Source organism: Nilaparvata lugens, chromosome X (assembly GCF_014356525.2).
Source record: "Nilaparvata lugens isolate BPH chromosome X, ASM1435652v1, whole genome shotgun sequence".
In the NCBI taxonomy this organism is placed as follows: Eukaryota; Metazoa; Arthropoda; class Insecta; order Hemiptera; family Delphacidae; genus Nilaparvata; species Nilaparvata lugens.
In genome coordinates, this window is record NC_052518.1 from 103,369,624 (window position 1) to 103,646,594 (window position 276,971).

A 276,971-nucleotide genomic window follows, 5' to 3' on the forward strand; every position below is an offset into this window, starting at 1 on the left:
TGTCATTATAACGTGAACCACACTATATAAACGGTTCAATTAACTGTTAATTTCAGTACAGTTGCAGATCTAAAATGTTTAGTTGGTCATATACAAAATTTTCATTTAGAAAAGGGAAAATTCATTGCAACACCAATGTTAAAAAAATCATGCCATTATAACGAAGACCTCACTTGAGCTAGAGACAAATAATCAAGGTATCTTTAATGAAAAATATCTTTAATAAAAGGTATCTTCAATAAACCGTATCTTTACACTATGCTATAACGCTACCGCAATTCGCAAACCGCTTTCATTAACGATAGCACCAAATTTCATTCATAATACGTGAACACTGCAGGTTTGTAAGTTTGTAGGAAGGGTAAGTGTCACATGTTATACAGACAGCTGATTTTGAATTCAGGAGGCAAAAAAGTGCGACCGCGACGGGAATCGAATGGTGGGGGTCTCGACTTATCTTGAGGCCGCGTGGAATTGCCAGTCCAGTCGCGCAAGGAACAAACAGGTGTTAGGATCTGAGCAACTTGCTACATCTGAAAAGTGGTACGTAAACTTTGCAAGGCTTGTTCCTCCATAGTGAATAGTGTGAATATATTTATATGAATACACATATACAATATCGCAGTGCATTTTTGTCAATCCTAGCCTTTGGATCAGGTTTTGTTGGAGAGCGCTGCACTAAAAGCAAATTCGTAAACAGTGATGTCCTCTTCATTTAGGCGCGCTCTACTTGGTTTCTATGATAGCCGGACTTAAAGTTATTTTCAAGTTCGTTGCCTGAGTTAGTAAGTTTGTGCGTCTATATTGTTTTCTCTCATATGACGATGTTTATAAATGGTTGTGCTCTTTCAAGTTTTACTTTTCAATTTGTTTATCATTTAGTAGCGTCTCGTTGTTTCCTTTCATAAAATATGGCGATGTTTATAAATGGTAGTCTCCTTTAAAGTTTCACTTTTCAATATATGTATGAAGTTCATTGACAGAGTCAGCAAGTTTGTGTAGTATTTATCATTTTGTAGCGTCTGGTTGTATTCTTTCATAAAATATAGCGATGTTTATAAATTTTAGTCCCCTTTCAAGTTTCACCTGATGTGAATCATGTTCATTGATAGAGTCGGTAAGTTTATGTAGTATTTATCATTTTGTAGCGTCTGGTTGCTTTCTTTCATAAAATATTTCGATGTTTATAAATGGTAGTCCCCTTTCAAGTTTCACCTGATGTGGATCATGTTCATTGATAGAGTCAGTAAGTTTATGTAGTATTTATCATTTTGTAGCGTCTGGTTGTTTTCTTTCATAAAATATGTCGATGTTTATAAATTGTAGTCTCCTTTTAAATTTCACTTTCCAACATGTGTATCAAGTTCATTGACAGAGTCAGTAAAGTTTACGTAGTATTTATCATTTAGTAGCGTCTGGGTGTTTTCTTTCATAAAATATGTCGATGTTTATAAATCGTTGTATTTTAAATTTCATTATTCAATATGTGTATCAAGTTCATTGACAGAGTCAGTAAAGTGTATGTAGTACTAGCGTCTGGTTATCTATTTACCATTATCTGGTTATCTTTTGGTTATCATCTTTTGGTTCTGGTTATCATATGGTTATCTTTTAAATTTAATTATTCAATATTTGTTTCAAGTTCATTGACAGAGTCAGTAAGTTTATGTAGTATTTATCATTTAGTAGCGTCTGGTTGTTTTCTTTCATAAAATATGTCGATGATTATAGTCTCTTTTCAGTTTATGATCAAAAATAAGAATCTTCCAGCAGTATTATTTATTTATTTCATATCACTTGAAAATGGCATGAAAGTCCGAAACATGTTGTGATAAAATAATTCATAAAAGGGTATTGAGATTTGTTTTCTATTTATAACGATGCTTATAAATGGTAGCACCCTTTTAATTTTCACTTTTCAATATATGTATCAAGTTTATTGGCAGAGTCAGCAAGTTTATGTATTATTTATCATTTAGTAGCATCTGGTTGTTTTCTTTCATAAAATATAACGATGTTTATAAATGGTAGCCCCCTTTCAAGTTTCACTTTTCAGTATTATGTATCAATTTCATTGACAGAGTCAGGAAGTTTATGTAGTATTTATCATTTAGTAGCGTCTGTTTGTCTTCTTTCATAAAATATCAAGATGTTTATAAATGGTAGCCTCCTTTTAAGTTTCACCTTTCAAGTTCATTGATAGAGTCAATAAGTTTATGTATTAACATTATTTCAATTTATAATGGATGACGATTTTTATAACATTTATAATAGTAGAACATACACGACCTATACCATGGGATATCTTCTTTGCTATCTTTTCTCAATGCTTATATTCTACCGGGTTTTTACTTTGAGTTTTACTTCTTAATGCTGCGGTTAAAAAATATCTCTTTTACTTATTGGAAGATATTTTGAAAAAATAGCCCAGTCTTCAATTTCCAAGTTTATCAACATCTTATTTCATCGCGTCCTTGTTTCGAATTCAACTTTTACATCATACATTCACGCATTGTGAATAATGTATATTAAAAAATTTATTAGAATGTAAAAATTAATAATATTAATGCAAAGTGACCTGACTGGATAAGGCATGGCCTCAGAGTTTTCAGGTCAATTTCAGGGCCTCTGACATGACTGTTGTATACATTTGACTGTTACATTTGACTGTATGTATACATATACACATTTTATAATAACAGTCATGTCAGAGGCCCTGAAATTGACCTGAAAACTTAGAGGCCATGCCTTATCCAGTCAGGTCACTTTGCATTAATATTATTAATTTTTACATTCTAATAAATTTTTTATTAAAAGGATTGTCTTCAATTCTCAAGTTCATTGTCACAGTTCTGCTGAAAAAGTTTCTAGATACAATATCATTTTCATTTTCATTATCATCTCTTTTCTGTATAGGGCTACTTGTAATATAAATATAAAGAAAATAAAAATCTCAGTACACTTTTTTTAAAATATTTTATCACTACATGTTTCGGTCATTTATGCCATATTCAAGTGATATGAATTAAGAATCTTCCAGTAGTATTTATTTATTTAATTCATATCACTTGAATATAGCATAAATGACCGAAACATAAAATATTTAAAAAAAAGGGTACTGAGATTTTTATTTTCTTCATATTTATCATTTTCATACTATGAATGATTGGAAAATGAACAACAGGCTTAAAGCTCAAATTTGGATAGAAATTGTCAAAAAATAGGTTATGTTTATTACTTCTGAAGTTGAACTTTCCACAAATATTTCTAGCCTAGTAGGCTTGGTGCCGGTTGCACGAAAGCCGGTTAAATTCGAAAAGCCGTCTTATCAAAAAGGCCTTCTCTGATTTGTTCTCGTGAAATTAATCACTTTTACAATTTAACCGGCTTTTGTGCAACCGGGCCAGAGTTATGTTTACAAATATTAAATTCGTTTTTGAACTATTTTGACGAAATTTTTACAGTCAAAATTAACTGTAGTGTCTTCAAAATTGTTCAAAACGGAATTATTAACTAGCAGTTCGTCATGGAAAGTGAAATTTATGAGAAATATTGATGTATGTTTGTAACAATGTATTACTAGTCTCATACTAGATTCACTCCAGACAAAATTTTCATTTCCGCTAGTAATTCTGCAGCTTTGAGAGTCCAATGAAAGTGATGGAAGGTCTGGGTTATTTTATGAAGGCGTGAGTCTCAACGTCATAATCTGACCAAAATCTGCAATTATTATCGTGAAGAAGCGAACCTAGAACAATCTCATCTCTCTGTCTGGCTCCATCTCCACAATTTAATTTCAATTAACTTCTATATTCGCACTGAGATTTCATTTTCATAACTCTCATATTGTAGCCGACATACTAATTTTTTTCAACTAAAAATTGTATTGTTGTTGATTTGCATGAATGAACGAGCACCTCATTCACCACTTCGGCTTATGTTTTTTTTCCAATAATAAGCGGAAAGTATGATTAGAAATAATATAACGTTCTTGCGGTTAACTCATATAAATTCAACTGCGTGATTTTATGTTTTCTCCTGGTCAGAAGTGACTTTTATATCCCACTTACTCATCTACAATGGAAACTTATGTTAATAGATCATACATTGAATCGCTTTCCAACTATTGTTGGAATAATGTATTGTCATGAATATTACTTTTTCTGTATTGCAATAAAACTAAACTCTTTGAACACTCTCTATACAAATTCTATTCTCTAAAAGGAAAAAGACTGGTTACTCAAAGGAGATTTATTGATTAGTTGAATGATTTTATTAAGGGCGAAGTTATGACTCTAGGCTCTCTCCTATGAGATTGATTGAGTACTTTATTTATGTAGATTACAATATATACTGGCTTTTACACTTATATAAAATAGCTTACAATACAGCAAAATTATAGATGAATTTACATAATATAGACTAAGGAAATAATTATTGAACTGTATATGATATGAAAAAGCAATTTGTAATATAATAACTATAGATAATTATATTGTTATGCATCTACATAAATTGGCGGAGCTTTGGACATATCAATGTGTTCATTCTTCGGAAAGAATATTAAAAATATACTCCCCACTAACTCTCTACCAAAAGAGAGTCAGAGGAAGAGGGAAATGAAGAGTTGAAACAAGAAAGATTCTTACTCTTAATAGAAGGATAAGAAATTGGGGTGTGAGAGTAAAAAGACTAGATGAGATTTCTTCATGCAGCATGCAAGTTACAATAATTTGCTGGCCCATATACTTAGCTTTCTTTGCTGTTATTCTTTATTATTTATTGATTGATACAATAAGTACATCACCAAAATGATAGGGAGAGAAAAAAATAAGGTAACTTTGTGCTATTCCTTTCCCAAATTTAGATAAGGTTACACATAGTCCGAAATAGGTTAAGTCTTGTAGTTCACTTCACAAAATAAGGTTACACATAGTCCGAAATAGGTTAAGTCTTGTAGTTGTTCACTTTACAAAATTTTCAGCTCTCAATTATTTTTACAAAGTAGATTTATTTAATTCTTCAATGTTGTTTTCCATCACGAACTGCTTATTATTGAATCACTTTTTGCTTTTAGAAAAAACGATTAGCAGTCAGATATTGTAGAGTGTGGAATCAGCTTGTCTTTCTTCAATGTTGGAATCTTCTTGAATTCTTCAATGTTGTTTTCCATCACGAACTGCTTATATCTGACTGCTAGTCGTTTTTTCTAAAAGCAAAAAGTGATTTATTTAAATTATTTCCATATTGTTTGTTCGATTTCCAGGACTGCATAATTATTATAAGTTGATGCGTTTGATAAATTTTCAAATTTTTGTTATGAAGTTGATGTTGTAGTAAACATCCATATATTTATTTATTTATTTATACATTAATAGATACAATCATTCTCAACTATGAATGATTGGGAAAGGAACAACATATACAGTAAAATATACAGTAAAACGACTCGATATTGCTAAACCACTGATTTATTGAAACAATTTGAGATACTAGTCTCGGTTGTTACACCATTAGCAATCTCTAGTACTAGCATTGAGCAGCGGAATATATAGTGTAGATTATGAAGCCCTACGATTGGTCATTAGCTGTTGACCAATGAACGTTGAGCTCGACTGTCATTGGCTGAGGCTAGACACGCCCAAGTATTCAAAATATGGTCGTGCGAACAGTTAAACAACAAAATTAGGAGAAACTTAGTGAATAACAAAATCGAATGGATAATACAAATAAATCCCTGCACACACACATTGATTTTTGGTCGTACGATATTTTGTCGTCCTTATGAATTATATCAGATTAAACGGAACTTGATAAACATCATCTGTTTAATCTAATAGAATTTATTGCGTGTGTTCTTGGCGCATAGGTCTGTAGGCACCTTTTGATCTGTTTCAACGCTTAATCACCTTATAAATTCTATTAGATTGAACAGATTGTGTTTGTCAAGTTCCGTTCAATCTTATATAATTCATAAGGACGGCAAAATATCGTACCAATAAAAATCTATGTGTGTGTAGAGACATTATAAAGTAGATGACATGTGATAAAGTAGAGAGAGACATGTGTAGAAACATTGTATATTGTAAGAGACATTGTATATTGCAGAGATATTTATAGCCTAAGAATGGACGAGTATACCATTTTAAAGCCAGTTAATAAGCGAAAATACAAACACTACAACGAGAAACAAAAATATAGAAAATTGATCATCATGGAACATTAAAAATACGTTGAAACTCAACTCATATAACATGGTAATCTTCCAAAAGCATAGCTTAATATGGATGGAATCTAGTAACAAATATTTAGATGAACATTTTTTTCGAATAAAAATGATGATTTTGATTTGAAATACATATTACAAGTCCCCGCGAATGTCTTCTATCTGGTAGTATTGAACTATTGTTCGAAAATACTATATGAAGAACTAGCCGTCAGGCTCGCTTCGCTCGCCATATCCGTCCAACAAGGTGGCTCCGCCCCCTGGACCACCGACTGGATCGTCCAAAAATGAAATCAGCGGTATCGCTTCGCTCGCCTGCATTTTTCATTTGAGCATAATTCATTCCATCAGAAAGTCAAAGTACTGAGAAAACGCAGAAAAACTGAGAAAAACGCTGATTTTGGGTGTATCTTTGATGAAATATTAAAGTCACCTCATCAAAACATTTTTAGACCCTACCTAAACCTCTGTACCAAATTTGAACATTTTCTGTATATTACTTGATGAAAGAACTGAGAAAACGCAAAAAACCGCTAATTTTGGGCGTATCTTTGGCGTTATTCCAAATTCCTTCTAACACAACATTATTACACCCCAGCTGAATTTCTGTAGTAAATTTGAACATTTTCTGTTCATTTGTTCTCGATAAAGCTGAGAAAGCGCAAGAAAACGCTGGAAAAACTCAGATTTTGTGTGTATCTTTGGGAATTTTTCCAAAACCGTTCTTAGTGCGCCTCTAAAGGGTCAACTGAACATACCTACCAAATTTGAACGTTCTTGGTCCGGTAGATTTTTAGTTCTGCAAGTGAGTGAGTGAGTCAGTCAGTCAGTCAGTGAGTGAGTGCCATTTCGCTTTTATATTATATAGATTATCAAAAATGATGACCACAGAAAACGGGTTTCCATTACATGATAATTTGTTTTATAATCAAGTTTGTCTCAGGGGGAACGGGAAGAAATGTTTATGATGGATTCACTCCTATAGAATGGAAGGTTCGTGAGAAACCTGTATCTTCTCTCCTTCTCTCAAATCATCGTCTGTAGTAATTTGTTTCTTGTGAAGCTTTCATTGTTGCAAGGTTGGAATTTGAATCAGAGTGTCAATTTATTCGATAAGATGTTGGTGTATGGAATAGAATGACCTTTTTTTGATCACTTATTTGATTATTTAGAAATACACAACTTTAAAAAGAGTACCACAGGCTTACACTCAAACAAAACGGTTCCAATTCTAATTTATAGATTTTCAACAGTCCAAAATAATGTAGCTGAGTGTAGTATTATGGCAAAGTTTCGGCTGTAATGTCCACTCTGGCAATTTACAATCATTCTTTGTAGAAAATGAATGCAATAAGAACAGTTGTCTTATAATAAGTTATAAAAATTCTTTTAAAAAATTATTATTGCACTCATGTCCAACAACCCTCGGACTCTTGATATTCCACAGGTGTCTCAGCCTGTCTTGAGGCTGTGCAAAGGCTAAAAATAAACTTTCTACTCGTGATATTTTTACAAGTTTTTCGATTTGTATATCATCAAACTATTTAAATGAAAAAGTTTCCTCGGGAAAACATTTTTTCCGATCATTACTTTTTGTGATATGAGCGCCTGAAGTTTGAACTTTAGGGACGGAACATTTCAAATTCGGTAAGATATAAATCCAAGAGATTTGGAGGATGGATTCTTCATGGTAATGTAGATCTAGTGGAACAAAAATTTTCTGAAAATATTAATTTTTGGAAAAGTTATTCAATTTACCAAAAATATCTAAACTGAAAGTTATTTATGGTTATTTATAGTAAATTAAATAACTATCTCAAAAATTGATATTTTCAGAAATTTTTTGTTTCAATAGATCAACAATACCATGAAGAATCCATCCTCTAAATCTCATGGATTTATCTTTTACCGAATTTGAAATGTTCTGTCCCAAAAATTTAAACTTCAGGCACTCATATCTCAAAAAGTAATGATCAGAAAAAAATGTTTTCCTGAGAAAACTTTTTTATTTTGATAGCTTGATGATATACAAATCGAAAACTTTGAAAAATATCACGAGTAGAAAGTTTATTTTTAGCCTTTGCACAGCCTTAATGCAATACGGGCCTAATTGCTTAAATTCCATACCAATACTGAGAGTCAACTTCAAATATGCGCTTTACAAGTACTAAAGAACTTTAAACATCTCATCAAGTCGAAATAAAGCTTCAACTTTGCAGTCACCAGTTTATCCTATCAGTGTCCACGTTGTGGTGGCAGTGGAGATAGATAGATCAACAAACTGTTCATTCTTGTGTTTAAAATCATCCATACACATCTACTATAGTGAAGTCCACGTTATAATGGCAGTGGAAAGATAAGGGACAACAGTGTTGCCGAATCTCTGCCTTGCCACTGCCTTCCATACAGGATAGCTGATACCGATGATGTCATATCAAGTTTCTTTGTTTAAAATAATCAATTATATTTTATTCCCCAAGAAAAAATCAACGATTAAATAATATACTCCATAGTATTTATTCATATGTATTTATTTACATAGTTTCCAACGTTTTAATACATATTAGACAGTATTCTGTCATACATTCCAATTATAATCCATCCTACATTATCGATCATTTACCATTCTTTTTTTTAAATATTTTTCGTAGCTTCTGTACTTCTATAATTTGAATAATGAATAATGAATTTATTGCCAAATACAAGAAATATTTCTACAAACAAAATAATCATTAAATGACAATAGTTTTTGGCGCGACTGGAAAAAGAAGCCTTGAGCTCCAGCCACGAGAATTTAATAATATAATTGATAATTAGTATTTAATAATATACTCCCAGTATTTTCATAATTATTGAATTAATTATATTTCCACATTGTTAAACACGATCTGGTAACGTTGTGGAGCTAGAAAAGGAGAGCGCTTTCTGCTTTGTCGAATGAAAAACAAGGATAGCACCACTAATGTTAATCAAATACTGTCATTATAACGTGAGCCTCACTAAAGAAGTTTTTGAGCCAAAAATAAATTTATGAAATTGCTGAGAAAGTTGTGAAGTTACAAGTCAAATTAAAAGAAGAATCATATTAAAATGTTTAATCTAGATATGAGACGCCTCAACAAGTGTAGATGATAGGTGTATCAAATAATTCACTACTATTATTATATTTCAATCTTGTTTGTGAATAAGTCAAAAAAAATTCATGAAATTGCTGGGAAAGTTGTGAAATTACTAGTCAAATTAAAAGAAGAATCATATAAAAATGTTTAATTCTAGACATAAGATGTTTAATTCTCAAGAACACTGTAGATGATAGTTGTATTAAATAATTTACAACTGTTATTATTTCAATCTTGTCTGTGGAAATGGAATGAATCCTTCATAGGTCTTTGTGGAAAGTCATTTTTCTGGCCTCTAGGTGCCGAGTGATGGCAAAAAACATTCGCTTTCTACTCAACTTTCAAGCTGTGCGTCTAGTTTTTTATATTATATGTGAATGCAGTGAGAGTGAAACTGAACTATAATCGTTTATAAACGTTATAGTTCATGAAAGTGATATCCAACATTCAAGGTAACAATTATTACAGCATTCACCTGCGTAAGGTTCAAGGTAACAGGTATTTTTATTACGTGAGTGCTGCAGAAAAAAATATTCGGAAGTTGAACATCGTGTAACTCGTGGCCAAAGTCAGATTTTCGAACCTGTTGGATGATTTCACGATTGACTTTCGAAATGTTAATTGATTGAGGAAGTTTAGAGCCGGTAGTCAATGTCAATATCTCAAGACGGGAAATTGTTTATGTTGTAGACAGTAAACTGGTATGACATTACAACAATATATCTGATATGTTGAAAGTTGTCAAACATATTCGAGTATTTAGAAGCATATTCAAGAATAAATCTCAACATCTAAGCTATCAAGCTATTCTTCAATTTTTTTTTTAATGTCACGTCTCTCAAGCTATTAAAATTGTGAAGCCTTCTCTGAACTATCACAATGAGAAATTATTGTCAATGAAAGTTGAAATGTTCTACAAAAACCTTTATATCTTATTAAAAAAAAAAAAAACATTCTACATAGAAACTGAGTAAGTAGATTCTCCTATATACTAAAAAATTAAATTAATTTCAGTTCATACTCAGGTTTAGTTGAGAACTCTAGTTCAGTTTAGAACACCAGTTCAGTTCAGAACTCAATTTCAGGTCAGAACTCTAGTTCAGTTCAGAGGTAAGGTCTTCTCTTTGAATTTCTCTGTATTCTGTAAACCCTTCACATCATTTTATTACGACGTAATGAAACTACGTAGAAGAAAATACTTCCGAAAAGGTTTTTGTTCAGATCACTTCTTATTTAAATTGATGTAATATGCAAACAGTCACAAAACAATAATTCCTGAAATAACATTACAGGGGGGAAAAGGAGATCTAAGAAGATGAACCTGTCTCAGATGTAATATTCTAGTGCAATTGAAATGAAGTACCTAATTGAAGAGACTTGAGATATTGTCAAAAAATATTTTGATCTTATCATCGGATGAATTTCATTGTCTTCTAACATAAAAATATTTGTTGAATTTGTTGATTGGTCGGAATTCTCTAGACCTCTTATCGGGGGTCTCTCAAAATTCCTCGATTCTCTTGTTGGTGAGATTTTCAGTGACTTCATCTACTCTCATACAATATTACTGACTTCTTATTCACTATGATTTCCTCTCGAAGATTTCTGGTCACATCATAATCGCAAATTTTTCAGTCTATACTGGTTGGCTTCCTATTGATTGAAACATAGACATACTGTATAATAGGTTGACAAGAATCTGAATAATAGAATAGAATAGTTTTTTCTGTAATTGAAATAAATTTGATTTGATAATGATCGTGTATCTCCAAAAATGATGTTAGACAATTGATTGATTTTTTGTGAACAAGAAAAGGTTTCTGTGACAACATGTTTCCTAGTTTATCATGCCTCAAGACTAAGCAGAAGTTGTAATAGCTTAATCTAAGACTAATCAGAAATTAATAGCTTAATCTACATTGAGCAGAGATTGAGCACTATTTTAAGCGGAGATTCCCTGTGGAGTACAAAAATATAATCGCCTGTATAGTTGAAAATTGAATAAGTTGAATCAGTTAAATGATAGATTTTTCTGCATGAATTCAATTTGTAAATTGTAATCTTGTCATTGAAATATGTGTGATTTCTCATGAATTGTTTGTGAGAATTATGAAAGGTATTGACTTATTCTTTCAAGTTTTTCTCCATGAATTCAATTTGTAAATTGTAACTTTGTCATTTAACATGTATGATTTCTCATGAATAGTTTCTTTGGATTCTAAAATGTCTCGACTTATTCTCTCAAGTTTATTTTGTAAATAAGTTAGAAGTCTTTTCTTTATCAAACTTCTCAAACTTTCTGGTTTCTAGGTCTCAAGATCTTGAAAAATAATGAATTCAATCACTATCATGCACCTCTTTCCATATAAATTTCTATCCTAACCTCCTTTTGAACCTATCACGGAGGATATTAAACGATATTGGCATTCTCCGTCTAGTTTCTCTAGGAGCATCTATTTTTAAGATCGCTGTGAAACAATACTTCACAATTAGTAATTTAGTAATTACAGCTCTTCATGCTCCATGCTCCATTTACTGTATTCTACTGTTGTTATGAAAGGAGATATCTACTGGCGACAACTGGAAGCCTACAGTAATTATATCGGCCCTCTAAATATAATTAACTGCCATTTAAACTAATTAATCGTTCCGATAGTTAGCAGGCCGATCCTTGGTTGAGCTAGCAATCTCCGCCCGAAATATAGAAGCTACTAAATTAGGGATGTTCAACTAGCCCCGCTCTCAATCAGCTACATTAGTGCTTTTCTTGGCATCATCCAACACGGTGAGAGTAAAACGGAAACAAGGAGGTAGAGTGAGACAGAGAAGCGAGAGAGAGTGATGGATAGAGAATGAGAGTTTAAGCTTAGACAGTGAGAGATAGATAGATTTCATGTATCACATGCTTCTAGGCTTGTCGCCTATGATAACATGGTTACAAAAATTTACAATAATATAAATGAGAGAGAGATTAGATTAGATTAGAGTTCTCTATTCATAAAAATTTCAATATACTATGGCTTATACACTAAATAACAATCAATGACGGCTAAGCTAATTATTCAGCGAATTTGACGAAGTGAGAATAGTTATTTGTGCAACTAGTGCGCAAAGTGACAGTTTGCTGCACCGAAAGAAACGTTTACGCCCGAGCCGTAGGCGAGGGCGGAAAGGTTTGTTGAGTGCAGCAGAGGAACTTTGCGCACGTATTGCACATTAAATTTTTCCTATAGTTACCATTGAATATGAAAAGTGGGTAATTATGGGTAAAATTGCCAGAAATCCATCAAATGTTTTTCTGTGTAATTTTATTATTGATAAAAACCTTAATTTATTGTCAAATTGAATAAAAATGTTGTCCTTGGTTATAATATATAATTAATAATGTGCTCGTTGTGTTTCGTTGCACCTCTGCTCACTATAGCAGCCACAGCAGTCACTCTTACCAACTTCATTTTGATTTTGCTGCACTGTTGCTCCATATAACCTACTAAGTATTTTGCGTTGCCATGTTGCAAATCTGGAGTGCAGAAAAGATTTTTCCCGCACTAGAGCGGAAAAGTGATTCTTTGCGTTCTGTAATCAGTGCAGCAATGGCCACTTTTCAACGTAACTGTAGGAAAAGATTTTATTAATCACAATGAAGATTGAATGCAATTAGAATAACGATAATATAATATCGTGATGTAACTACATAGGGTCATCTCGTGTATGTTTTCTTGAATTTATTATTTTGTATTTTTTTAAATTTTCTTGATCGATATTGAACCGTTTTTCCGATCAATCACTCTTGTAGGTTTTCTTGAGCAATCCACTCGAGCATGTTCATTAATATTGATTCCAAATAACCAGAAATCTACTTTTATAATTATTATTTAACGAAAATCCTAAATAAATGCTGTAAATCACCCCGAAGACTTCTGCTACTGCAGACATTGACAACAGGGTTAACAGCTAGATGGAAATTCGATGAGAACTACTATCCAAAAATTAGCATTTGAATAAATGCATTCTCTATTTAATTCCATCTGTAAATCTACTTTTACCGTTCAAAAATTTCTTCAAGTTTTCTCTATTCTTTGAATCTTTCTCAATCTGAAAAATCCTTTTCAATTATTTAGTTATTTATTTATTTATTTACATTGTGTACAAATACTTAACATGAGGAAAGGCACAACAGGCTCATGCCCAAAACTGTCCCATTTCCAATTTATACTATACTGTCCAAATCAAAATGTTGGTTATGTCACTTTCACTTTTCAAAATACAATTTACACTCTTCAATACTCAGATAAACGAGCAAATTTTGAATCTAATAGATACTAATTATTAAAAAACTAATTATTCAATTAGTTCTATTAGTTCAATTTATTAATTCATGTGTGTTTTTGTTTCTTTTGCTTCATTCATTGCTTGTGTTTCTGCTTCAATATGCTTATTAAGTATTCTTGATCAATTGAGTATTCTACCTACACAATTACAAGCATAATTCATTATTCATCTGTCGTATCTATTCAGGAAAGTGTGAGTCAACGTTTAAACTTTCCCCACTCCGTGTATTTATTTTTCCAAAATTTGTAATTTAATTAGTTGAGTCTTAATTAGGTTCCTGGAAAGTATTCTTAATAATTGGTACATGAATACTTTATCATATTCCACTTTATTTGTTCGATTAATTTCATGATACACGATCATTCATCTGTCGTATTCAGGAAACTGTGTGTTAACGTTTAAACTTTCACCACTCCGTATGTTGATTTTTTTCGAATATTCAATCTTTAAGAGTATTAGGCCCGCTTGCACAAAAGCCGGTTAAATTTCAACCGTGATTAAAAACCGAGAAGGCTTTTTTGAGAAGACGCTTCTCTGATTGGTTCTCATGGAATTAATCACGGTTAAAATTCAACCGGCTTTTGTGCAACCAGCACTAACTAAATAATATAACCAATGTGCTAACTATATGATATCGTTAATATTCTTAACTTTTAATTATTACACGATGTAAAATAATGTTACCATTATTGTGAATTCTCTAACATCTAGCCATCCCCACCCAGTGAAATATGAATAATATATGTAATTATTTGCATAAGAATAAAAAAATGATGATATAATTTTTTCAACTTCACTTTATTTCTTACTTTATTCTCTCTGAGAAATGAAGTAAAGATAAAAATAGATGATACATTGATTTTTAATTTTTATGCAAATACGAGAAGACTTACCAAGAAAGTGTGTGTTATGTAATTATTTGTATACAGTTCTCTATCAACAATTGATCTATATTACTAGTAGTTCTGTGAACAGTAGACCTCGCGCTCAGTGAGTTACATTGACCTGTTGCTATGTGTTGGCCTGTGGGTTTCAATTGGGTAGGAGCCTGGAAAGTGTACTTGATATTGGGCCATATAAATAAAGTTGAGCATTTGCTTATACTTCTAAAATATGGAGCATTTGCTTCATTTTCTATGGATATACGTGAACAAAACCTTTTGCTCATGCTCATCAAAAAAATAGTTTGAGCATTTGCTCAAAAGTAAAAGCTTTTGCTCAGAATTGTATGAATAAACTAGAGCATTTGCTCAACTTTTGAAGCAAATGCTTCAAAAAAGGTGAGTCTAGTCTAGAGCAGCTTATCACCTTTTGCTCATAGTAAAATGGCTCAACTAATTCGTATGAGGAAGAGGAAACTATACCAGATACGATCACAACCAATAGTTGAGAACTATAAAACTCTTTCTAGATTCAACCATGATATATATCATCATTATCCCTACAAAAGAATAAATACAAAAGATACCTGATATCAAGATAGCCATCACAAAATAGGAAATAGGCATTTAAGAAGATGAGAGTGTAGACGATTATAAGAAGGCTGGCTATTGATATTATAAGAATATGCTGAAGATTATTATAGAGATGACATTTTTCAAAATTATTTATTATTTATTTAGCTATAATTTCATAATTCTAAACTCAACTAACCTAAAACTCAATTCATAAATAGAAAACAGAGCAGACGACGCAAACACAAGCGGTGCACCCTACTTGCATATTTAGCGCTTCCGTGAGCTATAAAAACAAACTAAGGCTACAAAAGCGAATCAGCTGATGAAAAATCTCTAAAATACGTTAGCATTTGCTTCAGAGTTCAGGAGCATTAGGTAAGAGTAAAAGGTAAAGCTTATTCATATAAAAATGAGCAAATGCTTTTGCTTCTACCTTTTGCTCATGAGCAAAACCTTATGCTCCATGCTCTTGCTCATGAGCATTTGCTCTGGTTTTATTCATATGGGCCAAAGCAGAGAAAACTCCTATAATACTATTAATACTGCTATTCTCCTGCTATTATTAATTCTGTGGCCAAAGTGTTATTAATATACCAATACTAAATATTCCACTTTATTTGTTCAATTTATGACACACAATCACAAGAACAATAATTAATTATTCTCTTCAATGTTTGATTCCATTACGAACTGCTTGTTAAATAATTGTAATTAATTGTTCAAAAGTGATTAATTGATTATTCATCTGTCGTATTCAGGAAAGTGTATGTCAACGTTTAAACTTTCACCATGTCATGCATTAATTATTTTTTTCGAAAATTTGAACTTCAAGTAACTTTACGCTTGATCAAACGCGGCGTGAAAGCGGCTAAGTTGGAGCTTGAAGGGATGTAGGCCTGTAGCATCAGTGGAGAGAGATGTAGGGTGTGTCTGCTTCTAGTGCCAACATCTTTGCAGGTATTTGACTTGCTCCGTTAACGAGATACCCAGCAGGTTTAGAAGACCTCAGGCAGTGCTCTAGAATACAATTTGCTACAGTTATTATGTAAATAAATCATGGACCTTGATTCAGCTGTGAAGGAGGAGAATGTGGAAAGAGAGGAAGAGGAGGATGTGTGTGAGGAGAAGAATGGAAGAGGAGGTGGAGGAGTAGGAGTAGGAGGGAGAGTAGGAAGAGGAGGAGGAGAATGAGGTAAAAGTGAAAGATGATTAAGTGGAAAAAAAGAATAAATAGAAGAAGAAGAAGAAGAAGAAGATGAAGAAGGAGAAGAAGAAGGAGGAGGAGGTGGAGGAGGAAGATGAGAAGGAGAATGAGGTAAAAGTGAAAGATGATAAAGTGGAAAAAAAGAAGAATGAATAGAAGAAGATGAAGATGAAGAGGATGAAGAAGATGAAGATGGAGAAGAAGGAGAAGAAGAAGGAGGAGGAGGAGGAGGAGGAGAAGGAGGTGGAGGAGAAGTACAATGAGGTAAAAGAGGAAGATGATGGAGTGAAAGACAAGAATAATTTTATTAGGAGAAGGAGGAAGAGGGGGAGGAGAAGGAGATTGTGAAAAAGAGAAAGATGTGGAAGAGAAGAAGAAGGAGGAGGAGGAGGAGCAGAAGAAGAAGGAGCTGGAGAAGGAGGAGGAAGAGGAGGAGGAGAAGGATATTGTGAAAAAGAGAAAGAAGTTGAAGTGGAAGAAAAGAAGAAGGAGGAGGAGTAGAAGATGAGGGAGGAGGAGGAGGAGGAGGAGGAGGAGAAGGAGGAAAATTAGCAAGAAGACGAAGTGAAAGAGGAGAAGAATAAATATGAGGAGGAGGAGGAGGAGGAGGAGGAGGAGGAGGAAAATGAGGGAGTAGAAAACAAGAAGAATAATTAGGAGATGAGGAAGAGGGGCAGGAGGAGGAGATTGCGAAAAAGAGGAAGATGGTGAAGTGGAAGAGAAGAAGAAGGAGGAGGAGGAGCAGAAGAAGGAGCTGGAGAAGGAGGAGGAGGAGGAGGAGGAGGAGGAGATTGTGAAAAAAAGAAAGATGTTGAAGTGGAAGAGAAGAAGAAGGAGGAGGAGGAGGAGGAGGAGGAAGAGAAAAATTAGCAAGAAGATGAAGTGAAAGAGGAGAAGAATAAATATGAGGAGGAGGAGGAGGAGGAGTAGGAAGAAAATAAACATGGTACTAATTTCACTTATCGCAAATACACTTTTTACTGCACTTGTTCCACTTTCTTAGCGTTGTGGGTTGGAAAAGGTTAGAGAAGGAAAAAAAGAGAAGAAGAAATTGCGTGCCAACATGCGTGGTGCACCCATTTAATCGAACCATCCTGGAACGCATCCAAGCTCTACAAACGTCTAGCGACTGGTTAACAACCAGAAAATGTTTTTTGAAAAGCGAGATCATGTCAATAATTATTAATCAGACGGCCTTGTGTTGAGGTCAGTGTCATGATTTCAAACTTCAGGGTTCAGACTTAAGATTTCAGACTTCTGACTTCAGATTCCAATTTCTTTACTCATGTGTATAACCATAGAGTATTATAATTCATCCCATCATCATCACCTAGGCTTAAAATACTTCTAGAAAGTCGCCTTTGTAAAATAATAAACTAGTAGTTCTGCGAACAGTAGACCTCGCTCATGAATACAACTTTCAATCTGATAAAAAATAATATAATATTCGAGTGACCTGGCTGGCTCAGGTCTGGTGTCAGAGTTTTCAGGTCGCAACTGATCACTTTCAGGGCCTCTGACATGACCTAACGACTGCTGTTTAGGCAGCCGGGACCGACGGCTTAACGTTTCCATCCGAAACACGGGAGTGGCCCGAGATAAAATCTGATGAGAAGGGTCAGTACAGTAAGTACAGTATAATGTGAAGATTTAGCCATGATTTTCATCTATTATTTTCTCCATTGAAAGTGCTAGAGACACTGTTAACAACTCGTACTGGATTCTTATTGGTCCAAATTGTTGCAATCCAACGAAAGCCAATGGGATGGGAGTGTACATCAAGATGACTGCTTGCACGTGATTGGCCGAGCTCGTTCGACCTATTAGAAGGCAGATGACCTTCATCGGTTGCTTGCTCATGATTGGCTGGGCTCGTTTGACCAATCAGCGTAGACCAATAGAATAAGATTCATTATTCATTTAGTTCATAATATTTTATTGTTTAATATTTATATATTGTTTAATATATTATAAAATATTAAACAATTTATTGTTTAATATATTTTTATAATATTTATAAAAATATTTTAAAAAGTTTTTAAAATGTTGTTTAATCTTCTTACAATCAATTCTTCAATGAAATATATTTCAATTAGAAAGACAACAATTACACTGTGGTTATATTCCATTTATGAAAAATATAAATACTCCACTGAAACCAAAAGCTGCAAGACAGTTATTGTCTTTACCTAAGTCCAACTTTGACAATAGTGCACTATTCTTTAGTTTTGTTATTAACTGCCGGTAGACGCTTAACAATAACTGCACTTGAGTTGGTCTCGCAATTCTCTTCAAAACTCTCTACTAATACTAATGATCATATCTTATCTTTCAACAAATCAAGGCTGATTGTCTAGACTACTCTTTCACAATGATCCTTCGACTATATGAAATTATTAGTAGAACTACACTATTTTAAAAGATAAACATACTTTCTATTATCCTGAGGCCCGGTTGCACAAAAGCCGGTTAAATTTTAACCGTGATTAATTTCACGTATCAGAAGAGGATTTCTCGAAAAGACGGATTTTCTGATTGGTTCTCGTGGAATTAATCACGGTTAAATTTTAACCGTGATTAATTACACGGATCAGAGAAGGATTTCTCGAAAAGACGGCTTCTCTGATTGGTTCTCGTGGAATTAATCACGGTTAAAATTTAACCAGCTTTTGTGCAACTGGCAATAAATGCACTAGATTTGAGCAGAATTTTGATCTAGCTAATAATTTGATGAGAACCATATATAGCCTTAAGTTGAGAAATTCGTTTACAATTCAGGATATTCAACGAATTTATTCTTTGTGAATACAATTTTATTACAGATGATGTGAATATGATAGACAATATGAGATAGAAAAACTAACTAATCTTTAGCTGGTTGATTGTATAAATTGATGATTTATATCTTATATATGAGAGATATAACAGGCAATGATGCCTTAACCGTGACAGGAGGGAGAAGAAGAAGAAGAAGAAGAGAGATATGAGAAATATTTATGGTAGATTTTGAATGAGTAGGAGGTCTAATTGTTGTCAATTACTTTTCTTGCTCATTAAGTAACTGTTTGATGTCCTTTATTGTTTGATTGAGTTACTATACTTTACTATATTTTTTAAGAAAAATTGTTGCTGGAATTTCAATCCTGCCTTACAGTGATTGATCTTTTCCATTTCCGAACCAATTAAATCAAATTATTAATTAAAATTACAGTCTTCCAATATAAATATATCACAGGATAGAATCAAAAGTATCAAAAAATTTCATTGTGCAAAGTTTTTCTTATGGATTTTTTCCAGTTCTCTATCAGTTCAAGCATAAAATAAAACAATCTTTTATAAGTTCTCCCTGGCTCAAGATTGGGAAAAATCAAAAGTAGTTTCAAATTGCCTAGCGCAAATTTTTTGATGCATTTCTCCCGGTTCTCTATCAGTTGAAGCATAAAATAAAACAAACTTTTATAATTTCTCCATGGTTCAAGATCGGGAAAAATCAAAAGTAGTTTCAAATTGCATAGTGCAAATTTTTTGATATATTTCTCCCGGTTCTCTATCAGTTGAAGCATAAAATAAAACAATCTTATATAAGTTCTCCCTGGTTCAAGATAGGGAAATAGTATATTTCGCACCTAGAACAGAAAATGAGATTTTTCCGGCTCGAAATCGGTTTTCAAGTCCGAGGACTAGAAATGATTGAGAGCCAGAAAAACATTTTTGCCCGTGGTGCGAACGCTATTTTTCATCACACACAAAAATAAACAATAAATATAATTATATATGAGAATAGTTGTTTACTAAGCACTTCTGAAAGCAGAAGTGGAAGGTGATAGCTCTAGCAAATCTGAGGTAATCTGAATATTAGGAAATTGTCCAAGTATTTTTATTTTTTATTCTGATTTGTCTAAATAACCTAAAAGATGATGTTCAATTATGTGGGAGGTTGAGTTTATACTTTTTTATTCTTTCAAATGACAATAAGATGATATTATTATAAATGTTTTAATTATTGAATAATGAACACAAATAATGGAAAGTTTTTTGATCAGCTGTTTTTGATCACCTTTTTAGTTCCATGTTAGCGGCTGGGAAGGGTACTCTTTCCGGCCTAGGCCGGAAAGAAACCTGTTCTGACGTCAGACGAGAGTCGTCTGCAAACAATGTCTTTCAGATCTACGTAGGGACTGGAAAACAGCTGCTTTCTGTGCAGTGTGGCGAAAAATCAAAAATAGCTTCAAATTGCATAGTGCAAATTTTTTAATGGTTTTGTACCGGTTCTCTATCAGGATTTAACACACGAATCAAAAAGCTATAGCTTTCCTACCGTTGAAAGTAAAAGTTTGTGGTCTGAGTAGTATTTAGACTCAGCGCATGATACTGTGTACAATGAACACGACTGAACAAGATAGAAGATTTCCGCTCTGTTAAGTAAACGCATTTCACACAGTAACGTGCTACACATCAACTATTAACTATATCAACTACTTACGGCTCGTTAAGTTGATCCTATTAGAAAAAACTGGACATCACCTGGAACAGACAATGAACAAGTAAGCCAGGACTTGATTCAAGTGTCCGGTTCAATAGAATTCATAAATTTTCGTCAGAGAAAATAAACTACTATTCTTCAATCGTTTTTGCTGAGGGTGATGCCTAACAAGATCGTGGCTTGTGCGTCGGTAATGGGAAGGGGTAGAGATTGATTGATTGAATGTTTTATTCATGCAGATTACCATCTATAATGGCTTATACCAATGGTCGCCAAACTTACGAGCCTGTGAGCTAGAATAGCTTTTATAAATCTTCTAGTGAGCTACCAAGGAATATTAGAATGAAAAAAGTATTTTTTATTGCATATAAAGATTTATCTCTAGTGTTGAAATCGACTTATCTCATTGCAAAAAGTATTCAAAAGTTGAAATGTACATTTCAATGAGAGCAGTGAAACTATTTTTGGCCATCAAGTATTTTCTTGATGTTTGGAGTGTACGTTGTAGCCGCCATTCTGATGCAGTTGTCCAAATGTTCATCAGTCAGTCTGCTCCTATATCGATTTTTTATGAATTTCATACTCGAAAAGGATGCTTCTTACAAGTAGGTAGAGCTGAACATAGCCTTCAACCCCAATGCAACTTGAATAATATTTGGATATTTTTGGTTATTGCTGATGTGCCGTGGAGTATTTTTCTCGTCATTGATTTTCTCCAGACTGGTAAAGTGTTTATATTCAAACTGGACGACATTCTTTTCCCACATCTCGAGCTCCTTGGAAAACGATTTTACAGTTGAAATCATTCCACCGATGTCCTTATCTTTCCCTTGAAGCTGCAAATTTAAATTATACAACTTCTCAGTTATATCTGTGAGAGAAGCAACATTTTGTAGCCATGCTTCTCAATGCATGGTTGACAACCCAAGCATTTCTGTGAGCTACCAAAAACTACCCCACGAGCTACCGGTAGCTCGCGATCGACTGTTTGGCGATCACTGGCTTATACACTTATATATTAATAGCTCACAATTCAGCAAATTTATAGATTAATTTACATAATAAACATTGAACTTTGCATGATATGGAAAAATGGAATTACTATGAGGTAATATTGTTTTGTATCAACATAAATTGCGGGGCTTTGAATAATATCAATGTCCATTCTTTGGAAAGAATACTTAGAATATACCATTCACACATTCTAAATATTCATTTTATCATTGAATGAACGCAATTTGCGTATAGATCATGTTCTGGGAATGTCCAAGATTTTCATATTCCTTTACCTATTACATTTTCCTTCCTTCCTTCATAATTATTTTATCAATACAATTATTACAGTGATCTCTACCAATACTGTAAATATAATCTGAAATAGGAAAACTAAGCTTAGAACTATTTTTCTTTCTTTCTTTCTTTAAGCGATACTATTTTTTTCAAATTTTAATGGTGATTAAGTCCAAAAGGTTATGTCGTGTATGTCACACACTCCACATTTCTTGTCCGAGAATACTCCTTGAGAATATTTGAAGTTTTCAATGAGCTTTCTCAGTTTGTTTCAGAGCATCTTGCTAAGATTTTAATTTTTTACACAGGTTCAACTAAGGCCTAGGATGATTATTAGTGATATGTTTCAACGCTTACGATATCACTCTGTTGTAAAGATAAGATAAGATAAGATAAGATTCTTTATTTCGCAACCAATTTACAACAACAGTACAGCGCACAAAACTAAAAAAAATAGCAAATAAGAATAATAAAACAATACTTAAGACAACTTTTTAACCGAATAAATATGAAATTTGCTGATAATACTAATTGTATTAATTCTCATTATAGGATGATGAAATGTAATCTAGCACAGCTACACTGTTTTACAAAAATACACCATAATTAATGCATGAAATAAAATACTGCATGCAAAGACCTTGATGACAAGGTCACGTTCGCATTGCAGGAGCATCACTGAACAGAACTAAAGGACAGTTCAAAACAAGCAAAACTTAACTTAATAAATAATAATGACAATAGATAAAATATATTAAAGTTGAGAAAAGAAATACAATAAAAGATAATAAGAACTAAAAAATACAAAAAAAATCTATCCTGAATATAATTCAAAGAACAAAAGTACTGATAAAAATCGAGGTAGTCAGGCCAAGTTAACCAATAGTTTAAATATAACAATAATATAAACAGATTAAAGCAAAGGCAAATGAATTAGGCTTACACCATTTAGCCATTTGATTAAATTAAGCAAATTGAGGATCTTCAATGAATGAATGATTATCTTAGTGTATATTTGCTTTTAGAGATATATCGATGATTTTATAAGGTATACTCATAGATCTTAATGATTCACATTGATGTATTTAACAAATTTAATAATTAACAATGCTTATATCTGTGGTGATAGTTTATAACCAATTCTTCTATAAGGTAATAGACTTCAATTGTTTTTGTAAAAAGAATTAAATTTGTACTGGATCCAATTTTAAGTATTTGCTCCAATTAAGTATTTACTTAAACAGTGACGTTGTAAAGATCTTCCAATCTCTCAGGGCTGAAGGAGAGGAGAAATTTTTTCAGGTTTCCTTTAATTAGCTGTATTCTATTGCAGTTATTGTATAAATTTTTTATCGAGTAGTGCAGTTATAGAGTAGTATAGCCCCACGGCTTATGTAAGAATCACGCAAATCAACTTCTACGGATTACGTTTTTATGAATGAATGTTAAGTTATTAATGAGATCGTGACCTTGAACCTGAAGACAGGAAGGTGAAGGATATCTCTCCATTTTCGACACTGGCCGGCAAAGGAAAGTGAAATCATTTCAGTTCGTTGAGGATCCTGATATGTGCACAAACACATATGTGACACACGTATGCTGTTGCACGTGTATATACTTCCGATCCGTATTTGGTGGTAAAACTAGTTTGGCGACAACGCTCGATTTTTAATGTCTGCCCAGTTCCGATATCGATTTCTAACATCGATGACAGATAGCTCATCTGGTATTCTATACATACGCCCTCAACCTAAAGTAGTCCTGAATTAGAAATTTATACTTGTTATATACAACTTGCATGTAGGATATAGAGAAATCACGGGTTTGAACATGGACATCTATAAGTGTAACTATAGATGTGTAAAGGTGCGTACAGATTTACGCGCCGCGAACATGAGCAATTCATTTTTAATCAGCTGATGCCAAGCTTTTCATATCTGTATCTTACCGTTTCTGTAAAAATACAGATATAATCAGCTGATTAAAAGTGAATTGCTCATGTTCGCGGCGCGTATATCTGTACGCACCTTAAGATAGAAAGATAGTGTTATCCATAGATTGACCATGGTTTGAATGTTTATAAACTACAGTGAGGTCCACGTTATAATGGAAGTGGAGAAAGATAGGAGAACAACGTTGCCGATTCTCTCCTTTGCCTTCTATAGAGGATAGCTGATACCGATATATCTGATGCAACTTTCTGATCAGCAAGAACCCATCTCGATTTAAATTCAAATTCTTTATTTGCCATAATACAATACAATTTTTTCAAAACAAAAACACAATTAAAAACTTAATTTAAACATTAACATGGAATAAATAGGTTAATAATTCTTCTCAAAATTAGCTTATAGGCGTTGCCAGCAAAACCAGAGGTTTGTGTGCTGCAACGAGTATCAATCTTAGAAATCTTAACTTACAAAATTAATAAACCATTTAATCGATATATCAATATTGAAAAATAAAAATAAATAATAAACAAAAGGAGTGCTTTATTACAGAGATGGCTATAGGAAAAAAACACCTAAATTAAAACTAAAAATCTATATGGAGGTGACAAAAGATAAGGAGATCAATTATGAAAGAGGTAAGATACATTAACAGATTTTATCCACTCAACTATATTTTCTTATGGATGACTTAGTTATATGTTTTTCTAGAAAGTGATGAGGTACCAAGTTTAATAAGTTTATTGCTGATGTAAGTGAATTGTCTTCGGCAAACAGTTAAGTCAGTTCTATTTATAATATAGTTCGGTTGCGCTCGGAAGTTGTATGACATCATGATGTATGGTTTAAATATATTTTTACATTTATTCAGATACAGTATTAAATTTTTTCATATAGAGCTGCTTTACCGTTAGCACGGGGAACTCAACAAACAGAATATTTGCTGGGTAGCGTCTGGGACGGCCAAGAGCGGCTTTTATTACATGTCTTTGCAATATGAGAATCTTGTTCATGTGCGTATCCAAGGCACCACCCCACACCCTGATCCCATACTGAAAAATTGACTGAGCATATGCCGAGTACACCAATAAATTTCACAATATTTGTATCCCCGAGACCGCTCAATTTATGAAACTTATATATGGCATGTCTCAATCTTCTACACAGACTATCAATGTGAGCATTCCACTTCAGATGACAGTCGAACATAACGCCTAAATATTTAATTACAACCACTTTTTCTAACGAGCTGCAACCACAGTCCTCGTGCCTCACCCGTTGATATGCATAATAGGCGCAGTCAAGGAGTGAATTTTAATACCCGTATGTAACCCTTCCCGGGGGGCTGATCTCACTGAGGGTGAGAACGAGAAGGCCATGTAAACGCTTTTCTTTGCATTTAGAGTTAATGAATGTTGATCTAGCCATGACTTCACAATAGCTGCCTCCAATCTGGTCCGGTGAAAACCAAGACAGTATCATCGGCAAAATATATAGTAGTACAGTTATTAATATTTATTTTTAAGAGATCATTAATGTATATCAAAAATAATATCGGTGAGAGGACTGTACCCTGGGGAAGGTCAAACCCAGTCAATATCATACAAACGACATGAAGGCCTGAAATATATTGACAATTAGCTGATCGATCACCAAAATATGATATATACCAACAATAAATGCCTTTATTTCAATACTTCAAAACACTACAAGTGATGTGGGCGAAGTTGGGGCAATAAGATCCCTCTCTTCACTCAACCCACAATGTAGAGTAGACAACAAGTTATTTTCTTCATGTGGTACAAGTTATGTATATATTCAACGCACGTTATAGTACAGGGTAGAGCATCGAGAAAAACTGATTATTATAAAGAAACATGCTCTCAAACTGAGACATTTCCACTTCCACTTGCAGAGTAGGCTAGTTGGATTATTATGTGATCGTAATCATGCTTGCCTGGCTCAGAGCTTATTCTAAGTGGGCAGGATACTGAATATATTTCCCTGTAATGATTGTCCTGCATACACTGGACCAATGACCTCGATCAAGTGCAATTCTTTTTTGATTAGTCCTGCATGGTTGAAGAACTTTAGAATGCATTATGCTAAAAAAAAGCTCAGTGATACGAGACACTTCACAACAAATTAAAACTGGTTAACAGTTTTTAATCGTTTTAATATCGAAGTGTAACAGCCGGAATTTTCCTTGTTTTTCGTACAAGTTGTTTCAACCTGCAACGGTTTTTTATAGTAACTTTCAATTGAAATTGTAAACTACTTTTCTCTTCAAATTCTTCAAGCTAAATTTTTTCCAATGAAATAAATTTGAATATACAATTTGTTTATAATCTTCTTCTTTAAGAGAGTGTAGGGAGATAGGGTTGCGCCCTAATATCACCCTACTAGTAGTTCTGTGAACAGTAGACCTCGCACTCAGTGAGCTACATTGACCTGTTGTTATGTTTTCTCAAAAATTAATAATTTTTTTTTTATTATTATTACTTCCATTAAAACTAGTCACTAGGACTAACCATTAATTTTGTTCTCTTATTTCTTATCCTAAAATATTAATTTTTATTGCTAAAGTCTTCCAGTGAAGCCTACAGTTCTAATCTATAATTCTTCTACTTTAAATTCTTTCGCTGCACATTTATTTAATTTATACTTTTTTCACTTCACTAGCACTACACCAACTCGAAGGGCTTTGATCTCTTCAACCTCCTTGTGAGTTCAGTGCTGTCTAGTAGTTGGATGACTTCGGTGTTGTCGTGTTGATGAAGACGTGACTCATGATGGGCTGCCAATCGTCTTATTTCACTGGTCACATAGGGGATGTGTAGATCTCGGTGCAAATCGCTGTTCCTTATGTACCAGGGCGCATTCACCATGTTCCGCAGTACTTTGTTTTGGAATGTTTGAATCTGATTGATGTTAGATGTTCTAGAGCAGCCCCAGAGCTGAATTCCATACGTCCAGACAGGTTTTAGAATAAATTAATAAATAATTTATAAATTTAAAATGTCTAGAAAAAATCCTAAATAAACATAGAGCTTTCTGTCCTATCGTACCGTGACGTGAGTGTGAGCACAGTTATCAGGTCTGGCTGCCGTCGATACGCCAATCCAATCAACCCATCAGAGAACATTCTGTGTTGTCGTGTTGGCGAAAAATCGGTGTGTTGAAATTAACAAAATAAACTACCATAATGGTGATTTCCTACAAACTTAGTTCCTCACTTTTCATGATTTTAGAAATAAATTTATTTTCAATAATATTTGTTGCAATTTTAATCATCAGATTAAAAAAGAAAAATGTAAAAAAATTTTTTTCTATCAATAACTCCTAACTCCAAACTAGAATCAGCTTAAGGAAAGACAAAGTTAGTAGACAACTGTCTACTAACGTTGATGGAAAGATACATTTTCAAGATGTTCAATGTTTTTGAACGGGTAGTATTATAGTCCACTAGACAACTGATTTATGATGCATAATTCTAAAGTATGATTTTTAAGGTAATATTGACGTTCAAAGGAGACCCCTTTTCCTTTTGTATTATCCTTAAAAAATGCAAAATTTCAAAAAACCGTATGTATACGTCGACGCGAAATTCAAAAAGGAACATACCTGTCAAATTTCATAAAAATCTATTGCTGCATTTCGCTGTAAATGCGGAACATAAATATAAACATAAAGAGAAATGCAAATCGTCGACTTGAATCTTAGACCTCACTTCGCTCGGTCAACTAGGTCAAAATACAGGCAGCGATTCTATCCTTGTCTTCAAATTTTTCGTTCACCAAAACTTCAAAGTGTATCATCTATTCAACACTTTTCGACTTTTTTCAGAAGAAATGGGTTCCACTATAGACCTATTCGACTCTTATTTTGTTTCTATCTCCTTCTTTATTCACTAAACCAATGCTTCAGTGTATCTATTCAACATCTTATTTATCTCTTTCATGTATAGGGCTACTTGTAATATAAATATAAAGAAAATAAAAATCTCAGTACCCTTTTTTAAAAATATTTTATCACAACATGTTTCGGACATTTATGCCATTTTCAAGTGATATGAATTAAATAAATAATAAATACTACTGGAAAATTTAATCCAATTAGACACCAATAACCCCATTTTTGATAGAATCATGCGAATTTCAACCCCAAAATTTACAGTCCTAGTTCATAAAAACATATGAATACACTAACATATGATCAAAATAAGAATTTTCCAGTAGTATTTATTTATTTAATTCATATCACTTGAAAAGGGCGTAAATGACCGAAGCATGTTGTGATAAAATATTTTAAAAAAAAGGGTACTGATATTTTTATTTTCTTTATATTTATCTATTCAACATTTTTTGATTCAATCTTTTTAACGCCTTCCAAATAAATCTCTCCACTTTTGCAAAGAAATAGGCTCCTCTGTAGGCCTATTAGACTCTATTTTCTTTTTTCCTTCATATTAGAAATCTATAAGCACAACAGAATAATTATTGTTATCTCTGCTAGGATCTCTTCTGAATATTTAATACTACATAATACATTTATTTCTATCATGCATGAATTCGAAATGTATGAACAGAATTGAAAGAATGTTTAAGATGGTCTGAAGTGTAAAGAGTTCTCCTATCTTCCTCCTATTCTCCTATCTCCTTCATCAGCATTCTCCATTTTCAATATTTAAGTTATAACTAATTTTTCATGGTGGAAGTCATCTGTATTTTACATATCAAACTCTATTGCAGAAGAAACGTTCTTTTACTGATGATTTTTATGTTTTTTCAAATAATGTGAACAATAAAATTGATTTGATTTGAGATATACTGGAATCAGCTGTGCTCTATAGAAGGCAGTAGCAAGAGGGAGAGAGAATCGGTAAAGATGTTCTCCTATCTTTTTCCACTGCCATTATAACTTGGACCTCACAATACCTTGTAAACATTCAAACCCGTGATTTCTCTGACGGTTACTTGTGAAGTAAACTATTATCCCACTGCCAGCCTACTTTCATGGATTATTACGCATTTTTAGTTTCCACAATATTTTGAAGGCGGTGGAAAGGTTGAAATGAACTAATTGAGGCGGCAGTTGACTCACCCAATTCCAAATGCGGAGAACGGGTCAACGAGGTACGAGATCTGGTTTATAGGAAAGCTCTAGAGGCGGTCAATTGCCCCCGTTATTTGTATCGGTGCTCGAACTAACTGAAATTATAAAAAAATGCCAGTACGTTCCGATCCGTTTCTTAAATTGATATTTTGGCCAATCGGATATTGGGGGCTTAGAGTTGGTGATGAAAAGTAATCACTCGTTTCCTTTCAACTACTTCTTCTTCTTCTTCTTCTTCTTCTTCTTCTTCTTCTTCTTCTCTTCTTCTTCTTCTTCTTCTTCTTCTTCTTCTTCTTCTTCTTCTTCTTCTTCTTCTTCTTCTTCTTCTTCTTCTTCTTCTTCTTATTCTTCTCTTCTTCTTCTTCTTCTCTCTTCTTCTTCTTCTTCTTCTTCTTCTTCTTCTCCATCTTCATCATCATCATCTTCAATTTTTCAAACTTTCAGAATTTGTGTAATACAGATATTTTAATTTCTCCATCAAATTATTATATGTACCCTTTCAGCTTTGAAGACACTACACTATATCGGTGTCAGCTCATTCAGCTTAGAAGGCAGTAGCAAGGCAGAGAATCGGCAACTCTGTTCTCCTATCTTTCTCCATTGTCATTATAACGTGGACCTTACTATATAGAGTATAGTAAGGTTCATGGCAGTGTTTGATTAGCAATGGTATTGCTATCCTTGTCTATCATTCAACAAAGCGGATAGCGCTTTTTCTTTCTTGCATTGCTCTGTAGCCAGATCGTCTTTTAACAATGTAGAAATAATCATTAATTTACAAAATATTTCATCTTAATCATTAAATTTATTATGAGATTATTGAAAAATATAATTTCTTTCTTGATAAAATATAATTATTATTTTAAACGAAAATGAACAGTTAATATTGCAACAATGAAGCTGTATCAGCTACCGTATACTAGTAGTTCTACGAACAGTAGACCTCGCTCATGAATAGCCTACAACTTTCAAACTAATGAGAAGGGCCATTAAGAAAGTACAGTATATTGTGAAGATTTATCCATGACATCTATTATTTTCTCCATTGAAAGTGCTAAAGACATTGTTTCCAGGGACACCGGACTTATAAATGTCTCTCAAGGACCTAGGTACCTTCATATCGTCCACATATTTACAATATTACAAATTTTCCAACAACTAATTATAAGAAATCGGTCAACTGACAGAAAAATGGAATATGCAGTAGGCAATTTAGACGATGAATCGTCTCACAGACGATAGTGAGACGGAAAATGATTCTAAATAAGATGGGTTTGTTGGTGACATTGACAGGAGGTTCCCGAGGTTGCTAATAATGTTTTTCATGAAAAGTGGATTCAATGTTATGGCGGCTTGTTATGCCTATGCAGAATGTTTATGCTCACAAGTCGGTTTCTGAACTCATACTAAAACGAAAACAAGAGCTAACTAACTAAGCTGTGATGTCTCCGGCCGGTTCGGTAGGTCTAGAAACTATTCATCTATGAAACAGGGAAATATCGTGTTGAAAAGGGAAGAAGAAATGGTGCAATTAAGTGAGAAGTTTTCTCCAATTAATAAAATTTATACAGTATGATTCGGAGCGGCTCAGACGTTTCAGGATTCACCGCTGACAACTCTTGTCCTCTATCGATAGAATTCCAACGATACTATTCATTCAATACAGCACATTTTAGAGCGGCACAATTTATATTAAAACCGGAGGTCTTATCAAAAATCGTTACACATACGTTTCTGCGCCTTGTTTCAAAGAACTTGTATACCAAATTTCATCCAAATCGGACAATTACTACTGCGACTGTAACTGCGGTACAAACAAACAGACAAAAGCCGATCGAGTCGAAACTAAGACCTCAGCTTCGCTTCGGTCAATAATATTATAGATTATCAAACATTTCTAGTTTCCACAATATTTTGAAGATGATAGTAAGTTTTCAATGAAACTATGGTGAGGTCAACATTATAATGACAGTATTTGATTAACATTGGTGTTGCTATCCTTGTCTATCATTCGACAAAGCAGATGATGCGCTATCCTTTTCTAGCTCTGAGATGTTGCCAGATCAATAAAAGGCATTGACAAGACTGAGGATCGGCAACGCTGTTCCACTATCTTTCTCCACTGTCATTATAGCGTAGACCTTACTAAAGAGTAGTGTAATCGCATCATATTCAGTGATGTTAAGGGGGCCGATAAGCCTAGTTCATTTTTAAGGTACCCAACTCATTGTAACGGTAAGAAAAAACTCTCTAATGATGATCATTCAAGTCAATGATTAATCGGAGTCTATGAGACGATCTTAAATTAATTGAATGTCACTACAGGAGCTGCTTGTATTGGAAAGTATCGTTGAAGTCTACCGCCACTCCTATACAGTATCGCTGGTCTACTAACCCAACGATAATTAAGCCAAATAAAGTAGATTCTCTACTTGATACGTTATTGATGTAGATAGAGCTTGCCGAGCTATTTCCTGTATGCGCTAAACTCTTTCTAGATATCGTACCTCTCAATACAACGATTTTTTGGTGATAATTATTTACTCTGTTGATATCAATAGATGTAAATCTATAGATAAAAAAGCGAAATGGCACTCACTCACTGATTGACTGACTGACTGACTCACTCACTCACTCACTCGCAGAACTAAAAATCTACCGGACCAAAAACGTTCAAATTTGGTAGGTATGTTCAGTTGGCCCTTTAGAGGCGCACTAAGAACGGATTTGGAAAAATTTCCAAAGATACGCCCAAAATCTGCATTTTTCCAGCGTTTTTTAGCGCTTTCTCAGCTTTATCGAGAACAAATGAACAGAAAATGCTCAAATTTAGTACAGAAGCTAAGCTAGGGTGTAATAATGTTGTGTTAGAAGGAATTTGAAATAACGCCAAAGATACGCCCAAAATTAGCGTTTTTCCAGCGTTTTTTTGCTTTTTATCAGATTTATCGAGAACAAATGAACATAAATTGTTCAAAATTTAGTACAGAAGCTAAGGTAGGGTGTAATAATGTTGTGTTAGAAGGAATTTAAAATAACGCCAAAGATACGCCCATAATTGGCGTTTTTTGCGCTTTCTCAATTCTTTCATCAAGTAATAGACAGAAAATGTCAAAATTTTAGACAGAGGTTTAGGTAGGGTCTAAAAATGTTGTGATGAGATGACTTTAATATTTCATCAAAGTTACGCCCAAAATCAGCGTTTTTCTCAGCTTTTCTGCATTTTCTCAGTACTTTGACTTTCTGATGGAATGAAGCATGCTCAAATGAAAAATTCAGGCGAGCGAAGCGAGCCCCGTTGATCTCATTTCTGGACGATCCAGTCGGGGGTCCAGGGGGCGGAGCCCCCTTGCTAGACGTATATGGCGAGCGAAGCGAGCTTTACGTCTAGTCTATAGATAAAATGAATGAATGAATAATGAATTTATTGCCAAATACAAGAAATATTTTTACAAATGACAATAATCATTAAATTGCAATAGTTTTTGGCGTGATGAAAGAAGCCTTGAGCTCCAGCCATGAGTTCTCAAAATAAGAAAATACATTTTTTTAATCTAATAACAGCAGTACAATTGATACAATTCTGTTGATGGATGATAATCTATGGATGTTGAATTTTATCAATAATCAAGTACTTGATAAACAAAATATAGATGCACAGAAAAATAATATAAAAATTGTCGAGTTTTAATAATTTTTACACAATTAATATTGCCACAATTGGTGATTCAGCCTACTCAATTCTCAATTTTGAAACAATAGTTTTGTTTTACCCACGATTTTATTAATCTCAATTTGGTTCTTGTTATTTTATCCTTAATAAAGTCTTCAAGATTGAAGAAGTCTTCAAAACACTTATAAATCAATATTGATTTATATCGCTTTATAGACAAAGCAATAAAATAGAAGTTATGATGAAGCTAAATAAGCCAACAGCTTTGATAAGCTGAATCAAAGTTTTGATTTGTATATTTCCGGAGAACAGTCGGTTAATCTGACAAGCGGTTGTTGTTTCGAGATCGAAAGTACGATTCAATGAACTTAACTCCGGTTAACATTACTTAACAACCTGTCAACGTTTTTGCCCTACTTAGTTGACGAATGAGATTTCGCTTATAGATACGTGCAGTTATTTTTGAGGTAGTCTTCAATATTCAGACTGTTCATGTTTTAAAGAACGTGTGTCAGCACAAGTTCAATTGAAGCGTAAACCCAACAGAGAGCGTTTCTCACTGTCTTTCCTATCATATCTGTATAATCTAACCACAAGAAGGTCCCGTTTTCATTGATGCATACCTACCTCTCCCAAATTTATTACTTTTATGGTAGAATGTAAAGAAAAACCTGATCCAGTATTTTCGGGAACACTAATAAAATTGAATGATTGGTAACAAAAAATGAGGAGACACTTTCTGAAACCATATACAGCCCAATTCAGTATCAATACCGTAATGGAATCAAGTAGCGGTTATTGAAAAAATAACGTCCGCTCTCAGTAAAACTGAAAGTTAACTCTCTAATCTGTTATGATGGCATATGATTCGGGAAAGTTTATAGATTTAATTTGAACGGTTACAGTTTATAGTTTCCATTTCTATCGTTTATTATAGTTGGGCTCCATATTTACCCTGAAGGGGAGGCTCATTGGTGAATAGATACCGTTGAAAGTATTGTACCCTAGGGCTCCATTCTCTTGAGAGAATGTTGATTATTATACTGGAGCTAGTGATAGCAATAACAGTTTAAACCATAAATGATAAAACATTTGCTTGTGTTTAGCATCATCGCTAGAAATTTGCCTATGCAAAGTTTACAATGTTTGTAAACGTGAGCAATGATTTGTTAGAGGCACAAATCCTTCTGGAGTGTAACCATGATAATTTTAAATTTTGAAACGCGGCAATAGATTTTCATGAAAACTAACATGAATAAGAAAACAAGGATATTGTCAAATTTCACTAAAAATTGTTTAGTGGAATTTGACAATATCCTTGTTTTCTTATTATGGAGAGATTTCACATCACCATCAATTCTACTAATTTTACTAACATGAATGTTCCTTTTTGAATTGCGCGTCGATGTAGGCCTACATGTAAGGTTTTTTGAAATTTTGCATTTTAAGGATAATATAAAAAATGAAGTTTCATTTATACTCCAATATTACTGTAAAAATCAGACTCAAGAACTAGTAGTTCTGTGAACAGTAGACCTCGCGCAATTATAAACCACAACCTCCTCTTATACTGTCCATCAGAGTGAATCCTGTCTGTATGTCTTGTCGGCGAGATATCGGTGTGAAAACGGCTAATGGCTGTTGGGGTTGGTGTATCAAAAATGCAAACATCAAAAGCTAATCTCCTTCAAGACATGCTGGCAACAAGTCAGCCCGAGTTGAAAGCAGAGAAAGGTCGAGAGACAATACTATGTTATTTTAGTTATTAATTGCATGCGTTACTGCATGCAATCAATAGTTAATTTAATAGTGCATAAAAATTGCATTCAATAAGGCATGCAATTAATAGTCCACACAGCAGCTGATTTTTCTCCAAGTTACATTGAATTGCATGCGTCATGGCATGCAATTTATAATCCACTCGACAGCTGATTTATGATAAATAAGTCTAGTCTGATTTTCACTCTAATATTGGCGTATGAAGGAGGCTCATTTTCCTTTTATATTATCCTTGAAATTCAAAATTTCCAAAAACCTTGAAACTGAATATCTTGAATACCTGATTGAAACTGTAGACCTTATGGAAATACAGCAATAGACTGGCTTCTCCACACATCTGTGTAATCACTTGTCAGCTGATTTATGATGAATAATTCTATAGTCTGATTTTTACTCTAATATTGGCGTATGAAGGAGGCTCATTTCCCTTTTATATTATCCTTGAAATTCAAAATTTCCAAAAACCTTGTATATACGTCGATGCGCAATTAAAAAAGGAACATATCTGTCAAATTTCATGAAAATCTATTCCTGCGTTTCGCCGTAAATGCGCAACATATAATCATTTAAACATTTAATCATAAAGAGAAATGCAAAACAATCGACTTGAAAAGATATCTTTGGGTTTATAATTATAATATTATTTTTTTTCTTTATTAATATAAAAACCCCCTTTATATTTAATGATCCTGAAAACTTTATGCCGGCTAACCCTATAGTGACGCCTACTCACATCCAATTAGACCTCACTTCGCTCGGTCAGTTCATGATAAATCAGCTGTCAAGTGGTTTAATAATTGCAAGCAATTGACTCAAATGATCATAGTATTTTCTCCCGACCTTTCTATGCTTTCAACTCGGGCTGACCTGTTGCCAGTATGTATTGTAGGAAATTCACTTTTGGTGATATTAGTTGTTCACAGCAGATGATTCAAGCAGTGTCGATACGCCAACCCTATCAGCCTCTAGCCGTTTTCACACCGATATCTCGCCGATATGACACGACAGGATAGATCTACTCTGATGGACAGCATCAGAGGAGGTTGTGGTTCATATCTGCGCGAGGTCCACTGTTCACAGAACTAATAGTCTATATAGAATTTATTGAATAGGCCATAATATGTTGAATCAGTTGTAGACCATGAATAGGGGTCATGTATTGAGGGTTGCCTAGACCCTACCTTGCAGGTTTGAGTTAATTTTTTCGAAGATGGTGTGGAGACCATATATTTTCTCAAGGGTAGTTTGAGAGACTAAGTGCCGGTTGCACAACAGCCGGTTAAATTTTAACCGTGATTAATTCCACGAGAACCAATCAGAGAAGCCGTCTTTTCAAAAACACCTTCTCTGATTGGTTCTCGTGAAATTAATCACGGTTAAAATTTAACCGGCACCGGCTGTTGTACATCCGGGCCTTATTCTTTCTAAACATTTGTAATGTTTGAAGTGTAGAAATCAAGGCATTCATGTTCAGCATCAATATGCATTCAAGGCATTCATGTTCATCATCAATATGCATTCAAGGCATCATCTATCTTCAGCAGTCAATATTAGTTCAATTCCTATTGTGCCTGACATTCATTGTATAATTCCTCACCTCATACGCTTCATTCCCTGGATTGAACTTGTGAAAAATAGAAAAAAAATGAAAAGTAAAGAACGCTTCAAATAGAATAAATAAATAATTACCTTTATTAATTGAAAAAATACAACAATTAATTTTCTTTTTTAAAATTATAATATCGGGGCACCGAGCTTCACTCGTTATCTATTTATTGATAAACAGAACACAATTCTTTAAAATGATTGGGGAAGGACTAACAGGCACAGCCCAAAACTGTTTCTTCCCCGAATTTTTATTTCTACACTATAAATAGTCCAAAAAGTAGGTTATGATCCATATTTTTCAGGTCCAATTTTCAGTCCAAACCTTTGAAAACAGAAAAGTTCTAATCTAGATTGTTCACAAACCAAATTCAATAACGAAAAAACACTCACTAATCACTTGAAACTGTAAAATAATGATTAACTTTGAAAATTATTATATAGGCCTACTCTAATTTAGAATGATATACCATGTAATGTCAACAAATCAGATTATTTTGATCAAGTCGATAAACATTTCTAGATTAATATTTATCGTGAGATAAGCTGATTGCAAAAAATAGTTGAACAGCTGAACACAATTCTGTCTCTCTCCCACACAGGCACTCACATCTTCTGTTATCAATAGACGACGAAATTATCATCTGTTTTTCCAAGAATGAATAATTATTATCCTTTTTCATGTCCTTCAGCAAGTTTTCCCAGAGATTAGATTAGATTTTTTTTATTTATGTATGTTACAATATTCACTGGATTATACACTAATTTACATTAAATGACGATAATGCTAGTTATTCAACAAATTTCACAAAGTATAAATAATTAATCAATGAGAATAAAATATAGAATGCAATTAGAATAACGATAATATAATAATGTGATGTAACTTCATAAATCAGCGGTGTTTCAACAAATAATTGTTGATTCTTTTAGGAGGATATAAAATATCCTTCCCATTAACACACGACCGGGTAAAGAGAGACCGGGATGAGACCTAGTCCAATCGAATTTTTATATCATAAGCCTACTATGTCCCAAATTTCGTGAAAATCGTTAGAGCCGTTTCGAGATCCGTTGGACATATACAGAAATTGCTCGCTTTATATTATAATAGGATTTTTTGCATTGATGGATTAAATCCGTCCGAGGATAGAAAGTGAGAGGGACAGGAAATTTAAGCTTTGAATATTACTTTTAAAAATGGACAATTTTTCACTGATTTGCAAGTTTTGTGGTCTCAAAAAGATACACATAAAGTATGTAATAGCTCCCATAATTGTTCATGCTACTTCTACTAGAGAGTCAGTTTTTGTATGCAAATTACAAAGGTCTAATGTGCTCTAATGAAGACGTGTAAAGATGTGCGGCTACTTCTTTGCTTGACCTACGCTTTTCTTCTACAGGCAACTAGAATACTCCTTTATGCCGAAATAAGTTGTGAACTTTGTCCAGTTGTTTTTGTTGAGAGAAATAGATGTACTGAGATAAGGATGGAGAAGGTGGAGGATAAGCGGGGGTAAAAGGAGGAGAAAGAGTGAGTGAGTTCTGGGAGGTATGAGGGAAAAGAGAGAGAGATAGAGAGTGTGTGTGTGACAGACAGAGAGAGAGAGAGAGTGAGTAAGATAGTGCGATAAAGAGTGAGTAGTTTCTCGAACTCAAGCAACCCATAAAGCCCAACCGAGGCTGTGTTGATTTTGCGATCACCATTTTATTTGGTTTCTTGTCTTTATTGTTGTATATGATTTTTTACTATTTGACAATTTTATATCCTTGACAGTAGATTTAACCTTCCGGTAGTCGCGCCCTACTCAGTCACACGAGCAGTCGCGTGTTGTATTTTGTACAACATCCAATTTTCCAAGTATTATGTACTCTGTTTACTGCCAAATATATTAATTAATTGTATATTTACTTTTTCCATCTTCTTGAATTATTTTACGCCTATGAACATTTGGATGATTACCATTTCATAGCCCAATAAGGTACATCAAGCAAAGCCATCAATTCTGTGTTATTGGTTCGTTTACAGTCCCCGTATACAGTCTTTCCCTATCTTAATGCACAGTGCGACTTATGCACTGTCGCGTCTAAATGGCACCTAAAGACTGAACCATTGCTCGGTTGATACTGCAAATCAGTGGAGTGATGTGGGGAAAGTTTTGGAATGCATAGGTGACTCATTCACTGACACCACCTCATTAAATAGTTTTGTGCAGCCAAAAAACTGACACTGTTGTACTTTTTACAACAGCGCGACTGCCGGAAGGTTAAGCTATCATCTATAGTCTGTCCAAACAGGCGTGAGATCTGAAGGATTAGGCCGAACCTCCTATTACTCACACACACAAGCGCAGTCCGCGTTTGTGTGTGTGAGTAAAGGGACGGTCGGCATACCTGCCCGCTAATGATTCTTCTATGAATCGCCTTGTGCTAAAAAAAAATACATTTTTTCAGCTGTCAACTCAACTCAATTTGTACTCTACTAAATTCTAACTCTACTAACTCTTCTAATTTGTACTCTACTGAATTCTAAATATTATACCTTTCAAAATGAGTCCAAACACGGCACTATTGTGACAACTTAAAGGCTATAATAGTTCTATGATAGTTCAACTAAAATAGTTCTACAGAATGTTTACGACCTCCCTACCAATAGTCTAGGGCATTGTTCCTGGGTAAAAAACATATATCTAAACATCATATTTAAATTGTCCGGAAGTCTTCAGTTAGCCACACAACAGCCATTTTGCTTTTATCACTTATTATTTTTTTCTAAATAATGGTTAAACATACGAAATTGAAACTTTGCACGATCATTTATAACAACTGAACAAAGCTAGGAAAAAATTATGATAATCTTTCAAATATTAAAAAAAATGGCGGCCATTTAAAATGTTGTTTCTTAAATAACTCAGAAACCGTTGGTTTTACAAAAACTTTTTTTTTATTGTAATTTGACTGCAATCTAACACTTTGGTTAATGAACAGTTCAATTCTAGCTTAAATTAAACAAAAACTTTACAAGAATACGTTTTTTAGTAAATTTAATTGCCTATCGATTGGTACCAGATCTTTTGAGATTGGACCAATATTAACTGAGATATGGCAGCTTTAGTGGTTGGTGACCCACCTTTAGACAGTTATATAACGTTATTTTATTGTTTGAAATGAGATAAAATCGCTTACTATTAACATTCAATGCAAATAGAGATTGTTGCATCATTGAGGCGACTCTATCAGCATGCCTTGGTTCGCACTGCAACAAACTTTCAGTGGTCATCACTCAAGCTGCCATATCTCAGTTTAATATTGGTCCAATCTTGAAAAATCTGGTACCAATCGATAGGCAATTGAATTTTCGCCACACTGCACAGAAAGCAGCTGTTTTCCAGTCCCTACGTAGATCTGAAAGACATTGTTTGCAGACGACTCTCGTCTGACGTCAGAACAGGTTTCTTTCCGGCCTAGGCCCGAGTACCCTTTCCAGCCGCTAACATGGAACTAAGAAAGGTGATCAAAAAACAGCTGATCAAAAAACTTTTCATTATTTGTGTTCATTATTCAATAATTAAAACATTTATAATAATATCATCTTATTGTCATTTGAAAGAATAAAAAAGTATAAACTCAACCTCCCACATAATTGAACATCATCTTTTAGGTTATTTAGACAAATCAGAATAAGAAATAAAAATACTTGGACAATTTCCTTATATTCAGATTACCTCAGATTTGCTAGAGCTATGACCTTCCACTTCTGCTTTCGGAAGTGCTTAGTAAACAACTATTCTCATTTTATATATTGTTTATTTTTGTGTGTGGCGAAAAATAGCGTTCGCACCACGGGCAAAAATGTTTTTCCGGCTCTCAGTCTTTTCTAGTCCTCGTCCTACGGCCTCGGACTTGAAAACCGATTTCGAGCCGGAAAAATCTCATTTTCTGCTCTAGGTGCGAAATATACTATTACTAAAAACATAATATAATACATTAGTGATGAATGAATATTTCATTCTCGAGCCCAACTTGTATCAAAAACGTAAATGAGTAACTTATTCTTTTACAGATCCAGAATATAGACTCTAAAGATGAAGACCTGGGTTTTAGGACTGCTCATGTTGTTCTGGATGACCATCTCGCTCAGCCATGAAGCAACTCAGGAGATCAACCCATTCAGTTCAGGAAAATCACACCACACCGATAATCAATGGAGAGCTTCAAATAATTCAACAGGACAAAACAGAGCATTTGATGTTCAAGGTATTCACATTGATTTATTACTATAGGGAGGTCCACGTTATAATGACAGTGTTTGATTAGCAATTGCATTGCTATCCTTGTCTATCATACAACTTAGCGGATAGCGCTATCTCTTTCTCGCTTTGCTCTGTTGTAGAATTAATAATTGATTAACAAAATATTTCATCTTAATTATGAAAATTCATTATGAAATTATTGAACTTGCCTGATAATATTGTTTATTTCAAATGAGAATGAACAGTTAATAAACTGAGTACATGTTAATACAATGAGTATATCAATAAACCTGTATCAGCTACCGTCTATAGAAGGCATTGACAAGACAGAGGATCGGCAACGTTTTTCTCCTATCCTTCTCCACTGCCATTATAACATGGACCTTACTATAGAGTTTTGTTTTAATTTATAACTGAGTCTCTCTACATTCCATTCATCAATGTATGTGGTTTCGATTTTAAGTAGCACCTCATCACATTTACAGTGTGACTCTGATAAGTGCTTCATGAAAAAATACTAGAAATGGGTCTATCAATACTCAAATTCTGATCCTCTTATGGAATAGACCAGGAAATAATCATAACACATAGTCAAAAGCTACCTAAAGGTGCGTACAGATATACGCACCGCGAACATGAGCAATTCACTTTTAATCAGCTGATTATATCTGTATTTTTACAGAAACGGTAAGATACAGATATAAAAAGCTTGGCATCAGCTGATTAAAGGTGAATTGCTCATGTTCGCGGCGCGTAAATCTGTACGCACCTTTAGGATAACATTTCAAAACATATACCATAAAATTTGTCACTTTCTTGGTAAGGGCTACATAAAAATATTACATATTAAATACACTCGTACTTACATAAAAATTAAAAATAAAAGTACCCTGTTTTCAACTGTATTTTATTTCTCACAGAAAGTTTTGACGTATAATTTCATTTTCAAGTGAGTGAAATAAATAAAATTGAATAAATACTATCACTAATTTCATGTTTATGTGTTTGTATATTCATATGATTTATTTTCTATAACTTCAAATTTTATCAAAAAACTTTATTGTTATTCATAAAATAGAATCATAATACCTTTTGAAATTAGTAAAATTATAAAATAAGAATACAAAAATAATAATTATATAATAAAATAATGTTATAATTTCTATTCTTATTCTATTATTTTATTAATTTCAAAGGGAACTATAATTCTATTTTATAAATACAATAAAGTAGCCCTGCATTTATACATTTTAAGAAGTATTGTTATTCATAAGGATATCCAAACATTGAGTATTTTGATTTAATTTGCAGTTCTAGAAAATAATTCATATTAATTATCAAACACATGATCTTAAACTTATTTTACTCACTCTCTTGGAAATGATTTTATAAGTAGAAAATTGTTGTGAAAAATAAAATAAAGTTGAAAAAGGTACCTACTTCGATTTCTATTTTTATGTATCAAAACAGTAGCTAGTTTTGGAACAACAGATATGTAACTCACATGATTTATAAGTAACATTTTCAAGAAAATTGTATTCTAAAAACTCATCAACACTTGAAATTGAATTGAATTAAATTTATTTATTTGTCGAAAACAAAGTACAAAAAAGATTTACAAAAAATAAATATATACTACTGCACTCAACTGAAATACATACACAAGAACTAAGGTATTGTTAATTTATTCAATTAGAAATAATAACGAAATGATATCCTTATTCATAATATTATAAATAATAATTATTTGATGAAGGTTCAATTTATGCTGACATGAGTACAATAGGTGAGGCGAAAACATTAGAAATTATTGAGATCTTGAAGAAAAATTTTTGTTCTAGTAGAAACATCCATCTCATTGGCAATGATGAATGAGATATGATTAATTCATAAAAATTAATAAGTCATGTCATCTCTGACTTATCAGAAATTTTGTAGAGCTTCTCACTCAATGAAATGAAAGTATACCTATTATAAAAATATCAAATGAATTGGGAAATGTAATGCATTTATCATAGTGAGAAGGAATTCAATAATGAAAATATTTGAATAAAAACACACTTATGTTGTCAAATTCTCCACAGTTTTCATTCATGAAAGTCAGCTTGAAAATGTGACCGGTGTGGTCACGAAACCATGATCCTGTACCAAATAAAACAGTGTAGAATTTGACAACATATGTGTGTTTTTATTCAATAATTATGGAACGCTTCTACAATATTGACAGTGTCTTAGTCTAATTAATAAAAATATTTATACAGTATTGAGGTGGGATGAAGAATATGTAGGCGTATGTTTCACGTAATTATAATTACCTTGAAACTGACAACATCCTTTCTATTTTATTTATTTATTGGATATAGCAAACTATATGCAATAATCAGAGAAGAAAAAACATGCTATTGCCCAAAACTTTTTCAATTTATAAATAATGGCTTAAATTTTCCAAATATTATGTAGGTTATGTTCATTTCAATTTATACACCAAATAATTAATCTTAAAATCACAAATCAAAATAGAACAAACAATTTCAAATCCAGATTTTAAAGGTGAAATGGAATATGAAAGGTTTCATCTATTTTTCAATTTTTTTAAGGTGAGATATGAAAAAGGTGTTGTCAGCTCCATAAAATTATTATTTATGTGTGACTGATGACAATTTATATTTCATTTTACCTTTATATGGAGAAGAAATTCCACAAAACCTTTATTGTGTCTAGTATAATTATATTATTTTTATCTATTAAATATTTTCTATCAATTCAGCCTTTCGTTCCCCACCTGTTATTGTTAATGTGTGTTGTGTAGGATGTAAGACTATAGTCAGGTCCACGTTATAATGGCAGTGGAGAAATATGGAACAACGCTGCCGATCCTCTGTCTTGCCAATGCCTTCTATAGACGGTAGCTGATACAGGTTTATTGATGTAATATTAAGTGTTCATTCTCGTTTAAAATAATGAACTATATTTTATTAAGCAAGAAATTATATTTCTCAACAATTTCATAATGAATTTTCATCATTAAGATGAAATATTTTGTTGATTAGTTATTAATTCTACATTGTTAAAAGACGATCTGGCAACAGAGCAAAGCGAGAAAGAGATAGTGCTATCTGCTTTGTTGAATGATAGACAAGGATGGCAATACCATTGCCAATCAAACACTGTTATTATAACGTGGACTATAGTGTAAATGATTTTTTCAAATTCAAATTTATTCCTCAAAAAAATATTTACAAAATAATAGTGTAACAATAATATAAATAATATACTCCCTGTTTGGATGATTTGTCTATGTTCAGGGGGGAAAATTGGATTTATATCTAATTCCAAAAATATTTTCCATCAATTGAGCTTTATTTCATTTCCTACCTGTTATTGTTAATGTATATTGTGGTGTAGGCTTCAATAGTTATTTGTGCATCTAGTGCGCAAAGTGACAGTTTGCTGCACCGAAAGAAACGTTTACGCACGAGCCGTAGGCGAGGGCGGAATGGTTTCTTGAGTGAAGCAGTGGAACTTTGCGCATGTATTTCACATTACATTTTTCCTACAGTTACCATTGAGTATGAGAAGTGGTTGATTATGGGTAAAATAATGGTTGAAATCCATCAAATGTTTGTCTGTATAATTTTGCTATTAATAACAACTTTAATTTATATTAAACTTGATAATCCAATTGAAAATTAATAATTCATCATTTATTCAAATTAAAAATTGGATTAATCCAATTAATTTGAAAATTTGAATAACTTTGAGTAAATCTTAATTTCTAAATCATTTTTCTACCAATCAATTTATGGATGAAAAAAATATTATTTGAAATAATGAATAATTGGTATAATATTCCAAATGTATAATTTAATGAGTTCTCATTTTTATTTATTTGAAAATCAGAAAAAAATATAGATAGAACAAATTCGCATTCAAAATACACGCCAACAATGTCAACAGCTGATTGGGATGGCTGCAAGATAATACAAAAAGTAATACTTTGCGCACTAGAGCGGAAAAGTGATTCTTTGCGGCTTGCAATAAGTGCAGAAATGGTCACTTTCCAAGGTAACTGTAGGAAATAGTTATTTGTGCAACTAGTGCGCAAAGTGACAGTTTGCTGCACCGAAAGAAACATTTACGCCCGAGCCGTAGGCGAGGGCGGAATGGTTTCTTGAGTGCAGCAAACGAACTTTGCGCACGTATTTCACATTAAATTTTTCCTACAGTTACCATTGAATATGAAAAGTGGGTAATTATGGGTAAAATTCCCTGAAATCCATAAAATGTTTTTCTGTGTAATTTTATTATTAATAAAAACCTTGATTTATTTAAAATTGAATAATAATGATTGAATTATAATGATTAGTAATTCAATTGAAAATTTATCTGACTGCTTGAAGGGGGTTTATCTTATGTAAGCATTGAAATGACTATAATGAAGGCACATAATGGCAAGGCAATGCTGTTCTCCACTGCCATTATAACATGGGCCTCACTATGAGTGTTACCAACTTAATTTTGATTTTGCTGCACTGGTGCTCCATTAACCTACTAACTATTTTGCGTTGTCATGCTGCAAATCTGGAGTACGCAAAGTACTCACTTTGCGCACTAGTGCGGAAAAGTGATTCTTTGAGGCCTGTAATCAGTGCAGAAATGGTCACTTTCCAAGGTAACTGTAGGAAAAAATATTTTCCCTCAATTCTTCCTTCCATTTCCTATCAAAATATATTGTGTAAGATGTCACAGAGGGTTAAAATAAAATTGTCTTCTCATTTGAATGTTTCAGGTCGTGGTAAAAAAGATGACAAAATAATGCACAGCATGTACATGGGGATGATGATGGTCAAGGCTTTCTTCAGCATCATCTTCATGTTTGTGAATGGAATCTTCCAGTTGAAAAGCTTTGGTTTTTCACTTCTGAACGCCATCATTAATATCGGACGATTCCTGATGCAGTATAACCAACATCACCATGAACAGAAAGTTGTTAAACTTCCTACAGACTGGGCAAGCAGTGGATATGGATACGGTAGCTCAGCATATGGTAATTCAGCATATGGTAACACAGCATACGGAAGTAATCAGAATTTCCAACTGTACCCTTCAGCTTACAGTCACCAGGAACAATACCAACCAGAAATCGCGCCGGCTGATAAAGTCTACAGGGTACAATCAAACCAGGAGGGAAATCTAGTTGCTAACTCAATGGCATATTCTGCATATGCTGGCAAAAGTGCTGCAACAAGAACATAATATTTGTTCCGTACCTCCCGACTAACCTCATTTGGATGCCAAAGTGAAAAACATCATATGTAAAATGTTAAAACATTCTATTTATTTAAAAACATCATAAATGTAAAATGTAAAAACATTTTATTTATGTAAAAACATCATAATTATGTAAAATGTAAAAACATTTTATTTATGTAAAAACATCATATGTAAAATGTAAAAACATTTTATTTATGTAAAAACATCATATGTAAAATGTAAAAACATTTTATTTATGTGAAAACATCATATGTAAAATGTAAAAACATTTTATTTATGTAAAAACATCATAATTATGTACACAGTTTAAATTTAACCTTTAAATTATTACCAGGCCATGATTTTTTTCGGACAAATTAAAGAAGCTATGACACCAATAGAATATCAGAGATGTTACGATATTTATTCTGCTATAAATAACTTGTAACACAGAGCAGATTTGTGAGAACAAATATTCACTTGAATGAATAATATTGAGCATATTATCATAAAATCTCTAGTATTTATTGTAAACCTTTAAATTATCACCATATGCCATAATTTTTTCGAACAAACTGAAGAAGCTAAAATACCAATAGAATATCAGAGATTTCAATATATTTATATTGCTCTTAATAACTTGTAAGACAGATTTACATTTTATTTATGTGAAAACATCATATGTAAAATGTAAAAACATTTTATTTATGTAAAAACATCATATGTACACATTTTAGGTTTATATTAACCAACGCCTAGCCCGGTACCAAGATAGTATCAAGCTTATATATTAACAAGCTTGGTACCTAAATATCATGGCCATGTTGCACAAATGCCTGTTAAATTTTAATAATGATCAAATGCTACAAGAAGCGATCAGAAAAAATGTTGTTTTTTTTAATAAGACAGGCCTATCTTATTGTTTCTTGTGTCTCATTTAATCACGCGGTTAAAATTTAACAGGTTTTTGTGCAACCGAGCCTAATATGATGAAATGATTTTAATCAAAATACATCCTAGCCATTCAATCTCTTATCAAGGCTTTCAATCATTGAAACGCATTATATTGAGCATATTATCATAAAATCTCTAGTATTTATTGTAAACCTTTAAATTATTACCAGGCCATGATTTTTTTGGACAAATTTAAGAAGCAATGATACCAATAGAATATCACAGATGTTAAGATATTTATATTGCTCTTAATAACTTTTATGACAGAGCGGATTTGTGAGAACAAATATTCACTTGAATGCATAATATTGAGCATATTATCATAAAATCTCTAGTATCTATTGTAAACCTTTAAATTATTACCAGGCCATGATTTTTTGAACAAACTGAAGAAGCTATAATACCAATAGAATATCAGAGATTTCAAGATATTTATATTGCCTTAAATAACTTGTAACACAGAGCGGATTTGTGAGAACAGATATTCACTTCAATAAAATCACTTTTCCTTTAATATAAAATAGAAACAGTAGATACCGTAGTTTACTTTGTAGACTGTCCATGGAACAAAACTCTGTGTTACATTGTACCTGGAACAACACTACATAGTCTAGAACATGTATTAGTGCTTTAACATCAAACAAGAGTTATTTAAATTTGAAATTGTCTAGTTCAACGAATCAGTTATCTTTGACTTAGAAATAAGGAACCGGTAGGCCTACACATAACTTAGCCACCAAATATGTTTACAATATTTTTTTGTAAACTAATATGAATAACATGAACAGGAAAATTGAAACAGAAAGTCTTCTCTATTTCTATTACAGAGTTTGTTCTGAAAATAATAATATCATAGTTTCTGTCTTGTTTGTTTAATTATTTTTATCTTTATTATCAAGAGTATATATGATCAAAATGTATGGAATATTTTTATGAATATTTTAAGTGCTGAATGAATGTATAATTGCCTTCTGCTAACTTATTTTTGTGACATGAAAATTTTGTTATTATTTATAAAATAATTTATTGTATGATAATAATTTATTGTTGATATTTAGTTTGTTAAAAATAAAGTTAATATCAATTGTTATTGTGTTTTGTTCTTACTTAGCCACAATATTCTCAATCAGGCAGTTGGAAAGATTCATTAAAAATTCGAAAATTCAACAAAGTGATACTTTAATACTTTATGAAGCTTTACAGATATTAAACACAAAATTATTGAAATAAGTTGGAGAAATATAGAAGAGAAAGGAGTTGCAATACTTGAAGATGTTTGTGTGACTAGGAAGTAGTTTTTCTTTTCATGAACTCACGTTATTTCTATTGATATGAGTCATAATTCTTCCTACTGGATCATTACAAATTACCAACTACAAATTCAAGTAACCTGACTATTAATGAAAATAAATTGGAAATTGCATTTGTTCAAGTGTTAATTTATGATTAATTATTATTAAACGAAAATCCTAATTAAATGCTGTAAATTACCCCGAAGACTTCTGCCAGGTACTGTAAACACTGACAACAGGGTAAACAGCTAGATGGAAATTCGATGAGCTCTACTGTACAAAAATTATTTGTCATCTCATCGAATTACCATCTAGCTGTTCACCTTTTGTCAATATTTGCAGTAGCAGAAGTTTTCGGGGTGATTTACAGCACTTAATTGGGATATTCGTTTAAAAATGGACTAAATTTTAGTAAAGTGAAATCATAACCCTATTTTGGACTTTTAAAATGTTATCTAAATTTGAGAGAGAAATAGTACAAGGAGTATCCTTAGTTTTTCTCTCCCAATCAGTGCTTCTTTGTAAAAATATAAATGAATAAATAAATAAATAACCTGACTATTTTGTGACTTCTTATGAATAATTACATTATTACTTTTGAATCATGAATCATAAACTTCCTTTCACTAGATAATTGAAAATTATCAACTTCAAATTTGAATATTTTGTGTTGTTGGCTATTGTCACAATATTGTTTTCCAGATTTTGATCAGTTACCTGGTTTGCACAGACAGACACAATAATATACAATACAATTATGATTTTCGATTAAGATTATTCAGTAACTTTGTTTTATTTACCAATAGTAGATAAATAAAATTCTATTTCCAGCAAGCCACAAAACACAAGATGAGGTCCTAATGTATATACATTGGAACATAAAGAGTCACTGTTTATCATTTTATTGAAAACATGAACAGTTATAATGATATCATGTTATTTTCACGAATTTCCAAATTGAAAGTCAATATTCCAAGACTTATAAGCATCTTAGTTCATAACTAGGGTTGCCACCCGTACTATATAATAAAGTATTGTACTTTATACTTTGTAAGCAAGATAAAGTACGCAAACATACTTTATTTTGCTCAATAAAGTTCTATATAATAGAGTAGGAGGAAATCAAAACATTTTAGGTTAGTAGAGTGGCGGAGACTGTCAGATTTTAACTAAATATTGGCTACATTTTTTCAGTGCATGTGATGCTGATGAGTTCAAGAATCTGTATAAAGTGGTTTCATATTTAGGCCTACTCTCTATCCCTGCCACTTCAGCATTTGTGGAAATGTTTTTTTCGGTGATGAATAATAAGTGGAGAGATGAGAGGAGCAAAGCATCTTTGAATCTCATAAGAAATACCTAATGAACTAATGATTTATTTCAATTTGAATGTTGATTGCAAAGATGCTTTGCAACTCTTCACCAGTAACAATTATTTATTGATGATGGCCAAACGCAATAAGAAATATATTTTCAAGAATAACTAATTGATTTTTATTAAATTTAAAATTCATTATTAAACTCATTTTGTATTCAATTATATTCATGTATTGTATTTTCAATATCCATTCAAAATTATTACTTCATTTGCATGGGCTACTTATAAAACTCTTCAATGTTTGATTCCATTACGAACTGCTTGTTAAATAATCATTTTAAGTAATTTTTAATTAATTGTTCAAAGTGATTACTTATAAAAGTTATTAAGAACATAAAGCACCCTATCCAGGAGCACATTCAAGCTCTAAGATCAAAAAATAATACTCAATAATCAGCCTTGTGGAGCACTTGATAAAAGAAAACCATAAATATATTGATATGAATGCTAATATGAAGATTTTAAACGTTGAAAGAAAAAGCAGTAAATTAAATTAATGTAAAGGAAGATTTCATATCTACACTACAGCAAAATTAAATACTAATAAACTAATAAATATCATTCAATTCGATTTAGATAATCCCATTTTTGATAAAATTATGCAAACCAAGAAATAGATTGAACATAATATGGAGGATAGTTTTATATGTGCATAAATTAGTCAATACTTTTTTATTTATTTATTCATTTTTCTTTTGAACTTGAAAATGGCTGAAACCGGTCGTTCTTTTAAATATTTCATATAAATAAAGGGTGCTTTATGTTTTTAATGAATCATTTAAAATTGTATTTTGAGAAGTACACTTATCTTTGGCCAGAGTGCAATTTTTTGCATTAAATTTCTTAATCTTTGTGTACCTCAAATTATTTTGCAATAGGTAGCCTAGAGTTGATTAAATTGTTGAAGAGTAACAATATTATGCATTTTTTCAAGGAGTATAACTTACATTTTGAATTTATAATACCAACTCTAAAACTTTTTGGATTAAATAAAATAAATTATGTTTTTTTTCATGATACTATATTAAACAATTCTTTTGTTTGAGCGTGTGCTTTGTAAAAAATGAAATTAATTTATCTTTTTAATGATTTATGACTATTTTCGTCATACCTGTATATAATCAATAACTTTCCAAGCTATTATGCTCTTATTTGGATAAATCGAATTAATTCTAGATTGATTTTGGATAAATCGAATAATTATAATGGATTCTAATAGTAATCAGTGATATTCATGTCAATAATGTGTAATCTTGTGAGTATATAAGAATGCCACAGAATGCTGACTTTTTGACTGACAGGTAAAGAGATTTTAATTTTCTTTATATATATATTACAAGTAGCCCTATACAGAAAAGAAATAAAAAAGATGACATGTACTTTATTTAAACCTAATGTACTATATTTTTTAGGCCTGTGATTAGCAATGTACTTTATTTTTCTTAAAAAAGATGGCAACCCTATTCATAACCCAAACTTCCCGTGAATTACAAATAAAATAAATTAAGGAATACATTACCCGTACATGAATTACACAGACAATAAAGAGATATGCTGATTCAAGATTCGTTTTATTACCCATCAGGCTACAATTATAGAATTAGGTAAGTCATATAATATATACATTTTAAAAGTACACACAATTGGATAGGAAATCATACATGATAAAGCATATTTATATTACATTCAAGTTAGGTATTTAGATATTCCTCAAGTGAGTAGAAGGCATTATTTTTCAGATAACTGTATATAACTTTCTTAAATTAGTTAGGAGGCAGATTCCTGGTTGTTTGAGGCAGTTTATTATACACTATACACTGTTGGTAAGTATGGCTTCTCATAGTTTTAGTATAAGTCTTATTTGTAGTGCTACAATGTTTCTACTGTTCCTGGTATTAGATGCATGGAAGTCTTCATGAATGGAAAATTTTTCCAAGTTTTCCTTGACGTAAATTAAATTGAGATAAATGAAGAGAGATGGGAGGGTTATTTATACCCAAATTAGGGAAATGTGGCCTGCATGAATCTATCTGTGTTAGTCCTAGGATAGCTTTAAGAGCCTTTTTAGCCATAGGAACACTGTTATTGAATGAACGGAATTACCCCATAGACGCACACCATAACAGCTCAAATTTGAGTGGAAGAGCCCAAAATAGGTCAATATGAGTGTGTCTAAATTCACGCAATTTCTCAGATTTCTCAATAGATTATTCGAATAAATTTTTTTGAAGGATACAGTCATATACTACTCTTATAAAATTCGCTCATCTTATAAAATATGGGTTCTGTACCAACCAATCATCAACTTTTGTTCCAAATAGCTTATTCTTCAATCGAATTGAAATTGAAATTTATTCACAACACTGACATGTTTTACAAATATTTTTACAATGCAATTATTATAAAGAAACAGTATCATGATGGAAAAAAAGAAAAGAGCTTGTGTAGCTTAACAGCTGTGGTTGAAGTTCTACACTATTGTTATTGTACATAATAATATGAACGAGACAGTCACTTGATTTTGATAACTAAAAAAAAGAATAAGTCTTTGTCAATCTCACACACACAGAATTAGAACAATAGTAAAAAACAAAAAGAAATAATAATAAAACCTGAAAAAACAAATAAAATATAATTTCTTGAAGTACCCAAACATCTATACAGTAAATATATAACATAAAATAGGTTCATGTTTATAGGTACTATGAACTACTCCACTATCATGTTTTTTCTTTTTCTTTTTTGAAAGTGTATGCTAATTTTTTGTTTGAAGTGCTTGCTAAATTTTTTTTTTTGTTTCTACAGTTACTTTTTTCTAATTTTCTCAAATTTGAGTGCTTATACTGAATGCTCGTTGCTAGGGCACAAACTTTGTTTTGCTTGCAACGCCAATATTATATATTTTATTATTATTATTTAAAAAGAATAAATAAAAAAATGAATAAATAAATAAACCTCTGTCACCAGTCAAATGTTTAACAATTGAGTCTAAAACCAGTCAAATTGAGCATCAGTAAAGTGACAAATAAAGGCAAAAGTTAAATTTAGTACAAAATTGTTTAAAATACCACAAGGAAATACTGAAGGAAAAATAGTATTAATTCAATAAAACCGATTTAAGCGAATAAATTGATGGTTTTTTCAAGCATGATAATGTAAGATAGCTAAATGATATGGTAAAGATAGCCAGTATGATACAGTAAGCCTGAATTCAAATATATGAATATATGGCAAATATATGATTGATTGAGGTAGCCTGTTGAACAGAATGTATACTGTTCAGGAGTGTTTCATGTAGCCTAGGGGTGGCGGTAGCTAAAATTGACCAATTTTTCCCAAAAGTCTCAAAACTGTTTAATAATTTTGACAGTCTCTGGTGGCGAGTATGAATCTGTCTATTGGTCCTAGTATTAACGGTGTGGACATTGTCCCTTGTTTGATAACGATGTAGAATATTTCGCCTAGTGTATATCAAAACAGAATTTATGAAAAGATTCATTACTGTTCAAATCAAGTCCATTTATTGCCAACGACAAGTATAAAACAAGTATAGGCCACGTCATAAAAATACAATCATTGTTATACATGTACTTAATATCACAATTTCATCACAATTTGAAAATTATTCATATAAAAGCTAAAATATTCATTCAGATTGTAAAAGCAGTTTCTAATTAGAAAATCTCTAATTCTTAATTTAAAATCTTCCACAGCCAAGTCTCTAATGTTTAATGGTAATTGGTTGAAGAATCTAATTGCACACGCCCTAAAACTCACATGACTGGATTTGTACCGACAATATTCATTTCTCAGGTTCAATTTACTTCTGGTATTGCGGGAATGAATTTCAGAATGACTAGAAAAGGACATAACATTGGTTTTTACGAACAATAAACATTGAAATATGAAAATACAGGTTAAACACATAATTCTAAGCTTAATGAAAAGAGGTTTGCAATGCGTAAGGGGTGGAACTTTACACATATTTCTTATCGCCCTCTCTTGTAAAATAACCAAAGAATTAGCATCATTGTAGTTTCCCCATAATATCGTACCATAGGAAAGATGAGAGTGTACATAGCTATAGTAAAAAGTAATTAGGATTTTTGAGACACTATTTCCTTCAGTCTCTTGAGCATAAAAGTACCCCTTGTGACTTTTGGGATAGTGTAATCAACATGACTCTTCCACTTCATATTACTTTGTATGTTTAAGCCTAGGAATTTGACTAAATGTGGTGAATGTCGAGTTCCATAAGACACATATAAATCCTGTGTTTTGTCTAAATTTAAAGCAAGTTTATTAGCTCTACACCAATCTGACTCAAGATTCACCTTCTCTTCTACAACAGTTTCTCTCATTTCGCTACCAGTAATTACCAGTTAAAATTTTATTAAACTTTCATTAAAATTTATCTGAATTCGGGAGAGGAATAGCACAAGGTTAACTTATTTTTCCGCTCCCTTTCATTCTGATAATGTACTTATTGTATCAATCAATCAATAAAGAATAAAGAATTATTCTTGAACAATGGCCTGCAGTGCTGTAAATATGAATGTAAATCGGTAGTTACTCAAAGGGTTTTTTTGGTGAAGAAGAATATTAAAAAATGAAGACATAAACACACATCCTTGTGAACATGTCATCTTTAAACTGTCTCACAGGCCTCATTTAAGAAAAATTGACATTTTATTCAAATATCTCTCGCTCATGTCTAGTAATAATCACTGACTTTGTTAGGGTCTACTTGTAAGCAAGTAGAGTTTCAAGGTTGAATGATTGAGAGATATAAGTCTCAACTCTACCTGATAAAGAGCATTTTTATTTCAATTTTTAAGTTTTTATTTCAAAGTTTTTTTGGGTAGCTCACCCAAGTCAAATATATAGACTGGAAGATGAGATTGATTAGTGTAATTAATTCATTGACCAATCAATATGAGTGTAAAAATAATTTGATTATTCATAGAAATTACAAACTCTCTTGTTTCTCAATAAATATAAAAATAACATTTAGTATTTCATTAACGAAAAATCCTGAAACATACTAAAATGGCCATAGTGATAATATATTTTCATAATAACTGTTTCAGAAAATGGATAAAAATGTGAAGTAAAGTTATGATAGAATTTCTTACAGGACAGTAAGTACCTACCTACTTCTTATTAACTTTAAAAATTATTAAATTGCAGGCTAATAAAGTTCCCTTCTTATGAGTGAAATATTAATGTGAAGCATATTCCTTATTTCTCATCAAATAGCAAGTGTTTTTTTTTATATTATAATCACTCAGAAACACAGCATCTTCTACAAAATTCCACAAAAGAGTTATTAAATTATCTTTCTAGCAACTCTTACCATATTTATATGAGATTGGCACTCTCATTATTTTGTAAGCACGATGTCCTTCACCAATTATGTAAGAAGGGAAAAAACTGTGATAACAAAAGAGAACAGAAATACTAGAACTTTATTTAATTGGTATCTTCGTCCGGTTTAGATGGTTGAAAATGATAAATATTAATTTTTCTCTATTCCAAAAAGGTAAAATATAAACATATATATATACAAACACAATATTAAAATTGAATTTAATGGGGAAAACAACTCGCTGCTGCTTACGATGATTCAATCTTTGTGGTTATGAAAATTAAGAACAATGATCTTATCCAGTAGTCACCTACCTTTTGAATATGGCTTCCCCCTTTGGCATCCACTGGTTTAATCGCGACTTTATAGTTAGTATTTTAAAAAAACAAAAATTAACTGAACCAATGAATAGGCTCAGAACCCATCTCCCTTAATAATACAATTATTTTTAAACTGCCCAATCTGTGACAGAATAACTGTACTACAAAATGAAACGGAATCTAGCCTTCTTCACTGGATCAGCCGGACTTTACTCACAGTCCTGACGAACGAGCTCTCAGCCACAAAAGCTAAATTTTGTTATTAATATAAACTCAATCAATGCCAAACATGAAAGCCAGTTCAAGTATATATTTTTATCTGTTGCACAGGCGGCACGTTTGTTATTAGAAACAAAAATTTGTTAATATTGACAACAAATAAAATAAACAATCTTTCTGTCGATGACAAAGATTGTTCAGACAAAAAAACTGTTCATTGAACTTTTAATTTAAAAACTCTAAAATTCTGATCAATATGAGATATATGATTCATACCTATATATGTCCCATATGACCAGGTGACTATTTCTATAACAATATTGAACAACTGATATTTGTTTTACATATTTTTCTCTTTTTCCCAAGTTTGAGAAACTCGAACCTAATAAGATATAAACCTTCTTTATAAGCCCAATTCGTTAGAATTCAACTAAATTACTTAGTTCAGTCACATACAGGTACCGTACGGTATCTGACATTTTCAAGTGCACTCAAACTTGTTGTAGAAAAAATCAAATCTAATAATAATAATGTTCTCTAAAACCTTGAAGTCCAGCTAAATAATGTTTTCATCAATGATTATTCTTCATGATGAAGCCTCACATCAAAGAAAAACTAAGATCACATTTTTAGAGGCACCTCTAAAATTTGGCTAACCAACAATATTATTGAAAATAGGTACTATAAAGGAAAATTATTCAAAACTTATCCAAAATTACGAATCATTGATATTCATAGAATAAGGATAAAGATTTCTTAATCATTTGTTCATAAATTATTATAAAATTCCCAAATAAAAAGGCTGTGCTAACAGATCCAGTTTGAATGTACGCGCGTGAATCATTCTCTATGTACACGCTCCTGGTGGAGATTTCTTGTTCTTCATTTCAGTCGACAGTTCAATCAGTTTCAGTTTGAGTTTGAGTTCGGAGTTGTTTCAGAATTTGTGAATTTGAGGGAAACGGTCATAATGGTGTATCTTATAATTTAAATTTTATTGTGTGTTTGTGTTATTTCATGTAATCATTCGTGTATTGAAACAATTTTTTAACTTCAATGCTTGTAATGAATAATATGATTGGCGATATTGTGGGGTTAACCCTGTTCCAGTGAATCATTCTGTAAGTAGATTTGCAATTCTATTCTACTTTATTTAACGTATATAAATGTTTTCATTAATCATCTGGAAAAAATACTAGGATTTAATTCATCTTATCTATTAATTTTTTCAAGTTTTTTAACAATCACATTAATAACGGAAAATAGACCACGCATCAGCCACGATTTCGAACATAACCTTTTTATGAAAAGTAAACATGGATAACTTGTAATATATTATTAAAACAAATAACTTGCAATTCTTAACAAACAAAATCAAAAATTGTTATCCAATTTAAATTAAAATTATTCAATAACCTTTCAAGTTAGAGTGAAAAATGTTTATTCTCATATGAACTTTGTTAGCTTATCGATAAGCTACTTTTGTGATGTCGTATTCAGCTAATGACTTCATGATTATTTCTATCTTGTCTAGTGACATGAAAATTCATTTTGATTAATATACTTATCATATTATTGTCTGAAGAATTGGTCCAGGTAGTTGTAATTGCTTTGATAGGCCTGAACAAACTTAATAGTTTGAGCTTGTTAACAAGTGGTTGCGATAGGATTTTACTGAAACTGAAGCTTAAAAGCTAGATGAAATCTTTTAAATAATTTTGATAGAGTTTCTATCGAGTATTGTGCCTTTATTAATTCTTCATGTTATAAGTTTACCATCAATTGATTCTTGTTTATGTTATTCTATAATATACTGTGAACATAACCTATATTCAGATGCGCGCTGGGCTAGATTCCATGGTGATCTGTAGACCCTTTTTCTTCTACATATATCAATATCAATACTAATTTCAGAATTTACATATGCATAAAAATTTTGAAGAGTGACATTCTACAGTATATTATGTTCATTGTAGCCTACTTGGTTAAGCACAATAATTAAGAGCTTTTGATACTATTTGAAGAGATAAAACTAAAGGAGATTATAATAATTCACATTCATCATATCAATTTTCTATGTAAACACTATCATACCCTTCACTGCTGCCTTATTGTGGAATAAGGGGAATTTGAACCAATAAGTTCATCTCTTATCAGCTAGTCTGCCGGCTATTCAATGTTAGACTGTATAAAATATTTGAAAATTATAGAATTTTCTTCTCTTTTCAGGTTGCTGGTTCATCAAAATGTCTCGAAAGGACAAAAACATGGGAAGCGGAGGCTTTGTGAGTAAAATTTCCTTCTTATTTTTAAAACCTTAAATTTATTTTTTATACAGCCCAAATTGATCAATTCCAAAGAAATTGATTTGTGCTGAAAAATGAAGGATTATCATTCATAATGTATTCATCTTACGTTGTAATTTTTGAATATAAAGTGCGTTCAATGTGAGATAGATGCAATAGCCACATTGGTCTAATTCTTTTTTATAAGTATTTTCTCTTAGATACTTACATATTTATTTCTTTTCTGTCACCCTATTGGTTTTTCAATTAAGGCTAGATGTTATTATGGGCCGGTTTCCGAGCTCGGGATTTAGTTCAGTTCTAGACTTTAAACAGCTGGAGTCAGAAAATTAGCTTTCCAAAACGGGGCGTAGTCGCAGTTTTTATTTTCTCATTTCTATAATTGGAAACGTATTTCCTTGACGAGATAAAACATTTCTAAATAATTCAAAATAGCTGAAACTTGACACTATTTTCTCTTTATTCTATTTTGTGTTTAATTTTCTAGTTTTTTGAAATTTAATTCAAACGTGACTTTGACAATGACTACGCCCCGTTTTGGAAAGCCAATTTTCTTACTCCAACTGTTTAAAGTCTAGGAATTAGCCAAAACCCGAGCTCGGAAACCGGCCCTAAATGTAGCTAAGATAGTTTTATTGTAGACACATGTTACATATGTTGATATCGACGATGTCAATGTATTTCCTGTAAATATTGATGGCTAATAAAACTCTTATTATTATTCTATCAGTTGAGATTTTAAGCTATTAAGTTGCATACAGACTTATGCGCCACTAACACGCTCATTTGGCTTTTCATCAGCTGATGCTATGTTTATTATATCTGTAACCTACTGTTTCTATAGGCCTACCAATACAGATATAATAAGCTTAGAATCAGCTGATGAAAAGCGAAATGCGCGTGTTAGTGGCGCATAAGTTAGTACACACCTTTAGGCTAGTATTACAGTAAGCTACCAGTCTCGGCAAACAGTGGGTCGCCAAGTGTCCGAACGAGTCGGGAGGCATTAGTTGCCATTGCGCTCTTTACATTAGGGTCGCCAAATTCTGGTGGTGTCTCACTCGGGTCACCAATCCGGGTGTCTCACTGGTGTCCCAGCTTGCTTTACATTAGGCCGCCAATGCTTGCTCTCTGACGAATATCTGGTCGCTTAATGTAAACTTGCGTACATACTTGGGCGCCACGAACAGCGTATTTCACTTTTCATCATATGATGTTCAGCTTATTATACAGACATCTGTATCTGCAAAGAAACAGTAAGATACAACAGCTGAGGTAAAGTGAAATGCGCATGCGTGTGGCGCTCAAGTCTGTCTAGTGTTCAACCTTACTACGAGCCTTGATTTTTTTGGAAACCCACGATACCATTAATGTTGTATTGCTTTCATTCTACCTTCTTCTATTAAATGTTCTTGTTGAATTCGACTTCCATCCGATAGTGGGGGGTTTTCAAACTTAGTCTTGAAACCATGATATCAAGAGTCTTGAGTCATGAGTCATGAGTCATGAGTCTTGATATCATGCAAGTTATATCTGTATTGATGGGAGAAGATTAATATCCATTTTATTAATATCAAGTTAGGTGTGAAACAATAATTCATTTTTAATTTAACCTAATATCCAATATCCAATCTCTCGATCAATGACCCGGCCATTCCTGGATAGATCGCGTCAGTCAGTATATTTCAACATGAGAGAAAAAAAACACTGGTCAAACAGACCACACTTTACTTGATCATGATGGCAGTGTTACAGATCACAAGTGTCTTAATTAAAAAAATCATTAATATTATTTATAGACTCTTTAGAATTAGCAACTTAGACAAGGAGGGCCTGAAGATGATTACCAAATATAAGGGACCTTACTTTCGGTACTGTGTCGTTACCTTGTCACGTAATAACCAATCTTGTCATTATTTTTTATTATTAAATAATGATGAATTAGAATCATCAAAATGACAACCAGGCGGGATAAAATCACTGAAAAAAAACATAAAAACTTCTAAGAAATACGAATTTTAACAATACATTTTTATTAATGTTATTCAATAAATTTGATTGAATATCCAATGTTATTTTATCCCATAGAATATTCCATAAATTTTATTGAATAACATTAACAAAAAAGTATTGTTAAATTTCATATTTCTGAGAAGTTTTAATGTCTTTTTTTCTAGTGATTTTATTCCTCCTGGTTGTCATTTTGATGATTCCAAATCAGCTTGGCGATAATATGTTGTTTTTTGAACTATACACATGTTTCGTTGAAACCCAACTTTTGGTAGAATTTAAACTGAGGATTTTCAAATTCAATAGAGAAACAGTTTTGGGCTAAAAGCCTTTTTCGTATTTTCAAGTATTGGTAGAGTGGACATTACTGTCCAAACGTCGCCACTTCAACAAATAAAGAAGTCATTCTATTGTGTGGATTCGAGATATTCAATAAATTGTGGTACTTGAACATTTTATAACGGTAGGGATAGTAGTGTGAGTAATCTATAAAATTTGTAATTGCTAAAATGTGACATTGTAATAGAATAATAAGTCACAAAAAATAGGTTAATATCATAGAGAAAAGATACCGTTGAACTTGTTACAATAATTGTATACAATTATTGTATTATTTATCTCTGCTTATATTTATCTGATTCTCACACAGTATACACAGAGAAAAGATACCGTTGAACTTGTCACAATTGTATTATTATTTATCTCTGCTTATATCTATCTGATTTTCACCCAGTATACAGTATACCAAAGTGTGCTTGTCCCAATACTGTAATGACTGATTATGACGGAGCTATCCAAAATTATTGTTAAAACCATTTACTAGACTCAATAAAGTTATCCTTGTATTACATAGCTCTCTTTTCCAATACCTTACAATCCCTGAGTTTTTTCCACATAAAATCATGTTTATTGGAAAATCAATAAGTATTTTAGATTTCTTTTATTATTGTCCACAATCTATTTTCGTTGAAGCATACTCAGAAACGTTGTGAGAATAGATGCTGGCAAACACACAAAACTTTTTAAAGGAAACTAGACTGATATTTAGTGTTTTGCATCCTCGCACTAGGATGATGTTTCTAGAGCAAACTTGTTTGATGTATTTTATTGCAAGAGCTCTAAATACGAACTGATTAAATTTCTCAATATTTCTTGTTTTTATATTTTCATATTTTTTTTGTATTATTCTCTCCCACCGTTTTTGTTTCACTGAGTATCGTTGTTAAATTATAATTTAGTATTGTATTGGAGGGTTAAGTGTAAGAGAGGGCCGACTGCGCCCTAATTTCGCCCTCCTAGGTCAAAAATAAAGGCAGTCATGAAAATAAAAATGTTCCAAAAGAGAAACTACCAATTAATTAATCAACAAACGGTTGAATCACCTCTTTTGAAATCACGTGTAAAATTTTATAATATTGAACATTGAATCAATATTATAATGTTAGCAGGCTCTATTAAAGTTTATTTTCATGTAATTATAGCTTTATATATGATGGTAGGAAGTGATAGATTGTTACTGCTGCACTAATTTAAATTTTATTATCATTTTATAATTCAGTATAAACACTGAATTACAAAATGAGTGGAAATGAAAATAAATTAAGTGGAGAGTTCAGAGAATTATGTAATTGAAAAAATAACTTTTATCCATTGATAAACTAATTTCTTTCAAAATCTTATGAAAATGAAATTGAATGAAAATGAATTTAAATTTTATCATCACTTTTTAATTCAGTGTTTATAATGGAGAGTTCAGAGAATTATGTAATTGAAAAAAATAACTTTTATCCATTAATAAACTAATTCCTCTCAAAATCTTATGAAACCTAAACATTATTTTACAATAATTGTGTGTGTTCAAGTTGTATTCAAATCAATACTACATTTTTGTAAATATGCCTCCTAAATATTTAACTTTCTTGGCTGGCATTTGCTCTGCATCAATATTGACCATAAATCTAAATCAACAGTTTCTGTTTATATATATTTTGTTCAGTGTCTGTTATAAACTATTAAGACTCTTATTAAATCAAATGGACCATTAAACCTATCAATTCAACACGGATTTGATGATCATTATATTTAATGAGTGTCCTAGAAACCGGGCACGAGCGTTTGATATTTCCAACTGAGTCATGCCCGGTTTCTAGGACACTCATTAAATCTAATGGACCATCAAATCTGTGTTGAATTTATAGGTTTAATGGTCCATTAGATTTAATATGAGTCTTGATAGTTTATAACAGAAACTAACTAAACATTGATTCAATTCAAAATTGTCAATTAAATTTCTGTGTAATAGTTAAGACGATATTGTCATTGTTGGAAAAAGTTGACACAATCAATTACGAGAAACTATTCTAGGTTCTTACGTCTATATTCTATCTAGGAACCTCAATATCAATACTGTTTGTTAGTTTAACTTGTTTTCATTTTGGTACAAACTTCTGTAGAATCATAATTTTATAATGAAGAATACATTATTTAGATGATAGTGTAGGAATATTTTTTTGGTTTGGGATAATATTACATTATAATTATGTATTTATTTTGAGATACATATGAGAGTACATATAGAATACATTATTAGATGATAGTGTAGAAATATTTTTTGTTTTTGGAATAATATTACAGTATAATTATTTATTTATTTATTTTGAGATACATATGAGAGTACATATAGAATACATTATTAGATGATAGTGTAGGAATATTTTTTTGTTTTTGGGATAATATTACATTATAATTATTTATTTATTTTGAGATACATATGAGAGTACATATAGAATACATTATTAGATGATAGTGTAGGAATATTTTTCGTTTTTGGAATAATATTACAGTATAATTATTTATTTATTTATTTTGTGATACATATGATAGCACAAGTATAATATCCAATAATTGCTCTCTTAACACATAATACAAGTAAACAATTATAGTATTAATAATAGGTAAACAGTGATAAATGTATTGTAGTTCAACTGACTACTGTTATTTAGCTGCCCCGTAATAATCTATATCTATAAAAGGCCAAGCCCCGACAGACTGAAATCACACCACAGCCCAAACTACTGAGCCTACCAAACTAGAAATTTTGCACACTTCCAATAAAATTTGTCCTGCCTTATATGTTTTATTTGATAATATGTCTTTGGATGGGACTGTATTACTGTACTTTTTAAACCGCTGCAATGTTGAACACCTTTTAATGTATTCTTTAATGCATTTTTTACTTGAAATAGTTATTTGTGCAACTAGTGCGCAAAGTGACAGTTTGCTGCATCGAAAGAAACGTTTACGCCCGAGCCATAGGCGAGGGCGGAATAGTTTCTTGAGTGCAGCAAACGAACTTTGCGCACGTATTTCACATTAAATTTTCCTACAGTTACCATTGAATATGAAAAGTGGGTAATTATGGGTAAAATTCCCTGAAATCCATCAAATGTTTTTCTGTGTAACTTTATTATTAATAAAAACCTCAATTTATTTAAAATTGAATTATAATGATTAGTAATTCAATTGAAAATTCATGTGACTGCTTGAAGGGGGTTTATGTTATGTAAGCATTGAAATGACTATAATCAAGGCACATAATAAATAGAACGTTGTTCTTCACTGCCATTATAACGTGGGCCTCACTATGAGTGTTACCAACTTAATTTTGATTTTGCTGCACTGGTGCTCCATATAACCTACTAACTATTTTGCGTTGTCATGCTGCAAATCTGGAGTACGCAAAGTACTCACTTTGCGCACTAGTGCGGAAAAGTGATTCTTTGCAGCCTGCAATCAGTGCAGAAATGGTCACTTTTCAGGGTATCTGTAGGAAAATATAATACCTCAATTACCTATAGTTCATGTTTCTCAAACTATTTTCCCTATCCAAACTGATTACTGACTCCTCAGTTAAGAACTTTATTTATTCAATCATTAGTCATGAATCATTGCACTTTTGAATTGATAACTCATAGGTGAAAGATAGGAAATTAAGTCGATCTCTTATGAAATGGAGACTTTGCTTACTCATTTCCTGTGCCTCCCAAGATTTAGACGTGTATGGATGATAGATATTTTGTATGTTCATCTTAGAAACAATTTATTGTACAGATAATGGCCCATATGAATAAAACCAGAGCAAATGCTCATGAGCAAAAGCATGGAGCATAAGGTTTTGCTCATGAGCAAAAGGTAGAAGCAAAAGCATTTGCTCATTTTTATATGAATAAGCTTCACCTTATACTCTTACCTTATGCTCCTGAACTCTGGAGCAAATACGTAAGATTTTCATCAGCTGATTCGCTTTTGTAGCCTTAGTTTGTTTTTATAGCTCACGGAAGCGCTAAATATGGAGCACCGCTTGTGTTTGAGTCGTCTGCTCTGTTTTCTATTTATGAATAGAGTTTTAGGTTAGTTGAGTTTAGAATTTTGAAATAATAGCGTGAAAAAATGTCATCTCTATAATAATCTTCAGCATATTCTTATAATATCAATAGCCTTCTTATAATTGTCTACACTCTCATCTTCTTAAATGCCTATTTCCTATTTTGTGATGGCTATCTTTATAACAGATACAGCTATCTTTTGTATTTATTCTTTTGTAGGGATAATGGTGATATATATCATGGTTGAATCTAAAAAGAGTTTTATAGTTCTCAACTATTGGTTGTGATCGTATCTGGTATAGTTTCCTCTTCCTCATACGAATTAGTTGAGCCATTTCACTATGAGCAAAAGGTGATAAGCTGCTCTAGACTAGACTCACCTTTTTTGAAGCATTTGCTTCAAATGTTGAGCAAATGCTCTAGTTTATTCATACAGTTTTGAGTATAAGCTTTTACTCTTGAGCAAATGCTAAAACTATTTTTTTGATGAGCATGAGCAAAAGGTTTTGCTCACGTTTATTCATGGAAGATGAAGCAAATGCTCCATATTTTAGAAGTATAAGCAAATGCTCAACTTTATTCATATGGCCCAAAGTGTTGGTGAGTGCCCATTTTCCATATACTTTTAGAGTTCGCCCACCTACCTCATTACGTCCTCCTCTCTCTGGCATACGGTCCATTTCCAATAAATAAGCCGAACCGTAATCGGAAAGTTAATGGGTTCAACTCAGGGTTTCCTTGCGTTTAATGGCTCCGAGCCTCGTAAACTTTGTAATTACCTTGAGCTTCTAAAGTGCGTTTAAAATTCAATAACGCATGCAAATTTCAGTCACTAGTTCGTTCACAGTTGGAGCGGATTCCATTTCCTGACTTTGCACTGTTCCTAAAACTTGCAATTATACTTTTGAAGTCAGCAGATTAGTTCTATTTGTGCATAAAAACAATCCTCTAGATTAATTGACCGAACGAAGTGAGGTCTAAGATTCAAGTCGACGGTTTGGCATTTCTCTTAATGTTTATATGTTGCGCATTTACGGCGAAACGCCGTAAAGATTTCCTTTAGATTCAAATGAATGTAGAGGAAAATTTCCAGTGTACAGAGTGTTCTGAAAAAAGGTTCCCATAAGCCAGGGGGTGATTCCTCACATCAAAAGAAGAAAAAAAGTTCCAATTAACATAGGTCCGAAAATGCTTGGTTACCAAGTTATACAGGATGGAAGATTTCGTCTGAATTTCAGTTCTCCTGCCCTACGGGTATTTGTTGGCTGTTAATTAAGATGTTAAATTCAGCGAACTTTATGTAAAATGAACTGAGAAATTTAATAAAACCGTTTCCAGACCGTTAGCTACAGTAATTTTTAAGATATGTGACGGAATACGCGAAACTTGGTCCCGAAAAACAAATTCCTTCAAGGTTTGAAGCTGAATTACTATGTTAAATGTACAATAAACACAAAATATTTTCCTATGCTTTATGTAAAATGAACTGAGAAATTTAATAAAACCGTTTCCAGACCGTTAGCTACAGTAATTTTTAAGATATGTGACGGAATACGCGAAACTTGGTCCCGAAAAACAAATTCCTTCAAGGTTTGAAGCTGATTTACTATGTTAAATGTACAATAAACACAAAATATTTTCCTACAGAACTTGTAGAAAATTTAATTTCGAAGAGAAACATGTAGAATAAGTCTATAATAGTCAAATGCAACATTGAAAAAATAATCCTTAATTACATACAAAACGCATGAAAAATAGAGAGAGCTTAACAGATTTTGACTATTTTTTATGTATTTAAGGATTATTTTTTCAAGGTTGCGTTTGTCTATTATAGACTTATTCTACATCTTTCTCTTCGAAATTAAATTTTCTACAAGTTTTGTATGAAAATATTTTGTGTTTATTGTACATTTAACATAGTAAATCTGCTTCAAACCTTAAAGGAACTTGTTTTTCGGGACCAAGTTTCGCGTATTTCGTCACATATCTTAAATATTACTGTAGCTACATGTCTGGAAACGGTTGTATTCAATTTCTCAGTTAATTTCACATAAAGTACGCTGAATTTAACATCTTAATTAACAGCCAACAAATACCCGTAGGGCAGGGGAACTGAAATTCAGACGAAATCTTCCACACTGTATAACTTGGTAACTAAGCATTTTCGGACCTATGTTAATTAGAACTTTTTTCTTCTTTTGATGTGAGGAATCACCCCCTGACTTATGGGCACCTTTTTTCAGAACCCTCTTTACATTGGATTTGTGATTTTGTGATTTGAAGATTCTACATAAGTTGAATTCATAAGGCGCAAGTGTGTGTTATGTATACAACTCTTACTTCCATCCAATTCTCTCGATATACCGTACATTTAATGTCTCAAACAATACAGAATTGTTCTCAATGAGTTCAATGTCAAAAACATAATACTGACTTGAATAGGTGTATTTGAATTGCACACTTGAATACGCTAACAGGCTCTATCGTTTGAATATCTGAATTGAGTTATTGATATCTCAATGCTTATTGACTCGATCATTGATATTGTTGAGGGTAATATCATAGAGAAACATTAGCTAAGTAGATATCCCATGGTATAGGGAATTTAAGTCGCAACTTTTACTGTTATCACAAGCCGATTACTGTCGATTATTGTCGATTTTTACTGTTTTGTTGGGGTGAGAGTGTAAGAACGGCACAATTTGAGAGACTACCAGCGTCACACAACTTCATGGGAAAGAACTATGTGAACTATCGGCTTGGGATAACAGTAAAAGTTGCGACATAAACGCCCTTTACCATGGGATATCTACTAATGCTATTGTTTCTCTATGGTAAGATGTTGTATTCCTAATACATAAGGCCTTACTAAAAACATTAGAATGATTCATATTTTCAAGTGTATTGGATGAACTTGATAACTTTTGAATTTTTTTTTGACACAGGCTTATTGATGTAATATTAATTGTTCATTCACGTTTAAAGTGATCAATTATATTTTATTAACCAAGAAATGAAATTTTTCAATATTTTCATAATAAATTTTCATAATTAAGATGAAATATTTTGTTTATTAATTATTAATTCTACATTGTTGAAAGCGATCTGGCGAGAAAGAGATGGCGCTATCAGCTTTATTGAATAATAAACAAGGATAGCAATACCATTGCTAATCAAACATTGCCATTATAACGTGGACTTCATTATAGTAAGTAACTTACTTCCGGTGTTTTATGGTGTCTTTAGTAAGTAACTATAGTAAGTTACTTCCGGTGTCTCACGGTGTCTATAGTAAGTAACTTACTTCCGGTGTCTCACGGTGTCTATAGTAAGTAACTTACTTCCGGTGTATACAATTGACTATATCAATTTTATAAAATAAATAATTTTACTTATAACACTTTGTATCTGACTCCTCGCGGACAAAGTCCAGTAACATACTGTACTTTTTGTGAGTAGTATCTTGTTCACTTGTTACTTGTCGTGTTATACTTTTGTTAATATTTTGTATGAATTTCGAGTGAATAAAAATTTGATTTGATTTGTTTTATGGTGTCTATAGTAAGTAACTATAGTAAGTAACACTATAGTAAGTAACTTACTTCCGGTGTCTTCTGGTATCTTACGTGTCTTCGCCACGGTCTTTGGATTGGGGAATCTTCATAATTTTCAATGGATTGTCGAATGGTTACGGAAGAATATTCAACTCCTCGTAACCTTCCAATATCAAACTAAAACCTCTTGATTGTATTCCATTTCCGAGCATCGTGAATCACTTTCTTAGTTCACATTTGAATCATCAAAACTTTAATTTAGGGTTCAATTTCAATCACCCTTTCAATCATTCAAAGTTTATCATTTCTTGGCCAGGATAGCCGAGACGACTAAGACGTTACACCCTTCAGTCTGCAGTCTGCTACTTGGTCGTGGGTTCGATTCCCGTCGGTAGGCATGGACGTTTGATCACCTCATCTAATCACCCTCGCACTTTTCATTAGCCACGCACAAGCAAAAAGCTCATGTGGGCATCATCCTCAATAAAATAATATTAAAAAGTTATTGATCGATATGTTCAAATCCATAGAATGAAGTTAATTGATTAATTTTCTATCAATAGTCAACTTGATCGATGATTATTGAATTACACTTTGAAATTTACTGAAAGTTGTTGAACGAGAGTGAATCAACTTTATTTTCATTTTTGAAGTTGATAAACACTCCATTAACCACTCAAAACTATTGATATGATTTCTACTATATCAATAGTGAATTACTCCAACACTGAGATAAAAATTGTAATACTGTGTTCCAAATGGACATGAGAATAAACTAAACGAGGTAAATGTTCGAATTTCAAATAAGTAACCGTAGTCATAACTAATCCAGATCCTAATTTTTTAGGCCCGGTTGCACAACAGCCGGTTAAATTTTAACCGTGATTAATTTCACAAGAGAAGCTTGAACCAATCTTCTTTTATGTAATTAAGAATATTGATGTGTAACTTTTCCATAATTGAAGAGATTTGAAAATTTATTAAAATAAAGTGGATTTTTTGACAACATTTCAAGTCTCTTCAATTATATTTATGTATAGTATAGAATGTTACACTCTATACTCTCTGTGTGTAGCCCATAAAAGCTTGAACCAATCAGAGAAGCTTTTTTCAAAAACGCCTTCTTCTTCTGATTGATTCTCGTGGAATTAATCACGGTTAAAATTTAACCGACTTTTGTGCAACCGGGCCTAAAAGTCAGAGAAGCCTTTTTTCAAAAACGCCTTCTTCTGATTGGTTCTCGTAGAATTAATCACAGCTAAAATTTTGTGCAACCAGCACTTAGTGTTTATATTATTTATATTTCTAGAATTTCTATTTTAACCTTATTTAGACTGGAATTGTTTGGATTGTTTTGGATTAATTCTGTTGTTTCTCTCCCAGACATTACTTTGATTTTGTGAATTTGTAACTTAAATGAAATGAATGCAGATTTATTTCAATGCATTACTTTCAAAATTTCAGTCGACTGGTTTAAAACAATGACTTTATAGCCGTTGATTTCATTATTCTCTTGTGAGTATGAATTATACTGTAGTCAAATCAAATCAAGTTTATTACACAACAAACATGATACGGTAGTATCATGACAAATACAAATTAGAAACAAGTGAAGGAAGTAACTTGTTTGTAGAGAATAACTTATTAAATAACTTGTTTGTAAATAACTTATTTGTAGAGAATTTATTATAACTTCGTGCTACACACAGAGAGTATAGAGTGTAACATTCTATACTATACATAAATATAATTGAAGAGACTTGAAATGTTGTCAAAAAATCCACTTTATTTTGATAAATTTTCAAATCTCTTCAATTATGGAAAAGTTGCACATCAATATTCACTCTACAAACTTAATTACATAAATATACTGTAAATTATAGCATTATTATATAGCAGTGTTTGATTAGCAATGGTATTGCTATCCTTGTCTATCATCCAACAAAGCGGATAGCACTATATCTTTCTCGCTTTGCTCTGTTGCCAGATCGACTTTCAATAATGTATAATCAACAATTAATTAACAAAATATTTCATCTTGATTATGAAAATTCATTATTAAATTATTGAAAAATATAATTTCTTGCTTAATAAAATATAATTGATTATTTTAAACAAGAATGAACAGTTAATATTACATCAATAAACCTGTATCAGCTACCGTCTATAGAAGGCATTGACAAGACAGTGGATCGGCAATGTTGTTCTGCTATCTTTCTCCACTGTCATTATAACGTGGACCTCACTGTAGATTGTAACATTCTATACTCTACATAAATATACTTTACATTTTATACTCTTATTTTGAACAAGAATGAACACTTAATATTACATCAATAAACCTGTATCAGCTTCCGTCTATAGAAGGCATTGACAAGACAGAGGATCGACAATGTTGTTCTGCTATCTTTCTCCACTGCCATTATAACGTGGACCTCACTGTAGAGTGTAACATTCTATACTCTACATAAATATACTTTCAAATATACTCTACATTTTATACTCTCTGGCTAAACGTCGGCAAAATTAAACATGTACTAAAAGTAAAGTAAACTAGTCTGTGATGAGTTTATTTTTAGTTATGTTCAGAGTAGTTTGCAATCATATTTTTCATTCACGAATGTTCTGAATGACTCTCGATGCATGCTAGCATTATTTGACCGAGGGCATGACCACAACGGTCTGTTATCTCATCGACAGACCAAGTCCATTCTAATTAATCCGCTAGTTTCATGGAACTAGTCAGTGCTGACCTTTATTACATACTTTTCACATAGTATCAGTAGGCCTATAAGTACAATGTGAAGCATAATAATTATTATTAAACGAAAATCCAAATCAAATGCTGTAGTTAACCCCGAAGACTTCTGCTCATCTAATTTCCATCTAGCTGTTTACCCTGTTGTCAATACTTGCAGTAGCAGAAGTCTTCGGGGTGATCTACAGTATTTCATCCCTAAGTCTTTTGTTTCAAGTGAAAATCAGAAAATGAAATCATATCATGGAAGTCAATATGATTGAGTCAACCTAATTCGGACTATGTGTAGCCTTATCTAAATTTGGGAGAGGAATAGCACAGGGTTACCTTAATTTTTCTCTCTCTATCATTATTGATGATTTACTTATTGTATGAATCAATAAATAATAAACTAGATCCAGATTTATGCAAATTCACATTAAATTGATCCCACTTCAGTATTTGTGATTCTAAAGTTAAGGACTTGACTGAGAAATGCTTGTCTGTTCTGCTTTTCCTGACTCTTGTATTTGTTATTTAAATTGTAGCCTTCCTCGCTATTCCTTGGTTTTCATCATCTTTTATTTATAAATTTTAAGTTATTTATCATTCAGCTTTCCACTTTTTTTATCCCTTCTTAATGCATGAGAATTATAGATTCATAATTGAAAATTATTTCAATGTAGTTTAGATCTATAATAAAAATTGAGATCTCTCTTTATAATTATAGATATAAAGCATATTGTTATGATAACTCGAGCTTACGCACAGGCCTTTGTTGCCTATGTAAGCTCTTTCCTATCTGATACAAGAATAAAATTATGATAGCTCAAGAGTTTTATTGTTTAGTATAGCTCTATATTTTGTTGTTTGATTTTAGTAAGTATATTATATCGTTTCTTGAATTGTATAAACTTTATTGCTTAAGATTCTATGTAACTGCTTTGAATTGTATTCAGAAGGAAAAAATAATTTGAATTGAATTGAAATCAGCCATAACATTCGTACAGGATTTATTTGATGAAATGCATTGAAGTAATGAAAATGAAAAATAAGGTATTCAAATTCCCCCCCCTCCTAAGGGGTACCCCCTCTACCTTGCCCACCCACTCCTCTCCAAAGATGACGACACGATAGCATACAAATATTTGCTGTTTCTACAGTAATTTGAATAGTAATTAAAAATGCAAACATTAACTAAAAAATATTGATACACAATAAAAATACCCTTGGTAATTGATAACTTTAACTATGATTCAATAATTTCAGTAGCCCTATAAAGAAAAGTGGGTATACAAAACGTATATATAGAAAAACAATTGTAAACGAAATTACAATTTGCTTATGCTATAAAGGCCTACTAAAGCGACAATATAGTTTCTCAAGCCGACACGCAGTTACGCTTTTATCATCAAACGCTTCAACGAATCCACCGGTAAATAATCGTTTGAACAAGTGCAGGAGAGCGAGAGAGACCCCGGGAGAGAAAGAGAGAATAAGAGGATACTAGAGTGTGTGTGAGAGACAGTGAGGGAGTGAGGATACTAGAGTGTGTGAGAGACAGGCCGTGAGGGAGAGGATACTAGTGTGTGAGTGTGTGTGTGTGTGTGGGAGAGAGAATAACGATAAGCAAGTGAGTGACAGAGAGGGACGTTGACCGTGACCCGTTTCAATACTGCAAAACATATGGCAGATGACATCATGTGTGACGTAATACTACTACAATAGGCCTGTATGTGCCGGGGGACACCTGTTCTTCATGCGATAAATAGGTTCACTAGAAGCTACAGGCTACAGGTAGAGCAGTAACGTCTAAACTACAGTAAAACATTTTACAGTTAACATTTTTGTATGATACACATGTAAAGTAAGCGTACACATATTATAGAATAAACAATTAAATGAATAAATAAATGAATATTAATGATAAATAAATAAATATTGATAATAAATGAGAGGGTTATTTACACATAGTAAAGTGTACACTACAATAATATTGATAACATAAATCAATAACCACGTTAATTCAATTCAATTCAGTTTATTCACAACACACAAAAATACAATGAGAAAATGCAATTATACAACAAAACAATGATAATAACACATTGAAGACAATATTTCTAAAATGATGTGTGCTGAAAGAAAGAGGGGGGAATTGATAGTATAGTATACACGACAAGAAATGATAACAGTAAACAACTACGTTAGTTGATCCATATTGAAGATATACACCATTTAAATTAATACATATATTCATTTGGACTGTTGTATAAATTAGAATTGGAACCGTTTTGGGCGGAAGCCTGTCGTACTTTTCTGTAAGTTGTGTAATTCTGAATGTGTAAATAAATCTACTTATTGGCCAATTAGAGTACAGTAATTGAAGTGTGTACCCTACAAAATGGTTGTAACAATATTTTAATTAGATATTGTTGCACACCAGTGACAATCTGACAATTTACCATGTTCAAAAAATCTGGTGTGGTGCACTCACACAACTTTCCTTGCTCATTGATCTATAAGCCTCATTAACGAGGATAATTTAGGGAATAACATTATGCCGATTGGCGGCTAAATAATTAAAACTACGATTATACTATTGTGATTGTGTTCAGAGTACATTTTCCTTTGTTTGAATTATGAAATTTGAGGATTTTTTAAAAGTTGTCAAAACAGCTGTTCTACAAATAAAATATCGACGTGTGTTCTTTTGAATAAACTGCTCTACCTAACTCACACACGAGAAGGAGGTTACAAAGTAAATTTCTCAGGGTTGGGGTGGACCCCCTGTTAGTTTCCCAGGGAAGAGACTCATGCCAGTTAATAGAGCTGATAAATAACTATACAGGGTATGAATTTGAAAAAAAAATCGGTCAAGTCATTTTTGAGAAAATCGTGATAGAAATTTAACAAAATTCATTCTCAAGAATAATTATCACGGAGCTCCAGCAATTTTCCCAGAAATGAGACCCATGTCAGTTGATAGGGCTTATAAATAGCTACCTAGGGTATAAATTTAAAGAAAATCGTTAGAGCCGTTCTTGAGAAAACCGTGAAAAACATGGTTTTTTAGCCATTATCCGCCATTTTGAATTAAATTTTATTTAATTTCTTATTGTCGGATCCTCATGGTATAAGGACCATAAGTTTAAAATTTCGAGTTAATCGGTTAATTTAGGAATGGAGTTATCGTGTTCACAGACACACACACACACACACACACACACACACACACACACACACACACACACACACACACACACACACACACACACACAGACCAACATCTAAAAATCATGTTTTTGGACTCAGGGGATCTTGAAACGTATAGAAAACATGAAATTAGGGTACCTTAAATTTTTTTGGGAAGCAATACTTTCCTTACCCATGGTAATAGGGCAAGGGAAGTAAAAAGTAGCCTACTGCATAAAAATTCATTTAATTTGTTGATTGATAATTCTTTAAAAGTATTGGGGGAGGATCGACTGTAACTCAAAACTGTAACTCCCTTTTATATCCGATTTTTGATATGTAATGATATTTCATATGATTGTAATTTTTGTATATCTATCCGACTTTTGATATGTAATGTAACTAATATTTTCCGATACATGTTTGAATGTTTCTGAGTACACTTGGAAGTTCAAGGCTTCTATAGTTAGGTCCACGTTATTGTCAGTATTAAGTAATTAAACTAATTAAGCTGGTGTCGGCTACCCTGAACGAGACATACTCTAGGGTAAGGATAGGCAAGTCTGTTGGAAGGCGTTTTCCTGTGAAGTATGGAGTAAGGCAGGGAGACGCTCTCTCGGCATTGTTGTTCAATTTAGCTCTGCACGAGGCAGTAAAGGACATTGCACATGAAAGTACTGTCGTGAATAGATTGTGGCAGGTCTGTGGATACGCAGATGACTTGGTCATAATAGCAAGAACTGTGCCGGCCTTGAGAGAAGCTTTCACTCTACTGGTGAACAATAGTGTGCCAATGGGTTTGAAAATCAATGAGGCCAAGACAAAGTATTTAAGAGTGTCACCAGCCGTAGTTAGGGGAGCTACTAGAAATATGAAAATTGGACCCTACACATTTCAGCAGGTGGATGACTTTGTATACCTGGGAACGCTTGTGACAAGTAGTGGTAAGATCACAGCTGAGATACAAAATAGAATAATGGCAGGTAACAGGTCATTCTATGCAAGTATAAAGTTATTCAAGTCTCGACTACTATCAAGAGCTACAAAGGTGAAGTTGTATAAGGCATTAGTCAGGCCTGTAGTATGCTATGGCTCTGAGACTTGGGTACTTAATGCTGGTGACATGGAAAGGCTACGAATTTTTGAAAGAAAGGTGATAAGAAGGATCCTTGGCCCTGTGTGTGAAAATGGACACTGGAAACGGAGAAAAAATTGTGAAATTGAGCGTTTCTTGGGCAGTGAGGATATCGTCAGATTTATCAAGGCTGGCAGGATTAGATGGATAGGACATATGGTAAGGATGAATGATGAAAGAGTTGCAAAATGTATATGGAGGGAAAGGCTATACAATAGAAGAAGAAGAGGTAGGCCTAGGAGTAGATGGACGGATGATGTGGAGAATGATTTAAGGACGCTTGGAGTTCGTAACTGGAGAAGGCAGGCACAGGATCGGGAGAGATGGAGGGGCTATGTCTGGGAGGCCAAGGGTTGTAACGACCTGTAGCGCTGAGGAGTAAGTAAGTAAGTAAGTAAGTATTGTCAGTATTATTTTGATTAACACTGGTGTTGCTAACCTTGTCTATCATTCGACAAAACAGATAGCGCTATCCTTTTCTAGCTTCGTAACGCTACCATATCGTTATTCAACAATTTAGAAATATAATCTGGCAAGGCAGAGAATCAGCAGCGCTGTTCTCCTATCTTTTTCCACTGCCATTATAACGTGGACTTCACTATAGTAGCTGATGTTCGAACCAATTTTTTTGCAATATCTTCGGCTAAAGCTGGAGTTGCGACTGCCCGATAATTATTTGAATGGGGGGTTTCTGACACATGCAGATATCACAGCTTCTGTTTCCCATGTGTTACACATGTGATGATGTGATTTTGGTCAGTCGGCAGTTTAGGCGGGAATTCCAAGCTGCCAGTAATTGAGAATCGCACTTTATTTCGGCAACTGATTTCTTTAGCATGGACGTTTTCCTTTAGTGAGGTCCCCTTTATCCCTACAGGGACACACTTACTTTATGCTAACACAGTAGACAGACTGGGGTGTTGAACACCCCAATTTAATTTTGCATGTTTCTTTTTAAAAATATAGAGAAAAAAGTACTTAGCCCATACCATTTTTGTTCCAAGTGCATACAGAAATCGAAAGTAAAGCACTGCTTGCTTATCAATATTTATACTAATTTTAGAAGTAAGTATGTTCCGCCTGAGTGTTGGAGCTCCTAATCTGGTTTGAAGGAATGGCTCGATCATTGCCAATGACAACTTCATCAAAAACTCACGTCTCTTCATTTTATTGTTTTGAACCTCAAGTTGTAGAGAATTATAGCATCTATTCCAATCTGATCCATCATCCCATACCACATTCGTAGTGGTCAATACAAGTAAATCTTTGTAAAAAAATTTTTGATAAAAGTCCTACATAAAAGACACTCTAGGGTGTTAGACACCCCAAACGAAGAACAAGATGAGCTGGTGACCTTGTAGAATGCTATTACTGTTTGGAAGTGGTGGAGTGCAGTTGACAATGCTTCAAACCTAATTTAGACTGGGCAAAAATTTTCATCTGATCGATATTGTCAACTGCAGAAAAGAAAAAAAATCCCCGGGGTGTGAAACACCCCAGTGTGTCTCTTTAGGGTTATAATGGTACTGGGGAAAGATAGGGGAACAGTGTTGCCGATTCTCTGCCTTGCCACTGCCTTCTATAGAGGATAGCTGATGCCGGTAATATTAACTGTTCATAGCCGAAGATATGCGAAGAAAATTGATTCCAACATAAGCTATTTGGAGTATTTCAACTTCAAACTGTACTCGGAAACATTTTAGTGACATGTCATAAAATGTTATACATTGAAATTCTAGATTGTTTGATAAAATTGCAAAAAGTAGGGTCTAACCAAAGATATGCAAAACAATTTGATTACAACATCAGGTATTTGAAATACTTGAACTTCAAACAGAACTCTAAAAAAAATTAGTAACATGACTTGCAATGTTATACATTCTATAGTGAGGTCCACGTTATAATGGCAGTGTTTGTTTAGCAATGGTATTAGCTATCCTTGTCTATCATTCAACAAAGCAGATAGCGCTATCTCTTTCTCGCTTTGCTCTGTTGCCAGTTCGTCTTTTAACAATGTAGAATTGATAATTAACTAACAAAATATTTAATCTTGATCATTAAAATTAATTATGAAATTATTGAAAAATATAATTCTTGCTCAATAAAATATAATTGATTATTTTAAACGAGAATGAACCGTTAATATTACATCAATAATCAGCTACCGTCTAATAAATAATTATGTTTAGTATATAGTAAATATTAAGTATAATAAGTAAATATTAAGTAAATATTAGTATATATAATAATAGCGGGCAGTTTGAACCGCTATTGAATTTGCTAGTTAGGTATAAAATTGTGTTTTAACAAGAAGATAAACATTTTCCAAGAAGATACAAACTGCCCATTTTTATGAAGATAAACACAATTTTCTTTAATAAAAAAATAAATCTTATAGCACCCTTTAATCTTTAAAAGATCTAAGATGGTGTAAACCGAAACTAGTTGTTCAACTATTTTAAAGTTTTTTAAAGATTAAAGGGTGCTATAAGATTTATTTTTTTATTAAAGAAAATTGTGTTTATCTTCATAAAAATGGGCAGTTTGTATCTTCTTGGAAAAGGTTAGTTAACCTTCTCATCAACCAAAGAACAATAATTTTAACTGAAAGTTTTCAGTGCTAACCAGTATCCAACTAGCGGTCACCCGTTCCATGTTAATACCGTGTGCTCGCCTCTTATCTAATCAGAGTAATTAGAAACTAACAGACCCGCATATCCAATTACGCTTATGTAGGTATACTTCCCTAAATACAGTAATATTGTTTAGTATTAGATTGTCTATCGTAGAATAGCATAGCCCACTATATTCTAGCATAGTTGATTAGTGTGAACCTGTATTGTTGCTATTATACTAGTAGTTCTGTGAACAGTAGACCTCACGCAGTATTCTCATCCACAAGTACCTGATTGAAACTATAGACCTTATGGAAATCAGCAATAGACTGGCTTCTCCACACATCTGTGTAATCACTTGTCAGCTGATTTATGATGAATAATTCTATAGTCTGATTTTTACTCTAATATTGGCGTATGAAGGAGGCTCCTTTTTCCTTTTATATTATCCTTGAAATGCAATATTTCCAAAAACCTTGTATATACGAACTCCTTTTGAATAAGCTTGAATTTTATGGATTTAGAGGTCATGCAGAGATGTTTTTGAGATCCTATCTTGTGGATAGATACCAGGCTGTGAAAAATGATTGTGAGGGCTCTCAGGTGCTCTGAATGGCAGCTGGTTAAGCGAGGGGTTCCTCAGTTTCAATTTTTCTCAGTTTCAAAATTTCTTCACAGTCATCTTCATCAATCGAATAAAAAACTTCCATCAATTCCTCCATAATAATTATTTTTACGTTCAAATAATATTTCACTAAAATCTTAATAACTATTATCTATATCGTCTACAGAAGCATTAAAAACAACCATTGATAAATAATTTACTATCAGCTGTTTCCCCATCAAATCTTTACAGAAGTCAAGTTAATCCAAATCATTTGGTTTAAACCTCTGGAGGTTTCAACTTTCCAAGAGTTTAAACTCAATACAGAGTTTAAACTGATATTGTGCAAACGGAATTTTATCTTAAACAAAAAAAATCCAGATTTAGTTTAAGCTTTAGCTTAAACTTACACTGTGCAAACGGCCCTTAGAGTTATAAAAGTCTGATTTATTTTGGCTTGAAAAGCTTTAGTTTGGCCGTGGTCTAATGACATTTCAATCTATGCCTAGTAGCTATTGATTCATTCAATATCCGATCGATTCATTAAAAATTAGAAAATGCCAAAATCTTGAATATCTTAGAATTTGCATTCCATAGACGAGTTCGTAAACTGATATGCTTGCTCATATAGAAAAGATTTTCAGTTCTATGCTTGGTCATCATATTGCTTTAAATTTCACTTTGCTGGTTTGGAGAACAATTATCGTTCCATTTCAGCGAAATGATTTATTTCATTTATCAGTTTTGATGATTGCTGCAGCCTGCCTCGTATCCGGCTAGATGAACAATCCTTCACTTCATGATTTTCGAGTGATCAGTCCCCTTATCATTTATGTCCGTTTTTATTTCTTATTCTGAAGCTATAAATCTCTGTGTGTCAACAAAGTGATTATCAAAAAATGAATAGGTGCCTTCATAGCCGTTTCAGATACAGTACTGATTTTTTTGGCAGTTTCACATATCTTGTTTGCAAAAAAACAGATAATGTTTTAGTAACGGTCGTTTTAAATCAAATTGACTTCCTGGTGGTTTGGAATGTAACTTTAACGGTTATAAGATATCTTGTTAGAGAAGGACTTGCATTTTCCAATTCACCATTGACCATTTTATATTAATTTAAGTTCACATTATTTTTTGTTACTTCTGTGTAAATTGTCTCAGCTCATCAATCATTTTAAAACCGGCTTAATTGTCCCTAACCAATAGCTCAGGACTATTGTATTTTAATTGTAATTGTAAATTTTAAAACCGACTCAATGATGCCGATTAATATGCAATATCGGGGCACCGAGCTTCGCTCGTTATTTTTATTTATTGATAAACAGAACACAATTCTCTAAAATGATCGTGTTTATATTTCACAGCTGGCTATACGTCATCTTATGAATTTCGGGGATGCGATATTTTGATTTTTCACATACTCACTCGCTCACTCACTTTTTTACTTTACACAGACGACGAAAGTCTCAGCTGTTTCAGCTAAATGAATTATCCTTCTAATGTCGTTCTGCGAGTTTTCCCAAGGATGAGACCTAGTACAATAGAATATTTATATCATAAACATAAACCTATGTTCCAAATTTCGTGAAAATCGTTATAGCCGTTTTCGAGATCCGTTGAACATAAATAAACATATATAAATATACAGAAATTGCTCGCTTAATATAATAGGATTGTACTTATTTGAAGTTTTGTCATTTTACACCAATATTTATTATATGTTCTTTAAATGGTGGATCCTTTCATCATAATCCTTCAAGGTGAATCCACATAGCAGTAGACACTAAGGAAAAATCCTCCCCAGGTTTTCAAATGTTCAACGCACACAGACGTCTGTCTGTCTCCATACGTATGCATGCAGGTTCACACGTTTTCTCAGTCTGTCTGCTGGAGTGCTCCTCAACTGTCGGAGTCCTCCACTGTCGCTTCTGTGCTTTTAGAAGAGTCCTCAACTGTCGGTGTCCTCGTTTGACATCGACCCGTGCCTTTAACCATTATTGACGGAGCTATATAGTAGTTGCGTGTGGTCCCTTAAAAAATGAGAGGAAACTAGTTTGAAGACGTTAAAATAGTATGAACTCTATTTGTTTCATTGAGGAAATAACTAATAAATCAATACTTCAATCTAATTACCAAGTGAAAAAATTATGTAGCCGTAATGAACGCAAACGTTTGCCTTATATGGAGTCGTCAGTATATTATTTACCTTTCATTTTATCTACCTCCAGTACTTACTCTACGGTTCGTCCAATACAGAATAGTTGCCGTATACGATACAGTACCTTGACACTAATAAATTGAAGACTGTATCTTTCAGCTAGTTGTTTGAATTTCTAGCGATGGTAAGACAGACTGTATTGACTTATTGAATGAAAAAGACTAAGAAATTGTCAAAAAAACACTGATTTTTTTTCTTACAATTTCTTAGTCTTTTTCATTCAATATGAATAATAACCACAATATCAACTTCTCAACTACACGAAAAGTGTATTGACTTACTTGAATTGGACGAATTTCTAAGTTGATGTGTAAAGTTTCAACTGTGTCTTGAATAAAAAAATTATTTCCATTAGTAAGTGAACCTTAAAGAAAAGTTAGGACTCTCTATCTCTTCTCTACGTTATTTCTCATGATATCTTTTCTCAATGGTTTACCTAAGTTGAACCATTCAATAGAAATAAAATTCAGCTAAAAATAAACTTTCTACTCATGATATTTTTCAAAGTTTTTCAATTTGTATATCATCAAGCTATCAAAATGGAAAAGTTTACTCAGGAAAACATTTTTTCTGATCATTACTTTTTGAGATATGAGCGCCTAAAGTTTAAATTTTTGGGACAGAACATTTCAAATTCGGTAAGAGATAAATCCATGACATTTAGAGGATAGATTCTTCATGGTATTGTTGATCAGTAAAACAAAAATTTTCTGAAAATACCAATTTTTAATATAGCTATTCAATTTACTAAAAATAATCAAAAATAACTTTCAGTTGAGATATTTTTGGTAAGTTGAATAATTTTTTCAAAAACTGATTTTTTTTCGAAAATTCTTGTTTTACTAGATCATCAATACCATGCAGAATCCATCCTCTAAATCTCATGGATTTTTATCTTACCGAATTTGAAATGTTCTGTCCCAAAAATTCAAACTTCAGGCTCTCATATCTAAAAAAGTAATGATTAGAAAAAAAATGTTTTTCTGAGAAAACTGTTTAATTTTGATAGCTTGATGATATACAAATCGAAAAACTTTGAAAAATATCACCAGCAGAAAGTTTATTTTTAGCCTTTGCACAACCTTAAAGTCAAAGTGTATATTGAAACGTGTATCTGTCACTGATTTGAATTTTGATGCAGAACTGATCTCTTGAATCAGAATGTTTCTCCTCTTTTCTCTTGCATCATTCATCTTTCTATGTACCTTGTCATGCTTATATTAATGTGAAATGAATTCCAAATGCCCATTGAATTTGAAGGACTATTGTACATCCTCTGAATCGTGAAGAGGAGTAGTGACAACGCAAGTTTTGGATGTTTCTCACAGAATTCCTCTTGTCATAATAATTATTGTGAAGAATCCTGTTTTTTACATCTTAGAATTGTTGATTCTATTATTATCTAACTGTTAGAGTTGGAACAAAATATTACTATTCTCATTTCCGGGTTTTGTCTGCCGTTCAACTGTAATTAATAATTATTTTGTTATGTAACTGGTTATATTACTATCATGTCTCTCTTAAGGTGCGTACAGATATACGCGCCGCGAACATGAGCAATTCACTTTTAATCAGCTGATGCCAACCTTTTTATAACTGTATCTTACCTTTTCTGTAAAAATACAGACATGAGCAATTCACTTTTAATCAGCTGATGCCAACCTTTTTATAACTGTATCTTACCTTTTCTGTAAAAATACAGATATAGTCAGCTGATTAAAAGTGAATTGCTCATGTTCGCGGCGCGTATATCTGTACGCACCTTTAAGTAAACTATTGTTTCAAAATAAGTAAACAAATTGTTTCTGAATATGACTGATAGAAGCTGAAAAAGGGCCAGTTGTCGGGCAATGCTATAACTCTTTCTTAAAAATGAATATTCTATTCTATTCTATTCTACTCCATAACGACAACTGGTCCCTTTTCTGCAACATTACATGTGTTCATATAATCGACATTATTTGATATTTCTTAGAAAAAGTCGACTTTTCAATCGATTCTGACCAACAAAGGAAATGTTACTGCATGATGATCGATTGAAAATTCTAAATCGATATTTTTGACCCTAGTCTATTATTGTCTGCCCTGAACATTTTACTCTTCCGACAACTGGTCCCTTTTCGCTTTCCACATAACATATGTCTAATTTACTTCACATATTTCAGTTGTACTACTAAACTAATGGGCCATATGAATAAAGTTGAGCATTTGCTTATACTTCTAAAATATGGAGCATTTTTCTTCATTTTCTATGAATAAACGTGAGCAAAACCTTTTGCTCATGCTCATCAAAAAAAAATATAGTTTGAGCATTTGCTCAAAAGTAAAAGCTATTGCTCGAAATTGTATGAATAAACTAGAGCATTTGCTCAACTTTTGAAGCAAATGCTTCAAAAAAGGTGAGTCTAGTCTAGAGCAGCTTATCACCTTTTGATCATAGTAAAATGGCTCAACTAATTCGTATGAGGAAGAGGAAACTATACCAGATACGATCACAACCAATAGTTGAGAACTATAAAACTATTTTTAGATTCAACCATGATATATATCACCATTATCCCTACAAAAGAATAAATACAAAAGATACCTGTTATAAAGATAGCCATCACAAAATAGGAAATAGGCATTTAAGAAGATGAAAGTGTAGACGATTATAAGAAGGCTATTGATATTATAAGAATATGCTGAAGATTATTATAGAGATGACATTTTTTCATGCTATTATTTCAAAATTCTACAACGCAACTAACCTAAAACTCTATTCATAAATAGAAAACAGAGCAGACGACGCAAACACAATCGGTGCACCCTAGTTGCATATTTAGCGCTTCTGTGAGCTATAAAACCAAAGTAAGGCTACAAAAGCGAATCAGTTGATGAAAAATCTTTAAAATACGTGAGTATTTGCTCCAGAGTTCAGGAGCATAAGGTAAGAGTATAAGGTAAAGCTTATTCATATAAAAATAAGCAAATGCTTTTGCTTCTACCTTTTGCTCATGAGCAAAACCTTATGCTCCATGCTCTTGCTCATGAGCATTTGCTCTGGTTTTATTCATATGGGCCAATATTACATCAGATATACAGATATCAGCTATCTTCTACAGAAGGCAGTACCAAGGCAAAGAATCGGCAACACTGTTATCCTATCTTTCTTCACTGCCATTCATGGGACCTCACTTTACTCAATGAATTTCACTGATCTATACAGTACGTCGGATGTATTTGGACTTTGGAGCATTGGAAGAATGAACTTTTTGTCATCATAATATTATCACACCCAATGTAACATTAAGTAGGCTACTATTTTAAAGTATTTATTTAAATAATAGTTATTTGTATATCTAGAGTGAAAAGTACGACTTTTTCTCCCTGTGGGAAAAAGTTTGAAGCCCGAGGCGAAGCCGAGGGCAGCAATTTTCCTGAGGGAGAAAAAGTATTTTTCGCTCGTGATGTACACAACATTTTTCCTCCATCTACATTTTTTTATAGAAACTGCAAATAAAATCATTCTAATAACTTACGTATTGGTGACAATAATTCCTAACAACATAACCTAAATCTAAAACCTAAAAACCGGTCGTCTGATTGGCACTGCCGATTGCGCTATCTATCGGCAAAAGTTGTAACAATTATATCAGCTGAGCAGCTACCAAAAATGGCTGACTCCAGATCACGCGGTTCAGATTTGAATTGCAGATCAAAAATATTTGTTGGCTGGTATTTTGAATAGAATGAAATATTTTAAAAATTGTATAAATTTTTATCGTCTACTAATATTAAGAATATAATAATTATCATACAAACATATATTTCATGAGTTAATCAAATTTCTGGTTGTGGTATTGAATTCAGTTGACTCAATGACAGACACCTCTATTATGCTTTCTCATCTGAGCTTAGACCTTCTAACTTATTACAATGTAAGTTTCAAAATAGAGATGCTCCCCATGTTATTTAAATGGAGTCACTTTTACTCCCAAGGAGTTTTTCTGTTTTTTACTACCAAGAGCGAAAAAGTGACACTTTAGTATTAGGTTTCAGGGAGTAAAGTAAGTACTTTAGACAGTAGGTGGAGGAAAAAGTAATTTCACATCAAGTTCTTATAGTTGAATTAGTACTTTATATATGATATAGGCACAGTCATACTTTTATAGTTCCATTATTTGCCGAATTTACGCCTCATCTCAAATTTAGATTATATCTCAATTTCAAATCAGCTCCCACAGACTTCGCACATGTGACAAAAATGAAATTGATGGATTCATGTTTCCATTGTCACATGTATGCCTGATACACTTAACAGACGTAAATGTGCGATTTTATTTGAGTAGGTATCTACAATCTGTCATGATGTGAATAAATTACAATCACAGATCATTTGTTTGAAATTGAGTGATAAAGCATGCGCTGTGACAAGATTTATGACAGTGATCTAGACAGAATATGAATCATGTTAGGACCTTGGAGCCGATTTCAAAAATATTGCTTTTGTAAGAGTGTTTGCAGTAAAATGTGATCTTGTCAAAGTATGTAGGTTATAAAGACAAAGTGTTGTTTAATATAATTCAGTCGCTTACAACTAAAGAGGTATTCTAGAGGTAAACAAAGTTTCAATCACGTAAATGGCATCTTAAGATGAAGCTTCATAAGAATTTAATTATTTGAATGAAAATGAATGAATGAATGAATTTATTTGCCAAAAACAAAATACAAAAAAGCTTTACAAAAAATAAATGTATAAGTATATGTAAATGTATATGTATATGTATAAGTATATGCTACTGCACTTAAACCAAAATAAATACATTTATTTAATTAGATATAATAACAAAATGATATCCTTTATATTATAAATAAAGATTGAATCTATGTTCACATGTATAAGTACAGAAGTACAGTAGGTGAGGCAAAAACACCGGCAAAAGGAAGATTCCTTGTGCGCCAGTGTGAGTTGTAAAACAGCTTAATCAGGGATGTAATATATAAACTTGAATTTAGCTTATAATATAATTTATAATATGAAATTGATTATTGTATAAAAATCAACGATTGGAAATAATTCAAGTTCAGCCATGCCTCTATGGCTCTTTTTCTGTGTTTATTATTTCGGAAATTATTAAGTGGAAATTCACTTTCTAGTATATTTATGAATTTACTGTTAATGTAGTAAAGTTGCCTTCTGAGAAGAGCTGAGTTGGTGTTATATATTTCATATTTTCTTATTGTATTAGGTCTAAGATTATAATTTATGTCATCGGTTAGAGGGAAATTATGCTCGTATTTAAAACTGTAATTTGTTATGCAACTAAGATATAACTGTCGTATAGTTTAACATCAAATTCACTGAACAAAATCTTACTATCATAAGTTCTAGGTTTCTTTAAAATTGTCTTTATGATGAATTTATCATTATGGGATACATTTTTGCAGTAAACAAGGATCTCAAATTCATTTTATCGTCATAAGATTATTTCGTTTATTTAAATTTTATTTATTTTATACAAGGCGCTATTTCACGTCGATAGCATCGCAAGTAAAAATTCTATTGTGAGGTCCACGTTATAATGGCAGTGTTTGATTAGCAATTGTCTATCCTTTTCCATCATTCAACAAAGCGGATAGCGCTATCTCTTTCTCGCTTTCCTCTGTTGCCAGTTCGTCTTCCAACAATGTAGAAATATAATTAAATATTTAATCTTGATTATGAAAATTCATTATGAAATCATTGAGAATTATAATTTCTTGCTTGATAAAATATAATTGATATTATAAACGAGAATGAACAGTTAGTATTATCAATAAACCGGTATCAGTTACCCTCCATAGAAGGCATTAACAAGACAGAGGATCGGCAACATTGATCTCCTATAGGACCTCACTATAGTAGATATGTAATTGATAGTGAGGTCCACGTTATAATGGCAGTATTTGATTAACATTGGTGTTGGTATCCTTGTCTATCATTCAACAAAGCAGATACCGCTATCCTTTTCTACCTCCGCAACGTTGCAAGATCCTTTTTAACAATGTAGAAATATGACTAATTGACATAATATTTCATCTGGATTATGAAATTTATCATTTAATCATTGAAAATATATTTTCTTGATGAATAAAATATAATTGATCATTCAAAACAAGAATTATTTTATTCTGTATGTTGGCTGTGCCTGTGTTCATAAACTATCGTCCATGTATGGACAATTTACTCAATAAATTACATTATGAACATCAGATATACCAGTTTCATCCTCTCTAGAAGGCAGAAAATCGGCAACGCTGTCTTCTTATGTTTCTCCCCTCCCATTATAACGTGGACACACTCTAGTCATTTTGGTTGTAATCATTAGTCTTAGTTGACAGCTAAATATTTGTTTACTTTAGTGTATAAACTATAATACTATAATATTACAGCTAGTCTTCACAGTATTGTATCAGTTGATATTTATTTATCACAAGAACAAGGGAAACTATAGGTTTATTATAAGTCTCAAGCCCGGTTGCACAACAGCCGGTTAAATCTTAACCGTGATTAATTTCACGAGAACCAATCAGTGAAGGCTTTTCGTCTTTTTAAAAACGCCTTCTCTGATTGGTTTTCGTGAAATTAATCACTGTTAAAATTGAACCAGCTGTTGTGCAACCGGCAATCAGTAGAAGAACAAATATGCTTTTTACAATACAGTATATTTCTTTTCTTCTGAAAGTTCAATATACGAGTTCATAAATTATCACTTTTGAACAATTAATTACGACATAGCAGTCAGGTATTTATTATAAATAAAAGCTATTAGCTTCTACTTATATTAGTGTAGCGCTTTCGGACACTAGGCCCTTCATCAACCAAGGTTGATGAAGTTCCTTCCCAACCTTCAGAAGTGATTATTTAACAAGCAGTTCGTAATGGAATCAAACATTGAATTCATAAATTAGTTGAGAACTGTCTCTATAATTAGCTACAGGTCAAATTTTGCATAGCATATTTCATCCAAGTATAAGAGATGATGACTAGAAATGTCAGATGTATCAAATTTGCAAGTAGATGGTAACTAGTTAGAGTGACAGACAATATGTCTACGTTCCTTGCAAGAAAGAGCTTGTCCCCACAGATGAAATCTCAAGGTGATTCCAGTTATCAAGCCATAGATGAGTGTTACAATGTCAGCTTATTGTTTCTGTAATATTACTTCCGTAAGCTTTCTATTAGGGCGGTTGAACTTTTATAGAATGCATTTCAGTTCAACTTGTATCTATAAAATAGTCATTGAAATTCAATTTTCATGTTGAACCCATTTCATTAAAAATTTCAATTAAAAAAATCTCAAACATTTTTGTAAATCTCTAAGATTTTTATTTTCTTCAATCATTTTCTTTTTCTGAGGATGATTCCCACATGTGCTCTATGATTATTTATTAATTTACATTAACCAATGCACAAATCAAATACATGATTAGAAAAGGACCAACAGGCCTTTAGTGAGGTCCACGTTATAATGGCAGTGAAGGAAGATAGGAGAAAAACGTTGCCAGATCTCAGTCTTGCCACCCAAACAGCTGATACTGGTATATCTGATGAATTCAACTGTTCATTATTGTTGAAAATAGTTAATCATATTTTATTTGTCGAGAAAAATATTTTTTTAAAAGATGTAATAATAAATTTTCATGATTGAGATTAAATATTCTGTCAATTAGTTGAATTTCTACATTGTTGATAAACGATGTGGCAACATCGCAATGCGTGAAAGAGATAGCGCCATCTGCTTTGTTGAACGATAGACAAGGATAGCAGCACCATTGCAAATTACACACTGCCTAACGTGGACCTCACTATAGTCCAAAACTTTTCCCTTTCCGAATTTTGATAGTAGTAAGCCAATGTCTAAAAGGTAGATTATGAGAGATGATACAGTTTTATGTGGGTTTCGAACCACTTAATATTGAACTTATTTTGTGATTGTATCTCTTTTAACTTGTAAATTTTTTATACTGTATGTCTCAAGTTAACTCAGTTTCATTTATTAACTAGAGGTTTAACTAGTAGTTCTGTGAACAGTAGACCTCGCGCAGTTATAAATTGAATCGCTAACCGCAGAAAGGCAACATGCCCAGTTTTCATAATTTTACAGGAGAGACAAAAAACTTAATAAAACCTAAACCTGCAGTAAACGATATATTCAGAACATCACCATTGCAATGCTTTCAGTTGGACATGTCTCCTTTCTACAGTAAACGATGTATCTCACTTTAAATAGTTGATTTATTGAATTTTTTTTTGAAGAGTTGGACATGTTTCCTTTCTGCGGTTAGCGATTCAATTACAGTCTCTTCTAATACTGTCAGAGTGAATTTTGTCCTGTCCTGTCGTGTCGGCGAGATATCAGTGTATAAACGACTTGGGTTGTATCGACAATGCTAATAATTTTTTTTTGTGTAGTTGAGAAGTTGATATTGTGGTAATTATTCATATTGAATGAAAAAGACTAAGAAATTGTCAAAAAACCACTGATTTATTGATAATTAGAAAGACCGGTTTCGGTTATTACACCATTGTCAATCTCTGATAAACTAAAACTAAATACAAGAGCAGCAGAATTTATACTAGTAGGCGAGTACTGCTATTGGTCGAGGGCATGAACGCCTGCCATTGGCCTAGCTAGACAGTCTCCTCCCCCTCAACGGTGTGACAAAATGGCGGCTTAAGCAACAGAATCGCCATGATAATAAAAATTTTAGCCTACTTTTTAGTACAAAATAAGAACCAAGAAAACAAATGTGTAAGATAATAAATCAAATATGTAAATGGAAAAACTATTGACTTGGTTCTTATTTTGTACTAAAAAGTAGGCTAACATTTTTATTATCATGGCGATTCTGTTGCTTAAGCCGCCATTTTGTCACACCGTTGAGGGGGAGGAGACTGTCTAGCTAGGCCAATGGCAGGCGTTCATGCCCTCGACCAATAGCAGTACTCGCCTACTAGTATAAATTCTGCTGCTCTTGTATTTAGTTTTAGTTTATCAGAGATTGACAATGGTGTAATAACCGAAACCGGTCTTTCTAATTATCAATAAATCAGTGGTTTTTTGACAATTTCTTAGTCTTTTACATTCAAAATGCTAATAATTTGATGTAAACAGCTATATCCTACTATCTATATCCTACTATTATCAAAAGCTTAAGAAAGCAGAGAAAAGTGGAAAAAAATACTATGCTACTTCAAGTTATCAATTGCATGCCTCACTGCATGCAATTAATATTCGACACAACAGCTGTTTTCTCACTAAGTTACATTGAGAAATTGAATCGCATGCGTCATTGCGTGCAATTTATAATCCAGTCGACAGCTGATTTATGATGAATGATTCTATAGTCTGATTTTTACTCCAATATTGGCGTATGAAGGAGGCTCCTTTTCCTTTTATATTATCCTTGAAATGCAAAATTTCCAAAAACCTTGTATATACGTCGACGCGCAATTTAAATAAATAAATAAATTTTATTAACTCAAGAATTTGGTTCAAACATAGAGTATTGTCAATAAAAATAATAAAAAATAATAATTACATATAGTTAGAAAAAGGAACATACCTGTCAAATTTCATGAAAATCTATTGCTGCGTTTCGCCGTAAATGCGGAACATAAATATTGTTGTAAATGTGATTTTGTAATTAACACTTTATTCATCAAAAGTTTACAATGTTGAACAAGATAAAAATAAAATAGAACATCATCTTTGAACGTATCTCATACAAACTCTAATTTGTTATCTTTTTATAAACAGTTTGTTGCCATAACAGTCACTTTGACAATCGTGCTCACATGATAAGTATCCATGTAGGGCTAGCCTACATCAATATAAACATAAAGAAAGAGAAATGCAAAACCGTCGACTTGAATCTTAGACCTCACTTCGCTCGGTCAATAATCAAAACTAGTTTCAATTCTTTTATAAATGAATGCTAAGAAGTAAATTCCTACGGCTTTTTGTTTTTGTTTGTGAGGAGTCCCTTCGGGAAGGTCCCACCTCGCCTGAACATACAATTCAAGCCGTCAATGGATCTTACTCCAGCCGGGACCGACAGTTTAACATACCCATCCGATAACACGCAAGAGACTTGGCTAAAAACATTTGTTCACATCTGGATTTAAACCCGGGACCGACAGTTTAACATACTTATCCGATAACACGGAAGTGACCTGTCTAAAATCTTATGTTTCTGTTTAGCCTCATTAAATTAAATTAAATGAGAAATGATGATCAAAAGGCGAATATGATTGCTGAGCTCCTGTTGATTTTATGAAAGCTACAGTTGAGCTTGCAATGTGAATTTTCAACTGATCTCAGTCATTTATGAAGTATCAATAGTTTTCTACAAAGTGCTCCAGAGAAACTTACTTATTTTAAAAAATTCCCGTGCGTTGAATTGGTCGTGTAGATTGGCAGGAGGGGGCGCATCTGGAGGGGGAAGTTCTCAAATTTTTCCTCCCTCAAGTAAATAGCCATCATGCTCCGGTCAAGAGAGCAGCGGGCCTTCCCAGTTGAGAGTTTCTTTTCTAATGGTTGATCACCTTCCGCGCTCGATTTGAAATTACTCCCCACAGACTCGTCCCTGGTCATAATTTGATTCTGCCGTGGGTTAACTCATTTCAGGAGTGTGGAAGTGTCGCTAAACCCAGAAATGCACTTCAATGAACCATCAGTACTCCAGAAAATATCGAAAGAGTGAGGTAGTCTGTCAGCTGTGCGTTCTCCCCGGCGTTCGGCTCGCAAACACGCAGCTGCTATGGCAATTTCTGACGACTGTTCGACGAATTTTCCATGAAGACCTTCAACTTCATCCCTATAAATTGGCTGTTGTTCAAGAATTGACTGAACGCGATTTTGTTGCCCGTCAAAATGCATGTGGTATGCTGACAACCTGCCTGAAGACGCGGTTATTTGACAAGGCTCATTTCCTCATGCGTTTCGTCAATGCGATTTTTTATGGGGTTATTTGAAATCCGTGGTTTATGTCGATCGACCACGGACCATAGCACACCTCAAGAACAACATTCGCTATTGCCAACATACCGATTGATATACTGCAACGAGTGGATACAAATTTCGAAAGTCGACTTCATCAGTGTATGCGCAATGAGGGTCGCCATTGGTCTGATGTCATTTTCAAGACTGCATGGGAAAAATTGAGATATTGTATTCTCATATAAAAAGAAGATTGAAACAATATCTGAAGTACTTTTGTTTTTATTGACCTTTCAAATAAGTAAGTTTCTCTGGCGAACCTTGTATCAGTATTTTATGTATTCAGGCTTGCAGTAATGATTTGTTATGATACACCGCCAGTGCCGGTAGGGCGCATCCGGTGAACATCTTCAGGTCCTCCTTGTCTAAGTGGCTAATTGAAAAGAGTCTATATAATATCAATGCCTTTTAGTGAACTTTGACTTTTTTAATGAAGATACTTTGTGATCTGTAACACTGCCATCATGATCAAGTAAAGTGTGGTCTGTTTGACCAGTGTTTTTTTTCTCATGTTGAAATACTCCGACTGACGCGATCTATCCAGGAATGGCCTGGTCTTTGATCGAGAGATTGGATATTGGATAATGAGTTTTATATCTGGGTCTGAACGCGGGAACTCTGGGCTGCTACGCAAGCACCATATTCACTAGACCACGAATCACACCACAAAAAGTTATGAAAAAATATATTACAGTGTTAACTGTTCTTAGCTTGTGTGTTAATATGCTACATCGCCCAAAGACGTCGCTCAAGCTATGCTACGGCGGTCTGAAACGGCCTTACACTTTGTATGTAAATTTGAAAATAATGCCTATCCAAAATTTATTCGTTTTTAGTTTTAAAATTGGTTTATTTGAAAAGCGGAAACTGTGGTACGGGAAATCTTTATTACAATATGAGAAGCGTTAACCAGCTACTGTGTAGGACACCAAAGGTGAGCAGGGAAATTTTTAGGCACTCGTTTATGTACTTAGGACCTTATATTTACAATAAATTGCCAATTGAATTGAGAAGGTGTGATTCCTATATTATCTTTTGTGAGAGAGCAAAGAGCTGGTTATTTACAGTGAACGACGTATGGATGGTTAGAAATGTTGTTAGATAATGGTGCAGGTTGAGCTAGCATTGTTCAACGGCACCATTCTCATAAAAATATTATTCAATTGAATCACTATTCCACTAAGGCATGTACGGTATTATATTAATTATTACATTTAAAAGCATTTCATTTATTCCAGTTTTTGGTTTTCTGGGCTGTTTCAATTTATTTGTTTTTTTATCTCATGCGCTACAGGCAGTAGTTTCAGTATTGTTTTAGCAATCTTAATCACCTAGACTAGACTCACAGCTTTTATTTTTATTTTTTTTCATACAAGTTTATTTTTATTTTTATTATTTATTATTTAAGTTGATAATGTTTTTACCTTGTTAATTATACCTTGATTATCTGATCACACAACTGGATACGTGATCAGTATAATTTCCTAGATACTATTTAATTTCTACTTTTGTAATTTGTAATTTGAGGAGGAAATAAATTCATTTATTCAGTTATTCATTTATTCACTTTCCATGCGGTCAATTAGGCGGGGTGCACACCGGAAAAACGCGTTTCGTGAAACAAGTTTCAGGAAACGTGAAACGAAAGTTGCTCGCAATCGACTGATAAGATTAAGCAGTAAGCAGGGTTGTGCACACTGCGTTTCATGAAACTCCAGTTTCTTTGATTGCGTGAGACCAGTTGCGTGAAACACAATAATCGGTTTCCTTTAGCTGTAGTTTCGCGTTGAGAAATTGTGTAATTTGTAGAAATTTGTGTGATTTACAGAAAGTTATGGCAGGAATTTCATTCTAAGTTAAGTTGGCCGAAGCTGTAGAAAAACCAATGCCACCAAACGATCAGAAAGTTATGGCAGGAATTTCATTCTAAGTTAAGTTGGACGAAGCTGTAGAAAAACCAATGCCACCAAACGATCAAAAAGTGTCTTAGACATTTGGAAAAAAGTACTTTAATTTGATAGGATTGCTTATGGGTAAGTTCGCAACAACGAGGGTACTATGGTCTCGATCCCTGATCAGTGGGTGAAACCAGTATTTTTGTATTCTCTTTTTATTCCCTAGCCACAACGGCAAAACAACCACATCATCATCGAAATCATCGTTTTCTTTTGTATGCATGCGCGAGTGAAACGGATTGCATGAAACAAGTTTCATGAAAGGGGCTTCACGAAACGCGTTTCTCTGGTGTGCACCCTGCCTTAGTGTATACATTTTTTGGACACCCCTGTATTTAATTCAAAACAAGACCCACAACTTTAATAAGAATTCTTGAATTGTGGATTGGATTTGTGTTTTAGCTGGACATTTTTTAAATTTTGTTTCTATTTGTATGTTTTAGCTGGACATTTTTTAAATTCTGTTTCTACTTGTGTGTTGCAGCTGGAAACCCTGTTCCGGCCGAAGAAGACCGGCTTCAGGAGTGGTTCTAGTCAGCTTCCGAGGCCTCGGTCGGAAACCGATTTCAATGAAACCGACGAACAGGTCGAGCAAATTGAACATCTCGACGAACAGTCGCTCAACATAAAATTCGAAGAGATGTTGGTAAGTATCATCAGACCATCTATAATTTCTTTGCAATAATATAACTTACTATCAATGCAACTCTTCAATAAAAAGTTGAAATCAACTTATTTATTCTTCTTCTTTTTCTTATTTTTCTTCTTCTTTTTTGCCTCTCTCCAGTGTGCCTCTCATACAGTGTTGGGGTAGCCTCAGTCCATGTCCTCCATGATTCCCTGGACCTACAGAACTAGCGCCCAGAGGTCAAATGGTAGTGATACAGGGCTCCGATACACACGTACACTGTTTACGTCGTGACGTCATCACTGCCACTCACATTATTTGTCTGTCTCTCTCTCACTCTCTCTGGAAGTGATAACGGTATATAAACTTTCCGACAACCATCTTCTTTACAACGACCATTCCTTTCCTATTCGACTCCAAAAGTGTTCTATTGATTTTGAATCATGTTGGTGAATTTTGAGATCATGAATACATCTAATTTCCAGCTCTGACAGTATGTTGAAAAGGTTGACGACCGGGAATCCCCCGGTTTGTCAAAACCACAAACTTTTCGATAAATGGCACATATTGACTCTTTCAGGCTGTCACCATGAGTGAGAAAATGAACAGTGTTGATATGTTTGTTTCGCTGAGTGACGGAGGTTCAAAGTTATTAGTGTTTGAAGGTTTTAAGTATTCAGAAAATATATCTTCATCTGTCACCCACATTGTATTTGTCATTAAAACAAAATTCAGAAATGAAAAGTCGAAACATTAGAATGAATGATTGAGACGATGTGTCTACTAGAACCAATTCGACAGAGGTTATCCATTCAAGATGACTGTATCTTAATGAATGATTGTTCGTACAATCATGGCTCTAGCCCAATCTTTTAATATCAATTAGAATGTAATTATAGGATAGAAATATGTATCTCATCAACTTGGCTATTATGTTGTCATAATACAGTAGTGTTTTGCTTGAAGCTTCCTTAGGATACTGTAGTGAATTTGAATTTCGCTCCTTCAGTCGGGGAACGTAATGTCGGATGCAATTGAGAGCGAAATGACATCACTCGTGATGACGTCACGGACGTTCACTTTGTTACGTTCAATCTGTGAGTGCCCAAACACATTCTGACCGCTGGGTGCAAGTTGTACATTCCCGTCCTACCACTCATCAACTGACCGCTGGGCGCAAGTTGTACATTCCCGTCCTACCACTCATCAACTGACCACTGGGCGCAAGTTGTACATTCCCGTCCTACCACTCATCAACTGACCGCTGGGCGCAAGTTGCAGATTCCCGATTCCCTATCCAACGCCATTCTCTTCATCTCTGGAACAGTCTTCCCTCTTCTCCGTCCTATCTCTACAGTATGTGAATTGTAATCATCTCCTCAATCCGATCCTCATATGAATACCTTGGACGTCCCACTGCTCTCCTTCCTGCACTCTCACATTCACATACTGTTCTTTTTTGCAATCATCCCCCGTTCCCTGTACATGTCCATACCATCCCAACTGCCTCATTTCTATCCTTTCACTGACGTCTCTCATGCAAACTTCTTCCCTTACTCTATCCCTTCTTGTCTTTCCAACAGTTTTTCTATGGCACTTCATTTCCACTGTCCTTATCTTATTTTCATGAGATGATTTCCAGCTTGGACGACAACCTGAGTGGCCTGATATCAACTCTGCCGACTCTTGCCGATCTTGTTTATTTTTATGAATTTTCAGTTTATTTTTACTTTCCTTGCCCTACTACCATAGGTAAGGAAAAAGGAAAGTATTGCTTTCCAAAAAAAAATTAAGGTACCCTAATTTCAAGTTTTCTATACGTTTCAAGGTCCCCTGAGTCCAAAAACATGATTTTTGGGTGTGTGTGTGTGTGTGTGTGTCTGTGAACACGATAACTCCATTCCTAATCAACCGATTGACTTGAAATTTTAAACTTAAGGTCCTTATACCATGAGGATCTGACAATAAGAAATTAAATAAAATTGAATTCAAAATGGCGGAAAAAATGGCAGATAATTACTAAAAAACCATGTTTTTCACGGTTTTCTCGAAAACGGCTCTAACGATTTTCTTCAAATTTATACCATGGATAGCTATTTATATGCCCTATCAACTGACATGAGTCTCATTTCTGGGAAACTTGCAGGAGCTCCGTAATATTCTTGTGAAAAATGGCGGATAATCACTAAAAAACCATGTTATTCACGGTTTTCTCGAAAACGGCTTTAACGATTTTCTTCAAATTCATATCATGGATAGCTATTTATAAGCCCTATCAACTGACATGAGTCTCATGGGGTAGGTAGGTAGAGCAGTTCATAAAAAGAACACATAGTCGAGATATTTCATCTGTAGAACAGCTGTTTTGACGACTTTAAAAATCTGGTGTGGCGCACTCACACAACTTTCCTTGCTCATATTTGAAACTGCGATCAGACTTCTGTATATGTGTATATAAAATCGTTTTCAAAGTACTTTTTCTTTGTGTGAATAATTGTGAAATTCGATGATTTTTTTAGTCGTCATTTTTTCAAAGTCGTCAAAACAGCTGTTCTACAGATGAAATATCTCGACTATGTGTTCTTTTTATGAGCTGCGCTACCTACCTACCTCATGCACGAGAAGGAGGTTACTAAGTCAATTTCCCAAGGCTGGGGTGGACCCCCCATTGGTTTCCCAGAAAGGAGACTCATGCCAGTTGATAGAGCTGATAAATAACTATACAGGGTATGAATTTGAAAGAAATCGGTCAAGTTATTTTTGAGAAAATAATGAAAAACATGGTTTTTTAGTAATTATCCGTCATTTTTCTCGAGAATATTTCGGAGCTCCTGCAATTTTCCCAGGAAAAAACTCATGTCATTTGATAGGGCTTATGAATAGCTATCCATGGTTCAAATTTGAAGAAAATCGTTAAAGCCGTTCTAGAGAAAACCGTGAAAAACATGGTTTTTTAGTCATTATCCGCCATTTTTCTCAAGAATATTACGGAGCTCATGGAATTTTCCCAGAAATGAGACTCATGCCAGTTGATAGTGCTTATGTATTCATGGTATGAATTTGAAGAAAATCGTTAGAGCCGTTTTCGAGAAAGCGGTGAAAAACATGGATTTTTAGTCATTATCCGCCATTTTTCTCAAGAATATTACGGAGCTCCTGAAATTTTCCCCGAAATGAGACTCATGCCAGTTGATAGGGGTTATGAATAGCTATCCATGGTATAGATTTGAAGGAAATCGTTAGAGCCGTTTTCGAGAAAACCGTGAAAAACATGGATTTTTAGTCATTATCCGCCATTTTTCTCAAGAATATTACGGCGCTCCTGAAATTTTCCCAGAAATGAGACTCATGTCAGTTGATAGGGCTTATAAATAGCTATCCATGGTATAAATTTGAAGAAAATCGTTAGAGCCGTTTTCGAGAAAAACATGGTTTTTTAGTAATTATCCGCCATTTTTTCCGCCATCTTGAATTGGATTTTATTGAATTTCTTATTGTCGGATCCTCATGGTATAAGGACCTTAAGTTTAAAATTTCAAGCACCACAACACACACACACACACACACACACACAACACCACACACACACACACACACACACACACACACCACACACACACCACACACACACCACACACACACACACACACACAGACCAACACCCAAAAATGTGTGAGATTTGTTTTTGTATGGATCCGAGTTTATGACGATTAGCCAAACTATGACTACATAGTGTTTGATGCGATCCTTCCAGGGATGCCTGGTCATTGATCTAGACATGAGAAATATTATGGAAATTAAATTACCATAAGAACATCAGTAATTTTCCTGATAATAAATAAGTTCAACTCATCTCCTGAATCCCTTTCCTACTACAGCCAAGTTCAAAATTGAAGTTATCCAATTGAAGTTGTTTGTAGGATGAATTAGCAATTAACCTTGAATTATCATTAGAAATTATAAGCAAATCGTTTATAGTTGTAACCTGTATGTGTAAGTATTGTATGATTGAATATATGTGTATTGACATGGCCTTATGTACATTGTATCTTCTGGCTAAATAGAACTGATTGGTTGATACTGTATATTGATTTGAAAATTATCAATTATCAGGATAAATTATCAATTAACCTTAAATTATCATTAGAAATTATAAGCAAATAGTTTATAGTTGTAACCTGTATGTGTAAGTATTGTATGATTGAATATATGTGTATTGACATGGCCTTATGTACATTGTATCTTCTGGCTAAATAGAACTGATTGGTTGATACTGTATATTGATTTGAAAATTATCAATTATCAGGATAAATTATCAATTAACCTTAAATTATCATTAGAAATTATAAGCAAATAGTTTATAGTTGTAACATGTATGTGTAAGTATTGTATGATTGAATATATGTGTGTTGACATGGCCTTATGTACATTGTATCTTCTGGCTAAATAGAACTGATTGATTGTTACTGTATATTGATTTGAAAATAACATTTCATCGGAGAATCTATAATCATTCTATCAGGTAACACTTGAAAAGCACTCGAATTGTACTCAAATCATACTTGTAAAGTTCAAGAAAATATGCATATAAAAGGCATCAAAGCTCTCAATGAATATTCTCTCAACAGCAAGAGAAAATCATGAGACTATCTATAATGTTCCTGAAAAATACTTTGTGTAGGTGTAGAGGAATAATTCATTATAAATAATAATAATAATAATTTTTATTGCCAAAATTAATACATGTTAACATTTCATAATAGATAAAGTATAAAATAATTCTATTAATACCTTAGAGATAATTCGATAATGGAAATCAAATTTAAAAAAAGGAGAAATTTAAAAACAATTTAAATACACAATTGGCATCACCCAGCAAAGGAAAAATCCTGTCCGCTGAGTGAGAGCATCAATTCAAAACAAAATCAAGCCAATATAGAAAAAAGAAAAAGAAAGGAGTTAATAGTGAAAAATTAATTACAATATATTACTGATGTCAAAGAAAAATTTCTCAAATGCAACTGTAATTCCCCTGATAAAAGTTGTATTGGAGCAAGAATCTTTATGTTTTCCAATAGTCAATGTTTTAACACCTTTTATTGTTTCTATATATTTAAGACCTTGTTCTGCTACATTAAGGTAGGCGCACACAGATCGTCATCGGACGGACGGCACGCATCGGACGATTAGATTTGATGCATTGTTTTCAATTGGAGTGCGCATACCTATACGGATGCGGATAGGTATGCGCACTCCAATAATTGAAAACAATGCATCAAATATAATAATCCGATTTGTCCGATGCGTGCCGTCCGTCCGATGACGATATGTGTGCGTCTACCTTTGGAGAATTAGACCACTCCAATAGTTTCATTTTTAATTAAAGGATTAAGATGAACAGAAAAGAATAACAGTATTCTTCTCATTTGGCTTACATTATGTCAAAAGAATAAAACATTAATGTTTGACCAGAAAATGGAGTCAATGTTAATGACTGTAAGTATTATTTATCTTATCTCAAAAGAATCAAGGACTGAAACTTTTTCCTACGGCTCATTTCAATAACCAACTCTGAAACTATAGTTGAAAATGCTAGTTTGTCAACTAGTTGAAAATGCTAGTTTGTCAACTAGTTGAAAATGCTAGTTTGTCAACTAGTTGAAAATGCTAGTTTGTCAACTAGTTGAAAATGCTAGTTTGTTAACTAGTTGGAAAATACAACTTTTTTCTGTAGTAAGATTCAGGTTATAATATTTCAACCTAAACTTAATTTTCACCATCTCTTTGTACTCATAATTCTTTAGATCATCAAATCTGGAAAACTATGAATTATTAGTGAATATGAGCAAGTCAGTGGAAATTACTTGTGAGAATTAACACTTTGGATAACTGAATGGAAAGTACTTTGTGAATGACAAAAATTTAATACATTGTTATTGTCAACTTCAATTGATGAGGAAGGTTTCAATGAACTTTTCTACAGAGGGAGTCCATTGTGATATACAGAGAGACAGAATATTCCAATATTTGTAGATAATTTCCATTGTTATTCAGAGAGGCAAAATATTATAATATTTGTAGATCATTCAAGAAATTTATTTATAAATTGATGATATTGAGGTAGACTGTACTTTATTTCACGACGGTTATTTGAAATATTTTCCAAGATTTCATTGTTTATTTTTCTGTGTTTCAGGATGACATGAATTTATCTGAGGAGAGAAAGGAACCTCTTAGAGCTCAACCCACTATGAATAAGAAGAAAATGCTCATTAATCATTATAAGGGCCTAGTGCAAGTAAGTATCTTACCAAAAAAAGACAAAATATGATTTATGATACTGCATCAGTCGAAATATATAAATTTTACAAGTTTGTATTTCTTCAATGGTTCCAAATTTTCTAAAATAACTCAATATTATTCGTGACAAGTGGCAATTGAGTGGAATATTTCTAATCAATTTATTAATTCAAGCCATTTTAATTCTAAATTTATAGTTCTCATGTTCATTTTGCACTAAAATTTTATAAAAATTGTACACGTGAAATTTTAACCTTTTCTTGGACTTTGTCACCCATAAACATTTGGAAGAAAAATAGCACAAGGACTACCTTATTATTTTATCTATCAATGTGATTACATTAGTGTCATTTGCATTGTAAATAAATAAATGAAATGTAGTGATACTTATCCATAATGAAAAAACTAGAATATTGTCCAATATCAAGAATTTTTGTGATATTGTGAATTGTTTTGAGTTCATGATACACATTTTTTGAATTTGTGTTTCACGGATATCCAAAATTCTTTATGTAAAATATTCTACTAGTGTTTTCATCATAAAATACGATATTTTTACGATAACTGTTTAATCCTTTAATCCCTCGCAAATATTATAATATTTGTAGATAATTCAAGAAATAAATTGATGATATTGTTGACTGGTGCAAGAGGGAGACTCTTAATTTACAACGGTTATTTCAAATATTTTCCAAGATTTGAATTATTTTTCTTTGTCAATATTCTTGTTTTCAATAAATAAATAAATCTGTTTTTAGTGCTTCGGGTACATTTTAAACTATTAAGTTTATTTTTTTTCAATTCAAGTATCATCCCACGTTCAACATTCAACATATTCAACATTTATATTTTTATAAAATTTGTTGAATAGAAATTTATATTGTGGTATTCCACATGGTAATTTTCATGATTGGAAAAACAAAGTATTATTTTTGTCACATTCACATTTATTAGACTTGTACTCAGGTCTGCCGTTTCCTGTTGAAACCAACACATCTTCAGCTATAGTAAAGTACAGCTAAAGATGTGATTTCAACACGAAACTGCAGTCACGTTTGTTAATCTAATAAATGTGGATGCTACAAAAATAAAACTTTGTTTCTCCAATTTCTATTTTTCATCTGAAGTGATGGAGGATTCCATTAGATAGACTAGGTTAAATAATTATGTAGATTATACATTACTTTATTTGCTTGCATACACCCTAATCAATTCATAACAAATAGCAGTAGCCTATAACTAACTATTTCAACTACGATACTCGTAAAACTGTTGAATTGTCGGTCCCGGCTGAAGTATGACAGTCGTACGGCCCATTGACGGCTTAAATAATATATTCAGGCGGTGGGACCTTCCCGCAAGGGACTCCCCACCAACAAATGCCATACGAATTTACTTTTTTACGATACTCTGTTATAATATTGTCATTATACTGATATATTATTCATATTATCTACCATATATATAAATTGGCAGAGTTTGAATCCTCTGTTATTGGAAATGAATATCCAAGAATATCCTTTTCATTAACACTATTCCAAAAATTCAGCGATATCACCTTAAATTGTTGAGTGGTAGGAAGAAGAAAATCATACAATAATAAAGTAACAGTTGAAAGATGTACAGTAATTCAAACGCTTAAAATTTCTTATACTATTTATTTATTTATTTCATTTATCAATCCAATTACAAATCATATAGTATTGATTCAACTATTTCATTTTTTTATTTTTATTTAAGTTTTATTGTTTACATCAGCAATACAACAAAATAAAAAAAATATCTCATCTGATAGCCTACCTATAACTAACAATTTAAAGATACTATCATAGAGAAACAATAGCATAAGTAGATATCCCATGGTATAGGACGTTTATGTAGCAACTTTTACTGTTATCTCAAGCTGATAGTTCATGTAATTCTTTCCCGTGAAGCTGTGTGACACTGGTAGTCTCTCATAGTGTGCCGTTCATACACTTTCACCCCAACAAAACAGTAAAATTCGACAATAATCGGCTTGAGATAACAGTAAAATTTGCGACATAAACGCCCTATACCATGGGATATCTACTTACGCTATTATTTTTCTATGATACTAGGCACTTCTGAAAGGTTAATTTGGCAATATATCCAAATGTATCAATAATACAGTAGAAATTAACTTTAAACTTATAAGTACACAACTCATATCAACATTTTGGAATATTGTAACTGATGATGGAAATGCACCTTAACATTTTATGTGAGAACCGATGCAAACAGAAATACTATTCACAAAAGTACGAATTGTTATATGTTTTATTTATGATATGAATTATTATTATTAATTATGATATTATTGAACTATGGCCTGGTTTGTTAGGCACTAATTGAATGTAATCTACCATCAAATAAAATAATGTTATTAAAAATTAAATTCAAGACCTGGTTTCTAGGATATTTATTGGAACTAATGTACCATCAAATCTGTTTAAGACCTATAGATTTGATGATCCATTAGATTTAATACGTATTTAATTCAATTTATTTCACCAAAACACAGAAAACAGTACAAAGATGTGACAATCAGAATAAAAAGCAATGATTATTATTCTAAATATCTATATCAATTATCTGAAAAATACAGCTGGAGGTGAAGAACTACTGGCAGAAGTGAAACACTTGTTCGCCAGTAGGAGTAGAGACTTAACTGTTTCTAAATCTTAAACTAATAATTTAAAATGGAATCTTTTTATTTAAACAATGGTAAGTATATTCAAAATAAATGCTATCAATTGTGAATTGATCCTGACAGTAATGAATAGTTTTAAAAGCAGAAAAAATTTTGAACTCATAAAATACTAGTAGGTAACCCGTGCTTCGCAAGGGTCTATTTTAAAACTGCATAATGAAAACTTGACGTAATAAAAAATCGAAATTTGAGAATAGACCTATAACCATCCTCGGTTAATGAAGAGTCTATATGCAAAATTTCAAATTAATCAGTCGAGTATATTTCAGACGTGATGATGCGTCAAACATAATTCCCTATTCCTTACATATATAAGCCAGTTCTTTCCTTTATTATAGTATAGAAAACTGAAGAATACATAATACTTGGAAACCTCACAGAATCATATTGATTTTTCCAATACATCAATAAATTTTAGTTCGATTAGGATCCTCCTCAATTTGAATCAGGCAGTCTTTTGTTTTCCCAATTCCAAACAAAATACCTAAAATACCCGTTTCACTGGGAATTCGTGTCTGATAGTACATTATAACTGAAGAATATAAATTATTTCTTATTTTATTGTGATCTATTCATGTTTTTCTTATGAAATTCAATTATAGGCCTACAGCATGAAGACTGTCCAATTCATTTGTACTGGTGGCAAAATTTTACATTAAAAATAATTATTTGATAAAATCCAAGTTCAATAGTAATGAAAACAAATTCCTTCAAAAAATAATTGATAATAATACGTTTCGAGGGAAAAAATTAAGAACAAAAAAATGTGAAGCCTCGGGGATTCGAACCGAGGAACAATCGCTCCGTAATCAGGCCTTTTACCGCTGCGCTACATAGACGTTCGTAATTGGTAATCTTATAACCTGATCATAAATAGACACACTTTGGGCTATGAAACTTCATGTAGCCTACGGTAGCATAGATGAATTTCAACATTAATTCTGAAAAATCTAGAAGGAAAATTGAAATTTGGGCTTCCAGGTGCACGAGATTGATATTTTTAGAATCTATGTTCAAAATTTGGAGATCTAAATCATTCCCGTTTTTCCGGTATGCAATCCACAAGTTGACATGTTTTGATGCGAACAAACGAACACACGAACAAACACAACCCTACTCTCTCTTATTATATAGATTAAGATGGAAGTAATAAGTATCCAGTTTTTAATATTTATTGGAACAAACTTAATAGGTACACCGATGAGCTCGTTAGGTATGCAGTTTACAATCTTTGGAGCGATGTATACCAGCTGCTTACGAATGACCGTAAAATTAGAATCATAAGTAACATATCTATGTAGATTGTATTTTGTTCTATGAGTTACATTGATTCTTGAAAATGAACTTCTATGTTTATTGAAATATTTAAATATGCTAAGCACATAGAGTTGACGGATTGATATGACTCTCAGTTCACTGAATGCAGTTTTTGAAGGGAACAATATGGGTTTATTTAATATGGTTTTATGATCATTTTCTGTATAATGAATAGTGGTAACAAAAGAGTGTCATAAGTACCTCCCCAAACCACTTAGCCATAATTCAACAGAGATTGTACAATTGCAAAATAAAGCATTCTCAACTTTGATAAATCAAGTATCGACCTCAACTTATAAAAATTATAGGAGACAAGCCTTAGTTTATGGCATAGGTATTCAATATGCCTTCTCCACTTGAATCCCTCCTCGATTATCAAGCCCAAATATTTTATTTGACATATCTTAGAAGCCTACATTTAGAAATACTTTTCATACTACTTATGGCTCTACTATTTGCTTATGATACTTGTACAGCTCTCAATATTCATATTATTTATTTATGTGCTTCTACCATTTCTTTTATTTATTGCAGGAAAATAGAAACAAATTCGACAAACCGGCAGAGTACATTCAGTACCTTTCAACTCCGGACCTTAGTGTAAATAAGATGTACAACTGTATAGAATCGTTGAGAATCGCCCTAACTAACAATCCAGTTAGTTGGGTGCACGAGTTTGGCACAACGGGTTTGAAGCAGGTCTTATCTATATTGAACGAGTGCTATCGGAAGTGAGTAATCAAAAATTAAGTGATTGATTAATTTCATCCATATTTTTATTCATTATACAATTTTCTTCTTGTTTTTTACAATACAGTCGAACCTCTCTATAGCGAACCTCCACTTAACGAAATCCTCTACACAACGAATTTTTACCTCGTCCCTTGACATTTTAGAGTTTTGGCTGCTTATTTACCGCTACTTAACGAATTTCGGACCTCTCAACAACAAAGTTTTCTCTTCACTTCAACATACAAAATGTAGTGTGTATAGGAAGCAGACGATCATTTTCAAGGGATTGTTTAGATTCAGCAGAAAGGTCAATACTCAAAATAATGGAAATTTAGGTAGAGTTTAAATTGTAGTAAATTTAGAGTTTTGGCTGCTTATTTACCGCTACTTAACGAATTTCGGACCTTTCAACAACAAAGTTTTCTCTTCACTTCAACATACAAAATGTAGTGTGTATAGGAAGCAGACGATCATTTTCAAGGGATTTTTTAGATTCAGCAGAAAGGTCAATACTCAAAATAATGGAAATTTAGGTAGGCAGAAGATAGGGTGGTAGACAGTCAATAGAGGTTGAAACACATGTCGGAAATTGAATGCAAGTTACTGGAAATGTAGAATTCCAAGAACTTGCCATTCGTAGACCAGGCAGGTGAACGACTGGACTTTCTCATCCTTGCTTTTGCCACACATTTCAATAATATTATAGAACTCGCCATTTATGAATGAAGGGACGGGAATGCTGGATTTCCCCATCCTCCCACCATTTGCTTTTGTCTCAAATTTCAATTTTGTAAAATGTGTGACATTTCACAAAATGTCACTATCTACGTTCCCGATGTTATGTTCTTTGTACCATATTCATTTAATTACCGCCCGTGATATATTATAAGATCCATAAGATCATACCAGTTTTCTTGACAGAACAACCTCTCAATAACGAATACCTCTCAGCAGCGATTTTTTTCTCGGGACAACCGACTTCGTTATACAGAGGTTCAACTGTAATTTCATTTTATATACAGATGGAAATAACTGAGATATTGCAATTATTCAAATGCTAATGAATTAATTATTATTAAACGAAAATCCAAATTAAATGCTGTAATTCACCCCGAAGACTTCTACTACTGCAAATAGTGACAACAGGGTAAACAGCTAGATGGAAATTCGATTTTTTCCCGGGCTGACAAATAATTCTTGTATATAGGTGCACGTTATAATGGCAGTGGATAAAGATAGGAGAACAGCGTTGCCAATCCTCTGCCTTAATTAATTATATTTCTACAATGTCAAAAACAGATTTGGCACCATTGCGGAGCTAGAGAAGGATAGTACTACCTGATTTCACTTTCAAGTGACTTCAGATGGACATAAATTGGAAGATACATTTGTTCAAATGCTAATTAATAAATAATTATTGAACGAAAATCCAAATTAAATGCTGTAATTCACCCCGAAGACGTCTGCTACTGCAAATATTGACAACAGGGTAAACAGCTAGATGGAAATTCGATGAGCGCTACTATTCAAAAATTATTTGTCAGGGGTGAATTTTACAGCATTTAATTTGGATTTTTGTTTAATAATAATTATTAATCCATTTTGTATAACAAGTCTGGCAATGGATTTCCAGTGTATTGTTTACACTACACAAGATCTCAAAGAAATTGGAAATATATATTATGTCGGTATTTGAGAGCTCGGGATTTAGCTAAGTTCTAGACTTCAGACAGCTGGAGTCAAAAAAATTGGCTTTCCGAAACGGGGCGCAGTCGCAGTCCACGTTTGAATAAAATTTCGAAAAACTAGAAAATTTAACACAAAATAAAATGAAGAGAAAATAGTGTAAAGTTTCAGCTTTTTGATTTATTTAGAAATGTTTAATTTCGTCAAGGAAAAACTTTTCTAATTATAGAAATGAGAAAATGAAAACTGCGACTACTGTTATAAAAACTGCGACTATGCCCCGTTTTGGAAAGCTAATTTTCTGACTCCAGCTTTTTAAAGTCTAGAACTTAGCTAAATCTCGAGCTTGGAAACCGGCCCTATATGTGTTATGTATCTGTCATACGCTTAATAAGTAATAACTAAAATGTACTGTATACAGAAACAGTAAACTATATTACACTATATAGTAAGGTTCACACTATAATGGCAGTGGAGAAAGATAGGAGAACAGCGTTGCCGAGTCACTGCCTTGACACTGCTTTCTACAGAGGATAGTTGTATATCCTTTGTAATATCAACTGTTCAGTCTTGTTTAAAATAATCAATTATATTCTATACGTCAAGTAAAAATATTTTTCAATGTATGGATGATAAATTTTCAAAATTGAGATAAAATATTTTGGTAATGAATTATATTTCTATATTGTAAAAAACGATCTGGCAAATTTTATGTGCTAGAAAGGGATAGCGCTAACTGCTATGTCGAATGATAGACAAGGATAGCAATACCAATGTGAATCAAATACTGTCATTATAGCGTGGAACTCACTATAGATGACAAAGCACAGCTTGCCAATAAATATCGTCTTCTAGTGTGAAGGAATCACAGGTTCACGTTATAATGGCAGTGTTTGATTAGCAATGATATAGCTATCTTTGTCTATCATTCAACAAAGCGGATAGCGCTATCTCTTTCTCGCTTTGCTCTGTTGCCAGACCGTCTTTTAACAATGTAGAATTAATTATTAATTAACAAAATATTTATTCTTAATTATGAAAACTCATTATGAAATTATTGAAAAATATAGTTTCTTGCCCAATAAAATATGATATTGATTATTTTAAACGAGAATGAACAGTTGATACTACATCAATAAACCAATATCAGCTGAACCCTTAGACCAGTTATAGAATAGACACGGCCCATTGTATATTCATACTGAAAGTCGATGAAGCCAACATCTACTGCCATATCACCATATCGTGACGTCAGCATCGGATAGAAAACAATGTAAACAAAACACTTATTGACATGGGCTGCTTTTAAATTAATAAAACAAAATAAATCTTATAGCACCCTCTATTCTTTAAAAAAACTTTAAAATAGTTGAACAACTAGTTTCGGTTCACACCATCTTCAGGTTCTAAAATAAAATAAAATCCAATAACTGTTTACTAATTGATATAAAACGAACATGTGTTTAAATTCATATGACTAATTATTTCTGGTAAATTTGAATAAACTGCAAAATTGAATAGGAATAATTTAATAAATATAATCCAATTTGACTTAAATAATCCTATTTTTGATAAAATTAAAAGTGAATAAATTAAATTTAATAACTTTTACCAGAAATAATTAGTCATATGAATTTAAACACATGTTCGTTTTATATCAATTAGTAAACAGTTATTTAATTTTAGAACCTGAAGATGGTGTAAACCGAAACTAGTTGTTCAACTATTTTAATGTTTTTTTTAAAGAATAAAGGGTGCTATAAGATTTATTTTGTTTTATTAATGTGAACAAACTCTGCAGAAAAGTTTTCCATCCGATGATGACGTCACGATTTGGAGATATGGCAGTAGATGTTGGCTTCAGAGGCTAGACTTCCCAGCGTGTCTATTCTATCGTGTCTAAGGCTTAACCCAAGACATAACCTATGAACTTGAGTGTTGATAGGAAATGACATTGGGTAATACGGCGAGGCAGAACATCCGAGAGGATCTCTCTGCCGATATAAACCATAAGAATAAATAAATAAATAAGCTACCGTCTATAGAAGGCATTGACAAGACAGAGAATCGGCAACGTTGTTCTCCTATCTTTCTTCACTGCCATTATAACGTGGACCACACTATACGTTACAGAATTCACATGGAACAGGTCCCTGATATCTCTGATATATCTATCTAGAGAGATATCTGAGATATCTGTCCCTGATATTTTCCTCAGTAATAATTTATGATTAAATTTTGGACAAAAATTATCGTTATTTTGGCCTTGGTATCCGATTATTCCTATCCAAAAAGTAAGCACCTACTCCAATAAATTCGTGCAAAAACAATGGCCCTTACTTAGCAAATTAACTCTATTCTTATCACTCTCATTGATTGTTACATAAACAATAATTATCACAACTTTTCTTCTGTCCTTTACAACTTGAGCTTCCTCTTCTTTGAAAAGCTCTGACGTTTCATTTCTTTTGTATTCAGAGCAAATATTATGATTGCGATAAAATATGGAACAAAACTCCTCCAACTGATGTTTATAAAAGCAGCAATGAGCTAGAGTACAAATCCTGAAGTATTGTTCAATATTCATAACCTCATTTCGGACTTATCTAAATTAGGGAGAGAAATAGTACAAGTTTTTCTTAGTTTTTCTCTCCCGATCTATGCTTCATTGTAAAAAAGAATAAATGAATATTCGTTCTAGTATATTTGTTGAAAATCTCGTTCAAGCTTTGAAACGAATTGATTAGATATAATCAATTTACATGCTTGAAGTTCAGGCATGTAGCAACGAAAATCTCAAGTGCTTTCTAAATCATATGTGATGATGTCACTCCTATTCGTATTGAAGTACCTCTGAAAGGAACGAGATTTTGTAGTGATTAAATTTCACACTTGCATTGAAATTACTAGAGGGAAACGTGAATGAAATTAAGTTCAATTACAGCCACACTGTAATAATTATACTTTTAAGTGACTACAGATAGACATAAATTCGTATTGAAGTACCTCTGAAAGGAACGAGATTTTGTAGTGATTAAATTTCATACTTGCATTGAAATTACTAGAGGAAAACGTGAATGAAATTAAGTTCAATTACAGCCACACTGTAATGATTATACTTTTAAGATACTACAGATGGAAATAAATTGGAAGATGCATTTGTTGAAATGCTAATTAATAAATAATTATTATTAAACGAAAATCCCAATTAAATGCTGTAATTCACACCGAAGACTTCTGCTACTGCAAATATTGACAACAGGGTAAACAGCTATATGGATATTCGATTTGTTCCCGGGCTGACAAATAATTCTTGTATAGTAGTGCTCATCGAATCTCTATATAGCTGTTTAACCCTGTTGTCAATATTTGCTGTAGCAGAAGTCTTCGGGGTGATTTACAGCATTTAATTGGGATTTTAGTTTAATAATATTATTACTTTTGAGAGACAGTTATTTAATAATAATCAAGTTGAGTTTTTTTAGAGCTACTTGAAAGTTTAAATACAATGAATCACTAGCGCCTTTGTAAAATGAAATATATAAATCAAATAAAATATAATATTGTATTGTGTCTGAAATAAAATAATATAAAATATCTATATAATATAAATAATATAAGATACTAGTTATTCTCTGCATTTAATAAATCAAATTATTATGAAGGGAAGATGCAACTAACTATAAGAGAAGGTAAAATCTTCTTTAACATATGACCCTCATCCAATGACATGGAAGTCTAAAATTAGGTCCACGTTATAATGATAGTGTGTAATTTGCAATGGTATTGCTATCCTTGTCTATCATTCAACAAAGCAGATAGTGCTATCTCTTTCTCGCTTTGCTGTGTTGCCAGATCATCTTTCAACAATGTAGAATTAATAATTATTTAACAAAATTTTTTATCTTAATCATGAAAATTCATTATGCAATTATTGAAAAATATAATTCCTTGCTTAATAACATATAATTGATTATTTTAAACGAGAATGAACAGTTAATATTACATCAATAAACTTGTATCAGCTACCGTCTATAGAAGGCATTGATGAGACAGAGGATCGATCGGCAACATTGTTCTGCAATCTTTCTCCACTGCCATTATAACGTGGACCTCACTATAGTTTCATGTATTGTAAAGTTGATAACAGTTATTAATTCATTAGCATTTGAAAAAATATTTAAATTTGTACCAATATCAATATTGGTAGTATTTTAGTTGGAAGTATTTTTAAATTTGTAAATTTGTACCAATATCTTGGTACCTAATTTACATCTGTGAAATCTATTAGACTTAATAATAAATAGTTGAGTTGAATGAATATTGTTATTTATTATTTTACAAATGCGACTTTCTAGAAGTATTTTAAACCCAGGTTATGATGATGGAATGAATGATAATACAATTGAAGGTAGAGTTACATGAATAAAAATGAAAATGAACTTGTTCCATATGACTAAAAAGTTCTAATCTTTGACCTTAAAAGCAACGAAATAGTAAAGAAATATTAAATAAAATAATTTGTAAATTATGTTATTTGGCAGTAGTTTAATCAATTTGCTAGTGGATAAACGAATACTTCCTATACGGTTCAGTGAAATCTATTTCGAATTTATTTTTAATACTTTATCAGACTTATAGGGTCTAAAAGTTTTACGAAACAGATGTAGAGTACCCAACAAAGATTCAATATAAGGATGGATTATCACAGGAAATCCGGTATTCTAGTCTTTAAAATCTTTCTCGATCCAGTCCCTTGTTTCTCAAATGAACTATCATGGAAGCTCCAAATAGTAATATTTTCTGTTATCAATAATGAATTTTTGTGAAGTGATAATGAATTATTGTGAAGTGATAATTAATTATAATGAAGTGAAAAGTTCAAAGATGAAAATCTATTAATAAAACACTCAATGGTTTATCCAAAGTCAGCAATATTTATAGACTGTGAAACTAATTTTCAAGATTTGTAGTGCATTTTCTCATATGAATGATTTTTTTTCCATTGCTTTCATTAGTGACAGGACTTTTATCATGTAAGTCAACTTATTTGAATATTAATAGTGTCTTTTTGCTTGTTGTTTATTGTAGTAATTGTGATAACGTTTGTGAATTATTATTCAATACTTTGGATAGTATTTGCAGAAACTATCTAATTTTACAAATTAATATTTGTAAATACTTTCAAATTATCAGTAGAGAAACTTGTTCACTTTTATGCCACATTGTTTTCCTCTTTCATAAATAATTGATTTCAAATTCAAATTTATTTACAAAAAATGAATTTTTCGCCACACTGCACAGAAAGCAGCTGTTTTCCAGTCCCTACGTAGATCTGAAATACATTGTTTGCAGACGACTCTCGTCTGACGTCAGAACAGGTTTCTTTCTGGCTAAGGCCGGAAAGAGTACCCCTTTCCGGCCGCTAAATTCCAAGTGTGCTAAAACAGCTGATCAAAAAACTTTTCATTATTTGAGTTTATTATTCAATAATTAAAACATTTATAATAATATCATCTTATTGTCATCTGAAAGAATAAAAAAGATAAACTCAACCTCCCACATAATATTGAACATCATCTTTTAGGTTATTTAGACAAATCAGAATAAAAAATAAAAATACTTGGACAATTTCCTGATATTCAGATTACCTCAGATTTGCTAGAGCTATGACCTTCCACTTTTGCTTTCGGAAGTGCTTAATAAACAATTATTCTCATATATATTGTTTATTTTTCTGTGTGGCGAAAAATAGCGTTCTCACCACGGGCAAAATTTTTTTTCCGGCTCTCAATCTTTTCTAGTCCTCGGCCTACGGCCTCTGACTTGAAAACCGATTTCGAGCCGGAAAAGTCTCATTTTCGGACCTAGGTGCGAAAATATAGGTTGTTTTTTGTTACAAAAAAATTTTTAACAAAAATTTTTTCTCCTTCATAAATAATTTCTCCTTTTCATTTAAGTTTTTCTCCTTCATAAATAATTGATTTCAAATTCAAATTAATTTACAAAAATACAACAAATTTATTCATAGAGTTGTTTATTTATAGCAAACAATATAACTTATTACGTTCATGGATCCAGCTCAAATCTGATTGATAATGCATCGTTCTCACACTATCTTATTTATTATAAATTGACCTTTAATTGGAAACCGTCCAATTTTTCTCATGAATCAATTCAGTGTTTCATACACTAGTAAAGTTCGTGGAATGAATTTCTATTTCGGCAGTTTTAAACAGATAAAATGGTTATGTTACTTTGAATGTTATTACAAATATGCATTCATGCATTAAATTGCACATTTCGGATGTGTTTTGGTGTCTTATACATGTGTGTATTGAGTATGCCAATTGTGTATACATAGTGACTCGAACGTTACTCGTGATTATTTATACTATAGTGATTCGACTTTTGTATTTTATATTTATCATAACTCTAAGGATTGAAATGACATACAGGTAAAAATTTGTCATTTGTACAATATAGTTTTGATTATTTGTGTAGGTTATGATTTTATATTGTTGATTAGTTATTGCATATTTGAAGCATGAATAATTTGGGAAGATTAACTGAAACGTTTTATCTGTAGCCGAACTACAGTAGGCTATTGCCACTGTAGTGAGGTCCACGTTATAATGGCAGTGGAGAAAGATAGTAGAACAACGTTGCCGATCCTCTTCTTGTCAATGTCTTCTATAGACGGTATCTGATACAGGTTTATTGATGTAATATTAACTGTTCATTCTTGTTTAAAATAATCAGTGTTATTAAGCAAGAAATTATATTTGTCAATAATTTCATAATGAATCTTAATGGTTAAAATGAAATATTTTGTTAATTATGAATTCTACATTGTTAAAAGACGATCTGGCAACAGAATAAAGCGAGAAAGAGATAGCTCTATCCGCATTGTTGAATGATAGACAAGAATAGCAATGCCATTCCTAATCAAACACTGCCGTTATAACGTGGACCTCACTATAGTACGTTAATTCATGTGTGTTTCATTGAGTGAGCATTGAGTATTATTTTCAATACTCCATATGTTTAAGAGCATGCGTTAATCACGTGGGCAATATCTTATTACTGCTGATATTTTTTCAAACTCTCTTTTCTTGATCAATAGGATTATAAATTATGTGCTATAACATGATTATTTATCAATTATCATTATTTACCTTACAAATTTAGTTTTAAAAATACTGTTGACAGTCGCTGTCAAAGTACTGTTGCCAGATATCAAAGAATTCAGAGAGTTACAGAATCAAGCCTTGACGTATTCGACAGCGACTGTCAACAGTATTTTGAAAATTAAATTTGGAAGTTGAATAATGATAATTTTGTTATGTTATAACATATAAATAATTTATGTACCTATTGATCAAGAAAAGAGCTTTGAAAATTATAAATTTCTCTTGCTAGTTGTCTTATATCAATGAGTTATTTTTTTCAAATATTTGACAGAATAAGACATTGATGTTATCAATACCACTATAGTTGTTCAAAATTAATTTAAACAAAAAATAGAATTAATTAATATAGTGGTATTGACAACATCAATGTCGTTTCCTTTCAATTATGGAGAAATACAATCAAATTATCTTCCAAAATTATGTCAACATTATCTCCTTTAAATGTTGCCTTAAGAGGTGGCTTATTGAAATTTGTAGGGACGCCGCATCGCGGCTCATCCAATCCGCCTATATCCATTCAATATCACCCCTTTTTATCAATGTTCGACAGGATATACAGGAGTCTGTATGTCTCTTAAAATTGTTCAGTGCCGCATAAATACTAAATTTTTTCAATACCATGTATTTTTTCAATACTACAGGAATTTAAGGTCAATAGCATTGAGTGCTCTTCGCATCCTACAAAGACGCTTTTTTTTCTGCCTTATACTTATTCTATTATTTTATTATTTATTGTAAAAATCTTTAACTGTTATTGTTGCTATAATTCAGTTCACGGAACTCATCGCCAACACGCAGACTTGTTGTCTTTGTGGGGAATATTCACTGTGTGTACTTTTTTGTCTCAGCTGCTGTATTTTTTATTTGTGAATAAGATTATTTTATGATTTGATTTGATTAGAAATATAGTGGTATTGACAACACCAATTTCTTTATTCTTTCAAATACAGTGGTACTGACAACACCAATGTTTCAGGGTGTTTCAGAGAAACGGGAAATTTTGAAAGTTGAATAATTTCAAGAAAAAAAATCTTCAAATAAAGTTTTTCATATCATTCAATAGTAGAAAGATGTCATCTTCAAAAAATAGATGTTACGGTATTATTTATTCTAAAATGGCATTATTTCTACGATTGAATGACATGAAAAACTTTATTTAAAGATTTGTTTCTCTTGAAATTATTCAACTTTCAAAATTTCCCGTTTCTCTGAAACACCCTGAAACATTGGTGTTGTCAGTACCACTGTATTTGAAAGAATAAGAAATTAATTTTGATCAAATATAGTGATATTGACAACATTGTCAATAAGACCTAGTGGTCTTATTGAATTGGAATTGAAATTTTATTCACAACACTGACATATTTTACAAATATTTTTACAATGCAATCATTATAAGGAAACAGTGTCATGATGGAAAAAAAAGAAAAGAACTTGAGTAGCTTAACAGCTGTGATTGAAGTTCTACACTATTGTTATTGTACATTATGATATGAACGAGACAGTCACTTGATTTTGGTAACTAAAATAAAATAAAAAAGTCTTTTTGCAATTTCACTCAAACAGAATTAGAGCAATAGTAAAAAACAAATAAGAAATAATAATAAAACCTGAAAAAAACAAATAAAATATAATTTCCTGAAGTACCTAAACATCTATACAATAAATATATAACATAAAAAGAATAAATGAATAAATAAATAAACCTCTGTCACCAGTCAAATTTTTAACAATTGAGTCTAAAACCAGTCAAATTGAGCAAATAAGTAAAATAACAAATAAAGGCAAAAGTTAAATTTAGTACAAAATTGTTTGAAATACTACAAGGAAATACTGAGGGAGAAATACTATCAATTCAATAAAACCGATTTACGCGGGGAAAAAATGAAGAAAAACTTGTTTCAACAATTCAAATGCTTCATTCAAACATAAAATAATTTGAATTTTATTGTGATTTGCAGTGACAGCCGCTACGACCGGATACAATGCGAGTGCCTGCGATGTCTGCGAGCGATCATGAACAACACAGTAGGTCTGAAGCAGATGTTCGGCCAGAAAGAAGCGTTGACGGTTGTGGCCAGGTCGCTGGATCCGTCCAAGCCGTCCGTCATGCTGGAAGCCGTCAAGATGCTGGGTGCCGTCTGCCTGGTGCATGACTGGGAGGACGATGGGTTCTCCGGTCACAAGAAGGCCATTGAAGCGATTACCATGAGCGGCGAACTCAAGGTTAGGTTCCATTCTTGCAACTCTTCAATTCAATCAATTAATAATCAGGGTGGTCACCTACCGGGAAAACCGGGAGAACCATCAATCCCTCATGATTTTACCATAGAGAAACAATAGCATAAGTAGATATCCCATGGTATAGGCTGTTTATGTCGCAACTTTTACTGTTATCTCAAGCCGATAGTCCACGTAGTTCTTCCCCATGAAGCTTTGTGACGCTGGTAGTCTCTCATATTGTGCCGTTCATACACTCTTACCCGGTAAAAACAGTAAAAATCGACAATAATCCTCAGTAATCAGCTTGAGATAACAGTAAAAGTTGCGACATAAACGCCCTATACCATGGGATATCTACTTACGCTATCGTTTCTCTATGATTTTACTAACCGGGAAAAATACCTTGAATTCCTCATGCATTTTTCCAATTACCCATGAATAGAATGAATACAAGCAGGTACAGAATCAAGAGAATCTTTTGCGCTGGAGCCCATAGTTGAATTTTTGGGCTCTGAAAAAGTCTCTGAAAAGTACAGAACATTTCTTGAATGTACATTAAGTGAGCATATTTTGTAAATATTTCATAAAAATAAATGTAATAGAAGTTGCTTACGGTAGATTATTCACTGTACCTATGTCAAGAATAGATGATATTATTATTATTTTTTTTAAACATCTTTATTGTCCATAAAAACAAAATACAAAATAAAAAAACTTACAAAAGAAATATTCTAGATTATAATATTATGCTATTTTACAAATAAATTAAAATTACATGGCACCACCCAGCAAGGGCAAAACCCTGACCGCTGAGTGAGAGTATCAGCTTTTTAGACAATATAACAATTTATTTATTAATAATCAAAGCTACAAAAAATCGAAGTTAACAATAAATTACTAGTAATTATAATATTTGACTGATGTCGAAGAAAAATTTTTGTATCACCCACTTATTTATCTGTTCCATCCTCTGTCTACCCCTATAAGAAAGATATTCTGACAATGCATTTGGCATGATATTCATTATTTTTGAGCTAAGATACCCCAATTGTCTTCGCACTATTGTCAAATCTGAATAGTTAATATTATAAATGTTATGAGATGTAACTCTCAGGTTATACATAGAAACGTTATTATTCACTGTAAATTCATCCTTCCTCATCCATGCATAGTAGAGAAGTTTCTTTATATAAATTTGACGTACTGTCATCACTTTAAATTCGGCAAATGTTTCACTACTAGAAAAAACCCTTGGCTTATTAAGAATTGCTTTTATTATCATTTTTTGAAATGTAAAAATTTTATTCATGAAAACATCATACGCTCCTCCCCATACCACTAACCCATATTGCAGCACCGATTGAACATAGGCAAAGTCAAGGACCCTAAGTAATTTAATGTCTAATATTTTACGGACTTTATAAAAGATAAAGGAAATAAATTTTAAGCGTTTACAAATATATTCTATATGAGGCACCCACTTAAGGTTACAATCAACCATGATGCCCAGATACTTTATAGATTTTTCATTTTTTAGTTGAGGACATGCACAATCCTTCCATTTCTCAAAATCACAATTGTATGTATTTTTAAATTCATAGCATCATTTGGTTGACCAACTATTGTAGGAGAAAATGTATATATTTAGTTTTTGATGTATTTATACTCAATGTATTAATATCAAGCCATTGTTTAACAATGGATATTACTCTTTCTGCTCTCGAGTACGTCTCTAACCATGAGCGGTCCTTAACTATTACAGCCGTATCGTCAGCAAAGGAAATTATTTTCGAACTTTCAATATTTAGTTTAAAGATGTCGTTGATATAGAGTAAAAATAAAATCGGGGACAAGACGGTACCTTACCGTCTTATTAAACATAATGGTAGCATACCATTATGCTACTATAACTTATTGTTTTCATAAATTTCAATTAATTTAGTAAAGAAGTATTCAGTAACATATTTTATTAGTAAACTTCCTATAATTTTACGTTAGCCTATGCTTTTTAAAATGCTTCTTGATCTACTGATAACAGTTCCTCTGGTGCAATCATAAAGTTTTTATGGTCTAAAGGTGTAACTGAAGACTGTTGGCATTTACATTGGAAGTACATTTCACATTAATTTCTGGTTTCAATCGATTTGTTAGCTTATTTTGAGTATAAAAGAGTGAAAAAATTTGGCGCTCCCTTATCGTGTATTTTAAAATGATCATTTTTTAGTCATTATATAAATCAATTACATTTTAAAATTAAATATATTATATTTGATAGAATGATCATTAATAAATAATTATAATAAAACTCATTGATAATGAGTCATAATATAAATCAATTACATTTTAAAATTAAATATATTATATTTGATAGAATGATCATTAATAAATAATTATAATAAAACTCATTGATAATGAGTCATAATATAATCAATTACATTTTAAAATTAAATATATTAACTCCATAAATAAATATTAAATAAATATTACATAAATATTAAATATATATACTGTTGCCTCCATGAATAAAATTATTTATTTATTTAATTATTTATTTATTTATATTGATGGCTTCATTCTCTCTGGAATGAGACTTTCTTCAAGGTTTAAAGTCACCAACAGCCGGAATCGGCTATGGTTCTGTAAATACATATATATGGCTTCATTAGTAGAAGTGTGACTCAGAATACATAATGAATGTTGAAATGTATCGATAACTTTTATATTGTAGTCTATTTTTGTGGGGAATTTTTCGTTTTTCAACTACTCACTGAGTGTTTAAAATGGACCCTGTTCGAAAGCACTCCACACAGATGAGTAGTTAAAAGAACGTACTAATTCCTCACAAGGATAGACTGTAGTGTCAAAAATTATCAATATATTTGGAAATTTAAATACGTTATTCGCAATTCATAATGGAAAATCAAACTGAAGATTTACATAATAAATTATTTACGAATGTATCTTGTTCCTCAAATACCGGAACTCTACCTGTAAAATTTGAAATTTTACTCTGGAAAACCGGGAATTACTCATGAATTTTTTATTTTAAAATGGGTGGCCAGCCTGATAATTTTATCCAATTCAACACAAAAGAAAACAAAAAAATCACAATCAAAAATAAGTTTCCAATAAAATACAAAAACATGCTCCATGGTGGGGTGTGCTGAAAAGAAAGAAAGGAGGAAAAATACCTAGCCAACTATGGTTTCCCATGTAATAGGCAGGTAGAGGGTATAAAAGTAAGGAATGAAGGGTGTAAAGAGGAGTGGAAAAGAGAAGAAGACAGGAAAAAAGAGAGAAAAAATATGAGCAAAATTTGTAAGCGAGTCCACTTTTAACAAATGTATCTAAAAGAAAATTCCTTGCAAACAGCAGTTAGAGCAGAAATCTCGAGACTCATACGTCGATATGGAAGAAAAAATTACTGTAGGTCTAGGCTTTTATTTCTAGTTTAGTTTTTCTATTAATCTTTGAGTCTATGAGGAAGTTGTCCGGAATAAGGTTTATTATTTTAGTGCTCATATAGATCAATTCAATTCAATAATTCTTTATTGTCGTATACAGTGCACAAGAATACATACATAAATATTTTTACGTTCATTATTTACATCAATTCAATATGCGATTGAGGCATGGGGTGGAACTTATGACACCCATTCAAATAAAATCTTCACTTTACAAGAACATTAAATTTTGATTAGGGCAGCCCAAAGTAAGACTTCACCCTAGTAGGCAATTATTTGATGACCTTGATGTATCGAAACATAGGCAAACACTTTATAATAATACCTACTATACCTTAACAGAACCTGGTTCCGTGGCTTCCATATCTTCAGGTGTTTTGTTTTACGCTAGACAGTAGACAGTGTCACTAGACAGTAAGGCTCAACTCACACTTACGCGACTCAAGTCGACAAGAGACTGCGACTCTAGTCTCTTCTCGAAGCAGCATGTGTTTTCAAATGGTGACACTCAGACCAGTCGATTCTAGTCTCCGCGACCTCACGACTGTGAAACTGAGTCGAGCGTCGACTCGACATGTTGGTCGAGCCTCGACTTGAGTTGCGTAGTACCGTGCATTTTTAATGAAAGTGAGGTTATGTTTTATGAAAGTGATGTTTTATCACTTTAGATAAGACAATAATAAGCATTAGAGAAAACAATATATTCATAATAATCATTATAGAATTTTTTACATGAGAAGTAGTGACGAATTGGATCTCATATTTTTAATAAAGTAAGGTTAGAAATGGAGTGGCATGGAACTGAAGTAGTGACAATGAGCAAGAAAGTCGTAAGGTCGAGAGACTCGAGTATCCTCGACTGGAGTCGTAAGATTTGAGTCGAGTATCCTCGACTGGAGTCGTACGATTTGAGTCGAGTATCCTCGACTGGAGTCGTACGATTTGAGTCGAGTATCCTCGACTGGAGTCGTACGATTTGAGTCGAGCTAGTGGGAGTTGAGCCTAAGTTGTAAACAAAACAGCTGAAGATGTGGCTGATGAAGCCAGGAAACCAGGTTCTGTTTATATTATACTAGCAAGTAACCCTGCTTAAAAACTTGACCTACTGAAATCTTGAAGACTCTGAAATAGGCCTATAACTATCCTCGGTAAATAAGGAATCTATATTCAAAATTTCAAGTTAATCAATCCAGTAGTTGAGACGTGATGATGCGTCATACGTGAATCTCCTATCCCGTACGTGTATAACTAAATTTTCCTTTATTATATTAATAATAATAATATTACTGTGGGTGATGCCCACATAAGCTCTTAGGCTTGTGCGTGGGTAATGAGTGACAGGGATGATGATAAAATATAACGACTACTTTTTAGGTAGTCGGGACCGACGGCCTATCGTCTCCTCCGAAAGACGGGGTGGCCGTATCTATGTGATTGTGCTGTGGTCAAAAACTTTTGCCCCGGTCGAGATTCGAACTCGGGTTCTCTTGATTAGTAGACCGGCGCGTTATCACGCACTCCAACGAGCCACCCGATTATAGATCATAATAATAAAAGTGGTTGACAATTTCAATTTCAAATCAAATAAAATTTGTTGCCAAATTCATATAAATAATTCACAAAACATGGAAAACAAAATTCAGTTTCATACATTAGAAATTTACTAACAAAAATACAAAAGCTTTTATTGAAACTAAATAATAATAAAATATATAATATTTGGCGCTGCAAGCAAAACAAAGTTTGTGCGCTAGCAACGAGCATTCAGTAAGCACTCCAATTTTAGAAAACTAGAAAAAAAGTAACTGTAGAAACAAAAAAATTAGCAAACATTTTAAACAAAAAAATAGTATACACTTTTAAAAAAGAAAAACATGATAGTGGAGTAGTTCATAGTATAAACATGAACGTAAACGAAATATAATTCGTTGAACAAATATTCATTTTGATATAATTATCAAGAGTTTGAAATTAGTGCAGGATAACATTATAATATAATTATAATTTATATTATAAATTGGGTTCAGTTTGAGAGACAACTTACAATAGTAAAGGGGGAAATAATTAATTTGAATCAGTGCAGGATAACATTATATAAATTGAATTTAGTTTGATAGACAACTTTCAGATAGTAAAGGGGGAAATAATTTGAATAAAACATGATAATAAAGAATTGATGAATGCCTTTTTGTGTTCTTGAATGCCTTTTTGTATTGATGAATTTGTGTTCTTAATTCAGCAGACGTTGAAGATGATTAATTGAAGATCGTCAATTTGCTAAATTTAATCAAATGGCTAAATGATGTAAGCCTAATTCATTTGCCTTTGCTTTAATCTGTTTATATTATTGTTATATTTAAACTATTGGTTAACTTGGCCTGACTACCTCGATTTTTATCAGTACTTTTGTTCTTTGAATTATATTTAGGATAGATTATTTTTTTGTATTTTTAGTGCTTATTATTTTTTATTGTATTTCTTTTCTCAACTTTAATATATTTTATCTATTTTCATTATTATTTATCAAGTTAAGTTTTGCTTGTTTTGAACTGTCCTTTAGTTCTGTTCAGTGATGCTCCTGCAATGCGAACGTGACCTTGTCAGCAAGGTCTTTGCATGCAGTATTTTATTTCGTGCATTAATTATGGTGTATTTTTGTAAAACAGAGTAGCTGTGCTAGATTACATTTCATCATCCTATAATGAGAATTAATACAATTAGTATTATCAGCAAATTTAATATTTATTCGGCTAAAAAGTTGTCTTAAGTATTGTTTTATTATTCTTATTTGCTATCTTTTTTTTAGTTTTGTGCGCTGTTCTGTTGTTGTAAATTGGATGCGAAATAAAGAATCTTATCTTATCTTAGATGTGAGATTCAGCTCTGATAGGAGAATAACATACTTATTAGGGATTGCCTGTATTCAGTTCAAGACTTTAGTCTAATTAGATCCTAGAAATAATTGTTTTTTGACTTTGTTATTACATGTATGATTTTTTTGACAACTGTTTTGTTTTGATTTGAAGGGCAGGGAACGTTTCACGCCCGTCGTCCAGGGACTCATGATCCATGGCAACGAACCCCTCCGGGTGGCCTGTCTACAGCTCATCAACGCCATAGTATCCACGCCCGATGACATGGACTTCAGACTGCATCTCCGCAATGAGATCATGCGCTGTGGACTCATGGATATTCTCGAGGTGGGTCATAACATCATAACATTCACATTGGGTACGTTCTGGGAGCACTATTGTTCCAATTCCAGTGGTAGATTGTCACGTGACTGGTGCAAAACTACTTGTTCCCATGGAGCGCCACTTCAAAATCTTTGGTTCAAGCTTTTGGCGCGCACTTTTGAAGTTAATTCCAGTGGTAAATTGTCCCATGACACGTGACTGGTGCAAAACTACTTCTTCCATGGAGCGCACTTCAAAATCGTTGGTTCAAGCTTTTGACGCGCACTTTTAAAGTTAATTTCCACCAGAGTTTGTCGTTTAGTAGCTTCGTAAATGAACAAAGGCTGCTGTATTGTAACACTAGAAGTAGAAACAGACTAGCTTTAAGACAGCATAGGTTAAAATTATATTAGAAAATTACTTCTTACTAAGTTATAAAATAAATTGCCTGCCGAGTTGAAGTCCAAGTCAATGAGCGTCAGCTTATTCAAAAAGATTTTATACAGCTTTCTTGCTGCAAAGACTTACTATAGAGTAAACGATTTCTACAGATGGAAATTACTGAGATATTGTAATTATTCAAATGCTAATGAATAATTTATTATTATTAAACGAAAATCCAAATTACATGCTTTAGTTCACCCCGGAGACTTCTGCTACTGCAAATATTGACAACAGGGTAAACAGCTGGATGGGAATTCGATGAGCGCTACTATACAAAAATTAGAAGTCTTCGGGGTGAATTACAGCATGTAATTTGGATTTTCGTTTAATAATAATAAATTAAACGATTTCTGTAATCCTTGGTACATATTGGCACTTGAAAGTTTTATAAATACAGGTATAGGCACATTGTTTTAATTATTATTACTGGTGTTCTGCCCTAGGGCAGGTCTAAACATGATTCCTCCTTCTCCATTCCTCTCTGTCCTGTGCAATTCTCTTCATCTTGGAGTACTTTCCCTCCTCCCTGATATCATCCACCAACTTCACTCTTTTTCATCCCAGCACCCTCCCTCCTTGCACAGTCCCTTCCATTGTCTCCACAAGTAGTCCGCCATGCCTCCGCCATTGTTTTAATTATCTCGGTTTAATTTTGTTCTCAAATTTTATATTTCATTGATGTGAGGTTTCTTTCAATAACTTATTCTAGATTTTATTTTCTTACGATTTTTAACTGTTTATTGTATTGTACTGTATGATATACTATGTTGAATAAATGGATGTCTTATCTTATATCGTAAAATGAAGAAATACATCATCAGTATTCAAAATCCATTTAATGTCATATTAGAACAAGAACTGATTCATAAATGAATGAATGAATTTATTTACTTGCCATAAACAATATACAAAAAAATAGTATGTTGCCATGGTCACTCATGGAAACCATGTATGGAAGTTATAAGCACGTGACTGATTATAATATAACATGTACAAACTTACTTATAGTGAAGTGTTCACTTCTTCCACTTCATCACTCTAAAATATTCTATAAAGAAGGAATCATTCAACGAATGGTTATCAAACATTATTTTGTTGATTATATATTCTGTGGCTATGCTATGGTAGACCAATAAACTATCTACGCATGCACAGACGGCTCATCCTATCGACCAATGAGAGCTCTTTCCATTTCCAAAAGATAGGTTATATTCTCAATGCTGAAAATGTTATTTGAGTCCAATAATATGTTATTTAATCATTTACCAGTTAAGAATCACTTTTTCTACAAGAGTTTCTTATACTCATTTCAAATCTTATTTAATATTTATACAGAGTGTTCTGAAAAAAGGTGCCCATAAGCCAGGGGGTGATTCCTCACAAGAAAAAAGTTCTAATTAACATAGGTCCGAAAATGCTTAGTTACCAAGTTATACAGGGTGAAAGATTTTGTCTGAATTTCAGTTCTCCTGCCCTACGGGTATTTGCTGGCTGTTAATTAAGATGTTTAATTCAGCATTATTTATAAAATAACTAAGAAATTGAATAAAACCGTTTCCAGACCGTTAGCTACAGTAATTTTCAAGATGTGTGACGAAATACGCGAAACTTGGTCTCGAAAAACAAGTTCCTTAGAGGTTTGAAGAAGATTTACTATGTTAAATGTACAATAAACACAGAATATTTTTCTATAGAACTTGTAGAAAATTTTATTTATAAGATTTATAACTTATCTTATTTCAAATCTCTAGTAAAATTTAATTACAATCTTCAAAACATTGAAATTTTGTCAAATTTTCTTCCAGACTTTGGAAAAAGACGCCAGTGAAGATCTTGAGAAGCATTTGAAAATCTTTCTAGACCACAAGGAAGAGGATTACTACGAGTTCATTCAGAGGTTTGACAATGTGAGGCTGGAACTGGATGATGTCAACGACTGTTTTGAAACAGTCAAAAACCTTGTGATGGATACCCCTGCGGAACCCTACCTACTTTCAGTATTACAGCATTTACTGTTCATCAGAGACGATTCCGTCATAAGGTCAGTTCTCAGACTCAAAACATTATCACATATTCCACCTTGAAATGACCAGATAAATTTTATTCGTTTTCAAGACTAATAAGGTTATGTTTTAGGTATTCACTTTCACAGAATTAAAAGATAATCGTCGAGAAATCAGGTAATATATCTATAATTATAGAATAAATATACATGCTAGAATTGAAATGTTCACTGCAGGCCTCTGTTTCTGGAAAACAAAATTTTTACAGTAATATCTATATACATCTTGGAAACTATAATACTAGCAAAAAACTCAAATCCACCTTTAAGAGGCAATCAACATAGCTGCAACACAAGAAATAAGACCAATATGAATATCACTCGGCACCGACTAGATAAATTTCGAAGATCTCCAATTTGCACAGGATCACGATTCTTCAACCTTCTCCCGCTACATCTCAAAACTATTGAGAGCAAAAAATTATTTGTCTCAGAATTAAAAAAATACTTGATTGTAAGGCCATATTATGCAGTTTCTGAATACACAGAGGAACATACTTTCCAGCACTTGCAAAATAAACTATTAAGATTTGACAATTAGATTATTTATATTAAAAATAAATAAATATTTTTTTTATTTTTATCAAATTTTGATATTGAGATTAATAATAAAACTTGACAATTCCCCGGTCAATTGACTGTGGCGAAAAACTGAACTGAACTGAACTGAACTGTTGCCCCCGTGTTAACGACTGTCAGAATTTTGAATCGTTGGGACTCTGAGGAACTTCTTGAACTAGCGCTTGAAAATAGTTATTTGTGCAATTAGTGCGCAAAGTGACAGTTTGCTGCACCGAAAGAAACGTTTTCGCCCGAGCCGTAGGCGAGGGCGGAAAGGTTTATTGAGTGCAGCAGAGGAACTTTGCGCATGTATTTCACATTTAATTTTTCCTACAGTTACCATTGAATATGAAAAGTGGGTAATTATGGGTAAAATTCCCTGAAATCCATCAAATGTTTTTCTGCGTAATTTTATTATTAATAAATGAAATTGAATAATGTAGTAAATGAATGAAGGCGGCTGTCACTCATGTGGTGGCTGTCCTCGTTGTCCTTAATATTATTATAACAACACTATACCACAGTCATTGTTACCAACTTAATTTTTGTTTTCGTGTACTAATCCTTCATATAACCCACCAACTATTTTGTGTTGCAATGTTGCAAATCTGGAGTGCAGAAAAAATGTTCCCGCACTAGAGAGGATAAGTGATTCTTTGCGTTCTGTAATCAGTGCAGGAATGGCCACTTTTCAAGGTAACTGTAGGAAAATGTATATGCTACATACACGGCGAAATTTTAGTACACCAAAGAAGTAACATAACTATATAGACGACTAGTTTGAACTAACAGTGAAATGAGGAACCGGGTGTTCTATCCCATGAGAAATCTAAGCGTATGTTCTCTATAATTTCCGTTTTACAACTACCCCTATTAACCTATAAGTATGATGAATTTGTAAATTTTATGATATCCAAATGTAAACTGTTTCAACTTACGACAGAGGTAGTATTATAATTATTGTAATTGTATTATAAATTGTTTCATTGTTCTGTTGTATATCCATACTTTTTCACTGTTAAAATTAAACTTGAATTTTAAAAAACACTTTTGAAGTGAAAATACACTTTCTATTTTCACTTCAAAGGTGTTTTTTAAAATTCATGTTTCATTGTTTGACGATTCTTATTGTTTTTGTTTTTTTTTCAAGTTTTACAGCAAATAAAAGTATTGATTCTTGAACTATGAGTTTAAATGAATACCGTACGAGTTTAATTCTCTTGAACCAAAGCTATGTTTGAATTATTCACTCAAAGTACAACCTCTGAGTTAGAAGTTACTCAGAGAGAATTTGATAGGCCTATAAATTGATTCATAAATTGAAATGTGAACCAATCTAAAGAACAAGTTCTTTCAAACAAATCATGTACGTCTCAGTCATGTGACATAAAACGCAACTCATTAAAGCTCAACTCACACTACATCGACTCAAATCGTATGACTCCAGTCTCTCGACTTTACGACTTTTCCCACTACTTCAGTTCCAAGCTATTCCATTTTCTAACCTTACTCTATTAAAAATATAAGATCTCATTTTTATTATTGTCTTATCTAAAATGATAAAACATCACTTTCATCAAACATAACTCCACTTTCATTAAAAATGCACGGTACTACACAACTCAAGTCGAGGCTCGACCAACATGTCGAGTCAACGCTCGACTCAGTCTCTCAGTCGTGAGGTCGCGGAGACTAGAATTGACTGGTCTGAGTGTCGCCATTTGAGACTAGAGTCGCAGTCTCTGCTCAACTTGAGTTGCGTAGGTGTGAGTTGAGCCTTAAGCCCCCCATACACTTACCGGCTAGCCTGTCAGTTTTTCCTGAACAGTCCGCCTGTGACAGGCGGCCGTAGCGTGTGTATGGTCCGGCTGGACTGTCAGCTAAGACTGAACAGGCGGCCGGTGATCGAATGAAAACTCATCAGTTCAACCGGCTTGCTGGATGCTGTTTCAGTCAAAACTGAACGTGTATGAGAAGCGGCGTCTGACCACCGGTCGAACTTCATTTGTATTTTCGAGTTGTTGCTAGTAGTATCGAGTTGTTTCAAGTAGTTGTGAATTGTTGCTGTGATTATTTGTTAGTTTTTTTTGTGATTGTGAAAATGTCACGTGTAAAAGAGATGCTTAGAGGAATTTATTAGTGTGTATTAAAGTGAGAAATCTTTGTGGAAAGTTAAATCACCAGATTATCATGATAATAATAAAGAAGGAAGCAGTTTATATTATCTATTTATAAACTATAAATAATCTTCAGAAAATTTATTACAATATAATAAAGAAGGAAGCAGTTTATATTATCTATTTATAAACTATAAATAATCTCCAGAAAATGAACAACTACACAAAACTGAGAAAAACTTACTACAAACATTCAACTTAACTACTAAAAACTTTTAACGCACGAAGAAATCAATGTGTTTTGAAGCGCTCGCCGGACATAATTGAACTGAACGTGTATGGGGTAGTCAGTCCAACAGGCCGCCGGTCACAGGTGGACTGTCCAGGAAAAACTGACAGGCTAGCCGGTACGTGTATGAGGGGCTTAAGGCTCAACTCACACCTACGCAACTCAAGTTCAAATCAAATGTTATTGCCTTACAAAAAAGAAAAGAAAAGTTGAGAAGAGACTGCGACTCTAGTCTCAAATGGCGACACTCAGACCAGTCAATTCTAATCTCCGCGACCTCACGACTGTGAGACTGAGTCGAGCGTCGACTCGACATGTTGGTCGAGCCTCGACTTGAGTTGCGTAGTACCGTGCATTTTTAATGAAAGTCAGGTTATGTTTTATGAAAGTAATGCTTTATCATTTTAGATGAGACAATAATAAGAATTAGATCTTATATTTTTAATAAAGTAAAGTAAGGTTAGAAAATGGAGTAGCTTGGAACTGAATTAGTAAAGAAAGTCGTAAAGTCGAGAGACTGGAGTATTCTCGACTGGAGTCGTACGATTTGAGTCGATGTAGTATGATTTGAGCCTTAATGATTTGCGTTTTATGTCACGTGAACAAGTTGTACATGATTTGATTGGAAGAGCTTGTTCTTTAGATTGGTTCACATTTCAATTTATGAACCAATTTATATCAAATTCTCTCTGAGTAACTACTAACTCAGAGGTTGTACTTTGAGTGAATAATTCAAACATAGCTTTGGTTCAAGAGAATTAAACTCGTACGGTATTCATTTAAAGTCATGATTCAAGAATCAATAATTTTATTTGCTGTAAAACTTTACAAAAAAAAAACAATAAGAATCTTCAAACAATGAAACAATTTATAATACTACCTCTGTCGTAAGTTGAAACAATTTACATTTGGATATCATAAAATTTACAAATACATTATACTTATAGGTTAATAGGGATGGTTGAAATACGATAATTACAGAGAACATACGCTTAAATTTATCATGGGATAGAACACGCGGTGCCTGATTCGACTGTTAGTTCAAACTAGTCGTCTATATAGTTATGTTACTTCTGTGGTGTACTAGAATTTCGCCGTGTATGTAGCATATACATTTTTCAAGCGCTAGTTCAAGAAGTTCCTCAGAGTCCCAACTATTCAAAATTCTGACACTCGTTAACATGAGGGCAAAATTTCTATCGTAGCATGTTTACTTATTCTATGATTATAAATATATATTACCTGATTTCTCGACGATATCCTCTTAATTCTGTGTAAGTGAAGACCTAAAAATTGCCTTATTTCGGACTTTGTAATCCTATCTAAGTTTGGGAGAGAAGTAGCTCAAGTCACCCTTAATTTCTTCGTCGACATTTTAATGGTGTAGAATTTTGTAAAGGAAAAGAATAGGAAAATATTAAGTTTTAGGTATTCAACTTTCCAGAAACGATTTACTTGTACTAAAAATTGTATTTTCAAATGGTACTAATTCTTCTGATAATACACTACACCGTGTTTTATTATTTATTCATTGCTATTTGGGTTTCCTTGTTTAACTATTGTCAATGCCTGACATATCGCCAATAGAATAGATTTTTTAATAGAATAGATTGTTATTCCTTTAAGTATATACATTATACAATCAGAAACATCACAATGTTCTAAAGATACAAAAATCAAAAACAATAAAAACACTTATCATATGATTGTCACAATCACATTTATGTAAATAGACTCAAACCAACTCAGTTTTTATTCACAACAAATCCATACAAATATCATATAATGTAAAAACCATGATCATGGGAATATTGTATGGTCAAGATCGAAGTTTAAGCTATGTATTGTATTTTTCAGACTTTCAACAAATAATTATTTTCATATTGTTTGCTTGCTTTCCAGGACTGCATATTATAAGTTGATAGAAGAATGCGTCTCTCAAATAGTACTTCATAGAGGCGGATGTGATCCAGATTTCCGAGCCACAAAGAGGTTCCAAATAGATGTCCAGCCATTAATTGATACTCTAGTCGGTAAGGGATCATACCACATATCCAATCAAATATAAGTTTCACCATTAAACGGTTTCATATCTCCAGAGGTGTCAACCTCTCATTAGACCTAGTGTTGATTATGAATACTGCTTATTAGAATAGAATATCTTTATTAGCCTCAATAGAACATCACATTGTGATCACTAAAATAGGAAATATTCGCATATTAAAGAAATAATTTTAAAGGACCAAAAAAAAACAAACTTAATTCTAAAAATCTGGTGTGGTACACTCACACAACTTTCCTTGCTCATTGATCTATAACCTTCATTCTTAAACGAGAATAATTTAGGGGAATAAGATAATGACGATTAGCGGCAACATATTTGATCATTACGATCAGACTACTGTATATGTGTATATATAATTGTTTTCGGAGTACTTTTTCCTTTGTGTAAATTGTGAAATTCGATGATTTTTTAAAGTCGTCAAAACAGATGAAATATCTCGACTATGTGTTCTTTTTATGAACTGCTCTACCTACCTACCTCATGCACGAGAAGGAGGTTACAACGTCCATTTCTCAAGGATGGGTTGGACCCCCATTAGTTTCACAGAAAGGAGACTCATGCCAGTTGATAGAGCTGAGCTGATAGATAACTATACAGGGTATGAAAAAAAATCGGTCAAGTCATTTTTGAGAAAATCGTGAAAAACATTGTTTTTTAGTGATCATCCGCCATTTTTCTCAAGAATATTACGGAGCTCCTGCAATTTTCCAATAAATGAGACTCATGTCAGTTGATAGGGCTTATGAATAGCTAGCTATCCATGGTATGAATTTGAAGAAAATCGTTAAAGCCATTTTCGAGAAAACCGTGAAAAACATGGTTTTTTAGTCATTATCCGCCATTTTTTCCGATATCTTGATTTGAATTTTATTGAATTTCTTATTGTCGGATCCTCATGGTATAAGGACCTTAAGTTTAAAATTTCAAGTCAATCGGTTTATTAGGAATGGAGTTATCGTGTTCACAGACATACACACATACACACACAGACCAACACCCAAAAATCATGTTTTTGGACTCAAGGGACCTTGAAACGTATAGAAAACTTGAAATTAGGGTACCTTATTTTTTTTGGAAAGCAATACTTTCCTTACCTATGGTAATAGGGCAAGGAAAGTAAAAAGTGTGCTATTTAATTAACGTGTGTTATAAAACATGATGAATGATTGCAGAAAAATCAAAAGTCGAAGAAGAAAGACGATTAGAAGAAGTTCTTCAAAAGCTTGAGGAAGCTTTAGCCATGAGACAGGAGGCTGAGGCAAAATTAGTTCAAGCCGAAAAGACGATTTCTGAACTTCAGGCCGGCGGTGCTGTCAAGGTATGTAGAAAGTAATTTCTTGATTACTCAGAGAACTTGAACTACTTACAGTTGAGGTTTGAACTTAGAAAGAAGTTTCAAGTTTAAATCTCAGTTTTAATCTTCAAATTGAGTTTAAGTTCGAACTTGAAGTTTAAGTTTCAAGGCTTCACTTGATCGCCTTTTGATCTTGAACTTTAAACTTGCATTTCTTTCAACAGCGTGATCAACTGAAACCGAGATAAAGTGAACCCTTCGGTAATAGTAATTGAGTCAGTTAAACGATGAACATGTTTAGATATACTCAAATAACTTGAATAAGTTTAAGAAAGAATTTTTAAAGAAAGTATTGAAAATGATTTGTTCTAAGTAAACTACATAAAAATGAATTAGCAGATTAATATATTTAAAATAGTTAGCAGCTTCCTTATTAGTATTTCCTTCAACTCTATTATCAATCTTTTATTTTATTCATTGATTTATTTACAATACAAATAACACTGATGTACTAACATTGGTTGATCAAATTACAAGGCAATCCTTGTGCTATTTTTCTTCCAAATTTAGGTTAAATGAGGTTATTTTTCTACGTACAATTCCTAACAATTTTAGTTCAAAATAAACATGGAAATTATAAATTTTAGATTTAGATGGCTTAAATTAATAAATGAATTAGAAATATTTCACTGGATTATAAATATAAATAAAAATCTCGGTGCCCTTCTATGAATTATTTTATCACAACATGTGAAATTATAGTCAGGGCACTTGAAAATGGCATTAATGTCCGAATCATGTTGTGATAAAATAATTCAAAAAGGGTATTGAGATTTTTATTTCTATTTATATCACAAGTAGCCCTAAACAGAAAAGAGACAATAAAATGGCATATTCACTGGATTACCTTGTTAACTGTAAAAAAACGGTTTTTTTTTGGTCTTCATCTCTTGATAATGTTGCACCGTAGACTCTCATTTATTAGAATTTTTTTCAAATATTTGTGTATTTTTGTATTTTTTCAGAAACCTTCCGGCTCAGGAGGTCCCCCACCCCCAGCACCTCCTCCACCGCCTCCAATGCCGATGTTCCGGCCACCAGCCCCTCCAGGCGCCTCCAACGCACCCCCACCTCCGCCCATGCCAGGCATGATGGGTGGTCCCCCTCCTCCTCCGCCGCCTCCTCCGATGCCGGGCATGGGAGGACCACGACCTCCTCCACCTCCTCCTGCCATGGGCGGTTTTGCTGTGCCCATGCCCCCCAAACCCCCCGATGTCCTGCCGCACGGCATGAAACCCAAGAAGAAGTGGGAGGTCGAGGGACTCAAACGCGCCAACTGGAAAACGGTCAGTTTCAACAACAAGCAATCGCAATAAATACTTCTAAATTGTGTTTTGAAAAGTGAAAGTGACATAACCAACATTTTGATTTGGACAGTTTAGTATAAATTGGAAATGGGACAGTTTTGGGCGTGAGCCTGTTGTGCCTTTATTCATGTTAAGTATTTGTACACAATGTGAATAAATTAGAAAATTGAGCCCAGAAACAAAATCTGGAAAGTGCCATTGAAACGCGTTGTGACTTGCATGTAGCTGCTCACACTGACGCCACCAGCAAGTGCACGCAACCAGTGTAAGTGTCCCTTTTGCTTTTTCTAGATTTTGTCTCTCATCTGCACCCTTGCGTCAGGGAAAACAAAATTTGAAAAGAGCTATAAAAACACATAAAAAACATAGAAACAAGTTGAGACTTACATTTTGCTGTACACAATGAACGCCACTAGCAAGTGCTCGCGTTCAGTGTAAGGCTCAACTCAGGTCGAGAAGAGACATGACTCTAGTCGAGAGCATGTGTTTCCAAATAGTGACACTCAGACCAGTCGATTCTAGTCTCCGCGACGTCACCATTTGAAAACACATGCTCTCGACTAGAGTCGAGTCTCTTCTCGACTTGGAGTCGCCTAAGTGTAAGTTGAGCCTTAATGTGGAACCACTCCATGAATCATGGTACACCACCGCACTATCTGCCTTAGCTCGACTCAAGTCGAGAAGAGACTCGACTCTAGTCGAGAGTATGTGTTTCCAAATGGTGACACTCATACCAGTGGATTGTAGTCTCCGAGACGTCACCATTTAGAAACACATGCTCTCGACTAGAGTCGAGTCTCTTCTCGACCTGAGTTGAGCCTTACACTGAGCACACGCGAGCACTTGCTAGTGGCGTTCAGTGTGAACAGCAATATTCAAGTTTCAAATTGTTTCTATGGCTCTTTCCAGATTTTGTTTCTCATCTGCACGTGTGGTCATACATGGTATCACTTGCATCCAGTGTTTGTAATCAACTTTTATTTGTGTTTAACGCAGCTGAATTTTCTTATTATTTTTTATAAAATGAGCTTAGTATAATCCTATTATATTAAGCGAGCAATTTATGTATATTATTTATGGTTATTTATGTTCAACGGATCTCGAAACAGCTTTAACGATTTTTAAGAAATTTTGAACAAAGTAGGTTTATGATATAAAAATTCGATTGCACTAGGTCTCATCCCTGGGAAAACTCGCTGAAGGACATGAAAAGGATAATTCATCCTTGGAAAAACAGATGACAATTTCTTCTTCTGTCGATAACAGAGATTCATGTGCCTGTGTGGGAGATCAGCTGTGTAATCAATCAGCTTAGCGTATCTCGCAAGAAATCTAGAAATTTTTATAGATTCGATCAATATAATCTGATTTGTTGACATAACATGGTTTATCATAATATTCAAAGTTAATCATCATTCTACACATTCTACAGTTTTAAGCGATTAGTGAAGTGTTATTTTGTTATTCAATTTGGTTTGTAAAAAATCTAAATTAGAACTTTTATGTTTTCAAATATTTGAACTGAAAAATTGGACCTGAATTCAAGTGTATGGAACATAACCTACTTTTTGGACCATTTATAGTATTTAAATCAAAATTCGGGGAAGAAACAGTTTTGGGCTGTGTCTGTTAGTCCTTCGCCAATCATTTTTAAGAATTGTGTTCTGTTTATCAATAAATAAATAACGAGCGAAGCTCGGTGCCCTGATATTATACTATGATAGGACCAACGCATGCCTAACCTAATGATGAGTGCACTAGATTATTTTTTCTATTGTTTTATGAGAATATTGTACTTTAAAAATGTCAACAAAATTAATTTACGAATAAGAAGATTACATATTGTCTAGTTATCTCAGTATGGATAACTACCACAATATAAACTTCACTACCACTCAGAAACTAATAGTAATCTAAATTTATTTGGATAATGCAGAATAAAAATGAACGTTACTCCCCTCACAAGCCATTCAATTGTTGGAAGTTGTTATCGTTTTTTGTATTCAACTATCTGATGTATTTGTGAAGGAAACAAAATGAATTACCTGTTGTCGTCATGAAGCTATATTCTATCACAACAGTGATAGTTAAAATGTGATTCTCGTAAGTTTTAATGGTACTTTTCATACTCACTCGGCCGGGCGGAGTGTGAATAGTCCAATTATAACTTGTGGGAATTATATTTTCACTGTTCATAGTGACTGTTGTGTGCGAATCCAGCTTAAATAAATAAACTGATTATTGTGGGTTATCCATCGACAATCACAAATCATTATATTATACATTAGGTCAATTGGATAAAAGCTAGCAATTGCTAGTTCCAAGTAATTTTCAAGCAAATGCTAGGATTCCAGTCGGCTGTATGATCTTAGTTTTGATCTTAGCTTTAGTATGGGCCGAGGGGCTTCGGTTCTTCGTCTTGTCGTGCTTGCAGTTTGTCTGAACGAAGTGACCCAAGTAACAATTGATTTCCAGGACAGTAGCCAAAGGGGCTAAATTAAAGCGATTTCGAAATGCGCGCTGGGTTGTGATCAAAAAACATCCGCTCGAAAAATAAGTCTCAACGGCAAATGCACGCTTCTCATTGTTCTAATGCATGATGACGACTGAAAGTCGTCGGGAAGAAACATTTATGGTTTGGCCTCTCTAACGAGACCAAATTTGCTCTACTACGACATCAGCTTACTGAATGGTGTTCACTTTGAAAAAGGAAGTTTTGCTGCCGCACCCATATAGCAAGAATCAATGACTAGTCACTAGTAGTGACTAGGGAATTTTACATCACTCACTAGATTCTAGTTTTCATTCAATCGACCCAACAATATGATTGAGAAATGACAACAGTCATACTGTATTTGTTCAGAATTTTGATGAATATAAGTTTTGAAAAAAAATGAGTTTATGATTTTACTTTTCACTTTCAAGTCCAATGTTCTGTTCATAACTAACGACTGAAGTAGAAATTTTGATGTTTGAAAACTAATCAAAAACAAAATTTTGTTTGCAGATCGTACCTCAAAAACTATCAGAGAAATTACTCTGGGTAAAAGTTTGAATTTTGATGATTGAAAACTAATTAAAAACAAAATTTTGTTTGCAGATCGTACCTCAAAAGCTATCGGAGAAATCCTTCTGGGTGAAAGTACAAGAAGAAAAACTAGCTTCACCAGACATCCTCAATGGTCTAGTAGCCAAGTTCTCATCGAAACCATCCTCAAGAAGATCCGATGATGTGATTGACAAAGGAGGCACACTGAAGAAGGTCAAAGCCCTTCGCGTGTTGGATGGAAAATCCGCTCAAAACCTGTCCATATTGCTAGGCGGAAGTCTGAAGCATCTAAGCTATAAGGACGTGAAGAGGTGTATATTGAGATGCGATTTCAATGTGCTTTCTGCCAGTATTCTCGATCAGCTGATCAACTATCTGCCTCCACCTGATCAACTCAAGCGACTCATCGAGTTGAACGTTGATTACAACCAGTTGACTGAGGCTGAACAGTTTGCTGTAACGGTAAGTCAGTTTCAACTACTTCGTTTCAACTTTATTGTAACTTATGAATCGGATGACTATCATTCAACATTAACATTTTATCAACATTTTTGGAGAGAAATAGTACAGGCTTAGCCTAGTTTTTCCTCCAATCTCATAATAAATTATATTATAGAATATATACTATGATTATAGTGTTTTATACAGTAAATTAAATAAACGTCCAAGCCAGAATCCCAGAATATCATGCAAAATTTACAACAAAGATACTCAGTATCTCAGTATCTAATATATGAATAAAGAGCTCTTATCTTCTGTGATACTCTAAGGTGGGCCGTCCACTAGAACCGTCTTCGTCCGAACTAGCATCGGCCGAAAACTACCGAACTCGACCGAACGATCCCCCAACAAAGAAAGGAATAGATGCTCGTCCATTGCAACAGGTTCATACGGCCGATCAATTTTTCGATCCGAATTGAATGGGATTTTCCGGCTCTATCCGGCTGAACTAACTAGTCAAGCTGAGACAACAAAGTGTTCCTAACCTAAAATTGTTTCACAGTCTTGTTTGTTTTCGTTTTTTGAAGTTGTTCTGTTTTATAAAGTTGTAACTATGAACAATGAATAGTTGATAAGTTTGGTTCAAGAGCATGTTCCATTGTGGGATATGCGAGACAAAAGATATCATCGTCGTGATGCTCATGGAATCTGTGTACAATGATTACTGAAAAAATAATAGGATCTGAAGGTAAAATTATTGTAATGAATAACTAATTTAATGGATATTTGTTTATTCAATTTTCAAAATCTCAATATAATAATTGTTTATGAAACTTTTTTTGCTATGATAGAAGTTTATTCAATAATTGGTAACCAGCCAACTTCTGAACTAGACTGACGTAAACGGTTCCAATGGACGACCATATTAGGCCGGATTAACGGCAGGCAGATTCGTCCGATCCAACGGCTGAACGGATCGGTTGAATACGGTTCCAGTGGACGGTTACCCTAATAGTATTCACATTGATTTCGCGAAAAATACAAAATTTGATAGTTGTATTATTTTTAATGTTTTGGGGGAACAGCTCAGTTTAACATCGATGTTTTCATGGGTGAGATGCATAACTCAGCTGCGTTTAGCAACTTTAAGTCGGTTTTATCTGTATTTTAAGGATAAAGAAGTTCACATAGCTTGTAACAGGCACTGTCCAATCTGCAATATGCGGGAGGAGGAAACACCAGCTCATATTCTAGTCAGGTGACCTATCCTATTATATTAAGCGAGTAATTTCTGTATATTTATATCTGGTTATTCATGTTCAACATATCTCGATAACGGCTCCAACGATTTTCAAGAGATTTGGAATATAAGTAGGTTTATGATATAAAAATTCGATTGCACTAGGTCTCATCCCTGGGAAAACTCGCTCAATGACATTAAAAGGATAATTCATCCTTGGCTGAAACAGCTGAGACTTTCGTCGTCTGTGGATAGTAAAAAGTGAGCGAGTGATTCTGTGGAAAATCAAAATATCGCATCCCCGAAATTCATAAGCTGACGTATAGCGAGCTGTAAAATATAAACACGATCATTTTAGAGAATTGTGTTCTGTTTATCAATAAATAAAAATAAAGAGCGAAGCTCGGTGCCCCGATATTGATATTCTGATATGAGGAAAAAGTTACACACATGATATTGTTGAACATGATGATAGAGTAATGGTTCAAGTTTCAAGTTTTTATTGGGCCAGTTGAACATAGAAGTTACATATAGTCAAGTCACAATTCACATTAAAGAAACATACAATAAATTGCACAGATACAATACATACAATACACAATAATAAATAAAATAAAACAGATCAGTAAAAGCAAATTTACAATTAGATCAGATAATTTAGTCTCCTGTACTTGGGTATCAATAGACAAAAAAAGCATTATATTAAATTGACTAGGGTGTTGTGATCAGCAGTAATGAATTCCTCTACTGAGTAAAATTGATTCACAATCAACCGGGATCTAAGTACTTGGAGAAAACGTTTATTTGGCAAGGATCTAACTTGAGTTGGTAGCAAGTTATGGAATTTGTAGCCTATCACAGGGAAGCTCGACTTGGACTTTTCAAGTCTGCATCTTGGTATATATATACTCTCACGGTTTCTTGTGAAGTGACTGTGAATGTCATTGCTCTTTGGTAGCCTATCCTGCATCTGATGTATATCCTTCAAACATTGATAGATGAACTCATTAATGACGGATAGAATGCCATTTTAGAAAGGGGCTTACAGTGATCTAGATAGCCCGCCCCAGAAATCACCCGGACCGCTCTCTTCTGAATTAACAGAACTTTAGAAGTGCTAGATGCATGACCCCACAATTTCAAGCCATAACTCATCCTCGAATGAAAAAAAGCAAAGTAGGCCTGTTTGACCACCGAAATTGGCAGTTCAGATATCAGCCTTCTCAGTAGATAGACAATGCTGCTGAGACTGGAGCACACCATGTCTATATGAGGTTCCCAGAGTAACTTGGCATCAAGAGTGAACCCCAATAATCGGACCGGCTGCAAATACTCACTGACATCAGATAGAGAGAACAATATACTTTGGGTTTTTGCCTCATTCAGAGACAATCTGTTTAGTGAGAACCAATCACGAGCTTTATCATACAGTTCTCCAATGATTCCTTGGATAAAATTAGAGACATTTACAAACTCATGGTGAACGTTAAGGTTTTTTACTACTATATATTTATTTCATTGACAATCACAAATCATAATTATAATGATTGGGAGAAGACAACAGGCATAGCCCAAAACTGTCCACTACTACTACTCATTGACTCTACGGCCCTTGAAGAGCCTTGGCCTCCTCCTCAAGCTTTCTCCATGAATGTGTGTCCTGTGCTCGCTGTCTCCACCTTCTGACGCCCAAGGATTGAAGGTCTGCCTCCACGTCGTCCAACCATCTCTTGCGTGGTCGGCCTCGTTTTCTTTGTCTACTGGTTGCTGATACAGAGACATACGTGCTGTACGGGTTTCCGGCATCCGTTCCACATGGCTCAACCAACCAATTCTAGCTCTTCTAATTCCAGTAACAATGCTCGGTTGCCCTAGAGCTCATCATTTTTTCTGAGTCACCACCTTTCAGCCTCTAGCGCTGGCCCATAAATTCTTCTTAGGATCTTTCTCTCCCATCGATTCAACAGCATCTTGTCACAACTTGTCAACACCCGTGCTTCACAAGCATACATCACCACTGGTCGCAGCACTGTCCTATAAATTTTAATTTTACTGCTCTAGCTTAACAGTCTTGATCTAATAATTTTCTGTAGGCTAAGGTATTTTGCGTAACTATATTTTAGATGCAACAGGTTCAAGATATTTGGGGAGATTTCATGATTTGCAAGTGAATTATTTACCGTATTTAGTATCTATTATGATTTTATGAGTTGAAATATCCAAACTAACATCTGATAGTATTAAATATGATTTTGATGTAAGATTAATTGTCTCTATGTTGTTATTTGTTTATCTATTTCCAGGATATATGTTTGTTATTGCTATTCATTGCTACTTCTCAATGGACGTAAATGTACAAAACCTATTTGTACATTTGCTAAGGCTCTTGAAGGATTAAAATGATTAATATTAAATATGATTTTTCATGTAAGATTAATTGTCTCTATGTTGTTATTTGTTTATTTATTTCCAGGATCTATGTTTATTATTGCTATCCATTGCTACTTCTCAATGGACGTAGATGTACAAAACCTTTTTGTAAATTTGCTAAGGCTCTTGAAGGATTAAAATGATTATTTTCAATGGGAAGAGAAGCATTGGTCGTCTATGATAATAATAGTAATATTCACTCAGCTAGAAAGCAAAATTTAATTCTTGTTAATATATTTCAATGCGTAGTGTTTACCGTAATAAAAGGATTTATAACTATTCATAATACTTTTCAAATTAAACCTACAAGTATGAATAATTCTATGTCATAAATTGTGTATAGATAGAAAATTGATTGGCTTGATGGTGAATGACAATATTCTTGAAAATGTGAGAAAATAGTCTCAAGTTTCCTAAAAGTAGATTTTATTTTTACAGATTGCGGAGATAAAAAGGCTTCTTCCAAGGCTGAAATCAATGAGATTCAGGCAACAATATCCCGAATTAGTGCAGGACATTAAACCGGTTAGTATAAAATCTTGAAATTCCATTTTATTATCACATATTTTATCCCTTTCACAATATTTTCTACTACAATATTCATATAACATAATATAATATATCATAATATAACATAATATAACAATATCATAATATAACACTGTTTTATTGTATTTTTTCTTTAGGGCTTCTTACAAACATAATTTGAAAGGGTACTGAGATTTATATTTTATTCAACAATGTTTTATTTTATTGATTTTCGTTCCAATATTGTGATGTCTTTGACCAAATAAATGAATATGAATAATTTATTATAATTACCTATAAATGATGAATACTCATTTTCCTAGTACCTATTATAATAAATTTGAACAATATACCATTATCACAATCAGTTATCAATATAGCAAATGTTGTTATTGAATGATATGTAAATTGTTGCAAATTGATTAAATTAGAAGAAAATGTTGTGTAATTATTTTGGGATAAAATCTGTTTGAAAGTGCCAACCTCTTTTGGACTTATTTTCAATCAAAACTCGGGAATGGAATAGTAAGTGCTAAAAGCCTGTTTATTCATTTCCAATCATTCTAAATCTATGTGTTTTTATCATTGTTGAATAAATACATCTTTAAAAAATGTGTTCCCCTTTGTTTTTTATTGGTTTCGTACACTTCTAGACTTATAGACAACTTCTGTGTTAATACAGCGCAGGTTATTTTAAGGCTGTGCAAAGGCTAAAAACGAACTTTCTGCTGGTGATATTTTTCAAAGTTTTTGTATATCATCAAGCTATTAAAATGAAAAAGTTTTCTCAGGAAAACATTTTTTCTCCGATCATTACTTTTTGATATATGAGCGCCTAAAGTTTAAATTTTTGGGACAGAACATTTCAAATTTGGTAAGAGATTCATCGATAAGATTTAGAGAATAAATTCTTCATAGTATTTCTTATTGAATAAAACAAAATTTCGGAAATATCTTATTTTTTGAGAAAGTTATTCAATTTACTAAAAATGACTTTTAGTTGAGTTATTTTTGGTAATTTGAATAACTTTCTCAAAAATGGATATTTCCGAAAAATGTTTGTTTTAATCAATCACCAATACCATGAAGAATTTATCCTCTGAATCACATTGATTAATCTCTTACCGAGTTTGAAATGTTCTGTCCCAAAAATTTAAACTTTAGGCGCTCATATCTCAAAAAGTAATAATTGAAAAAAAATTCCCTGATAAAACTTTTTAATTTTGATAGTTTAATGATATACAAATCGAGAAACCTTGAAAAATATCACCAGTAGAAAGTTTATTTTTAGCCTTTGCACAGCCTTAACCAATAACAGATCTTTCAAAGATGAACTCATAAAGCAATATCCACGATAGATTAGCTAATAAATATGTTAATAATTAGCAAGAACTACGCTAACAATTTAACCTCCAATCTCCAAAATAAATCTATTTCAATAGATTGACAATAGTAATTGAGTGACAATTTGTAATCACTTACAAACTAAGATTGTACGATCTAACATTCATCCGATTCAACAATTAATCGATATAATAATTTAATTTTTCAATTTCTTTTTGTAAATTTGGATGATTTGTTATGTTGAATGAAAAAGACTAAGAAATTGTCAAAAACCACAGATTTATTGATACTTAGAAAGACCGGTTTCGGTTATTACACCATTGTCAATCTCTGATGAACATCAGTCATGGACTTGTAGTTCATCAGAGATTGACAATGAACTACAAGTCCATGACTGATGTTCATCAGTGTAATAACCGAAACCGGTCTTTCTAAGTATCAATAAATCTGTGGTTTTTGACAATTTCTTAGTCTTTTTCATTCAATATGACTAATTACCACAATATCAACTTCTCAACTACACAAAAAGTAATTTTTCCTACAGTTAGCTTGAAAAGTGGCCATTGCTGAACTGATTACAGAACGCAAAGAATCACTTTTCCGCTCTAGTGCGGGAAAAATTTTTCCTGCACTCCAGATTTGCAACATGGCAACGCAAAATAGTTAGTAGGTTATATGGAGCACCAGTGCAGCAAAATCAAAATTAAGTTGGTAACTGTGACTGTTGTGCACGTTATAAGAGTCTTGAGGTGGTGGACAGGCACAGTGGATGACAGCAGTTGACAGCACACAGCCGCCATTCAAACACACATACTACATTCTATTTTATTTATTAATAATAAAATTACACAGATATACATTTGATGCATTTCAGGCAATTTTACCTATAATTACCCACTTTTCATATTCAATGGTAACTGTAGGAAAAACTTAGTGTGAAATACGTGCGCAAAGTTCCTCTGCTGCATTCAAGAAGCCATTCCGCCCTCGCCTACGGCTCGGGCGTAAACGTTTCTTTCGGTGCAGCAAACTGTCACTTTGCGCACTAGTTGCACAAATAACTGTTTTATGTTTTGTTGTATGTTTTAGGATATTGTTGCTGGAGCCGCAGCCTGTGAAGAAGTGAAACATAGTCGAAAGTTTACTCAAATTTTAGAACTAATTTTACTTATGGGCAATTATATGAATAGCGGCTCAAGGAACGGCCAAGCGTTTGGCTTTGAAATCAATTTTCTCACCAAGGTAAGTTCTGAAACTAATCAAATCAAATTTTATTCAATGATATATCACTTACAAGACAAATTCCATTACACAAATGATATTACAGATCATTGAATACAATACTGTTTGCTTAAGAAAAATCTTGTCTGCAAACAGGAGTGAAATACATTCAGAACTCAACTAAAAATGCTTATCTATAAACTCAAATGAAAATACTTATCTTAATTTAATTTAATTATCTTAATTCATCCCACACACGCACACACACATCAACACACACACACACACACACACACACACACACACACACACACACCATGGAGAAATCATAATCAATTAATAAAATTTTGAAAGTATTGAAACAAGTGACTTTCAAGTAATCTTACCGCTTTTTCGAATTTCTCTGTTATTTTGTATATAATTTCATCAATTAGCAATTCACATTGGATTCTATAAGATTTGGGTTATCCGGCCAGGTTAGCCGAGACGACTAATACTGGATTTGCACACAACAGTGACAGTGACTGGAAAAACTGTGTTACTGTTAGTGAGGGTGATGCCCACATAAGCGCTTAGGCTTGTGTGTGGGTAATGAGTGAGGGATAATGATTGATTAATTGAGTACTTTATTTACGTAGATTACAATACATACTGGCTTATACACTTATATACAATAGCTTATACACTTATATACAATAGCTTATACACTTATATACAATAGCTTACAATACAGCAAAATTATAGATGAATTTACATAATATAGACTAAGAAAAAATTATTGAACATTATATGATATGAAAAAAGCAATTTGTGATAACTATAGATAATTATATTGTTATGCATGTACATAAATTGGCGGAGCTTTGGACATATCAATGTCCATTCTTCGGAAAGAATATTAAAAATATCCTTCCCACTAACTCTCTACCAAAAGATGATGAGAGATGACTACGTTTTAGGTAATCGGGACCGACGGCTTATCGTCTCCTCCTTAAGACGGGGTGGCCGTTTCAATGTGATTGTGCTGTGGTCAACCTTTCAACTAAATGGAAGGAAATGATAGTTCAAACACAAAAAAAGATAGATTCAATAATATCAGATGTAGTAGCACAAGTTAGGGCAAAACTTTATTCTTATCGGGGTTTAAGTGAAATTTTAATTATTTTTCTTGTAATTTGACTGCAATCTAACACTTTGGTGAATGAACAGTTAAATTCTAGCTTAAATTACTAATAGGTCTGTGAAAATTCTGGTGAACCTAGACAAAAAGGGAAAAATTTTGACTTTCGAGAAATGGGCTCCAGTCATTTGCTCAGAATAGAATATAGAATAGGCCCCAGTCATAGAATAGATTTTTTTTCTTGTAATTTGACTGCAAACTTATACTTTGGTAAATCAACAGTTCAATTCTAGCTTAAATTACTAATAGTTCTGTGAACAGTAGACCTCACGCAGTTTTCTCATCCATAAGTATCTGATGTCACCTGTTCTAGTTGATTCATTTGAATCACAATATTCACAGTTGAATCATAATTTACTCTTAAAAACTGTTATTTGTTTTCTCCAAGATCAAAAACTCACTTTCTGAGTGAGTTGAGGCTGACTGTCTGAACACCGTCAGCTTATTCCATTCAATTTATTGGATGGTACTTTATAAATGCTTCTAGAGAAGGCCTACCTTATAAAATTAATTAAATCAGACACTTGAAGAAAATTGCTAAACAATTATTAGGTCAAACTTTACCATTATTATTAATAAGCCTACTTCATTTCTATCCATATTTCCAATTATGTATGATTTATGTTCTTTGAAAATGCCTTATGCAAATTTGTCTCATTGTCTTCTTCATACTACACTTATCATTCCAAACGAATACCTGTCCTAAAATTTAAAAGTATCATCTTGGAAATAATTATAAATGCTTACCTAAGTACCGTTTATTATTTGTTTAGCCTACTGTAATTGAATGTCGTATTATCAGAATTATATTTTGATATTAATTATAATTGGATACCTATATATTGATCGCTTTATCTATTGATACTAATCTAATGATATCTAATGATATAGTATCTAATGATACTACTCCTATATATAGGACTTCAATATCCGAAAATTGAACTACATAGATACTTCAAGCATCTGTTGTCTTTTAAAATGGCCTATGGCAAATCAAAATTCGTTATCTTACATTAATTTGTTTCTTTTCAATCAACAGATTTACTGATTTTAGTTTGTTAAGATAGGGATTATATTTTTATGTTATTTTGTAAAGGTTATTATACTAAAATTATCACAATGGTATCATTCAGACCATGTGGTCCGATTGTAGAGCTGTGGCTCTGGGTTTTTGCCAATATGAATGTTTTTGACGAGGATGATGATGAGAGTGCTTTGTTTAATGAATGCCTCAATTCTAGTAGTCTATGTTTTTTGGAAAAATTTTTCATAAACGAGATTGAAACTAAATTCTGCATTCTTCAGATGAACATTCGCAGTTATAGGCATAACATTGATGAATTTTTGGTATTTTTAGATAGTTTTAGTAAAATTAAAATAAGTTGCATAGTTTTGACAGAAACATGGCTGGAGGACGATGAGGATGTGGTGCGGCTCCCTGGATATAGCGTTTTTCGTACAACTAACAAGTTGAATCAGAATGATGGTTTGGTGATATACATCGATAGTGCGCTCTCTGTCTCTTGTGATCAGCTGTGTCTAGGGGGAATCGCTAACTGCCTGGCCTTGACCTTTACTTTGAAGGGTGTGCCCTGCCACTTGTTGGCTACTTATCGTAGCCCCGGTAGTAATAACATTACTTTCATTGATGCGCTTCGTAACTACTTAGAAGGTATAAGGGGTGATAAAACTCTCCAGATTTTTTGTGGAGATATCAATATTAATATATTAAATCCTGCATTATGCTCCGCGCAGGAGTGTTACCTCGATATGTTATATGAATTAGGATTTGTGAGCTATATTAACGGGGTGACTCGATCTGCGGGGAGCTCATGCATAGACCATTTTTTTGTAAAAAATGATAAAAATATGAGAATTAAATCAGCAATTTATGAAACTGCAATTACTGATCACTACCCGACTTTCATTCAATTTAGCTCTGGGCCACCCAATGGTCAAAGCCATGTAAGTAGGCCAACATACCGGGTTACTGATTGGAATGCTGTAAGGGAGGAATTGTTAGCAATAGATTGGAACTGTGTCACTAATGATCTAAACGACATTGATTGCTGCACTACCACATTCATTAATATAATAAAATCCACTATTGAAAGATGCAAACAAATTAAATTAGTGACTGCCAAAAACAGGAAGATTAAGCCTTGGATCACACAAGGCTTGGTCAAGTCCATTAGGCACAGAGACAGGTTGAGTAAAAGAGTTTTAAAGCAGCCTTTCAATGTTGAACTGCGCCAAGAATATCGCAATTACCGAAATTTGTTGCATCTTGCAATAAGAAGAGCCAAAATTAACTTTTATAAAGAAGAAATTTCAAATGCAGGCAGTAACCCCAAAAAGTTCTGGTCGATAGTCAACGATTTGGCGGGAAGGCCCGGGGTGGCGGGGCGGTTCCCACTGGATCAGTTTCATCAGGATAGTACACCAACAGATTCTGACATTAAACAAATTGCTAATTCCTTCAATAGTTTTTTCTCCAGGGTGGGTGCAAACCTGTCTAGTGCAATTCCGGAGCGAGGCCCAGACATTGTGGTCGATGCAGTTCATGGCACTAACTTAACATTTGAATTGATGCCTGTAACTCAGCAGGATATTCTTACAATTGTGGGGGACCTTCGGGGTGGCTCCTCTCCAGGACTGGATGGTATTAGTTGTAGATTCATAAAGCAAAACATCAACGCAGTGATTAAGCCTCTCCATTTCATTATCAATAAGAGTATTCGTACAGGTAGATTCCCAGATGCTTTCAAGATAGCCAAAGTTATTCCTTTATTTAAATCTGGCTCTAAATCCATCATCAATAATTACAGACCCATATCTTTATTGAGCATTTTTGCTAAAATTCTAGAAAAAGTCATAAAAATACAGTTACAAACATACTTGGAAACTAATAATTTAATAACACCCAATCAATATGGATTCAGATAAAATCGTAATACATCTAATGCAATGTTTGACATAACTAAGGAGATTGTGCAGAAGGTCGGCGAGGGTGATCATGTATTGATTACCTTCCTTGACCTTGCCAAGGCATTTGATGTGGTAGACAGAGATAAGCTGCTCCTTAAATTGAAATGCTGTGGAGTAAGGGGGATTTCTCTCGAATGGTTCCAGAGCTATTTATGTAACCGTAAACAGACAGTTTGTATTAATGGAGTCAGTAGCGAGGCAGAGAAAGTTGACTATGGAGTCATTCAGGGTAGTACCTTAGGCCCGCTGCTTTTTTTGGTATATATAAATAACTTGTCTAAAGTTGATTTCAATAGTAAGCTATTTTTATTTGCGGACGACACAGCAATTGTTTCATTTGGGTCTACATGGGAAGATGCCTTCGAAATGGCTGCTAAAGACCTTTTACAGGTCAAGAAGTGGCTTGACCAGAATAAACTCACTCTCAACGTTGATAAGACCAAGTACCTACCCATATACTCCAAAATCAATAGTGCCCCATCACAGGACCTCGACCTCAAACTTCACTCATGCGATGATTATAAGTCGGCCACCTGTGGCTGTGGGGTATTGCAACGCGTGGAGCAATATAAGTATCTTGGAGTTATAATAGATCACAGACTGAGTTGGGCTCCTCATGTTGCATACCTAAGGCAGCGGGTTCGAAGAATGATATATGCATTCAGACTCCTGAAAGAAGTTCTTCCTCTTTCCCATCTCAGAGTAGTTTACTTCTCATACATTCAATCAATAGTTTCATATGGCATCCTGGCCTGGGGAGGGGCCTCATCGGCTACCTTGGAGCCCCTGGCAGTAGCACAGCGTGCAATTATTAAAAACTGCCTGAACAGGAATAGTCGCTACCCAACGGAGTTAGTTTATCAGGAATTCCATGTAATGGATATCAGACAGATTTATATTAAAGTTTTAGTAATTTTCATCTGGCATAATAAAGATACAATTTTCATTTTATCAAACCACATTTACAATACCAGACACCAAAATAACATTGGCATTGTGCAGCCACGCCTGCTAAATAATTGTACCAGGACTAACAGCCACTATCTATGTCACATTCTGTACAGGAATATCCCAAACCATCTGAAGCAAATGGAAAATGTTGTCAGCATTAGCACCTTTAAATGCCACCTTAAAAGGTGGCTGTTTGAAATTGGTAGGGACGCCGCATCGCGGCTCATCCAATCCGCCTATATCCATTGAACATCACCCCTGGTTGTGGGTGTTCGTCTGGATATGCAGGACTCTGTATGTCTCTTAAAAATATTCAGATCGTACTACATTTTTTTTACTTTTTTACCACTATGATTCTCATTAGACTCAGTGGGAATTGTCATATTGTGTAAATAAATGAATAAAATAAATATAAAGTATGAAAAGTAAGAAGCTAACTTTGAGACTAATTGGATTTTTCAGTTTATAATTATTTACTTTTGAGGTTATGAGAACTTGGCTTCAAGTTTTCAAAATCGCCCGATTAACTCAAACGTTGAAAATTCTTGAATTCTAGTGAACTAGACTAATTTTAACGCAGATGGAAATAAATTGAAAGTTGCATTTGTTCAAATGCTAATTAATGAATAACTAGTATTAAACGAAAATCCCAATTAAATGCTGTAAATCACTCCGAGGACTTCTGCTATTGCAAATATTGACAACAGGGTAAACAGCTAGATGACAAATAATTTTTGTATAGTAGCGCTCATCGAATTTCCATCTAGCTGTTTACCCTGTTGTCAATATTTGCAGTAGCAGAAGTCTTCGGGGTGATTTACAGCATTTAATTGGGATTTTAGTTTAATAATATTACTTTTGAGAGACAGTTATTTAATTGACCGAGCAAAGTGAGGTCTAAGATTCAAGTCGACGGTTTAACATTTCTCTTAATGATTAAATGTTTGAATGTTTAAATGTTTATATGTTGCGCATTTACAGCGAAACGCGTTAATAGATTTTTATGAAATTTGACAGGTATGTTCCTTTTTTAATTGTGCGTCGACGTATATACAAGGTTATTGGAAATTTCGCATTTCAAGGATAATATAAAAAAGGAGCCTCCATCATACGCCAATATCAGAGTAAAAATCAGACTATAGAATTATTCATCATAAATCAGCTGTCGAGAGGATTATAAATCGCATGCCATGACGCATGCAATTCAATATCTCAATGTAACTTGGTAAAAAATCAGCAGCTGTGTAGACTATAAATCGCATGCCTCATTGAATGCAATTCCTATGCACTATTAAATAGGATGCAAAGAAATTATAACAGCTTGTCTGGACGCCTAGATGTCTTCTGGTTTTCTCGCACTAAATTCCGGAAAGCGTTATATGATAATTAAATCTTGTGTAAGCATGAACTGATCAAATAAATAGTTGGTGTATCAGTGTGGATGTGCATATGGTTTGGGACGCGAGTTAAAATCATACTATAGAATTATTCATTATAAATCAGCTGACAAGTGATTACACAGATGTGTGGAGAAGCCAGTCTATTGCTGTATTTCCATTAAGGTCTATAGTTTCAATCAGGTACTTGTGGATGAGAATACTGCGTGAGGTCTACTGCTCACAGAACTACTAGTATAAAAGGAAAAAGGAGCCTCCTTCATACGCCAATATTGGAGTAAAAATCAGACTATAGAATTATTCATTACAAATCAGCTGACAAGTGATTACACATGTGTGGAGAAGCCAGTCTATAGTTTCAATCAGGTACTTGTGGATGAGAATACTGCGTGAGGTCTACTGTTCACAGAACTACTAGTAATAATCAAGTTGAGTTTTTTTTAGAGCTATTAATTGGATTTAATTGCGAATATTGACAAAATGGTAAACAGCTAGATGACAAATAATTTTTGTATAGTAGCGCTCATCGAATTCCCATCTAGCTGTTTACCCTCTTGTCAATATTTGCAGTAGCAGAAGTCTCCGGGGTGAATTACAGCATTTAATTGAGATTTTAGTTTAATAATATTACTTTTGAGAGACAGTTATTTAATAATAATCAAGTTGAGTTATTTAGAGCTATTAATTGGATTTAATTGCGAATATTGACAAAATGGTAAACAGCTAGATGACAAATAATTGTTGTACAGTAGCGCTCATCGAATTTCCATCTAGCTGTTTACCCTGTTGTCAATATTTGCTGTAGTAGAAGTCTTCGAGGTGAATTATAGCATTTAATTGGGATTTTAGTTTAATGTGAACGTCTTTAACCAATAGATGTATATTTTTGTAGGTGCGTAACCTGGAAACCGATCTGAGCAACAGTCGACAACCGCAATGCGACGATGATTTGTTCGCCGATTCGATGTCGACGTTCGCTTCAGACGCGAGGAAGCAGTGCGGCCTCCTTCAGAACATGTTTCGCAATATGGAAACCCTATATGCCGAGCTAGCTGAGTACTATGCTTTCGACAAGCAGAAATACACTCTAGAAGAGTTCTTCACTGATATTAAAGGCTTTAAAGATGCATTCCGTCAGGCGTACAAGGTATTTTATTTTCTATATCATGTAACCCATGTCAGAGGTATTTATTAAACATTATTGTAACCGGTGGCGGTATTTTTAACCCTACACCACACCTGACATCATTCCTGTAACCGGAGATATCTTTTTCTCTATTTGATTAATCTTCCAAAACATAAAATATATAAGAATACATGTGATTCGATAGTCATTCTTGCAGACTATACCACCGCTGGCCACCAATGTAAATGGAGGGGGTTGTTTCTTCTTTTCTATAATATTTGCTAAAGTTTACTGCTATCAATTCATCTACCGGTATTTGAATCCTTGATTGGTTGGGAGCTTTTAGTGGATTCGTTCATTCAAATGCACAGATTATCATCATTGTAACCTATTCTAGCAACTATAGTAACTACGAGCCAGGAACTTCAATGAAATATACTTTTAAAATTTAACCTCAGGTTTATTGAACTCATTAACGAATCAATAGAAATCATGTCAAATTTTCCAACAGAGTTACTCAGTAACTGATTCAGAAAAAGAAGGTATATTCAATTAATTCAATCTATACATTTTGGGAACCTGCTAACTTGCTGCAACTAAATTCGGGCCTCGGTCATTCTATGTACTAAATTCCGAGCTTAATAAGAAAAACAACAAAAGTTCGGCACTCACCATTTTAACAATATTCAAACTTGGACTCTTCAGAAACACTCACATACGCTTTAATAAAACTCACTATACTTGAACTCACACGCACAAATAATTTTCTGATTCTACTCCTACTAACTCCATAAAATTTGGTTTTCTATTCAACTAGATAAAAATTACTGATAGCTGAAAGTTTAACAATTTGTCCGAGGACCGAGGCTCGCACACCGTTACATGTTTTCCCAGTTACGTCTCAATTCGAACTGTGGCCTTTTCACTGAAAATTATTCCCCCTCCACGAGCGTTGAGCATAACTTCCAGTGGGAAAGCCAAAGCTGCAAAAAGGTCAATGCTCGTACAATTTTCAAATACAGTGGCTTTTTCGACATGAAATTGAAACTGCATTTGAAAAATGCACGAAAATTGCTTTAATTTTGACAACTAAGCAACAAGTTAGCAAATTCAAACAAGACAGAGTCAATTCTCACACTAAAAACGCAGGGTTCAACATACAGTTAGAATCAAAGTTCAAAAACCTGAAAAATAATATGAGACACCCAAAAACAACTACAATAATACCCACTCAATATTCACACTATTACATTATTATTATTATTATTAGCGTATGGCTTTGAATGGTGGGGAGACCCAAGGGTAGTTCCACCTCGCCGTATATAGTCCAAAGTTCCCTAATGGGAAACCGGACACTAAGGTTATAGTCAGCACAATACTTTAAATTTACACTTTTCACTTCGGAATAAAGTTCATTTTGATGTTAAAAAGTCCACACATATACAAAACCGAAACAAAACACAAAACCACTAAGCCAAATTTAGAAAATATTGAATTTAGATATTTATTAATTTAAATATTCATTAAACATGAAAAATCATTTTAAAAAGTCCGTTGAAACCTTAGATTATTTTCCTAAAACCATCATGCAGCATCCCAATGTAGAGTCTAAATCAATGGTCGCCAAACTGATGAGCCTGTGAGCTAGAATAGCATTTATAAATCTTCTAGTGAGCTACCAACGAATATTAGAATAAATAAAGTATCTTTTATCGCCTATAAATATACATTTCTAGTGTTGAAATCTACTTATCTCATAGCAAAAAGTATAACAAAAGTTGAAATGTACATTTCAATGAGAGCAGTGGAACTCTTTTTGGCCATCAAGTATTTTCTTGACGTTGTAGCCGCCATTCTGATGCAGTTCTCCAAAAAATGTTCCTATATAGATTTTTTATGAATTTCATACTTGAAAAAGATGATTCACACAAGTAGGTAGAGCTGAGCATAGCTTTCAACCTCAAGGCAACTTGAATAATAATTGGATATTTTTCTTTGGGGACTTGAGGCCAAATATTTCCAGTTCTGGAAAGTGATCTGAGAGACAATATCATTTTAAAAATCCTCAAATTCCATTTCAACTGAAGCCTGATCTCCACCAAAATGTTTTGCAACAAGCTGCAAAATCTTCTGCATCGATCTCTACAAAAGAAGAGTTGACAGAAGAGTTTAAAATCTTGAAATCGTTGATAAAAATGTTGTCTCAAGTCTGAATTGTAACGTATTCTTGGTTATTGCTGCGGTGCTGTGGAGGATTTTTCTCGTCATTGATTTTCTTCAGACTGGAAAAGTGTTTATATTCAAACTGAACGACATTCTTTTCCCACATCTCAAGCTCCTTGGAAAACGATTTTACAGTTCAAATCATTCCACCGATGTCCTTATCTTTCCCTAGAAGCTGCAAATTTAAATCATTCAACTTCTCAGTTATATCTGTGAGAAATGCAAAATTTTGTAGTCATGTTTTCTCAGTGCATGGTTGACAAACCAAGCATATCTGTGAGCTACCAAAAACTACTCCACGAGCTACCGGTAGCTCGCGATCGACTGTTTGGCGACCACTGGTCTAAATCATAGAGAAAAGATAGCATAAGAAGATATGTAACCTTATCTAAATTTGGGAGAGAAATAGCACAAGGTTATCTTATTTTTTCTCTCCCTATCATTTTGATGATATACTAACTTATTGAATGAATAAAGAATAAAGATGTCTCATGGTATAGGGCGTTTATGTTCCAAATTTCCAGCCGATGACCCCTCATCTAGCCTTAATATCCTCCCACTTCTACCTTTCATATTTTCCACTTCCCTGTAAATTCTGCTGATTCAATTCATTCATATCACCATCATTTACATTTTCAGCATGAATTTTCTCAAATATGTTTTATTATGTATTATTATTTTAATTAATTTTTCATCATAGAAGTGTTATTATTTTGTTTATTATTACCAGTGTTTGCCTTGGGTTTTGTCAGACCTAGCAATGTAAGATGAATTAAATTAATATCAAATATACATTTTGTTTTATCCATTTATACAATAAGTACATTATCAAAATGATAGGGAGAGGAAAAATAAGGTAACCTTGTGCTATTCCTCTCTCTAATTAAAATATCACATAGTCCGAAATAGGTTAAGTCTTGTAGTTCTTCAATTCACAAAATTTTCAGTCCTCAAGTATTTTCACAAAGTAGATTTTCAAATTTAGATGCTTCAAAACTAAACATAGAAGAAATATTTCACATTATCCTATTATATTAAGCGAGCAATTTCTGTATGTCTGTTAATTTTTTTATATCTGGTTATTTATGTTCAACGGATCTCGAAAACGGCTCAACGAAATTTGGAACATAGTAGGTTTATGATATAAAAATTCGATTGCACTAGGTCTCGTCCTTGGGAAAACTCGATGAACGACATTAAAAGGATAATTCATCCTTGGCTGAAACAGCTGAGACTTTCGTCGTCTGTGGATAGGAAAAAGTGAGCGAGTGATTCTGTGGAAAATCAAAATATCGCATCTCCGAAATTCATAAGCTGTCGTATAGCCAGCTGTAAAATATAGACATGATCATTTTAGAGAATTGTGTTCTGCTTTCAATGAATAAAATAACGAGCGAAGCTCGGTGCCCCGTTATTTATAACTAAAATAGGAAATATTCACTTATTAAAAATATATAAATAAAATAAATAAATATAATTTTGAAGAATTATCGAAAAACAAACTTAATTCTAAAATATGATAGAAGTCATTATTTTCAAGTTGAAGTTGATCACTTTTTTAAAGCTATAATTAAATATTGACTATTGGATATACAATTTGTATTCTTGTTTTATTATTATATTAATTTCAAATGATACTATAATTCTATTTTATAAATACAAGAAAGTAGCCCGGAATTCATACATTTCAAAAATATGGAACTATTTAGATATATTTCAGTATGCTCCATATTTATTATACCCCGTCTCTGGGGTGACTCCAGTGTATGATTTTATGATTTCTGACTGATTTTGATTTTTTAAATGGATAAAGTTTGGATTAAGTTTTTTTTTTTTTTGGTTCTTCAAAATTATTTCTTTAATAATGTGAATATTTCCTATTTTAGTTAATACTATAATAGTATAACACTATAATAGTGTGAAATATTTCTTTTATGTTTGGTTTTGAAGCATCTAAATTTGAAAATCTTCTTTGTAAAAATAATTAAGGACTGAAAATTTTGTGAAGTGATCAACTACAAGACTTAACCTATTTCGGACTATGTGTAACCTTATCTAAATTTAGGAGAGGAATAGCACAATGTATGAATTCAGGGCTAATTTCTTGTATTTATAAAATAGTGCCCTTTAAAATTAAAAAAATAATAAAATACAATTACGTTACAATTTGTTTCTTGTTTTATTAATTTTAAAGGTTACTATAGTTTATTATATTTTTTAAGCACAAGGTTACCTTACTTTTTCTCTCCTTATCATTTTGATGACGAACTTATTGTATGAATCAATAAAGAATAAAGAATCAATAAAAATAAATAAAACAAAATAAAATCTTACAGCACCCTTTATTTTTAAAAAAAATTTAAAATAGTTGAACAACTAGTTTCGGTTAGTTTTCTAGTTTTATAACCATCGTCAGGTTATAAAAGAATCAATATTCTTCTGGTGAGAGAGACTCATTTTGACTTCTTCTTTTTAAAGGATAATCTTCTAGTGCGAGAGACAGAGGAGAAGTCAAGGCGAGCGAGGGAAGCGAGAGAGAAGGCAGAACAGGAGAGAGCCGAGCGAGCGGCCAGGAAAAAACTCGTGGACATGACAAACGACCAAACTCAGGAGGGTGTAATGGACAGCTTGCTGGAGGCCCTGCAGACTGGATCGGCCTTCACCAGGGACCAGAGACGCAAACGACAACGACCGCCAAGGGTTGATGGAGGTTAGTGCCGTTTTTAACTAGTTGAAAATGCTAGCTTGTTAACTAGTTGAAAAATACTAGTTTGTTAACTAGTTGAAAATGTTATAATGAGGTCCAAATTATAATGGCAGTGTACGATTGACAATACTGTTACTGTCCTTTTCTATCATACAACAAAACAGATAGCACTATCTCTCTCTCGCTTTGCAATGCTGTCTATTTGCCAGACTATTTTATATTTACTTTTGACAGTGACTGTAGAAAACTGAACAAACAATTCTCAGCCGCCATTTTTTTTTTTGTTCATTCTATCAAAATACTTGAGTACACAAGTCGTATAATTGATTTAAAATGCATTTTTGAAACAATGAAATAATTTGAAAAAATTACCGTATGAGAAACACAAATTAAAATACCTGAAATGACGTTTTAAAAGTTGATAACTAACCATCCTAGACTTCATCCATGCTTCAGTTAGCCCACCCGTAGGTTAGACCTACTCGTACCGGTTTAAATAATATTGAAAAAGTTATTTGAGAATTAATCCATTGAAATTACTTATTTTCAAATAGGATTTCTATTTTTCTATTATCTTTGAAAGAAATTGGAATAGAATACCTTCCAAATAACTCAATTTCTATTGAGCAATATATCACAGCTTTTCAAATTAGCCGCCATTCCAGGTTTGTATAAAAATAAAAATCTGATCTCAGTTATGAAAGCAAATTTTTTAATCAAATTATGAAAAAATATTTTTTCTTGATTAATTTGACATTAAATTGATTATTTTATCAAGGAAATGATAATTATTATTAGATTAAATTTAATGGGATGAATTGAGTAACAACTGTGTACAGTCAGTTGGAAAATGGAGAGACTTGGCAACGTTTTTCTCCTATCTTTCTTCACTGCCATTATAACGTGGACCTCACTATAGTTTGTTAACTAGTTGAAATGTACTAGTTTGTTAACTAGTTGAAAAATACTAGTTTGTTAACTAGTTGAAAATACTAGTTTGTTAACTAGTTGAAAAATACAACTTCTTTTCTATAGTGAGATTCAGGTTATAATATTTTTTTTTGTAAATAAAGTCAGCATTTGATTCACATTGAATTTGGCAGCGCCTGGTTTCTTTACTAACCTTAGAAAATGAAGCAAACATGCAGGTTCATCCTATACTATAGTAAGGCCACGTTATAATGGCAGTGATAATTACTGTGAACAAAATAAATTGATTATTATTATATAATGGCAGTGTTTGATAAGCGATGGTATTGCTATCCTTGTCTATCATTCAACAAAGCTGATAGCGCTATCTCTTCTCGCTTTGCTCTGTTGCCAGATCATCTTTTAACAATGTAGTACTAATAATTAATTAACATAATATTTCATCTTTATTGTGTAAATTCATTATAAAATTATTAAAAAAATATAATTTTTTGCTTGATAAGATATAATTGATTATTTTTAACGAGAATGAACAGTTAATATTACATCAATAAACCTGTTTCTGCTACCGTCTATAGAAGGTATTGACAGAGGTTCGGAAACGTTTTTCTCCTATCTTTCTCCACTACCATTATAACGTGGACCCCGCACCGTTACCAAATAGTTTGTACGTCATGAAGAAATATAACGACCTAAAATATTCAAACTCAATTATAAAAATGTTTTTTAAAATTATGGAATAATATTTTTCCTTGATGTAATAAAACATATTAGAGATAGAACTGATCATTATTAACAAGAATTATCAATTAATATCATATCATATATACCAGGATATCTTGAATCACAGCTATGCATTATAGAAGGCTTTGGAAACGGCAAAGTAGCAACAATTTGTTCCTAACTCTTCTACTGACTTCATAGCCTGCATCTCACTATAGGACAGTCATTGACTTCATTTAATAATATCACTAACAACATTAAAAAATCATCAAATATCATCTATCATTAAAGTAAAATGTATTTTTTGTTTCTAGAAAATTTTCCATTTCCAATGATCATTTGGCAGGAATCAATGTAGGAAGTTGCCGTGTCTATCAAATCAGGAGTAGATAATAGCCATTTTGTGTTGCAATCAATCAAACTTTCATTACAAATATTAATTTACAAGGGAGTAAATAATGTATTAGTATTATCTTTATTGGTATGGGCTACTCGTATTTACTTGAAAATTAAAGATATGAGTATCCTACACTGTTTTTAAACTTTATTTTAGTTCTCATCATTACTTTCCTTGCCCTATTACCATAGGTAAGGAAAGTATTGCTTTCCGAAAAAAATTAAGGTACCCCAATTTCTAAATTTCTATACGTTTCAAGGTCCCCTGAGTCCAAAAAAGTGGTTTTTGGGTATTGGTCTGTATGTGTGTGTGTGCGTCTGTGTACACGATATCTCATCTCCCAATTAACGGAATGACTTGAAACTTGGAACTTTAGGTCCTTACAATATATTAGGATCCAACACGAACAATTTCGATCAAATGCAATTCAAGATGGCGACTAAAATGGAGAAAATGTTGTCAAAAACAGGGGTTTTTCGTGATTTTCTCGAAAACGGCTCCAACGATTTTAATTAAATCTATACCTAAAATAGTCATTGATAAGCTCTATCAACTGCCACAAGTCCCATATCTGTAAAAATTTCAGGAGCTCCGCCTCATCCATCTATGCAAAATTTTGATTTTAGATTCTCAATTATCAGGCTTCAGATACAATTTAAACAAAAAAATTTGGGTGGAAACGATTGAGCATGAAAATCTCTACAATTGATGTTCAGTAACATTTTCACCTAAAATTGAAAATAAGCTCGAAATTCGAGAAAATGTGATTATCCAATTGCAAACTGTTGGCAACTGTTGATCCTATTAAATGATTCACTATGAAGAGATAGCACATCTCGTATGTCGCCAGCGTTATTGTCCTGTCACCAGCTGACTCAGATCTTTGTTTATAAGTAGACTTGAGATGCGCGTGAACACTAGCGTCAGGTGATCAATTCTCATAACAGCAAGGAAAGTTGTGTGAGTGCGCCACACCAGATTTTTCATTTTTTATTTCTATCCTTGTTTTTCAATTTTCATGTAAGGGAGTAAGTTTATATAACTTGTGCGAAGACTTCCTCTTGGATTAGAGATTTGAACATGAGCCTGATTATCTTCGTAAATTTCAACCAAAAGTGAAGTATCTTTCTAGGCAAAAGTAAAGTATCTAAAGGCTAAAGTATCTTTCTCGATAAAAGAGGGTAACCTATCCTTGACCTCCTTCATTGAGTTATACATGCCTAATCATACATTGTTATTCACCTACTTGCTCCAAATGTTTCAAATTTCCAACATTTCAAATTTCCAGTTTATCTACCAGAATCTCCTAAACCTCTCCTTCCCTTTACCATCCTATGTCTTTTTCCAGAACCCTATAGCGATAGTGGTGAAGAATATTCTACCGAATCAGAAGATAATTAGATGAAGCACGGTAAGAAATAAAATCAAATAGATTTTTTAAATTATTTATTTAAATTTTTTTCATGTTTTGAACCTATTTTCATTCTACAGTGTGTTCATTAAGCCGCGTCCAGACTATGCCGATCGACAAAGTCGATCCGCACGTGTCGATTGGCAAGTTCGATATCTGACTTGTCCACATACCTCCGTAAAGCTTTCCCGGTCGTGTGTTTATGGGAAGGATATTATTTTATATCCTTCTTAGAGAATCGACCATAATTATTTGTTGAAACACCGCCGATTTATGAAGTTACATTACAATTTTATACTGTCGTTATTGTAATTGCATTCAATCTTTATTATCATTGATCAATTTTTTTATAATTTGTAAAATTCGTTGAATAATTGGCATTACCGTCATTTAATGTAAATTAGTGTATAAGCCAGTAAATATTGTTACATGTATAAATAAAGAAATCTAATCTTATCCAAAGCTGGGTCTTCGTTTGTGCATAAATTCCGTCGTCGACCACGACAGGGAGTTGATCTCAGATTGGGTGGATTTCAACATAGAGAAACAATAGCGTAAGTAGATATCTAATGGTATAGGGCGTTAATGTCGCAACTTTTACTGTTATTTCAAGCTGATATTCCCACGTAGTTCTTTCCTGAGAAGCTTTATGACGCTGGTAGTCTCTCATATTGTGCCGTTCATACACTCTTACCCGGTCAAAACAGTAAAAATCGACAGTAATCGGCTTGAGATAACAGTAAAAGTTGCGACATAAACGCCCTATACCATGGGATATCTACTTATGCTATTGTTTCTCTATGATTCCAATTTGTCTAAATAACCTAAAATATTATGTTCAATTATGTTTTAATGGGGGGGGGGGTGTAGAGTTTATACTTTTTATGGCGATATGTTGATGTTATTAGAAATGTTTGATTCTTGAACAATAAACACAAATAATGAAAAGTTATTTGATCAGCTGTTTTAGCACACTTGAAATTTGGACAATATGAATGTCAACAATGCTTGTCGTTGTCGACTGCGGACATTTACGCACAAACAAAAATGCACCTTAATGTGTACTAGTTAGTCGGGCGGCATACGCCGATGTTCAATTTCAACCCATCATAAGGGGGTTGTAACTCGAATATTTTAAATATAAACACCCATTGTGTGATACATCATTTTAAAGGCATTTTCAATGCGAGAAAGATGACATCAATAAAAATGTTCTATGAAACTTTTATCCTAAATGGCGGCTGATTGAAGTTTTAGTTTTTAAAGAAATGAGGGGTTGTAACTCAAATATTCTGAATATAAACACCCATTGTATGATGCATCATTTCAAAGGCCTTTTCACTACGAGAAAGATGACATCAATAAAAATGTTCTATGAAACTTTTTGTCCTAAATGGCGGCTGATTGAAGTTTGAGTTCTTGAAGAAATGAGGGGTTGTAACTCAAATATTCTGAACGTTAACACCCATTGTATGATACATCAATTCAAAGGCCTTTTCACTACGAGAAAGATGACATCAATAAAAATGTTCTATGAAACTTTTTGTCCTAAATGGCGGCTGATTGAAGTTTTAGTTTTTATCAGCCGCCATTTAGGATAAAAGTATCATAGAACATTGTTATTCATGTCATCTTTTTCGTATTGAAATGGCCTTTGAAATGATGTACCACACAATAGCTGTTTACATTTAAAATATTTGAATTACAACCCCTCATTTCTTCAAAAACTAAAACTTCAATCAGCCGCCATTTTGGATACAAGTGTCATAGAACATTTTTATTGATGCCATATTTCTTGTTTTGAAAAGGCCTTTGAAATGATGTACCACAAAATGGGTGTTTACATTTAAAATATTCGAGTTACAACCCCCTTATGATGGGTTGAAATTCAGTTGTACATCAAAAGGTAGAGTATTTGACCAATAACTTATCCTGAAAGTTACAGTATTATATCTACAACAGTCTCCAATTTATTGAAGGGTTCCCAAACATATGACTGACTGTTTAGAAAGCATAATTTAAAGTCATTAAATGTGTACAGGATACAACAGATCTGCAGTATTGTTTTGTATACGATAAAAAAAAACACAGATTCGAATGAATTTGAATGAGTGTTACAGCTGTTATATAGCTATGGTGAATGTGATATCTTCGAGCTCAAAATTTAAGTGTTGTTATTCTTTATTTTGTGAATTTATAGTTTGTTTCATATTTTTTAAGAAACTTTTATTATTAATCCATCCAAATTTAAAATTGTTTGTTTTATTCTAATTTATATTTTAGATTGTGATTTGGTGTAGAAATTTGAATGGACATAACCTATAATATTTGGACAATTTAAAACTAAATTAGGAAATTGAAGAAGTTTTAGGCAATAGCCTGTTTTTTCTTTTCCGATTCTTGTATTTTTTTGCTAACCTTATAAATAAATAAATAATGTAAGCATGTGGTTTTGCCAAGAGCAACGAGTGTTCCTTCATGAAGAGAATTTTACCAGTATTCAACGCCTTCAAATTTTTTCCTGTGGGGTTATCTCCAAGATTTGAAAAATAATTATGCCTCATACTCTGTCTAAACTGGACATGTAAGTTACAACGAGGATTAGCAATTGAATACTGGTAAAATACTGTTCATGAAGGAACACTCGTTGCTCTTGGCAAAACCACATTCTAATATTATCTATATTATGACTAGTAGTTCTGTGAACAGTAGACCTCGCGCAGTTTATAAACCTCAGCCTCCTCTTATACTGTCCATCAGAGTAAATCCTGTCTGTATGACGTGTTGGCGAGATATCGGTGTATCAAAAATTAAAGAATATAGTAACAAATAATGAACAAAAAAATTTTTCAATAGAATAAATAACATTTATAACTGAACGACGTCCAGTATGCACATAAACCATATGCACATCTACACTGATACACCAACTATTTATTTGATCAGATCATGCTTACACAAGATTCATATAACGCTTTCCGGAATTTAGAGCGAGAAAACCAGAAGACATCTAGGCGCCCAGACAAGCTGTTATAAATTCTTTGCATCCTATATAATAATGCATAAAATTGCATTCAATGAGGCATGCAATTTATAGTCTACACAGCTGCTGATCTTTTACCAAGTTACATTGAGATATTGAATTGCATGCGTCATGGCATGCGATTTATAATCCACTCGACAGCTGATTTATGATAAATAATTATATAGTCTGATTTTTACTCTAATATTGACGTATGAAGGAGGCTCCTTTTTCCTTTTATATTATCCTTGAAATGAAAAATTTCCAAAAAACCTTGTACGCGAAATTTAAAAAGGAGCATACCTGTCAAATTTCATGAAAATCTATCACTGCGTTTCGCCGTAAATGCGCAACATATAAACATTAAGAGAAATGCCAAACCGTCGACTTGAATCTTAGACCTCACTTCGCTCGGTCAATAAAGGAAAGACCGGCCTACATCCGTAGGGATAGGACATTTTTTGACGCATCATCACGTCTGATCTGCTCTACTGATTAACTTCAAATTTTGGATATAATTTCTTAATTCACTGAGGATGGTTATAGGCCTATTTCAAACTCTTCAAAATTCCACTCGGTCCAGTTTTCAGTTTCTCAAGTCTTGAATTAGATCCTTGCGGGGCACGGGTTACCTGCTAGTCGTACATAAACAAAAATACAGACCTGTTGTAACCTGTACACATGAAATGACTTGAAATATATTTTTTATAAATAAATAATACTGATGCTATCTTGCAGTACCACACAACGAATATGACAATTTTTTTCAAATTCAAATTTTATTTATTCAAACTCACAATATTCACATTCAGAATCAATAAGAAAAACAAAACACTCAGCTCAGTAAGATAAAAAATAAATAATGGAAGATTAATAAAATAAATACTGGTATGTTTTATTAGAAATACGGTAAATTTGTGAATTGGAATAAAATTAGACAACTCCACGTTATAAGGTGCGTACAGATATACGCACCGCGAACATGAGCAATTCACTTTTAATCAGCTGACTATATCTGTATTTTTACAGAAACGGTAAGATACAGATATAAAAAGTTTGGCACCAGCTGATTAAAAGTGAATTGCTCATGTTCGCGGCGCGTAAATCTGTACGCACCTTTACATACATAGATATTTGGATGTGCGCGACATAATGAACGCACTGTACTTCAGATAGTTTCCATATTATTTTATTTATTTATTTATTCAACAGAGATAAAACACATAATCATAAAAATCATTATTATTATGTTACCAGAATTAATCTACCTTGTCTATAGTAAGGTTCACGTTATAAAGTAAGCATTTCATTAAAATTTGTGTTGCTATCCTTGTCTGTCATTAGACAAAGTAGATAGCTCTATCCTTTTCTAGCTCTGCAACTTTGCCAGACTGTTTCTGAACCATGTAGAAATATAATCCATTGCAATAATACTCTATCTCAAATTATAAAAATTCATTATTAAGTCATTGAAAAATATATTTTCTTTATAATTGGTTATTATAAACAAGAATAAACATTTAATTTTATATCGGATTTACTGGGATTTACTATGTTTTCTACTATAGAAGACAGTGGTAACGCTGAGAATCAACAATACTGTTGTCCTATCTTTTCCTCTGACTTTATGTATGGCTTTATATTCTTCGGACCTTACTTTGGATAAATTTTCCAACTTCCATAAATATTTTACTATCAAGCTACCAAGCATTTTTCTTGTCTGCTTTGACTAATTAAAGTATTCAGCGAGTAGACAAACAATTTTGTTTAATCACTCATACGATTTTAATCAATGCTTTATTTATTATTCATTTGAAAAAAATTGTATTAATCATGTTTTTATTTCATCATTTAAAATGATTTTATTTTATCTTTCATCTATCTATGTTTTTATTGTATCATTCATTTTTGAATCGGCTAACAGTTCGAATTTAACATGACATGGCTCAGTTGCACAGAAGCCTTTTGAATTTTAACCGTGATTAAATACCATGAGAACCAATCAAAGAGGCCTTCTTTTCAAGAAAGCTTTCTCTGATTGGTTCTCGTGGCATTTAATCATGATTAAAATTTAACAAACCTTTGTGCATCTGGGCCTAAAATTTGTAATTTTTCAGTGGCTTATTTATTGTCATTTGTTTTCTATTTCATGTTAGATGCTGCTGTCAAACAGCTGTTTTTTTTGAATAAAGACTTTCTCTTAGCAAGGTTCTCGTGGCATTTAATCATGATTAAAATTTAACAAACCTTTGTGCATCTGGGCCTAAAATTTGTAATTTTTCAGTGGCTTATTTATTGTCATTTGTTTTCTATTTCATGTTAGATGCTGCTGTCAAACAGCTGTTTTTTTTGAATAAAGACTTTTGCTGATGATACAACAATTCTGTACAGACATGTATAGTTCATGCAAATCACTTAAAAATGGCATTAATGTGTCGGAAACATGTTGTGGCAAAATAATTGAAAAGGGTACTGAGATTTATATTTTTATTTATATTAACCTTCTTGTGGTCGCGCCCTACTCAGTCACACGAGCAGTCGCGTGTTGTATTTTTTACAACATCCAATTTTCCAAGTGTTATGTACTCTGTTTACTGTCAAAACATATTAATTAATTGTTTAATCACTTTTTCCATCTTCTTGGATTATTTTACGCTTATGAACATTTGGATGATTACCATTTCATAGCCCAATAAGGTACATCAAGCAAAGCCATCAATTCTGTGTTATTGGTTCGTTTACAGTCCCCGTATACAGTCTTTCCCTATCTTATGCACAGTGCGACTTATGCACTGTCGCGACTAAATGGCACCTAAAGACTGAACCATTGCTCGGTTGATACTGCAAGTCAGCGGAGTGATGGGGGGAAAGTTTTGGAATGCATAGGTGACTCATTCACTGACACCACCCCATTCAATAGTTTTGTGCAACCAAAAAACTGACACTGTTGTACTTTTTACAACAGCGCGACTGCCGGAACGTTAAAAGTAGCCCTAAAGAAAAAAGACAATGTATGACAATATATACTTGTAGTTTCTTTAGTGGCCGACCTTGGTAGTTCAAATTATTCAATTACAATACAGTCCATCTTTATGTATTTTTATTTATGTCTTTCTCAATTATTCATTTCATTCTCACATGCACAAAATCAAAACAACGATTGGGGGAGAATTTTTGATAGCTAAAGGACAGACAATAGTTTTCACACACATTTCTAGAATGGTCATTTTTCTTATTCTGTTGTTTTATTCAGTCGTGAAACATATTGAAAAAAAAAATGTTCCTCAATGATGAGAACAATAATATAATAATTATGAAAACCGAATCATGCATGAATCTGTATTTTTATGATTGATGCTAATCTTATTTTAAATTTATTTTTGTAATTTTATTAATTCATTTCTCGTTTTTATAGCGGAGAGACGAGCACAATTGAACAGAAGTCGATCAAGGACTGGGCTCGTGGGGAGGGAACTAACAAGGTAAACCAATTTTTTAATTTTATTTGATTGGTTATCAAACAGTTTCATTTCTATAAACTTTAAAACCTATTGTGAGCTCCATGTTATAAAGTCAGCAACTGATTAACATTGGTTCGCTATCCTTGTCTGTACTAGACAAAGTAGATAGCTCTATCCTTCTCTACCTTCGCTCTGTTGCCAAATCGTTTGTTTACGATGAAGAAACGTAATGAACTACCGAAATATTTCAACTGAATTATGAAAATTTATCTAACAGAAATTACTGACAACAAAACATTCTCCTCATGAAATTTGAAATTATCACCACTGATTATTATAAATCTTATACAAGTCATGTAACTTATAATATGAAAATTAGAAACAAATTATGCATTGTACTTGGAATGTAAAGTATATGATAATATTATTAATCGTCGTTGATTAAATGCAAATACTGGGTGACCCAGAATAACGGGAATTTTTAAAAACGCCATAAAGTAAAAGTGGGAAGGGCAAACATTATTTTTTCAGACTAATGCAAAGTTCAAGACTTGCCATTTGAGGATTATTAATAACATCTATAACTTTCTATGAATTGAATACTACCGGGTGACCCAGAATATCGGGAATTTTTAAAAACGCCATAAAACAAAAGTGGGAAGGACAAAAATTATTTTTTTAAACCAATGCAAAGTTAAAGACTTGCCATTTTAGGATTGTTGATAACATCTATCACTTTTTGACAATTGCTTCATTAAGATGGCTTCCTCCCGCACGATTACACTCTTGAAATCTGTGCTGAGATTTCTGAACGATTGCTGCATCATGTGAGCTGGGATTCTGTTATGCCATTAATTAATTAGCTGTTAATTTCATTCTGAATTGTCTGTTATGATTTAACCACAGTTGTTAAAATATATTTGAGACTCAATATATCATTGTAAGCAAGAATAAACAATTGATATTATATAAGATATACCGGAATAACTTGAACCACAGCTATCTATCATGAAGGCGGTGAAAATATGGAACTTGATCACTAATAAATTATCTAAATCGATGAAATAAGAATATCCATTATAAATTCTTGATGAAAATTTCCAAATATCTCCCTACAGCTATGTTACTCACTTTGAACCTCGTCAGACCCAGTGTACAGTATATGAATTTCACTCTATTTAGACCTGACCTCTCTCTCAAAATACCACTTTTCAAACTCCACAGCTGAACCGTGGCCACTGCTACATGTATAGTTGTTGTTATACGATAGCTGACAATGTACACTTTAGTGTACAAGACGTGTCTCAACCGAAAAAGTGGGAATAACTCTAAAACAGTGGTCGCCAAACTGATGAGCCTGTGAGCTAGAATAGCATTTATAAATCTTCTAGTGAGCTACCAAGCAATATTAGAATAAAGAAAGTATATTTTATTGCCTATAAAGATACATTTCTAGTGTTGAAATCTACTTATCTCATAGCAAAAAGTATAACAAAAGTTGAAATGTACGTTTCAATGAGAGCAGTGGAACTCTTTTTGGTCATCAAGTATTTTCTTGATGTTTGGAGTGAACGTGGTAGCCGCCATTCTGATGCAGTTGTCCAAAAAATGTTCCTATATCGATTTTTTATGAATTTCATACTTGAAAAAGATGATTCACACAAGTAGGTAGAGCTGAGCATAACTTTCAACCTCAATGCAACTAGAATAATAATTGGATATTTTTCTTTGGGGACTTGAGGCCAAATATTTCCAGTTGTGGAAAGTGATCTGAGAGACAAGATCATTTTCAAAATTCCACAAATTCCATTTCAACTGAAGCCTGATCTGCACCAAAATGTTTTACAACAAGCTGCAAAATCTTCTGCATCGATCTCCACAAAAGGAGAGTTGACGAATTGTGCCATATTCGGTATGCTTTTAAAATCTTGAAATCGTTGATCAAACTGTTGTCTCAAGTCTGAATTGTAACGTATTCTTGGTTATTGCTGAGGTGCTGTGGAGGATTATTCTCGTCATTAATTTTCTTCAGACTGGAAGAAAAGTGTTTATATTCAAACTGAATGACATTCTTTTTCCCACATCTCAAGTTGCTTGGAAAACGATTTTACAGTTCAAATCATTCCACCGATGTCCTTATCTTTCCCTTGAAGCTGCAAATTTTAATCATTCAACTTCTCAGTTATATCTGTGAGAAATGCAAATTTTTGTAGCCATGTTTCTCAATGCATGGTTGACAACCCAAGGATATCTGTGAGCTACCAAAAACTACCCCACGAGCTACCGGTAGCTCGCGATCGACTGTTTGGCGACCACTGCTCTAGAACATGGTAGGCCATAGTGGAGTAGGTCAATTTCCACACAGAAAACACTAAATATGTAGAGGACACATTATACGAAATTTATATTGCAACTAACTATTGTATATTATTGTAATTTATCTAATATTTTCTGTAATTGATGTTGTAGTTTTAGTTTTTTTTTGGGAAATAAACATTTATTTATTTATTTACAACCACTATTAACTCAGAAAGCGAATGTACCGTATAGTGTACAAATCAACCCATGTATACTTGAGTAAGTGGAAGAAGCCAGTTTTGACGAAGGAAATCTGTACCTCGGGAATTTTTATATTGAATTTAATTATGTATGTAGATTCTTATTCATCTTCACACTAATTAAACTCTAATTTAATTGAAAATGATAGTTTCTCACCCATTGTCAGACATGCTAAACTCATTCAATTTCAATTATAAATCAAAATTTCTGTCTTTCGAATATCTATTTTGCTTCAAAAAATGTAGCAAATATTGATGCTGATGTATTTTAGATTGTAGTAATTGCGTCTTTATAAAGGTGCGTACAGATATATGCGCCTCCCACACGCTCCGCGCACGCTCCGCCCTCGTTCCGCCATCGCTCCGCACATGCACCGATCATGAACGTTACGGGAGATGTTAGCTCTTCTCGCGTTCCACTCTTGCTCCCCGGTCGATCATCAATCGATCTGCTCGAGTGACGTTCGATTGCGGAGCAGAGCGAAAGCCTGTACACTCCTTGAGAGCATAAATTGAATAAGTTTGAGAAATTGATATATCCATAGCCACGATTTCCGCCTTTCGAATATCTATTTTTGATTCAAATAAAGTTTTTTTTTTAATTTTTTATGTTTTATGTTATGTTTTTTTTTGTTTTAATTTTTTTTTCTCTTCTCCAACACACCCAAACACTAAGCCCATGGTTTTTTATATTTATAACATTTTATTGTGTTTTATTTGTTTCGTAAATCTTTGTAATTTTGTTTTGTCTTGTTTTGTGTGTTTTTAATAAATTGAAATTGAAAAAAAATTGAATTGAAAAATATTGATGCTCAAGTATTTCAGATTGTAGTAATTGCGAGTTTATAAGAGCATCAATTGATATGCTTAATAATTGATATGTATATAGCCACGATTCACCCTATTATCTGATGAATACATGGCATTTTTATTGTTAAACTTATTAGCAAATTGATGATTTATCTCTTTATCAAACAATAACAGAATAAATGACCATTACAATTTTGAACGTCCGTTAGTTGTTGATTATTTACTGTGTTGTTGTTAAGGTCATGTTGTGGTAAATATCCATATTAAATTGAATTGATATTGTCATAACAACAATATTGATAAACTAGGTGGTTTAGACAATATCAATTCGTTTCAATTTAATATATTTATTATTAAACGAAAATCCAAATTAAATGCTGTGAATCACCCCGAGACTCAATTTCTTCCAGTTATAATCACAATCACATTAATTCAATTTTTCAATGATATCGAATCCGGGTATTAAAATAAATATTAACAACGATTCAGATGAGACATTAATAGCGAAATTGTTACTTATTTGTATTTTATCGAAGTTGAATTGTATAAACAGCTGTTACTGTGAATAATCTGTATATAATAGTATTTAGAAAAGTATTATTGTAAAGTTTTATATTTATGAACTCTATTTTACTTGAAGATTCATCGTAATTTAAATTTATTTTTGAACCACTCCAAATTATTTATTTTCAATAAATAAAAGATAGTGATAATGAATATTCTAGTTTCAGTCACCTAGTGCCAAATCCTTTGACTTATAAAAATATCCCAGTCCACCGTTCCTCGTTCAATCCCTAGCCCACAAAGCAATTAATTTATCTTCCTATGAAAGAATAAAAATTAATTGAAACTGAATCTAGAAGGAATATATGTTATGGCTTGTATTCATATTGTGATGTGAAGCAATGCAAAACCATTAAACCTACGACGAGAAATTGTTGAAATCAAATTCAGACCCTCATTAATTTCCAGTGTGTTCCATGAGGCATTAGTTACAAATACTTTGTTAATTTTGGTCGATAAAAACATCTTATTCCTGGATTGTAGAAATCAAAACTTTCCTTTTGTGTGTTCCATGAGGCATTAGTCAATTCCAAATAGTTTGTTATTGTTGATTGATAAAAATATCTTATTCCTCGATTGTATGAATCGAAACTTTCCTTTTGTGTGTTCGGTGAGGTAATAGTGAATCCAAAATAGATTGTTATTGCTCATTGATAAAAACATCTTATTTCTCGATTGTAGAAATCGAAACTTCCCTTCGATGATTACATTCAAAGCCTCATTATTAGTGTTGTACTTCGTTCAAAATACATTTGTAGATTCCAACGTTCTTTAGCTTATGTTAATTGATTCTAAAGACTTCAAATATTTTGTTATTATTCTGATCGGTTCCATAAGACAGTAGAAAATTCCAAATAAATTTTTAATGTCAACTCATTTCATATCTTACAAAGAGAAAGAGCATTGGAATCTTTAAATATTTTGTTATTATTCTGATCTATTCCATGAGGCAGTAGAACATTCCAAATGAAATGAGTTGACATTAAAAATATATTTGGAATTTTCTACTGCCTCATGGAATCGATCAGAATAATAACAAAATATTTAAAGATTCCAACGCTCTTTCGCCTACATTAATTGCTCTCAAGGCCTTTAAATATTTTATTTCAATTCTGATCAATTCCATGAGACAGTATGAAGTTTCAATTACTTTTTCAATGTTAACTAATTCCATATCCCATTGATCAGTCAAAGAAAACTAAGTTTTCTTTAGGAGATGTTACAAAAATGAATATATTCACAGCACCAATCAGGCTACTGTATTTCATTAAGTAGTGTGTATTTTCATTCAAAATACTTCATTTATGTTCTTAGTGATCTTGCCTCACAATATGTTATTAGATTAGAACAAAGTAAATATTTGAATCAATGTTAAAAATGTAATGAATAGGTTAACTACTCAAATAATTCTCATGACATCAGTACATTTGAAAGCGTTACAATATCTTATTATTACACTTTTAAAAAACTACTGTAAATCAGCATCGATTTAATGAATCAAGAGCCTTGGATAAGACGAACGAACCATACTTCATTACAAATTAAATAGTTACTATCCTACATCTCTAGAAAATGCATACTAGGTAGCTCTATCATGTTCCACATTGTTTCAAGCTCCTTTTTATTTAATCATAATTTTTTAATGAATTAAACTTTCTTTAGATGGAAAGTATTAACTTGTCATTGCTGTTGCTAGAAATTCTCAATTTATTTAATGTTCCGGATAAACTCACCCAATATTATCGATACAGTACTGATGAAAACTCTTGAAAGTACAATCGTAAATGTTCTACTTATTTTTAATTTGATTCTCTTAGTATATTTTTTGACGAAGTTCATTGTGTTCCTGAAAATTTATTAATTTGATTCTCTAGATGTTTAGTTTTTTCACAAAATTTGATAGTGCTTCTGAGAATTCACCTTTTATAAGATTCTTCAAAAATCTTGATAATTGTTCTAATCCAATAAGGTGAAGATATTGGACTGAAATCAATTTAATTAGTTACTTTAATTTGATTCTCTATGTTCAATTTTTCCACAAACGATAATTGTGCTACTGGAAATTAACCTTTTATAAATATTCTTCAAATCTTGATAATTGTTATAATCCAATAAGGAGAAGACATTGGACTGAAATAAATTTGATTAGTTACTTTAATTTGTTTCCCTCTGTTTAATTTTTTCACAACAGTTAATTGTGTTTCTGGAAATTAACCTTTTATAAAGATTCTTCAAATCTTGATAATTGTTATAATCCAATAAGGAGAAGACATTGGATTGAAATAAATTTGATTAGTAGTTACTTCAATTTGATTCTCTATGTTCAATTTTACCACAAAAGTTAATTGTGTTTCTGAAAATTCACCTTTTATAAAGATTCTTCAAATCTTGATAATTGGTATAATTCAATAAGGTGAGGACATTTGACTGAAATAAATTTCATTAGTTACTTTAATTTGATTCCCTCTGTTTAATTTTTTCACAACAGTTAATTGTGTTTCTGGAAATTCACCTTTTATAAGATTCTTCAAATCTTGATAATTGTTATAATCCAATAAGGAGAAGACATTGGACTGAAATAAATTTGATTAGTTACTTTAATTTGATTCCCTCTGTTTAATTTTTTCACAACAGTTAATTGTGTTTCTGGAAATTAACCTTTTATAAAGATTCTTCAAATCTTGATAATTGTTGTAATCCAATAAGGTGAAGACATTGGACTGAAATCAATTTAATTAGTTACTTTAATTTGATTCTCTATGTTCAATTTTTCCACAAACGATAATATGTGCTTCTGGAAATTAACCTTTTATAAAGATTCTTCAAATCTTGATAATTGGTATAATCCAATAAGGAGAAGACATTGGACTGAAATAAATTTGATTAGTAGTTACTTCAATATGATTCTCTATGTTCAATTTTACCACAAAAGTTAATTGTGTTTCTGAAAATTCACCTTTTATAAAGATTCTTCAAATCTTGATAATTGGTATAATCCAATAAGGTGAGGACATTTGACTGAAATAAATTTCATTAGTTACTTTAATTTGGTTCCCTCTGTTTAATTTTTTCACAACAGTTAATTGTGTTTCTGGAAATTCACCTTTTATAAGATTCTTCAAATCTTGATAATTGTTATAATCCAATAAGGAGAAGACATTGGACTGAAATAAATTTGATTAGTTACTTTAATTTGTTTCCCTCTGTTTAATTTTTTCACAACAGTTAATTGTGTTTCTGGAAATTAGCTTTTATAAAGATTCTTCAAATCTTGATAATTGTTATAATCCAATAAGGAGAAGACATTGGATTGAAATAAATTTGATTAGTAGTTACTTCAATTTGATTCTCTATGTTCAATTTTACCACAAAAGTTAATTGTGTTTCTGAAAATTCACCTTTTATAAAGATTCTTCAAATCTTGATAATTGGTATAATCCAATAAGGTGAGGACATTTGACTGAAATAAATTTCATTATTTACTTCAATTTGACTCTCTATGTTCAATTTTTCCACAAAAGTTAATTATGTTTCTGGAAATTCATCTTTTGTAAGATTCTTCTAATCATGATAATTTTGTTATAGTCCAATAAGAAGAAGGCATTCGACTGAAATAAATTACCACAATGTATTATAGAATATAATTATTGTATTTCAAATCAACAATACACTTGATTAAAAATAAAACATTGTGTAATAAAATATTTTGTATAAATAACATTCTTAGCTGATACAACATTTTTCTCAATAAATAATCACAGATGAAGCAAATGTGGTTTAAGTGTATGTTAATGTGTATTAATGCGTTGTTATTGAAGGTTGAGCGATTTTGAGATAGGATTGGATGATGGCAAATTACTATCTACACTATGATTGGTTATCTATAAATCTCCCTTGAAGAGTGAATGTGAAAGCAATAGACGAAACATGATCACTCAATCATCTGGTAAGTTTGCACAATCAATCAAGCTTAATTAAAAAATTAATTTACATTTATAAAGGACCTATCTTGTTCCGCGCATATATTTTCTTGTATACATTTGTATGTGTGTCATATGTGGAGTGATACATCAATTATTAATGTAACATTCGTTACATAATGTACATATGTTATACATTAACAGAGGACCTATTTAGTTCCTCACGTATATTTTCCTGCATACATTTGTATGTGTGTCATATGTGGAGTGATACATCAATTATTAATGTAACATTCGTTACATTTGAATGTAGAATTTATTCTACATTCAAATGCAACGTATGTTACATTAACAAAGGACATATTTAGTTCCTCGCATATTTTTTCTTGCATACATTTGTATGTGTGTCATATGTGTGGGGTGATACAATAATTATTAATGTAACATTCGTTACATTTGAATGTAGAATTTATTCTACATTCAAATGCAACGTTTGTTACATTAAATTTACATACGTTGCTTATAATTTTTGGATAATAGGTGCTGAATTTCGTATTTACTTACCTGGCGTGGGGGTCCGTGATCAAGAAGGCGGTCCCCCCAGGGCGTGGCCTTGTCATTGCACTGCCACTTTTTGGTTGACCCCTGCGAATGTCCCAAATGTGGGCATTTGGGGCGCACAATTTTTGGTAGATCTTTTCGTGACTTTTTTGTGATACTCCAGTGACTTTCTCAATTTCCATCAATACAAAATCGATAAAACTGACTACAAGTGCGGTTTTTACGCATAGTAGAAAAATTGAAGCAGTTGTAGAACTTCATTCATTGCTCTAAACTCATTACTCATTGGAAAACAATGAAAATAGAACTTGGTTTTTCAGCAATTAATTTCCAATGGCTTATGTTGTCGTTCCATGAAATCATCGATAACTGAGCTACATAGTTCACTTTCACATTTACAATTATTATGACCGTAATAATTGTAAAAGTGTAAGTGAGCTGTGGAGTACAGTGATCGATAACACCATAAAACGTCACATGAGTGATTGAAAACTATATCTAAAACAAGCTCTTCGTCATCAGATATCCAATGAGATTGAGTACAGTTGTAGAGCTTCATTCATTGCCCTAAACTCATTACTTATTGGAAAACAATGAATGTAGAACTTGGTTTTTCAGCTATTACTTTTCAATGGCTTATGTTGTCGTTCCATGAAATTATCGATAAATGTGCTTCACAGCTCACTTTCACATTTACAATTATTATGACCGTAATAGTTGTAAAAGTGTAAGTGAGCTGTGGAGTACAGTGATCGAAAACACCATAAAACGTCACATGAGTGATTGAAAACTACATCTAAAACAAACTCCTCTTCGTCATCAGATATCCAATGAGATTGAGTACAGTTGTAGAACTTCATTCATTGCTCTAAACTCATTACTCATTGGAAAACAATGAAAATAGAACTTGGTTTTTCAGCAATTAATTTCCAATGGCTTATGTTGTCGTTCCATGAAATCATCGATAACTGAGCTACATAGTTCACTTTCACATTTACAATTATTATGACCGTAATAATTGTAAAAGTGTAAGTGAGCTGTGGAGTACAGTGATCGATAACACCATAAAACGTCACATGAGTGATTGAAAACTATATCTAAAACAAGCTCTTCGTCATCAGATATCCAATGAGATTGAGTACAGTTGTAGAGCTTCATTCATTGCCCTAAACTCATTACTTATTGGAAAACAATGAATGTAGAACTTGGTTTTTCAGCTATTACTTTTCAATGACTCATGTTGTCGTTCCATGAAATTATCGATAACTGAGCTACATAGTTCACTTTCACATTTACAATTATTATGACCGTAATAGTTGTAAAAGTGTAAGTGAGCTGTGGAGTACAGTGATCGATAACACCATAAAACGTCACATGAGTGATTGAAAACTATATCTAAAACAAGCTCTTCGTCATCAGATATCCAATGAGATTGAGTACAGTTGTAGAGCTTCATTCATTGCCCTAAACTCATTACTTATTGGAAACAATGAATGTAGAACTTGGTTTTTCAGCTATTACTTTTCAATGGCTTATGTTGTCGTTCCATGAAATTATCGATAAATGTGCTTCACAGCTCACTTTCACATTTACAATTATTATGACCGTAATAGTTGTAAAAGTGTAAGTGAGCTGTGGAGTACAGTGATCGAAAACACCATAAAACGTCACATGAGTGATTGAAAACTACATCTAAAACAAACTCCTCTTCGTCATCAGATATCCAATGAGATTGAGTACAGTTGTAGAGCTTCATTCATTGCCCTAAACTCATTACTTATTGGAAAACAATGAATGTAGAACTTGGTTTTTCAGCTATTACTTTTCAATGGCTTATGTTGTCGTTCCATGAAATTATCGATAAATGTGCTTCACAGCTCACTTTCACATTTACAATTATTATGACCGTAATAGTTGTAAAAGTGTAAGTGAGCTGTGGAGTACAGTGATCGATAACACCATAAAACGTCACATGAGTGATTGAAAACTACATCTAAAACAAGCTCTTCGTCATCAGATATCCACAGAGATTGAGTACAGTTGTAGAGCTTCATTCATTGCCCTAAACTCATTACTTATTGGAAAACAATGAATGTAGAACTTGGTTTTTCAGCTATTACTTTTCAATGGCTTATGTTGTCGTTCCATGAAATTATCGATTACTCTGCTACATAGTTCACTTTCACATTTACTATTATTATGACCGTAATAGTTGTAAAAGTGTAAGTGAGCTGTGGAGTACAGTGATCGATAACACCATAAAACGTCACATGAGTGATTGAAAACTATATCTAAAACAAGCTCTTCGTCATCAGATATCCAAAGAGATTGAGTACAGTTGTAGAGCTTCATTCATTGCCCTAAACTCATTACTTATTGGAAAACAATGAATGTAGAACTTGGTTTTTCAGCTATTACTTTTCAATGACTCATGTTGTCGTTCCATGAAATTATCGATAACTGAGCTACATAGTTCACTTTCACATTTACAATTATTATGACCGTAATAGTTGTAAAAGTGTAAGTGAGCTGTGGAGTACAGTGATCGATAACACCATAAAACGTCACATGAGTGATTGAAAACTACATCTAAAACAAACTCCTCTTCGTCATCAGATATCCAAAGAGATTGAGTACAGTTGTAGAGCTTCATTCATTGCCCTAAACTCATTACTTATTGGAAACAATGAATGTAGAACTTGGTTTTTCAGCTATTACTTTTCAATGGCTTATGTTGTCGTTCCATGAAATTATCGATAAATGTGCTTCACAGCTCACTTTCACATTTACAATTATTATGACCGTAATAGTTGTAAAAGTGTAAGTGAGCTGTGGAGTACAGTGATCGATAACACCATAAAACGTCACATGAGTGATTGAAAACTATATCTAAAACAAACTCCTCTTCGTCATCAGATATCCAAAGAGTTTGAGTACAGTCTATGAAAAGAGTTCTATAACTGCCTTCAAATGTCCCCCATCACTAGGTACTCTTTCTACTAACCTGTCTGTAAGACACGTGGTCCGTTTTATTTTTATCGATTTTACATTGATGAAAAATTGAGAATATCACTAGAGTACTCATTATCCAAAAAGTATAAGCAACGTATGTATAATGGGAGGCTGTCTAATTTGGTTATTAATGTACATATATGTGATGTGTGAGTGACATATATATGAAAAACAGGTTGGGCGTAAAATTTATCATACACCAAGTCAGCGTTTTAAAATGGGTAAGCAAATTAGGCTACTACCTTCCCCAAAAATGCCTCAAAATAATTTTTCATGCTAAACAGTTGAATCAACTCTTGATAATACCCAACTAGTACCCTTGTTATATTTTTTCAAACATGACTAGATTATAATTTTTAACTTAACGTAAATAATTTTTAAAATATTACAAGGATACTAGTTATTTTTATAATATATTGCACATTCCTATTAGAATACATTATTAGATAATATCTTTTTTTTAAAATTAATTTTCGAAAATTATCATACAAATTAATAAATTTTTTTAAGAGGATTGGAAGATGAGTTGATTGAACAAGACTGATAGAACTATATAAGAGGCCTGATATAGTGTACGATCGAACAAAATTGATTCTTATAAAATACATTAAAACTTCTATAAAACGAACTTTATCACTCAACAATTTTTTTGTTGCCTATTATAAGTTCTCATTAATGAGTTCCTTGCGCTTATCAAGATACCGTATTCACTGTCTATGAATAATTATTGTGGATAGATTCTCTGAAGAGATTTTTGATACAAGTTTTGCTGTATTCAGTGTTACAGACCTAACCTAACCTAACCTAATTCAGCCAGAACAGAATTCAGATCCTCCTGGAGTGCTAATGACATCTCTTTTTGCCTATTAAGATCATCTTGCAACCTATCAATGTTTGCTTTCAGTAGATAGTTGCCCTTTTTCAAAGATGACAATCTGTTTTCGTAGCGTTTTGCCTTCTCGGTCAACTTCTTCTTCCTTTCATCGGGTGTTGCGCTTTCAACACATTCGTCATCGCTTTCATCAGCCTCCTCTTCGCTTTCCTCACTCTCACTTTCCGTTTCTGTCTCCTGTCGAAACAAAAAAAATATTAAAAAAGATAAACAGTCCAGCTGTAAATTACCTACTAATAGTGAGTAGGCTTGTGATTTTGTATCCAAATTTTACAAATAAGTGCAATTTTTCTCAAGTTTTTAAATTGACCGAGCGAAATGAGGTCTAAGATTCAAGTCTATGGTTTTGCATTTTGTCTTTATTTATGTTCCGCATTTACAGCGAAATGCAGCAATAGATTCATTAAATTTGACAGGTATGTTCCGTTTTTAATTTCGCGTCGACGTATATACAAGGTTTTTGGAAATTTTGCATTTCAAAGATAATATGAAAGGAAAAGGAGCCTCCTTCATACGCCAATATTAGAGTAAAAATCAGACTATAGAATTATTCATCATAAATCAGCTGTCGAGTGGATTATAAATCGCATGCAATGACGCATGTAACTATAATGACGCATGCAATATCTCAATGTAACTTATTGAAAACATAGCTGTTGTGTGGACTATTAATTGCATGCAGTGAGGCATGCAATTGATAACTTGAAGTAGCATAGTATTTTCTCCCGACTTTACTCTGCTTTCCTCAATAAGCTTTGATGAACTCAATAAGCTTTTGATGATAGCAGCTAGCTGTTTACATAAAATTATTAGCATTATCGATACAACAACCCAAACAGCCATTAGTCGTTTATACACCGATATCTCGCCTACACGACAGGATAGGGCATAATTTACTCTGATGGACAGTATTTGAGGAGACTGTGGTCTATAACTGCGCGAGGTCTACTGTTCACAGAACTACTAGTTTATTGTGACATTCTGTGATTCATTAAGATTATTACGTCAACATTCAAAATTTTCAAATCATTATTCCTGGACCGAAAATCAAGTGACGAAGCAGTGTGTGATTACATAACCTTAACTTTTGAACAACATTAACATTATATCAAAATTTTTGGAGAGAAATAGCAAAACTTACAGGCTCAGTCTATTTTTTCCTCTAATGTCATAATTGTATTATGATTATAGTGTTTTATACAATAAATAAATAAATATTAATGAAAAATAGATTAATGCTTGATAAACTGCTTTTTAACCAGTACCAAAAAATAGTCTAGCCTCAGATACTGTTGCTGATGAAATGTTGTGATATCTATCCTCTATCAATAATGAAAACAATGGCATATTGTCAAAAATATGTTTGTTATTTTACAAATAATATTTATAAAATAAAATTTTATAAATAAGTCATATTTTTGACAACATGCCAGTGTTTTCATAATAGTCAAGCTTTTGTGATCAGTCACAATCCTGAAACAAGATTTAAAGCGAGGTGTTTTGGATAAAAAATATGTTGTTCATCTTTTTATATGCAAAAATAGAATTTGCAACTATAAATAAGCATTAATATATTTTATGAACGTAATCCAATCAGCGGATGTGCTTTTAGAATCAAATTTGTTTTTTCTGTCCTTCAAAATTTTCTTCAATATGCTACTCCAATATTCAATACTCAAATTACTCAAACATCTTCAATATTTCCTATTCTAGTGATAATAATCTGTGATATTTCTTCTATGTTTGGTTTTGGGTAACCTCTAAATTAAAAACTGTGAAGATTTTTTTTGGACTGAAAATTTATTGAAGTGAATAACTACAAGATTTATCCTATTCCTAATTATGTGTAACCTTATCTAAATTCGGAAGAGAAATAGCACAATACCTTAATTTGTTATTTTACTAGTAAAGTATTATATTATTAGCTCGTATTTTATCAAGCAACAGGGGACCCTGGACGCGATAATGAAAAATATAAATTCAACAAAGAAAAATTATTCAACATAATAATCAACTGTAACTGGTGTAAATTTTAAAATATGAGAGAGTATATATTTTTTTCTTTTTCCCCTTTTTGTGTAGTTGAGAAGTTGATATTGTGGTAATTATTCATATTAAATAAAAATACTATGAAATTATCAAAATCCACAGATTTATTGATACTTAGAAAGACCGGTTTCAGTTGTTACAACATTGTCAATCTCTGATAAACTTACCAGAGAGTTTATCAAGAGTTCATCAGAGATTGACAATGTTGTAACAACTGAAACCGGTCTTTCTAAGTATCAATAAATCTGTGGTTTTTGACAATTTCTTAGTATTTCTATTTAATTAATGAGAATAGATATTATTCAGTTCATCAAGTAGGTACCTATTTCTTGAAATACTGATACTTTAGTTCGTTGCAGTCGAGTTTTCGTTGCTGGATGATTGGCTGATACACAGTCACATACACCGGTGCACACTACAGGGAGATACTAAATAATCTAAAAATCTACAGCCCAACATTGAATTGAATTGAAAAAAATTTTTGATTCACAAATTATAATTTTTTATAATTATATTATTTTTTTTATAATTATATTATTCTTTTTTCCACTCACCTCCTCTTCGACGTCCTTCTCATCTTCTTCATCTTCCAGATCCTCCTCGTCTACATCTTTCATGAGCTTCGCCATTTTATCAACTTCCTTTTGCAGAAGTTTGTATTTTTTCTTCTCCTCCCGCACCATTTTCTGTTGTTTCTTGAGCATGTCTTTCAGTTTTCATTCCCACGACTTGAGCCGTTTGCAGCGTGCAGGCGTGTGCAGCCCGGAGCTGAGCTCAGTTGCAAAACAGATCTCATTGTCGACAGATCATTGTTTTTCGTTTGGATAGTTGATCCATAATTAGCAACTCCTATTTGTTTAATTTGTTATTTTTTGAATATGTCATTGTGGGAAATTCCTCCCATTATCATTATAAATATAATATATTCGTTTCGTGTAGTAATTGATTCATAACTTTAATGAATGAATAAATGAATTTATTTCCTCCTCAAATTACAAAAGTAGAAATTAAATAGTATCTTGGAAATTATACTGATCACGTATCCAGTTGTGTGATCAGATAATCAAAGTATAATTAACAAGGTAAAAACATTATCAACTTAAATAATAAATAATAAAAATAAACTTGTATGAAAAAAAATAAAAATAAAAGCTGTGAGTCTAGTCTAGGTGATTAAGATTGCTAAAACAATACTGAAACTACTGCCTGTAGCGCATGAGATAAAAAAAACAAATAAATTGAAACACAGCCCAGAAAACCAAAAACTGGAATAAATTAAATGCATTTAAATGTAATAATTAATATAATACCGTACATGCCTTAGTGGAATAGTGATTCAATTGAATAATAATATTTTTATGAGAATGGTGCCGTTGAACAATGCTAGCTCAACCTGCACCATTATCTAACAAACATTTCTAACCATCCATACGTCGTTCACTGTAAATAACCAGCTCTTTGCTCTCTCACAAAAGATAATATAGGAATCACACCTTCTCAATTCAATTGGCAATTCGTTGTAAATATAAGGTCCTAAGTACATAAACGAGTGCCTAAAAATTTCCCTGCTCACCTTTGGTGTCCTACACAGTAGCTGGTTAACGCTTCTCATATTGTAATAAAGATTTCCCGTACCACAGTTTCCGCTTTTCAAATAAAACAATTTTAAAACTTTAAAAACGAATAAATTTTGGATAGGCATTATTTTCAAATTTACATACAAAGGAAAAGAACTCTCTCTTTCATTTTTAAACATTATCAATCTTATATAATATTACACTTGTGTTTGTGTTTGTGAAAATATATTGAGAGTGAAAGCCAACGCCCTAAATAGTTTAAAATACTTTGAGTGAAATATATATCCAGTCAGTACAAATGTTTGAGGACTAAGGACCACAGGAGCGGATCACACACCATCGCAGAATAATATCGATTTGTTTTCACCCTTCTTCATATTCCATATTCCAACCACCTGAAACCCTGTTTGTAACAAATCGGTATATCATTACGTCATACTTTGGATTGGGGTAAGTGATTTTTCCTATTTGTTTTCCTGGGTCTAAATACTGGTGTGCTGAATTGGATATATGAATGTGTTTATTCGTATCATACAGTCCAACCCAAAAAACCAGAGGCAAAAGGCCTATGGATTCGCAGAAATTTGTAACAGTTTCTTTACATTCGTATAAGCATAGAGAAACAATAGCATAAACTTATTCTATTGTTTCTCTATGCTTTAAGGCTGTGCAAAGGCTAAAAATAAAATTTCTACTGGTGATATTTTTCAAAGTTTTTCGATTTGTATATCATCAAGCTACCAAAATGAAAAATGTTTCTCAGGAAAACTTTTTTTTCCGATCATTACTTTTTGAGATTTAAGGGTCTAAAGTTTGAATTTTTGGGACAGAACATTTCAAGTTTGGTAAGAGATGAATCCATGAAATTTAGAGGATAGATTCTTCATAATATTTTTGATCTATTAAAACAAAAAAATATCAATTTTTGAGAAAGTTCTTCAATTTACCAGAAATGAACAAAAATAACTCAAAATAAGTTATTTTTGGTCATTTTTAGCAAATTGAATAACTTTCTCAAAATTCGATATTCTCGGAAAAATTTGTTTTATTAGATCAACAATATCATGACAAAACTATCCTCTAAAACTCATGGATTTATCTCTTACCGAACTTAAAATGTTCTGTCCCAAAAATCTAAACTTTAGTCGCTCATATCTCAAAAAGTAATGATCGGAAAAACATTTTTTTCCGGAGAAAACTTTTTCATTTTGATAGCTTGATGATATACTCAAAAAACTTTAAAAAATATCACCAGTAGAATGTTTATTTTTAGCCTTTGCACAGTCAAAGAGGCCTAAAGGAAAAATACAATTTATTTATTTATTTTGGATGCTGTCATTTTCATGAATCTCATAGATTCTTACCGAATTTGAAATGTTCTGTCCCAAAAATTTCAACTTCAGGCACTCATATCTCTAAAAGTAATGGTCGGAAAAAAGTTCTGAGAAAACTTTTCAATTTTGTTAGCTTGATAGTATACAAATCGAAAAACTTTGAAAAATATCACCAGTAGATTGTTTATTTTTAGCCTTTGCACAGCCTTAAATTCAAGAGAAGGAAAAAATACAATTTATTTATTTTGTATGCTGTCATTTTTATGAATACAGTACGTGAGGAGGCAACTACTTACCCTCCTCAGACTCGGACTCCTCAGTTTCCTCCTCATATTCGGACTCCTGTTCGGATGGGACCAGAGACGGTCGTCCATTGGGGATGGAAGCCATAGATGCGGCCAGTTTCTTAGATGACGGCTGCTTGGAGATTTGAGTGACTGGTGATCCCTTCTCGTAGGCCTTCAGCTGCAGCTCGATCTGCTGGTTCCTGAGCCAGGCTGATTCCAATTTGGCGCGTGTTGTGTCCAGTTCCTCGGCGATTTTCTGGTACTTGTCTTCCATCTCTTTGGCTACTGATGCAGCCGCGGCTGCTTCTTCTTTCAGTTTCTGTACCAGCTGTGAAAATTGATAAATTACTAATCACTATTAAGAGACGTTTACATTATAATGAAGTCCACTGAAATCTTAAAGAATTAAAAATAGTCCTATAACCGGTAAATTAAGAATTTATAATGCAAAATTTCAAGTTAATCAGTTGAGTAGTTGAGACGTGATGATGCGTCATTTGTGAATTTCCTATCCCGTACGTGTATAAGCCAAATCTTTCCTTTATTATATATAATAATATTTTATTGAAATTGGTGTTGCTATCCTTGTCTATCATTCAACAAAGCAGATAGGGCTATCTCTTTCCAGAAATAAAGATATTTTGATTTTGAAGAGATTTTTATCTCATTTGTTGCCAGATAGTCTTTTTATAATGTAGAATTAATAATCAATTAACAAAATATATCATCTTAATCATTAAAATTCATTATGAGATTATTGAAAAATGAATGAATGAATGAATTTATTTTGCCAAAAAGAAAATACAAAAAAAGCTTTCCAAAAAATAAATATAAGTATATGCTACTGCACTTAAACCAAGATACATACATTTTTTATTTAATTAGATATAATAACGAGATGATATCCTTTATATTATGAATAATAGTTATAAAATGAAGATTTAATTTATGTATGCATAAGTACAGTAGGTGAGGCAAAAACTTCAACTGAGTTGTGGTCGATGTTGTAGAAACGTTCCATGATGAAATAAAAACACATAGATGTTGTCAGTTTTCTACACTTTAATTTGGTACACGACCATGGTTTCGTGACCACACAGGTCACATTTTCAAGCTGACTAATAATCATAAAATTATTAAAATTATTGGTCAGCTTGAAAATGTGACCTGTGTGGTCACGAAACCATGGTCGTGTACCAAATTAAAGTGTAGAAAACTGACAACATCTATGTGTTTTTATTTCATCATGAGGCAAAAACACCGGCAAAAGGAAGATTCCTTGTGCGCCAGTGTGAGTCGTAAATCAGCTTAATCAGGGATGTAATATATAAACTTGAATTTAGCGTATGAAGTGTTCGAAAATATTATTTCTTGCTTAATAGAATTCAATTGATAAACGAGAATGAACAATTAATGTTACATCAATAAACCTGTATCAGCTACCATCAATAGAAGGCATTGACAAGACAGATTAATAATTAATTAACAAAATATATCATCTTAATCATTGACATTCATTATAAAATTATTGAAAAATATAATTTCTTGCTTGATAAAATATAATTGATTATTTTAAACGAGTGACAGTGAAGAAAGATAGGAAAGCAACATTGCCGATCCTCTGTCTTGTCAATGCCATCTATAGACGGTAGCTGATGCAGGTTTATTGATGTAATATTAACTGTTCATTTTCGTTTAATATAATTAATAACATATAATTAATAATTAATTATATTTTATCAAGCAAAAATTGTATTTTTCAATAATTTTCCTAATTAATATGAAATATTTTGTTAATTAATTATTAATTCTACATTGGCAACAGAGTAAAGCGAGAAAGAGATAGCGCTATCTGCTTTGTTGAATGATAGACAAGGATAGCAGTACCATTGCTAATCAAAAACTGCCATTATAACGTGGACTTTGATTTTTTTCATACTAGTCTAGCAAATTGAAGAATTTATAATGATATTTTATCCAATAGTAGTTGAATCTAGATTAATTATCAGATATATAATAGTGAGGTCCATGTTATAATGGCAGTATTTGATTGAAATTGGTGTTGTTATCCTTGTCTCTCATTCTACAAAGCAGATAGCGCTATCATTTTCTACCTCTGCGATGTTGCCAAATTCAAATTCATTTTATTGAGCCAAAAAAGAACATACAGGCCAAGTCAAAACATAAAAATAGACCGAATAACAATGTAAAATTAAAAATTTAAGTATATAACAATGGTAAGAATACATTTATAATACAACAGCAGAGTTCAAGTGTCATCATTCAGAAATTCATCTACACTATAGTAAGCCCTATTCACTAAGTATGCATAGAGTTCTCTTTTAAAATTTATTGATGGGGCATATAAACATTTTGGTAACTTTTTAAACAGACTCGAACCAATTACACTAGGACTTTTGTCAGAGAATTTCAATCTGTGATGATTAATAAATGGGTCCCCATTGCCACGAGTAGAATAACCATGAACATCACAATTCTTTTTCAATGATTCTATCTTATTATCAATTTCAATTGTTTTCAACAATGTAGAAATTGATCACGTGTTATCGGTTGGGCACGTTAAACTGTCGGTCCCGGCTGAAGTATGACAGTCGTAAGGCCCATTGACTGCTTAAATTATTTATATTCAGGCGGTGGGACCTTCCCGCAAGGGACTCCTCACCAACAAAAGCCATACCAATTTACTTTTACTTTTAATATATTTGATTAAAAAAATAATCAATCTCAATCATGACAATTTTATTTTTTGAAAAATATATTATCTTGACAAATGATATATTGTCATAAATGACATCAAACCATCCAAAAAGTCTGTTTTTATACAGTACATATAGAATATACATCCTATACTCACTGGTTTCAGTCAGCACGGTGTTTTATGGCCAATGTTATTCCAATAGAACAATAGGAGCATACGGTTGTCCTTTTTATGCTTATTCCATCAAAAATAGCTACGCTCTTTCTCTCACACAATTATTTCACAGGCTCTCTGAATTCAGTGAAATCTGACAGCGCTCGATTTTGCACAATCAATTTGTGATAAAATGAAACGGGTACTTGATAAGTTTATCAAGTTTATAATTACTTGATAAGTTTATTGTGTTCCAATAATTGTGTTATAATAATAAAAAACTGTTCTTTTTGTATATCATGCTTATTTTCTGTCAGTTATGAGATATGGAGTTATTTTTTGGGGAAAAAGTATAGAGAATAATGGAATATTCATACTGCAGAAGAAAGCCATTAGGATAATTTATAAAATTAATACAATGCGCTCTTGCAGACCTTATTTTAAAGGAAAGAGATTGCTGACGGCTCCTGCTATTTATATATTAGATTTAGCAATCTTCGTTTTTAAAAATAGACGAATGTATGAGGAGAACCAGGTGAGTCATCCCCATAATACACGATTTAGAGGTTTTGTTTACCCACATCACAGACTAAGCCTGCTGGAGAGTGGCCCGTTTTATATGGGAATGAAAATATTTAATTCAATCCCATCTCACATAAGAGAAATTGATGGCTTGAAGGAGTTCAAAAAACACTCAGGGAATTCCTTATTGTATTGTGTCCGTACAGGTTAGCAGACTTCCTTGTTGAATAGTGTTTGATTGATGTATGTTATGTGGGATCTGTTGTGTTGAAATAGGAGGGATGGTAGATATTAGATTAAACTTTGACGTGTCATATACTGCGGGATCGTTGCTCCCTTAATGCACTTCAGTAATTGTGACGAACAAGAAAAGTAAAGTAATTTCAATAGCTCTAAAAATGAAAGTGAGTATGAACTATAGTTGTGTAAGTATATAGTCAGAGACAAATAAATAGGTTAAACATCATCTTTATGATACAGTGTAGTTTATAAGACTTATAAACTATACTGTATCATAGAGATAATGTTTAACCTATTTATTTGACATTTGTCTCTAACTATATACTTACACAACTATAGTTCATACTACACTATGGGCCGTTTGCACAGTATAGATTGCATTACTAGTTTAAACTTGAATCGGTTTTCTCAGTGCATTTACTAATCCAGTTCAAGTTAAACTAGTTTAGCGTTGAGTTGGTAATAAAATGCCATCGTTTATAATATGAGGAAGGGTAATTTTTACAGGAAATTTGCTATTTGTTTACAAACCATGGTTATGTAGCTGCTATTTCCTGGTTCAAAATCCACAGAACTGTAAGCTGTACGGTAATGAAAGTGAAAAGCGATCAAGAAATTCTTCAAAAAATGATGAAATGCTATATTACTATTAGAAAAAAACTTATATTTAGTTGGCACCAAAAAATATAATCTACAATGTAAAATAAAAACCTTATTTTGTTATGAAAATCTAATCAATTCTACTACCGGTACGGTCTTCCTCGTTTATTAGAAATCCGTCGAAAGCAAAATATATCAGTTATTTGTTATTAAAAACATGTTTTCTAATCAAAAATCACTGATAAAAATTGTCTTATTTTCTATCAAGTGGCTTATTCAATCAAATACTAAATTGGCACTTGCTTTACTCAAGCAAAACCGTTAAAAAATTCTCTATCATCCCAGAAATTTAAATGATTCTTTTTTAGCCCAGTTTTTCTCAGTTTCAAAATGTCTTCGCATTCATCTTCATCAATCGCATTAAAAACGTCTATCAATTCTATCCATAATGATTCACTATAACCTAAATAATTATTATCGTCTACAGAAGCATTAAAAACAAAACGTCGAAAAATAATTTACTATTAGCTGTTTCCCCATCAAATTTTACAGATGACTAGTTAATCCAAATTATTTGGTTTAAACCTCCTGTTTTGGAGGTTCAAACTTTCCCAGAGTTTAAACTCAATACAGAGTTTAAACTGATACTGCGCAAACGGAATTTTAGTGTTTAAACAAAAAAAAATCCAGATTTGGTTTAAGCTTTAGCTTAAACTTACACTGTGCAAACGGCCTTTAGTATAGTTTATAAGTGTAGTTTCTATCTATAGTGTAGTTTTTAACTGACCTCCTCATCCTCTTCAGTTTTAACTTTGAGCGCAGCACCTCCCCTCTCAGAATCAATATGTTTGGTAGATTTTTCTTTCTCGAGTTCAACCTCCAAGTTCAGCAGCCTAGCCATGAGTCGCTTATTCTCTCTCTCGAGACCCTCCTTGTTTCTGAGTTCAAGAGCCAGCATCTGTTTGGCGGACTGCAGATCATCCCGGACTTTGTCAATGTCATCCAGTTCGTCCGGCTCAGCGGCCAAAGCAACCACATCAGCTACTGAGGTCGATTTTTGTATCTGCTCTTCTATTGTCATTTGACGGCGGAATTTTCTGAGGCCTGCAAAAATTAGAATCATTAAAGCCTCGTTTTCAATAGTAGAGTTTCCTGGGCAAGTACTAACTACCTTGTGAACTCTCCCAATGAAAACGTTCATGGTAGAGTACTAGTTTTCATCTATTTATAGATGATAATCCATTCTATAGCCTGAGTGAATTTCTTGATAGTGAGATGACATTTTGAAACTTTTTTTGTGACATATGTTTTATAAACCCTGACACAGTCTATCCAGCAGCGCTGGTCAATGACTTAGAATAAAACTAAAAACTAAACTAAAAAATTTCAGTAGAGTAGAGTGGTATAGCACCATGGGATAGTACTCTACCACTTGCCTTCCCCCACCACCGCTTCTCACTCTACTCTACCACTACTATGCTAATGAAAACAGTCTCAAGCTAGTAGAGTCGTGCCGTAGGCTATCAAGTTTAAGAAGTATTGTTATTTATAAAAAAGTATTAATTTATTTAATAATGTTAATTTATTAAAGTGTTGATAAGTGTTAATTTATTAAAAATTCTTGACATTTTTAGACTAGTTCTGTTCACTAGACAACACACTTTACTTACTATTCTCAATTGTAGTGACAACAGTTAATCGACCAAGTAAGTAGAGTAGAGTTGGCTCGGTAGAGTTAGTATGCCAGTTACTCCACCACTTGCCTTCCCCCACCACCGCTTCTCACTCTACTCTACCACTACTATGCTAATGAAAACAGTCTCGAGCTAGTAGAGTAGAGTCGTGCCGTAGGCTATCAAGTTTAAGAAGTATTGTTATTTATTGAAAAGTATTAATTTATTAAAGTGTTGATCTATTAAAAAGTATTGGCATTTTAAGGTTAGTTCTGTTCACTAGACAACACACTTTACCTATTATTTTCAACTGTAGTGAAAACAATTACTCGACCAAGTAAGCAGAGTAGATTTAGTATGCCAGTTACTCGACCACTAACTCTACTAATGAAAACCAGGCTTAAGGCGCTGTGCAATAGGCTAAAAAACTTTAACTGGTGATATTTTTCAAAGTTTTTTGATTTGTTTATTATCAAGCTATGAAAATAAATGCTTCTAAAAAACTGGAAATGAATAAAAATTAATTTTTCATGAAATTTGCAGTTCTAGAGAATATAAATTAGACCTATATGATAATACCAAAAAGAATTTATTGCTTGAAAATGACATCAAAAGTCGAAACATGTTATGAGGAGTTTTATTTATAAAAAGAATTATAGTAGCCTGCTCTTTTTTGAAATAAAAATAAATTTAATTTATTTTATAACCTGAAGATGATGTGAACACTGAAACTAGTAGTGATAAATTGTATTCTTATAATCTATTATTTTCAAAAAAAGGTACTATAATTCTATTTTATAGATAAAAATAAGTAGCCCTGATTTTATACAATGTAAGATTTTATGAGAAATGAAATAAATGACAACCAAGAAGATGGCGGACCTGCCGAAAGATTTAGTTGTCAAAGTGAGTGATTAATTCATTTATTGTAAAATATCTGACTGCTAGTCGTTTTTTATAATAACAAAAAGTGATTTAATAAAATAAAGTTGAAAAAAGGGCTTGGATTTTCAATTTTTATCTAAATAACCCTCAACAAGAAAATGAATTTACTGTGACAACACATTTTCTTGAGGTAGTCTACAGCAGAGCACGGATCATCTCGATAAGGAGTGATAAGATAAGGTTTACTCACCAGCCAATTATTATTATTATATTACTGGTTTAAGGCACCAGTCCGAAAGGGCGTGGGTTCGGATCCCACCGCTGCCACCATTGTAATATCTCGGGTAGATTAGATATAAATTAGCTTTCTTTAACCACGTCCACCCTTTGGTAAAAACAGTTCATTAATATCTAATCTACCCGAGATATTACAATTCTCCAATTTCATTTTGTTATAAATGACATAAATGTGCAAGTTTACAGACATCATTGGATTATGTTGATAATGCATCTTTATCGTATGATAAGGATATTATATACTTTGTTCTTTTTAATGTATTTGTTCATGAATCTAATAGAATTTGTCCACATTTTTTTATTCTATGTTGATTCATACAATAAGAACATCACCAAAATGATAGGGAGAGAAAAAATAAGGTAACCTTGTGCTATTCCTCTCCCAAATTTAGATAAGGTTACACCATAGTCCCAAATAGATTAAGTCTTGTAGTTATTCACTTCACAAAATTTTCAGTCCTTAATTATTTTCACAAAGTAGATTTTTTTATTTAGATGCTTTAAAACCAAACATAGATGAAATATTTCACATTATTATCACTAAAATAGGAAATATTCACATACTAAAGACATTTTTCCCCATTTTTCTTCGTCCTGGTACCCCCAGAAGAAGGGAGTTTAAAAATATAAAAACAAAAATGAAAAATACACTTATAAAAAAAGCTTAAAAAAATGAAGAATAATAAACAAAGCAAGGATGACAAATGATAAGAAAATTCCTTTTCAGTAGAAAATTTTAAAAATTATACACCAGACGATATATAAACTCTCCAGAACTGGAGAAGCATCTAAATACAGAATTTAAAATACAGCTATTGTTTTAGGAGTAAGTTTGAGTGTCTTTTCAAGTTTTGAAATTTTCAAATTATTGATATACAGTATTTTTCAGTTATCAGTGGTGATTTAGTGAAGTATTCTTATTTAATTTGGTTTTCGACTTTTCTAAATTCCTAGTTTATAGATATTTTAGAATCTAAATTGGACAAAAATCATTAAGTGTAAACATAACCTATTTTTGGATAATTTCTATCTAAATTTGGGAAAGGAACAGTTTTGGGCTTCAAGCCTGTTGTTCATCTCCCAATCATTCATAGTTGAGAATTGTATTGTATCTATCAATGTATAAATAAATAATAAATAAATAAATAAATAAATGAATAAATAAATAAATAAATAAATAAATAAATATTATTATATTTCATATACTTGAGACTTTAGGTGATTGAATAAACTAAACTTATTGATTCATTCTGAGGGATATTTTGTATATAATGTTTCAAATAATAGTTACCATCGAGTATGGGTTTACTCCTATCATTCGTCCTGGTCTTCTTCAGCCTGACTCCTAGTTGAATTTGCTTGAGCAGTTGATTGTGAGCGTTGTCCTTTTCTGATTCATAAACGAACTGAGAAATAATTCAAACAAACAATCATTAATCATGTCCACCACGAATCATTTTTTTTTTGTGTAGTTGAGAAGTTGATACTGATTATTACAGATATATTAATATCAGTATTACTTTTTTTGACAATTTCTTAGTCTTTTTCATTCAATATTTATTTATTTATTTATTCATTACATTGTGTAAGAAATTGTCAAAAAACCACATATTTATGTTATATCAGTAATACTGATATTAATACAGATATAAATCTGTGGTTTTTGACAATTTCTTAGTCTTTTTCATTCAATATTTATTTATTTATCTATCACATTGTGTAAGAAATTGTCAATAAATCACAGATTTATGTAATATCAGTGATACTGATATTATTACAGATATAAATCTGTGGTTTTTTGACAATTTATTACACAATGTGATAAATAAATAAATAAATATTGAATGAAAAAGACTAAGAAATTGTCAAAAACCACAGATTTATATCTGTAATAATATCAGTATTACTGATATAACATAAATATGTGGTTTTTGACAATTTCTTACACAATGTGATAAATAAATAAAGAAATATTGAATGAAAAAGAAAAGAAATTGTCAAAAAACCACATATTTATGTAATATCAGTAATACTGATATTACCTAAATCTTAGTCTCTCTTCATTCTTAGTCTTTTTCTTAGTCTTAATTTCTTAGTCTTTTTCATTCAATATTTATTTATCACATTGTGTACAAATACTTAACATGAGGAAAGGCACAACAGGCTCATGCCCAAAACTGTCCCATTTCCAATTTATACTATACTGTCCAAATCAAAAAGTTGGTTATGTCACTTTTACTTTTCAAAATACAATTTACGCTCTTCAATACTCTGATAAACGAGCAAATTTTGAATCAAATAGATACTATTAGAGTCTAAATCAAAAAATCTAGAACAATAACTCTCTAGTCGAGAGCATGTGTTTCCAAATGGTGACACTCAGACCAACCGATTCTAGTCTCTGCGCGACGTCACCATTTGAAATTTATGAAACTAGAAATTTTGAATGAAACTAGGAATTTTTGAGCTAAAAACTTTACACTTTGATTAGATAAAAACTTTATGATTGTCTCAAAACAATTGTCGTGCTATAATATGAGACGTTTCACTACAATACAGGGTGAGTTATTCACTGAAACATAAAATCTTATCTCCACTCTCAGATCAGAAAAATCACTCATCTTCAAATGCTTATAACTGAAGAATAGGAGTGCATTTCGCCAATGTGATGACATATTATTGTTCATCTCGTCAAGTAGCCTACTATCATTCCTGAGAGTTTGAGCGATTTAAATTGTTGACCATTTTTGCAAAAATCCATGTATTTCATGAAAAATGCTACCTAATCTTCCAGATTTGGTTGATATCCAGGCTATGGATAGAGGTAGACCTAACAAGTGTCGTATTAAAGAGATTGATAAAAAAACATCAGCTCGTATAATCCAGCTGTAAGTCTAGTTATAGCTGCTATAAGTCTACTTATTATTATAATTCACTCATTATTATTTCAAAGACAAATTATTGGTGGAAATATCTTATAACGCAATGCAGTATTTTAATAAGGAATTCGAATGTTTAATATAGAAAATTACTAGTAGCCTACCCTTTTGTTATTTTCTTCCCTAAATTTAATCAACTTTTTATGTAAGTTAAATTGTAAATATTCATTATTTTCTTTTTAGTACCAAGTTATGTTTCATTACAACTCTTTCCCCACACACAGACTTGTCTATGTGGGGAAAATGCACAAGTGATATATATTTTTTATTATGTCCACCAATTTCTCAGACAGGGCTGAAAATTTTAAAATTCCTTCGATAAAAACTTCAATTGGAGTAATTTGGCAGGAAATTCCATTTTTTTCACACCGTGTGTCTACCAAAATGGTAATCCATGTACTAAGGAGAAAAACAAAAATCATTTTCTTCAAAAAAAGTTTCTAACAAATGAAAATGAATTTCTAACAAATAAAAACTAAATATTTCTTTATCAAATTGTCCATTTCACTAGATTACCCTGTATTACTCCCAAATCCTGAGAGCGGACAAAAATATTATTGTTTGTGGCTAGGAAGGCAACATACCAACGACACTTCAACCACCTAGCACCAAAACTTCACAATTTACTTCCTGTACACATCAAGATAATAGAAAGCTCAAGAAAATTTAAATGCGCCGTTGAAAACTGGATCACAACAACTGGAAGACATAATATAGAAAACATAATTTCGAACAATATGTGGGCTCACTTACCCAATGTATTTGCACCCCCACTCTAAAATTTAATTGTATTACTACTACACCTGTTCTAGAACATGGGTTTCCCATAGTTGAGTAGGTTAATTTCCGAAAAATGCAATTTATTTATATTTGTAGTAAATTTCATATATTGTATTTTTGAATATAATGTACATTTTATTGATTAGATTGTTTATTTGTATAATAATGGAAATAAAATTAATTTGTATTTGTATGTATTTGTATTGAAAAACCCACAGTTTTATTTTTGTCACATCTACATTTTATAATTGATCATTTTTTTGGACTCAAAGTAGTGTGTGAATTGAGTTATCATTTATATAACCTCTAGACTTTGTATTCCAAATTAAGGTTTAAAGCAGTTTTGGGCGAATGCCTGTTGTTTCTACCTGCATTGTATCTATTGTCTATGAATAAATGAATTATTATAAATGTGGATGTGACAAAAAAAACTTTTTCCTACAGTTACCTTGAAAAGTGGCCATTCCTGCACTGGTTACAGAACGCAAAGAATCACTTTTCCGCTCTAGTGCGGGAAAATTTTTTCTGCACTCCAGATTTGCAACATGGCAACACAAAATAGTTAGTAGGTTATATGGAGCACTAGTGCAGCAAAATCAAAATGAAGTTGGTAACTGTGACTGTTATTATAATAATAACGATGGACAACAAGGACACCTAGGACAGCGACATGAGTGACAGCCGCCCCTTCATTCAAACACTACTACATTATTATTCAATTTGACAATAAATTAAGGTTTTTATTAATAATAAAATTACACAGAAAAACATTTGATTGATTTCAGGCAATTTTACCCATAATTACCCACTTTTCATATTCAATGGTAACTGTAGAAAAAATTTAATGTGAAATACGTGCGCTAAGTTCCTCTGCTGCACTCAACAAACCATTCCGCCCTCGCCTACGGCTCGGGCGTAAACGTTTCTTTCGGTGCAGCAAAGTGTTACTTTGCGCACTAGTTGCACAAATAACTATTTCAATATGATATGGAAAACTTTCACAATATCAATTCGACTGAGTCATTGTCAATATTGTAGAACCGTTCCATAATTGAATAAAAACACACATATGTTGTCAAATTCTACACAGTTTTATTCGGTACACGACCATGGTTTCGTGACCACACCGGTCACATTTTCAAGTTGACGAAAAATGAAACTGTGTAGAATTTGACAACATTTTTTATTTAATATTATACAATATCAATTTTCATTCAACAAATTTTATCAAAAATCTTATTATTTTGTATTGTTGAATGTGATCATATGTGCACATCTAATACACAAGTCATTGACTTGTATGCAGGCATCATTAGAAAATAGAAAAAGTGCCAAATTACCTGTCCTTTGGCTTTAGCCTCAGGCAATATAGGAGCACTACGATCGTTGCATTGGACATGTTTCAATTTGGCTCCCTGCTCCACTTCCTTCATCATATCTGTCCAGTCAGGACGTCTCCTGGGTCTCGCTCTCAGAGCTTCTAGCTTAGCTGCCTTCTCTTTTGAAATCGGCTTTTTGTCTAAAACAAACAGAAATCAACCTATTAATATAATATGTCAATCATCCACTTTTATACAGAGTGTTTACGAACTCTCTACTAGGGAATTGTTCCTGGGTAAGAAACATATCTAAATATCATATTTAAATTGTCCGAGAGACAATCAATTACTCACTCAGCGGCCATTTTGCTTTTTTCACTTATTATTATTTTTTCTAAATAATGGTTAAACATACGAAATTGAAACTTTGCACAATCATTTATAATAACTAGACAAAGCTACAAAAACATTATGAAAATGCAATCGATATGTAATTGAGTTTACTAAAAAAAGTTATTCTTGTAAATTTTTTGTAAAACCAGTATTTCTTGAGTTATTTAAGAGAAAAAAAAATTAAATGGCTGCCATTTTGATCTATGAATTTGAAAGAAAATTATAATTTTTTTGTAGCTTTGTCTAGTTGTTATAAATGATTGTGCAAAGGTTCAATTTTGTATGTTTAACCATTATTTAAAAAAAAATTAATAAGTAAAAAAAAGCAAAATGGCTGCTGTGTCTAGTTGTTATAAATGATTGTGCAAAGTTTCAATTTCATATGTTTAACCATATTATTTAAAAAATAATAATAAGTGAAAAAAGCAAAATGGCTGCTGTGTCTAGTTGTTACAAATGATTGTGCAAAGTTTCAATTTCATATGTTTAACCATTATTTAAAAAATAATAATAAGTGAAAAAAGCAAAATGGCTGTTGTGTAACTGAAGTCTTCCTGACAATTTAAATATGATATTTAGATATGTTTCTTACCCAGGAACAATGCCCTAGAATATTGGTAGGGTTCGTAAACACTCGGTATAGGTACTCTGCAAAACAAACTTGAGTTGGAATGGAAAAAATGTATTTTCAAATACATCCGTAAAAAAATTAAGAAATATATACAATTGCAGGAAAATACTCCTCACCTATGAGTCCTTGCAAACCTTAGTTTGCAGCACGAGGCTATATGGCTAATGTTATTTAAATATTTGTGATCAGAGAACATTGTGAACATTGTGTTATTATTATTAAGGATAAATTAACGATTTTTTATTTGATTTTGATTGTGAGAACATTGTACATTGTGAATAAATTTACTATTGAAATAAAATAAGAATAATATCAAGTACGAGGTACCTTTTTGAAACACAATGAAATTTATCAAGTAACCTTTTTATCTTATTAGAAATCACAGCCAGTTTCAACTCAGAGCCATCTTCAATCTCAACCCTTTATATTATTTTAATACTAAACCCTCCGGAAGTCGCGCTGTTGTAAAAAGTACAACAGTGTCAGTTTTTTTGCTGCACAAAACTATTGAATGTGGTGTCAGTGAATGAGTCACCTATGCATTCCAAAACTTTCTTCTCATCACTCCACTGAGTTGCAGTATCAACCGAGCAATGGTTCAGTCTTTAGGTGCCATTTAGTCGCCACAGTGCATAAGATAGGGAAAGACTGTGTACGGGGACTGTGAACGAACCAATAACACAGAATTGATGGCTTTGCTTGGTGTACCTTTATTGAACTATGAAATGGTAATCATCCAAATGTTCATAGGCGTGAAATAATCTAAGAAGATGGAAAAAGTAATTATACAATTAATTAATGTGTTTTGAAAGTAAACAGAGTACATAACTGTTGGAAAATTGGATGTTGTATAAAATACAACACGCGACTGCTCGTGTGATTGAGTAGGGCGCGACTATCGGAAGGTCATAAGTGCGTTACATATTTCAACACATGAGAATCATTTGAAAAGTGAAGAAAATCATGTGAAATAATATACACTATATTATTCAGGACTTTACAGTATGATAGAGATAATGAGGAACCACATAATATACGTATAGGATTTAAAATAAATAGAAATACAAATCAAATAGCTATAAATTACCCTTTTTGAATAATTATTTTATCACAACATGTTTCGACTTGAAAATGGCTGAAACATGTTCTGATAAAATAATTCAAAAAGGGTACTGGGATTTATATTTTTATTTATATTACAAGTAGCCCTATACAGAAAAGGGACGTATAGGATTTTACAGATTTAATAATACAAAAGCTAATAGGATTTAGGATATATTACAAGCTTGGTAAATAGTGGTTTATAAAAAAATATTTTACATTTCACAAGCATTTTTCCTACTTATTATTCAATAATTTTGTTTGTCTATTTGTTTATTAGGTACTTCGTATTTTTCATTCCGAACTCGACATTGTACAACATACTGAAAACATGGGGTGAAATCATGGAATCAAATACAAAAATTACAATAAACTAATGTCATGACATGGTTTTATTTAGATCATTAATGGAATATTCATTACAATCTGCTGCTACTCATGCCCAGGAAATTTCATGCATAGATCCGAAAATTCAACATCATTCCTACATCATTTTCCCATCCAAGTGCCAAAATCGTCATTAATTGATACCTTTTTTATTCGAATTATTTTTGTTAAATTCATACGCTCTCCCTGCCTCTTCTTGAGGAATAATTATTTCCCCTTTCACATAAATCGGTTCAATTTCTTCAGGGAAAGCAATTATCTCGTCTCCATAAATCGACATTGATGCAACGTCATCATCTTCGTCATTTATTATCTCCTGAATTTCTACATCAGTGGTAGTACAGTCAGTATCCGTATCCGTATCAGTGGTAGTACAGTCTGTATCCGTATCCGTATCAGTGATGCTCTCAGTCTCCGTGCTTTCCGATTCTGAATCTGAACTGTCTGAACTTCCACTTTCATCATCTGTATCTTCAGCTTCAAAAATACAATATCACATATGAATAATATTTGTAGGTTATCTGTCATGAATTAAAAATTTTAAAGACATTAATTAATCAGAATAAAAATGTTTAAGAATCCAATTGATTAAAACATTTCATGACTGATACTTTCAAAAAATATTTTCGCAATAAAAATGCAAAACGGTTCATAGTCAGGACAACAGTTTCTAAGAATCCAATAAGAATAATTTTTAAAATATTTCATAACTGATACTTTCACAAAATAGTATTACAATAGAAATACAAAACTCTTCATAGTTAGGACAAAATTTCTAAGAATCCAATAAAAAAATGATTCAAATACTCCATAACTAATGATTTTATAAGTTGGGTTCACAATAAAAAAATAGAAACGGTTCACTATTTTGTTTGAGAATAAAATATCAGATTATATTATTATTCGGTGACTAAAAATGCAGTATTTGAGAATAATTGTTTTATTTTTGAAGTAATAGCCTATTTCCTTTGTAGTGGTGTAAGAGATAATGAATATAATATGGTGTAATATAAATGGATTTTACAATATTCATGGTAGCTAAAAATTGTTTACTGGATTAAATTGAATAAGTTGAATAAATTTTTTGTTTTATTCTTGAATTAATAGCCTATTTCCTTTGTAGGCCTAGTGGTGTAAGAGATAATGAATATAATATGGTGTAATATAAATTAATTTTACAATATTCATGGAAGTAAAAAATAGTGAAGAAAATGAGTTTTACTTTACTGGATTAAATTGAATAAGTTGAATAAATTTTTTGTTTCATTCTTGAATAGCCTATTTCCTTTGTAGTGGTGTAAGAGATAATGAATATAATATGGTGTGATATAAATGAATTTTACAATATTCATGGAAGCTAAAAATAGTGAAGAAAATGAGTGTTACTTTACTGGATTAAATTGAATAAGTTGAATAAATTTTTAGTATTGCACTATAAAATTTGATGAATGAGAATATTTATATTGTGGAATTTTTCCATAATTGGAAAAACCAGCTGTTTTATTTTTGTCACATCACATTTTATTAGACTTTTATACAGGACTGCAGTTTCCTGTTGAAACCAACACAGCTGAAGATGTGCTGGTTTCAACAGGAAACTGCAGTTTCTAAGAATCTAATAAAAAAAATGATTCAAATACTCCATAACTAATGATTTTATAATTTGGGTTCACAATAAAAAAAAATAGAAACGGTTCACTATTTTGTTTGAGAATAAAATATCAGATTATATTATTATTCGGTGACTAAAGATGCAGTATTTGAGAATAATTGTTCTATTCTTGAAGTAATAGCCTATTTCCTTCGTAGTGGATGTAACAAAAATAAAACGGTGTTTTTTCTATCACAGTATATTTGAATTAATGAATTTTGTAACAATTCTATTTTATATGTACTGTGAGAATGCTGAGTAGTCCATATTTATTTTAAATTCAATAAGTTCAGAAACGCAAGAACAATCTAGGCATTTCGAAGACCTTCCCTCAATCAAAATTGATTTAAATTATTTGAATGAATTTTATAACAAATCCACTCATTGTGTGTTATAGAAAGTATTTTATTCCATGTCTAAGTTGAGTAAATAAGCACCAGCGGAAATCGAATAAAATTGCAATGTTGTCTGAGAATGAAAAATCTGAAATGAGTATATAGATGATGTAAAACTTACCTTGTCATCTAATTCAAAATTATGATTTACATGATGACTCTATTTACACCCGGGTATCAGAAACTAAAATAACTCAACACAAATACTACACTTGAACTAATCATTTGGTTGCAAGAGGTCAACCAGGAGTCAAGACTAAACTGAATATCTGCGGGTGGAGAATAAGCAAGCGATTGCTTTTTCAGTTTGAATGCGAGGCTATTATAAAACCTGATGACTCATATAATGATACTACTAACGACACATTTAAAAAGTTAATCGATTAATGTGACGTATTGGATGCAAAACTGTTTGCTGATTCTCAAGTTGTCAAAGGGAAAGTAGCCTCGAAGTCTTCGTGGACAGAGTTCGTTACACACTGACTATTCTAGGTAGGCCTACACAGTTTTAGATCCTACAACTATATTGAACAAGTTTAACAGTTATCATCTTCCTGCAGTTGCTTGGAGAATTGATTAAAATTATCAATTGATTGTTCTGGCAAGCAATAATTTCAGAAACTATGAACGTTTCTCTTCTTCTTGCTTGTTTAATGATGAGTGAAATTTATTCCTGTTATTGAGAACCAATTAAGAACTTTTCTCTTCTTTATTGCTTATTCAATGATGAGTGAAATTCTGTTTCAAATCGAATCAAATTTATTTCCATTCAAAATACAGTTCACAAACATAAATATAAATTACATTTTATGGAAAGATTAGCATCCGCAAAGTAAGAATCTGAGCGCGGATGCGAAATTTATTATTTTATTTATTTATGTTTATTTATAATAAGATTTTTATGAATTTTCTTGTCGTGTATTATATCATCTACTGTCATTATTTGTTACTTATATGTATCGATATTGTCTCTTTTTTGTAAATGTCAACCTGTTTGCTATAGCATAAATATTTCCTAATAAGCAATTGTATAATAAAACGTAATAATTTTAAAAATAGAATGATAAGTCTACTGTACATAGCCTATAAAATTTATGTAATGTTAACATTTATGCCCAATAACATAAGCATAAGACAAGACATGCATAAGCATGGACAATAAGATCAGCGGAAAAATTAAACTGGATATAAAAAACTGGACATACAGTAATTTCTTCTTCCATTTAGATATATGACTCGAGATTTCTGCTCCAGCATTGTTTTTTTTTTCATTTTTCAGTGGACTCGCTTACCTTTATTTTGAGTACCTATTCCTCTGTTTTCTTCCTTCCCCCCAATTCTCCCTTACCTTTTTCCCTCATTACTTCTCCTCTCTTCTTTGCCTGCCTATTACATGGGAAACCATAGTTGGCTAGGTATCTTCCTCTCTTTTTTCTCTTCTCCAACACTCCCAACCACAAAGCCCATGGTTTTTTATATTTGTAGCATTTTATTGTGTTTTATTTGTTTCATAATTCTTTGTGATTTTGTTTTGTCTTGTTTTGTGTGTTTTTAATAAATTGAAAAATTGAAAATTGAAATTGAAATTGAAAGCCCAATACATTTATGTTATAGGCTATGTACAGTAGACTTATCATTCTATTTTTAAAATTATTACGTTTTATTATACAATTGCTTATTAGGAAATATTTATGCTATAGCATGCAGGTTGACATTCACAAATAAGATAAAATTTCGATACATAGTAACAAAAAATTACAGTAGATCATATATACACGACAAAAAAGTTTATGAAATTCTGATTATAAAAATTCGTGCATTTACACACGGTATACAATCCAGGTAAAAACAACAGGCATTCGCCCAAAACTGTTTTAAACCCTTAATTCAGAATACACAGTCTAGAGGTTATTAAAAAATGATAGGTAACTCAATTCAGACATAATTTTGAGTCAAAAAAATGTTTCCACTAAAACTAAATAACCAAATACTATAACTAAAACAATAACTAAAACAAATACGAACCCAAATATAAAAATATCATTACTATTAAAAAAATAGTAAACTCCTATCTTATAACTAAATAACTCCTACAGTTACAATATTAAACTTAAATTTATTTAATCTTCTCTTATAACTATAGAATAGGTTCTGTAACCCCTATGGTTATAGGCCTATTTTCAGTTCTTCTAGATTTTAGTTTGTCTAAATTCAATCCATTTGTGCTTCAAACAGATCCTTGCGGAGCACGGGTTACCTGCTAGTAAGTAACAAGATATATATTTTTTTCCTACAGTTACGTTGAAAAGTGGCCATTGCTGCACTGATTACAGAACGCAAAGAATCACTTTTCCGCTCTAGTGCGGGAAAAAATTTTTCTGCACTCCAGATTTGCAACATGGCAACGCAAAATAGTTGGTGGGTTATATGGAGGATTAGTGCACGAAAACAAAAAATAAGTTGGTAACAATGACTGTGGTATAGTGTTGTTATAATAATATTAAGGACAACGAGGACAGCCACCACATGAGTGCCGCCTTCATTCATTTACTACTACATTATTCAATTTTATTTATTAATAATAAAATTACACAGAAAAACATTTGATGGATTTCAGGGAATTTACCCATAATTACCCACTTTTCATATTCAATGGTAACTGTAGGAAAAATTTAATGTGAAATATGTGTGCAAAGTTCCTCTGCTGCACTCAAGAAACTCAGTAAACGTTTCTTTCGGTGCAGCAAACTGTCACTTTGCGCACTAGTTGCACAAATAACTATTCCCCCATTGCAATCTAGTCTAAAAAGACTAATGAACAATTTTTTTCTAATATAATAATGGGTAAATATTAATAAGACAGGTAGTTCTCACCAGGACTTCTACGTCTAGCAACTATTTGAAATTTACAAAAGATAACAATAGTAATATATAAATGAAGAGATTATCATGTATTATAATATACAAATTCACACTATCAACACTGCTCTGTTTTTGACATTTTCTCTCCACAACACTACACAACTCCAAGGGTTGTAGTAAGATATGATTATAATTAAATAGTAAATAATAATTTAGATATGATGACAAATTAGTAATAACAAAAAAGTAAAAAAAATATACTTCAAATGAGAGAAAGCCTCAATAATTAACACTACTTGGAGTGCTGTTTAAAGTTAAAAGCATTGTTTCAGGCTGTGCAAAGGCTAAAAATAAACTTTCTACTGGTGATATTTTTCAAAGTTTTTCGATTTGTATATCATAAAGCTATCAAAATGAAAAAGGTTTCTCAGAATTTTTTTTCCAATCATTACTTTTTGAGATATGAGCGCCCAAAGTTTAAATTTTTGGGACAGAACATTTAAAGTTTGGTAAGAGATAAATCAATGAGATTTAGAGGATAGATTCATCATGGTATTGTTGACTTAATAAAACAAAATTTTTTTGAAAATATCAATTTTTGAGAAAGTTATTCAATTTACTAAAAATGACCAAAAATAACTTTCAGTTGAGTTATTTCTGGTAAATTGAATAACTTTCGCAAAAATCAATATTTTCGGAAAGTTTTGTTTTACTAGATCAACAATACACCATGAAGAATCTATCCTCTAAATCTCATGACTTTATCTCTTACCAAACTTTAAATGTTCTGTCCCAAAAATTTAAAATTTAGGTGCTCATATCTCAAAAAGCAATGAGCGGGAAAAAAATGTTTTTCTAAGAAAACTTTTTCATTTCGATAGCTTGATAATATACAAATCGAAAAACTTTGAAAAATATCACCAGTAGAAAGCTTATTTTTAGCCTTTGCAAAGCCTTAAAGCATAGAGAAACAATAGCATATAAGTAGATATCCCATGGTCTAGGGCGTAAAACAACCATACATATAAATACATATTTTTACTTTGAAAATTTTTGAAAATGAAATGGAAATTGAACTAGAATTAGAATATCAGATAATAATGAATTAGAAAAAGAAAAATCAGAGAATAATAAATAAATAAATAATAAATAAATAAATAAATAAATAAATAAATAAATAAATAAATAAATAAATAAAGATAAAATTGCCAAGCTCTACTGAAGGTCTTATATATCAGGAACCCCCAACTTCAGCACTGTTATTACTTTGAGCAGTCATAGAGCTCCATAGCTCAAGACACTGCCGAATTAGGGTGCAATGACTCACTCTCACATGTTCCACCAGTAGCGTAGCGTAGCTTAGCGTAGCGTAGCGTAGCGTAGCGTATAGGGCGTTTATGTCGCAACTTTTACTGTTATCTTAAGCCTACAGTCCACGTAGTTCTTTCCCGTGAAGCTTTATGACGCTGATAGTCTCTCATATTGTTCATACACTCTTACCCGGTCAAAACAGTAAAAATCGACAGTAATCGGCTTGAGATAACAGTAAAAGTTGCGACAAAAACGCCCTATACCATGGGATATCTACTTATGCTATTGTTTCTCTATGCTTAAAGTATCCAACTAGTGTGAACTATAAAGAAATGTTTTATTTACCTGCTGGAGGTTTCCTATTGGCTGAGGGTGGCATGGGAGGAGGTGGAGGAGGTGGAGGTGGAAGAGGGGGAGAATTATTCTCCATTGTAGACTCCTTTCTTATGACAGATGGGGCAACTGTTGCTTCAGGCTCTTTCTTCACAGATTTCGTCTCTATGGTGATTGGAACAACCTTTTCAGGTACGCTTTTTCTTGGGACCCTTACTTCTTTACTCTGCTGGCCTATTGGTGCAGCTTGGGTCTGCAAATCAAATAATATTCATTATTTATAAAAATAGAACCCTTTAAAATTAATAAAACAAGAATACAAATTGTAGCTACTAGTTTCGGTGATCACACCATCGTCAGGTTCAAAAATAAATTTCCAATAAATTTATTAATCCAGGCAATGAATGTTCAAATAAATTTGTAACACAATTTTTCACCCCGCAGTTCTGTTTATTATTTATTTAGTCGTGTGAGTTTTAGGGCGTGTGCAATTAGATTCTTCACCAATTACCATTAAACATTTTAGAGACTTGGCTGTGAAAGGTTTTAAATTAAGAATTGAAGATTTTTTAATTAGAAACTGCTTTTACAATCTGAATGAATATTTTAGCTTTAATATCAATAATTTATAAATTGTGATGATATTTGAGATATTATAAATTAATAAATACTTGTAGTACCCTTTATTATTAAATACTTTAGAATATTTCAACGAGTAGTTTCGACCATAACTTTCAAGTCGAAAATTATAAATATTTCATATTTTTTGAAATATTTTGAAGTTTTTAATTATAAGGGTACTACAAGTTTTTATATTGTTTTTATTAATTTATAATATCACAATTTAAAAATTATTCATTTTAAAGCTAAAATATTCATGATTGTAAACACAGTTTCTAATTAGAAAAAAGTGTTTTTTTTTGTGATAAAAATGTATAACAATGATTGTGGTTTTATGACGTGGCCTATACTTGTTTTATAGGTACTTGTCGTTGGCAATAAATGGATTTGATTTGATTTATTTATTTGGAAATATACATATTTGAGGGCACCAGGAACTAAATCCCATTATTGTCCTCATAACGCACATCGAGCATATAATTTGAAAAGCAATACATGGAGTGAGGGAAGTAAGGAATCTCCCACCGCTACCACCTGTGCTAAGGGGTTGGAGGTAGTTCGAAGGTACCATTTTTTTATTTATTGCATATAACTCGAAAACTGATCAGCATGATCGTCTAATAGTCGGCAACGTGGCGTTTCGATGGGATGAGAACGGACTGAAATGCGGCACCCACAGTGGCGAGGATAAACTACAACAAGTGCTGGGATGTGATGGAGTGACTGTCAATAGTATACTACGCAGATCGGCGAATAATGTGATGGTGTCGGCAGAAAGGAATGAGGAGGCCTGAGGTGATGCCGTCGGCCAGCTTGTAGGCTCACAATATACAAAAGACTTGAACATTTTAGTTTATAATATAGCAGGATTAAAGAGTAAGTGTCACTTTGAACTATTCAATTTCTTGAGGGAATATGAATGCTTTGTGTTGTTAGAAACTTTCATAGAGGAAGGAGAACAAATTATTTATGAACATTTTTTGAAAGGATATATTTTCTCATGGGAGTTTGCTACAAGGGATAGTAGATTTGGTAGAGCTCCATAGCTCAAGACACTGCCGAATTAGGGTGCAATGACTCACTCTCACATGTTCCACCAGTAGCGTAGCGTAGCTTAGCGTAGCGTAGCGTAGCGTAGCGTATAGGGCGTTTATGTCGCAACTTTTACTGTTATCTTAAGCCTACAGTCCACGTAGTTCTTTCCCGTGAAGCTTTATGACGCTGATAGTCTCTCATATTGTTCATACACTCTTACCCGGTCAAAACAGTAAAAATCGACAGTAATCGGCTTGAGATAACAGTAAAAGTTGCGACAAAAACGCCCTATACCATGGGATATCTACTTATGCTATTGTTTCTCTATGCTTAAAGTATCCAACTAGTGTGAACTATAAAGAAATGTTTTATTTACCTGCTGGAGGTTTCCTATTGGCTGAGGGTGGCATGGGAGGAGGTGGAGGAGGTGGAGGTGGAAGAGGGGGAGAATTATTCTCCATTGTAGACTCCTTTCTTATGACAGATGGGGCAACTGTTGCTTCAGGCTCTTTCTTCACAGATTTCGTCTCTATGGTGATTGGAACAACCTTTTCAGGTACGCTTTTTCTTGGGACCCTTACTTCTTTACTCTGCTGGCCTATTGGTGCAGCTTGGGTCTGCAAATCAAATAAATATTCATTATTTATAAAAATAGAACCCTTTAAAATTAATAAAACAAGAATACAAATTGTAGCTACTAGTTTCGGTGATCACACCATCGTCAGGTTCAAAAATAAATTTCCAATAAATTTATTAATCCAGGCAATGAATGTTCAAATAAATTTGTAACACAATTTTTCACCCCGCAGTTCTGTTTATTATTTATTTAGTCGTGTGAGTTTTAGGGCGTGTGCAATTAGATTCTTCAACCAATTACCATTAAACATTTTAGAGACTTGGCTGTGAAAGGTTTTAAATTAAGAATTGAAGATTTTTTAATTAGAAACTGCTTTTACAATCTGAATGAATATTTTAGCTTTAATATCAATAATTTATAAATTGTGATGATATTTGAGATATTATAAATTAATAAATACTTGTAGTACCCTTTATTATTAAATACTTTAGAATATTTCAACGAGTAGTTTCGACCATAACTTTCAAGTCGAAAATTATAAATATTTCATATTTTTTGAAATATTTTGAAGTTTTTAATTATAAAGGGTACTACAAGTTTTTATATTGTTTTTATTAATTTATAATATCACAATTTAAAAATTATTCATTTTAAAGCTAAAATATTCATGATTGTAAACACAGTTTCTAATTAGAAAAAAGTGTTTTTTTTTGTGATAAAAATGTATAACAATGATTGTGGTTTTATGACGTGGCCTATACTTGTTTTATAGGTACTTGTCGTTGGCAATAAATGGATTTGATTTGATTTATTTATTTGGAAATATACATATTTGAGGGCACCAGGAACTAAATCCCATTATTGTCCTCATAACGCACATCGAGCATATAATTTGAAAAGCAATACATGGAGTGAGGGAAGTAAGGAATCTCCCACCGCTACCACCTGTGCTAAGGGGTTGGAGGTAGTTCGAAGGTACCATTTTTTTATTTATTGCATATAACTCGAAAACTGATCAGCATGATCGTCTAATAGTCGGCAACGTGGCGTTTCGATGGGATGAGAACGGACTGAAATGCGGCACCCACAGTGGCGAGGATAAACTACAACAAGTGCTGGGATGTGATGGAGTGACTGTCAATAGTATACTACGCAGATCGGCGAATAATGTGATGGTGTCGGCAGAAAGGAATGAGGAGGCCTGAGGTGATGCCGTCGGCCAGCTTGTAGGCTCACAATATACAAAAGACTTGAACATTTTAGTTTATAATATAGCAGGATTAAAGAGTAAGTGTCACTTTGAACTATTCAATTTCTTGAGGGAATATGAATGCTTTGTGTTGTTAGAAACTTTCATAGAGGAAGGAGAACAAATTATTTATGAACATTTTTTGAAAGGATATATTTTCTCATGGGAGTTTGCTACAAGGGATAGTAGATTTGGTAGAGCTAAGAAGGGACAACTAATAGCCTTTAGGGACAGGTGGAAAAACTCTATAAGGATAGAAAAATCAAATGGAAGAGAAGTTTTATTTATGTTGGAAAATAATTTGTGCATAGTTCCAGTTTATTTGAGTGGAGGTCTAGAGAGTGAATGGGAATTTGATTACTGTGCTCTGTATGATTTCTTGGTCTCCTGTGATGAGACTAGTAGTATGATTATTGTAGGTGATATGAATGGCCGGGTGGGAGAGGCGCAGTGCTTGCCAACTCAAATCTCAATTGATAGCACAGATATAGAGTATGAGCGCACATCTAAAGATAAAGTGTTTAATAGAAAAGGGAGAAAAATTATAAACCTTTGTGAGGAGTTAAATTTTGTTATATTAAATGGTAGAGTGATGGGAGATGCTTTGGGAGAATTCACATTTATTAATAATAGAGGAGCGTCAGTAATCGACCTATGTTGTGTTGGTTTAGATAGTTTAAGTTTAGCAAAATATTTTAGTGTCATACCAGCGAGCTTCTCGGATCATTTACCCTTATGTTTGACCGTTAACTGTGAATGTAGTGAACCTCTAGAGAATAATTGTTGTTTGCCAATAGCACCAAAATTATTTTGGAGTAGAAAAAACGGAAATAGTTTATTTATAGAAAAGTTAGATCTCAGATGTAGAAATGTATTATTGCCAGAGAATATAAATGAAGCTAGTATTAAGTTGAGGGAGCTTATATATGACGCCACTAACTTCAAAAATGAGTCCAATCAAACAAATAATAAATTCAAGAAAAACGCCTGGTATGACAGACAGTGCGAAAAAATAAGAAATAGGATGTTTTCCTTTCTGAAAATATTTAGGAGAACCAACTCCACGCAAGTTAAAAAAGACTATTTGGCGGTGGTTAAGGAGTACAAGGAAACTTGTAATATTAAGAAAAATGCTTACTGGGAGCAGGTGAAAACAAAACTGAAATCAATACGGGACTCAAAACATTTCTGGGAATTAGTACGTGAATTTAAAGGATCAAACACAGTCAAAAATGTAAATATAAAGCCAGAGAAATGGGTATGTCATTATAAAGTGTTTTATAATCCCTCACGGTCGAGTGGCCCAACGTTGTACGCGGAGCCCTTCAGCAAAAATGAGTTACTGGACAGGGCTATTGATATAAATGAAGTCAACTTATCATTGAAAAAATTGAGAAATGGAAAGGCTCCAGGTGAAGATCGAATTTCTGGCGAGTTTTATAAAATAGCACCTGCAGCATATAAACAGTTAATGTGTAATTTTTTTAATAAAGTTTACAAAGCAGGTATTGCCCCAGATGCCTTCAAAAAGTCAATGATTTTCCCACTGCATAAGAAAGGGGACTCGAGAGATCCCAAGAATTATAGAGCCATATCATTCACAAACTCAATTTATAAAATTTTTGTGGGATGTTTATTGAATAGGCTGGAAAAATATGTGAAGCATACAAACACCATTAGGGAGAATCAAGCCGGCTTCAGAAAAGGATACTCATCTGTGGATAACATTAATGTTCTGTATAATTCGATTAAATATTCTGTGTCAGAAAAGAATAGAAGAGTATACTGTTTCTACGTCGATTTCAAATCTGCCTTCGACTCGATTGATCGAGAAGCATTATTTTATAGATTATTAGAGATAGGTGTATCGAATAAGTTTGTCCAAATGATGAGAGGCTTGTATGATAATGTATCATCTGCTGTGTGGTGCGAGAAAGGGCTGACAGAAGATATTCAGTTTGAAAGCGGCTTAAAACAGGGCTGTTTGTTGTCCCCGATTTTATTCTCCATATTTACATATGATATCTGTGAATGTATCGGTGGAGGCCTAAGGATTGGAGGTCACGATATGAACGCACTTCTTTATGCGGATGACTTAGTAATATTCACCGACAGTATTCATAAAATGCAAAGTATGATTGACAGACTGAAGGATTATTGTAGCCGCTGGAACTTGACAGTGAATGGAGATAAGTCAAAAATGATGGTGTTCAGGAAGGGGGGTAGATTGCGCAGGAATGAGAAGTGGAGGTTTGGAGAGGAGAAGTAGTCAAATAATACAAGTACTTAGGTGTTACATTCACATCCGCACTATCATTGACTAGTCACTTTAAAGCTAAAGTGTCAGCAGCAAAATATGGTGTGAATAGTTTGTGGGGGAAGTTAATTACAAACAATGATGTCCCAGTATCAACGAAACGGCAAGTTTTTAATGCGGTGAGCAAGGCCACGGTTACATATGCCGCAGAGGTATGGGGGTACCAACAGAGAGAGCAACTAGAATGCTTTCATAGATTCTTTCTTAAAAGACTGTTTTGCTTACCAATGAACACACCTAATTATATATTGTATCTGGAGAGTGGGGAGGGCGTTTTATGGCTAGATACTTTGAGAATGAATGTGAAGTATATAGTAAAGACTATAAACCTACCTGAGTTCAGATTCACAGGAAGAATAACAAGATTGATGGCGCAAAGCAAATGTGGATGGTACAAGGATTGGAAACATTTGTATGTGCAATACAATATGGACTGGATTGATCCAGTGACCCAGCCTAGTTTATGGAGAAATGGATGTGAAATTATCATTGAACGGATACGTGACAGATTGATAGAAACTTGGTGGAATAGGGCCGCAACTTCGCAGTTCCACTCAATGTATCAGAGACTAAGAACGTCGCATACAATTGGAAGAGATTATATTAATGACGAAAACAAGAGACGTTTTATCAGTATGATATTCAGAGTGAGAGGGTCCCTGTTACCTCTGAATTTCAGGGTAGATAGGAATGATAACAGCTATATATGTTCACTTTGCAATAACAGGGAGATAGAAGACACATGCCACTTCTTGGGTCGATGCACAGTACTGGGAGAGTTTCGGATGAAATGGTTCGGTCGCTGGATTATAGAAGAGGAAACTATACTTAGATACCTGAATGGTGAAAACTGGAGAAGATTGGTGGGCTATATTGACGAGGCTTTGAAGTATCGGGAGCAATTGGTTTCAGAGTTCAATTACTGAGAACAACATGAGGGTTATATATCCCATGACATTTATAGTACCGTAGAATTATTGTAATTTATGTAATTAGAGATACAGTTGTATACATTTATTTATTTTGTTGTGTCTTTCTTTCTCATTTTTATACATGCAAATCAAACTAAATGTATTTATTGGGTGAATGATTTGAGAAGTCTTGCTGCCATTTAGAATAATTATATGATGCGCTAAGGTCTGATGATGAATTTTTCTTTTCTAAAATTGATAGCTTTCATTCGGAGCGATTGAATGCATAGAGTATCGATAAGATGTTGTCCGAAATAATTTAGAATTTCGAGAAATCAGCTTATCGAAAAATTGATATGATATGATACAGATAAACTACCAACTCTGGCTGACGGCATGTGCCATGCCAATTGAATTTTTGTTATTGCTTTGGAATTGTAATTGTGCTTTTTGTTATGAGTATCAATAAATTCTTTACCTATCTATCTATCTATCTATCTATCTATCTATCTATCTATAACTCGAAAACTATGCATCTTACGGACATAACTATCCTATACAAAATTGAAGCTCACATAATTTCCTACAAAATTGAACAAGCAATGTTTTCTATATCCGCTATAGTTTTTGAGATATCCGCTCTTGAAGGTGTGACATTTTTTGAGAAACATGTTTTCCCCCACATTGAAGCTGCTACAAAAATGATTAGAAAACATGAAATAGTGAAATAATACATCAAATTGAAGACAATGTAATTCTCTACAAACCAACAATAATCATTGATTTCTACGATTCATTGTTAAGAGAGTTATAAGCTCTGAAAGAGGAAAACATTGGATAAAAATCTGTTATTTCAACAAGTTCACACTTTCAAGAGCGAATATCTCGAAAATTGTTGGAAATATCACAAAAATTGTAGAGAATTTATCAAGCTCCATTTTCGAATAGCTAGTCATGTCGGTTGAACGCATCGTCATCAGGATATAAACCTGGAAGCAAAAAGCTGAAAATGCAACTTTCAAACCACCCTCATCCCATAGCACAAGGGGTAGGGAATGGGGACATCTGATATGTTCACCCCCTGACTGATCTAAACAAAGCAACAGAGTTAGAAATTGTGTTCAAAACATTCCTTTGTCAATAATTAACAATTATTGTTGAACAAGAGTTAGTTGTAACTGTAGATATCACATACAACACTAAAACTGCTAAAATAATCGTAGGGAAATGCGTAAACTTGTAAAATTATACATTAGACTAGCCGTCAGGCTCGCTTCGCTCGCCATATCCGTCTAGCCAGGGGGCTCCGCCCCCTGGATCCCCGACTGGATCGTCCGGAAATGAGATCAGCGGGCTCGCCTGCATTTTTCATTTGAGCATGCTTCATTCCATCAGAAAGTCAAAGTACTGAGAAAACGCAGAAAAGCTGAGAAAAACGTTGTAAAAACGCTGATTTTGGGCGTATCTTCGATAAAATATTAAAGTCACCTCATGACAAAATTTTTAGACCATAGCTAAACCTCTGTACCAAATTTGAACATTTTCTGTCTATTACTTGATGAAAGAACTGAGAAAACGCAAAAAACCGCTAATTTTGGGCGTATCTTTTGCGTTATTTCAAATTCCTTCTAACACAACATTATTACACCCCAGCTGAGCTTCTGTAGTAAATTTGAACATTTTCTGTTCATTTGTACTCGATAAATCTAAAAAAAACGCTAATTTTGGGCGTGTCTTAGACATTATTGCAAATTCCTTCTAACACAACATTATTACACCCTAGCTGAGCTTATGTACTGAATTTGAACATTTTCTGTTCGTTTGTTGTCGATAAAGCTGAGAAAACGCTAAAAAACGCTGGAAAAACGCAGATTTTGGGCGTATCTTTGGAATTTTTTTCAAATCCGTTCTTAGTGCGCCTCCAAAGGGCCAACTGAACATACCTACCAAATTTGAACGTTTTTGGTCTGGTAGATTTTTAGTTCTGCGAGTGAGTGTGTGAGTGAGTGAGTGAGTGAGTCAGTCAGTCAGTCAGTGAGTGCCATTTCGCTTTTATATAATTATATAAATTTAAGAGAATTCATAAGTTATGATATGTACCGCCTTGACGAGCCGAGAAGAATGAAAGAAAGATTATTTTTTAGTATGATGAGATCCGAGCATTGTGTCAAAAGTTATAAGTGTTTGAAATTTTGATACTTGAGTGTCCTTATGCGCGCCTCTCCACTAGGGAATACTAAAATGGGTGATTCTCATATAACATAATCTCATGAACTTATATCATTGTGCGAAATATAAATGTGAGGACATTGCAGTTGGTGATGACTGTTGAAGCTTAAAGTTAGATATTTTTCACAATAAAAGAAGCATTGTTCTCAGATGTACCTTGAGATCTATATAGGATAGAGCGCTCTACCTGGTCTCAGTTTGTAGAGCACAAAAATACGCTCAGACAAATTTTTACACACTACCACACTGCCACTTCAAATCAGGGTTCTCTATTACCTTTATGGTAGGCCTACCAATCGGAAGATATTGATTTTCTTGAAATTTTACTCATTTTTGAAAAATAATAATTCAGTACTCATTGGAGATAGAAGGTTCCGAATGATCTCATTTTATTCAGAATTTTATAATCTAAAAATCTGATGTGGTACACTCACACAAATTTCCTTGCTCATTGATCTATAAGCCACATTCTTAAACGAGTAGGCCTATAATTTCGGAGAATAACATTATGCCGATTGGCGGCTAAATAATTAAAACTATGATAATACTATTGTTATTATTTTCAGAGTACATTTTCCTTTGTTTGAATTATGAAATTTGAGGATTTTTTAAAAGTTGTCAAAACAGCTGTTCTACAAATAAAAAATATCGACATGTGTTCTTTTGAATAAACTGCTCTACCTACCTACCTCACCCACGAGAAGGAGGTTACAAAGTAAATTTCTCAGGGATGGGATGGAACCCCTGTTGGTTTCCCAGGAAGGAGACTCATGCCAGTTAATAGAGCTGATAAATAATTATACAGGGTATGAATTTGAAAAAAATCGGTCAAGTCATTTTTGAGAAAATCGTGATAGAAATTTAACAAAATTCATTCTTCTCAGGAATATTACGGAGCTCCTGCAATTTTCCCAGAAATGAGACTCATGTCAGTTGATGAGGCTTATAAATAGCTATCTAGGGTATTAATTTGAAGAAAATCGTTTGAGCCGTTTTCGAGAAAACCGTGAAAAATATGGTTTTTTAGCCATTATCCGCCATTTTTTCCACCATTTTGAATTGAATTTCATTGAATTTCTTATTGTCGGATCCTCATAGTATAAGGACCTTAAGTTTGAAATTTCAAGTCAATCGGTTAATTAGGAATGGAGTTATCGTGTTCACAGACACACACAGACCAACACCCAAAAATCATGTTTTTGGACTCAGATGACCTTGAAACGTATAGAAAACATGAAATTAGGGTACCTTAATTTTTTTTGGAAAGCAATACTTTCCTTACCTATGGTAATAGGGCAAGGAAAGTAATGAAACGTATAGGAAACATGAAATTAGGGTACGTTAAATTTTTTTGGAAAGCAATACTTTCCTTACCTATGGTAATAGAGCAAGGAAAGTAAAAAAAGCGCGAGAAAATTTATCTGTCCGATTACTGGATTTGGCGGAAATAGCTGAAAACTGAAAAATTTACCGAGAATACGAGTTTCTTGGGCCACTCTGTATCTAGCACAAGGAAATATTGAATGAAAAAATTGGTTCTGGACTTCTCTCATGTATTCAAATAATACATTAGAAAATCAGAGCTACAATATAAATTGCAAGCATCAATGTCTATAGTGACTGGACTGATATGTCACTTGAAGATGGGATGAGCTTCTTATGCCAACTCACATCAGATCTGTTTCCATGATGTAAATCTACTCCTTCTTCTTCTAATCTAATTCTTCTTCTTCTTCTTCTCCACACCATCATCCTCCACTTCGTCCTCCTCATCCTCCTCACCCCACCACCTCATCATCAAACTCTAATAATGATTATCATGTAGTTGATTATGATTATCATGTTTATCATTGGAGGGAGAGGAAGAGAAACATGAGAGAAACGGCTCCATGTTTTCTCTCTTCTCCTTCCTTTCCCTCTCCTTCTTTTTCTTCTTCCACTTCTTCTTCTTCTCCTTATTCTTCATCTTCTTCTTTTTTCTTCTTCTTCTTCTTCTTCTTCTTTTTTTTCTTCTTCTTCATTTTCTCCTTCTTATTCTTCTTCTTGTATATAATCTTCACTCATAATTATATCCCCTTTCTTCTTCTCGTCTTCTACTAGTTCATCATCTTCTTCATCACCAATGATTCAAATGCGGCGCGAATATCTATTGATTTTGGAACGGGAAAGTAGCGAAACCCCCCGGGAAAATCTGGAAACTCTGGGAAAACTAACTCATAAAGCAGCCGATAGACATCATCACTTGACTCAATTTCCAAATTTTTTCACATTTATTCAATTTTCAATAATAAAGAGGTGACAAATAAGCAAGAAAATGATATAAAATGAAAATCAAATGTGTCCTCTGTCGACTAGTTCATGAACATTTCTGGAATTTCCTCCTTTTAACGAACACAATGGCTTCAAAATAAACTAATTTTGTAACTCTCGCCAGAGAAATGTGCGTTCTTTTAATGCGGACTGTCCCACACTACAGGTAGTCACACCAAAATGTGATAAAGTAATGTGATTTTAGTTTTAAGAACTATATCACAATTCCATACAGCCTTGATTTATGGAATTTTTTTGGAAGCATTATTCTGATCCAACAGAGTAATGCCATTAATCTGATAAAAAAAGACATTCCAATAGTGATTTACTATTGATCTAAGTTCTTGGGCCACTCTGTATCTAGCACAAGAAAATTTTGTATGAAAAATTTGTTTGTGGACTTCTCTCATGTTTTAAAATAATACATTAGAAAATCAGTGACTGAATTGATATGTCACTCAAAGATGGGATGAGCTTCTTATGCCAACTCCCATCAGAACTGTTTCCATAAATAATCTACTCCTCCATTGAGTATTCTTCTTCCCCTTCTTTCTTCCTTCCTCTGCTCTCCCTCATCCTCCTCCTCCTCCTTCTCCACCACCTCCTCCTCCTCCTCCTCCTCCTCCTCCTCCTCCTCCTCCTCCTCCTCCTCCTCCTCCTCCTCCTCACCCCACCACCTCTTCATCAAACTCTAATTATAATTATCAAAATCGTGTAGTTGGTAATGATTATCATGTTTATTATTTGATGGTGGGGAAGAGGAACATAAGAGAAACGTCTCTATGTTTTCTCTCCGCTTCTTCTTCCTCTTCTTATTCTTCTTCTTCCTCTTCTTATTCTTCTTCTTCATCTTCTTCCTCTTTCTCTTCTTATTCTTGTTTTTCATCATCACTCGTGATAATCTCCTCTTTCGTCTCCTTATCTTCTTTCTTGTTCATCTACTACCCCATCTTTTATGATTCAAATGCGGCGCCAACATTCATTGATTTCGGAACGGGAAAGTAGCGAAACCCCCCGGGAAAATCAGGAAACTCTGGGAAAACTAACTCATAAAGCTGCCGATAGACATCATCACTTGACTCATTTTCCAAAATTTTTCACATTTTTTCAATATTCACTAATAAATATGTGACAAATAAGCAAGAAAATTATATAAAATGAAAATCAAATGTGTCCTCTGTCGACTAGTTCATGAACATTTCTGGAATTTCCTCCTTTAAACGAACACAATGGCTTTAGAATCAACTAATTTTGTAACTCTCGCCAGAGAAATGTGCGTTCTGTAAATGTGCACAGTCCTTAGCTTTTAAGAAATGTAATAATCAGTTAAATATCAAGTTTGGAATATATATATATATGAAATTTTCTGGAAGCATTATTCTGATTCAACAGAGTAATGCCACTAATCTAATAAAATGAGATATTCCAATAGTGATTCACTATTGATCTAGGATTATTGATTTCAGTAACATAACTTAAGGTTTCATACTTGAGTAACCGTGAATCCCAGAATTTCTTGATTCCTCAATCAGTATCTTTCTCTGTGGAAGTGGCCACTTTAATCAAGGTTATCTATTACCTTCTCACATCCACCTCCCGTTCTGAAATCAATGGATGTACGCGCTGCATTTGAATAATAAAAGATGGGGTAATAGATGAACAAGAAAGAAGATAAGGATATCCGTCTAGCAAGGGGGGCTCCGCCACCTGCATCCCCGAGCTGAATCATCCAGAGATGAGAACAGCAGACTCGCTTTTCTCGTCTGCATTCTTCATTCGAGCTTGCTTCCAACGTCAAATAGTGAAATACAAAATTGAACATTTTTTGTGAAATGGTTTTTGAAAAATCTGAGAAAACGCAGAAAGAATGCTGGGAAAGCTCAGTGGAACCGCCTATCTTGCACGTAATATTCTCAAGTCCTCTCGAGTCAAAATTTCTAGACCCTAGCTGAACTTTCGTATCAATTTTGAACATGATCTGTTGATTAGTTTTTTAAATGGCTTATAGAACGCAGGATAACGCGGATTATGGGCGTATCTTCGAGAATTTCGTCTTATCTGTTCTTGGTGCACCTCTAGTGTGATGCCGACTGAACATACATGCCAAATTTGAAAAAATTCGGTTCATTGAATTTTTATTTCTGTTGATTATGAATGAATGAGTGAGTGATTGAATGAATCAGTGCCATTTCGCTTCTATGTATAATTTGATTGGCTTCTATCTATTCATATGTCACTGAAAGATAGGATGAGCTTCTTATGCCAACTCACATCAGATCTGTTTTCATGATGTAAATCTACTCCTTCTTCTACTAATCTAATTCTTCTTCTTCTTCCCACACCATCATCCTCCACTTCGTCCTCCTCATCCTCCTCACCCCACCACCTCATCATCAAACTCTAATAATGATTATCATGTAGTTGATTATGATTATCATGTTTATCATTGGAGGGAGAGGAAGAGAAACATGAGAGAAACGGCTCCATGTTTTCTCTCTTCTCCTTCCTTTCCCTCTCCTTCTTTTTCTTCTTCCACTTCTTCTTCTTCTCCTTCTTCTTCATCTTCTTCTTTTTTCTTCTTCTTCTTCTCCTTCTTTTTTTTTCTTCTTCATTTTCTCCTTCTTATTCTTCTTCTTGTATATAATCTTCACTCATAATTATCTCCCCTTTCTTCTTCTCGTCTTCTACTAGTTCATCATCTTCTTCATCACCAATGATTCAAATGCGGCGCGAACATCTATTGATTTTGGAACGGGAAAGTAGCGAAACCCCCCGGGAAAATCTGGAAACTCTGGGAAAACTAACTCATAAAGCTGCCGATAGACATCATCACTTGACTCATTTTCCAAAATTTTTCACATTTATTCAATTTTCAATAATAAAGAGGTGACAAATAAGCAAGAAAATGATATAAAATGAAAATCAAATGTGTCCTCTGTCGACTAGTTCATGAACATTTCTGGAATTTCCTCCTTTTAACGAACACAATGGCTTCAAAATAAACTAATTTTGTAACTCTCGCCAGAGAAATGTGCGTTCTGTTAATGCGGACTGTCCCGCACTCCAGGTAGTCACACCAAAATGTGATAAAGTAATGTGATATTAGTTTTAAGAACTATATCACAATTCCATACAGCCTTGATTTATGGAATTTTTTTGGAAGCATTATTCTGATTCATCAGAGTAATGCCATTAATCTGATAAAAAAAGACATTCCAATAGTGATTTACTATTGATCTGAGTTCTTGGGCCACTCTGTATCTAGCACAAGGAAATTTTGTATGAAAAATTTGTTTCTGGACTTCTCACATGTTTTAAAATAATACATTAGAAAATCAGTGACTGAACTGATATGTCACTCAAAGATGGGATGAGCTTCTTATGCCAACTCCCATCAGAACTGTTTCCATAAATAATCTACTCCTCCATTGAGTATTCTTCTTCCCCTTCTTTCTTCCTTCCTCTGCTCTCCATCATCCTCCTCCTTCTCCTTCTCTTCCACCTCCTCCTCCTCCTCCTCCTCCTCCTCCTCACCCCACCACCTCTTCATCAAACTCTAATTATAATTATCAAAATCGTGTAGTTGGTAATGATTATCATGTTTATTATTTGATGGTGGGGAAGAGGAACATAAGAGAAACGTCTCTATGTTTTCTCTCCTCTTCTTATTCTTCTTCTTCATCTTCTTCCTCTTTCTCTTCTTATTCTTGTTTTTCATCATCACTAGTGTAAGAGGAAGAGAAGAAGTAAAACACCTCCGATTCCTCTTTCGTCTCCTTATCTTCTTTCTTGTTCATCTATTACCCCATCTTTTATGATTCAAATGCGGCGCCAACATTCATTGATTTCGGAACGGGAAATTAGCGAAACCCCCCGGGAAAATCAGGAAACTCTGGGAAAACTAACTCATAAAGCTGCCGATAGACATCATCACTTGACTCATTTTCCAAAATTTTTCACATTTTTTCAATATTCACTAATAAATATGTGACAAATAAGCAAGAAAATTATATAAAAAGAAAATTATATAAAATTATATCAAATGTGTCCTCTGTCGACTAGTTCATGAACATTTCTGGAATTTCCTCCTTTAAACGAACACAATGGCTTTAGAATCAACTAGTTCTGTAACTCTCGCCAGAGAAATGTGCGTTCTGTAAATGTGCACAGTCCTTAACTTTTAAGAAATGTAATTATCAGCTAAATATCAAGTTTTGAATATATATATGAAATTTTCTGGAAGCATTATTCTGATTCAACAGAGTAATGCCACTAATCTAATAAAATGAGATATTCCAATAGTGATTTACTATTGAATTAGGATTATTGATTTTAGTACAAAACTTAAGGTTTCATACTTGAGTAACCGTGAATCCCAGAATTTCTTGATTCCTCAATCAGTATCTTTCTCATTCTGTGGAGGAAATAATCGTTAGCACATTGAATCACTACAATACTGTGGAAGTGGCCACTTCAATCAAGGTTCTCTATTACCTTCTCACATTCACCTCCCGTTCCGAAATCAATGGATGCACGCGCTGCATTTGAAAACTCATGGGATGATGTAAAAATTGCAGCGGAAAGTGGACTCAGATTGGCTTTCTCTTGGCTTAATCAACACATATTAACCCTCAACACAACTAAAAGCGTCTTCATGTTATTTTCACCAAATTCCCTTACTCAACCACGAACAATAGACAGTATAAAAATCCATCGATTAAACTGTAACGACCATAGACTTCTTAGCTGCTGTTCTTGTCAGAAAATTCAAAAAGAAAAAAAAGTTAAGTTCCTGGGTATCTTGTTGGATCCACACTTAAGGTGGGATAATCAAATTAATAACATGTGTTCCAAACTAAAATTCCTTATCTACAAATTTCACCAAATTAGACAACTGAGCAATATAAAAATAGCTAAACTAATCTATTATTCGTATGCTCAATCCGCTTTTCAATATATCCGCTTGGGGGGGAGCTTTGAATGCGCATTTCACAAAACTTTTCATTATTCAAAAACATCTTTTAAAAACTATTCTAGGCAAACCCAGACTTTTTCCAACAAAAGATTTATTCAGGGAGTTCAAGGTTTTAACAGTTCGACAACTTTTCATAAAAAATTTGGTACTATATATTATAAAAAATAAAAATTTATTTGAACCTCGAGAATCTCTTTTGGGCTTGCGCCCCGCGCGAGACATTTTCCAATTTGTCAGAATGGACTTGAATGTGTGTAGGAGACAGTTTTCTTATATTTCCAATAAATTAATAAACCACATTCCCTTAAATATTCTTGAAAAACAAACATAAACCAAAGGCTTAGATCAGACATAGATAAATGGATAATAGCAAATAAAATCGAGGAAAAATTGTTTTAAATAAACTAATTTTCGTCTACTCCATGGTTGCAGTTGACTTACCTACCTCTTACCGTTCTCTTCTTCTTCATTCTCCTTCTTCTTCGTCTTCTTCTTTCTTCTTGGCCTTTTCCGTCTTTTCTCCTTCCGTTCCTTTATTTTTAGTATCCTCTTTATTATTAAGTACTAGTTATTATTCTGTATTTTTTTTCAAGAAATTTGTTTTGGATCATTTTTGTTAAATATTTTTGAAAAACATTTATATTGCAACTCACACCTGCGCACAGGGTTTCTTTGCAGGTGTAGATTCTTAAATATATATATTTTTTGTCTTGAAAGTGTTGTATATTTTTTTGAGAATCAATAAATTTGAATTTGAACAGAACGCACATTTCTCTGGCGAGAGTTACAAAACTAGTTGATTCTAAAGCCATTGTGTTCGTTAAAAGGAGGAAATTCCAGAAATGTTCATGAACTAGTCGACAGAGGACACATTTGATTTTCAGTTTATAGCATTTTTATGCCTATTTGTCACCTATTTATTAGTGAAAATTGAATAAATGTGAAAAATTTTGGAAAATGAGTCAAGTGATGATGTCTATCAGCAGATTTATGAGTTAGTTTTCCCAGAGTTTCCAGATTTTCCCGGGGGGTTTCGCTACTTTCCCGTTCCCAAATCAATAGATGTTCGCGCCGCATTTGAATCATTGGTGATGAAGAAGATGATGAACAAGTAGAAGACGAGAAGAAGAAAGAGGAGATAATTATTAGTGATGAAGAAGTAGAAGTAGATGAACAAGTAGAAGATAAGAAGAAGAAGATAGAGGAGTTGGAGATGTTTTACTTCTTCTCTTCCTCTTTCACTATCTCCTTCTCTTTTTCTCAGTCCGCCCTCCCAGGTATAAAATAAAGGCAGTCATTCTATTCTATTCCATTCTCTTTCTCTCACACTTCCTCTCATAATAATCATAATCAACATCATGATCATGAGAGAAGATAAAAACAAGAAGAAGAATAACAAGTGGATGACTAAGAAGATGAAGAAGAAGAAGAAGAAGAAGAAGAATAAGGAAAAGAAGAAGAAGAAGAAGAAGAAGAAGAGGAAGAAGAAGAAGAAGAAGAGGAAGAGAGAAAACATGGAGTCGTTTCTCTCATGTTTCTCTTCATCTCCCTCCTTTACTAAACATGATAATCATAATTGGAGTTTGATTATGAAGAGGTGGGGTGAGGAGGATTTGGAGGTGGCGGAGTGAAGGAGGAGGTTGAAGATCATGGAGAGGAGAAGAAGGAGGGAGGAAGAGGGTGAAGAAGAAGAATCAACGAAGGAGTAGATTATTTATGGAAACAGATCTGATGTGAGTTGGCATAAGAAGCTCATCCCATCTTTAAGTGACATATCAGTCCAGTCAGTCACTATATACATTGGTGCATGCAATTTATATTGTAGTTCTAATTTTCTAATGTATTATTTGAATACATGAGAGAAGTCCAGAACCAATTTTTTTCATGCAAAATTTCCTTGTGCTAGATACAAAGTGGCCAAAAAACATCGTAGTCTTGGTTCATTTTCCAGTTTTCAGCTATTTTTGCCAAATCAAATAATATATATTGGACGGAGAAATTTGCTAGCGCCTTTTTTTATATTATAAAATTCTGAATGGAATTGGATCATTCGCAGGGGTGCCCACATGGGAGGGGGGGCATGGCGCAATTTGCGCCATCAACATTTTTTGGGGGGCATGATTTTTTTTATATTTTTGTCAACATTTTGAATCATGGCTGAAAAATCAAGGTATTAAATAGAGATAACCTAATGTAGTTAATTTTAATACTTTTTCCCCACCTTCACAATGTTATATTTTGCTAAGTGCAACTCAATATAAAGCATAAAAAATACAATTGATATTTTGTATGCAGGAATTTTAGTAATTTTAAGCCTATGAGTTTGAAGGTAAATCTTTGACAAAAATAAATTATAACTTCATCATCCACTATTATTCCTGATTTCCTTTGCTTAATTTTAACTTTCAATGGTCCTGTGTTTGAGTTTTCTTGCTGTTGCAAGTTGCAACCTAATTTTCTTAAAAGCACAATGATAAGTTAAATTGTAATGTACATTTTAATCTGATAATTATTTCAATTTCGAAGGCGTTTCATGATGATATCAATGTCTCTGAAATGGGAATGCAATTATAAACAATATCGCAAACTCTAGTGAATTTGACAGAAGAAAAATCTCCTCTTGTCAAAAATTTGTGAAAAATATCAAATGAAGCCAATTCCAATCTTTCAAATTTACACCCTATTTACCACACAGTAATCAAGTAATTATTGTAATGCTTCATTACTTTTTTCTGTTTTGTATAATAGTCCAGTCAAATGGTCGTTTTTCAGGAAACAGCCCGAAAGAATTTTCGCGACGGTCCTATAATATGTATTTTGGGGCGCTGAATTCTAATCTGAAATTTGCTGACACGCCAGAGGGCGGCTTCACCCCCACAACTCCCAAAAAGCCCCAAAATTTCGGACTTTTCTCAAGTTGTCCATTTAATCTTGAGAACCTTTAACTTTTCGAGAAAAAGCATTCTCTAAAATATCAAAGGTAATAAAATTTCAAATAAATTGAGTGGTCGCGCAGGACTCTACGATTTTTTATTCCGGAGTAAAGAGTTTTCAAAAAAGGGGAAATTTTCAAGGGGTTTTCAAAATTATGCAAACCTACCACTTCTACCCTATACAACTAGGATCTTTTTCTAGTAATGATAGAAAGCCACACATCACGTGAATTAACAATTCAATTTCTGAACAGAATTCCTTAGGTACCTATTTTTGAATTTAGTAGAGGTGGGAGAGGAATACACCCAGAAATAGAAAATCATGTCCTACAGCCAAAATTCAAATTTTCATTATAATACCTTTTCATGGCCTTCCTAACAAAAAAGAAACATATTTCGGCTGAAATCACCTTACGAGGGTTATTTTCTATGAGAATCACTCGTTAGATTTCAGTATTTCCAAGTGGGGGGCACACAAGGATACGTCCAGGATCAATATAAATTGCAAGCACCAATGTATATAGTGACTGGACTGGTATGTCACTTAAAGATGGGATGAGCTTCTTATGCCAACTCACATCACATCTATTTCCATAAATAATCTACTCCTTCATTAATTATTCTCCTTCTCCATCTTTCTTCTTTCTTCTTCTCTCCATCATCCTCCTCATCAGCATCCTCCTCCTTCTCCTCCTCCTCCTCCTCCTCACCCCACCACCTCTTCATCAAACTCCAATTATAATTATCATAATCCTGTGGTTGATAATGATTATCATGTTTATTATTTGATGGTGGCGAAGAGTAGCATAAGAGAAACTTCTCCATACTTTCTCTCCTCTCCTCTCTCTTCTTCATCTTCTTCTTCTTCTGCCCCTTCTTATTCTTCATCATCACTCATGATTATCTCCTCTTCCTCTTCTTATTCTTGTTTTTCATCATCACTCGTGATTATCTCCTCTTTCGTCTCCTCATCTTCTTTCTTGTTCATCTATTACCTCATCTTTCATGATTCAAATACGGCGCGATCTTCTATTGATTTCTGAACGGGAAAGTAGCGAAACCCCCCGGGAAAATCTGGAAACTCTGGGAAAACTAACTCATAAAGCTGCCGATAGACATCATCACTTGACTCTTTTTCCAAAATTTTTCACATTTATTCAATTTTCACTTATAAATAGGTGACAAATAAGCAATAAAATTATATAAAATGAAAATCAAATGTGTCCTCTGTCGACTAGTTCATGAACATTTCTGGAATTTCCTCCTTTTAACGAAAACAATGGCTTTAGAATCAACTAATTTTGTAACTCTCGCCAGAGAAATGTGCGTTCTGTTAATGCGGACTGTACCACACTCCATGTAGTCACACCAAAATGTGATAAAGTAATGTGATTTTAGTTTTAAGAACTATATCACAATTCCATACAGCCTTGATTTATGGAACTTTTTTGGAAGCATTATTCTGATTCAACAGAGTAATGCCATTAATCTGATAAAAAAAGACATTCCAATAGTGATTTATTATTGATCTGAGTTCTTGGGCCACTCTGTATCTAGCACAAGGAAAATTTGTATGAAAAATTTGTTTCTGGACTTCTCTCATGTTTTAAAATAATACATTAGAAAATCAGTGACTGAACTGATATGTCACTCAAAGATGGGATGAGCTTCTTATGCCAACTCCAATCAGAACTGTTTCCATAAATAATATACTCCTCCATTGAGTATTCTTCTTCCCCTTCTTTCTTCCTTCCTCTGCTCACCATCATCCTCCTCCTCCTCCTTCTCCTCCACCTCCTCCTCCTCCTTCTTCTTCATCTCCTTCTTCTTCCTCTTTTTCTTTTTCTTCTTCTCTCTCTTCTTCTTCATCCTCATCATCAATGATTTAAATGAGTTGGGAACATCTATTGCTTTCGAAATGGCAGAGTAGAGAAACCCCATGTGATATTTTTTAAGCGGAATAAATGATCTTTCAAGGGGATAAATTAAATTTTGATTACCCATGAGTGAATTACCCATTGAAAAATTATTCAATTTGTCACCAAGTGGTAATTAATTAGAAATTTATTAACTTATTAGAGAAAAGACTTCAAAACAAAGAACACGATGAATACAGTAATCCAGTTATCAAATATAAAAACCACCAATATGGAAAATACTTTGAGATCAGGACAAATTTATCTTTTGTTTCTTAAAAAAAACCTACTAGATTCAAAACTCAGAAATACAGAAATAAATACTAAGTTACTCACAACTGTCCCATTCTCTTTCACTGCAGGATTTGAAGGTATTATTGTGATTTTGCTCTGCCGCCTTGGTTGAGCAGATGACTCTCCCTGAAAAATTGTGAAAACGGAATTGTTTACAAAATTACTTTGGAAATCGTGTGATAACATTGAGTACAGGGAATATATTTTTCCTCCAGTTACCTTGAAAAGTGACCATTCCTGCCTGCACTGATTACGGAACGCAAAGAATCACTTTTCCGCTCTAGTGCGCAAAGTATTACTTTGCGTACTCTTAATACTTTGCGTATTATATTGCAGCCATCCCAATCAGCTGTTGACATTGTTGGCGAGTATTTTGAATGCGAATTTGTTCAATCTATATTTTTTCTGATTTTCAAATAAATAAAAATGAGAACTCATTAAATTATACATTTTGAATATTATTAATTATTCATTATTTCAAATAATATTTTTTTCATTCATAAATTGATTGGTTGAAAAATTATTCAGGAATTAAGATTTACTCAAAATTATTCAAATTTTTAAATTGATTGGATTAATTTAATTTTTAATTTGAAAAAATGATTGATTATTAATTTTCAATTGGATTATCAAGTTTAAAATAAATTAAAGTTGTTATTAATAACAAAACTATACAGACTAACATTTGATGGATTTCAGCCATCATTTTACCCATAACCAACCACTTCTCATATTGAATGGTAACTGTAGGTGCAACTGTCACTTTGCGCACTAGTTGCACAAATAACTATTTCCTACAGTTACTTTGAAAAGTGGCCATTGCTGCACTGATTACAGAACGCAAAGAATCACTTTTCCGCTCTAGTGCGGGAAAATTTTTTTCTGCACTCCAGATTTGCAACATGGCAACGCAAAATAGTTAGTAGGTTATATGGAGCACCAGTGCAGCAAAATCAAAATTAAGTTGGTAACTGCACTGACTGGGCTGCTATAATAGTGAGGTGGTCCACGTTATAATAATATCAAGGACACCGAGTTCGAGGACAGCTACCAGATCAGTGACAGCCGCCCCGCCATTCAAACACTACTACATTATTCAATTTTATTTATTAATAATAAAATTACACAGAAAACCATTTGATGCATTTCAGGGAATTTTACCCATAATATTACCCACTTCAATGGTAACTGTAGGAAAAATCAAATGTGAAATATGTGCGCAAAGTTCCTCTGCTGCACTCAACAAACCATTCCGCCCTCGCCTACGGCTCGGGCGTAAACGTTTCTTTCGGTGCAGCAAACTGTCACTTTGCGCACTAGTTGCACAAATAACTATATTAGTACAACAGTTTATACTACCTATATTAGTAGTACAATGTTTGTAATAGACTCAAACAGGTATTGGCCAAAATGTATTATGATGTCATAAACCATGGGTTTTGACAGCTCCTCAAGCACATCAAATTTTTAATTTATTTCCCTTTTTAATTTTCAATAGTAAAATCAGGATCACTAGAAAGCCACATTGCGCTGACTGAATGAAAAATCGCAGAGCTTCAGAGTGGTGGAACTTTCCAATCTCCCCACCAGCCGGCATTTTCATATTAGATTTTTCCACTTTTTCGAATCAGTCCTTTTTGTGCCGCTCCTCCGAACACTCAAAAACTCTGACTGGCCAGGACCTGAACCTTCCTCTAGACCTTCCAACCAAGCTGACGAGATGGTCATCATAAAGGGGATTGGTATCGTACTCAATTAATTATTCATCATTTTATTAGTTATAATGTGTTAGTTATAATGTTTTTGCTTAGAATAGTTCGCCTTCTTGCTGCTTTGTTGTGATCAGAATTTATATAGACTCCTTCCTGCGCTCAGGTTTTTACCTTTGCAGGGAGATATTTCTTCATAGACTAATGTAATATTTCTGTTTCTGTGAATGTATTTTTTTGAGAAAATAAATAAATAAATGTAATGTTGTTTTTCTTTTTTATAGGAATTTAAAAATAATAAATAAAATGTAGAGAATTCAAACCAAGAGGAAAATCCTCAAAATATAAAATACTGTACCTAAATAGTTTTCAAAAACTAATCAAATTGAAATAAATAGAAACTCATTTTTAAATAAGATAATTGAGACTTGTTCGATAATAATCTGTTTTCCTTTTCTTCATAGCCTAAATTATATAACTTTTAACTTATACATTTCAAATTATTTTCTTTTTAAAATATTGTAAACAATTGAATTCTGTATTTCTTAGAATGATTTCTTCTTTTTATTTCTTTAAAATATCTGCTCTACCATCTTCAGCTATGTATCTCCTTTGTAACTCTTCTTCCCATCTGGGAAGTGGTGGAGCCCCCAATATCTACAAAAAATTATAACTTGGTTACAAATGGTGATACATATTAATTGTTCACTTTTAACGTAATGCAATTGTAAAAGCTTACTGTCCGGTACGTCACAATTTTATAAAAGATTTAATACCTAATAAAGTGAAGAGGTTTATATAGCCTTGGGAGAGTCTGTTATGAGATATGGATTGCAAGGGTGGGGATTTGCTAGCAATGTTTATCTTAGGAGAATATCTTCAGTGCAGAGGAAGATTTTATGTTTGGTCAGCAATTCTCAGGGAGATATTTCATATGAGAACCTTTTGAATAGATGCAAGGTTTTGAATATAAAAGGTATATTTCTGTTTACTTTGATTTTAGAAAATTAAATATTTAAAATAATATTTAGTTATGAAAGTTAATCGATATGATTTAAGGAATGAGAGATATGTTGTACCATTTACTTCGAATAATTTAGCCAGAAACACCTTAATCTACATTGTACCAAGAACTTTCAATGATTTACCCGATAATTGTACTGAGTTTGTTAATATGCGCCTGTTGAAAAGAAATTTAAAGATTTGGTTGAATAATCACACTTTAGATGTAACATAATGTAACTCATTATTAATGTATTGTATTGTTGCAATTCATTCTGTTCTATTTTTTGTATGTAGGTTCAGGTTGACTATATATTATAACACTCTTTAGATTTTTGAGAGCTGAGCCAACAATTAATTAATATCATGATAATTTTAACTGATAAGTAAATTCTGTAAGTAAATTTAACAGTGTAATAAACTGATAAGTGTATTTAACTGTTAAGTGAAAATAAAGTTCACTGATATTTATATTTGAATTTACATGTTTTGTATAATAGTACCTTGTCAAGCAGCCTCTTTGAGGTTCGCTTAAGGTAGCTTATTTATTCAATAAACGTTTTTTCTATTCTATTCTATTCTACAAAATAAACAGTTTCATGTTTTATCTCGGATTTTCTTTTGTTTGTCTGTATGTAACGCGATTACGGCCAAACGCGTTGATAGAATTCTATGAGATTAGGCAGGAATATTCCTTTTTCAACTGCGCGTCGATGTATACACAAGGTTTTTTGAAATTTTGCATTTTAAGGATAATATGAAAAAAAAGGAATTCCTCCATACTCTGATATCAATTATCATCTACTCTGAAGATAGGATTAATCAGACTATAGAATTATTATTCATAATCAATCAGCTGACAAGTGGTTTACACAGATGCTCTGGAGAAGCCGTGTCTATTTCTATAAGGTCTATAGTTTCAATCGAAGACCTTAAAGAGGTATGCATCTTCAAGGTCTTTGGTTTCAATATTTTGTTTTGCAGTCATGGTATTATTAAGCGTGCCCATCAGTGTCAATATCCTCACATTTGAAAAAAACTAATTTAATAGGTGATTAAAAATAATCAAATGAACTGAATAATCCTGAAGAAATCATAATATTTTTGATTTTAAAACATTAATTTTCATCAGATGGAAAGATGGAACACGGAACTGGATGAATTATTTCATATCGAATAAAAATTCAAACATGAACTGAGTTTACAGGTGACATAAATATACTTGTGGATGAGAAAAATGCGTGAGGTCTACTGTTCACAGAACTACTAGTTATGAGGGTCTTTGAAGCACGTTAGGATAAAACATAATTCCTTATTTAACTTCTCATACAATAAATTTTCGAAACATGTATTTCATCATTCGTCATTACCTACAATTTGTTATCTAAATGTTATCTGTTATTTCCTTCTTAATGTTATCTAGATTTGGCAAAGAAATACAAGGTGCGATATCCTTTGTTTTTCTCTCCCGATCTGTGTTTTCTCTGTAGAAATAAAATTAATAAATGATGTGAGATTTATATAAATTGCAATTAACCAGTTGCTAGAATTTTATAATAATTATAATTAATTCAAATATCCAATGAAGGCTATATAAATATAGTGAGGTCCACGTTATGATGGCAGTGGAGAAATATAGCAGAACAACGTTGCCGATCCTCTGTCTTGTCAATGCCTTCCATAGACGGTAGCTGATACAGGTTTATTGATGTAAATGTAATATTAACGGTTCATTCTCATTAAAAATAATCAATTATATTTAATTAAGCAAGAAATTATATTTTTCAATAATTTTGTAATGAATTTTCATAATTAAGATCAAATATTTCGTTAATTCTACATTGTTAAAAGACGATCTAGCAAGAGAGCAAAGCGAGATAGCGCTATCTGCTTTGTTGAATGATAGCAATACCATTGCTAATCAAACACTGCCATTATAACGTGGACCTCAATATAGAACAAACTAAGGACTTATCCTACTGCAAATATTGACCGAAGAACTAAGTATCATGAGGTAATTCGTTGAGTGAATATGTTCAAAAAACTGTGTCCAGTTCGGGAATCGAAGACCGTGCCTGGTGGGTGAAGGGGAAAGCCGCTCGGGGTAACGGGTTCGAATACCGGTCTGGGTACAATTTTTTGGACAGTTTCACTCAACGAATTTCCTTCTGCTATTCAGTTCTTCGGTAAAAATTTGCAGTAGCTGGAATTCTTAGTTCTATTTATATAGCTTTCATTGTGTATTCGAATTAATTAATTATCAAAATAAATAAATATGTAATGAACTGTGATACGTAGGTCCCTTGTCGTAACCATCACATTCCATTAGTTATGTAAAGCTTATCTTCTAATAATATTATGTACTACAAATATGAAAAATCAAATTTATGAAATAATATGATTTTTTGAGAATTATGTCTCAGAATTCTGTGGCATAAGCTTTTATACTGCAAGGACAAGGACAGTTATATATTTAGATACAGAGAAAAAACCGAGAATAGCTTCCACTGCACAAAAGGCGATTCAGAGGACTGGCATTTCTCCAACTTAAATAATCACTCAAAACTCGATTTGCCAATTACTCCAAATCTAAAAATAATTGTAAACAATTATCAAACGATCTAGAAATCTATGGTTATAACAAATTTGTAGGGTGTTAACGGAGTGAAACCTATTTATTTTAAAAAATGGAATAGTAAGCAGAGCACTATAATTCTACTGAATCCAAATACATAATAATGTATTCTTTGTGCAAATCCTGCACAAAAACTGAGAGCTGTAAGCTTCGTTTGAATAATTATTTGTGGAGTAAAAAATAGTGAAAGTAATAAATTGAATGTAAAAGAAGAATTTTATATCTATAAAACTGCAAAATTGAATAGGAATAATTTAATAAATATAATTAAATTTGACTTAAATAATCCTATTTTTGATAAAATTAAAAGTTAATAAATTATATTTAATATTTTAGAATATGAATTAAAAATTTAAATTTAGTAACTTTAACCAGAAATAAATTAATCATATGAAATTAGGCATAAATGTTCATTTTGTATCAATTAGTAAACATTTATTGAATTTTATTTTATTTTATACGATGACGATGGTGTAATATCACCGAAACTAGTTGTTAAACTATTTCAAAGTTTTTTTTAAAAAAATAAAGGGTGTTATAAGATTTTATATTGTTTTATTTATTTGTGGAGGTACAGGTTTAGCATACCTGACTGACAATTAGGAGGTACCAGGTTCGATTCCCGGGCTGACAAATAATTTTTGGATAGTACCTCTCATAGAGGTACATCTAGCTGTTATATTTGCAATAGCTGAAATCTTCGGGGTGATTTACAGTATTGGATTTTCGTTTAAAAATAATCATAAAAATATTTTTCATCAATATTTACATTTCTAGAGTCGGAGCTATCAGCTTCTCTAGATTTGGTCCATGGTGCACTCGGCATAGGAAGCGGGGTTGGTCCTTCCTTCACCCATGGAGGCCTGAAAGTAGTTCTCTGTCCTTGTCCAGTTTGATTACCCGAATTTGGATTGCTGACCGGCATCTGTGGGTAGAATGATGGTTGCCTGAAATTCAACAAAAACTGTTTCAATACAATTTCGCAAATGAATTTGTACAATGAACTAATAAATTTTTATTTTATTTTTTTAAATTATATACAGAGTGTTGGTGAAAATTATGAAAACAGCTGGATATTTCTTTCATCGACGATAGGCTTGATTGAGGATCCTATTCTAATTGAAAACTTCGCTTCAAAATTTTAGTCTGTCATATTGGAACCTCCATTTAGAATCCATTTTTTTTTTTAATGGGAAGATGGCCATATGATACATGATTTCTATACAGAATTTGAATAGAAAATTAATGGGGAAAACCACACATCGATATCTTGAATTGTTTAAAAGCTTCTCCCATTTAAAAATACTAATATGTGATATAAAACATCTAAAAAAATCTAAACTATCAAGTTCTACTTTTTTAAGTGTATTTAACAATTCTAAAAAAATTCTAAGTGTATTTAACACTTGATATTTTAGAATTTTTTAGATGTTTTATATCATTTATTAGTATATACACTTAGTAGTAACATCTATACTCACATATTTAACACTTTGATCTGCCAGATTTTTAATGATTATTAACTATGATTAAACGAAAATCCAAATTAAATGCTGTAATACACCCCGAAGACTTCCGCTACTGCAAATATTGAGTATTAATATTCGACTCAAAGTATTAACTGTATTCAACTTGTATATACTATGCTCTGTTCTGTATATAAAAAAGAACATGTCGACTTATGTTCAACGGTCGCAGATACATAGTTTTAATACACGATCTAGTCAGATGATGCATTTTCCAAGATGTAGAACAGACAAGTCATATAAAACAGTCATGTTTTGTAGGTGGTGTCAATTTATTCAACAAGCTTCCTGCTGGAGCCAAGAATGTTTCTAATAAAGCTTTAAAAATTAAATTATTTAGTTATTTAGTAGAAAGGCCCTATTACTCTATATAAGAATTTTTGAATTCCAACTGTGATATAACATTTTAGTTTATAGTACCTGCACAAATTATTTTAATTGATGTATTTTTTATATTTATATTTATAAAAATTTTACTCTGTACTTGACAATTTCAGTGTAAATTTATGTTTGACAAGATCTTATATTCATGTATATGAATCTATGGATCAAATAAATGAATTATTATTATTAATATTGACAACAGGGTAAACAGCTAAATGGAAATTTTATGAGCTTGTTGTCAATATTTGCAGTAGCAGAAGTCTTCGGTGTGAATTACAGCATTTAATTTGGATTTTAATTTAATAATAATTATTAATTCATTAGCATTCGAGTAATTGAAATATCTCTGTAATTCATTCAATTTGTGTATGATTTACCTGTATTTTCAAACGTGTATAACTTTGAAACGGTTTGAGATATCGATATGCGGAGGTAGAAAAGGATAGCGCAATATGCTTTGTCGAATGAAAGACAAGGATAACAACACCAATAATGTTAATCGAAAACTACCATTATAACGTGGACCTTACTATTGCTAATATTGTAAAAATTAATAATTTTTATTAAAACATCTACTAGGGAAATCAATCTTAAACTGCAAAAACACTTGAGTTGATCAAAAGTTTTCAAGAATAACTTCTTGAATTCAATAAATAATTTAAAATGTTCACTTTCTTGGTAAGTGCTATCAATTTTTATTTCTGTAAAAATTTAAAAATTGAAGTATCCTATTTCAACTTTATTTCTCACAACATATTTCGACTTATAATGTAATTTTAAGTGAGTGAAATAAGAAATTTTCAATTTAAATTGTCACAAAGTATGACGGATTAGGAGTTGAGTAGTTTTGAATCATTTAGGGAGCGATAGCATGGTATTTGCTAACCCTATCATCATCATCACTCTAATCATTGCCTATCATTATCATCATTGTCATAATTGATTTTATTTTCAGCTTCCTCTTGCGACGAAGCAAGAGAATCAGAACGAGAATCAGATCTAGAACGATCCTGCATGAGCCGGCAACTTGTTTACCACTTCAGTTCTATCTTGACTTCTATATAGCATCAGCAATATCTTCATCAATATAAGCATCTCAATCGGCATCATAACTGATTATTTTTCGAGTTTCTGTCAACAACTGGGGTCCTACTGATTGAGCTTGAAAATTGTTTGTCATTTTAGTCGCTTATCTTGCGTCGCTCATTACTATTTTCAAAACCAGCAGAATCTTCATCTGAATCATCGTTGATTATTTTTCCAACTTTCTCCTCGCCACAAAATCTGACAAAATAAATTCTATCACTACCTTCTTGTTTGTGATCATGTGTTTGCATACCGGTATTCCTATGATCTATTTTCTAAGTTGTGTGTATATTTCTGAAATATAACTTAATTTATTCAAAGTGCGGTAATATTGAGTGCAATATTTGACTATAATTTGGTATTTTAATCATTCTAAATTCAAAATTTCTAGCTCATATATATTATTATTGAACAGAAACTGAAGTTTAAATTTCCTCAGTACGAACATAACCTATTTTTTCGGACATTTTATTATTTTTATCAAAATTTAGGAACAGAATAGTTTTGGGCTATGCCTGTTTTTCCATCCTGATCATATTCATATGATTTGTAATTGTATCAACTAATAAATAAATAAACATAATAAACAATAATATACTAAAATAGAATACAATCTGTAAAAGTATAAAATTCAACTCAAATTCCAAGGCAAAAGGAGCCTTCAACACAATCACAAAAAATCTGGTGTGGCGCACTCACACAACTTTCCTTGCCGTTATGAAAATTTATCACCTGACGCTAGTTTTCCCGCGCATCTCAAGTCTACTATTCAAAGATCCAAGACAGCTGGTGACAGGACAATAAGACTGGAGACACACGAAGTTTGCTATCTCTTCATAGTGAATGATTTAATAGAATCAACAGCTGTTGCCAACAGTTTGTAATTGAAATACTAACATTTTCTCGAATTTCGAGCTTATTTTCAATTTCAGGTGAAAACGTTAGGCTACTATACATTAATTGAAGAGATTTTTATGCTCAATCTTTTCCACTTGGAATTTTTTGTTTAAACTGTATCTGAAGCCTGATAATTGAGAATCTAAAATCACACTTTGCATAGATGGGGCGGAGCTTCTGAAATTTTTACAGATATGGGACTTGTGGCAGTTGATCGAGCTTATCAATGACTATTTTAGGTATAAATTTGATCAAAATCGTTGGAGCCGTTTTCGAGAAAATCGCGAAATACCCTGCTTTTGACAAAATTTTCACCATTTCATCCGCCATCTTGAATTGCATTAGATCGAAATTGTTCGTGTCGGATCCTTATATTGTAAGGACCTTAATTTCCAAATTTCAGGTCATTCCGTTGATTGGGAGATGAGATATCGTGTACACACACACACACACATTTCATTTTATCATAGGCTATCCTGGTCTTGAGATACAATGTTGGGTTACCAACTTTTTACTTTTCTGTAAATCAGTAAGTGAATTCTCAGTGAAGCCTGTTCGTGAATATAAACTTACTGACGTGCTATTCTTGAATCTTAACAAACCTCCCATTCCCATCATTCTAGCAATAGCCCAAATTCAATGCGGGAAATTTTGTTTCCAAGAATCATGTCTCAGTCACCATTGATTGTGATGAACCTAATTTAACGTTGAATTGTAGAGGATTTTGTGCTCTTGGAAACGGTTCTGGATTTTTCACTATGAATGGTTTTTGAGTTATATGGAGAAAAACAGGTATTTTCAAAGACTGTGAGGTTAGCAGAGGGTATTTTTAGTGAAGAATCATCATTTACAGACTATTTGTACCAAATAACTAAAAAATCAGTACTACAATACATTCTGCAAGCATGTATCCTCGCTCCCTTCTCATGTCACAAGTAAATGAACAGAGAAATAAACTATGAATTCGCGAAGCTGTGAATCAATGAGTCTGAACGAGACAGGAAATGAGCTGCTGATTCATGAATTCACCGCAAATACTATAGCAAACCAGTTACTTCGAACAGTGGAGGAGACAATGGAGATTTGCAGGGATATGCAAGTAACCCGCATTGTATGCTCAATCTGTAAATGAGTTTTGTGTGAGTGTGTATTAGCGATCGTAGCATAACGTGGTGGCAATTTTGGGAACTGGAGTGTATCCCAATTAGGTAGAGTACTAACAAAATGAGGAGATTTTTTTTATTACGTTTTTACATGGTTTTAAGCATGTAGAAGTGATTTTTTACTAAAAATGAGCAGTGACAATACGGGGTCTCCCCTACGGACACACACACACACACACACACACACACACACACACACACACACACACACACAGACCAATACCCAAAAACCACTTTTTTTGACTCAGGGGACCTTGAAACGTATAGAAATTTAGAAATTTGGGGTACCTTATTTTTTTCGGAAAGCAATACTTTCCTGATCTATGATAATAGGGCAAGGAAAGTAAAAACAGCTTTTAAATAATATTAGCGCTCAAAACCTGAATATGAATTATTACCAACCATTGATGAATTTTTTGAAAAAATTTGCAGCTCCAAGGATCTGGCAATGAAAAATGCAATATGCAAATGCCGCCTGAATATATCATTTAAGCCGTCAATGTGCCTTACGTCTGTCATACTTCAGCCGGGACCAACAGTTTAACGTGCCCCTCCGATAACACGGGAGTGATCTAGTTAAAAAACTTTTGGTATTGAGAGGGTTTCAACCCGGGATCTCTATGCTGCTACGCAAGCACTCTATATCCACTAGACCACGGATCACTCCAAAAATGAAATGAATAATTTGAAGACTAATAAAATCAACTAATAAAAAATAAAAATACATTGTAGAAATAGTAACAAGTAAAATGTGAATACAGTACTTATATTGCATAAAATTACAAATACAACAAAGGAGTTCCGATGCAAGAGTACATACTACTGAGAAAATATTTACTTCACTTTACTTTTATTTTCTTGTTCGTCACAATAATTATTAAACTGCATTAAGGGAGCAACGATCCCGCAGTATATGACACGTCAAAATATATATGTGTTTGTATTTGATCATGGCAAGGGAAGTAGTGTGAGTGTGTCACACCAGATTTTTTATTTTTTACATAATTGAAAATGTTTTTTTCAATGACATCTATAGTACCTATAATTGTAATTGTCAATGAATAAATGTCTCCACAAACAATATAAGTTTTCATTTGATCACAGAGTTTCAAATTGATTGTATCACATTGGCATGCAGTCTACTATCAAAAATATTATCCTTCATGATACCTGCATATTGTATACCGTTTGATGATTGGTAAATTAATGTTTTCACAAGAATAAAAATGATATTCAGGTAGAGCAGTTTATTCAAAAGAACACATGTCGATATTTTATTTGTAGAACAGCTGTTTTGACAACTTTTAAAAAATCCTCAAATTTCATAATTCAAACAAAGGAAAATGTACTCTGAAAACAATGACAATAGTATAATCATAGTTTTAATTATTTAGCCGCCAATCGGCATAATGTTATTCCCCGAAATTATCCTCTTTTAAGAATGAGTCTTATAGATCAATGAGCAAGGAAAGTTGTGTGAGTGTACCACACCAGATTTTATTTTCTACATTTCAACTTGAAAATGACCTAAGTTGGGTCGAAGCTAGTCGTTGAAAAATTTTAAAGTTTATAATAATAAAGGGTACTACACGGTTTTTATATTGTTTTTATTAAAATATGCCAACTATATTGTGAATGTTAACCATAAAGTTTAGTTACTAATACAATGCTCATCATAATTATTAGTTACTAATGATTGCTCATCATAATTTGTATTTGTTTCACTGAACTTTTGGGTGGAGGTTGGGGAATTAGTGTGACTGCATCAGTATAATAATACACACACACTGTCCTACTACAAGCAATGAAACTCTTCAAAAATGAAATCTAGATCAAGGATATGACCTCAAAGTTTTTTGTTTTTCATGGCTGAGATGGTCATTAGCATCGCTGTCTAATGTCCCTGATGAAGATGTGGATCTAGTCTCATCTTCACTGGTCGAACTACACAAAACTTCGTCACTATCTTGCATTTGTTTAATCAGAGCAAGTAAGTAATTCCTAGTTGGAAAATCATTTAACGACTGATCATCTTCCAATACAATTGAGGGTGGGAGACGTTTGTGATTCGTTTTGAAACAGTTCGATTTCTCAGCGAATTGTTTACTTCGTCAAGGCGTTTAGGCTATTTTTAAATAGCCACATTTACTACGCCATCATTTTTGGAAAGCATCCAGTGTTCTATTAACACCAACCCCTCTTTCTATCCTATGCCCTTGATCTGTCTCACTTTCTCTCTTGCTCTTCTGCACTCCCTCATTTATACTAATTCAAAATCATCTGATTGAGTAGTGGTGAATGAATTAGCAACAATAGTGATCCATATGAACAGGCGGTGTTTGATTCTGAATAATATCCAACTGCTACCGTACTCTTATAAATTTTTTTCACAACTTTGGACATTTTTAGGTCCGATTCATCTTGAATAATTGCATATATATGCTCTACAATATATTAGAAGTTCCGTTATCAATCAAATATAATGATTATTAATTTCACCTTGTTTGTTCCTTTGATTGTTCATTTCACCTTCCACCACATTACTGATGAGTGTCCCATCTATCACACCATGTAGGAAGTAAATATTACTTTTTTAGTAATATTAGTAAGAACTATATATTATATAGTGGTATATATATTAGTATATATTATATAGTATATTAATTGACCGAACGTAGTGAGGTCTATGTTTCAACTCAATTTGCTTTTGTCTGTCTGTATGTAACGCGATTACGGCCGAACGCGTTGATAGAATTCGATGAGATTTGGCAGGAGTATTCCTTCTTCAACTGCGCGTCGATGTATACACAAGGTTTTTAGAAATTTTGCATTTTAAGGATAATATGAAAAGAAAAGGAATTCCTCAATACACTGATATCACTATATATCATCTAGTTTGAAGATAGGATCAATCAGAGTTTAGAATTATTCATAAGCAATCAGCTGACAAGTGGATTATTCATTAATCATATGGGATACAATTAATTCAAACGTGAACTGAGTTTATTAACATATTATATAAGTGAGTTTTTGATCTTGGAGAAAACAAATAACAGTGTTTTTCCGAGAAAACTTTTTCATTTTGATAGCTTGATGATATACAAATCAAAAAACTTTGTAAAATATCACCAGTAGAAAGTTTATTTTTAGCCTTGCACAGCCTTAAGTAATTTTGAATAGTGATAGAATCATGAAATCTATCACTAAAAATAATCAATTCAAGTGAAAATTTTATGTTGAACTTGAGTGTAATACTGTAAAAAAATTCTAATCACATTTGAAAATGATGAGCGGTGTATCTGGTTATACACAATATTTTCACAAATCTGTATTCTCGAATATCCCTATTCCTTAGATATCCGAGTTTGAAGGAATAAATATTTTTGGCACTTTCTCAATTAAAAATAACGAATAAAATTGGCATGACTGTTGGTTGCGGGTTCCTAATTTTCAAAGAACAGCAAATGAACTCTGGATTTGGCAACAATCCACAATTTTATCAGGAAGTCGCCCGTTATTTACGACAACATTTTTAAAAATGAAAACTAAATTTAAAGATTCTTAGCCATGAATGAGATCATGAGTGGTCGGCTATATTAAATTCATGGACATATTTACAGTTTTGGTGATAGAAGCCATATATAAAAATTTATTTTATTCAATATAAATGTGGCTAATAATGTTTGCAAGCCCTTTTCTTTTAGATAAATTTAAGTGGACTCGCTTACAATTTTTGCTCATATTTTTCTCTCTTTTTCCCTGCCATCTTCTCTAATTCTTCCCTTTTCTACTCATCTTCACCCTTCATTCCTTACTTTTATACCCTCTACCTGCCTATTACATGGAAAACCATAGTTGGCTAGGTATTTTTCCTCCTTTCGTTCTTTTCAACACACCCCACCATGAACCCTGTTTTTGTATTTTATTAGAAACTTATTCTTGATAATGAATTTTTGTATTTTGATTTCCTTTATGTATTTTGTGTTGAATTGAATAAATCTTTTTGTTTTCAAAATAAATAGAAATAAAAAAAAATTTGATTGATTGAATATAATTTTATCTATAATTCAATGTAAATTGATTACATTATTAATGTAGCTATGACTGATTCATACGTTATATGAATCATTTTTTGCTATTGATTTTTATTAAATATTGAGTAGCAATAAATTAAATATATTGATTCATATTTGAAGTATGACTGTGAATCCTATTCCTTATATTATATCAGTTCAATTTATTACATTCTGGATAGAATGCATTGAGAATTATTTTCAAAATTCATTCCATATTCAATATTTTGTTATCCATGTACCTGAATCTGCTCAATTTATTACATTCTGGATAGAATGCATTGAGGATTATTTTCAAGATTCATTCCATATTCAATATTTTGTTATCCATGCACCTGAATCTGCTCACTCCCTAGAAGAGTGAGTAATTTTAAGTTGTTTTAATTCATTTGTAATAGATTAATATTCTTAATAACTTTTATTGTGACTCATGTAAAAATTACTTGATTGAAGACATTTATCATTTTATAGGAAAATGTAAGGTGCTATCAGAGTACCGAGTAAAATGGTTTGGAAGCTCGATGATAACGGATGAAATGGTTCAAGAGTATTTAAATGGTAAAAACTGGAAAAGTCTAGCGGGATATGTGAATGTAACATTGAGATTTAGAAAGCTCCTTGTGGATGAATTTAATTTCTAAAAATAGCTGTACTATAATAATACTTGTGGATAATAGAAAATAAATATGTCATTGTAAATATTGTTCCCAAACCGAAAACTGTACATATAGCTCTGGACATGTATGATTGAGTTCATCGGTTTATTATTGAAGATGATTATTTATTGTTCACATGAGTTCAAATTATCATTGTATCACTTCATTTCATGAAGAATTATTTGTATGTTCGATTAATAAGTAAGAATAATTTACTTTGTATCAATGTGTAGTTCATCTCTAGGCCTATAATAATGATTCAGGTTTCTCAAATGAACTGAAAATGATAAGATTCCAAGCATAGACGGACTACTGTGCTATGAGTGACTGATATTTAGTGCTAACTTCCCAGTTGCCTTATAAAGTTTATTGAGTGCTATCGCATGACATTGTGTAGCCCGTTCACTCTGTAGCCTACTCTGAGAACTTTGACAAAAACTAGTAGAAGATAAGGATGAGATATAGATTAAATAACTATCAACTCCGGCTGATGGCTTCGGCTATGCCTGAGAATTTTCGGATTATTATGAACTATGGTATTGATTGTTGACGAATGATATTGTATTTAATTTTATCTTATTTTGTATTGTTCTTTGAAGTGAAAAATAAATTCTATCTATCTATCTATCTAAAAATTACTTGATTGATTTTCAAGCAGAAAACTGGAGAAACTGATTATTGAATCAAAAATCTAAGATGAAAACCTTAGCAGTGAATGCACAGTGATGAGAGTCTGAAATAATTGCATTTCAATTTATTTTGGCACTTGAAATGTGCCCAACTTCCACGAGGAGACATACCGTACTCTAATTTATAGCGTCTTAGAAAAAACTCGAACTCTCCACGCTGATGTTTACTTAGAAACTTCGTCTTTGATGACAACTGAAAAAAGGCTGATGGAAAACACAGAATGCTAATAATAAACGTTTTCTTGAGCAACGATATTTTCAAGATTGTGAACCAAATTCCATAGCGGTGTCTCATGTTTTCACGTCAGATAATAATAAAAATCCTGAATAATATGATTGACGATTTTCTGCGTGCCTAGTCATCAGTTCTATTCAGATTTATCTGTTGATTTCCAATAAAAAAATATATGGAATGTTATTCAGTTACAGTAATTTAATTACTTTGAATTAGTTTCAAAGTTAAAGTTAATTTGCATGATAAGTATAATAAAATTAGCATTACAGTTTATGGGTGCTATTAAATGTGAAATCATCAATCATTGATAAGTGAATGATTTAGTAATTCTTAGGCAGCTTTACTGGGTCCACTTCAACTGTGATATATCTGTTCTTGAATCTCACCATGATAACGATATAATAAAGTCAATCATCAATAACAATTTTACTTCTACTTTCACTATTTCAACGGTAACAAATGCAAGCATTAAAAAACTAGCATAATTGGGCATTTATTTTAAAAATTGCAAATTAACAATTAAAAATACATCATGGCACAAAGACAAAGGAGTAATGAAGTTGAAGTCCTTGAAGATTGAAGTTGCAAAAATTGAAAATTGTAAACGAAACATGTAATAGTTTAGTTTAGTACCGTAATAGTTTCATGAAACTAATGATTGGTTTGGTTTTATGAATGGATTAGTTGTATTTCTGAAATTACAATATATTAGCATAGAGTAACAATAGCGTAAGTAGATATTGATATTGTATAATAAATATAATATAATAAGAAGTAATGGTTCCAGAACATTTTTATTAAAAATGATTATAACTGTTTCAGGACTTGGGATTATATAAATTTATTATTATTAAACTTGTGGTTTTCATGAGAATATTATTGTGGTACAATAAAATTGTTAACTGGAACAAATATTTTTGAAAAATTCCAATTGACAATTCGATTCACAGTAAGTTAGTTGATAGGTAGTAAGTAAATTAATGTTATGTAAATAATAAATTGATAGGTATAGTATTAATAGATAAATATATGGATGGCATTAGAAGATTCATTTTAAAATCAATTGTATTCCTGAAAGAGGTTACTAGCCCGCTCCAAATAGTTGATCTGGATTCTAGAGTGTTGAGAGTTAAGAATTGTAGTGTTGCCATTGAAATTTACTGACTCATTTCAGAGCGCGCCAAGTCTTTTCGATCTATCAAACTCTCCAATAAGTACTTACTTTAAATGAATGATTAGTCGTATTTCTGGAATAAAATTACACACATGAGAGGCCAAGATATATTGTCTTCCCCACGTGTGTATTTGAATCATTTCAGGTAGGAGATGCCAATTTTTTTATATTTCAAGCTTCTAAAGTCTGATTCACTGGGTTATGAGTAATATCATGTGATTTACACTCTTCTACGCTATTCCTGACATCGTGCAAAAATATTATTTAATATTTATATTTGAAATCAGGTTGATCAAGGTACACATTCATATTTTTCCAGTAGATTCTTTATATTAAAATAAATATATTGCTTGTGAATTATATAGTTTATCATCAACCAAATTTAAAAGTTCTTTTTTAACAATAAAATTCAATCAATTCCAAGAAAAGAGACTCATATACTTCATTTCGAACCAATTTATCACATTACAATTTTTTTTAGAAATAAACTTGTCAATTTTGGAATTATTTCATGGCTAATTTGAAATTTGAGCGTCAAAACTTATATGAAAATAATTCTAATTAGTTAATAAAATCATATAATGTTCCCAACATGATAATCATATCTATTTTCATACAAAGTCAAAATAAAGTTTAATAAACTAAAAATTAAGTATGATAAGAAACTGAGAATGCAGGGGTTTTTAAACAAAAATAATTATTGTTATATGATAAATCTATCCTTATATTAGATAATGATTGTTATTGGAAGTTGAGTTTATTGTTTGTGTCGTGATCTATAATTCTCAAGTATTAGTGAATAATAATTAATATTGAAATATTCTATTAAAGTCATTATTTTCAATATGTTGCGGATTGTATATAGGCTATGCCTACTCCAATAGATACCATTGCAAGGAAGAGGTGGTTAAATTCTTATGACAATTAATTCACTGCTAAGACTCAGTGATAGTTTAATATGTTACTCCATAAAATAACATATAATTCCTACTACTGAGTTATTTATTGACATGCAAAAACGTTGCCATGACTTTTTGCAGAATTATATTAAATAATAACAAAGGAATTTGTTATGATTTTCATGCAAATTGATAGATCTTATTTTCTAGATTTCAAATTGAATTTCTTAAAGTCCCTGGAAAAAACTTTTGACATGAAAACTCTAAAGGAGGTCTATTTATATGCGTGAGTGAATGTTGATAAATCTATCACTGTTGTCTGTTGAAAATGACTACCATATTCAAGTTAAAAATATGAAAAACAATGTTTGCTTATCTTCCAGATACCAAATTTCACAAAAAAATGTAATACTTGCAGTAAAAATTTCAATGATTAGGACAGGGATTCTTTTTAAAAGCGATGCCCATATTATAGCTTTGGACCTGTATGAACTAGTTTAGGATTCTCAATTTTTCTACGTTTGAATTTGTTGTTGGTGTCAAAATTTGACATTTATTCATATTAAATGTGTAATCTGGATAAGGCCAGATAATTCTTCTAGATCCACTGATGCCTAATTAAAAAGAGAGTAAAAATTAATATTATCTACATTTATTATTTTATTACAATTCAAACAAACAATACATTTCAATTCAGTACAATTTTCAGGGCCTCTGATAGTTATATTATATTGGCAAAATCAAGTTGAATGGGTTCTAGCTTCAAAATTTATGATAAATGGACTGTAAGTTAGTCTACATTTAAATAGGGACATGTTTGGGCATGAACCTGTTGTGCCTTCTAATAAAAGTGTAATAATTGTACATTACTAGATAAATAAATGAATAAATAATACGTACCGGTGAAAACAACTCTAATTAGAGCTATAAAATCATATAAATAACAGCTGGAAATTCATATAATAACAAATGCATTACTGTGTATATATTAAAAACTTCAACATCATCTCTACATCAATAAGGACGTAAATGGTCAATATTTTCAAATGATTTAATATGTTTTGAGTCGTAGCTACACAATTAATCTATTATAATCAGCCTATTATTTTGATCTAATTAAACATGTTATAATTAATTGAAAACAATCAAAATATCCATTTAGGATAAATAAAGAACCACTTGAAAAATAATAATAATAATTTGTTCTATACTATGATAAAACCTTATGGATAGTGTTTTTATAGTAACAAAGCTATGTTGTGATTAAATTGGTTGGGAAACTGTATTTTTCCAGTAGGTAAATAGTTGAATGAAAACACTGGGGTGTTGTCAAAAATATCACTAATTTATGGTAAAATAACATACATGTTTCAATACCAATAGTGTTATCTTCAGTGTGAAAATTCAAAACTTTTTGTTGAAAATGTAGGCTATGTGATTTAAAAATAAATTAGTGATATTTCTGACAATTTATTGTAAAATTGCATACATGTTAGTGCAACACCAATAGTGTCATCTTCAGTGTGAAAATTCAAAACTTTTTGATTTTTTTTTCAAAACAAAAGTTTTGAATTTTCAAAGATGACTCCATTGAAACATGTATGTAATTTTACAATAAGTTAGTGATATTTCTGAAAATATCCCAGTGTTTTGATTATGGATAGATATCACAACATCTCACCGACAACAGTATCTGAAATTCGTTTTGAAGATTTTTCTTGGGACTAGTCATGTAGGCTATTATAATAATTATATCAACAATAAAGTTCAATAACAACCTGCAAAGGAGATCCTGAGTGCAGGTGTGAATCAATTGTAATTACATGATACAAAATAAAGTCACAATAGTAATAAAGAAAAGAAAGAATACAAAACAAAAGCAAAAATATTAAATCATATCCTCAACATCCTAAAATTTAGACATACACGAATGTATCTCAAACTCTTATTCATTAGATTAATTTAAAGTAGATGTTCCTGTCAATCCATTCCTGTATAATTCTATTTAAATTCCCAGTTATATTCCTGTTAACAAAATCTAATTAATTTATAGTTCTACTAATGTTTATTGTATACATTTTTATCGAATAAAAACTTATGTGAATTGGAAATGATGAAGTTTACTTACACGAAAAATATGGAAAGTGTGTAATCCCAAAAGAGCGCACTGACAGTGAAGACGGTTTCTGATAGGAGCAATATCTCCCCTTTGCTACATACAGATGCAGAACATATTGTAGGTCACCCTCCCACTTCCCATGACTATTCTAAGCTCAGATTCTACTGACCACACCAGACAGCCGAAATCTCAACGCACTTGGCAATAATAAACGGGTTCAGATCGCTTTGCTCCCAGTCATTTCCACATTTTCCAGATTAATACACTTTATTAAAATTTTGAATATTCATATTTTCAGGGGCCTATACAATAATACAATTTGATGTAATTTATTATTAATCTCATTCTCCAAGAATAAGAATTATAGTTTGAGTAAGATTCAACTATGAATACTTGAGGACTGAAAATTTTGTAAATTGAAGAACTACAAGACTTAGGGCCGTTTGCACTGTGCCAGTTTGAACTGAATTTTATTTTAAACTGGATTAAATCCGTATCAAGTCTCGTTTGTTATAATGTGTTTCATTTTGAGTTTAAGCCACCAGATGATTAAATTCAGTTTGAGCTTTGACTGTGCAAACAGCCCTATTTCGGACTATGTTTTATCTAAATTTGGGAGAGGAATAGCAAAAAGTTACCTTATTTTTCCTCTCTTTATCATTTTGATAGCCTATTGCATGAGAAATTCAAACTAAAAATATTAGCTGGTTATTAGAATAGGACATTTCCTAAGCTAAAATAATAGCTTGTATTTCCTCATACAACAGGGCCCAGGAGATTGTTTCAAATTTTTGTATGTTTTTTTTTACATTTTACAAGGTTGATTTCACATTTTATAAAATGTTTTGACTTACAGTATTGGGAGATGTTTCACTATTTTAAATTTTTATTTAAATAATATGACGGTTCTCTTATCACTAGCATGAAAAAAAAACTCTTCATGGTATTGTCTGTGAGCCTTCATGTACGTATATCAAATAAATAAGATAGAATATAGTACTCTTTTTTGAAAATAATACATATACATTAATAGATTAAGAATACGGTACAATTCGAATTATTGTTTTTAAAAAAGGGTACTATAATTCTATTTTATGAATAAAAACCGAAACGAACGCTCTCACTCGCTCTCATTGTGAGCGCATAACGTGGGAACGTAACGCAGTTTCTTGAAGTGTCTCCCGGCAAACCAATTTATAAGACGTTGTCACGTCAAAATAAGTAGCCCTGATTTCTTAAATTTTAACAAATAAGTAAGATTAATAAATCAAGAAAAATGTCACTACCCACAGAATAGAATAGAATGATTTTTCATTTGACAGTTCATTGTAGCTGAGTGTTTGCTTTCCAAGCTACAAACTTTATGCTTTACAATATGTAAATAACTAAATAAACTTTTATTAAACACTGAAACAATATGATCATTATTTCTCTGCATAACTTTTAAAATTTGAAAACTTTGTGAATGATACTTGTAGTAAAAACCTGGAGGAACGACAAGTATTGGTGTACTTAAATTATTTGGTGTCTCTATTCATTGAAAAGTAGTGTCCTAAACAGTGAATCGTTTCTATCAAACATTTTTTCACTGATCTTTGTGGCTACGCAACAATAGTCTAACAATTAAATCATAGGTAGGCTACAAGGGGTCAAAGATTAAAAATTTTCGGCTACCAAAATTTTTATTATAAATATGAGTATTGTTATTTTCATCATTCCTTCCATAACGGTGTATTAAACAACAATCATTATAGAATTTTAATAAATATATACAGTAGTATATAAATAAAAATAGAAATCCAAGTACCCTTTTTAAAATTGTTTAGTGACATGTTGCGGCTATATGAAGTCTTGCCGAAGTCAAGAAGTCATCATTATAGCCGATACATCTTGTGACTAAATAATTTTAAAAAGGGTACTTGGATTTTTATTTATATTTATATTGAAGAGTAGCCCTAACGGAAACAAGGATAATACGGTAGTATATTTGAAAAAATTAATACAAATTCAATTTTGTAGCAATTACACTATAAATAATAATTCCGTGTTGAATTAGTGCTTTTTGGCTCACTAAGTAAGTATGGATATCTGGGCTTTAAAGAAGAATTCGGTATTCAATTTATAAAAAAAACATATAATTCATCAGTTCAAAACATTTTTCCCCAAAAGTCAATAATTTATTTAATATAACAGAGATGCCGTACATTAGTATAACTTGAAAAATATATATAAATACGCAGGTTTTTTTGAAAAATGTTTTATTCCATGCTTTGTTCATCTACCCACCTGTGGAGCAGTCAATCTCCTGATAACGGCTCATTTTGCATTTTAAATAGCCTGCTGTAATTCCTTTAGAATTTGGAATTATTAAAAATGTATATTTATAGTAATTTAGTAACTATTTAAAAGTAATAATATTCGGAATTATTAAAATATTCAGTGGGCATGAGGCCAAGCTTCTAGATTGTAAAGTCCAGAATATCATCAGATCAATTCTTTTTCAATTCCATACCTTAGTTTTACTAAAGATCAATTTGCAAAACTTCACAGCACCCAGCTGCAGCTCCGGAATGGTTTCTTGGGGGGTGGGGGGAGTCTACATTGATAGACTATTATATTACTCTCTGATGATATTATATCAACAAGTTAATGCTGCACAAAAATTGCTTTATTTATACCATAAATAAACAACTATGGTCTGCTCTTAACAGGATCCGAACTCAGCTTGGAAGATGTGCCTATAGCCCACAGTAGTGGGCTAAAAAATTCTATTCATAAAAACAGCTATTCATCTACCTATATCGCACCTGTAGATGATTTATTTTATGCTAAAGAATAACTATATACAATAACTATACAAAACTAAAACTATATACATTTATATACAAAGAATTAACTGACATAGCTGCCTTTTAATACAGTGAACTTCCAACTGTCGAGCAGTCAATTTTCTGATAACAGCTCATTTTGCATTTTAAATAGCCTGTTATAATTCCTTTAGAATTCGGTATTATTCTTAAGTCAGTAGGCACGCTGGATCCCGGGTGTCAGGCTTCCCTTTTATATACAAGTAATTAACTGACATAGCTGCCTTTTATATACAAAGAATTAACTGACATAGCTGCCTTTTAATACAGTGAACTTCCAACTGTCGAGCAGTCAATTTTCTGATAACAGCTCATTTTGCATTTTAAATAGCCTGTTATAATTCCTTTAGAATTTGGAATTATTTTCAAGTCAGTAGGCACGCTTCATCTCCTCATCATTAGAGCAGGTACTTAACAGTCTGGTACTCTGCATGGCTGGATCCCGGGTGTCTGGCTTCCCTTTTCGATTGTACTATTATGTATCAGGTACGGTTAATATTTTAATATTAATATCAATTTATTGTGAATAAGTGTATAGTATTACGGAAAAAGTAGCCTACTGGGAGTCGACAACAAGAGCGTTGAAAATGTACATAGTGTTGCTTTGTCAGATGACATGCAGCCAAGCTTCTAGCTTATATAGTTTAGAACAGTGGTCGCCAAACTTATGAGCCTGTGAGCTAGAATAGCATTTATAAATCTTCTAGTGAGCTATAAACGAATATTAGAATAAAGAAAGTATCTTTTATCGCCTATAAAGATACACTTCTAGTGTTGAAATCTACTCATCTCATAGCAAAAAGTATAACAAAAGTTGAAATGTACATTTCAATGAGAGCAGTGGAACTCTTTTTGGCGATCAAGTATTTTCTTGACGTTGTAGCCGCCATTCTGATGCAGTTGTCCAAAACATGTCCCCATATCGATTTTTTATGAATTTCATACTTGAAAAAGATTATTTACACAAGTAGGTAGAGCTGAGCATAGCTTTCAACCTCAATGCAACTTGAATAATAATTGGATATTTTTCTTTGGGGACTTGGTGCCAAATATTTCCAGTTGTAGAAAGTGATCTGAGAGACAAGATCATTTTAAAAATCCACAAATTCCATTTCAACTGAAGCCTGATCTCCACCAAAATGTTTTACAACACAAGCTGCAAAATCTTCTGCATCGATCTCTACAAAAGGAGAGTTGACGAATTGTACCATATTCGATATGCTTTTAAAATCTTGAAATCGTTGATCAAACTGTTGTCTGAAGTCTGAATTGTAACGTATTCTTGGTTATTGCTGAGGTGCTGTGAAGGATTTTTCTCGTCATTGATTTTCTTCAGACTGGAAAAGTGTTTATATTCAAACTGGACGACATTCTTTTCCCACATCTCAAGCTCCTTGGAAAACGATTTTACAGTTCAAATCATTCCACCGATGTCCTTATCTTTCCTTGAAACTGCAAATTTAAATCATTCAACTTCTCAGTTATATCTGTGAGAAATGCAAAATTTTGTAGCCATGTTTCTCAATGCATGATTGACAACACAAGCATTTCTGTGAGCTACCAAAAACCACCCCACGAGCTACCGATAGCTCGCGATCGACTGTTTGGCGACCACTGGTTTAGAATATCATCAGATTGTCGTTGATTTTCATAAAGTTCCACATCGTCATAATAAATTTGATATTAGTTTTTTTCAATGGGTAGAATCGTTTTGATAAAAATAAACGGAAATTGCTGCATTTTAATGCAGTGAACCTTGGCCTACAGTAATTTTCTAATAAAAGCAGCTATTTATCTACCCATCTCCACCTGTTGAGCATGCTTCTTCTGGTCATGCTTTATTTTATGCTAAGAATTAACTGACATTTAAATTCAGTGAACTCTAGCCTATATGATATATTATTTTTATATTTTACCCATAACAGTTACAAGCATTGGTCATATTTACTATTAGTTGAATGATGTAAACATATTTTGCTCAGAGCTGGAGCAAGCATTCGAAACTCAGCATATACGGTCACATTATTCTACCTTGTTTTTGGTAATAATGTTTCTACTATCTTGTTGCACAAATAGTCAATGATTTTTTTAAAGTTTTAATGTAATGGAATTTTATAAACTATTCTAATACTCTTCACGGCTTTCGTCGGATGATCAGTTGGATAATTGTTTTATGTAATGATGAGGCCAGGTACAAATTTCTCCATAAAGGCTGTTTCCGGGACACTCAGTCTGGCCAACATCTCTATGCCCATAGAGTACGTAATCCTTATCTATAAAATTTTTCTCAATTCCACAGACTACCAACTGTTTTGCTAGGTCCAACATCTCGGTTGATGGTAATACTTCTGAAATGTAAAAGATTGCAAATGTTATTAGATTTATTTTATCTCCATCTCCTCAAACATAAAAGTTCTAATTATTTTGTTAATGAATAAGCTTTGATTTGATTTAATAAAAGGTTCCTCAATGGATTGTTTAATTTTTAGAACTTATTAGTGTAATATCGATGGATCCATGGCAAAATATTTTTCTTTCATGGATCCATAGAGTTGATGTAGGCTAGAATCTTATTTGTTTGGGCCAACAAAAAATGATCAACCAATATTTATTGAAATATTGTTACAGTAATTTCTGGGATATTCCCTAAAATTTAATGTATTGTGCACATCTTTTGGAATATCATAAATAATATATCTTGAATAATAAACTTGAAACCAGTTGCATTGAACACCAAATCATATTTTACATAAGATTTGGTCATTTTATAACATATTGAGATATTACAGTAATTTCTGGGATATTCCATGAAATGAACTGGATTGTGCACATTTTTTTGAAATATCAATAACATTGAAGATATGAACTTGAAACTGGTTGAATTAATCTCCAAATAAAACTTGACATCAGCACCGTCAGTGTCATGTAAACACTTTGAAAGCTCCTGCCCGTTATTGAAAAAAATCTTGTGTATTTCAATAGAATTGTGGTCCAGAAAAGTCGCCCCCTCAGAAAATGTATATATAATAAGCTGAATTTTTTTACATATGATTTGACAATCTTATTAGCACATAATTATTATGATCAGGTGAAATTGACAGATTAATATGTTGTCCGACTAATTAATAGTTTTACAAGACATTGAATTAATATATCTCTGTAATGATGAATCAAATTCCATCATACTACATTCATGCTGTGCAGTTCTATTATCATAGGTAGGCTATTATAATATTATTAATGCAGCACAGCTCTATCACAATATATTTTCACTTATCAATTGGATATTCTTAGCAGGAATTTTTTTTCTCCATATTGTTTTTCCATCATAAGAACGAAAAATAAATATTGTATTTCCACTCTTATGTATGTGGTAAGCATATGAAAAAGTATTCCAGTACCGTATATAGTTTTTAGTTACTCTCATAAGATAATAATGAGAAATAGAATATAATGGGATTTCACAGAGAAACAAATAAAATACAACAATGTTGGATACTGTAGTACTTATTTATTATAATTTCTATTTATAATTATAATTTCTATTATAATTATATAATTATTTATTATTATTTATTACCTTTTCCCAACTATTTTCCATTCATCAATATTATAAAACTTGGCACATAATAAAACTAAGTGTAGAATTCACTGCCATATTTATTATTATGCAATACATTTGAGTATTAGCTCAAAAACTATTAAAAGTACAAACAATAATACGGTAATTATTGATGAAATAAAGTGTAGAAAACTGACAACATCTATGTGTTTTTATTTCATCATGGAACGTTTCTACAACATCGACCACAACTCAGTTGAAGTGACGGTAATTATTGAAATGGCCACTTGAGTTTTGGCCAGAAACATATATTTCAGTGAGTTATTCTATCTATCAATCTATAACGATAGTATTATGTAATTTTATAATTTAAATTCTATAACAACTGGAGAATTCTGTTAGTTGCTCTACTTTGGAGAACATGCAATATTATCCAGAAATAGTTATCACTATTGTAGTTTTATTAAAAATCGATTCTGGTGTTATTCAACCAGATAATGTTGTCCAAACTCACATGAATAACAATAGAAACCTGTGCTGTTTTTATTCTGAAATGAGGTAACGCGTAAAATAATCTATATGTTTATATACTCGAGTGCAGCATTTATTTTATTTTTATTCTTTATTCATTTTCTCCTCTCTTAGTATTGGGGCGCTACTCCTACTGGCGGACAAGTTCTCACTTATGCCAGTAGATTTCCACCAAGCTTATGCTATTTGAAGTGTTGAATAATAATGTAATGATAATCCTCAATCCATTCAGTTTGATTGTGCATTATAACTCTTACTAGTTAGGAATGGAAGTATTAATGCTATCTTATTTAACTCTTTCCTGTATAGGGCGACTTGTAATAAAAATAGAAATAAAAATCTCAGTGCCCTTTTTGAATTATTTAATCACCAAATAGGGTAAATAATTCAAAAAGGGTACTGAGATTTTTATTTTTATTTCTATTTGTATTAATGCTATTATTTTTCAATTTATTATTTTTTAGTAAGGATGTTATTTATTTGAATTGATTGTGGTGAATTGCAATTGTGTTTTATAGTTAAATGTTTGTACCTACTTTGTGGAAATAAATTTGAATTTCAATTTCTTCTGAAATAGTGTTCTGTACCGCAAAAAAAAGAGTTTTGTCTGACTATTATATAGGCCTTAATACAGTATTCTATCATTATGATTGTAATATGTGTTGAGAACCTTCCCAAGGTTGCACTTTTTTGACTGATCCTCTGTCTGATAATCAGATGTTTAGGATGTATATATAAATTGAATTGGATCAAATTGTGTAGGCCTATAATAGAATAAATAGAATATGAACTTACCTGTATAATCCCCGATGAAGGCTATACCAATACTGCGTGAATTGTGTTTGGTTGCATGTGCTCCAATATTATACCAGCCTCTCCCTTCATATATATTGGCATCGCCACATATCACAAAACTGAAAAATGTTGAGACTATAGGCCTAATCAACACTTATCACAATCATTCAACTCAATAAGTAAATAAATAATATATTTTCTTGAAACTAAAAAAAATAATGGATTTAGATAGTGAATCTAAAATATTTTCCAACCATTATTGATATTTCCATTAGTATTAGCTGAGCCCGTGAAAAAAATTCCTCAGAAAGCTGGAAGAACGCTCAGGAAACGCAAAAAACTGTATCTACAATCATAATCATAATATAATTATGGACATTGAAGGAAAACTAGGCTGAGCCTGTACTATTTCCCTTCAAAAATTTTGATAAAAGTCAATGTTGTCCACAGGTTATGATATCACAGACTGCTTCTATCTATGACGGCTGTAGTCTATTTCGGTTGTATTTCTGGAGTAGACTACAGTATTCTCAAAACAATTTCCTCCATGTTATTAGCTCAAACTATGCTGCAAATAATTATAAACTAGCTAAGTTAACTAGCTTTTGAAAGAACTGAGATGAAGTATTCAATAAACAAAATAACTTAATTGTAATTATTCTTGAAAATGTTCATAAAACGCTCTCTCAGGTCCGTAGCTAACCTAACTTTGAACGTTTTTGGACTATTCGTTATTGAAGAAACTGAGAAACAAATCAACTAATGAGAAATAAGATGATGGAAATCCTTCCATCACAATCATCTGTATTCAGTCCTATATTCTCCACTTAAGTTTTTTCCAGGGCCATACTTGAAAAATTAGGAAACACTCAAAACCGTCAACCTTAGGCGTATCTTGGGAGAGATCTTGGCATGCTGAATTTAGTTAAAAAAATTTGTTGATATCCGCCATGAAATTAGAAATTAAATCCGCCGTTATGAATAAATTAAAGAGAGTTGACATCATTGAATCATTCCCATTGCTGGAGCTGCATCAAAATTAGACCAGTTTATTTTTGAAAAGTTTGTCAATATAGAGACTTACATTTGTAACAATTCCCCGCTCTCATAGGATATTAATTATTAGAATAGCGGAGTCATCACTCAGGCCACCAAATTGGACTTTTGAACTGGTGAGCTGAGAGAGTGATGACCGCGTAGAGGCGAAATTAGAGGGAGAACGTTCCGAGACGCGCTAGAGGAAGGTTGTGCTTGAGATAGTGAGATGTAGTTTTTAGTAATGTGATTGAGGAGTGGATATGTTTAGAGAGAGAGAGTATAGATGTTTGTTATGGGATTTTTTTCAATAGAGTGAGATTGTTTTGGTGAATTTGCGTATTTATTTAATAATATTATCCTATAAAAGTAGCAGGCCCAGGACCCAAAAAACCTGGTGGTGGCAGCTCTACTGGAGAGCACTGTCATGCTCGCCACGCACGCCACACATTAGAGCTCAATTCCATTTTAGCTGTTTGAAGTTATGTTATATGAATTAATGTTTTGGCTAAATGTAAAATCAACATTTTGCGCCTCTCAAAACCCAGCGCCCGGTACAATTGCACCCCCCTAGATCCGACGCTGGTCCCTGATACTCCCGATGGATGGGTGATCACTTAAGGAGCCGCAAAATAAGACTCAGCAGAGTTGAAAAGTATCATCTCGCTATCCCGGTGGTTCAGAATCCACCGAAAGCTGTAGGTCCACTCATCCCATCACCCATGCACAAGTCTGGAGTTTATGTGGACATCACCCTCAGCAAGTAAATGAAAATTGTTCAGACTGCATCTTAAAATTAAAATTTATCTCTGTAATTTATTGGGCCTACTCACTTGTAACCGATATCGTCCCATCCTTTAGTAACCTGATGATAGTGTTGGATACTTTTCATATCTGCAATACATTCCTGTGTAGTGTTGGCCGCTTTTGGAATATATGTATGGTGAATTATGACTTCAGGAACGGGAAGATCCAATTTGTGCTGTTGTTTAGGGGGATTGGCTCCCCAGAATCCACGAGATAGGACAATAGGGCAGATTTCTGAAAAAAACAATGAGATATTAGCATTGATAAAACTATATTAATGAAGAAATGGAGGTCTATGATTTTTCATATTTGTATTGCATAAGTTATTATTAGTTTTTCTCCTTACTAGTTTCAATTTTCTCCTCAATCCTCTTTATATTAGTAAGGTTATGTTAGTCTTGTAGGTATTATAAATACTGTACAGAATTTATTTTATTCAACCTTCCTTAAATTTTCTGTCAAACTTTCAAGTTTTACTACACTACTTATTTTATCAATGTTCTTGTCCAAGGAGAACACTTGATACCGGTAATACTTACTTACTTTACTTTCATTGGCGCTACAGTCCGATGTGGACCTTGGCCTCCTTCACAATTCGCCTCCAATCGTCTCTCCTCTCCGCCACATTCTCCCATCCTCTGATGCCCAAAACACGCAAATCGGCACTCACATCCTCCAGCCATCTCCTCCTGGGCCTTCTACGCGTACCAATCATTTTACTTTTCAACAACTTATGCGGTAGTCTGCAGTGCTCCATTCTCTGGACATGCCCCAACCATCTCAACCGTTGCGCCTTTATAACTCGTACAATATCTTCTGGTCCCATGGAATTGGCAATCTCTTCATTATTTCTGATACGCCACCCATATTCTGTCCTGACTGGTCCCATGATACGCCTAACAATTTTTCTCTCAAAAACACGCAATGCTTGCTCTTCTCTACTAGTCAGCGTCCACGTCTCAGCACCATAGGTGGCCACTGGTCTGATCAGTGTTTTGTAGAGCCGCAGCTTAGACATGCGTGATAAGAGCTTTGACTTCATTAGTTTCATGTGGACAAAGTACGCCTTGTTTGCAGCTAAAATCCTGCTTTCCACGTCCGCTCGTACCTTGTTCTCACTATTGAGAAGCGAACCCAAGTACTTGAACTGCCTCACATTTTGAAGCCAAACTCCTCCCCCACATTCCAGATCACCAACATGTCTTCTTCTCTCGTTTGCTGACATCATAAGATATTTAGATTTTTCTATATTAGTCTCAAGACCCAACTTCTTACCTTCATTTTTTAGAGTTTGAAGCATGTCAACCACACCAGCTTTGCTTCTTGATATAAGCACCACATCATCTGCGTACGCATATGCTTGCTTGGACTTAGTTACAATACTGCCGCTTGTCTGCAATGCTTTAAGAATAACATCAAGTGCCAGGTTAAAGATAACTGCCGAGAGTGCATCACCCTGCCTTACGCCTCTATTCACTCTAAATTCTTTACTTAACTTGTTATCTATTCTGACACAAACTCTTGCACCTTCCATTGTGAGTAAGGCCATTTTTACCAACTTTTGATACCGGTACCTAATAATAAAATTTATTATTAGATTTAATAATAAATATATTATTAATATTATTTAATAATAAATATATTATTAATATTATTTAATAATAAATAATATAAAGATTCAATCTATTGTGATCACATGGGAACAAAAATGCCCTCACTTCTCACTAAAACAGAGTTAGGTTAAGTAAGTTGACTATTAAGACTAATAAAATAAATTTTATTTTACAGTCCCAATGCGACATAATATTAGAGCCAACAATAAGTGTGATATCCCTACATATGTGGTTACCTGGCAAGATAATATTGATCTTGATTAAATATACTAATTGAGTTATTCTTATTCTCCATTCAAAGTGTAAACATTAAAAAGTATTTTCTATTCAATATGGCTTATTCCATTTTCATATTATTATTCAATTGTAATAATAAGATAACCTATTACCTCAAAATGTGAATAAATAAAGTATTTATGAATATAGATGTATGTTAATTCATACTATTATTAACTACTTGAAAATCAGGGGTATGTCAACCGTTGTATCCATGTATTAATAGTGGATGATGGATGGGTGCAGGGCGAGTGAGGTGAGGTCCACGTTTGTCACGTCATCCACTTCAAAGTTAAAATGGCGGTGGAGAAAGATAGGAAAACAACGTTGCCGATCTGCCGGTCTTGTCAATGCCTTCTATAGACGGTAGCCGATACAGGTTTATTGATGTAATATTAACTGTTCATTCTTGTTTAAAATAATCAATTATATTTTATTAGGAAAGTAATTATATTTTTCAATAATTTAATAATGAATTTTCATAATTAAGATGAAATATTCTGTTATTTTATTATTAATTCTGCATTGTTAAAAGACGATCTGGCAACAGAGCAAAGCAAGAAAGAAATATAGTGAGGTCCACATTATAATGGCAGTGTGTGATTTGCAATGGTGTTGCTATCTTTGTCTATTATTCAACAAAGTGGATAGCGCTATCTCTTTATCGCTTTGCTATGTTGCCAGATCGTCTTTTAAAAATGGAGAATTTATTATAATTAACAAAATATTCCAATGCAGAATTAATAATTAATAAACAAATTTTTCCATCTTAATTATGAAAATTCGTTATTAATTTATTGAAAGATACAATCTATTGCTTGATAAAATATAATTGATTATTTTAAACAAGAATGAACAGTTAATATTACATCAATAAACCTGTATCAGCTACCGTCTATAGAAGGCATTGACAAGACCGGCAGATCGGCAACGTTGTTTTCCTATCTTTCTCCACTGCCATTATAACGTGGACCTCAATATATTCGCTTTGCTTAATGATAGACAAGGATAGCAATACCATTGCTTATCAAACACTGTCATTTTGACGTTGACCTCACTATAGTTCAGGAAATATAATTAGGCCTATATAGTGAGGTCCACATTATAATGACAGTATTTAATCAACTTTGTTTTTGCTATCCTTGTCACCTTGTCTATAATTCGACAAAGCCGGTGGTACTATCCTTTTCTAGGTCCACAACGATACCAATAATTATGTTTTTGACAATGTAGAAATATAATTAATTAATGCAGAGAATCGGCATCGCTATTCTTCTATCTTTATCCTCTGCCATTATAACGTGGACCTCACTATATCAGCTTGTATTTTTAATCTGCGGTCAAACACAGAGAACAGGATCCTTCAAACACAGAGAACAATCCTTCTCTGTGGGTCAAACTTGAGCCCAATATCAAAGAAGTTGAAAATTATTTACACTCTAATCGAGCAATCTGCAATTATAAAATTTGTGGGTCATCTCCAAGGTAACCTGCCATTCAAACATACAATCCCAGCAGGCATTTCGTTACTTTCGGTTTTTGTTTATAAAGTTTGACTTCATTGTTCAATGTTCATAGTTTATGGTAAATGATTATATTTTTCATTCATTGATTTGTGTTTTCTTTGTCTAATATTGAAGAAATATTGTTCCTGATCCGATTCTGATTCAGGTAGGATTGATTGCTATTGATTATCATATATGATAGGAACATTTTGTATTTGTTTTTTCAGAATGTTGGGTTATATTATTGCAAACTGGTTCAGCCGAGTTGTCCAGTTGTCTTTCTAGTTATTTGGCTAAAGTTTAATCTTTGAGCAACTGTTGTATCTCAGTTGTAATTGAAGATGTTGACTCATTCTGTTGATGGAGAAGGAATAAGTAATGCGCGCTAACCGGTTTCGATACAATTAATTCAGTTTTAATATTAAAAAAGTTGTTTGAAAACTAACCTCAAGTAACGGTGACTTTCAATGATATCAATATTCCAATATTTAACTTCTGAATGCTATTTGTTTAAGCATCGAATCTTCATAATTCATGAAATGAGTTAAACAATTTAAACATTGAAGAATATATTTCCTTGAACAGCTACGGTATCCTCTATAGAATGCAGTGGCAAGGCAGAGAATCGGCAACGCTGTTTTCCTATCTTCCCTCACTGTCATGAGGTGGACCTCACCATAGGAAAACGACTATACCCAGTCCTGTATGTTGAATATATAATGAATATCACAACGTAAAATAGCGTTTTTCTTGCAGCTAGGAAATTCCGCCTTTAACTGATTAATGGATTTCGCAACTTTTATTATTTACGGCTGTTTTAAAATCTTGAAACGAAAAATTATATACCAAAATTTCAAGTATTGAATTGTTGCGGTTATTATTTAAACATTTTTCCAACATAGTGAGGTCCACGCTATAATGACAGTGGATAAAGATAGAAGAACAGCGTTGCCGTTTGTCTGCCTTGATTAATTACATTTCTACATTGTTAAAAACTGGCTTGGCAACGTTGTGGAGCTAGAAAAGGATAGTGCTATGCTATCTGTTTTGTTGATCAAATACTGTCATTATAACGTGGACCGCACTATAGCAATACCATTGGCAATCAAACACTGCCATTATAACGTGGAGCCCACTATCAAATCATGAAAGGTTTTTCAAAATTTAGAACAAGCAGCTTTGTTCTGAAAACCGTGTGAGAAAAATATTGTCATGGAATAGAAAATAGTGTAGGTTTGCCACTCCATATTTTTTTAAAGTTTACTCTGTTCATAGTCTTCGAGAATCTTGGTTAATTAATGCTATGAAATCTTAATTAATAGCGTATCAATAGTCAACAAAATTTATATTACATTTTTGTAATTGATAATTGATCATGTTACATTGGTTTACTAAGTTATTACTTCTCCAGTAGGCTAGTGTTTGAAAACGAAAGCCGTCTGAGAAATATTATCAATGCAAAGGAAGTAATATTTATGTGAGTGTACCAATTTTTGGTAAATTTATACTGTGAAATCTCAATAGCTTATTGATAGTCATCAAAATTGATACTTCATTAATTAATCATTTATTATGTGAAATTGGTTCACTGTCTTATTCCATCTCCCACTAGTGTTTGAGATATAGATATTATGCTCTTCTAAAAATTGATTATTTATCATGTGGAATTGGTTTACTGTGTTTAAAAATTGATGTTACATTTTTTTAATAATTGATAATAATCTATCTTGTTTCATTAGATCACTATCTTATCTCTCCTCCCACTAGTGTCTAAAAATTGATATTATATTCTCCTAATAAGTGATGGTTTATCATGTGAAATTGGTTCTCTGTGTTTCAAAATGTATATTACATTATTTTAATACAGTCGAACCTCTCTATAACGAACCTCCACTTAACGAAATCCTCTACACAAAGAATTTTTACCTTGTCCATTGACATTTTAGAGTTTTGGCTGCTTATTTGCCTCTATTTAACGAATTTCAGACCTCTCAACAACAAAGTTTTCTCTTCACTTCAACATACAAAATGTAGTGTGTATAGGAAGAAGACGGTCATTTTCAAGAAATTGTTTATTTTCAGCAGAAAGATCAATAGACTGAAAATAATGGCAATTCAGGTAGGAAGAAGTTAGGGTGGTAGACAGTCAATAGAGGTTGAAACACTTGTCGGAAATTGAATGCAAGTTACTGGAAATAGAATTTCAAGGACTTGTCATTCGTAGACCAGGCAGGTGAACGACTACACTTTCCCATTTTTACTTTTGTCACACATTTCAATTCTTAGAACTGACTATGATGATGATGGCTGTGATGAACCGGAGGAAAAGAATCTATCAGATCAAGAATTTCTATAGAAGCTTTCAAAAATATCAGGCAAGGATTAAAACTGTAAAATAGTGTACCAGACAACCTGTTCGACTGTTTGAATAGATGTGAGTCGTTTATTGATGTTTTATTCAAATGCAAAATTCAACTGAAAATTACTCACTTTTCAATTTAACCATTAAAAATAGGAAAATTGAGTTATTATAGTATTTATATTGAAGTTATTGACAAAATAACAGTATGTTGTGTTCAATCTTATAGTAGTGTAATAAGTATAGTGAAATAAATTTGATGAATGAAGTTGAAAAATATTGCTACTGTACTGAGTATGTACATTGATTAAACACCACTAATAGTACAAATCAAGCTTTCTGGGAATAAATTGGTGAGTTTACTTACTTATTACATTCTATAAATATTCAAAAAAACATGTTTTTTATTTCAAAACAGCCTGAATTTTCAAATTTCTGTTTTAATATAGAGGTATCCTACATACATTCGCGATGATATGTTTTATTTAACATATTCATTTATTTAACGCCGTGATATGATATTACAAGTTCCGTAAGATCGTGGCAGTTTTCTTGACAGAAAACCTCTCAATAACGAATACCTCTCTGCAGCGAATTTTTTCTCGGGATAATCGACTTCGTTATACAGAGGTTCGACTGTAATTGATAATTTATCTTGTTACATTAGTTCACTTCTTATTCTTTCTCCAACTTGTATTTAAAAATTTATATATTTTCTTCTAATAATTGATGATTTATCATGTGGAGAATTGGTTCACTGTGTTTCAAAATTGATATAAAATTATTTTAATAATTGATCATTTATCTTGTTACATTAGTTCGCTGTCTTATTTCTTCTCCCACTAGTGTTTGATAATTATTTGTGTTCTGATGACATTCTTGACTCTGTCTTTTAGTTGGTTACTTGTAATATATGCAATTGTTTCTTACTCAATAATTACTCACCTGCAGTGATTATTTTAGCACCAATTTGCTCTGATCCCGATAAATTGGCTGCTTGAAGTACAAAACAGGCTAATAGTGCGCGCGTTATCATTTCTGATACAAGTTCAGTCTGTCCACAGCTTGTCACCATCCAATACTATCTAATGTCTTACTCCAGATACGGACTGAACATTCTTTTGCGCATGCTCTGTGGACGAGAACAATAATTTCTCACCAATTTGGTAGTGTTACATCCTTGTCAAATTTCTACTCCAACTCGGCTATTGTTAGCAATTGATTGTAGAACTCCATACGACATTGATTAATTGTTATGTAACTTACAAAGAAACGCACTTGAAAATACGAGCAAATACTTCTAACTGCTTGATTAATTAATTCGTATGTAAATTTAATTTACGGAAAAACTTACCACCATTTGAGCTTTTTTCCTTCTGTCAAAAAGTCAAAAGAGACTTCTACGCTCGATTCAATCACCAGTTCTCTTTGAAATATGTAGTGCAGGGTTGCAAAAATCTTTATTTTTATCAGAATCAATATATATTCAGTTATTTCCCAATTAGAGACTTGGTTAAGAAATTATGAGAATTATTGCATTTCAGTCCAATAGTTCTTTGAAATTTTAAACAGGAATTATTTGGAGAATTTAACAAACATCCATTTCTAACCCTATCAAGTACAAATTTGCTTGAGAAATGTAGAAAAATGCTTTGAAAACTCAACGAAAAACTATTGGGGAACAAACATTTATATCTAACCCTATCAAGTACAAATTTGCTTGAGAAATGTAGAAAAATGCTTTGAAAACTCAACGAAAAACTATTGGGGAACTTAACAAACATTTATATCTAACCTTATCAAGTACAAATTTGCTTCAGAAATGTAGAAAAACGCTTTGAAAACTCAACGAAAAACTTGAGTCAAAATACCCTCTAAAAATGCTGGGGAACGCTTGGAAAACGTTGTAAAAACGTCTATATTGGGCGTATCTTTGGCGTAATTCTGAAGTCCTGTCAAGACAAAATTTCTAGACCCTAGATGAACTTCTGTACCAAATCTGAACATGATTAAAAACTATCTTGAATAAACCAAGGTCATACCCAACAAATCTTATTTTCCTGGATGGATTTTGATACTTTTACTGTGAGACAACTATATGCCAAAGTCTTAATAAAATACTTAGTGAAAAATAAAAATATTTTCCCAAAGCTGATCACGAACACTTATCATTTCAGACCGGGTGTAACAGAGGAATTTCGAGTTTATCCTACTAAACTTTCATTGATCAGAAGACAGCTAATTTACACAAGCAGTAAATTGATCAATGAAATACCTTTTGACTTAGATTTCAAAATTAGTAAAAAGAGCGTCAATGAGTGGATTAAGAGGGAATATTTCTTTACCTTAAGTATAGCAATTCAATTTTAATTCTTTTATTTTCATTTTATAGTCTTTTCTCTGCACAATATTTGTTTGATTTTTTATGATTCTGCTGTTTTTAAAGTTTCTATTGTAATTATTAGTTGAATTTAACCTTAACTTAACTGCATTATTTCGAAATACTATGTTTTTCTTTTACTGTTATGCAACTCTCACCAGCGGGCAAAGATTTTCTTTTTACAATAAATGAATTAATCACTACTGTGACAACGTGATCTCTCGGCAGTTCCGCCATCTTCTTGGTTGTCTTTTTGCTGGTAATGCCTAGATTTTATATTTTATTTTTATTTTATTCAAGTATATGTATTAGTAATTAAGTTTATTTAATTATATTTTTAATGGTATGTCATATTATAAAGAGTTTGTAGTATGTTTTGAATATTCTAATTGGCAATAAATGAAATTGAATTGATGATCTGTAAATTAGTTCTTGAGAAAGCAGGAAAACGCTCAAAAACTGCCGAGCCGATCTTGTGCGGAACTTAGGCGTCTTGACTTCTAATAAAACAGTTTTATACCTCAGCTGAGCCTGTGTACCAAATTTGATCTTATCTTGAAAAAAATGGTAATATTTTAGGTACTTGTATGTAATTACAGTAATCACAAACATTACATTCCAATAGATCCATTTATCATAAAATACATTATATAAAATGAAAGTCAATATAGCCTACCAGTGTACTGTGTATTTCTAGTACAGTAGTTGTAAAGGTTTTCTTTTTCAACTATGAATATCAGAAGGTATTTTCATTTGTTCTAAATCCAACTGAATGTGCTTTCATTGAGAAACTATTTTGAAGTAAGTTTTGTGACTAACATCCTAAATTATTTGAGAACAAAGTCCTCGATATTGATTTGGATTTGAATTCAACCATCAATAATAATCATATCGAGTGACCTGACTGGCTCAGGTCTGGTGTCAGAGTTTTCAGGTCGCAACTGATCAATTTCAGGGGCTCTGACATGACCTTACCGACTGCTCTTTAGGCAGCTTGGACCGACGACTTAACGTGTCCATCCGAAACACGGGAGTGGTCCGAGAGAAATATCTGGCCCTGGCTGGAATTTGATTGAAATTGAATTTGAAATTCTGTATTCTCCAAAAAAGATTAACAATACAATTATATTTGCATGTAAAAATAAAAATACATTCCATTGGAGGCTCCTCTTATGAGCACATGCCTGTGAGAGAGGAGCGAGTTGTCTAGTAGCAAAAATATACATAATCTCAAATTAAACTATTTATAGTTATGAAAAATTTGACTAAATACAATAAAAAAAATTGTTGAAAAGAGAATAGACTAGAGTAACAAATGATACAAAAAGATATAAAGCAAATAAAATTAAAAAAAAATAATAATTTTTTTTATCAAGCAAATAAAATAAACCAAATCAGGAAAGAAGTCCAATCCCGGGCCCAGGCCTCTGCACTATAAAGCCAGCATCTAATCCAGTAATATTCAAATACTAGGCAACTAAACTATTCAAATATAGGCTTACTATAGAATATACGTATTCTTTTAACGGAAATTCGCATTAGAAAAATCATCATACAAATAATACCTGAATCTGTATTAATCTATATATATAAAAGCGAAATGGCACTGACTGACTGACTCACTCACTCACTAGCAGGACTAAAAATCTACCGGACCAAAAACGTTCAAATTTGGTAGGTATGTTCAGTTGGCAGTTTAGAGGCGCACTAAGAACGGATTTGGAAAAATTTCCAAAGATACGCCCAAAATCTGCGTTTTTTAGCGTTTTCTCAGCTTTATCGAGAACAAATGAACAGAAAATGTTCAAATTTACTACAGAAGCTCAGCTGGGGTGTAATAATGTTGTGTTAGAAGGAATTTGAAATAACGCCAAAGATACGCCCAAAATTAGCGGATTTTTTGCGTTTTCTCAGTACTTTGACTTTCTGATGGAATGAAGCATGCTCAAATGGAAAATGCAGGCGAGCGAAGCGAGCCCGCTGATCTCATTTCTGGACGATCCAGCCGGGGGTCCAGGGGGCGGAGCCCCCTGGCTAGACGGATATGGCGAGCGAAGCGAGCCTGACGGCTATTACCTAATATAATTCGTATTAATTAAATAATGACACATTAATTTACTGCATTTGCAGATTGTCTAGTAAGCAATCAATCAGCCTTTGTTGAGTAACTTTATTTCTGCAAACATTTATGAGAAGTTTCCAATTACTTCTTCTGATTAAGCTGTCAAAAATCAATCAGCCTTATCAAAAACTTGAGGGAAACTTGTTGAAAAGAAAAATATTCAAAATTTTCAACACATTCCAAGATAAACATGATCAACAGAAGGGGAATTACTGCTAGGGGAATCACAGATTCATTGACCTTGGAAAAGCTCTTCATCTTTGTTCTCTTGTTGCGTCGGTGAAGCCTATTTTAAAATCACCTTCATCATCATTATAAAAATTATACATTAAATTGACGACCTTTGTTGTTTTATTATGTGCTAATGAATCAAGTGCATTATTCACATTGTATGTATATACTATACTCTATCTACATTCCATTGGGACACTATAAAACTTGACAGTTATTCAAGAATTATTTCCTGTTGGGAATTGTTAACACCGGTAGTGTTTGCTTTGAAAAAATATTAATAATTACCTGCTTTTCTCACGGAAATATCAATATGCTGATATAATTTTTTATGCTTCCGGTTTAGTAGGGTTTCTAATCGTGTTCCTATTCAAATAATCATGAGGTATTATTATTACATTTTAATTAGAATGGTACTGATTATCTGTATCCATATCCTGAATATTACATTGAACTCATTTAATTTTTTCATTTCATTTTCCATCACACTGACCTCCTATGAAAGGGGTATAAGGATTTGTCAATTATAATCTAAATCGTCAATCTTTGCATTCCATAATGCAAAAAGAATTCCTCACTGGAATAAGGACAAACCTGCAACAACTCCTCCCTCACCTTAATTCTGAACTTTTCACCTGTAAGAGCCTTTATGCGTGTTGGCAATGAATTATAAAGCCGAATTCCTGCACTCTTTACCCCCCTCTCATACATACCAGTTCGATGAATGTCGTCTCTGAGGTTTTGTCTATTTGAGGTTTTGTGGAACAACTCTCCTGTATTGAACCTATCTTTATTCCTATCATTAAAACAAAGAGCCTCCAAAATATATACAGTTGGTAGTGGGAGAATCTTTAACTCTTTGAAATAATCTCTACAACTTGCTCTAATAGATTCACCTACCATCACTCTAACTGCCCACTTTTGAATCCTAAATATATGTATTGCATGAGTTGAATTGCCCCAAAATATAACACCGTATGAAAGAAGAGAATGGAACACAGCAAAATAAAAACTTCTAAGCGTTCCTGCATCCAGCAATTTCTTCACGGTTCTAAGATCAAATACTGCCGAGTTTAGTTTGATTTTTAGTTGGTCTAAATGAGGTCGCCAGGAGAGTTCAGAGTCCAGCACTACTCCAAGTACCTTTGCCTCGTTTGCTGAACCTATGTTTTCGCCCCACTTGGATGTAATGAGCTGGTTTACGTGCGTCATATGGAGGCCGAAAGTTATTGTTTTCTGACCAGGCCGGTAAAATTTTTACGGCCCTAGGGCTGTAAAATAACCTTGAAGTCAGCTGATTCTGATTTGATGTGAACGTGTTTACAAAATAGTTTATGAAACGGAATCAGTTTTTGCTTCCAGAATTGAATAAAGTATTCAGCAATAATATACTATCATTTTATTTGGATGAATGAAATACAGATAAGATATATTATAAACTATTAAAATTTGATTTTCAGAGTAGGATAGAACTTCTAACCTAAACTTCCCAAGTCGATGACAACGAGCATTGTTGACGTTGACATTCAGATTGGTCAAATTTCAAGTGTGCTAAAACAGCTGATCGAAAAACTTTTCATTATTTTTGTTTATTATTCAATAATTAAAACATTTATAATAATATCATCTTATTGTCATATGAAAGAATAAAAAAGTATAAACTCAACCTCCCACATAATTGAACATAATCTTTTAGGTTATTTAGACAAATCAGAATAAAAAATAAAAATACTTGAGACAATTTCCTGATATTCAGATTACCTCAGATTTGCTAGATCTATGACCTTCCACTTTTGCTTTCGGAAGTGTTCAATGAACAATTATTCTCATATATATATATATATTGTATATTTTTCTGTGTGGCGAAAAATAGCGTTCGCACCATGGGCAAAAATGTTTTTCCGGCTCTCAATCTTTTCTAGTCCTCGGCCTACAGCCTCGGACTTGAAAATCGATTTCAAGCCGGAAAAGTCTCATTTTCGGCCCTAGGTGAGAAATATACTATTCCATCTCTCGTATCCAATACTGCTTCCCGAGCCGTCCTGATCATATTCTGTGACAATAACTTCAATATAAATTCGGACTTCAATCAAAGTTTCACAGAATCCTTATTGTTTGGAAATATGGATTGATACAATGAACATATTACTTGAAAGTTACCTCACACAAAAATGATATTACATCATATCATATTCTCCTAAAGTGTATCTCATATATCATAGCATATACTCCTGAAGTTTTATATCATATAATTGAGTTGACAAGGGTTTCGAGGTATCAAGTATGAAATTTTTAAGTTGTATTCCATGAATCCAAAAATAGAAAACTATCAAAAAAATTGAAAAAGCTCTAGTGCAGAATTTGTTTTTTATAGATTTTGTATTATTATCATAGAATAGAATAGAATAGAATCAGAGCCGGAAAAACATTTTTGCCCATGGTGAGAACGTTATTTTTCGCCACACAGAAAAATAAACAATATAAATATGAGAATAATTGTTTATTAGGCACTTCCGAAAGTAAAACAAGAAGGTCATAGCTCTAGCAAATCTGAGGTAATCTGAATATCAGGAAATTGTCCAAGTATTTTTATTTTTTATTCTGATTTGTCTAAATAACCTAAAAGATTATGTTCAATTATGTAAGAGGTTGAGTTCATACTTTTTATTCTTCCATTGACAATAAGATGATATTATCATAAATGTTTTGATTCTTGAATAATAAACACAAATAATGAAAAGTTTATTGATCAGCTGTTTTAGCACACTTGAAATTTGGCCTATCTGAATGTCAACGTCAACAATGCTTGTTGTCGTTGACTTCGGAAGTTTAGGTTAGAAGTTCTATCCTACTCTGAAAATCGAATTTGAATAGTTTATAATATATATCTTATCTGTATTTTATTCATCCAAATAAAATGATAGTATCTTATTGCAGAATACTTATTCAATTATAGAAGCATAAACTGATTCCGTTTCATAAACCATTTTGTAAACACGTTCACATCAAATCAGAATCAGCTGACTTCAAGGTTATTTTACAGCCCTAGGGCCGTAAAACTTTTACCGGCCTGGTCAGAAAACAATCATTTTCGGCCTCCATGTGACGCACGAAAACCAGCTCATTACATCCAAGTGGGGCGAAAAGAATATTCTTAGGTATTTTTTTCTTATACGTTTCTATTAATAGTGATAACATCTCTCACTAGGTATTTTTTTCTCATACGTTTCTATTAATAGTGATAACATCTCTCACTCAATGGATATCTGTTTAGTATTATTGCCTCCAATCAACTAATAAATCAATATGATTGATGATTGGCAGGTAGTTGGGAGAAGGTAATAGAGAACCCTGATTGAAGTGGCCACTTCTATAATATTGTACTAATTCCATGCTAACAAATATTTTCCTAAGGGAATTGAAAAAAGTAAATTCGTATGGCTTTTGTTGGTGGGGAGTCCCTTGCGGGAAGATCCCACCGCCTGAATATATAATAATTTAAGCCGTCAATGGCCCTTACGACTGTCATACTTCAGCCGGGACCGACTGTTTAACGTGTCCATCCGATAACACGGAATTGAAAAAAGTTACTGATTGGATTATTGAGGAATTTACGGGCTGCTCAACTAAGAAGCCTACAGTTATGTTACTATAAAATAGAAGATCAATACGGTAATCCTAAATCAATAGTTGATTACTATTGGATGTCTTATTTATTGGATTAATGGCATTATTCTATGAATAATTCATCAGAATAATGCTCCAAAAAAGTACCATTGAGCATCAAAAATAGCTATTTGATAAGTTTAAAATTTTCTCCAGGGAATTGAAAAAAACATGATTTAGGTAAGTACACTTTAGTGTGACTGCAACTGGTAAAGTATAGTCCACATCAACAGAACGCACATTTCTCCGGCGAGAGTTACAAAATTTGTTGATTCTGAAGCGATTGTGTTTGAAAAAAGGAGGCATTTTCAGAAATTTTCATGAACTAATCGATGGAGGACATATTTGATTTTCAGTTTATAACATTTTTTTGCATATCTAGCAACGTTCTATTAGTGATAATTTAATAAATGTGAAAAATTCTTGAAAATAAGGCATGTGATGTTATCTATTGGCAGCTGTAGTTATCACAGTTTTCCGAATTTCCCAGAGTTTCCAGATTTTCCCGGAGGATATCGCTGCTCTCCCGTTCCAAAATCAATAGATGTTCGCGCCTCGTTTGAACAATTGGAGATGAGGAAGAGAAGAACAAGTAGAAGAAGGAGAAGAAGCACAAGAAGAAGTGGGATTAGTTTCACTTCTCTTTTTTTGTTTCTTCCACTTCCTCTCATAATATTTCTTGGAGGATTTCGCTATTATAATTAGCATAATCGTGTGGTTGATTATGAATATCATGTTTATTATCTTCTTATTCTTCTTCATCTTCTCCTACTCCTCCACCTCCTGCTCCTCCTCCTACTCCTCCTCCTCCTCCTCCTCCTCCTCCTCCTCCTACTCCTCCTCCACCTCCTCCTCCTCCTCCTCCTCCTCCTCCTCCTCCTCCTCCTCCTCCTACTCCTCCTCCACCTCCTCCTCCTCCTCCTCATGTTCTCGCTCTTTTTCTTCTATTTCTATTCTTCCGATTTGTCCCACTCCCTCTATCTGTTTTTTGTATTTCTTTCTCTTCTCTAACCAATCGATTACTCTAGGTCTCTCTCTCTTTTTCTTCTTCTTCTTCTTCTTCTTCTTCTTCTTCTTCTTCTTCTACTTCTTCTACTTCTTCTACTTCTACTTTCTTCTTCTTCTTCTTCTTCTTCTTCTTCTTCTACACCTCCTCCTCCTCCTCCTCCTCCTTCCTCCTCCTCCTCCTCCTCCTCCTCCTCCTCCTCCTCCTCCTCCTCCTCATCCTCCTCCTCATGTTCTCGCTCTTTTTCTTCTATTTCTATTCTTCCGATTTGTCCCACTCCCTCTATCTGTTTTTTGTATTTCTTTCTCTTCTGTAACCAATCGATTACTCTAGGTCTCTCTCTCTTTTTCTTCTTCTTCTTCTTCTTCTTCTTCTTCTTCTTCTTCTTCTACTACTAATTCTTCTTCTTCTTCTTCTTCTTCTTCTTCTTCTTATTCTTATTCTTCTTCTTCTTATTCTTCTTCTTCACTCATGATTATGATTATCATAATCATGTTGTTGATCATGGTTATCATCATGAATACTATGAGAGGAAGTGAAACTAATCCCACTTCTTCTTGTGCTTCTTCTCCTTCTCCTACTTGTTCTTCTCTTCCTCATCTCCCTAGACACCTTCCTATAGTGCGGTCCACGTTATAATGGCAGTGGATAAAGATATAAGAATAGCGATGCCGATTCTCTGCATTAATTAATTATATATCTACACTGTCAAAAACATAATTGGCATCGTTGTGGAATTAGAAAAGGATAGTAACACCGGCTTTATCAAATAATAGACAAGGATAGCGAAACCTAAGTTGATCAAATACTGTCATTATAACGTGGACCTCACTATAAACACCTCATCTCCTCCACGACATCCTCCCTAGAAACATTAAATTGTTATTGGTTCAATCTCTTATCTTCCCACATTTAATGTATTGTAATTCTGTTCTCAACGATATTATGCAAGTCACTCTGAATGATAAACTACAGCGTTGCCAAAATTATTGTCTACGTTTCGTCTACTCTCTTCAACGTCATGAACATATCACCCCTGCCCACATTGCCAGTTCAACATTGAAGCTTCCCGATCAAAGACGTTTTCGAATAGTCAAGCTTGTTAGAGATATCTTGAAATACGGAAATCCGAACTATTTCAAAGATGATTTCAAATTAAATTTTGTTTCTGAAGGTAGGAGGATAGATGTTTCACATACTAGAACGTTAGGAGAAAGTACGATGGATACCCAACCATCGAACCACTATTTTCACAAAATCCTTTTTAGTCAGTGACTGTCGTGCATGGAATGTACTTCCTGTTTCTATCAGGTCCATCGAGAGCCGAGCGAGCTTCATCCTGACTTTAAAAAAAAACATCTTTTGGAACAAATGACTGAAACTGTCCGGCCCTAGAACGATCACATGACAACCATCCCTCACCCATCCCACCAATACAAACCTATAAACCTGTTATAGAATGAATTGTGTATATATAAACTCATGTTATTTTAATTATTCACTGCATACTGCTGTATATTACTGAAAGTTGATTACCCTGATCTACTTTCAGCCTACTCCATTTTATTAATCAATGATTTGATCTCATCTACCTATATAATTATTTTACTTTATTAATTTTCTGTTTTTTTTCTCTAAAATATTCATATTAATTAAAACTTGTACAATATTTCCATTTATAAATAAATCCTTAGTTTAATCAATGAAGTTAACGTTTTGGTAGAGAGTTAGTGGGAAGGATATTTTTAATATTCTTTCCGAAGAATGGGCATTGATATGTCCAAAGATCCGCCAATTTATGTAGAAGCATAACAATATAATTGTCTATAGTTATTACAAATTGCTTTTTTCATATCATATACAGTTCAATAATTATTTTCTTAGTCTATATTATGTAAATTCATCTATAATTTTGCTGTATTGTAAGCTATTGTATATAAGTGTATAAGCCAGTATATATTGTAATCTACATAAATAAAGTACACAATCAATCATCTCCAATATTGTTCAAACGAGGCGTGAACATCTTCGCGAGGAGTAGGAGGAGGAGGGGGAGGTGGAGAAGAAGAAGAAGAAGAAGAAGAAGAAGAAGAAGAAGAAGAAGAAGAAGAACATCTATTGATTTTGGAACGGGAGAGCAGCGATATCCTCCGGTAAAATCTGGAAACTCTGGGAAATTCGGAAAACTGTGATAACAACAGCTGCCAATAGATAACATCACATGCCTTATTTTCAAGAATTTTTCACATTTACTAAATTATCACTAATAAAAAGTTGCTAGATATGCAAAAAATGTTATAAACTGAAAATCAAATGTGTCCTCCATCGATTAGTTCATGAAAATTTCTGAAAATGCCTCCTTTTTTCAAACACAATCGCTTCAGAATCAACAAATTTTGTAACTCTCGCCGAAGAAATGAGCGTTCTGTTGATGTGGACTATACTTTACCAGTTGCAGTCACACCAAAGTGTACTTACCTAATTCATGTTTTTTTTCAATTCCCTGGAGAAAATTTTAAACTTATCAATTTAGCTATTCTTGATGCTCATGGTACTTTTTTGGAGCATTATTCTGATGAATTATTCATAGAATAATGCCATTAATCTAATAAATAAGACATCCAATAGTAATCAACTATTGATCTAGGATTACCGTATTGATCTCCTATTTTATAGTAACATAACTGTAGGCTTCTTAGTTGAGCAGCCCGTAAATTCCTCAATAATCCAATCAGTAACTTTTTTTAATTCCGTGTTATCGGATGGGCACGTTAAACTGTCGGTCCCGGCTGAAGTATGACAGTCGTAAGGGCCATTGACGGCTTAAATAAATGATATATTCAGGACTGTCCCACACTCCAGGTAGTCACACCAAAATGTGTAAACGAATAAGCATAAAAATGCTATAAACTGAAAATCAAATGTGTCCTCTGTCGACTAGTTCATGAACACTCCTGGAATGTCCTTCTTTCTACGAACACAATGACTTTAGAATCAACTAATTTTGTAATTCTCGCCAGAGAAATGTGCGTTCTGTTAATGTGCACAGTCCCACACTCCAGGTAGTCACACCAAATTGTGATAAAGAAATGTGATTATTAGCTTTTAAGAACATATATTATCATAATTCCAAACAGCCAAGATTTATGAAATTTTTTGGAAGCATTGTTCTGATTCAACAGAATAATGCCACTAATCTAATAAAATGAGACATTCCGATAATGATTTACCATTGATCTAATGAAATGTGCGTTCTGTTGATGTGGACTATACCAGTTGTAGTCATACCAAAGTGTCTTAGATATCTATTCAATATATTTTACTAATTAAAATATTCGATATTTTGGAGCATTATTCTAATGAATTATTCATAGAATAATGTCATTAATCTAATAAATAAGACATCCAATAGTAATTAACTCTTCAATGTTTGATTCCATTACGAACTGCTTGTTAAATAATCACTTTGAACAATTAATTACGACATAGCAGTCAGGTATTTATATAAATAAAAGCTATTAGCTTCTACTTACATTAGTGTAGCGCTTTCGGACACTAGGCCCTTCATCAACACTGGCTGTCACTTCCGTTGTTGAATACATATGGTTAGTAAGCAGCGTGGTTTGTGGGAGTGGCGGGAATTTTTGAACTGTTGGCGGGAATGTTTGAATTTGTGGATTATTGGAGTAGGAGGTTGAAGAGGCTGTGTGATTTGAAGTTTGTTTGCTCATTAAGGATGTTGTGGGGGTCTCTTTTAGTATGTTTATATATTTCAAATTGTTCCAAGGTGTTTAGTTCAGGCCCTTTGTTTCTGATGTGTAGAATTTTTAAATTTGTGGCTATGTCTGTGTAGGTGTGATTGTTTCCTATCAAGTGGGTTGCAAATGCTGATTCGGGGTTGTTGATGTGTTCTTTGAATCTTTTTTTAAATGAACGGCCGCTGTGCCCAAGGTAGTATTTTTGGCAATTTGAACTGTTGAGTTTGTATACTGTTGTATACCCTGGGTTTTCGTATAGGTTTTGTTTCTGTTCTCTGTTCAGAAATTCCCGCCACTCCCACAACCCATGCTGCTTACTGCAGTATACCAGAAACCAGATGTTATGCAAAACAGATGACATAAATCAGTTATAATATTTAATAGTTTGTTGATTGGAATTCACTCGATCCTACATATTTTAATAGAGATTACACACGTTGGGTATTAATCTTTGAGACTTATTTATTTCTAATATTCTACATGGCGCAGTCGGTAAATAAAAATCACAGCAAATGTCAACCATTCGACGGAACAACCGAAGATTGGATATATTGGCACGAAAGGTTCAAGATTTTCCTACGAAATGGAAACATCAAAAACGAAGAAAAAAAACGAGACTTACTACTTGAGAATCTGGGACCGCAACCATTCAAGATAGTTTTCGATTCTATGCATCCGACCCCCATAAACAACATTGGATTTAATGATGCGATAGAAGTCTTAAACAAATACTACACGAAACCACAAGCACCTCTATCCCAGAGAGTTTGTTTTTCTCGACGATTCCGGAATGAAGGTGAGACCATAACTCAATTTGAACTAGATTTAAGGTTTCTCGCAGGAAATTGTAATTTTGGTGATAACCTGGATGAACGTTTAAGAGATCAGTTCATATTAGGCATCAACAACGATAGTTGGCAACTTGAGTTATTGAGAATGCATGCATCAACACAAACAACTTTTACAAAAATAGTAGAATCAGCAAAATTGCTAGAAACCGTTAACCTTCAACAGCAAGAAATTAAAAACAGTTCTACAAATTTGAATAGAGTAAAAATTTCTGATAAACATCAGGCAATGGAATCTAACCCTCAAAAGTACAACGAAAAATATGAAAAGAAATCGACTCTAAAATTGAACAAAAATACACATTGTCTCCGTTGTGGAAACCGGCGACATTCTGATGGTGTCATGTGCACTGCAAATAACAAATTTTGTAAAGCTTGCGGAGGTAAGAACCATTTTGCTAGAGCATGTCTAAAAGTAGGGAACGCTACAATTGTAAAAGACAAACAGATAAATCAGGTCCGCGAAAATTTATCAATAGAAGATGACAACCTGTCACTTTCCGATATTGAACATATAAGAACTCTGGAAAAAGGCTGTAAAGTAATGGTGAACGTTAAACTCAACAACAACACAGTGAAAATGCTGTATGATCCAGGTGCCGCTTACAGCGTTATTAACGAGAAATTATGGAAAAAAATTGGAAGTCCCATTTTAAAACCAACAAGAAACCTCACGGCATACACAGGGATTGACATTGAAACACTTGGAGAAACACATATAAATGTCAATGCTTTTGGTGACTCCAGGAAATTACCAGTAATTGTTATAAAGAAAGATGACATACCTTTGTTTGGACTTAATTGGGTCCTCAAATTCAATCTACCCTTACCTCCCGGTGCTGAAATATGCTCAGTAAAAAAAACGATAAGCTCTCCACAAAAAAAGAACTCAGTTTTGGTAAATAAAATAATCACAGATTTTTCTGATGTTTTCAATCCAAATCTGGGAACAATAAAGAACTGCAAGGTACTTTTCCACATGTCAAAAAATGCCATACCAATAGTTGCAAAACCACGTCCAGTTCCGTTTTCCTTAAGAAAAGCAGTAGAAATGGAACTACAACGTTTAGTAGACAGTAATGTACTATCACCTGTAAACACAAGTGAAGAACCTATCACATGGTCCTCACCAATAGTTATTGTGGTGAAACCTACAGGAGCAGTCCGGATATGTGCTGATTTTAAAACCACCATAAACAAGTTTATAAGTCCAGACAACTATCCCCTACCTAGGTTTGAAGAAATCACTTCAAAACTTACAGGAGGGAAAGAATTCACAATTATTGATTTGAAGGATGCATATCTACAAATGGAAGTTGATACTTCTGTACAAAAGTATCTCACTATTTCTACTCATAAAGGATTTTTCAGATATTCACGCCTTCCTTTTGGGATAAAAATAGCAACAGCAGCTTTTCAGTGTAAAATGGATCAAATCTTGGCTGGCTTGGAAGGCGTTGCATGTCTTTTAGACGATGTAATAATAACAGCTCCCACAAGAGAAGAACACATTAACAGAGTCAGGGAAGTGTTAAAACGTTTTGAAAACAATGGACTTCGAGTACAAACCACAAAATGTAAATGGTTTGAGGAATCAGTAAACTATTTGGGACACAGAATAGATCAAACAGGTATACACCCCACAACTGAACACATCAAAGCCGTAGAAGATATGCCATCACCGAAAAATGTCAAAGAACTAAGATCCTTCTTGGGATCAATCAACTACTACAGTAAATTTGTTCCACATTTACAATCACTGTGCGTTCCGTTACACAAATTACTTCAAAAAGGAGCAAATTGGCACTGGGAT

General features: G+C 32.7%; 4 protein-coding genes and 1 pseudogene across 5 annotated transcripts; 3 read left to right on the forward strand and 2 right to left on the reverse strand.

The window, feature by feature from the left end:
• Positions 1 to 426: 426 nt before the first annotated feature.
• On the forward strand, positions 427 to 47,465 carry LOC111052176. 2 transcript variants are annotated; one of them, XM_039442904.1, is made up of 3 exons: positions 427 to 543; positions 40,296 to 40,489; positions 45,275 to 47,465. In XM_039442904.1, the coding sequence occupies exons 2-3, from the start codon at positions 40,318 to 40,320 to the stop codon at positions 45,739 to 45,741; spliced, it is 639 nt and encodes a 212-aa protein (XP_039298838.1). In that variant the 5' UTR covers positions 427 to 543; positions 40,296 to 40,317; the 3' UTR covers positions 45,742 to 47,465. The 2 variants fall into 2 exon arrangements, with proteins under 2 accessions (XP_039298838.1, XP_039298839.1); XM_039442905.1 differs by lacking the exon at positions 427 to 543 and adding an exon at positions 769 to 785.
• An 8,702-nt stretch (positions 47,466 to 56,167) lies between these two features.
• LOC111049578 (protein diaphanous) lies at positions 56,168 to 165,473 on the forward strand. The gene is made up of 20 exons (XM_039442175.1): positions 56,168 to 56,390; positions 57,499 to 57,554; positions 93,495 to 93,656; positions 99,835 to 99,936; positions 104,521 to 104,717; positions 115,559 to 115,823; positions 122,311 to 122,484; positions 124,710 to 124,945; positions 129,836 to 129,966; positions 131,171 to 131,316; positions 132,318 to 132,638; positions 135,760 to 136,170; positions 140,258 to 140,344; positions 142,781 to 142,961; positions 145,450 to 145,693; positions 146,591 to 146,754; positions 147,406 to 147,626; positions 150,321 to 150,575; positions 155,256 to 155,487; positions 165,383 to 165,473. The coding sequence occupies exons 2-20, from the start codon at positions 57,516 to 57,518 to the stop codon at positions 165,451 to 165,453; spliced, it is 3,639 nt and encodes a 1,212-aa protein (XP_039298109.1). The 5' UTR covers positions 56,168 to 56,390; positions 57,499 to 57,515; the 3' UTR covers positions 165,454 to 165,473.
• A 7,516-nt stretch (positions 165,474 to 172,989) lies between these two features.
• On the reverse strand, positions 172,990 to 237,940 carry LOC111049569 (nucleolar and coiled-body phosphoprotein 1). Its single transcript, XM_039442176.1, has 14 exons — positions 237,798 to 237,940; positions 231,666 to 231,843; positions 225,593 to 225,676; positions 206,216 to 206,456; positions 204,695 to 204,717; positions 204,196 to 204,436; positions 197,776 to 198,108; positions 195,141 to 195,319; positions 191,373 to 191,487; positions 188,014 to 188,330; positions 182,995 to 183,320; positions 181,368 to 181,440; positions 180,349 to 180,510; positions 172,990 to 177,922 (listed from the first exon to the last, which is right to left on the reverse strand). Exons 1-14 carry the CDS (start codon positions 237,923 to 237,925, stop codon positions 177,653 to 177,655), a joined length of 2,670 nt encoding a protein of 889 aa, XP_039298110.1. The 5' UTR covers positions 237,926 to 237,940; the 3' UTR covers positions 172,990 to 177,652.
• Positions 173,837 to 173,986, forward strand: LOC120355103 (annotated as a pseudogene).
• A 10,139-nt stretch (positions 237,941 to 248,079) lies between the features above and the next one.
• LOC111049570 (peptidoglycan-recognition protein LB) lies at positions 248,080 to 262,338 on the reverse strand. The gene is made up of 4 exons (XM_022335679.2): positions 262,093 to 262,338; positions 255,421 to 255,628; positions 253,553 to 253,671; positions 248,080 to 251,012 (listed from the first exon to the last, which is right to left on the reverse strand). The coding sequence occupies exons 1-4, from the start codon at positions 262,220 to 262,222 to the stop codon at positions 250,819 to 250,821; spliced, it is 651 nt and encodes a 216-aa protein (XP_022191371.2). The 5' UTR covers positions 262,223 to 262,338; the 3' UTR covers positions 248,080 to 250,818.
• Positions 262,339 to 276,971: the final 14,633 nt, after the last annotated feature.

Excerpts from the sequence above, each read along its gene's own strand:
- LOC111049569 (XM_039442176.1), bottom strand. The coding sequence starts at position 237,925 with ATGCAAGATAGTGACGAAGTTTTGTGTAGTTCGACCAGTGAAGATGAG. Across the intron at positions 198,109-204,195 it reads CAATAGGAAACCTCCAGCAG|CTGAAGATACAGATGATGAA; the intron begins GTAAATAAAACA and ends GTATTTTTGAAG. Across the intron at positions 188,331-191,372 it reads GAGTAAACCCATACTCGATG|GCCTCAGAAAATTCCGCCGT; the intron begins GTAACTATTATT and ends TAATTTTTGCAG.
- LOC111049570 (XM_022335679.2), bottom strand. The coding sequence starts at position 262,222 with ATGGTGACAAGCTGTGGACAGACTGAACTTGTATCAGAAATGATAACG. Across the intron at positions 253,672-255,420 it reads TGGGACGATATCGGTTACAA|TTTTGTGATATGTGGCGATG; the intron begins GTGAGTAGGCCC and ends AACATTTTTCAG. Across the intron at positions 251,013-253,552 it reads CTTCATCGGGGATTATACAG|AAGTATTACCATCAACCGAG; the intron begins GTAAGTTCATAT and ends TTTACATTTCAG.
- LOC111049578 (XM_039442175.1), top strand. The coding sequence starts at position 57,516 with ATGTCTCGAAAGGACAAAAACATGGGAAGCGGAGGCTTT. Across the intron at positions 136,171-140,257 it reads CTGAACAGTTTGCTGTAACG|ATTGCGGAGATAAAAAGGCT; the intron begins GTAAGTCAGTTT and ends TTATTTTTACAG. Across the intron at positions 150,576-155,255 it reads CATTCCGTCAGGCGTACAAG|GATAATCTTCTAGTGCGAGA; the intron begins GTATTTTATTTT and ends TTCTTTTTAAAG.
- LOC111052176 (XM_039442904.1), top strand. The coding sequence starts at position 40,318 with ATGAAGACCTGGGTTTTAGGACTGCTCATGTTGTTCTGGATGACCATC. Across the intron at positions 40,490-45,274 it reads CAGAGCATTTGATGTTCAAG|GTCGTGGTAAAAAAGATGAC; the intron begins GTATTCACATTG and ends TGAATGTTTCAG.